The sequence below is a fragment of the Salminus brasiliensis genome, chromosome 9 (genome assembly GCF_030463535.1).
Source record: "Salminus brasiliensis chromosome 9, fSalBra1.hap2, whole genome shotgun sequence".
NCBI classification, from domain to species: Eukaryota; Metazoa; Chordata; class Actinopteri; order Characiformes; family Bryconidae; genus Salminus; species Salminus brasiliensis.
The window spans coordinates 19,492,012-19,780,369 of NC_132886.1; the positions used below are offsets into that span (position 1 = coordinate 19,492,012).

At 40.1% G+C, this 288,358-nt stretch overlaps 15 protein-coding genes across 34 annotated transcripts in view; 10 read left to right on the forward strand and 5 right to left on the reverse strand.

The window, feature by feature from the left end:
- LOC140561602 (uncharacterized) overlaps positions 1–10,536 on the forward strand; it is a 94,960-nt gene extending 84,424 nt beyond the window's left edge. The window contains exons 3-5 of the mRNA XM_072686828.1: positions 7,249–7,371; positions 7,752–7,824; positions 8,004–10,536. Of these exons, the coding sequence (XP_072542929.1) occupies positions 7,249–7,371; positions 7,752–7,824; positions 8,004–9,055 (1,248 nt within the window). The 3' untranslated portion in view covers positions 9,056–10,536. The remainder of the gene's footprint in view (positions 1–7,248; positions 7,372–7,751; positions 7,825–8,003) is intronic.
- A 5,972-nt stretch (positions 10,537–16,508) lies between these two features.
- mtm1 (myotubularin 1) lies at positions 16,509–36,960 on the forward strand. Of its 2 annotated transcripts, none has more exons than XM_072687706.1 (15): positions 16,509–16,581; positions 19,192–19,280; positions 22,263–22,335; positions 24,405–24,499; positions 25,782–25,892; positions 26,338–26,439; positions 27,700–27,783; positions 28,411–28,560; positions 29,383–29,568; positions 30,133–30,318; positions 30,679–30,882; positions 31,117–31,209; positions 31,999–32,112; positions 33,533–33,709; positions 34,717–36,960. In XM_072687706.1, the coding sequence occupies exons 2-15, from the start codon at positions 19,218–19,220 to the stop codon at positions 34,882–34,884; spliced, it is 1,806 nt and encodes a 601-aa protein (XP_072543807.1). In that variant the 5' UTR covers positions 16,509–16,581; positions 19,192–19,217; the 3' UTR covers positions 34,885–36,960. The 2 variants fall into 2 exon arrangements, with proteins under 2 accessions (XP_072543807.1, XP_072543805.1); XM_072687704.1 differs by having other exon boundaries at positions 16,516–16,581; positions 19,195–19,280.
- A 3,040-nt stretch (positions 36,961–40,000) lies between these two features.
- Positions 40,001–62,870, forward strand: mtmr1a (myotubularin related protein 1a). Of its 10 annotated transcripts, none has more exons than XM_072687707.1 (18): positions 40,001–40,339; positions 41,359–41,464; positions 42,219–42,242; positions 43,433–43,456; positions 48,961–49,023; positions 49,820–49,898; positions 49,994–50,088; positions 50,220–50,327; positions 53,035–53,136; positions 53,245–53,328; positions 53,440–53,589; positions 54,402–54,590; positions 55,174–55,359; positions 55,484–55,690; positions 56,352–56,444; positions 56,576–56,689; positions 56,880–57,056; positions 60,379–62,870. In XM_072687707.1, exons 1-18 carry the CDS (start codon positions 40,221–40,223, stop codon positions 60,544–60,546), a joined length of 2,088 nt encoding a protein of 695 aa, XP_072543808.1. In that variant the 5' UTR covers positions 40,001–40,220; the 3' UTR covers positions 60,547–62,870. The 10 variants fall into 10 exon arrangements, with proteins under 10 accessions (XP_072543808.1, XP_072543809.1, XP_072543814.1 ...); XM_072687708.1 differs by having other exon boundaries at positions 49,823–49,898; XM_072687713.1 differs by lacking the exon at positions 48,961–49,023.
- Positions 62,871–63,290: 420 nt separating this feature from the next.
- On the reverse strand, positions 63,291–81,429 carry cd99l2 (CD99 molecule-like 2). Of its 4 annotated transcripts, XM_072687717.1 has the most exons (11): positions 81,106–81,426; positions 76,874–76,927; positions 76,682–76,735; positions 75,477–75,566; positions 73,780–73,887; positions 71,862–71,936; positions 66,924–66,995; positions 66,718–66,771; positions 66,456–66,575; positions 66,247–66,312; positions 63,291–65,870 (listed from the first exon to the last, which is right to left on the reverse strand). In XM_072687717.1, exons 1-11 carry the CDS (start codon positions 81,161–81,163, stop codon positions 65,809–65,811), a joined length of 813 nt encoding a protein of 270 aa, XP_072543818.1. In that variant the 5' UTR covers positions 81,164–81,426; the 3' UTR covers positions 63,291–65,808. The 4 variants fall into 4 exon arrangements, with proteins under 4 accessions (XP_072543818.1, XP_072543820.1, XP_072543822.1 ...); XM_072687719.1 differs by lacking the exon at positions 73,780–73,887 and having other exon boundaries at positions 81,106–81,424; XM_072687721.1 differs by lacking the exons at positions 73,780–73,887; positions 75,477–75,566 and having other exon boundaries at positions 81,106–81,429.
- An 8,961-nt stretch (positions 81,430–90,390) lies between these two features.
- Positions 90,391–95,718, forward strand: hmgb3a (high mobility group box 3a). Its single transcript, XM_072687722.1, has 5 exons — positions 90,391–90,558; positions 92,674–92,880; positions 92,969–93,102; positions 93,389–93,563; positions 94,464–95,718. Exons 1-5 carry the CDS (start codon positions 90,391–90,393, stop codon positions 94,668–94,670), a joined length of 891 nt encoding a protein of 296 aa, XP_072543823.1. The 3' UTR covers positions 94,671–95,718.
- Positions 95,719–101,795: 6,077 nt separating this feature from the next.
- On the forward strand, positions 101,796–152,880 carry arrb2b (arrestin, beta 2b). 2 transcript variants are annotated; one of them, XM_072687728.1, is made up of 15 exons: positions 101,796–102,041; positions 135,938–135,968; positions 136,677–136,737; positions 141,671–141,715; positions 141,946–142,142; positions 142,543–142,602; positions 142,688–142,755; positions 144,266–144,401; positions 144,507–144,591; positions 145,683–145,755; positions 147,413–147,550; positions 147,770–147,853; positions 148,007–148,083; positions 150,627–150,681; positions 150,902–152,880. In XM_072687728.1, the coding sequence occupies exons 1-15, from the start codon at positions 102,019–102,021 to the stop codon at positions 150,999–151,001; spliced, it is 1,233 nt and encodes a 410-aa protein (XP_072543829.1). In that variant the 5' UTR covers positions 101,796–102,018; the 3' UTR covers positions 151,002–152,880. The 2 variants fall into 2 exon arrangements, with proteins under 2 accessions (XP_072543829.1, XP_072543828.1); XM_072687727.1 differs by lacking the exon at positions 101,796–102,041 and adding an exon at positions 104,264–104,372.
- A 3,821-nt stretch (positions 152,881–156,701) lies between these two features.
- pelp1 (proline, glutamate and leucine rich protein 1) lies at positions 156,702–167,982 on the forward strand. 2 transcript variants are annotated; one of them, XM_072687723.1, is made up of 17 exons: positions 156,702–156,879; positions 157,443–157,507; positions 157,691–157,796; positions 159,073–159,222; positions 159,482–159,553; positions 159,658–159,717; positions 159,816–159,972; positions 160,642–160,774; positions 161,310–161,397; positions 161,559–161,647; positions 162,275–162,388; positions 162,559–162,709; positions 163,036–163,198; positions 163,649–163,704; positions 163,818–164,042; positions 165,701–167,536; positions 167,790–167,982. In XM_072687723.1, exons 1-17 carry the CDS (start codon positions 156,733–156,735, stop codon positions 167,880–167,882), a joined length of 3,705 nt encoding a protein of 1,234 aa, XP_072543824.1. In that variant the 5' UTR covers positions 156,702–156,732; the 3' UTR covers positions 167,883–167,982. The 2 variants fall into 2 exon arrangements, with proteins under 2 accessions (XP_072543824.1, XP_072543825.1); XM_072687724.1 differs by having other exon boundaries at positions 160,645–160,774.
- An 8,250-nt stretch (positions 167,983–176,232) lies between these two features.
- Positions 176,233–192,061, forward strand: alox12 (arachidonate 12-lipoxygenase). Its single transcript, XM_072687726.1, has 15 exons — positions 176,233–176,341; positions 178,650–178,793; positions 180,475–180,676; positions 183,032–183,113; positions 184,824–184,946; positions 185,108–185,214; positions 185,515–185,687; positions 185,799–185,942; positions 186,684–186,887; positions 187,574–187,660; positions 188,204–188,373; positions 189,325–189,446; positions 189,589–189,689; positions 189,944–190,114; positions 190,721–192,061. The coding sequence occupies exons 2-15, from the start codon at positions 178,650–178,652 to the stop codon at positions 190,898–190,900; spliced, it is 2,010 nt and encodes a 669-aa protein (XP_072543827.1). The 5' UTR covers positions 176,233–176,341; the 3' UTR covers positions 190,901–192,061.
- An 8-nt stretch (positions 192,062–192,069) lies between these two features.
- rnaseka (ribonuclease, RNase K a) lies at positions 192,070–194,528 on the reverse strand. The gene is made up of 3 exons (XM_072687731.1): positions 194,298–194,528; positions 193,725–193,807; positions 192,070–193,390 (listed from the first exon to the last, which is right to left on the reverse strand). Exons 1-3 carry the CDS (start codon positions 194,373–194,375, stop codon positions 193,246–193,248), a joined length of 306 nt encoding a protein of 101 aa, XP_072543832.1. The 5' UTR covers positions 194,376–194,528; the 3' UTR covers positions 192,070–193,245.
- Positions 194,529–195,471: 943 nt separating this feature from the next.
- LOC140562240 (schwannomin-interacting protein 1) lies at positions 195,472–202,612 on the forward strand. 2 transcript variants are annotated; one of them, XM_072687730.1, is made up of 7 exons: positions 195,472–195,838; positions 196,973–197,184; positions 197,405–197,508; positions 197,601–197,688; positions 199,222–199,371; positions 199,516–199,633; positions 201,915–202,612. In XM_072687730.1, exons 2-7 carry the CDS (start codon positions 196,978–196,980, stop codon positions 202,013–202,015), a joined length of 768 nt encoding a protein of 255 aa, XP_072543831.1. In that variant the 5' UTR covers positions 195,472–195,838; positions 196,973–196,977; the 3' UTR covers positions 202,016–202,612. The 2 variants fall into 2 exon arrangements, with proteins under 2 accessions (XP_072543831.1, XP_072543830.1); XM_072687729.1 differs by lacking the exon at positions 195,472–195,838 and having other exon boundaries at positions 196,082–197,184.
- Positions 202,613–204,796: 2,184 nt separating this feature from the next.
- Positions 204,797–206,059, forward strand: LOC140561603 (P2Y purinoceptor 3). Its single transcript, XM_072686829.1, has one exon. It carries the CDS (start codon positions 204,797–204,799, stop codon positions 206,057–206,059), a length of 1,263 nt encoding a protein of 420 aa, XP_072542930.1.
- Positions 206,060–217,475: 11,416 nt separating this feature from the next.
- LOC140561604 (BPTF-associated chromatin complex component 1) lies at positions 217,476–221,708 on the reverse strand. Of its 2 annotated transcripts, XM_072686830.1 has the most exons (6): positions 221,503–221,708; positions 221,072–221,166; positions 219,738–219,839; positions 219,115–219,335; positions 218,889–218,993; positions 217,476–218,215 (listed from the first exon to the last, which is right to left on the reverse strand). In XM_072686830.1, the coding sequence occupies exons 1-6, from the start codon at positions 221,521–221,523 to the stop codon at positions 218,151–218,153; spliced, it is 609 nt and encodes a 202-aa protein (XP_072542931.1). In that variant the 5' UTR covers positions 221,524–221,708; the 3' UTR covers positions 217,476–218,150. The 2 variants fall into 2 exon arrangements, with proteins under 2 accessions (XP_072542931.1, XP_072542932.1); XM_072686831.1 differs by lacking the exon at positions 219,738–219,839.
- Positions 221,709–227,215: 5,507 nt separating this feature from the next.
- ache (acetylcholinesterase (Yt blood group)) lies at positions 227,216–241,157 on the reverse strand. 3 transcript variants are annotated; one of them, XM_072687732.1, is made up of 5 exons: positions 240,900–241,157; positions 233,487–234,946; positions 233,106–233,298; positions 232,825–233,003; positions 227,216–230,779 (listed from the first exon to the last, which is right to left on the reverse strand). In XM_072687732.1, exons 2-5 carry the CDS (start codon positions 234,886–234,888, stop codon positions 230,658–230,660), a joined length of 1,896 nt encoding a protein of 631 aa, XP_072543833.1. In that variant the 5' UTR covers positions 234,889–234,946; positions 240,900–241,157; the 3' UTR covers positions 227,216–230,657. The 3 variants fall into 3 exon arrangements, with proteins under 3 accessions (XP_072543833.1, XP_072543835.1, XP_072543836.1); XM_072687734.1 differs by having other exon boundaries at positions 240,895–241,157; XM_072687735.1 differs by lacking the exon at positions 240,900–241,157 and adding an exon at positions 238,519–238,719.
- Positions 241,158–255,768: 14,611 nt separating this feature from the next.
- snapc2 (small nuclear RNA activating complex, polypeptide 2) lies at positions 255,769–260,897 on the reverse strand. Its single transcript, XM_072686832.1, has 5 exons — positions 260,810–260,897; positions 259,492–259,700; positions 258,977–259,150; positions 257,518–258,052; positions 255,769–256,614 (listed from the first exon to the last, which is right to left on the reverse strand). The coding sequence occupies exons 2-5, from the start codon at positions 259,693–259,695 to the stop codon at positions 256,211–256,213; spliced, it is 1,317 nt and encodes a 438-aa protein (XP_072542933.1). The 5' UTR covers positions 259,696–259,700; positions 260,810–260,897; the 3' UTR covers positions 255,769–256,210.
- A 5,113-nt stretch (positions 260,898–266,010) lies between these two features.
- nat16 (N-acetyltransferase 16) lies at positions 266,011–275,082 on the forward strand. Its single transcript, XM_072687736.1, has 4 exons — positions 266,011–266,155; positions 271,534–271,757; positions 272,052–272,276; positions 272,685–275,082. Exons 2-4 carry the CDS (start codon positions 271,542–271,544, stop codon positions 273,246–273,248), a joined length of 1,005 nt encoding a protein of 334 aa, XP_072543837.1. The 5' UTR covers positions 266,011–266,155; positions 271,534–271,541; the 3' UTR covers positions 273,249–275,082.
- The last annotated feature ends 13,276 nt before the right edge of the window (positions 275,083–288,358 follow it).

Below are 288,358 nucleotides of genomic sequence, written 5' to 3' on the forward strand. Positions count from 1 at the left end.
GCACATTAGCTTGCAGGCTTTGCCATGCTACCTTCACAAGATCAGACCATTCCATCAGATCCATTACCTACACCTACAGTACGGCAAGATGGTTTAGAGGGTCATAGCCTGCTGTCCTAAAAATATAGAGACCAAATTAGGTTCTTTGGGGCTGATGTCACAGAAGAACCCTCCTGGTTCACTGAAGGCCCTTTCAGTGGCTGGTCCTGGGATAATGATTAAGCTCTTGCATTTCTGTTTTACTAAATGATTGATCTCATCCAGGAGCCATGATGGATGTTTTATTCTGTACCTATTTAATCTGCCCATTACCTTTAGATACACTGTATGGACAAAAGTATTGGGACACATATCTTAGTCATTGAATGACAGGTGTTTCATTCATATTCCATTGCATCAGGTGTATAAAATCAAGCACCTAGCCATGCAGTCAGCCTTTATACACAGTAGTGAATGAATGAGTAATTTTAAAAAGCTAAGTGCATTCTGGAACAATAATAGGATACCACCATTGCAAGTCAGTTTGTGAAATTTCTTTCCTTCTTTTTTTTTTATTTATTTACTTTTTTATCCTTTTTTTTATTAACCAGGTCGGCCCTGTTGAGACACAATGAACTCTTTTCAAAGGGAAGCCTGGCCAAGACAGCAGCCTAAAACATTTCAACAGACAGTTCACAATTACACCATAAAAACACCAAATCAGACAACAATAAAATATCTAGTTGGATGAAAAGGGTTGAATAACAAAACTTTCATACAATTTTCGGTGTTACATATTTCACCATCAACTGTGAAGGGTGAACATGGAAGCGTTTAGAAACCACAGCAACTCAGCCATGAAGTGTCAGACCACATAAGGTTACAGAGCGGGGTCACAGAGTGCTGAGACGCATAGCGCATGAAAGTTGCCAACACTCTGCTGACTCAAAACTGCTGGATTCCAAAAACCTGCTGTTAGAGCTGCAACAGTAGAACCGACTCCATAGTAATGCCTTTTTACCTATTTTAAATGGTAGGTCATAAAAGCTCCTGTAGATGTAAAGCGTCAGTGTCCCAATACTTTTGTCCACATAGTGGATCCGGTCAGTCTGATTGTATTCCTGGTGGGGGTGGGTTTGGTTCTGAAATGGTTCATTGTAGAGAAGCAATGGGGATGAATTAAGTCAGAGGTCAAAGTCTACAACACAAGCATAAACACTTGACCATCTAACACGACCACCAGTGAACCCCACCCATCTCCTCTAAGCTTTTCCACCCCTCGAAAGTTGACCATGGTAAAATACGGGTTATTTTGGAGGGGGGACTATTTTTCCCCTGCTTGTACCTCAGCATCATGAATGGGTTTTAAAAATAAAGTCATTATAAATGATTTAGGGAAAGGGGAAAGTATTCATAACCAGGAAGCTTTCAGAGGCATGAAACTTTTCAGACTGTCTGGTTCCTGTCGCACCCACTGTGAGCAATTCTGACTCTAGAACGCATGATTTCACACCAAACTATTTTGAATGACTTTGACCTTGTTTACACCTGGTCACTTCATGTGACTCGTATCTGGCATGTATCCTGGGAAGAACTTAGCATCATGCATTTACACTTGGTAGTCAGACTGAAATCTGATTGCTGCATGGGATGGAATATGCAAATCTGCATTTATTAGTTATTATTGCAATTATTAGTGGTGTTTCGGGTTGAAGTGGGAGGAGTTTTGCTTGTAGGAGCTGTTTTAAATGAGTATTCAGTGTGTTTACACTTGCGTTTTTATGTGGCTTGGTCTTATCCAGAAATAATTCTGACACTCGAGGTGCATGAAATGACCAGGTGTAAATGGGTCACTGTTTACATCAGAAATTCATGAAAGATTGATATAATTCTTTTTAGTGTTTGACGTAAAACAGAGTAAAAGTAGATCACTTTACTTGCATAGTCTTATGCAAAAGTTTGTGCACCCCGATCACAAGGCACATTTTGTTGATTCTCTATAAATAAAACTTGTAAAAAGTTCCTGTGCGTTTTATATGCAGTTTGTATTTGTATTCTGAATTTAACATATTGGGGAAAAATAAAACTGAATATATATTAATACATTTAATATTAATACATTTAATATAATTTGGCCAAGGGTGCTCAAACCTTTGCATAAGAGAAGCATACTCATGTGACATTACTCCAAAGCGTGAATGCATCCAACTGGGTAACTAGTTCCTGCCCATCTAAGAAGCTAACAAAGAGAAGCGAGGGGTTCGGTGAAGCTGGTGACTGTTTGGATTGGAAGAACTGTACGGAAAGGGCGGTGGCGTTGGCTGTTCTGGTGTGATAGAGACAAGCGACAAATCAGCTCAGATAACATAATGCTGGCACACTGGTTTACCACAAACACCGCACAAACATATACTTTTAAACAATACCACACAAACACACACAGACAATGCTAGGTAGATACACACTTGCCAGACCTCCTGAAGAAAGATTTTTTTTAATGCTTACTTTGATTCTGCCATCCTGCGCAGATTAAAATGTGTCTTGCGTTGTTTATGATAAGCTGTAAAATGCAGCATATAAGTGGCTACATAAGAAAACAAAGAAGAGTGTCTTAACTAATTTTAGGGAAATAATTAGGAAATTCTTAAGAGAATATTTTATATATATATTTATATTATATATATTATATATTATATAATATTTTTTTTTTACATTTCTTAGTGTTTATCCTAAGATTCTTCTTCTTGATACCTCTGATCTGTTTGTTATTTGCCAATTTGACAGGAATTAATGAGCATTACACTGATGTAGCGCCTTTCTAATACCCCAGGACGCTTTACAATCAACACTCTTCACAATCCTTTACACTCAGCACTAGCCTGCTCTCAAACGGAAACAACCATCCACCTGGAGGACTGCATCGGGCACCCAGAGTGACAGTCCATATCTGGGCATACAGACATACACTGAAACCAGGGCAATTTCTGAGTAACTATTTCACCTGAACTCCCTGCTTTTGTACTGTTGGAGGAAACCGGAGTCCCCAGAGGAAACAGGGAGAACATGGAAACTCCACCCAGATGGGAACTTGAATCCCCAACAACATGGCCAAACCTCCTGACAAGACTGTCAATCAAGACTCCATTAATCTGAGGGTCTCAGTGTTTAACATTTGATTTAATACATTATCAGCATGGCCTTGTGTTTCCTTTAAAAACATACAGCAGAATACACTAATTAAAGTCTCTAAAAGCCAGATATTACTGGTAGGCAACCCCCCCGCCTCCCCTCCAAGCTAAAAATTTAGAAAATAAAACCTCTCCGTTTCTCAGCCCTTGAGGGGGCAAGTAGGCCGGCGAAGTGTGCTCTGGATTTGTTAGCGAGGGCGCATGTGCCATCTAGTGTCGGAGGAGGAATAAATCCATTATTTTAGCAGAGCCATCCAAACAATCAGAGCAAGCACATTGCCGGTCTTATTGCCTTTGTGTTTTATGTGGCCGGATTTATTTCAAGCTGCAATGACATCATTTAACAATTTATTCAAAGAAATAATTGGAAGCAGATAATCAAAAAGTGCTCTTTTTTTATATATTTGAAATGGTAGCACATGTCTTTGTAGGCGGCCATACTAATAACAGCAGTATTTATCAGCTCTTTGCTCTTGCCAACAGTGAGGCATAGGATCAATACCCATTACCAACAGTGGTTCTGCAGACAAGCCATTCATTTCCACAGCAAAGCAGCACTACAACCACTCCCCTTATCACAGACACACACACACACACGTACATCTCCCTAAGGAAGGCTATTCAACACCATGAATACCAAAGATCAGACACATACCTGATGCTACTGCTGATAACTCTTCCACATTCTTATGTGTGGTATCAGTATGCGAGATGTGCAGAATGCTTTTTTAAACTTTTATTTCGGTTCCTTTTATAACCACAGGGCATTCGGCTTGTGTTTGCACTAATGGTACATAGATCCACGTTCAGCACTTTTTGATGCACACTGTTGAACCTACTGCATCACTGTCTTTCTTCAATCTGTTTGAAGCAAGCTGGAGGTCATTACTCCCCCTTGAAGTCTTTACTCCACATCAGGATTCCTTAACAAGAATGTGGTGTTTTATCACTTTCCAAATGGACAAGAGTGAGAACGAGAAGGTTCTTTGTGTTGTGAGGATGGACAAGCTTTACAGATGCCTTACATTTTGCTGAAAAAATTGTGGTCGAGGTAAAAATCATCCCCAATTTGATCCCTGTAACAACCCAATGTTGCATTTCCCCTAAAGGCTCATTTATACTCAAATCAAGGTGTCCGTTGCAAACGATGCAACTGTCACTGCCCACATACTTGTATGCGTCCTTTACGTTGCTGTAGACATCAAGCAATACATCCACTGGTGGCCAGTTCAGAGTTAAAGGTTTCTGACAACAACAAACATGGTGGAGGTTGAGGAGGTTGTGATAGTGAAGGTTGAGGAGGTTGTGATAGTAAAGGTTGAGGAGGTTGTGATAGTAAAGGTTGAGGAGGCTGTGATACTGAAGGTTGAGGAGGTTGTGATAGTGAAAGTTGAGGAGGTTGTGATAGTGAAGGTTGAGGAGGTTGTGATAGTGAAGGTTGAGGAGGTTGTGATAGTAAAGGTTGAGGAGGTTGTGATAGTAAAGGTTGAGGAGGCTGTGATACTGAAGGTTGAGGAGGTTGTGATACTGAAGGTTGAGGAGGTTGTGATAGTGAAAGTTGAGGAGGTTGTGATAGTGAAGGTTGAGGAGGTTGTGATAGTGGAGGTTGAGGAGGTTGTGATAGTGAAGGTTGAGGAGGTTGTGATAGTGGAGGTTGAGGAGGTTGTGAAAGTGAAGGTTGAGGAAGTTGTGATAGTGGAGGTTGAGGAGGTTGTGATAGTGGAGGTTGAGGAGGTTGTCAAGTCAAGTCAAGTCAAATTTATTTGTATAGCGCTTTTTACAACTGTTGTCGTCACAAAGCAGCTTTACATAATTAGTACTTAATAAAGGACAGAGACAGAGAAGAAAGAAGAAATAACATGAAGGGTCAAAGACCCCCGTGAGCAAGCCAACGGCGACAGTGGCAAGGAAAATCTCCCTCAGAGCTGGAGGAAGAAACCTTGGGAGGAACCAAGACTCACAAGGGGGACCCATCCTCCTCTGGCCAGACTATTTAAACAGTAATGATAAAAATTACCAAAGCAGATACAACAGAAAGTTAATAGTGGTGATATTAATAGTGTCAGACAGGCACAAGTCCATCTAGGTTTCAGCACGGCCACCAAACAGGCAGCAGTGGCAGGCGGGTGAGCATGGGTGGTGGCGGGTTGGGGGGGACCCACTGGCCGGACTGGTAGGTGGCAGCTGGTTAGACGCAGGTAGAGGGGACCTCAGCGGGCAATCTTTCAGCAGGTCGGGCTGGGTGGCCATTTACTCGAAGAAGGTAAAGAGAGAAAAGTTAGTTCTAAGAGGAATTTTATGGAGTGCAGAGAATGTTGAGAATCAGCATCTGGGTATGTCTGACGACTCCGGCAGGTGTGATTATCACAGCATAATTAAAAGGAGAGAGCCAGAAGGTAACACGGACACAGGCGTACCCTGAGAACACCAGCATCTATCTGCTCCACCGTCAACAAACCTGAGTGATCGCGTGTAAGCAGCGAGACGACAGCTCCAGCATCTCAGTGTACTACAATTCCCTGGGTCCGCGAACCCCTGGACCTGCAGCCCTTATCTAAGAAACATTAATTACCAAAAGCTAAACTAAACATATAAGTTTTCAGCTTAGATTTAAAGATTGAGACTGTGTCTGAGTCCCGAACATTATCTGGAAGGTTATTCCAGAGCTGGGGGGCTTTATAAGAAAAGGCTCTTCCCCCTGCTGAGGTTTTCTGAATTTTGGGAACGAGTAAGAGGCCAGCACCCTGAGATTTAAGTAGTCTTGATGGTTCGTAATATACTATAAGATCCTGCAGGTACTCAGGAGCGAGGCCATATAGGGCCTTATATGTTAATAGAAGAATTTTGTATTCGATACGGAATTTAACTGGGAGCCAATGAAGTGCTGATAGAACTGGACTGATATGGTCAAATTTTCTAGTTTTAGTAAGGGTTGTGATAGTGAAGGTTGAGGAGGTTGTGATAGTGGAGGTTGAGGAGGTTGTGATAGTGAAGGTTGAGGAGGTTGTGATAGTGGAGGTTGAGGAGGTTGTGATAGTGGAAAGCAGCAGCAGCTTTAACAGCTAAAAAAAAAAGTGTAAAAAAAAAAGTACTTCCATAACTTTCTGTTCTGCCAGAGTTTCCGTCCATATCCGTATCCAAATCCGTATTTTAACACGGAGCATAAACGAGCCTTAAGACTGCAAAGTTACTGAGCTGGATTATGCTGCTGGAACTAATGGAAGTCAGGCAGCTTGGACACAGCAGTGATGAATTTGCTACCATGCTAACATTAGCCGGCTTACATACACACAATAAAAATGTGATCTTATCCATGCATGTGGGAAAAAAAAAAATCAAACTTACAAACACACTCTAGATGTTGGTGTTTTGACAAATCCTCATTAGCTTGAATAGGATTTTTTGCCACCCTTCTGTAAAGCTTGTCCAACATAGCAACAGTTGCCACAGAATAATGCATCTCATTTCACGGCATGAATAGGACAGTACACTGTTCAAAAATCAGCTTCACTTTGTTGTTTAATTGGTCAAAGCTGGGAGTACGGTTGGCTGACCACAGATCAGCCTCCACCAGTGGTATTGTAGAGCCAGAGCAGAGGAGTTTAGAGAGAGAGGGAGGGGAGCAGTCCCACTATGGGAATCAGAATACGGGAATGCCTGGTTAGCCTGGGAGATAGGAGGGGTGCATTCAAGCAGCGCCAACACAAACAACTGTCCACTGTGCTGGGAAACAAGGGTCTGCTTCGGATCTTCAGTGGTTATTTACAGATATTTATGACTGTAGCAGCTGGGAGAAGGAGACTACACAATACATCTCACTGGCACGTCTGAGGCGTTGTGAAAGAGCAATAACAGGGCTATGTCTTGAGCAGAAGCAACTCTTAGTAACTGGTGGCTGTTGTAGATGCACGTGCGAGATGAGGAAAGATGTAAAAGAAATAGATAACGGACTCTGCTTTGGGATCCTGCCATCAAAGTTTGCATATTTAGCCTTCAGATCAGATGATTCCCTGTAATGACAACCAAGTTTGGAAATGGAATGTGACTTAAATCTCTCCCTCTCTCTTTCTCTCTCTCTCAGGACCAGAATGTAGTGATGGTGCCACATCTTCCAGACCCCTCCGCAGGGCCTCGTCCTGGGCAAGCAAGCAACTATAATATGCTGCTGAAGACTCAGCTAATGAGGAAACAGCTCCAGCAGCAGGTCAGGATGAAAGTCCCTCTCTACCAGTTAAGATGTTCTGACCTCTTAAGACACTTTTGGGAAACTGGACGTCTATATATATATTTTTTTTTACTTCAAAGAGTGTTTGACAAATCATGTCCACCTGTTTTCGGGTGTGTTTGAGCATTACATCATCTGGGACTCGTAAATAAAGATTATTCTGAAGCCAGTTCTCCTCGCCTTCAAAGATTTGTGCTGGCGATAAGAATAAGCCATAAGAATTCAATGCTGGAACTGAAACCGTACTACTACTTTTTTTTCACTGTCATTTACAGTCCTGACAGTGATCTCTCTGTATTTTGGTCTGATGTTTGGTTTTTATTTTGGGCTGTGTTGGTAATATCTTATGTCTCATGCAGGAAAAGCAAAGGCAGATGGAGCAGATGAATGGGGCACAGATGTCAGATTGCCAGCAGGTGGTGCCATTTCAAGGTATTGATGCATTTCTCTTTTAAATTAACAAGTCAACTGTTGTTTAATTATAATATTGGCACACATGTCATGGTTTGAAATGAAAAGGAGGCTCCAAATGATAATATGTCCCCCAAACTTCATGCTTTGAGATTAAAGTTGTGGCTCTAACAAGCTGATTTTGTCATATTCTTTCCCAGGCCCAGGTCGAACAATACCTGCTGAGTGTAGTGGCTATCCCATGGGCAACCCCCAGCAGACTAACCCTTCCATGGTGACACACAGTGGCCCTTTACCATCCAACCGAATGGGTCTTCCTCCTGGATCCCTCCCCCAGGTGGGCCACCCTGGACCCTATATGGGTGGGACTGGCTCTAAGCAACCATTCTACCATCCCACCACCCAGGACTTAGGGATGCCAATGCGTCCAAGCCAGAGCATGATGGGAGTGGGTGGTCCTCCAAGGCAGTCTACCCACCCTGGACATATTGTAGCACGGCCGGGGATGGCAGGACCAAACTTGGCGGGGGGTCCGGTGCCAACCAACCACCTTCGGCAGGCGTTGCATCAGGCCAGCGCTCTACCTCCACGTCTGATGTTTGCTTCTCAACAGCAACAACAACAACAGTCGCAATCCTCATTGTGGCAGAACCAACAGGGAACACACCCGCACATGGAGCCTCTGAACCACCAGCACTCATTCCCCAGTGGAGCAGCTCCTTCAGGGTGTGGGGCTCCTCAGTTCCCTCAGCGTCCAGGCATGGCAGGGATTTCGGCCAATTTTCCTGGTGCTCGACCTCCACCAAACCAGATCACTCCAGGCTTGGTAAGCAGACAGATCCAGAAGTTGCCTTCTGGGCAACCTCTGCCATCCATGGCTCAGCAGAACCTTCGAATGCGTGGTGCCCTGCCCACCATGGGGGTCATGAAGGGTCCTGGAGCTCCGGCCATGATGCACCCATCTCATGGCATGGCGCCTCCGAGCTACCCTGTCGCCTCAGTGGGCAAACATACCCCGACCCAGGGCTACAACCCTGGACACAATCCAGGGCATAAACTACACTCCTATGACTACCCTCCCCAGCACCAGAGCAACGGAACTATGGTTATAGGACCTCAAGGACCTGTTGGAGGAGGAGGAGGAGGAGGAGGAAGAGGCGAGGTTGACTTCATAGACACTTTAGTCGGCACAAATGATGACTGGCTCAACAACCTCAACATGATTGATGAGTACCTTGAACAGAACTCATAGGGACCCCTAGGAAGTCACTTCTTGTAAGATGTGACAGCCAGGAATCCATGGTTCCAGAAGGTTCCAAACTCAGCCAGTCCTGGATAGACTGTAGTAATGAGATGGGACAGGTCTGAATCATACACTGCCACATGCCACAAGGCTTCTGGTCCTTCCAGTCTGTGCTGGCCCTTTAAGATCTTGCAAAAGTGTGTAGGGTCACCAAACAGTGCCGTCGTAATGCATTCAGATAAACGACAACACCTAGTAAGCTGTGCGAGAAGTCCCTAACCGCTCTCATGTCAAAGACTGCTCGACGGTTGCTCTCCGAGTGTGCTTGTTTTTAAGGACAGTCTTAGTGATGTGATTCCAGTAGGCTTCAACACTGTGTAATGAGCTGAGATCAGTGTTTTCACAGCCAAACAAATGAGGGCATTCATTCATGAAATGTAATAACCTGATGCATTTCACTCTGTAGCACCACATTAAAAAAAGCAAAACAGCAAAGATATCATGGCCTGATTGTCACTGTGGAAATACACACGATGTAGTAATCTCGTTCTTGAGCTGTTCTTGACGGTATTACAAAAGGGGCTTAATAATGTACATGGTAAACTATTTTGTATAATATGTTTTAATAAACTGTAACATATATAAAAGAGAAGTACTCATATTTATACTTCTTTTGTGCAAATACATTCTTTAGATCTCCTTTGTAAATAACTATCAAAAGGACTAGTATATCAAAGAAGACAAAATAATGCTGTAAAATCAAACAAAATTCAATTGAACTTGGAAATTCTATTGTAATTTGTAATATGCAAGACAATACGGTTAATTTTCGCAGTAATACTATGTATTACAATTTGAAGTATTTGTTATGGTTTTGACATAACTGGACTCCTGGTACTTCAATCTGGCTCAAGTTGTTAAATTGTTTTTTTTATGTTTTGGTTTTTTTTGTTGGGTTTTTTCAGTTGTTGGGTTTTTTTTGTGAAGTTAGTTTCCGACCCAACTTGCACTACAAAAATCCAATGGTCCCCTATTCGTTTATATATATATTTCCAATGCTTTTTGCACTAGAAATTGTTTTCCCCATCACCTTTGTCACTGTTGTCTGTTTTATGTGCAGACATTTGCATGGGAAAGGGGGTCACATAAGGTATTTAACATCTTTAGAAGCAAGTACCTACTCATTGCCTATTTCTATGTCTATGTTCATGTACAGACTTTCCACTGAAACTATAGCGTAGTTATTTGGCACTCTGAAACCGTAATGCCATCCAGTATGTAATATGGAGTCAAAATCACCACTGAACTGCATAAAGTACGCCCCCAGTCTTTTTTTTTCGTGCCAGAGTCCTGGGTTCCCCCTTTGTTCATGATCTCTTAGCTAAGGGCATGACATTAAGCCATTCTAATTTGTGCTTTTTCTGTGATTATTCTATTTTGTCTTGTTATTTTTTAGATTGGACAATAAACTGTATAAATGAAAGAAAAAAGGTGGGTTGTGGTGTTTGTGGATGACCGGTCCTAATCATCTTGCATCCTCTTGTGATTTTGGACAGTTTTTTGTCCTCACCAAGTCAATTATCCTCAGCGGGTTTTAAAACTCTGCATTTTTCCATCTTTTCTGTTCTGATGACTTCAGTTTTGTCTGTAGTGGCAGCAAGTAGCAATTGTGTGCTGCTTAATGAGCTTAACAATTGACTAGAGGTTAGTGTTTGCACAGCACATGAAGTACAGGCAAATGCCTTGTCAGCACTATTAAGCCCGTAGTGTAATTTTTCTCCCTAATTCCACTGAATCCATTAATTAAAAGGACCATAACAAATCAAAATGTTCCAGATTTTCCTACGTGCAAGCAACACTATATGTCCAAATGTTTGTGGACCCCCCTTCTAATGAATGCAATCAGCTACTTTAAGTTACACCCATTGCTGACACAGATTGTCTAGTCCCTGTGTATAGAATTCCCCTGTAACAGAGAAACATGAACCTATTGGCATCATGCCTAATGCTAGGTGTGGGGTAGAGCTGTTCCGAGTTGATGCTGACTACAGATCTCTATATAAAGCATTATTTATCATATATTATAAGTGGCTGAAATAGGAAGTATCTTAGAATAGAGATGCTCTTTATTTGCAGTTTGTTTTCTTTTAAAGTTTGTAGACCTCAATATCTAGTGGCTAATCCAGGAACTGACCACCCTGCAGAGGGGTAGTCACTCCTATTCTGGATTTAGACAATTGCCTCAATAAACATCATCAGACATACAGGCAGGTATCCCAATGATATACATATTTCTGTTATGTGCACATAAAAGTAAGAGGCTGTACAACGTTAAAGCAACAGATTTTAGACCATTACAGCTCTGCACAAAGGCTTATGGGTATGTGAATAAACTGGTGACCAACCATAGGTCAAGGTCGCCTAATTTTAACTCATTTATGTGCCAGTGGACATGAGAAAATATCAGAGAAAATGCATTATTATGTATTATTAACTTTAATACGTTTAAAGTTAAAATTAACTTTCAAATTGTTGCAAAACAATTTGGCAAAAAGCACTTTTATTATGACGTGCTTTCAAGAAACGCTAGACAGGGCGTTGCATCTTAATGTGACTTCTAAGTGACCTTCAGCTCTGAGCTCTTTCAGACATTTTGAAAAACATTGTAATTTCTGGGTCATGTTAAGCTTCAGTTTAGCAAGTCAGGTGATGCGACCCCAAGAAACCCGTAAAGCATTGTATATTTATATAATGTAATCATAATTTTGTATAATGTATATATAATTTTGAGTTCAAGGACAAAGGCCCAGAAGCCGATCCAGTACAGAATACTAGCTTATACATGTGTTCAGAAGTTTTTTAAAGTCAATAACATTTTTAATAAGATTTTTTTATTCATGTGAAGTTGCGCCACCTGATGTGTCCTGGGTTGAAAAACAGGATTCATATCATTATAAACGATATGGCAGGAATGGTTGATGTAGCAAAGTTGGGAACAACAAGACTCATAAAGCTACATTTGCTTATACTCTTATAAACAGAGGTGCTACACATGGTGCTTTGAGCAATGCCATAAATTAACCACTTTTTGAAGAAATATGTGACTATGAAGAACCTTTGCATCAAGTGAAGGTTCTTCACACTTCCATTTCCTGGAATAACCTTCCAGATAATGTTCGGGACTCAGACACAGTCTCAATCTTTAAATCTAAGCTGAAAACTCATATGTTTAGTTTAGCTTTTGGTAATTAATGTTCCTTAGATAAAGGTTGCAGGTCCAGGGGTTTACAGACCCAGGGAATTGTAGTACACTGAGATGCTGGAGCTGTCGTCTCGCTGCCTACACGCGATCACTCAGGATTGTTGACGGTGGAGCAGATAGATGCTGGTGTTCTCAGGGTGCTCCCGTGTCCGTGTTACCTTCTGGCTCTCTCCTTTTAATTAGGCTGTTATAATCAGACCTGCCGGAGTCGTCAGACACACTCTGATGCTGATGCTCAACATTCTCGGCAGCTCTCCCTCCTGCCGCTGCTGCCTGTTTGGTGGCCGTGTTGAAACCTAGATGGACTTCGTGGCTGTCTGACACTATTAATATCACCACTATTAACTTTCTGTCGTATCTGGTTTGGTAATTTTTATCATTAATGTTTAAATTGTTCTGACCAGAGGAGGATGGGTCGGGTCCCCCTTGTGAGTCTTGGTTCCTCCCAAGGTTTCTTCCTGCAGCTCTGAGGGAGTTTTTCCTTGCCACTGTCGCCGCTGGCTTGCTCACGGGGGTCTTTGATCCTTCATGTTATTTCTTCTTTCTTCTCTGTCTCTGTCCTTTATTAATTACTAATTATGTAAAGCTGCTTTGTGACGACAACAGTTGTAAAAAGCGCTATACAAATAAATCTGACTTGACTTGACTTGACATTTTAGAAACATTCTTCTTCATGAAACCAACTTTTTTATGACATCAGTCAAAGAACCCTTTGTAGCACCTCTAAGGGTAACAAGATGTAAATGTAAGTAGCTCTGGATAAGAGCATCAGCCAAATGCCAAACATGTAAACACATTGAATAGAGTCTAGCAGATACAAAAATGTGCTATAGACATTTTAAAATGTAAATTTAAAGTTTTGAATTTTTAATTTCTAGAATTATTATTTTAAAATCCCCTATTTGTCAGTGACCCGTTGACATGTTAACTTTTATTTATAATATAAGCATTTATTTTATAATTGGACACAATGAGAATGCAAAACTATTGCTCAGAACTCTAAAAATCGTGATGACCCACCAGCATCATCAAATGAGCTCCACAGAAGCCGTTGCAGAGCTGCTGCATCAAAATTAGATCAACGCTCTGTCTATGGTTTACAATGAGCCATGAGTATACCTGCAGAAAGCTGAAGCAGCCTGGCAGCTGGCAGATACCTCTCTAATAATGAGTGTGCCTCGTTTTCATGTTTGTCACACACACTGCTGGATCTCTATTCATCCTAGAACAAAGTCCCTCTGTATTGTACAGTTCTGAGGGGTAAACACTCCAGATGTAAGCAGTGTCCACGAGGAGCTTTTACTGAAGCTGTGATTAAAACCGGATCAGTTATGATTTATGTTGTTGTTTTTTCATTGTTTCTTTTGAAATGATAGTTAAATGGTAGTCATAGCAGTTAGAGTTGTGGGTTCAATATCAGGGCTCGACAAGCTGCCAGTGTTGGGCCTAGTTACGGGTGAAATACAACCAGAAATAGCCTTATGCTAAACCGAAGAGCACTAACTTAGATAGGAGCAAAACACCATCATCTTCCATTTGCCACCTCATTATTCTCCTCAATCATCCATTGCGAATCAATGCTCCATGGTCCATGCACTGGGTGACGGGGCATCAGAAGCCTACATGATCTCACACCGAGCAGTGAAATGGAGCTGAATATTCATGTTGCCACTGAGCACTGTTTGCAAGGTTACTTGGTCTCGTGTATGTAAATAGAGTTTTATATAGAACAGATAGGAAGTACACAGGAACTGATGGTTAATGTGAGCTTCCCTTATAGCGGCAAGATTTTGACTGCTCCTGTCCGTCTCAGTTCTGTGTTTTATAGCCTTGTCTGTTTCATTTTGAGGTGAAATTTGTGGTGTTACTTCCACATTGCCTGCTGCTGGAGTGCTGCACCTGCACGTGTTCCCATTATTGACAAATTCCTATATCCAAAGTTTGCAAATCTCAAAAACGAGTGAAACTGCTGTGAAAGACTAACGGTATGGTTCTTCACAGACAGGATGCATTTACTCATCTCCAAAGTGGTCAAAACAAGCCAGAGAGTAGGTCAGAAACGAAAATGACCTAGCCCTGTACTACTAACCAAAAATATCATATGACTTGTATAGTGGTGTTCTGTATTTTTTATAGACATATGTAGACATATATAGCTATATATATAGTTCACAATAAGTTGAACTGTTCTTTTGGAAAGTACCAGAGAATGAAACACCCTCAGGGTGTTGCCTTGTTCTTGTGTGTTTTTCAGGAAATACAAAATGGTTCTTCTAACAGCAGCTGCGTGCAACTGGCAATAGCACTGCTTTATGAAATCGCACTGTTGTTGGTTTGAATTATTTTTCTCTTTTGACTCAACACAACAAATCAACGCTGTCTGCAAAATCATATCCACAGAATAACCATTTTACAGGAGAAGGGAAAAAAACCTTAACCTTAACCTTCAATGGACGTCAATGACATTCTGGAGCATTTCTATGGGTCTGTTTATCATAGAGTAGTCGAAGATGTCTTGGTGGCCTCCCTTATGAGTCTCCTTCGCTCAGTTTGTGAGGACGGCCTGCTCTAGGCAGATTTACACATGAGGACATACTCCCCTAATGATGGATTTAACTGAGCATCCATTTTTGCATCCATTCTTTGACTTGTTGAAACATTATTTGTTTCCTGTAGAGGATTTGTTCACTTACAACATTAACAAAACATGCCATTTGACCAAGGGTGTCCAAACTTTTTGCATAAACACTGCTTGGCCAAGATTTTACCAAGCAAATAGGTTAGAGACTCCCATTGGATAATTACTGCATGGGTGATTATGTTTTAGCTGTAAACAAGTTATTCAATGCTAACTGATGCAGTGAGTAGCTTCTCATTTGTTAAACATCCATGTTGATGTCAAACTGTTTCAGAAGGGTCAAGGTAGTGGCATGCATCAAGCAGAGAAAAAATCTTAGGAGATTGCTGAAACGACTACGATCAGGCTAAGAACTGTCCTACGCATCATTAAAAAGTGGAACAACAACATCTTTGAGGAAGGAATGTGGTCGGGAAAAAGACTTAAATGATTGTGATTGGCGATCACTTTAATGTTTGGTAAAATTAAATCATAGAGAAACAAAAGTTGGACTCAGGGATATGTTTAATAGTGAAAATAAGAGCATTTTCACACACACTTGAAAAACACTTGTCAGTGAGGCTAACCAGCAGCTGATGGATATAAATATATATATATATATATATATATATATATATATATATATATATACAGAGAGAGAGAGAGAGAGAGATAGATACTTTATTGATATTGATTAATTTAGCAGCCAGTAGCAATTACACAATACAGCACAGTAATACAATACAAAAATTGTAATAATAACAATAAATAGAATAAATAAATAATAAATGTAAAAAATATTAGTAAAAGAAACATGCATTTGAACCAACCGGAGATGAAATATATATATATATGAAATATATATATATATATATATATATATATATATATATATATATATATATATATGTATATTTAGTTATATATATAGTAAAGTACAGGATGTACAGTAAAGTGAAAGTAGTGCAGATTAAACATAAAAGACTCTTCTGACCCCACTGGGAAGAGTTGACGATCCTGAGGGAGAAATCATCCGTCCCAGTTATTTACAGGTGCAGAACATTTAATACACCTGCCAACATGGTCAGGACAGGCAAGAGGAGCCGCAAGATGCGTAATGACTCCTACACTCCTAAAATCCCATCGCGGGACCTGCAGGTAGCTAAAACCAGTCCAGAATCTACCGTTAGAGACTGCACAAGTGTTATTTTCATACCAAAACCAAAACATACTGTTTAAGTAATCCTACATTTCGTGTAATATGACTGCGTACACTAATATAATACTAAAAAATATACAGCAGTAATGATCCAGCGCTAATTACAGCCAGTGAGTGTCAATTTACAGCAAAAACTGAATAAAGTACAGTACTCAGAGCCGGTGAACATAAACATGATCTGTTTTATGGTGAACTAAATAGTTTTTATTCTGAACTGAATTACTGTAATAATCTACTTCACCAATTTCACCGAAGATTAAAGACTTCAACTGCGCTCTCATCAGAAACACACCGTCCTTTAAACCGCTGGACTGAACGATGTGACAACTGACCAATCAGTGCGGGCCCCTTCTGTCACGTGACCGCGGCAGAGGGCTTCCTGCGGCGGTGCTGAAAACACACTGTGGATTTCAGGAGCGGAGAGTCGCACGAACTGGGTGAGTCCGAGCTTTTACAGCAACAAAATACCCCCCTCGAACCTCAGAGGGCTTTTACACGAGCCAAGGGGTCGTGCTTTAGCCCGCCGAGACGGCAGTCTGGCTTACATTCGTCTATCCAGAGCCGTGTCTGAGACAGGCCCTGTTTCCTGGTCCCACAGTGAGTGAGTGAGTGAGTGAGTGTGTGTTGGGTGTCTTTAGCCTGTTAGCGCGCTGCTAACTCTGCTGACGGAGCACAAACAAGTCCTAAAAGTTAAGTGTTGAGCTTTGTGCAGGGCTGGAGTTCACATTGAAGTCTCTGCCACTCGTTGTTCCACAGTAAGTGGAGCGAAGTGGCTTTAATGTCCTTTTAAACCGGGTTAAACTGAGCCTGACTCCAGTTTTCTCTCCTCACAGAAGTTAGCTGAAGAAAGTGTTTAGCTAGCTGGCTAGCTAACAGCTCGCTTACCTGCTCATTACCTCGCTCCTGAGGAGAGGTCGGAAAGTTTCAGTTCTAGGGATTTTTCTTTTGTTTTGATAACATTACAGGGAACTACGAAGCATCAAGAAACTAAAATTAATATTTAGAGACCTTAATCGTTCCCTCGATTAAACTAAAACTTCATTGTAAAGAGAGAGAGTGGTTTATTAAACCGAATAAACAAGTTATTACATTGAGGGACTGGTTTATTAAATCGTGGGAGCTGATTGTGAAATTGAGGGACTGATTTATTAAATCATGGGAACGTTTTCAGTCTCTAAATTGTTATTTTTCTACCTTGATATAACTAGCTAGCTACTTTTGGGGCTCAGTAGGTGGTGAGTAAAACCACACCGGGTTAAGCTCCCACAGTTTGCAGCCGTGTTATGCTTTTGTTTGTTTATTTGTTTGTTTTGTTTTTTGCATTTACTTTCGAAACGTAACGTTAAATGTTAACACTTGGTTAATCTTAACTTCTGGTGGCTAACAGGTTAGTTAGCGAACACTCCTGTGCTTCTTTAAAAAAGTGATGTTTTAAAAAGTGGCATTTTTGCCTTTTGGTGTAATAAAATAACCCTATGATGTTGGTCTGAAGTGTGACTGCAAAGCTTTGACAATTGCTGTCACACCCTCCCCCCTTCCGTCATCGTTAAAAATAGCCTCCAGTGAGAGACCGCCGCCAGTCTGGGTTTGCTGTCATTTCTGCTCTCTCTAGCTACAATACCAGTCCAGGTCCGGCAGTGGTCCCTCAATCAGAGTTACAGCGAAGGGTGGAAACAGACTAAGCGATGCTCGTTTTTGGTCGCCTCTGCTGTAGTTAATTACAGACATTGGGAGTTAATTTTAGGCGAGTGGTAACTTTAGACTTTGTGTTTTGGATCGGGTCTGAGAGATTTGCGTAGGTGAGTCTGCCGGCCTTGTGGAGAGCTGGGTTGCTTGTTCAGCAAAAGCTTGATGGGGAACTGTCACCAGTGTCTTACAGTTTTACCTCCTTTGGGTATTAAGGTTGTCTCAGGTGTCTCTAGCAGTGTGTCTACTTTCAGTTCATCCCAGAAAGGAGTTTCAAAGCATTTAGCTGCAAAAAGGCGTTTGACCCAACTATATGAATATGGTAATTTGATTTGCCTTTTGTCCTTTTATTTTGCGCTGAGTTTATCTACTAACTTCATAGCATTCAATATATATAACGTTAATGTTGTGTTTCTCTAAAATCCTGATTTCCCCCCCCCCCCCCCCCTGCTTTAGTCTCAATTTCTGTGAATTATAAATGTCTGTGATGGCATAGAGATTGGCAGATATGTACATGAGAAATATTGAATATCTGCACTGGCATAGAGTTGACATTGGTGCATCTGTAATTCTTAATAATTCATGTAAACATATTTGACTATATAGCAAGTTTCTTATCTGTCACAATATCATTGAAGCAGCCATGGCCTAAAGGTTAGAGAAGCAGGCTTGGGACCAGGTGATCTCTGGTTCAATCCCCAGGACCGGCAGGAGGTGGAGGGGGTGGATGGAGTGAAGTGCACCTTCTCCTCCCTCAACATTCATGACTGCTCCACCGTTTTGGGGTGCGGCATATTAACTAGTGTGTTTCACCTGTGTGTGTTAATTGCGGAGGTTGGATTCTGTTGTACTTTTGTGCAGTGGCTGTAAAATGTGTGTCTTCATTATCATGAAATGCTGTACAAGAAATGCTGGTGGCTTGTGTAACTGGGAGTATACCTGCACCCACCGGGGAATTGCTGCATGGAATTGCTGCCTAAAACGTACCAAACCAGTGCCCATCATTCATGCAACCACAGCCTACATGACCCCTTCTCTCAGCTCTCATTCCTCATCAATGACCAACAACTGTGGTACTTTCCCCCTTAATTTGAGATCAGTGTAGAGTGTCAGCGTGGCTCAGGCATGTCAGATATGTCTCTACTAAACCACATGTTATCATCTGTGTCTGTATTTGAAGACTATGTAGATGGTTTGTCTCTTTGCCTGTCATTAGTGCAATCCATATTTGGGTGACAGATAGTGTGTGCATTATTTATATTGTTTTTATGATTTTTTGTTTTTCAGTTTGGCTTAGCAAGAAATTTAATTCATCCATCCATTAAGGGTTACTCATTGGTGGTTCTTCTGTGTTTTTGCAGCAGTGGTGGAAGCAGCAGACCCAGTGATGGCCTCGGCTCCCATACCGGCTTACAACTCCAGTCTTCTGGAGAACAGCTCCAGCCAAAACGTGAGTGTGACCCACAAGACTGCTTTTCTAACTTGGCTGTTGCTGGGAGATAATAAAATTGAACTATTTCTTTATTTTCCAGTTGTAAATATGTTTGTATTAATAAAGCTAATACGTGCACTACAATTTACAAGTGAAATCATGGATCATCATTCTGGAAACACAGTTTCTGAATTCACATTCATCTGTTTAATTTCATTTCATTTAATTGTTTTGTTTTTACACAGATTGTTGTGTCTACTTGTGTCCTACCTGTTATGTTAAAGCTATGAAATTGTACAGGAGTTGCAAACTGAATTATTTGAAACCACTAGCATAGGAAATCATCCTTTATGTTCAGTTACATGATTTATATTAACTGATTTTTTTTTTTATTTTTTTTTACCATTTAGATCAGATTTAAATTGTATTAATTAGAAAGTTTACTCAGTGGAAAACACCTTGTACTGCCTACTTGTACTGCTACCTAATGTGGCCTGTTTGTACAGTATTATAAATGTTAAGCACACAGAAACCAGATTTCCAGAAAATTAACCTATTCAATGGTTTGGATGTATTTTGAACTGTTGCAATGTTTACAATCCTGGATAGCAGGACTGACACTGTTTTATTAATTAAAGGTATCATGTTTTTTTTTTATCAATATCGCTAAAATCAACACATACTGGTATGTTGGCATAGACTATATATTACTCACCACTGAAAGAGTTGAAGATTTCTGAGGTGTTCTTCCACCACTCTTGCATTTTGTGTTAGTTAAAAAAGTGTAGGCTAAATGACTTCTCCAGTAAGTGTACAATGACAAAGCTTTCTTCTCTGTTAGGTCGACTTTCTCTTCCTGCATTAATAAATAACGCTCATCACTGTCATCGATAGAGCTGCCCGTCTCTTTTGCCCTATGCTATATAGCTCCAGCAGCAATGGAACCAAAAGTACATTTACCATGTGTTCATTTAGGCAGTATTACTGTCCAGTTAACTTCCCTGGATCAGTTTAAACATTCAGTGAAGTGTCTTGCATTTGTTTCCTATGTGTTCTCTAGTTGTATGTGTCTGTTTGGGCATTATTTATGTATTATATTTATAGAAAGCAGAAATCGCTGGCAACAGCACGGCCACAAGGCGTGATAAATTTATCCTCATTCTTCACAGTTTGCAAAGTGTTTATTTTTTTGTTTTTTTGTTTTTTAACTCCAAAAGCACCATTGCTGATCGTGGCCAAAACTCGCCAGGAGGGTGGCGCACTGTTCCAATGTGCGAGCAACACTGCACAGTGGAACGGCTCACCACTCTCCTGACCACTCTAAAGACAGCTAAATCTTTGTGCGCATTCTTGGCTGTCATATGAGGAATTCGATTGGCTGTTTTATCAGTGTATAAGCAGTTACCAGTGTATGAGTGTTTTCTTGGTCTTCCAGATCTTCTGTTGACATTCACAGTTCCTCTAATTCCATGCTGTTTCGTAACATTCTTCACTGTACAAACCACAAGCTGAAAAGGCTTGGCTAGAGGCTGTTTTTACTACATAATGCAGCAAATGGAAGTTGATAGTCACCCATAAAATAGCAGTCACTACCAAGTGCCATGGTCAGGTGTTTAAACTCATTTAGTGAGTTTATTAGACATATTTCATGTCTTTCCAGGATTTTTTTCTCAGGTGTACCTCTTTGTAAATTCAGTAGATTCAGTTTGACTTCCACAAATCAGTCAGTCGTCCAGATAAACTAGTTTTGAAATCTGACTGTCAGCAACAAGGACAGTAAGAAGTGCTGTAACGAGACTTGTAGTGCTGAACTGGTAGTACTGCATTTTTAGTGCATTCTGACTGAAATGTAAACAACAAAGCACACAGTATGTAGAAACTATATTAAAGTGACATAGTTTTAATTCTGATTCATAGACTTTAATACTCTGTACAATAACCCCTCTTGGTCTGCTACATTTACATTTTCAGCTTTTTCCCCCCCCCTAATCTTTCAATTCTACATAAAAACACATTCAACGAAATTGGTTTCATTCAAAACTTAGTAAGGGGATGGGAACACACACACGATTGCACAGTGTCAGTGTTGGCAGACGATGGTCCTCTGGGCTGAGCTGAGAGTATGGCAGGCAGACAGAGAGACAGAGAGTTGGCTTGCTGTGGTGTTTTAGCTGCTGTATTGTGCATATGTTACTGCAGCAGAACACCTGGCATGTGAGAGCCAGTAAAGCAGCACTGTCACTTCACCTGTGTGTCTTTGACTCTGTCCACATCAGAACAGTATTTGTCTGTCAGAGCTCTTCTGTCCTCTGCCTTTTCATTTTTTTTTCTTTTATTTGGCTTTTTCTGCATTCTTTCTTTCCCCTCTCACTACCTACCAACACAGTGTGGTGATCTTTCTCGTCCTGTCCTTACCAAGGAGAGGTGTGTGTGTGTGTGTGTGTGTGTGTGTGTGTGTGTGTGTTTTGGTTGCTCCATTAGCCATCTCCAGAGAGCAGAGGTCAGGTCATTACCCAGCAGGCCTTGCTCCATTCTGCCCATCGGCCTGCAGCAAACGTGTGTGTGTGTTAGTGAGCGTTACTCTACCACATACATTCTGCTTCACTAAGCTTCAGCTGCCAGCAGGCAAATGGCCCAGAGAAAGATGATCTGGACACACACACACACGCGCGCGCACACACACAAACACACACACTGTTTACCATAGACAGTGAAAGAGAGCAGCTTCTTTGTGCTCCTTCTTTACTCCTCTCCACTGTCCTCCTTTCACACTCTGCTTCTCTCCTCTTGTAAAAGTGGGTGAAGACACTATCTTGCCATCACTCACACACACACACACACTTCACTCTGACCCCATAATACAAACATGTACTCCACTACTCTACTAGAAAGCAGCAATGTCTGCATGTTATGGTTTTACTGTGAAGTGCATGTGTGATCAGGTATGGTGCCGGACATGCAGCCATGTCATCCTGATGTACCTGTGTGTTTTGGTGACAGGCATCCAGGGAGAATTTGAAGATGGAGCTGCTTGCAGATGTGGCCTTATTGCCGGGCGAGGAGAGAGTAATAGGTGGGTGTGTGTGTGTGTTTGTGTATTTTTCAGACATCTTTAGGACAACTGCTAACAAACACAACTACCCTTCCATCAAAGAACAAAGCCTTTTTTCACACAAAGCTTCATGTTTTTAAAACTGACACCTCTAACTTGGGTTTAGAATTAGGTCATTAAAACCACTTTTAAACACAGGTATTTTTATAGATATGATTTACATATATACTGTATGGACAAAAGTATTGACATCATCTTATTTGTTGTTTTTCCAAAATAAAGAGTTCAATTAAAGCAGAATACACTTTTATTTAGGGGGGAGTGTTAGCTTGAGAATGTGTATGCATTTTCACATCGGTTTGTGCAATGACTGCACTTAAAGTAGCTCAGTACATTCATTGGAAGGAGTGGCCACAAACATTTGGGCATATAGGAATAATGCATATAGTTACTTGTATTAATACACTTGGGATATTCTTATTAGTACTAAGTTTAAAAAGATCAGATGCAGCACTTGACTAAATTGAATAAAGGATTGATTAGACAGACCAAGTATAGGATGGTTTAAATACAATGACATGCATGAAATCACCAGTATTTCTTGCATTTTGTATTTTGGAAGGTGATTGGTGGAAAAGAACAGGAAAAATGTTTAGGATTTAGACTGAGGTTTCTCAGATGAGCTCATTAACTCACACACACATACAAGCACTGCAGCCTCAGGAAGATTAAAAATATGTTTAATCTTAAACATTTTATTGCTTCATAATTGATTATTTAAAGATATTTGAAGGAATATAATAATTGAACTTTGAAACGCTTCAGTCTTTTTAGTTAAGTTTCAGCAGTAATCCAGTGCGTCTTGTAGTTTATCCTTTCACTGGGTCATACCCGCTTTCCCATGTTGTCAGTAAACGTTAGCCAGGCTGCAAGATCTTGGTTAGACGTGCTAAATTTAGAAGAACCTTTCCTGGGATTGCCACTTTGAATCGCTCCAGTGCTGCTCCGCAGCTCAAATCTGACAACTCCTATTACTGCTCCACACAATCCAACCATATTTCATTACAGACACTGAGAGAGGGAGGGCGAGATTGGATTTTATGTGTTGTGTGTTTGTCTGTCTGTCTGTCTGTCTGTCAGTCAAGGTGGGCATCTTTGTTCAGGAACACAGTAGGTTCTTAGTGCTTCTAACCCCATGGATTCATATACACTATAGGTCCAAATGCTTGACACCCTTTGTAATTAATTTATTCAGCTACGTTAAGTTATACGTATTGCTGACACAGATGTGCAAACGTGCACACAGAGCTTGTGTAGTTCCAGTAGCGAAGCATGTCCACTAGAGGAGAACACTCTGAGAAGATAAACATGCACCTATTTATTCTTTTTATTATTATTATTATTATTATTATTATTATTATTTGCGCAAGAAGTATAGTAGGTATAGTAAACATGTGCAGGGAAAGTTAAAAAGCCTAGATAAGACTTGTACAAAGTACTTTGCCTTTAAGGGAAGAAAAAAAAATAATTTAACTACCAACAGACAATCGCTAAAACGCAAACACCATTACATGTTTTCTATTTGAATTTGTTAGATTGAGAGTTGATGAGCTTTAGTCTGTTTTGAAGCTGATGATGCTAGTACAGTTTGTTTTGTTTGTTTGTGTTTTGATGAGGTGCTACACAATTCTAAGTTGAAGGTCCTTAATGACAAAGTATAAACTGTCCAATTCACATTCTAAAGGCACTGTGCTTAATGCCAGGTGTGGGCTAGTGGGCTCTCCCACTAAGCTGTGAAGCAGTGGAACTGTGTTGTTGTGGTGTGGTGATCATCCAGTCCTCACTACCATTCTTGTCACTGAAGCCAATCAAATCCTTGTGGCAATGCTCCAAAATCTAGTAGAAAGCATTCCTTGGACAGTAGAGACAGTACTCTACTCTCAGTAATCTATGACTGTTATACTATGTTTCATATCCATCACAGTGTGGTTGCATGTACATTACATGCTTCATATTATCTGGAGGCATGTGAATAATCTGATCTTTATTATTGTATTCATCTTCTAAATATTACGTTTGTTCTCCCTCAGACAAAGACCTCATCTATATGTGCCCATTCAACGGAGCGCTCAAGGGGAAAGTATTCATCACCAACTTCAGACTGTACTTCAGGAGCACTGACGCGGTAAGGGGCTGTGTGCGAGTGTTTGTGCGTGATGAATGCTGCTTTTGAGTATTAACCAATTTTACTAACAGTTCGAATGGGCTGGCCATATATGCATTTCTTACATCAGTCCGTCATGAGGCTGCAGTGCTTGTATGTGTGTGTGGTGTCAATGAGCTCATCTGAGAAACCTCATTCTGAGTCATACTTCCTCCTTCACCTCTCAGCACTGTTACCTTCAACAACAGCTCACAGTCCCTCTGAGCACTGGCCAGATCCTCCAGAAACACCCGCCGTCTGCTGCTTTCTCTCATGCTTCCCCCCCCCCCCCACCCTCTGTCCTACTTGTTTTTTGTTTTAAAAAAAACCCAACACAACCCTTTCCATCCTTTTTTTTTTTTTTTTTTTTTCTCGCCTTCTCTGGGCATGTTCTTTCTCCTTTTGGACTAAACGTTATCTCTTAGTAATGCTGCACGTCGTGGTTGTCTGTCTGTAGCAGGAGGGTGTACAAACAGAGGGGAAAGGGCAGAGAAGAAGGGGTAGTGTATGAATATCATATCTGGAGTCTTTCATCTTTGTCCTGGCACTGTCTGCAGTTGGCACACAGACTGTGAGGCACCTGCAGTCCTGCTGGAAGTTTCGGTTGTTGCCACGATCTGCTTGGAAAGGGAGGGTAAAGAGGGAAGGAGGGGGGGGAGCTTGGAATTTCCCTGTGGAAAAGTTTATTAATATTTGATGAGAAATGAAACAGGTGTTGCCTTATTTTGGGGGTTTTCCTTTCGTACCAGTATGGGCTGGTAGCTGAGCCCAAATGAAACATTTGCTCCAGCCTGAAATTGTGCAGAATGTCTTTAAACTGACCTGCTGCGTTCTTTTACATGACTGCAGATTAATGGTGGTATATTGTAGTTAGGGATGAGCAATATGGGCCATTTCTCCGCGATACACGTGTTCGCAGATTCTTAAAAACTACTATTTAGATACTCTCCCATACTTAGTACAGTGATTCAAAATGTACTGCTCTTTATTCAATTAAAACCCTCTCTATGCTTGGAAAAGTATATTGTGCATCACAATAACGGAATTTGTTACAATATGGTTAAATAATGAAATCTTGCCCTAATTGGAATAACGCTTGTTTTCTGCCCACAAATTAAACTGAGTCGTGTCAGTCCTCAGGTAAATAGACTTTTATACGTTTAACATGTGCAAAACGCATGTTTATCACAACAGCTAGGACAGGGATTTGAGTGGATGACGAACACCGATATTGATTAGAACTTTTGTTTCTCCTTTCTCTCAGGAATCCACAGTTACCCTAGATGTACCCCTGGGTGCAATCAGCAGAATAGAGAAGATGGGTGGAGCCTCCAGTCGAGGGGAGAACTCCTATGGCCTAGACATCACCTGCAAGGTAACGCTCACAGATAGCAGACTGCACGTTTAATGGCTGTTTGAAGAGCAATAAGAAGTCAGATCCTGACTTCCTAACTTCTAAATTCTTTTGTAAAACGCCTCTGTGAACTTTAAGTACTCTAAATATGCTTTTAAACAGAAAGTTCTGCCCTGACATTTATCTGGTGCTTTGGCCTTCAGTTCTGCTCTTCTAATATAGCGGATGTGAGGATTTTTAATGGTCAGTTTGGTTATACACCTGCTTAACATGTTTCTACACACTGGATCGAAGTCCAGCTGCAGCAGGCACTAGACTTGGGTATACTCCAGTGATGATCTGCCTACCACAGTATGTTTGTGTGCCTTTGCATAGCTGCAAGGTTTTGTCTTAGAGTTCAGACCTTAACAGATAACTTAATAGTGTCTCTGTGTGTGTGTGTGTGTGTGTGTGTGTGCGCTTGCAGGACATGAGGAACTTGCGGTTTGCTCTGAAGCAGGAGGGCCACAGTCGGAGAGATATCTTTGGGGAGATATTCAAATACGCTTTTCCTGTCTCTCATGGACTGGTCAGTTCAAACCTGCACTGATATTCATTTATATTGAGTGTATATTTTCTTATCCCTAGTGACCACCTTCTAACCCTAGTGACCACCTCCCAGATCTGAATACAGTAACTGAATTCCAGGAACTTAAACAATAAAATAATAATTTATGGAGCAAAATGTTTTAAATATTTGTATTTCGATGGGATTGTGTTCGGTCAAGCCTGTATATTATAGTTTACAACAGTTGGTTTTGACCGCACAATCTGATTGGATGATACCTTACGTTTATCGTTTCACTGACCACTGCTTGCCAAGTAACAACAATGACTGCTTTGCTCTAAACATGTGGGGAAACTACTTTTCGCCAAAACAAAATACAAATATAAAAAATAACACACATCAGTGAAATTGGTTGCAGTAGCACGCTCTTTTGGGTGCTCTATTGCTTAACTACATGATGGTTGTAAACGTGTCGGGAAGTCTTAGTGGTTGTAGTTGTACTCATGACGTTGCTTTATCTCCCCTGGTATACTGTACTGCAGAATTCACTATGGCCATCACAGCTTTTTGCTTAAAGTAGTCTCTTGTTGCATGAGGAAGGAGTTTTAGAAGGCAAATAGTGTCCAGGAAATACAATGTCCAAATGTTTGTGGACACCTCTTCTAGTGAATGGATTCCGCTACTTTAAGTTGCACCTGTTGCTGACACGGATGTGCAAGTGCGCACACACAGCTTGTAGAGAAGTATTAAATAAAGTAGAATCAGGTAAGCATGAATCAATAGGCTAGAGGGGCCTAACACTCCTCCACCCCAGCATTGAGCAGTGCAACTGTGTTCTCTGGAATGATTGTGCTCCATCTAATACTTTTGGGGTGAGTTGGGGATGAGGTTGGGTAGTGATCATCCAACATTTTGACATTACTAATGCACTTGTAGTTGAATGCTATCAAAACCTCACCGCAATCCTCCAAAATATAGTAGAAAGTCTTCCCTGGGCAGTAGAAATAGTTACTCCAACAAAAAAAAAAAAGTATTCTTTTTTTGAAATACCTTTGATTTCAGAAAGAAAATATATTGGCAGGTGTCCCAATACTTTATCTCCTATATAGTATTTTATTTTAGACAATTCAGACCTGAAAATTCCAGCCTAATAACATTTCTATTCTCTTGTTGCTGTATGTTAGTAATGTTAACAAAGTTCAAACAGACATGAATGATAGTTGAGTTTATTTGTATGACATTTGATGTGCCGTTAACTGATTGATTCTCGCACCTCTACAGCCACTCTTTGCATTTCTGAGTCAGGAGAAGTTTGAAGAAAACGGCTGGAACGTTTATAAGCCCATGGATGAGTACAGACGTCAGGTAAGGAATAGTCCTGAAACAGCACATCCACCCCTTTCTGTGAACATGCTCCCATGTGAAGGGCTCTGTGTTTTTAATGTAAATATTTGTGTCTGGTCTTCCACACATTTTTATATTATCCTAGATCCCGCAGTTTCATCTCTCAAAGCATGTTCCACCTGGGTTTGTTTACATGTACAGAATGTGCTTTGGGTGTAGTCATGTATAATGTCAACACAGTCTTAAGGCTGCAGATGTGTAAGGATTTGTGCAGTTCAACTCGTCTGGAAAAAAGTATAAATGGCCAGGATTAGGGCAGAGGTCAAGTCCTGCAAAATAGTGCTTATTCGTTTAATTGCATTTTAATGTATTTTAAGCTTGTAATGCTAAAGGAAATTCTTTTGATGAAGCTATCATTTTTGTTTGTAATATTTTATACAAAATAAAAATGTGAATTCTATGGGGGTCAAACTTACCAATACTGAATGGTGCTTTGGGACCAGTTCTTGCTTTCTTGCATTTTGTATGTGTAGGAATTTAGTGACCTGGACTGTGTTGTGTCGACTGGAACCAGCACCTTTAATAAGTGAACTGTGACTCACTTTGTGCAGGTACAGGCTCTTACCTTGCTGTTTCTGCTTTCTCTAGGGTCTACCCAATGAGAGGTGGAGGATTTCCTTTATCAACTCCAGCTATGAGTTGTGTGACACTTACCCCACTATTCTGGTGGTTCCTTTCAAAGCCACAGAGGAGGACCTGCGACGAGTGGCAACCTTCCGCTCCCGCTGTCGTATACCGGTGAGCCTAAAACCTGGGTCCAATAGAAAGTGCCAAAACCACATGGAGTAAATTTTAGAACACTTTTCAGACCTACCTTCTTTGATGCGGCCCAATCAGACCCCCCATAGAATTCAGGTGCACAAGACATTACACAGGGTCTGTCAAAATTCACATGTCTCAAACTGCTTCCAAGCACAACATGGTTTACTTTAATGCTGGTGGGGACATTTTGTACTGGTCGGCAACACATTTGATTCTTTACAGATGTTTGCATTGTTTTTGCCAAACAGGTTGATGCTAATAACAGCAGACAATTTATTTAGTCATACAGAACATTCAAATGTATTTTGATCTAATTGATGAAACTGATGCATAATTAAAACAATAATCAAAAAGCATTAATTTTGTTACTATGATGGTGATGAATACATCATTTACAATTTTTTTTCCCATGAGACATAATAGATGGATTATACTTATTACGTTAAGGATCACTGTGTATTTTATGCTTTAAAATGCTGGTAGAAAGTAACAGGGCCCCTGTATTCCCACCAAATTTCCAAATTTTCTAATTGCTAAAGTGCATAAGCAACACATGTATTCTTTGGTTCACTTAAGCAAATGCAGTGTAAACCAAATTAAGTATGATACTGTCCTAGAAAACAGTTTTATATAGTTGTCAAAGACCAAGTTTGAAGAAAATCTAGCTTTGGTGACCTGGAATAAATTGCTTCTACACATTTGACCAATTAGCTGTTGAGGAAACAACATATTGCCATTTGAATAAATGGAACCCTGTATGTCTGTTTAACATGTGTCTCTAAACCCTGGTGTGTCCAGGTGCTGTCATGGATTCACAGGGACAACCAAGCAGTGATCATGCGTTGTAGCCAGCCCCTGGTGGGCATGAGCGGCAAGCGCAACAAGGATGACGAGCGCTACCTGGACATCATCCGTGAGGCCAATGGCACTCCCAAACTCACCATCTACGATGCCAGGCCTAATGTCAATGCTGTGGCCAATAAGGTGAGACGACAGCAGCATCACTGTGTTGGGGGTTGAATTCGAATTGAGTGCTAGACTGGCAGACAAAATGGATTTAGAGGCTTTTCTGAGATTGCCGTGGGAGTAACTCATGCGACCCATATTGTAATCAACTGAATGCATAGATTTGTTGTAAAACTTAAAAGACATGGACTTTGTTCTGTTCTAATTCTGTTTGTAGGGGTGTGGGTTGTATCTGCTTGATCGGTTACTCGTCACGTCAACAGACGTAACCGAGGTAGAGTTAAGCAAACAGAGGACAGAACGCTAATTGTGTGTTTGAGTATGTATGCGTGTTTGAGTGTGGCAAAAGCACAAACTGCCTGAGGTGAAAGTGGCTGTAAAGTGCAACACTAATGTGGCAGCAATGTAGAACATCACTATATTCTGCTGGCCGAGCTGGCCGAGCATTTTGAAAAGGGCTGTATTGATTCAGTAATGTCCCTCTCACAATGCGTGTGTGTGCGCAACTGCATGCTTTATAGACAAGCACATTCACTATGGAATGTCCACTTTAACCTTAGAACCTTAACTTTTGAATCCTAGGCCACGGGAGGGGGCTATGAGGGTGATGATGCCTATCAGAACGCTGAACTGGTCTTCCTGGACATCCACAACATCCATGTGATGAGGGAGTCGCTGAAGAAGCTGAAGGATATTGTTTACCCCAATGTGGAGGAGTCCCACTGGCTCTCCAGTCTGGAGTCCACTCACTGGTTGGAGCACATTAAGGTAGAGCCTAAATGGGCATTGGTACAGTTGGGACTGTTGTAACGCCCCCACTTAACTAAAATGCCTAAAACACATCTTAAGCATGCTACTGAAATGTTTAGATCAAACAGCTTTATATGGCATAGAAACCGTCTCCCGTGTTCCTCATATTATGAGTAGTTGGTACAGAAATACATTATGTGAAGCAATATTGTCACATAAAGCTACAGTAAGTAACAGATGTCTCTCAACATTAATTGACTGAAGAATTTTGTCTACGCATTTGATGGTGCTAGTTTAAAGAGTATAGCATGTTTACCTGTGTCAGTTAAACCTACTCTCACCCCACCCATTTTCTCCACATTTTCTGTTCTGCTGTAGCTGGTGTTATCAGGGGCAATTCAGGTAGCTGATAAGGTGTCTTCAGGGAACTCTGTGGTGGTGCACTGTAGTGACGGCTGGGACCGCACAGCTCAGCTCACCTCTTTGGCCATGCTGATGCTGGACTCCTACTTCCGCACACTCAGGGGCTTCCAGGTGCTGCTGGAGAAAGAGTGGATCGGCTTCGGACACAAGTTTTCCTCGGTTTGTACTCAAAGTCCGCTTTCCATAATTTATTTACTTAATTCATCCACAATTTTATTTGTGTATTCTCATTTTTGACCTGTTGTTGCAATTATGCCTATAATAAGGGTGGACAATATGACTGTTTATCATTATTGGTATGCATGCATGCATCGTTTAAAGTATTATAATGTAATGTTTTTTTTGTACAAGATCATCCATTTGTTTGTTTCCCCTATATATGTGCATGTGCAGAGAATTGGCCACGGAGACAAAAACCATGCGGATCAGGACAGGTCACCCATATTCTTGCAGTTCATAGACTGTGTGTGGCAGATGACCAAACAGGTAAGTGCTTAGTTCAGCGATGAACGATAATGTCACCACTGTGTACAACATTTAATGGATTACCTTCTAATATACCGTTTAATTTCAAAGTCTTTATTGTCATTTGGATTATTGCTGTTAAAACGCACACTGAACATTCATGATATGATATATTGTGTATTGTGTGATGTATATAGTAAATATAGTATATGTAGTATTGTGTGAAAGTTTAGGCACCCTAGGCCAGATTACACACTGTTCCACAAACATAATCTTCATGGAAGAGTCAGAAGAAGGAAATCTGACCATACCTGCAATTTAATCACAGAAAATAAACTTTGCAAGTATGCTACAGAACATCTAGAGAAGCCAGATGAGTTTGGATTAGATTATAATCCAAAACATACCATACCTCAAAGTCTACCATAAAGAGACACAAACCGGAGCTTTTGGAATAGCTCACAGATCCCTGACCTAAACATCATAGAACTTGTGAATTGAATACAGAGGCTGAAGTTATTTTTTTGAATAAATCTGTACAGTCTTTCAAAAGTACAAAATACAGATGATGGAATAAACAAATAGAATGAAAATATTGTAATATAGTTAAAAATTCCGTAGTCGAGATAATGTCTTCTAGAGTACTGGTAGAATTGGATATATCACACATCATTGGTTCTGAATGTGAATGCAATAAGTGAACACATACTCCTATAAAATGTTTGCATGGTCAGCAGGTTCAGGAATGCTTCTTCTTATTGTAAGGTAGTGTTCCTTTTACAGTGATTGACTTTCCTTTTCTACCTACAGTTCCCAACAGCCTTTGAGTTTAACGAGCATTTCCTGATAACTGTCTTGGATCATCTGTACAGCTGTCGCTTTGGCACGTTCCTCTACAACTGTGAGAACATCCGTGAGCTCAATGTAAGTCACACACACACACACACACACACACACTTGATCATACCTGTGTAATTGTGGCATACAATAATAACATTTGGTTCCCTGCTGTGTTTTTTTGTTTTGTTGTTTTTGTTTGTTTTTCTTTTAATAAAAAACTTGTGCATGATGTTTTATAGAGAATAGTCATTGTGATCACTGATTTAGGCCCATAGCCTTCTAAAAAAAATTGTGGTGAACTGTGATTATCGCTGCCCGCTGGAGGCCTGTGGATGAATTTTTACATTGGCTGGCTGTCACTCTCACTGTTGGTTCTCTCTCTGTCTCTGTATCTCTCTCTCTCTCTCTCGCACTCTCTGTCTGCTCATTGTGTGAAGTAGAGCGTGAGTGAGGGGGACGCTTCAGTGGCTTTGAGCGGGAGCAGAGTGCACTTAGGGGAGATGAAACATTCATTCTGTGGCCCCGTGGAGCCATGCACAACAATAACTGTGTTAGAAGATGCAGGCCCACTTCACACTCAAACACCTCAGCAATGCTTTCCACGTCTTCTCAGCATGGAAAGATGCTCTTCATTTTGCTGCGGTCTCCTCCATCTATGTCTGCAGTGATGCCAATAAGTGGCGTCGCCATGTCATTTGGCCTAACATTCGTTGTACTGGGATGGTCAGAATCTAATATTCATAATGATACAGGAGTATTACTGCAGTGGTCATTTTTAAATGTTATTTTATTTTGTATCAGGGCTGTCATGATTACTTAGTGAAAGTTGTATGTTCACCAGTGCAGTGGACACGCGTGCACACAATGAAGAGTAAGCAACCATGCCAGAGCAGTGGGCAGCCTCCTTTGCGGTGCCTGGAGAGCAGAGAAGATTAAGGGCCGTGCTCAGGGGCCCAACAGTGGCAGCTTGGCAAACCTGGGTATCGAACCCACTACCCGGTCATCCCCTACTGCTTCAGCAGTTAATTGACACCAGTGTATAATGTCTTGTGTTTTGAGGTCTATTCATTTGTTCAGATCTTCCTTTGAATACTTCTAGTGCTGAATTTTGTGATGAGGATGCAGGAGAGGTTTTCTTCTGATGACTCTTTTAAAAAAGATCATATTTGTGCAGGTGTTACTGCACAGTAGAATGGTGCACCACCACTCTTTGTTTGTTTGGTTGAAAGGTTTGCCTTTCTAGTGATCCCCTGGTTAAAACTTTTTCTTGGTCTTCCAGACCTCAGCTTGACCTCCACAGTTCATGTTAAATACCAGTAATCTTGCTTAAAATGTTGTGAAAGAATGTTTAGTCTTTACATTGAGACCTTCTGGAGTTTATTTTATATTTAACTAATTATTTGCAGTAACATGAATTCTGAACAAAATTGCATGCCATTTTAAATATGAACAGTAATGGTTGAGCATTGTTAATGAGTTATCATCTCCCCCACCCCCCCCCCAGAGCGTTCGGATGAAGACGGTGTCTTTGTGGTCTCTAATAAACAGCAGCACATCAACCTACGCAAACCCCTTTTACACACCGGAATCCAGCCACGTGCTTTACCCTGTAGCCAGCATGCGCCACCTAGAGCTGTGGGTGAATTACTACATCCGCTGGAACCCTCGTATACGGCACCAGGTATCAGAATATTGACACGATCATTTAGCTGTATTGTCTGCAGCTGTGAACTGGTTAGGTGCATTTGAATGTAAATGTGCGTTTATTTCTGAGCAAATTAGTTGCTTTTTATGTGAATCCTTTGTTGGTGTGTGTGTGTGTGTGTGTGTGTGTGTGTGTGTGTGTGTGTGCGCACCCGCGTGCTTGTTTATGTCCTCTTTCTGTGTCTTTGTTATATTGCCTTTGGGAGTGTGTGTGTGTGTGTGTGTGCGCGTGTCTGTGTGTCCCACCCTCTCAAATTCAGTGGTGCAGAAAATCCTCTTTCCCCAGTTTAATTACCTCCTGACTGGCACCACTGAGAGCTGCCGCTCACGCTGGCCTTATCTCCACAGCAGACACACACTCGGTTGGCCTCTCGCAGTGGTTTTACTGCAGGCACGCAACGACTGACAAATAAGCCTCACACATGTAACCTAAAAATGATTAAGAAAATAAACTAAACTCACCTAGTGACCAAATGCACCTCACTACTTTGTCAGGTTGATGTAGTTAATGGGGCGTTCATCTATATCCTTAATGCACCGACACTGACTTTTGGCTATTGGGTAAGCAAAATCTAGTTTCATATATGTAGTCATGCACGGTACAACTAGTAGTGAACATCCAGACTTCATTAAAGAAAGTAATTCCAATATCTGTACATGTTAATTATTTATGAGTTTAAAATATTTTTTTTATTTAATACTAATTTAATAATTTAAAGATAATTATCATGATGTTAATTATCATGCGAACACTGGCACGGAGCCTAAATGCTCCTTCATTGCTCCTTCCTTTTCCCCAAAACATCTTGGTATGCACACCCCTACAGCTCTTGTGAACGCTTATACTTCATCATTAATCAATGACCTTCATCCAAAGGAAAAGGGATGCATTTCTATTGTCTGTAGAATTTGTTTACCTTTTCTGCCCCCTGGTGGCTGGTAGTAAATGGCACTTATTGTGTGTGTGTGTGTGTGTCTTGGCAGCAAAGTCCTGTGGAGCAGCGCTACAAGGAGCTCCTGGCACTTCGAGATCAGTATATGAAGAAGCTGGAGGAGCTGCAGCTTTCGGACTCCACCCACCTGACCAACAGCTCCACCCCCAACGCTGCCTCACCCAATCAGCACATCACACACCTGCAGACACCCTTCTGATCGAACAGGCACACTTACACGCAGGACGTTTGTACATAGCAATAGTAATAATGATGATGATAACACAAACCGTAGTAACGTTGACGATAACGAGTAACAAAAAAATACGCAATTATGCAATAATGTCACAATACGGCCTTCATAGCGCAAGTCAGTCATGTTGTGACACGGACGAGAAGCCTTAAAAAGACAGCGATATGTGTATTGATGAATGGATTGTGGGCAAAAGGCTTTAGCTCTTCCCAAACCATGTGCACTTGGCATTGCTAGATGAAGGGCCGTAAGTGAGGTAGGTGGAAATGAGGTATTCTGAAGGGGTGTGTGTGTGTGTGTGTGTGTGTGTGTGTGTGTGTGTGTGTGTGTGTGTGTGTGTGTGTGTGTGTGAGCTGCAGTCACAAGATGATAAATATTTGAAACCCAGTATGTGGATTCCTAGAGCAAAACGGACTAGTTACTAAAAGCAAAGAGAGAAGAGACTGTTTTGGATGGTTCGTTTCTAATGGATGTTACTGTCTTTTGAAACAGTGTCTGGTTTATGAAGAGCTGCTGTCTTTCGCTGGTGTATTATCCATTCTCAATTTAACGTCAACCAGAGGTTGCAAGCTTCTGGTTCTTCAAGCAATCTCTAGTCAGTGTTGTAGACTTGGTCAAGTTTTGTGATGTGATCGCGAGTGTCTGACCACGAAGCATTTGTCTTGAGTGAGTTAAGGCTGTATATGTGTGTGTGAGAGTGTGAGAATGTTGTTTTTAACGTTTCAGGCATACAGGGCATTGGCTGCTCACGATAGACATGTCTGCAGTTTGGGAGGAAGATGTCCTGAAAGATGCTTTGGATGCGCTTATCAAACAGAACCAGGGTTTTGGGGCTAGAGAGACCAGTTCTGTGCCTTTTTTCTGTGTGAGGAATTCTCTAACCTCAAGTAGATGTTTTATAAGCAAAACTTTCTTTTGTTGTTTTTGGGGTTTTGTTTTTTGTTTTTTTTCTGTAGGCGGCATCAGTGGCAATGAAGGATTGATTTCTTTTAGCTTTCTGTTTTTGAATGACAGGATCGCTCTTGAGTCACCATGCACCAACGGCTTTGGGTTACCTCTTAACTTGTAGTCAGTACAATCGCCACGGATGCTTCGGACTCTATGGTTTGGGTCCCTTCCTATGGATGGGAGTACGTGTTCCATGTGAGCTGAAGCTTAAAAAATAAACATGTTGGGAGAAGCTGCCCTTTTGAGCTGTTCCAAAGTCGTCCTTTCTTCCTGTTGCAAATACTGATTAAGATGATTGGACGTACCAGATCTGGGACGAGCTCATTGGGGCACCTTGGTGCCATAACTAATGCTGCCTCAGAAAAGCGTACCTTTTTGAAGTCTTTGGCCTCAATGAGGAGATGAAGTTTAAACCATATTGTGAGAAGAAGTAAAAGAAGAAGAAGAAGAGAAAACAAAAACAGCAACAAACCGGAGCGCTTTGCTGTTGGTTGTGTGTTTTTAGGGGGGAAAAAAATCTATTTTTTATTTTGTACAAGTACCATAACTATGTAATTACCTCAGCAAAGCCTATTTTACTGTTGAAAGTTCTATTGTTGTAAAATATAATTATTTTATTCAGTGTAAAATTTGACAGTTTTATACAAAGGAAAGTAATAAGAAAAAGTGTTTTGATTGGTTGACTTGTTGGTAATTAGTGGACATCATAATATTTCTTTACTTAATGGGCATTTAGGTTTGCTTTAGGACATCATGGGTCTGAGAACTCTCAGAACATTTTTTTTTTTTTTTTGTCTGTAGGGAATTTGTGTTCTCAATCCCTTTACTCTGTGTGAGACTGAGTGAAGGACTCTGCACTCGTAGTTTTTTTTTTTTTTTTTTTCTTCCCTTTTTTTCAAGGGAGGGGGGGCTGATTTTTCTGACATTATCTCTGTTTGTGCCGTTTTGGCTTTTTTTTTTTTGTTTGTTTTTGTTTTGTTTTAGGGATCAGCTTTTGTGTTCTGTTCTCCCTCATGTATGCTCCACTGTTTGATGGCCGCCTATTGTTCTGTAAATAATGCTGATTAAATTAATTTAAAGATTTCACACACATGACACTGACCTGGCTGTCGTTGTTTCTCAGTGCTTGTTGCCACTTGCCAGTTTTCTTCAAGAATTATTTCTGTCCTGCTGCTAATGCTGTAGTCTACAATGTACAGGCCTGTGGGAGGCCTGTAACTGTGGGTGGGTCTCGAGAGGCTGTGTCAATCCAGACTGCTACGCTCGCCCACAGTTGGTTGGCATATTATATATTTATATAGACTTAATTGTTTTAGCTCTGCTTCTGTTTAAGGTCGAGCCTCAAATATGCATTTGCCAAGAATGAAACCTTCCCTCAAATTAGCCAGTAGAGGTTAGACTGAGGCAGCAGAGACGAGGTAATTGTGACTGGAGCATTCACTCCATGTTTGGAAAGCTCTGCCTCAAGCACCAAGCCTTAAAGACATGTTATCCTCAGTCCTTATACTTCAGTCCCATGTGCAGCGGCCAGAAGATGATCAGGGCATCTCTCCCACCAGTCAGGTCTTCTGAGAGCAACGTTGTAAAGATGTCTTTCTATGACGTCAGCCGACAGTTAACTTTGGGCGTCTTTGGGACTTTTTGTGCAAAGTCCTCACTGTGCTGGTTCATCAAATACATGTAGGTTCTTTCAATGCCACCCAGCTTACCTGTCCATGTGGGGCCTGTATGAGGAGCCCAGCTGGGAACCAGAAAGTTTTGTCCTCGGGTTCCACGTTAGCCCCACATATGAATGCCCACCAGGGTAAGTGATGGGACCATGAGGGGTTAAACATGAGCCCATGTGAGCCCTGCGTGTCAACAATAGTTTTTTTTACTTTAATAATAATCATTTTAAGAGTGAATTATGTTGTCGCCTAAATGTTTAATTGTTCCCTATAGCACAGCAGCCGGCACACCAACCGCCACATCTTACAGCAGCCGGCACACCAACCGCCACCGGATGTTCTTTAAATTTAGTTTCAACATTTGAAATGAATAGACCAATAGGGCACTTTATGCTTTGACTCTACATAGTTTTTGTACTTCAGTTTTGAGCATTGTGCCTTAAATCGCATTAGATTTTAGGCACAGAGCGCGCAGCCCAGAGAGCCCTCAGACTAAAATCACAATCCAGGACATTCCAGGATAACGCAGAACCTTTTTTGTCACACATGACAACAGTCCACTAACACTGCTGTTAACGGCTTCTTTAGGATGTGCTGTTTAGTGTGTCACCTGCTGTCAGATGTGCTGGATGGTGTGCTGGATGCTGAGCCGGCTGCTTTGGAATGTGTTGGATGGTGTTCAAAGATGCTTTAAAATGAGCCAGATAGTGTGCTGGCGATTTAGGATGTGCCGGGTGGTGTGCCGGCTGCTCTGGGATGTGCCGGGTGGTGTGCCAGCAGCTTTAAGATGTGCCAGTTTGCATTCAAAGATGTTTTAGAATGAAGTTGATAGTGTGCCTGATAGTGTGCGTATACTTTAAGATGAGCTGATTTTTGTTCCAGCTGCTTTAAAGCTTCTTTAGAATGTGCCGGTTAAAGTTCCGGCTCCTTTAGGGTGTGTCAGGTGGTGTGCCAGCTGCTTTAGGATGTGCTGGTTGTGCTGTCCGACACCCAGCAGCTTGAAGGTGTGTCAGCTGGTGTGCTGGCTGGTACCTTGCAGTCGGAGGTGTGCCTGGTGGTTTGCCGGCTGGTGTGCCTGCCGTTTAAGATGAGCCAGCCGATGTTCCGGACGTTTTAAGAAGTGCCGACAAACACCTGCCACTCAGAAGGACAGCACCTAGCAGCTGAGTGGTGTGCAGGGGCTTGTCAAGGAACTGCTCATTTGTACAGTGAATGAGGCGTTGTTTTCTATATGACTGCAAAAACAGTTGTGTTTAGAGAACCTTATTACTAACAGACGCAAAACAGCTGCACGATTGCAAGCTCAAACAAACCCCAGTGAAGTGAATTCCAGTCCTACCCAGTTCTGTTTGGATAGGCTTGCTTTGGGGCACAGGGTCCCGGTAGAGACATTGCATATGAAAAAGAAGCTTTGCAGCAGGAACGTGGGAGAACCAGTATTTAATTCTTACAATTAGAACTGAACATTTCCCATTTACCCAATCCCATTTACATTTGCTAAAAAAAACTTAAACTCTATGGCAGATTCATGATGTATTTCTAAATCACAGAATGGTTCAAAGCTATGCTCTTATAATGCTGGATTTCATTGTCCTCTTAAACTAAACAAATCCCAAATAAGAAAAAAACACTGGTGAATGTCAGAATCTCAGTGAAAAGTGTGCATAAGTGGGTTGAATTAAGAAATTCATTATTAAGACTGATTGGTGATTTAAGGCCCAATGTCATACTGTAATGTAAACGTCCTAGACATGGCAAGGCTTAATTCAACACTGTGGAACACTTGAATTTTTTGCCCCTGGGCTCCCCCTACAGTTGGGAGTAATTCATGGTTTGAGACAGCGTGCTTTTTTGGACAAGCTGAGGGACACAGATCTGTCACTGAAAGTGTCAAAAGCATGTAAACTGACATACAGCAATATGCCGGACTTTACACAGACATGACTGAGCATTATGCAGTTCTTGCAAGCATTATCCTGTCGCTTCTCCAAAGTTACATGCTGCGGTTAGAAGCATGAGCCCGGAGGAGCAACAACAGCCACTATTCTCCCTATTACAGGTAAAAGCTATACATAACATAAATGGTGACAACAATTTATAATACATTAATAATATAATAACATAATATAATAATAATATAATAAAATAAAAAAAATCTTTAAAAAATGATACATAATAAAATAATACGGCTTATTTATTTATTTTTTATAGAACTTAAATGCTAGAATTATGCAACAGTAGATCTAATATAATAATAAAAGGCATAAAACAAATACATGACAAAAAATACCTAATATAATAATAAATACAATACCTGCCTAATAAAATAATAGAAGAGTAATTCGATTCTACAATTCAGAAGTATAAAATAAAGATTACGTGTCCTACCATAAACACAGACCATGTGGCAGGTAATGGCGTTAAATTGTGAATCAGTGAATTGTTCAGAAGAGTCGGTTCTGTGAACGGATTCGTGTCTCCATCACTGCACTGCTGCCTCAGACTGAGTGAAAACTGCGCTGTTTATCAGCAGCAGAGGAGCAGACGCTACAGGAAGCGGTGACGACGTCCGGCCGAGGGAGGGGAAGGGCACAGGGCTATGGCATCCTCACAATAACGGCCAGCACGTCTCGCTGACCCCAAAACACACGGCTAACCCGGACTGCCGAGGAGAGAGGGCGCGGCGAAATGGAGAAGCAGCCGAGTTCAGGCTCCGAGAGCAGCGGAGCTCCGCCGTTACCAAGAAAACCGCGGAGTCTCGGAGCTGCCCCGGTCTCCAGACAAGAGAGCGGAGACTCGCAGGACAGGTGGGTAGATCAAGGGGGTATCCGCTAACCTCCAGGCTTTTGGGGGGGGGGGCGGTATTAAAGTCTTTAATGCACGGTGCAGAGACTGCTGAGGGTGGGAATAGACCTACACGGGTTAGATTGTAAACGATTCTCCACGATGCTAAAACGTTGGGTGCTAAATCTACTGTTCATCCAGCTGGTATTGCTTGGAGCTGCTCGCCATTGTTTTACTACTGCTGAGAGCATCTCCCTCTCATCGGGTAGCAGTTTGCTCTTCGTTGTATTTAGGCGTGTTGATCACTGTAGCCTACAGTAGTGTTCATTTCCCCCTGAACCGACCCCATCTGCATGAAACCCACCGACACAGTTTAGTGACCTCATATCGCCATCTGTCATCTTAACTCCCTCCAGATCAGGATGTATGAAAACACACACAGGCTGTGCACTGCTGCTTGCTGCTGGACAACAGTGTCTCTTGAACAGAGCTATACATGCATACATACAGAAACATGACAGTTTAACTGTACATGAGCACAAAATAGCTACACAACATAGTCTACACTAAAACTTTGGGCACTCTTGGTCAGAGTGCAGAGAACACACTTATGCATGTTGTTAGAAAAATACAAAAGTAATAATAACAACAGTAATAGTAATTATTGTAATAATAGTAATAATAATAATATAACCGTAAAATAATGCATGTACAAAGACTAGCAACTTAATTGCATGTTTTGTTTACAATATACACTGACCAAGAAACATCTTATAAACATCTTATATTAGTGCACATTTATTGAAACGTATTAGAAACATCTTATATAAGGGCACATTTATGTGTCACTAATGCAATTTTCCAATCATCTTCCAATGGTTCAACATGATAATGTACAATGTCACAGAGTCAACTCACACTGGTTTTAGGAACATGACAATGAGATTAGTGCTCTGAACCTCCGGAAGTGTATAATTAAAATTGACAATCCGTTAACTTTCCCCAGCCCACTGACACTCTTATGTGTGTGGATCTGTTTCAGCCCCACTGGTTCCCATGTGGAATGGTGTAAGCAGCTGATCGCAGCCACCATCTCCAGCCAAATCTCAGGCTGTGCTCCTCCAGAGGCTGTGAACCGAGACTGCAAGGTGAGCTTATTACAGACCTGAAGTTCCACCACTGCAAGTGATTTCATTTGTAATGCTGTTGTTTACATTCAAGAATTATTCTTAGGCCACATGTAAAAGTTCATCATTTGGAAAACTGGGGTGAAGATACAGCCCAATTCTTGTTAGCAGATTTTTTACATCATGTAGGAAACAGTGTTGCCTAGTCTTCTTACTTCTTACCATGATTTTTAAAGAACCTGTTGTCTAGGGGTCGGTCGCAGTAACTGTACGTAATTTATATAATTATGATTATGATATTTATAATGTGTATATATATATATATATATATATATATATATATATATATACTGTTTTAATATATAATAATATATAATTATTTTATTATTATGTAATATTATATAATAATTTTTAAAATAGATTTTGAGAAGGTATAGCCCCACCGCTTTGTACAGAAGTGCTTGTAGTTACTGAGTAATACACCTTCCCTTGTATAATAAGCCTTGTAGTGTGAGGGGGTTAAACTAAAGAAGCATACTGTATGTCAGATATTGAACTTAAGTGATCTTGAGTAATCGACTGCGTTTGAGGTACATAATGTTAATTAGATTTTTTTCACCAAACTATTCCTTTAAAAAAGGATTTACACACAAACGTTTGTCCAAACGTACAAATAACTGCTGCAGATCAGTTCGGATATATAAAACCCGTATTAGACCCAGTCTTTTTCATACAGTGTGTGTCATTGTTATGCATGCGTTGTGTTTTTAAACAGATCGGGTGGAAGAGCGATCTTAGGGTAAGATTTGAGCGCTGATTTGTGTGCCAGTGTGCTTATGCGTGTCTGAGCCCACCCTAAGAGCATCAGGACTATCAGAGGTGTATGAATATGAATAACTGTATACACTTACAAGAATTGGTCAGGTTTGAGTCTGCTTTTGCTTTGCTTCACTTTGTATGTGTGCTAAATGTTGGGAACACAATTTATAATGGATTGCATAACGCTATGATATGATGAGGGTCTTAAACTTCTTTACTATAACATTAAGTGAGTGTCTGTTCTTTACCTGTTAGTTTGAGCTCAATGAATGTGTTTGCTCTGTTGCTCTGTTGCTCTTGGTGTTGGTATACACTCAGTACTATATTTCTTTCACCATACTTTGGCGGCTTTTGTATGTTGACATCTAGATATTGCAGTGAGTCTCAGTCCTGGTCCTCAAGCACTGCTGTCAAGCTTATTTTATACAAATATTTTATACAAAAACATTTTATAGTATTATAGTTATAGTTAAATATAGTCACTATAGTCAGGTGGGTCCAAACGTCTGAGACCAAATTGAAAGTCTGAGCTTTAATAAAGGTAAATTAAAGACAAGATATGAAAAGTAAAGAAGTGTTTTTTTTAGTAGAATCTCTGTCATTGATGCTAATGTTAAGCAATTCTCAGGTGGGTTTCATAGATCTCCAGTTTTCCAGGTTCTTCTCAGACCTATGAATGGCTGTACAGCCCATGAATGGCTGTACCTTAGACTTAGACATATTTTTTGCCAAACTAACAAGCAAACAATCAAACAAGCAAAGAAAATCCCTACATGCGTCTTGGTGGCTTAGGAGCTTATACTGCTTATAGTAGTGGTTCCCAAGGGACCTATGCTCATATACTCATCAAATGGCTTTCCAGTACTGGGATTGGGGCCTGACATTAAGCAATGAGACAGGCCTCACTCTAATACACCCACTTCAGCTAAGGAAGGGCTTGTGAATAACATGATGGGTATTTTACAAAGCAGAATCTCACAGGATTGCACCTCAGAACGTCTCTCATTACACAAGCCGGACTCTGGGCTTCAGTTATCTGGCCAAACTGAGAAATCTGTCTTTGCTAATTACCCTCCAGTTCTGTAACCACCTTCTGGTTCTGTAACCACCTTTAGTGTGTGAATGTGTTTGTAACTTCTTGTTTGTCTTGTTACTGACTGTGATTTACAGGTATCCAGGAGGCCTGTTTTGAGGGTAAGACTATCTCTGAGGGTTGGGCCATATGTCTCCAGACATCTCAGAGTAAAACCACTGATACAGGATCAGTTCCCCTAACAGCTCAAGTCTGTATCATGGTTGTTGTAGACCAGAAGCTGTTCCTGAGTCAGCTGTTCGTACTCTGAGAAGTTTGACACATGCAACCCCTTAGTTAAATCTACCTTTTCCCCTCTTTCACTAACACAGTACTGCCTAATTCTTTTAACCTTATGAACACAATGCTCTTTCATGTAACTGGCCCCATGTGTCCAGTGCGCTGGTCTCAAGCCCTTCTCTACCTGGAGATCTACCTTCCCGCAGGCTTTGAATCCGGCCGTAATCCAAACAACATGATCCAACAAATTACTGCCTTCAGAAGTTTTTGATTGGCTAAATGGGATGTGGTAGATTTGGGTTGGAGGTGGGAGGGATAACGGTAGATCTCCAGGAATAGGGTTGGAGAACCACTGGTCTAATGTGTCTCTGTCGCTGTTTTAACATAAGAACACTGGAAATTTCCACAGTTATCCTTTCACACAGCTAGCTGGAGATTTTCCATGCCAGGCACATTCTCACTACAGGAAATGTTCCGTGTTATTTAGGCAAGGGGCGGGGCCTGTGTAGCGTGTGCATGGGGTACGGCATGACCCACCATAAAATAGCCGGCATATTACCTGCTCAATTCACACATGGGTTCACATGGACATTAACCAGACTTTGTACAAAGGGGCTGACAGCTTCTCTGGGTAATGTCCGGAAAAGTTCTGGGTTATTATCATGCATGTCTGAAAGGGGCTTATTACATTTCACTGTAACATTTAATATAAATATCACAGCAACCTCACAAATGTTCATAGAAAAAGTCTTAACTTTTAATGTACATTAATTAATTGAGATTTGAGAAAATATTCAAGCTTTCAGAAGTGTCATGTAGCTTCACATAGAATGTTTTCCAGAGTGTAATTCTCATCTGATTATATTACACTGTCATTTTGCACTGGTCAATTATCAAATGCTTTCCCTGTCAGATCATGCACTCAGTCTACTTTACAAAAATCCGGATTTACAGAGACAACCATTCCTTTTACAGACCGTCTACAAAGTGTCAGCTGTGGTTCCTAAAAGCAAGGGTCGAGCCCTGGTCATCTCATTAATCCCTGAACAGATTCCCTATCAGCACTTGCCAGTTTATGTAGAGCAAAGAACATCTTACACGGCATGTCCAAATGTTTGTGGACACCCCTTCTAATGAATGCATTCAGCTAATTTGCCTAGTCCCTGCACAATTTAGCACAATTTACCCCAATTTGCCTAGTCCCTGTAGGACTGACGTTTTGCCAATAGAACCTATTGACACCATGCCTAATGTCAGGCATGGGCTTGAAGGGGTATGAAGCCCCTTTTCTGAGTTCTCTGGAATGATGGCGCTCAATCCAACATTTTTGGAGTGAGGTGAGGAGTTAATGATGAGGTGAGATGGGGATCTTCCAACTTCCCAACCTCATTAATGCTCTTGTTGCTGAATGCAATGAAATCTTCACAGCAATGCTCCAAAATCTAGTAGAAATCTAGCCTTCCCATAGAGACAGGTACAAAAGCAGGGTAAACTCTATTTTAATACCTGTAATTTCAGAAGAAAAAACACATGAGCAGGTGTCCCAATACCTTTTTTTACATGTAGTAAAGCCCTTGCCTTCATACTCTCTTGATTTGGTCATTTAAGGCTAAGTACATTCACCGCCTGTAAAGGTAGAGGTTTCTGAAACTTCTCAAGAGAATTTTTTGTATAGATTTTTCGATTTGGAAGTTTATCTACATGGCTTTTGCACCAGTTACACCACACTCTTGAAATGAGTTCCCAAAAAGAGATGTAACAGTACAACGTATCATATTGTGTCGAGTCACACCATCTCCTTGCGTCATGACTAGAATGCAAGCTTGAGGCTAGCGTGTTAGCCTGAGGCTAACCGACTAGCTTGTCGAAATTACTTTTGGCTTGGAAATGTGGTTCTAGAAAAAGACCTTGAATAGGTGTAGAACCTGTGCATTATATGGACATGAAAATGTTCTTCTCATTCACAAGAAGGCTTCTTTATAGAACTATCAGTTGAACGGTTATGTAGAGAACCTAAAGTGGCTCTGCTATGGCATTGCTCTGGGGAACCCTATTTTCTCGCACTTTTTAAAGAATGTATTCAAAATGTTACTGGATTGCAAACCAGTTCAGTAAGATCAGTACACATACATATTGGACACAGGATTGAGTGTGAAAATGACAAAACTAAGGAGCCTAAGTGTGACTTCCATAGAATGGAAGATTGTTTCTCAGTCAAAGGCATTGGGTGATACTGAGTAACCAATATCCTTCAAATCTTCAAGAATGGATAGAAATCTTTATTAGTAGCAGCATGACTGAGTGTCTGTCGGAAAGGCACTGTGTAGGTTATATTCTGTAGAGAAACTGTAGAGGTTGTAGTGTATGGGTTTAGTGGTGGTTGGATCGTGTGACCTTTGGCTTGCTCTGCTGGTGGAGGAACGGAACCAAGAAGGATGTGAACAGACATGTACCACACGACGAGCAGCAGGGCTGTGGGTGCAGTGGGGAACACTTAGACTTAGTTAATTTTAGAGAAGAGAAAGTTAACAGAAGCCATGACCATTGTAGGTAACTTGCTCTGTCCTTTACATGCTGACTTTACCCTGTAAACCAGCAGGAGCTGTTGGTGGGTCTAGACTTCTGCCACGGTCCTTGAACTTAACATGAACTTATTTTACTTAACTAAGATTTAACATGTAACAGTCCAGAGAATATAAAGATTTATAGATTTAACCATTTCAACATTAGGCCTGGTATTCAGTTGTTAACCTTAATTATTCACTATTAATAAGTAGATGGAGGTATTGAAGTATGGGCCTGAATACACTACCTTCACAGATGGTCTTTTTAAAATGGACACGAGACTTTGGCTGCGTTCTAATTGAGTCCTACACACTAATACTATAAGGTATAGACTTTATACTAACCTAAATAGTACGGTTTTGGCAGGTTAGTATGCAAAACATTCACATACTAACCTTTTTTGTACAACTGGAAGTGAAGAAGTGTTGCTTTGTCAGCATACATCACTGCAGTCTCCTCCCTTTCCACTTTGCATTGCATTGTGGGATAGTAGTGTCCATTGTAACTAAAATTGTCTGGAGTGTGCATCATTTGAGTGTACTTAATTTCAACACTTTTATCTATGCTATATCTACATACTCAAAAAATAGTTAGTATAAGTAAGTGATATGCAATTGGGACGCCCCCTTCGTCTTCTGGGTCCCTCACTGAATTGTGGGGTGGATCTTTTTTTCTCTGTGCTGCTCTCTATTTAAAACCTATGAGCTTATATGTTGTCCTGAAGCAGTTTAAGCCCAAACTTGTACCGAGCACACATACACAATGTTGGTTAAAAAATAATTTTATAGTTTTATGTATGTGGCACCTTTCTCTCACCCAAGGCCACTGAACAACCCAGTCTACAAAATAAGCACAGATCTACCCCCCCAAAAAAACACTAGCAGCTACAAGAACAACCAAACCTCGGGAGGGAGGGGTGTCTTTTGTAGGGTAGTTTACACTTAGCTGTGAGTTATTAAGTATTAATGTAATCCTCTTGTCATGTCCTGTGAGTGTCTTTGCGTACGTGCTGCTTCTGTTTCCTCTCATCACACATCCTGTCTCTCTGTGTGTGGGGGTGTGACCTTTAGGCCTTCAAGACTCTCTGTTATTGCTGCCGCATTCCTCTCTCTCACTCTCTTTTTGTCTCCCCTCCCAACCCCCATTGCCCCCCCCATTGAATACTAAACGCCATGTAATTTTTAACAAACCCTCGTCCACTTCGCCTCAGAGGAATTCCAGATGCCATCTTAAGGGCCAGTCCATTACTTTATTAGCTGGAGAAGTTAATCTGATATAATTAGCCCTCAAAGGGGCGACTGATCGAGTGAACACAAGTGTTGATTTCAGCAGATGAACCTGCTTAGAAACCACTGCGATCAGCTGATGCGTTCCCCTTCAAAAGAATCTAATCCCCCTAAAACATCTAATCCATACAGGATTATATCAGGATAAGGCCAAGGCACATAAAAATGCAAGTGTAGACTTCTTATGAGCCATATATTACAGCAGTTTAAATGCATCCGTCTCTCCAAGACGCATTCAACAACTGAAACCCCTCCCAGTATAACCATTTGCCATGCCATGAGCAAATTTGCATATTCCATCCCACTCAGCAATCAGATTTCAGTCTCACTAACCGGAGTGTAAAAGCATGTAGCTAAAATCTTAATCTTAATATTTCAAAACCATAACACCTGATTTGCTGAACTTCAGGTTGCAGATTACCTCATCTGTAATGTGCCTGAAAATGAGCCTACAGCTTTGTTACTTTGTTACAGCTAGTTAGCAAGCTACATGCTACACGCATGAAAAGCAACAAGAAATGAAGGTGATATACCACAGTTTTACATCATTTAACCACACGATTTATGTGTTATGTTTAAACGTAATGTACATAAATGATGTAAAAAACAAGGTTTCTGATTAGCACACTAAGGCTAGTGTAGCCGAGGCTCCTTGATGTCCCCTCCACCTCTTGCACAGTGAGTGGCCAATTGTGTAATGTAGGTATGAAGTTTATAATAAAAACAGTATTGAAACAAGGCCCTAATAATATTAATGCGTCTTTCAGTTCTCCTTTCTGAGCTCATAGTAGAAAATGTCAGCTGGAATGCTCCCACTAGTCAGATTTCCTCCTCTGGGGAAGTTGGGAGAGCCTCACCAACCCTGAGTTCAAAATCCAAGATGACCACACTGAACATCAACAGTAATAAAACCAGTAGTAATATATTGTTTATGAGCACTTCTAACAAATATGCTCAAAATACCGTATGATGCGTTAATATCAACCAGTATCTCTAACAATGCTAAGCTGGGACATATTTTGGCTAGGTTCGCCATATAACCTCCGGTAAAGGATTGTCAAACCAGTTGTGGAAAACTCTGAAGTCTTTAGCTAATGGTTATTTTGCACATGTTTTGGAACATTGATGGTTTACATTTATTGGAATGGTTAACTGGACGTGGTCAATTCGGGTATGACATCATTCCCAGCTCATTCCAACTTCCGAATAAAAAATAGTGTTAATAAAAAATAGGATTGGTAAATATACACTAAATATCAATGACTGTAATGTTGAATGAATGTTGTGTTTCTGTTTTTTTATGTTCCAGTGCTTATGGCATTGCGTTTCAGTGCTTATCACACCTCTTTAAATATCACGACAAAATCGAACTGTTTATTCCCACTACTAACAGAAAGCTTAGTGGTCTTCTTCGTTTCTCTCCTTCCCTCCCTTCACTCCTGTGAGTTCTAACCTCTACGCAGCAATATTAACTCTGTCTTCTTCCACTTCTCTCTTTCTGTGTCCGTCTCTTTCCTCGTTGGCTGTGTGTGCAGGACTCTAGTGAAGAGCATGGTTATCAGTGTGACAGTGACTCTGAGCTGCCTCCTCATGCTGTGGCAAGTCCTTCTCTTTTAACCCCTAACATTCCCCTCTTCCTCTGCTTTCAGCAGCCTTTCTGAACACACGCTGCATATGTAGGCTGTCACTCTCCTGTTTTTCTTTCCTGTGTGCTGACTGTGAGTAGAGTAAAGTGCTTGCATTGCTAACACAGCTGAGTGCTTGTCCTCTTCAGCCTCCAACAGTGCTCTGTTAGCCTCCTCCATTATTATAGTCTAGACTGAAAGCACACTTTAGAAATGATTACGGAGAGGCTTCACCGGGCTCCGACTGGTCCAGTGGACTAGCCACTGTGCCACTATGATCCAAAGATCGCTGGTTCGAATCCTGGGTCATGCTGCTTGCTATCAGCAGTTGGAGTCCTGGAGAGCACAATTGGCCTTGTTCTTTCAGAGGTGGGCGTGGCTCTCTCCTGGTATGATGTTAATTAGCTCTTGTATTGGAGCTGAGGAGCCACATTAATCTTCACCCTCTTGGTGTTGGGAGTGATAGGGGAGTGCACATGAACAGATATTGGGTAATTGGCCTTAAATTGGTCAAATTTGAAATCAGTTATATATAAAAATAATGTATGATTCAGAAATAGAAAATAAGTAGGATTACTTTTAAATATTGTTGAAATTAATTACAACTGTATAGACAGTCTAGATTAATGCATTTTCATATCTCAAAGCTTCACCAGGATTGATGGACAACTGTATTATTGACCACACATGACCTTGGACTTCTGAAGGTCAGTTTGTTATGACTAAGGCAAATTGATAGTAATCATGGCATGTAAATACGGTTGTGTAGCAGGTATTCAGAGACACACACAGCGTGATTCCCCTGGATGAAGTCCCGCTGGTCCCTGGGGAGACCATTAAAAGCACTGGTAAGTCTTTTCCTCTAATTCCTCACCATATATGGTCTCACCACTTCCTTCCGTTATTACACCAAGAATATCTCTGGTTGCACTTTCTTGTGTAGCTAAAGACGTGATGTACATCTGCCCATTCACTGGAGCTGTAACTGGCACACTGACCGTCACAGACTACAAACTCTACTTCATCAGTCTAGAGAGGGTAAGCTGGGCTTCTGAGCCATTTCATGCTTTTGCAGTCATGTGATGTTAGTCACATGTATAGGAAACTGAAGGGCGAATTGGCACCAGGTTCATTTACAATCTTCAAATATGTGGTCCTATTTTTTTTAGGATCCTCCATTTGTGCTAGATGTGAATCTGGGGGCAGTCAGTAGGCTGGAGACCATCAGTGTTCAAAGCCATGGAGAAAACACACGCGGCATGGAGATTGTCTGCAAGGTGAGACTGGTCTGCACTGGGTTGGGTACTTCAGATAAGGCAAATATGACCTAGAACCTAGAATCTAGTTCTCTGAAACTGGAAAACACCAACAGTACAGTATAGTAGTGTTACCACCCCACCATTGGTTTATGTGGGATAAAGATTTTAAGAGATTTAATCAATGAATCCAAGGACAAGGACAAATTAGTAAAACTATAACAAATGTTTCAACAAATGTTAGCTTGCGCCACGCTGTGAGAGTGAGACTGAATGGGACCAAGGAAAACCACATTTCTGCATGGCAACATTGCTACATCCTTAGCAACTTTAAAAGGGATGCAAATAGATAGAAAAATACTATTTTTTACACAATATTTGTATTGAGATGAAGAAGTGTTTAACATACAGGCATCATAAATCTATTATCTCCCAAACGCCCCCTTCTCCCCTCCCCACGGCCCTGCTTAAACTGCCTTTAGGTTAAAACAGTGTATACAATAAACATATGTAAAGTATACATTTACCAAACAAGGAGAGGAAAAGAAAAAACAACCAAACCAAAAAAATCACAAAACACCCAGGCATGGGGGGGGGGGGCATTATTGGTTAGCCATTCCACATGTATTGAGATAATGTTGGAGCTTATCTCACTTATGGTTATGGTTATGGTTTGCATGTTTTCAAGGTGGGTTAACACTGGGCTCAGGTTATATACATTTTTTTTGGTTGATTCTCCAAGTGAAATTTGATCTTTTCTACTTTAAGAAATAGTAAGAGGTCTTTAAGCCAGGATGTAAATTTAGGGGGGGGGGGGGGGGGGGGGTTGGGGGTTGATTTCCAATCTAGCAAAATTCTTCTCCGTGCAAGAAGTGCGGCAAAGGCCCAGGCGTCGCTCTTTTTATTACTCACTGATGCACCGCTTTCCTGAACCCCATAGATATGATGTTACTATTTTCTAAGGAAAAGGTCACACAATTTCTTTATAGTTACTGGCATATTATTTAGCAAATCATGGCATTTGTGAAATGGAAGGATTTCAAAAGACCTAAGTTTGCTGTTTGGGATCATTCTGGGATCATTTGGGGTATTTCATTTCAACAGAGGTTGTTTTGACCACCTATTGACCAGCAGATGTCACTGTGCGATGAATCGAACGTGTTAAAAGACAGAATCTTTTTCTGAATGATTTGTTACGTTTGCTTCAATCTCTCAAATACCCCACTTTTGCCCCACACATAGTTCCAAACTCTACTAAAAGTTAAAGAGCATGCAGGTAACATATATGCTCTCAGAATACAAGATAGCAGTCCTTCAGCTGGCTCAGCTCCTGCTTTTAAAGGGTAGGCCCCTCCCCATTTACTTCAGCTAGGGCTCTCACTGGTCAATGGTTCTAGTGTGAGTTATGTGACTAAGCATGTAGACCTGTAGAGGGAGATCCAGAGAAATAGACAAGCTGTGTCTGAAACTGTGCCTTATTCACTATCCCCTATACGTGAAAATCCAGGTCAGGGAACAGAATTCGACAAGGTAGTGAACGATTTTGGAAATGTCAGTGTGTGTGGGTGTGAGTTCACTGCTGTATAACAGCAGATTGCATTGCTTAAAAGGTCTTCCTCAGAGAAGCTGCATACAAATCTTCAAACCAGACAACGCGTTGGATTATGGGTAATCCATTTCCATTTAGTGTGCATAGTTTGTATATGGTGGGATTGTTCTAGTGCACTGAAAATTCAGCGCTACATTTTTGGACACCGCTACAAAATGGCCCAAAGTAGTGCCCTACATGGTGAAAAGGGCACAGTATCAGACACACACACAAATGCAAAGCCTACATGCTTGCACATAACAAGCAGTACAGTGTCACATTAAAAAGGAACATGGATTAAATGTATTAAAACTATCAGTAGCATGTTTTGTTTCATTTAAAATGGTTGTGATGAAAATTAACTACTTTAAGGTGGTGGCTCAGCGGTTAGAGCGCCGGGATATCGATAACAGGGTTGTGGGGTTTGATTCCCGGGCTTGGCAAGCTGCCACTGTTGGGCCCTTGAGCAAGGCCCTTTACCCTCTCTGCTTCCCGGGCGCTGGAGTTGGCTGCCCGCCGCTCTGGGTGTGTGTGTACTCACTGCCCCTAGTTCTAGTCCTAGTAATGTGGAGGACACATTTCGCTGTACAGTGTACACAAAATAGCAGGAGGAAAGATAAACAAAAACAGTTTAAATAAATTAATAAACGTACAATTACCCCATTGTTTATAGATAATATATACTTCTTAATATTTAGGAGTTCTGTAATTGCAGTAAATCTTTTTTTAATTTACATATACTGGTCCAGTGCGTTCTAAAAGTAGCGGCAATGCATACCCACAGTGCATAACATAAAATAAAGTGATAACACCCCACTGGACCCATGATAGTAAATGAAGCAACAACACAACTTTTGTGAAATTTGGTAAGTTTGTAAGATATCTTTCAAGGATTACTAAGATGTTTAACCCTTTAAGCCCTGTGTGTAAGACCACACTTCAGTTCTTTGCTCCCATACCTACATTACAGCCACAATTTGCATCAATTTCTAAATCCCTACAACAGAGCCCTGTGGGACACCACACAACATGCTAAGCAGTGCTGTTATCTTATAATCCATAATGGTTTCTGCATTAGGGCTGAGAACTAAACAATAAATCTAGGTTCAGTGTGTTAATCTCTCTTGTTCTCTCTCTCAGGACATGAGGAGTCCTAGGTTTGCTTACAAGAAAGAGGAGCAATCTAACCTGGAAATTGTGGAGACACTTACCAAGCACGCCTTCCCTCTGTCTAATGATCTGGTGAGTAAGTCGGTCACTCAGCCTCACTCATATAGTCAATAGCTTATAGAACTCATTAGAGGAGTGCTTCAGGAAACTGTCAGTCATGTATTTTCTTCTCTTTTACAGCCCCTCTTTGCTTTCCAATACAAGGAAGAGTATCCTGTAGATGGATGGAAAGTGTATGACCCAGTGGCGGAGTACAAAAGACAGGTTCTATAATTCTTACCAGTATTTTTAACTTGATTTGTGTAAGCTTGAATATTGAATTGTAAAGGTATTTAGACTGAACTCTTGTTCTGTCTTCCTGTCTTTTATATGCAGGGTCTTCCCAATGAAAGCTGGACTATCAGTAAGATAAACAGTAGTTATGAAGTATGTGACACGTATCCTGCACTGCTGGTGATCCCAACCAGCATCAAAGAAGATGACCTGAGGAGAGTGGCCTCTTTCAGAGCCAAGCACCGCATACCGGTCAGTGTGTGTGTGTGTATGTTAGTTTAGAGTGTGTGTCTTTTTATTACTTATTCAGGTTTGTCTTTTTTGTCTATTTTTTTTATTCTATTAATAATTTAGCTTTATTTGTATTTTATATGCCATGCATTTTAAGTTATGTAGCCCAGGGCTGTGGCCTGCAGGCCAAGCGTTGGCACATGAGGATGGATTTGTCGGACCAGAAACTTCTCACATTACATTTGTAAAATATTACAATATTACATTATTTGTTTGTGTTATACTAAACACAAATGTTAAACAGGAAAAAAAAAACAAGATATCTTGAAAACATCTGAAATCAAGAATATTAAGAGTTAATCCTGCTTTTGTTGAAGGAACTGTCTCTACTGTCCAGGGAGGGTTTTCTTCTGCATTGCGATAAGGAATTGGGTAGGATTTATGGTATTAGGCATGATGCCAGTATTGGCAGTACTTCTCTACAGGGGCACAGAATTGCACATCTGTGTCAGCATGTGTGCAACTTAAAGTAACTGAATGTATTCGTTAGAAGGGCATACAAATGATCTGAGAACTGTGGATGCATGGTCCGCATGGTTGATTGACAGTCCATTGTCCAACACTGCCAGTCAGCTATGCAGCAGTACAAAACACAACAGGACACAAAAAGCAGAGAGAAGTGAATGACCCAGGCCCTTCTACATATGCATTAATTGTTTTTGTCTTTGTGACATTCAGTCTGCCTAATCCATTGAACTGTAGCTTCCCAAGACAAAACATTAGTCACTATATTGTAGCCTGTGTGTGTCTTATATCTAATATCTTTCTGTCAGGTCCTCTCATGGATCCACCCTGAGACTCAGGCTACAATCGTGCGCTGCAGTCAGCCTCTGGTGGGCCCTTCAGACCGCCGCTGTAAAGAAGACGAGCGCTATCTACAGACCATCATGGACGCCAATGCTCAGTCCCACAAGCTCACCATCTTTGACGCCAGGCAGAGCAGTGTGGCAGACACAAATAAGGTAAAAAGAGAGTCTTTCTTAGTACCAGCCAATCATGGCTTGAATCCCACACTCAAGTTGAGTATTGGTACTGATCATGATCACAAGTTACCCTTTGTTTAGTGACTACTGCCAGCATGATGATGCACCATGTCGCAAAGCAAGTCATCTCAAACTGGTTTCATGAACATGAGCTTTCAGTGTTCTTCAGTGCTCTTCCAGTCGCTGGATCTAAATCTGATAGAACACCTTTGGAACCTTTGGTCTCTGTCTGGGAGGTGCTTGGTGTGTTCTCCCTATGTCTGCATGGGTCTCCTCTGGATGCCCCTGTTTCCTTTCACTGGTTAAAAACACACATGGTAGTGGAATTTAAATTGCCCCCTAGGTGGGAGTGAATGGGTACCCTGTGATGGACAGTTGTGGTATTCCTGCTGTGTGCCAACGATAGACAACGATCCACAAAGAAGAAGCGAATAAAAAGATGGATGCATGCTTGTAGACCCAAATATTAGATCAAGGGTCAATGAACGACTAAAAAATGGTTCAGAGATGGTTTTGCTGCAGACTGACCTTTCACATTCTTCTCCTCTCCTCTCTTCTCCAGGCGAAAGATGGTGGTTATGAAAATGAGAGTTTTTATCATCATGTGGAATTGAATTTTCTGGAGATTCCCAACATCCATGTGATGAGAGAGTCTCTGAGGAAGCTGAAGGAGGTGGTCTATCCCACTATTGACGAACTTCGCTGGCACTCTGCCATAGACGCCACACACTGGCTGGAGTATATCAGGGTAAACAACACACACACACCACTTTGTTTGAGTAACTGCTCCACCTTTGATCCAAGCCTTTAAAACTCCATGGAACCAAACTTCAGCTCTGTTTTTCTTTATCTGTACTGTACTGTCTGTGTAGCTGCTGTTAGCGGGTGCAGTGCGTGTAGCGGATAAAGTGGAGTCCAGTAAGAGCTCGGTGGTGGTGCACTGTAGTGACGGCTGGGACCGGACAGCTCAGCTCACCTCTCTGGCCATGCTGATGCTGGACTCCTACTTCCGCACACTCAGGGGATTCCAGGTGCTGCTGGAGAAGGAGTGGATCAGCTTCGGACACAAGTTCACCTCAGTAAGCACAAGCAAGGGTGTGGGTGTGAGAGAGTGCCGACTACAGTTCATTTATCCTTTTAATAACTGCTGTTGTTTTATTTAAGTAAACTGTATATGTTAGTTGTTTATTCAATATTTATTTTAATAATTTAAATGATACAGAGAAATTGTATTATTATTAATGAAGGGTAAAATAAATAAATAAAGCAGTTCATGCTTGATGTAAACCAATGAAATGGTTGAAAAGCAACATATTAGAATGATTAGACTGCATTTTACAGGTTTTATATTATTGAAAAAGGTAATTCCATAAATACATCCAATACATAAAATGTAATATTATTCATTGCATAATAAATCATAATCAGTGGCATAGTGTATTTTCATTCTTATTTACATAAGAATAAAGGGATTTACATAAGGGAGTGGGTGGGGTAAAGGTGTGATATATAGGGATGCCTGGAGTAGGGGTGGGGTATAATAGGGTGAGAGCGGGGTGCAGGTGGGGGTGTTATTTGCTGTCTTTCAGGCAGTGATATGTTCCAACATATTTGATGGCTAGAGATGCTCTTTTGCCTTTACTGAGGAAAATGTGTTCTTTCTAAAATTCAGATTTAGGCAGATGTTCTTCAGTGTTCTTGTGTAATTGTGCTTTTTCTGTCCTCCCTCCTCTTTCACAGCGTGTTGGACATGGAGATGAGAACCACGCCAACTCTGAACGCTCTCCTCTCTTTGTGCAGTTCATAGACTGTGTGTGGCAGATGATGAGACAGGTGAGCTGTTACTACTGGAACATGTGTCACACATAAACAATACGATTTTTCTTTACTGCCATTCCAGATCTTCGAGGTAACTGCATAGAACATGTTTCAGTAGTTAACATATACTGTGTTGTTTCTCACAGTTCCCTTCTGCTTTTGAGTTCAATGAGCTCTTTCTTATCACCATCTTGGACCACCTCTACAGCTGCCTTTTTGGTACATTCCTTTACAACAGTGAGCAGGAGAGAGTGGAAAAGGTATGATTCATTTTATAACACAATCAAGTTCAACAATTGGGTTCTCAAATTGAATTCAGTGTGTAATGACATTGCTTACTCTCCTTCTCTATTGCTTTCTGTCTTATCACTACCTCTCACCTCACCCCCCTTCCCCCAATCTATTTCTGTCTACCTCTCTTTCTTTTTTTCCTTTTTTCCTCCCTCTTAGGAAGTGCAGAGTAAGACAGTGTCTCTGTGGTCGTACATAAACAGTCAGTCGGAGGACTTCACTAACCCTTTCTATGTAGACTATGAAAACCATGTACTGTATCCACTGGCCAGTCTGCGGCACCTGGAGCTGTGGGTGGGCTACTATGTGCGCTGGAACCCTCGCATGAGACCACAGGTGATTACACTGGAAATGTCCTTCAGGAATAACAGAAACATTATTGCATAAGTATATCATGGACATCATCATTACCTATTGAACATTAAAAATGCCACTCTTAAATGTATATTTACCCTTAAAAATACAGGAGTACATTGTATGTTTTCAGGAGATTGAGGTAACAAGTTAAAGCTTGTCTAGAAAGGCAAAATAGGGCAGAGGCAGAGGAAGTTCACCCCAATTTTCAGCTCAGGGAAAATCAATCACACAGAAACAAAATCTTAGGTAAAAGATCTCCTGAAAACATCCAGTTTAATAGACTGAAGTCTATGACATTCCTACATCATCCTCTGTGTGTGTGTGCAAACAGTATTATTGATTGACATACTGTTGCTAGACTTTATTACTCAAACCTAATGTCCAGCATGTACTTTTAGGCTATGTGTGTGTAAGTGAGATCTCTCGGGTCTTCTACTTGTCAAGATTGGCACCTCAAAAGAGACACTTGAAAAATAACACTGCACACACACACATAACCCATTTTGAACGTTTCACCATGCTGACACAGTGCAAAAAACAGTGCACTGTATATGTAGGATATAGAAGGAACAGTAAACCTCAGAAGAAAGCAATAACTAAATAAACTCCATCTCAGACAGTGAACTGCATCCTTGATATAATGGACTTAAATTGAAGACACTCTGGTCCTCTAGACTGCTTGTGTATTAATATAATCATAACCAATTCCATCATAATATAAGCTTGTGTATCATAAATTATACCACAGTTAGTTCCAGTCTTGCAGTGGGCAGTGGGATTGATTGAGAGGCATTCTGTGAGTGCCACAATCCATCTAAATCACTTGTAACCTAGCAACAACCACCAGTCATTAGCAAATTACAATCAAGTTTGAAATGATGAGTAATAATCCTGCAGAAAAAGAACTATGACCAATAGCACAGTGCCTCAGTACTCTAATTGCAAACTACAAAGCTCTCTACAGCAGCTGCCAGGAGCAGAGTGCTGTTTATGATGGACACCCCTGTGGTGAAGGCAGCTGTTGTTGTTTTTTTTTGTTTTTGTTTTTTTTTTGTTTTTTTTAATCAAAACACGGGTAAAAATATCTAAAAACAGGTGAGGAGAAACTAATCCATGTACGTCCCTGCCATGCAGCAACTCAGAGACATGCAGCATTTCTCTGCAGACTTAAGTAAGGTTTCTTATCGCTCAGCTTTTGTGTGTTTAAGGTCTCAACATCTAATAATACATGTCAGGAATAGACCTTACTTGCATCTTACTGTATTGTGCTCACTCTTATATATTATTGCGTGAGGGCATTTTATACCTGAAAGTCCAGACTAAGGTCCAAACCAAGGTTCCTAGGTTTGTTTACATTGTATACATTTGGTCTGGTTGGTTTGGGTAGCGAGCGCACTGAAGAACTTTGCCACGTTCCGTCATCATCACATACACGGGCTACGTCTCCCTATACTTCAAGGGCCTGCATCGGACATGTGGTCAATTCGGCCTTTCGAGTTGCCTTTCAACTTAATTTTTAACATGTGTGATGGCCACACCGAAATCAGCAGCACCACCTCAGTCAGAAGAGCCAGATTCACTAATTTCTTCTTGCTTCTCTCACACTGCTGTGTTTAGTTCTGTATGTAAGCAGGGTTTTCTCTTATTTCAGTCTTTTTTGTTTTTATACAACCTGCTTATCAATATTAAACTCGCAGTGTAGTATTTTCTGCTTATATTTGGAGCATTAAACACAGTGGTCGTATTCCATATCACTGAAACAGATCAGCCTAGAAATCCAAAAAAAACACCTTGCTGATGCTAGTATCCTAACGTCATGTATTTTTACAGTTACAAATGCAGTACAATAAATGAAATATCTTCTTTAGTTCAATAAATACATTCACAAATATCTGGTTGAAATATCAGTCATATCTAAACATATCTAAATGTTGTGCATTTGTACTTTTAGGCACAGCATGTCTGCTGCATTTCAGGAGACATGGCCTAAGAAACGGCCGGTCATTAACGTGGGTCAGGTTTGGGTCAGTATACCCCTGACCAATCACAAGGCTAACACGACTTGGCCCTCTGTTCAAGTCTGAGTAACCTGGAGAACTAAAGATAACGCTAAGGCTCTAGCTGTGACTGGGGGAGTGGCTCCCTTGTGTGCCCCGTCATCCCTCACATTCCGGCTCACGCAGCTTCACCGCAGAATTTAGCGGCGGGGTGCCAGGGCGAAGGTCCCGGGAGGTCCCGCGTGGCACAGCATGAAAGCCGGGGAGATTCGCTGCCAGCCGTGTCTAAATATGGGCTGGTAACTCTATTTAGTTATAGATATTAAAACCTCAGTAACCCCTATAAAGATGTGTGAAATCACATTCACAGTTCAAAGTATAAAGCTAAAAAACACAACTTTTCTGACTCCACCCATCTCGTTCTCAGAGAGGAGTGTGTTATCATATTTCTGCTTTGTGTTTTCCTCATAAACTACACTGGCGGGCGTTATTTTTAAATATTAGATATTAACTGATCACTAATATTCTGTATTATTGGTCTACAGCTATGTCAGGTTATCTGCCTTAAGACTGGATTACCACTTTTGAAACATGAGGCATTCTGGGTGTTCATTTGTTAATTTTGTTATCTTATGATGTTATTCTTATGTTTTGTTTATTGTGTACTTTTTGTTTTTACAGAAATGTATGATTTTTTTTCTGCATTCGAAATTTTTTATGCATTTTTGAAAACTGAATTTGCTTTGGACAAACATTTTAAGCTAATAATGTAAACTGTATTTGTCTAGGTTTTGAGGGCTGATTCCAAACATAGACTAAAGATGGCATTTTTGTGCAGTGCGTTAGTACAGCTGAATTGAGAACCACGAGAAGTCCCACAGCACAGCATTATGACAGTAATTTTAACCATGGGTTTGCCCTTTTTTAACATTGTGTAAATGCCAGGCACTGCAAGGTGACCTACAGTGATATGTGGTGAATATCTATGACTTCAGATTTTGAGTCCATGAGAAAACGTCTTCTTTTGTTTTTATAAGAAAACCTGCACTCTGTTCATTTCCCTTTAATATCTGTATTAAAGCAAATCAGAGTGTGAAGTAACTAAAATAATTTTTTTGCATCACCTGTATATCCATAAGTTTTGTGACCCCAAGCTCTCGTCTGAAGCCATTTACAGAAGGAGGCAAATGTGGTAAATGTAGGATTATTGTTGTAGTGTTTTTCTACCAGCGCTACCTCGACCTGGGCCTGAACGTTTTTCTCCTACACGCTCTAATCTGTGTGTCTGTGTGTGGTTTGTCTAGATGCCGGTACATCAGAATCTGAAGGAGCTGTTGTTTTTGCGCGCTGAGCTGCAGAAGAAAGTGGAGGAGCTACAGAGAGAGGCATCTTCGTCACGCTCCATCTCCTCATCCTCAGAACATGCTTCTTCACCTTCGCATGGTGGTACACCACTTCACACCACTGTTTAAACATGTCCATACACACACACACTCACTCAGGCAAGAGCAGTAAGTGCACGAGCACATGATATGAAATAAGCAAAGACACAAACATTCATATTCTCTTTCTTAAACCTTTAGACAAGTCACTGTAGTTTCAGGTCTTACCTTTTTCTAAACTGATTAAAGCTCATCATGTTTATTTGCATCTCGTGATAATAATGTCAGTGTGGCCGGATCATTGTCTCCTGTTGTTTAATATCTAATCTTATGGACTTATGTAAATATGAACAAATGAATTAATATATTTGTACTTGACTAAAGTGAGTGTTCTAGCTACTGTTCCCCAACACTCTTTAACTGCCGTCTCACAGTTGCCTCTTTGTGCCAACCCTTCTTTTTGTATTTTAATATTTGTATGCCGTTATTAGTTACTTGAAGTTTCATTGAAATTTCTGGGTTTGTTTTAAAGGGAATTTATTTCTTCTGATTTTATATTGCTGATAGTTTTCATTTTGTCATTTTACAGAACTGCTAGTGATTTTTTAAAGTATTGGCCTAGTGTTCTCATGGATAGTGGAGGGAAGTACTGGTGTTAGCAGAGTTTTTGTAATTTAATAGTGTGAAGGAATGGGGAGTTGGCTGAAATGCACAAGCTATTCTTAAACCATCTCTTTACTGCTGTACGCATCTTTTTACAACAGAAACAGGTCTCATCACTTATGTTCCAGAAATGCGTCAAAAAAAGAAATGTATATAATTTTCTCATCTCTAAATAGGTAATTGACTAAGATACAGTGGCACGCAAATTCCTGGGCACACCTGAGAGAGTAGAAGATTGTACAAAGCAAAAATAATTTAATCTGGCTTTAAATGTTTGAAGTACAAAAAAGGAAAAAGGGCAGCATGCAAAAGTCCTGAGTAATTTGAGCTCTCTGATAACATTTACTAATGTTGCAGACCTTACTTTGCTTGGGAGGGCTGTAGTTTTCCACAGTCATTAGAAAAGGCCGAGTGATGCAAATTTCAAAGCCTTAGAAATACTCTGACTCTTCAAATTCAACAATCACTAGTGAGCAAACCTACACAGTGGACAGTGAGCACACATGCCCGGTGGGCAGTTTCTGCCACAGCACCTGGGGAGCAGAGAGGGCTAAAGGCCTTACTCAAAGGCCCAACAATGGCAGCTTGGCGAACATGGGTATCAAACCCACAACCCACCTGTCATCAGTGACTCTGTGCTCTAACCACTGAGAAGGCGATAAGAAGATGCGTGACTTAGTTCCTCAGTTCCTAATGTAAACCAGAAATGTCAGTTAACAGGAACGGTGGAGGTCAAGTTGAGGTCTGGAAGACCAAGAAAACTTGTAGGAAGGCTAGAAAAGCAGACCAGAGCCCCTGTTCAAGTAGACTGGGACATTTAGGATGATTTAGCCCATAGACTCTTGAGTGGTGGTGCACTGTTCTACTGTGCAGCGCCCCCTGCGCAAATATAACCTTTAAAAAAAGAGCCATTAGAAGAAAATCATTCCTGTGTCACAGTAACAGGGGTGCCCAAACATTTGCCTGCCACTTTATATATTTATTTATTTATTACTTAGCCGCTCTATTAAGCGTCAGAAAAGTCACAGCTGTTGTACATGCATGAGCATTGAAAGTGATTTACTGTGAACAGTCAGTGCAGTGTTGATGTTATAAGCTCAACTCGAGGTACCTTCCATTTTCACCAAATAGCTCACTCAGTTGTTGTTTCTTAGCCCCAATACTAGTCATTTGGGGTAAGAACTGGATGGGATTGGGGTTTAGACCCATTACCCTACTCTCACTTTAAAAATGGGGATAGGTTGTTTGTGAAATGAGCATGCCAGTATGAGAATGAGGGATTAGAGGGGGTAAATTAAGGGAGGATTAATAATACTATATTGAAATGAAGCTCTCTGCACTATAGTATTACTGAATGGAGTAAAACATGGGTGTTCTGAAATATCAGTAAAAGCAAAAAAAAAAAGGGGTTAGAGGGTGCGTGACTAAAATCCTGTCCAAAAAACGTTCAAAATTCAAAATCGTGCTGCCGTATTCATCACCTCTGCACTTTGTATCTACACCCTGTGCACTTGTGGTCTGTTTAATTCTTTGTGAACATGTTGTTTTGATGCTTATTCACTGTATTTCTTATTCTTTACCCACAGTTTATTTTTATATTTTTTATAACTCCAACTGCTATAACTGTAATTAGTCACATTTCCATAGTTTACCAGTAGTTGAGAATGTGTCATGCCTTATAGTCAGGTCTGAAGAAACTTCTGACATTCCAGTGGAAAAACAAATAAAAAATAAATAAATAAAACATCAAAGTCTCATTTAATTTTTTTCCTTTTTATTGTTTTTTTTTGTTCGCATTAATCTCTTTCTGTCACTTTGCCAGTGAGAGAAGACGATTTGAGAACAGATCTGTAGTGCTAAAAACCAGTAGAAACTTGACTGTTGTTGCAGTTTAGATTGTCAGTAGATCTTTAGGTTGTTTTTTTGTTTTTTTTTAAGCTGTGCAACAATCCCACAATCCTGCAAAGTCCTACTGTACAGCATTACTATCTGATCTGTGGCATCGGTGGTGTTACAATGCTTACACGTACGCTAACGTCACTGGCAGTGCAAATCCAAAACACTTCCGAAAAAATCCTTCCCTAGAAAACTCGTCCAAACTTCTTAAGTCAACCAAGTATGCAAGAAAAAAGTCAATGTCTATAGCTAGGTAACCAAAGCATGCATCTGTGTGTTTACCCTTTGTTGAAGAGTTGCAGTTCGTATCCAAAATGACAAGACGGCCCAGAATTCCTCACGGACTAAATGCACCTCTGTGGAACTACGGATATCATTTCCTTGATCCAGCCGCAATTACGTGATGAATGGTTGAACCCACCAAGCAGGGGAACTGGTTTTAACAGTCAGATTGTGAAGAACAAACCTTGAAAAAGCACTGCTTTCAAATGTGTGTGTGGTCAAGGCATTAGTGAATTTGATAAAAATTCTAATGTTGCTACGAGCCAACTCCTCCGAACAGTCACCAGAAACATCATAGCACATGCAAAAGGGCCAAGATCGCTCCCTGTCCACCATATCTTTGGTGTTCTGCATTTTTGCCAAACGTAGCTCCGGCAAGGCTACATCTAAGTGGTACATCTAACAAACAAAACGGCAGCACAGGAGGACGTTACATTCAGTAGACATTTTGTTTGTTAGTTGGAAAACCATGGACATGGAACGGAACCCTTGATAGGACGTGATTTTGTCAATGCAGTGCAAAAAAAGATACCCCAAAGTTAGCAGGAGGTTTGAAGTACAAGTAAGTAGTTGATGTTCAGAGCTTTCAGTTCTGGCTGTAAAGTTTGAAGACGGAGGAATATTTCTGGTTGGTTAATCTGCGTTCTTCTGTGAGATGTCCTACCAAGAGTTTAACCGCATGCTTCTGGTTTGAACACATTCAACTGAAGCAGCCAATCGTGCCGTACAGTCAGTACTGCATCCCCCTCTGCTTTAGTGTTGCTGTTTTTCCCCCTGTGCACAGTGTGCAGGGTAAGGCATAGAAAGGGAAAGCACCAGCAGGCAGTGGCTGAGAAGATGGACAAGGTGCATCATAATTGAGCGCGACAAAGAGGAGGTGACAGGTGACGGGCGAGTGTGCTGGGAAATCTCGGGAAGGAAAAACAGGGCAAAGGTCAGGCTGTGTTCCGAATCAATTTTTGCTTCATTTCTCTTCGAACCGCAAAACTGCCTTACAAAACCCTCTGGTCCTCAAGGTTAATTCCTAAATCTGAAGAGCCACTTCCACAGCTGAACCGAACAGGAGGCCTTCTCAATCAAAACGGACCAAACAAGGGCAAACTGGAACACAGCCAAAAAGCTTCTGTAAGGCAACCGCAGAACTGAAGGGTGCAACAGATCGTACAAGGATTAAACGACAAAAACGACCCGCTAGTAACATGACCGCTAAGTTAAGACAACCCCATTCTGTTAAAGCGGGAAGAGTGGGGCACGCAAATACTTCCGTACATATACCGCTACTAGTGTATATAAGGATACACTGATACAACTATTCGAGTACAAACTGGAATACACGCAATACACAATTTACAAGCACGATATCTTCAAAAATCCCAAAAAGGCAAGTTCCCTAAGAAGGAATACAAAACGCAATACGCTGTTTCGAGAACCACGCTAACGTAAGAATGACCTCAGCTTCTACGTATTCCTCCCATTAGGCCTAATTCAGACAAGAACACCTAGGCATCTTCTTCATATTCATCTATCCCTCAGAAACATGAACTGCTACCATTGTCGTTACAATAATCAAAACACGCAAAAAACAAAGCAAGTTAGCAAGGACTCATCAACACGGTTCAAACCTCAGTGAACGTTTCACACATGTACGTCCAATTTTCAGGTGTCACTTACTTTTAAAAGCAAATTAAAACGTGAGCAGCTGTCGGTTAGTGTTTGACATTAGCGTCAGTCTGATTTTCTTTCTTGTTTTTTTTTTTTTGTTTTTTTTTTTTTTATGTATCCGTACTTTCTCTAGAAACTAGTTCGATTCTAGAACACAAAAACCTGCATATATACAACAGTCACCTCACATTGTTCTGTAAAAGCAGGGCAAATATATACAGATCATGTAAAAACATTTTAAAGTGTGAAAAGGGTGTGCATAAAAAGCTCAGAAATCTAGCAATTGAAGGTTATTTTAAGGGTCACCTCCATCAACAATCAGTCTGTAAAGGTCTTCCTGTAGAAGTGGATTTTCAGGCTAAACAGACGTACAGGATATTTCCATTGGTTATTTGCTCCTTTTCTGCAACGTTTGGGTAAATCAATAAACTGTGCTATGGATTAATGAAGCACATTAGTTACACAGTGATACTTTGTTAAGCAAAGATAGAGACGTGGGGCTGCTGTGGTGTGGGAAATTTAGTCCCATCAGCATCTGTGAAATAAAATATACCATATCCCTCTTGCTATTCAAACAGCTGCTATTCTTCATTTTTTGCAGGATTTACCACTTCAAAGGATTATTATTGTAAACAGTCACGTTATTAGAGATGAAGGCAAACAGTTAAATAAATATCATATTTGCACAAAGTCCGATTAGGTGAGAAAACTGGATGGGAAGTTAAAAAAAAAAAAAAAAAAAAAAAAAAGGTTAGAAGGTGCAGGCTGGGAAAGATGGACTTTTCCCGGTCAAGAGGGTCTCTGCATTTAGCACTGCACCCTCATCAGGCTGGAAGAATGTAGGACAGGTTACACTGCATTATCTTCTGTGGGTGGCTCAGCGTTAGGGGGCTGGAGAAGAGTTTGCTGAACTGAAAGGACAAAACAATGAAAAAGGAAGAAGTTTGTCAGATACATGATCAGATGAATTAAGACACTGTGAATTATATTATATAAATATTCCTCATGATATTATCTAAGTAGATAAAGTCAAGCGAGCACTGCAGCTTGTTAAGCCTTCAGAAACTGAAACAGAAACTTTTTCTTTTTTTTTTTTTTTTTTTTAGCAAAAAACATCACTCCAGACTTTCTGGAATGTCACTGGCAGTGAACAGAAGTATTAGCAGCTGTGGCGGTAGCTATATACCAGGCCTCACTTCTGAAAGTGTGTTGAGACAATGATCAAATACACTGCAAAACAATGTGATACAACAAGAAATACTGTATTGTTACATCCATGCCATTTACCTTGAGGCTCCTGGGCCACAACAGCTTCAGGATTGTCTGCTTTCACCATGTCTGCATTCAGACTCTCTGTAGAAAAATGAAAAGACAGTGTAAGATGTTTTATATATATAAATATATATATATATATATATTTTTTTTTAATAAGTATGTGTCTGTGTGTGTGTGTGGGGGGGTGTCCTTGTATTAATACAAATGTTGCTTGCTCTTACGCTGTATGCTGAAGCAGAACTTCTTCTTCTGGTAGGAGATGTAACTGCTGACTGCACCAACCAATGCCATGGCAACAGCGCTTACAATTCCAGCAATGGTTCCAGTCTCTGCCATTGTGTCTAAAAGTGGACAGAAATTTAGGAAGGGTTCTTATACTGGAAAAACAGGTCTGTGGTACATCTAGAACTGTATATCTAACCTCTAATAAATAAACAACAAGGCCCCTAAATGCTAAACTAGGGGAAGAGGTGTAATTCTTACCATAATCACCACCATCATTAGAGTCCAAATCACTGCTGCCAGCGCCTCGCCTACCTGCAGAAACACACATTTAAATATTGATATATTTTTACCAAATCGTCGACCCCTAATTGACAGTACATATTTTATATTCTCCTACTGCTCTTTCTTGCAAAACAAAACCATTTCCAGCAAAAATAACCATTTATAAGCTTTTATTTTTTCACCTTTTCCTTCATCAGGTTTGTAGGAGTCATCATTTCCCACATTCACAAGGTCATTGTCTGAAAAGGTGCCACCTACAAGGTTAGAAAACAACTGGTAAGCTGTGAACACACAACACAAAACTCACAACGTATGCAGTAGGGATGCACCAATATGGGAATTGTGGCCCGATGCTGATCCAGTTCTTTTTTTATCTACCTGGATCAGCATTAAAGAGAAATAACATTTACATCCAAATGCAGTAAAATAATAAAAAGCAGATATTTCAGAGCAGTATCCCACCATCACCTGAAAGTTCTGCTCTTCTAGAGTTCTGAATAAAATCAACTAAACGTTGTCAAATACCAGTGAAGATCTGTCTGATGCCAGTTTTTTTTTTTTAACTGCCAAATCTGATATCATTGTGCATCCCTAGTATGCATCATCAGGCATCTATCCAAAGCCCCAGTGCTAAGATCCTATACACAGAAGAGTCTTTGACAGGGCTACAGAGAAGGAATCAAAGAGACACCCAAAAGCAAAGACAGTTAGCATTTCACAAACCCGAGCAGAGGACATACTAAGAAACACTACAGATCCAAAGGCTATAAATCACAATAACCATGCAGTTATTGGTTTAGAGCTGGATACAAGGTGATGCTTTATTAGTAGCGTGTGCTCCTTTCACTCCTTAAGATTATGTTGTCAGCCAGACTGGAAAAAATGCTAATGGTGAGGGTGAATTTTACTCACAACCTTACAGAAACACATGAAAGAGATGACAGAAGACATGGAAGAGAGATACAGATTTTATTCCTAAGCCAGACAGCATCACCCTTAAGCAGTCTTTTGAGTTCCTTACCACCGTTTCCACCTCTGATATTGGGTCTGCCATCACCTCGCCCCCCTCCTCCAAGGTCTTTATCTGACAGGGACATGAGATGCCATAGTTCCCTACTAACTTGATCACCTTTACATCTCTATGATACAGTATCTTATGATAAAGCTTACAGCTTTACTTAAAAGAAATATATCATCTTTCACCTAATTCTGTTGTACTAGAATGTACTGTAACTTAGATCTAGCAAAATTAACTACAGCTACCTTAACTGTAGAACAAGCTACTTTAGCCATTTAACAAACTGCCTTAACTGGAGACCTAGCAACTTAACCGTATAGCTAGGTACTTTAGCTAACTTAGAACAAACTACCTTAACCGTCGAAATAGATCTGTATCTCAAATCTAGCTTCCTTAACTGTACAGCTACTTCTTAGAACTAGCTATCTTAACTGTACAACATACCAGCTTTACTGCAAAACTGAAGAGCTAGTTTAACTACAAAAAAAAAAAAAAAAAAAATAATAATAATACAGGACACCATAAGCCTTAAAATTAAACAGAAGTTAGACCACTACTAAAGACCAGCAACAGCAATGCTTACGGTATTTTTACATGAATATCAAAAACATGCATAAAAAAGAAGAGGCTTGGGAACGACTGAAAACCACTGAAACCGCACATAAGAAGAGTCTACACGCTACAGAGAGACGGCAAATATGCAAATTCAATGCTGTTCTTAAACATAAGACTTTATTCTTCATTCCAGCTGGGAAAAGCAGAGCAATTGCAATAAAAGAAAACATGCAAGAGGAATAATACAAATGAAAAGTGAGCCTGTAAGAATCAAACTCGGGAGTTAACTTTCTGAAGGATGGGGCCAACTGATTAAACAAGTTAAATCAGGTGTGTGTACACTAGCTCTCTGTGACTGAGATCGGGGACCCCCCTTCTAAAGAAAAGATTTACTGAAAAGAACCACTACTAACCAGCTTGCTAGCAAGTACACCAGCAACCATCTGAAGGTTCTGATGACTGTTGCGTTCGTAGCAACATAAGGTTTACCAGCTGGCTAGTGAGGTTTCTCACGGTCATCCTTCAGCTGCACCATGCATGTCACCCATACAACTTCAGATCTCCCTACACACTGTGCTCAAAGTGGGCCGGTACTCACTGGTACATACTACTGGCAGTGCATTTTACTCTTGGTCATAGCAGGACTTTATTTCAAGCTGCTGATACTCTTTTCCGCCCTCTTCATATGGGATTTTGGCAACTACATATTGAGCATATGTATATACCGTGACTATACGTATAAATGGTGACTATACGTATTCATAAAAAATGTCCAATGTTGAAGTTGCTAATAAAAATTTCACTAAAATACTTTCTATGATGTGCCTAGCTTCATTCTTTTATTTCGAGAAACAGTAATGTTCAGGCTGGAGCTGTGTATGATATAAACCTTTAGACTTTTAATGTAAGGCCTATTGAAATAACTGTGTGCTTGTTTAACAACTCAACAATATCCTTAACTCCTCATGTGCCATCTGTTCACACCTAAGACATGGCTTTTTACCCTGCTCACTAGAGTGGTGGTAAAGCGATGTCCATTCCTGCACTCAGTCTGGAGGAACAGCCTACAGGACAGCTTAAGACTCGCAATCGCTACTTTCACAACTGAGATCATGTGCTTCTTTATAGCCTACAAAAACTGTGACATGACAGATAATCAGGACCTCCATCTGCTGAAAGATGTGAGGTCAGATGATCCTTAAAGATATTAATAAAGTAATAGATTATTATACCTATTGCAGGTATGTACTCTATATGGTTACTGGTGTATCAAGATTTCTGAACCTAATTTTATATGAGAGTATGAACGATATACTCTGATCCTGCAAGTGTGATATATATATTGATATCTAGAACATACAGACAAGTAGCAAGCCTATGCTCGAACAGGAAAATGCTATCTGCTGTGCATATCATGTTGTTGCTGCCACTATCTGGCCTTAGTCCTGACCATGGCCCTGGAATATGTGAAGAAGACTAAACTCTGTTCGCATGCAGCAGGAAGAATGTCAAAATGGTAAGCTTCATTTTTTGACAAGTTCCTTCAGAGACAGGCTAATGTCACACAGATGATCGCCAATTCTTTTCAGCTCATTCTTTACACTTGTGACAGCATCTACAACGCTGCTTGGACTTTCTAGCTCAGCATCAGTGTGGACGCGTTCACACTGCTGGTCCTCCGCAGCGGAAGCACCGGACTCAGGAGACACCTGTCCGGAGGCAATTGGCGTGTATGCACCAGACTCGGCATCATCAGTCAGAGCTACATCATGGTCACTGAAAGAGGAGTCACCTGTGTGAACAAAAAAAATGAACAACGCTGCATTACCCTACAGATGCAGCCCGCTTTCTGCTCACAAAATTGGGAAATATATTTTTTTAAACATGTGCTCTTTACATTGCAAAACACAAGTCAGACTCACCATCTCCTAAAGTCAAATTGAAGTCTTCCTCCTCATACACTGGCAAAATGCCAGACATTACATTTTCTTCAAATCTCAAATCTTGCTTGTGGTGTCCTCAAGACCTTCGCCAATTGTACTGACTCTCAGACAGTGGGCACTGATTGTGATGTTGGAACAATTTCTTTTTTCTTAATCAGAGAATTGATTCTGTGAACCAATTCATCAGTTCAATCCTGTTATTAACGGCAGGCATCAAACCACCTAAATAAATAGTTTGTCCTGGTCATCGCTTCACAGACCTTGAGTTCTGGCTAGGGGTGGGTGATACGGTAAAAATATATCACGCATCACAATATTTAAAGACAATTTCACGATACACGATAATTCTCACAATACTTTGACATGCAGACAAAATGGCTAAAAACAAAAAAAATTAGTACCGCGATTTATTTACAAAAATCTGCTGCACTTCATCAAATTGAACAGCACGAATTACACTCCATAATAATGAAAATGCAGTTGGTCGGTGTTCCTTAGGCACTAACAAGATCCATAATATTACCGCTTGTATCACAATAACAAAACTGATCACGATTTTGATCAAATATTGTGAGATTGCCCACCCCTAGTCTGCCCAGAGAGAGTTCTTTTGGGACATGCACAGCTGCAGTTATAGAAAGTGACCGTTACTTAGCTGTACGTCATCCAAAGAATGTTTTTGTTTTTCATATATTAACCATTTTTGGCACACTTAAAACACATCAAATGGACACTTTAGGACTTGTATTTACTGGAACTGACTGATATACAATCATTCTTTATATCATTTTAAAATATATAAACACCACAAAAAGCAATTTCTGTGCACTTACCTCACAGCATGAAGCTGAAGTTCTACTGTAAAATAGTGCTGCAGTTATTTTCTAGCACCTGTAACTTCTGCAGTATTTAAGGTGGAGCGGAAAACTCCAGTAAGAAGCTGGAGAACAACTCCAGCCTCACAGACGCTGCATGTTTGTTTACAGTGTCATAATTTGGCACATTTTGAATCTGATGTTATTGGAAAGTATCAGAAACACAGCCTTACCATAATGTTTTAGCGAATGTGGGAAAGACATCACAGGAATGCATTTTCAGCATCAGGTGTCTTTGCGTTTTAGAGACAAGCTATTTGGTGGGGGATGCAGATAGATCAGATGAAGTTGACATACAGCTGACTGTTGCATCATGTCTGACGTTGAATGTCCTATGCCAAATATTCCAATAGTCCCTTGGGTGGGACTGTACCAACCAGGGCCCAGCCATGACAAATCCCACTGGTGGAACCATACTTGCAAAAGGGTTCATCAGCATGTCTCTCACAATTTCACAGTAATTGGGAAATATATAGAGGAAAGCTGTGCACGATTGCTTTATCTGACGTGTGTGTGCGTGTGTGTGTGCATATGCCATGTATAGTGTTTGATCGACTAATCTGTTTAATACCCAGCCCCTCTGTTTAAACTCAGATCATCATTGATCTCACATCAGTTCACATCACATCATAAAACACTCCGGTATCTGATCCAAATGACACGGTCATTATCAGTAACACGTATTTAACATCAAGAGTAAAGAAGTAAGAACAAGGGAGCAAAACCTACTTCCTTTGCCAGTGTCTTTGCCTTTTCCTCCAATGTCGTTACTGGGGTTCATAGCATCACTAAGGTCCAAGTCATCTAAACAAGGTAAAATTACCACATTATTAGTATGACCACACTGCATGCATTGTGTTAATTTCTCCCTTACAAAACAACAGTTTGGTCAGTTTGTGGTAGATCATATTAACACATCACTAATAGTAATAATTAATAGTGAACAACAAACATTAAAAAATATAAAAGAACATTCACCCCTTGAATGTTATCCCCTTTTTATTGCTTGTATAAATGGAATCATGGTCATATAAATTAGCTTCTTTGACAAAAACGTCGAAGTGAAAACAAAATTAAATAAAACTGTATAATGCAAACTAAGTGATTACACAAATATTCACCCCCTTTAAAGTGATTTCAACAGATGTCCAGAAGGCAATAGGTGTCTCACTGTCTCACAGTTAGTGAAATGGAGACCTGAGTGCAGGGTATGGGTCTCAAGTGACCAGTGACAGGTCCAGTCACTGGTTAGTCAGTATCCTGCCTACAAATACACCATGAAGACCAAAGAACATGCCACACAACTCTGAGAAAATATGAGTATGAGTCACTGGATGGATACAAGAAAGTCACAGAACCTCCCCCGAGTTCTGTTAAATTCATCATTAAAAAAATGGGAGGAATATGGCATATCTGCGTATAGCAGCTCATCCTCATGGTCAAAAGCTTCAGCAGCTGAGATGGGAGAGACAATACAATGACTGACAGTTATTCACCTGTCAGAGCTTTATGGGAGAGCAGCAAATAGAATTAAACCTTGACTACAGTTCACCCATGGTTCTTTGGTCTAATGAGACCTTTCTGGTCATCAGACTAGACTTTGTTTGACGGACACCAAACACTGCACATCACCACAAACACACCATCCGTAAAGCATGGTGGTGGCAGCATCATGCTGTGGGGATGCTTTTCTGAAGTAGGGCCCAGAAAGGCTTGGAACAAAGGAACAAAATAACTAAGCTAAATTATACTGACCATGAGTCTATTTATAAAAAGGTGAATTAAAAGGTTATATCCAGGTGAATACTATTTATAGAAACTGTATACCCTACTAATTCTACAGTGTAATCAACAACAATTTTATTATGCAGAATATGAACATTTAATAAAATGAACATTAAAATAAATGTAAAGTTCAAACAACATTTAGAGCAGTAAAACCCAAACATATTAAAAAAAACATAGAAAAAAGGAAATGACAAGGCAGCCACAGTCTACTGTGTGCAGCTCATTGTGCAGGTTAAGGGAAACCTGTCAGTCACTGGCAATGCAGGCAATGTCGCCACTGAATGAACATATAGTGAGTTTAAAGGGCCCATATCCTTCAATTCTTTTATTATACCCCCATCCGAGGCTCACTCTTCACATCTGTGTGGTTTTATGCACACAAAATGTATCCCAATAATTTTGTCCATATAATGTGTGTAAATACTTTTTATGGCATCACAAAAACAATAAATTCATACCACATACACAGACCGTATGCACTGAGATGAGAATAGTAATGTTTGTATACTGCAAAACAAAATGTGGAAAATTATTTTTACAACGATAAGGGCCCTTTAGGTGCATATAACAGACAACATGGAGACAAACTACGGGGAGAAGAACACTGGATGAGCAGATGAACTTGCATTGGAACATGTAGACTCCCCTACATGGTAAATTCAAAGCATAAAAGAGATTGGTGCCAGCTACATAACACAGCGTGATAACGCAACTGATAATGCTAGCAAAATAACAGTAGGGGCACCTTTATCTTGCTGTGCTTTGAATCAAGCCCTACATATGAACACACACACACACACACACAAAATAAGGGACTGTGAGTGACTCCACTGAGAGGGTTAAACAACTCCGTACACACCGTCCTGGACTTTGCGAGGGGGGGCAGAAGTTCGGAGGGGTCTGGTGGTCGTGCGGGGCAACAAAGCAGGCCGCACGGTGGGCCCAAAGAAATCTGAGCGCGTCTCCTCTGTCAGTAAAGGCTAGTACGTTAGTAAGGTTAGTTGAGGACACACACACACACACACACACACACACACACACACACACACACACACACACACACACACACACACACACACACACACACAGAGCTCCAGAGGCAACTCAAATGGGGATAAAAACAGATTTTTAGGGCAGGATTATCGTGTTATGAAAAATGTATAACAAAGCAAAGTCAACACAGTTCGTTAAACAATCCTTAAAAACTGGGAAAACAACTGGTTTAACTGGCCAATTACCTTATATTATATTCTGTATTATATTCTATAAGCTATTATATTCTGTGTGCCCTTGAACACAAATACAAGGCAAAATGGCTCTAAAGAACTAGGTGTAAAAGTAAAAGCTTATTAAGAATGAGATGCATATACAGACGGCATACCATTAGTAGAATGGAGTTTAGTTGGCTTATTAATGTGAGGAAAAACAAGGGGCGTTTTTGATAATAAAAATGAGGAATTAAATAGAAAGTAATTTTTTTTATATACTGGTTATATTGTTCCCGTTTACAGTATACATTTTATTTACATAACCAACATCGGCATCAAGTGGTGGCAAGTCATTTGATACATTGCGCTTAATACAACCAGTGATATGACCAGTGTCATACTTAAATTCATCAAATCAATTCCAATACAAAAATCTTGTTTTTCCTGCAGTCTTCTACTTTATGACTTTCCATAATGTGTCTGAAACTTACAATGCTGCCTACTGAGACTGTGAGGCAGGACGGCACCAAGTTATGTCTGCATCTAAGTTTACATATAGCCTTCTATTATTTGGGGGTGAAAACACTTATAGATATACCATGGTAAGGACAAGCATATTGTTGTCTTTGTGTTTTGGTTACAGAGACCTTTGGCTCTACACTGCCTTCTGAGACAGCAAGGCATCAAGTCAACTGGCTACGCCTAGTTTCAGACACAACACACGGCAATGCGCTAGTGTTAAATGAACACTGCGAGAATTGGGATGAAACATGTACAGTGGTTTTAGCATTCCGTTTCATTATTTTATAGATTTCATTTCCACAGCAGGGGTAAGAGAGTTCCAGTTGTTGTGCAAAAAAAAAAAAATCCTACACTACTCTTCTTAAGACTACTTTAAATTTAACCTGTTTGTCCTCTAATCCAGGAAACCATTTGTGCAGATTGCCCCTTGACCTTTTCCATCAAGTACTTTAGGACAATGGGTCATTTATCTGCAGGGTAAGTGCTACAGCACTGCTCGAAATGAAACCACACAAAAAAATCTATATCAGCCAGCAGACAGAGAAAACTATGACCTCAAGGACTAAGAGCTCTCTGTAACACACCACCACACAGACATCTGCAGCACATAGCTGAGGCAAAAAGCTTTTGAATCTAGGAGCAATAGTAACTGTTTACGGTTTAAGCATTGTCTCAGCATGCACTAGTTACAAGCTAGGCTTAAAGAGAAGCAGCTTACAGTAGCATGCACTGAAAACACTGAAGTGGGCCATTAGAAAGACACCCTTGTTTTATGTTCATCTGTATCAAGACCAAAATAAACCAGGTTTAAAATAATGACTCTCACCTGGTTTGGGCTTGGGCTTGACTGGGTCTTTTGGTTGAACTGGCTTAGGGCTGGGTTTATAATCACTTAAAATGTCTAAAAGGTCCAAGTCTGCAGAGCACAGAACACAAAGGCCTATGTTAGGACTGAGGCTGAGTAACAATTCATCTGCCTATTAGAAGACATACTGCTCAGCTGGGTTAGCCTTGATTTGCTCACAAATGTGTCATTTCAAAACCATAACCTGTTAACAAGCTTAACAGTATGCTAGCAAAAATGAGAACTACAGCGCAGAATATCGAACCACTACAGTGTTAGTTTAGAGTTTCCCAAAAAACTTTTAAAAATTGTGTGGCACAATGGTTTTGGATTAGTTTGAATGTTCACTCATGATAGAGCTGGGCAATATGACAATATTTTATCACATTGTGATCAATTTTGTTATTGTGATACACAATATGCTTTTCTAAGCACATCGGGGAGATTGTTAATTGATCAACTACATGGTTGATCAGGGGGCAGTGGCGGCTCAGCGGTTAAAGCGCCGGGATATCGATAACAGGGTTGTGGGTTCGATTCCCGGGCTTGGCAAGCTGCCACTGTTGGGCCCTTGAGCAAGGCCCTTTACCCTCTCTGCTCCCCGGGCGCTGGAGTTGGCTGCCCACCGCTCTGGGTGTGTGTGTGTGTGTACTCACTGCCCCTAACACATGTGTGTGTGTGAGTGTGTGTTCACTACCAGATGGGTTAAATGCGGAGGACACATTTCGCTGTACAGTGCACACCGTACAGTGACAAATACGTGCACCTTTATCCTTTTATGTTTCATTACCAACAGTTTAACTGGATGAAGGGCAGCAGATGTTGACTAGAGATCACTGTATTCAGGAGTATCTGAAAAGTAGTTTTTAAGAATCTGTCGCTGATTATGTATTTAGTCTGTGATTACATGCCTAGTGATAAATTGTGTATTGTGAAAAATGTCTTTAAATATCATGATTATAGTATTTTTACCAGATTACCCAGCCCTAGTATAAGACATGCTTTATTTCAAACTGACTGGAAAATAACCATTGATCAATTCAAAGACTGATCAGACGTTTTAGTTTATTCTGCAACATAGACACTGTAAAGTTCACTACTTCTGTAATAGGGAGTCAGTTTTTACTGCAGCTATAGATTCCATCCAGTTTCTGTTAAAAACATATCAGACTGAAGAATCGCATTACCTCCCCCTGCTCCTGCTCCTCCAGCCGGCTCTTTTGGTTTGGGCTTAGGATCAGCTGTGGGGAAACAACACAGCTGATGTCAGTGCTGGCCAGACTTTAGGCTTTGGACTATTGAGAATTAGCCAGGCCAACAGAAATGTTTTTGAGAAACACTGTGTCTTGTGGTATGAATGTCAGCTTGCTTTCACTTACCAGTTGCTGGCAAATCATCAAAAGCATCCGACAGGTCCAGATCCTCCCCCAGACCTAGAAGACAGAATATGGTAAGTTTAAAACACAGATGTAAATTTTGCTTACACGATTGTTAATTATCTGACAATCTCTTCACAATACTTGAAAGCCTAAACTCCAATAGCAGAATTAGACTTGTTTAATTGGAAGTACTGTACTCAGTATGAGATAATATTGACAGAGCCATATTAAAAAACTGCTGCTGCTGATGTGTTTTGTCTGCATGTCAAAATACCACAATGAAAGACCACTGATTTGAATCTGCCGGTCATCAGCAGCCACAGCCAGAGGGAGCACAATTGGCCTTTCTCTCTGGGTGAGTAAATTGCTCTGTCTCTTTGCCCACATCACCTCAGTGTGATGCTGGCCAGCACAGGCATCTGCTAGCTGATGCATCAGACCTGAGTACCAGGCACCTTTCTCATGTGCATTGGTTGCCTGGTGCAACTGCATCAGCAGCAGCAGTTTAACAAGAAACAGTGGGTGGGTGCGCGGGTGTCGAAGGAAGCATATATCAGTTCCCACCCTCCCTTATATGCAAGATCATATCGGGTATTGCACTGAACAACTGTTCAAATGACTGATTCCAATGCTGCTTTTTTTTTTATTTTTTATTTAATTTTTTACATGCATAATGTGTGGCTGCATTTATTGCATGGCTGTGTGTTAGGACAATTGTGTACATGTTGCATTTGCATTTATGTATAGCAAATTTCAAATATCATGGTACAGCAGCAAGAGTTAATCATGGGGATAATCAGCCCCCTGTTGTCTCCAAGCACTCTTGTTACGATACCAATTCCACGGCACTACAAACACATTCCAGCCACTCTGAATAAGAACAGAGCCAAGAAAATGACAGCTTGTCTCTGCATATGCATAGTACACAAGAACAAAAAACCTTTTGTGGTCCCACAGCTCACAAGACATTTGCCAAGAGGATTTTTTTCTTGTGTGTCATTTTGATGGAATAAAAGGCTTGTGGTGTACAAAAGGACTTCTCCCAAACAACTATACAAGAAAGGACAACGGGCAATTTGATTTTATTTAAATGGGTGTTATTGCCATTCACTCTCTCTGGGTATTTTTAGTTCTGAAGGTTACCAGTCTTCCTTTTTTCCACATATGTGACATCCAGCAACTCATGCAGGTCAAGTGGACAAAGACCCATTTTGAATTCTCTGCCTACTCAGTCTGAGCCTCTCGCTATTCCTCTCTTGCAACCATGCAGTCAAGATAGGACTCTGCACTCCTTGCCAGATTTAGTAACAGCACTAAAACACCAGCCGTCCCCTGCACCACTGCCAGGCCAGATCAGCATAATGCCACTGGGTCATATGACCAAAAAAAAAAAAACACAACGTGACTTTCCTCCGTCCTGTCACTAAAGACAAACATTGCAGAATTTTGAGAATAGTTTATCTATGCACTGAAAATCATTAAGATTAATAATGGGCTCCTGTACTAAAATTACCAAATACTAAACTCTGACGTTGATCCTATTTGGTACTTCGGTCTGTGCACTGCACCTGACCTACATAATAAGCAGGGTTCCTCCTGGCTAAACACTATGGGGAAACAGGCTGGAGTGGCAAATCCAACCATGAACAAACCCCACATCTATAATCACAGAATTATCTCCTTCACTACCTGAAGGAGAGACATGCATGGGAGAGGTTGGAGATAATGCACCTTCCATAGCAGTGCTGAAAATATCTAACAAAGGATTGGAAAATGATGAGAGGAAAATGACAATAACACATTTGGGATGGTTGATGAAACCATAAAGAATTAGAGCAGCCTGATAATGGAAACTCACATCATCCCAAAGGAGAACCAAGCTGATCTGATCTGGGCCATTCTTCTGCTCAGAGTGAGAATGAATGAGAAATTAAGCAGGGTATCCTCATGCACTGTAATGATATAGGCTTGTTGTAGGGACCAAGTCACAGGGCATATTGGACTCCATCAACATTGCAAATCACCTCATAGATGTGGGCACAGCTCTAATAATAAAATGGTGTAAAGAGCTGAAGTAACACCAGAAGGAAACAACTGGTCGTTTCAATACTGTTCCTAGCATGTCCTTTGGGGAACTCCCAAACACCAACTTTAGGGGCCTTCCAGTACTGTATTCAAACAAGTGAAGATTTTTTTTAGATGTAGCCTCAGATCAGCTACGAAGTCTACATCGTTTTTTCAGCAGCCCATAAATCACTGCAGCCTTCCACTTTTAAACCTAAAAAATACTATAATAAAATATTGAATGATTTCACATTTTGAAATGGTACTATTTGATTCGCTATGTTCAAACTCCCCTGGTAACCGGATGCTGTAAAAAATGGAAATCATGAGAAATATAATTAAGGAAATGAGATTACTGTAGACGTGACTTCTGTTACGCCTTGCCCAACTGACTGGTAAACAAGAGCAGAATTTTAAATGCAGTGCTTTCTGAATGAGCCCCAGGGACTTTCTTTTAAACGCTGGGAGACAAAATGTGTCATTTTACACTGAGATTTGCACGTTTTGAGACTTGCTGGTTCAGGATTTAATAATTGTGGGGTTTTTATGCAAAAATCAATGTAATCAATATCTGTGTATACAACACTGACTAAAATCAAAGTAATGATTTTTTAAAATAAAATCCCTGCTCTGTTTCCATGCCGACACCGCAGACCAGCCAGTGACTCATGGGAAATCTTGATCCTGAGAGCAAAACACACCTGAAACCAGGCAACACAGTGGGCTTTGACACGCCCATGCATAAATAATGAATTATTCGGTATGGGGAGCATTAAGCACATGGCTGCAAGCATGGATCTCATTACATACACAACAGAGGGTGTGGCTGAAGGAGAAGAGGAGGGACTGTGCCGGTTCATGCCAGAAAACACAGCTGAGCTTACTCATTTAGATGGAGACTTTTAAGTAGGTAGACTACTGGTTTATGGGGTTTTAGTTTTTTTGCTTAAAAACATAAAAAAAAAAACACACACACACACACACACAGAAAAGGTGGTGCTGCTACTGTATCATGACTGATCATCAAAAGCAGAAGATCACTACTGACACCAAATGCATTCATGAACCAGTATTTTAGAATTTGACCGAACATGATTGCACTGGCGGTGACAACAAATGCCCTTGACGAAATGCTGCCCTTGGTGGGTGCTGGTGTATGATTTCGGATGGACCCAGCACCCCTTGTTAAAAAAGCGATGGTATCTCCCTATATTCCGCAGTCCCCAAAAAACTGCACCCATGCTGTACCTGGGCGCACTCTGCCACAGCAAGCGCATGCGTTCTGAATTCATGCTCCACTGGTTCTGGACACTGGACAGGACTGGGTGGCCCTGCCATTTGCTGCACTGTTGAAGGCATGCTTCAGAAGGATTGATCCGTGGCAGCTTATTTATTCCTGTTTGCCTGAACTGAAATTGAAGTGGGGTGAAACTGAAATCATGAAGCAGCTGATTTACAGTATAATGACTGCAGATGAATGAATGGTCTGGATCTACATCTGACAGATAAATTAAAAAAAAAAAAAAAAAAAAAAAAAACACACACACAACACAAAGCCTACTGCTACTACACTGATGTAGACAACATGGACATCCAGCTGGAAGCAGCCCTGTCAATGACGTGTGCCACACCTTAACTGTGTTTAACTACATCCCAACGCAGATGATGCACTGCAAGCTACGAGAAAGGCAGACAGAGCCCTGGCACAGACTGCAGAAGCTAGATGGAGAAAACAGGAGAGGAGCACAGTCTGCAGCAGCTCTCACTGCAATATGCCACAAGCGACCTCATCAATATGCTGAGCGCTCAACTAGTCTCAAACATTCCCAGATGAAACACAGATCACAATGCTGTGCTGTTATATTCTCCACACAGAATCAGCATTGTACCCTGCTCGGTTTTGTAGCAACCGGTGCAGACACAGACAGACACACACACACACACACACACACACACGGTCTTTCACAAACGGCTGGAACGTTAAACGGGACAAAACAGCCCGGGCCAGGAGATAAGCCTGGCGGGTCCAACGCGAGCGTGTTAATGAGATTAAAAATATATGCCAGTGGGTCGAGAAAAAGAGAAAGAGAAAGAAAGAAAGAAACTGATGGGGTAAGCATGTCACAGGGGGGTTCAACAAAGAGGGGCGAAGGGCTTAGCTAGCTTACCTTTCACTGCTAACAGAGAGAAGAGTGCGAGAAGCGTCCACGCCGAGAGCGTCCTCATGGCTGAAAGCGTGAGCGTTCAAAATAACAGGGCTGAAGCTAACGGTGGGGACGGAAGCCGGGCTGTCGGTCGTGCAATGTCACTCTGGCCTGTAAACGGTACCAGGTGGTGGTGGGCCTGCTGTTGAAGACCTAGACGACGACGACGAAATACCGCTGCAACAAAGTCTGCAGTGCGAAGAGCGAGAGAGCCAGATAGAGGCGGAGTGCGAGAGAGAGAGAGAGAGCGAGCGACGGACAGAGTGTAGCTGGGGGGGTGAGGTGAGGGGGGCGGATGCACAGCTTTGGGCGGTTCCTTCTTCTCAACAACTCCCCTCCACTGAGACATGTTACACCGCAAACCAGCGATATTATTCATTTAATAAAGGCCCGCTGCACTAAACATTAGTTCGTTGGGGGGAATAAATGTCTCCCACCCTCATTTGCCCTCAAACACACCACCCAGGCAGGGTGCCTCGCACGCAGGGCATGCGGTGGTTGTACCGCTTTTATGTGATGGGCAGCTTCGGGAGGAAGGTTAGCTAAAATGGTCGATGCTGAGGGAGGTTTGTGCTTGAACGCCTCTTTTTTGGAGAACGCTGCGGTACAACCCTTCACACACGTGCGCATAGCAGCCCCCCGCTGTCTGACTGCGTGTCTTCTTTCCCCAGAAAGTGACCTTTTTTCCAGACGTTGAGCAGTTCTCACGAAATGTTGGTGTTCCTCTGAATAATTGAGGCTGTTCGTAACTTGACTTCCATTCATTATTGATACCGTTAATTAGCGACACCTTAGTTAAGGTATACCGCAGTGGACGAGCTTCAAAATGTTGAACTGAGGACTGTTTAAAAGCGCAGTGAAATAAAACCATGCATGTTTGAACGATGTTAGTTAACTGTGTTTCTGGTGTTTCTTTCTACTTTTGGTATATATATACATATATATGGAGCCAGTGGAATACAGCTATACCCACAGCTGCTTACACGATGCACATTTCATAAAAAAAAATAAAATAATATATATTTTTTTATTTTATTATTTTTTCTTCTTTTTTTATTATTATTATTTTTATAATTATTATTATTTAATGAAATATGCATTGTGTAAGCAGTTTTGGGTATAGCTGTATTATAACAAGGTTATGGGTTCGATTCCCGAGCTTGGCAAGCTGCCGCTGTGTGGCCCTTGAGCAAGGCCCTTTACCCTCTCTGCTCCCCGGGCACTGGAGTTGGCTGCCCACCGCTCTGGGTGTGTGTGTACTCACTGGCCCTAGTTCACTAGTGTGTGTGTGTGTGTGTTCACTGTGCAGTGTACACTGCACAATGACAAATACATGCACCTTTACTTTACCTTTAAATGTGCATCGTGTAAGCAGTTGTGGGTATACCTGTATTCCACTGGCTCAATTTCCAAACACTGTAGGGTTTAGTCATATTTTACCTGTCAAGGAATGCATTTTAATGTGTTGTATAAATAGTAAGTACACTATATGTCTACAGGGTTATGGACACCCCTTCAGTTACTTTAAATAGCACCCACTGCTTACAAAGATGTGCAAATGCACACACAGTCAGTTTGTCTAGTGCCCTGCCAATTGAACTGGACTCTCTGGAGCAGATAAACATGAACCTATGGGCATCATGCCCAATGCCAGGCACGAGCTAGAAGGGTATAACCCCCCCCCCCCCCCCCTCAACCCTCCACAGCATTGAGTGGAACTGTGTTTTCTTGTATGGATGAGTTGGGGTGCTGATCATCCAACATCATCCTGACCCCACTAACGCTCTTGTCACTGAATGCAATCAAATCCTCACAGCAATGCTCCAAAATCTAGTAGAAAGCCTTCCCAGGACAGTAAGAACAACAATACTTTTGTCCATATAGTGTACAAGCAACAATATAGTACATAGTTGTTGCCGAAAGCTAGTAGCTTTCTCTTCTTGATCAGTAAGGTTAGGTATGTGTCAGTCAGTATATAAATATAATAGTCCTACCTTTTCGTTGCAGGTCATTATATCACGATTCTGAATTAATGCAGCCTTTCGTAAATTGATTTCAATAGAAACAATGAATTACCAGGTGTCCAAACACTTTTGTCCATATAGTGTATGTTGGGGTGAAAAATGCTCAGATGCGATTTTTTATTTACAGCCCTGTTATTTTGCCTTTAAACACTATAGCCATGTTCCAACGCTTAGGCTGCAACGAGGCAGGGCAGGTCCTTGGTAGGGCTGTCTTATAAAAAGTCCTTCTTAGTAGCCTGTTGATCACAGAAATGGAACTGCCATCACGGGAAATTATGTGCCTTTTCATTTCTTTATGGTAATTAATTACAATTAAAAAACAACCAACTTTCCAAAAACTCCCTTGTGTTTGTCTGTGCGCAGAGAACTGTGGGTAACTAAGGGCCGGGAAGGAGACATCAGCTGCATCTTCCAAATCTCTTGGGCTGCATTTCTAGGCTGTATATAAAGAGTCCTTGCCCTTGGAACATCCTTCTATGACTTAGCAGCTGAGAAATGCAGCAGCATGAGACTGTCAAGCTTTTGTGTGTTTTATGTACAATTTGTGTGCAAATAGATCAATATCTGCATTGATTGAAAACAACAGTATTATCGTACCGTTGACAAACTGTTCAGCAATGTTGGAAATAGTGTTTACGCATGTTCACATGAAAAATGGTCCAAGTGTGTGTCCAACATCAACTTTTCGACCCTATGGGGTGTTTATGTGGTGCTTCCTAGGGGGAAACTCATTTCTCCAATGAAAAGCAGCATCTGATTGGCTGGTTTACGTCTAGCTTAGACCAGCATAGCATAGCTTGTAACAAGAATGTTTTGTATTTTGTACTTATTGTACTTATCTCCACCTAGGCTATATATTATAGCAGCCTGTAGCTGCTCTGAACACTGTGTGACTAATTCTAGATTAATGGACCAATAGAAATGATCCAAAGTGACTTGGAATAGAATCTTTTCACATCGATTTGAAAGTTAAGAATTTTTTTTCCTTCTCCTGTAAGGTTTTCATTTTGGAGATACATGTTTTTCATTGGACAGTGATGATATTACTGCAAACAAAATGAACAAAAAGAGCAAAGTATGTGTGATACATTTCTTTCATCCAGTTCTTACATGTGGATGAGAAATGGACCAATTACTACATAACTAATGCATAATCAGTTTATATAATAATCAGCATTTTTTATTGACACGCCCCCAATTTGGAAAGTCAGGGCTCATTGAACAAATCTGAGTTTCCCAATCATCCAATTATGTGCACTCATCTTGTAAATATGATATTTCTGACATGACTTGAAGGCAGCAATAGGCCCTTTTAGCCTTGATTCCTTATTCGTCTGAAGTAGCCACAGGGTTTAGGCTCTTAGGGCTTTCGGCAGTGGGCTGGGTGTATGTAAGTTTTGGAGGCTTAAGCATAATGAGTCCAGATTCCTTTTACTGCTCTGTTTTACTTTTGCGTTTTGCCTTTGAAGAAGGACATGGTATGTCATGTGTATGGAACTACTGGAATGATTAAACTATGCCAAGATAAATACAGTTTTCCGTTTTAGGACGCCTTTAATTCTCACTTGTATTCTCTGATTGGCTTCTACCATTCATCAGCCATTGATTAATATGTTAATTCACTTAATTTCTCTATTCATTACTTTAATCAGACAGTTCTATATTTAATATTCTCATACTGCTTGTATTATTAATTTTCTATCTGGTGTCGACCAGAAGAAGAGGGGGTCCTCTTTTGAGTCCCGGTACCTCAGAAGCGTTCCTCCTCTTTGTGAGTTTCCTCTGGCACTCTCACACGTATGTGACACACTTGTGTTACAGAAATGTTCGAAGTGATATTGAGATGTGCCGGAAATGATTTGTGAATTGAGTAGTTGAGTAGTGCAGCAGGAGAATCTTCTAACTGCATTCCAGGCTCTTGATTAGCCTCAGTTCTTCATTATCAGAGTATATTAAGTATCTCCATGGTCAAGTGGCGGTGTGAAGTGTCCTCCTGATTGCGTCAAGACCTTGAAGAGTGTTGTCTTCTTTCAGTGAGAAATTGCAGGCTTCATAAACACACACGGAGACTGGAGGAAAATGATCTGCTCATGTGTACTTGAAAGCCAAGGTCTCATGCAGCAGTGTTACGTATTATGAGACTACTGTCAACACTTGGAATCCTGCGACCTGATTTACACTAGGTTTTCTGGGATAAAACTCCAGATACATACTGAGAAGTTCATAAGCATGTTCTTAAATGCAATTCTCCATAAAATCTCAGATATTTCACTCATCGTTTTCTTATTTTGTAAGTACAAAATATATTATAGAAATATAATTCTATTGTAAAATAGATTTTCTATTATAAGAAATATAATTCTATTGTAAAATAGTTCTATTTGTCTGTATCATTAACAATGTGAAATAAGAATGTGAGGCAACATTTTTACAATATTCAGTTGAAAATTCAGTTTTTCAATATTCCGTTAAATCCGTGCAGTGGATAGAGAGCAAAATGGAGGAAAAGCATGAATTACACTACGAGTTCAAACTATTTCAGTAAAGAAGAGCTAGAAATTCATTTTACTTAGTACTTTGAAAACAGTCTCCACTTTAACACTTTAACATTATTATTTAACTTAGACATTAATTCTAGCAATCCAACTATTTCAACTGATCATTTTAGAGGCTGCCCAATTGAATTTCAACACAGGTGAGAGAAAGGTGAGAGGCTATCGTAAAGTTAAGAAAAATATTTAAGAACATTTTTGAGAATCCTGATTATTCTTAAACTCTTTCTTTAAATAAATCTTGGGCAAACTTAAAATGAGCTTTAATGTTTTGTGGACAGCAGCAGCTTCTATTACAGTGTCCTTCCATGAACTCCATTTTTGCTCAGAGTTTTTGTAATAGCGGACACGTTTTTTTGCAGTTTGCAGAGTCTTCTTTAGGTCTGTTGATATTACCCTTGGTTTCTCTGTCACCTCTTTTAGGATTCGCCAGTGTTCCCTTGGAGTGATCTTAACAGGACACCCACTCCTAGGGCGATTAGCGACAGTCCTGAATGTTCTCCATTTGTAGACAATTTGTCTAACTGTGGATTGATGTACACCACTTCCATGTTTATGTTCCATGTTTATTTTGTCCATGTTTAGACAGCCTTTTGAGATGTTTAGACAGTTAGTTGCATTAAGGCATGTTTCACACAAAAAAATAATTCCAGAGAAGAACAGATTTGTCATCGACCAGCCTTTGTGCTCCTTTATAAACCCACACTTTGGTTCTATTGATCAAACAAAAACACCTTACAACCAAAATTCACTTACTTACAACTGGTTTTGTATTAGGCTTTTAGCTTAGTTAGCTCGTGTTTGCCTATAATAATAGGCTTAAAATAATAATGCTTACATTGCAGTCTGACAGATGTTTATCATTTTTTGCCGAAATCTAGTTACCTCAAAAGGGGTAATTTATGTTTTTGTAATAATAATAATAATAATAATAACAATAAATTGCATAGATATTATTTGTACTGCACCTTTAATTTCAGTATAAGTGCCACAAAAATGAATTAATTTTATTTAATAGAAAGAAATGGATGTAATTAATCGGATCATATGACATGCAGGGATGTGTATATATGTGTGTATATTGGACTGGTTCACTCTATTTATGTTTCATCATCATTACACAATCATTACAAATAGTATATATCAAGATCAGTGAAAATCGCATTTCAGTTTGAGCTCTTTTGTTTTGCCAACTCCAGGTACTCCAGGTCTATAGCCATGCACTAGGTCATGGTCCAGTAGTGCTGAGGGCACAAGAGAACATCTGTCTTCTGTTATTGTGCCTCTCTGTGCCCATTTTAACGGTAGACTTTAAAGGTGAAATAAAACATTTTACCACCTTTATATGAGTAGTAAACTAGCCAACCCACCCCTGCAGTGGCGCTTCAGTGGTCTCTAGAGTGAGATTTCCCAGTTCTAGCTGTTCCAGCTACTCCCTTATAACTCCTTCATAACTGGAGGAATCTTTTTGATTGCATATGTTCCAATAAATATATATTATAAACGGCACGCCTCACTAGTTTTACAGCCCTTCCATGTTTCCCAGGCCTGGAAAGTAACCAGTCACTCATATTTGGCAGGTAATAACCCCAGATGGTCTCTTCACAAATCACCAACTAAACACTAAATTACCAGCTTTTACACTCATGTGAAATGATAAGTACAAGAGACAACATACTGCGTCTGTGAGCAGGAGGAAAAATGAGCCTTGGTTGGCACCTAGTGGCAGCTTTATTCTTCTGGTTATTCAAATTGAAAAAAAAAATCATGGTGCTAGATATATGGAAAATAAATCATCATCAACCATCAGACATCTGGGGAATCTAAATATGCATGATTCAGATATGTACCTAATATCCACATTTCTAGATGTACATCGTTGCTGTTGCAACAAAACCTCCAAATCTCCAAAAAAAAAGTTTACAGGAGGAGAAAACTGTCATAACTTTGAATGGACGTCACTGTAAAAGGTTTTAATTAAACATATTTCAATTTTATTGAAGTCATTTTGGAGCATTTCTTTTGGCCCATTCATTATATAATTATGATACAAAAATATAATCATATTTACATTATGTCAAGTCAAGTCAAATCAGATTTATTTGTATAGAGCTTTTTACAACTTTACAACAAAGCAGCTTTACATAATTAGTAATTAATAAAAGACAGAGACAAAGAAAAAAAAAGAAATAATGTAAGACATGATGGATCAAAGACCCCCAGTGAGAAAGCCAACGGCGACAGTGGCAAGGAAAAACTCCCTCAGAGCTGGAGGAAGAAACCTTGGGAGTAACCAAGACTCACAAAGGGGACCCATCCTCCTCTGGTCAGAACTATTTAAACATTAATGATAAAAATGACCAAACCAGATACAGCAGATAGTTCATAATGGTGATATTAATAGTGGCAGATAGTTACGAGTCCATTTTTTAAAGGTTTTAACATGGTCATTAAACAGGTAGCAGTGGTAGGCGGTTGAGCCGCTGGTCTGCTATGGGTGGTGGTGGGTAGGGGGCCTGCTGGTTGGACCGGTAGGTGGCAGCTGGTTTGACGCAGGTAGAGGGGACCTCAGCAGGCAATCTTCCAGCAGGTCGGGCCAGGTGGCCATTTACTCGGAAAAGGTAAAAAGAGAGAGTTAGTTCTGGGAGGAATTCTATGGAGGGCAGAGAATGTTGGGTAGTATCAGGATGTGTCTATTCTGTAAAAAAAACCCCAAAAAAACAGCACAAATGGAGATACAATGAAATTGAAACTGTGCAGATGTGATAAATATGTAATAAAAATAATAATATCACAATTTGTATCATGGGTTATAAAAAGTATATTAGTTATATACTGCATTATACTGCATTAAGAAGAAAATGCTAAATCTGTAACACATGCATATATGCAGATTCCTGAATGTCATTGTTTAAAAATGGTTTGATATTTATGGGATATTTATTGGCATCTCTGTATAATGGCACAGAGGTCCTTATTCATTTCTGAAAGCCTTTTTTGACAGTCATCATGTCCTTGGTTTGCTCTAGATTTTTCGGATCAGGTGGTTAGGACCCTTGCACTGAGAGCTGTGAAGGTGCTTAACCGATTACACACTAAAACAGCTGTACAAACATCAAATGTATGTGACAGTGTAGTGGATGCGTGTCTAACACAGCTCCAGTGAACCTAAAATGCAGTGACAGTAACAAAAACATAGAGTTCCTTACTGGTGTACATTGCCTCATTTACATTATTTTTTTTAATTACAAAGGGCTCTTTGCCAATTCCATAGTTCTTTTATAAAAATATATCCTCTATGACGTTACTTTGCAGCACCTTTATTTATTTAAGCATAAAATCAAGTGAATTCAACATACACAAACACTGATTCAACGGTGGTGTTATTCTGTCAACAAGGGCTGTGCTTTGTTGGGTGGTCAGGACGATTCCAAGGGCCTGAGACTGACAGGGACCTTAAAAGTGTATTCACTGAGTATTTAGGTAGAATTGTTAGAGTTGTGGGGCCCAGTGTAACATCTTTTCATGAGGCCCAAAATTCATAGCTGTGCCCCTGATGAAAGCATGTACAATTAGAGCAATACTCACCATTTTTAGGTTCATTTACCCCTTAACACGGCAAGGCTTATTACACACTACGGTGTATTATTTAGTAACTACAGGGACTTCTCTGATAATAACACTCTTGACCCAGATACATCCTTAAGCCCCTATATGAGTTAAAAGACGCATCAAAGACAAACAGGCATTGAACTGCAGATGTGCAGCAGCGAAGTCTCACAGAACACACAGCCACAACCAGGTGCATCCCTGAACACACCTTTGCACTGAATCTACCAGCTGCTTGATGTTCAATAGGCACCCAAGCACTTTGCATTTGCAAAATCCTTTAGGCCAAAATGTAGCTTCACCTTTAGACTCCAGAAAGAAAAAGAAGAAAAAAAAAACATTACTGTAATATCAGCTACGTGTATGTTATTACCACCCGTACACGTCATGCACAAGCTGCAACTCATCATCTGACCTGCATATAAAAAAAAACACTGGTGTGAACCTGCCCACCCTGCTTCATCTGCACACCATGCAGAAATAGAAAGCGTGCAGAGAAAATCATCACAGCCATCGCACCTTGACCATCATCTGTTTCCAGCCTCTGGCTAAGCTTCTTCTTTCACAACACTACACTCACAACTAACAACTGTAGCACAAAAGCACTGCCACGTTACTGGACACACAGTGTGTTTGTGAGTGTGTGTGTGTGTGTATGTGTGTGTGTGAGAGAGAGAGAGAGTCCAGGGCTAGGCCTATTGATGTTTCCATGTATGCATATAGGGTAGAACTCCTGTGTTTGTCAGTGTTCCTGTACACGTGTGAATTGCTGTATTGGCAGGCACTGTGTATTGCGAGCTACTGTGTAACCGAACCCAACCTCCCTTGCATGAGTAAATGCTTGGCCAGTGAAGCCTGCTCCTAATTTACCATTATCACCGCGATAACCCGTGATAATCAGCAGAGATAAGGGAAGAGCAGAGTGTAAAAGGAGTGCCTGTGTAGGAAACACGTACTGGCAGACTCTCCAACTTTGTTTATTTCAGTAAGACTTCTCCAGCCAGACTGCGAAAGAGGCGGGGCCGAGTCGCGCGCCAGGACCAATCCGAGCGCAGAATCGCTAGATGTGTGTAACCCGAAGGCCAATCAGCAGCATTGGAGGTTGTTTTGAACGGACGAGGCCACTAACCAATCAGGCCGGTCTCGGATGGAGCTGGCGAGGCTGCGCCTGGTTTATAAGAGCAGAGAGAAGGGAGGACAGAGCAGAGACTTCAGGCAACTCAACAACACAGGTACGAGGCAATGCCCACGCTTTATGAACGTAAACTGACACACCGATTGTGGGTTTACGCATTTTCAAACATTATGTATGGTTTATTTTTTAAGGCGGAGTCTATAGCATTGTTATTTACGCGCTATATCGTTTATATTTTGATGCAAAAATGACGCAAATTAAAAATAAATCCATTTGCAGCTTTTGTTAAGGATACAGATGCAATGTCTACAGACATCGTCAATGCAGTGTTTATTCCCAGATTTGTGCGGAGATCTGTATAAACTATAGAAAATGTATTTTTAACTGTGCAATCGTGTAAAAAAGGCAAATCAGATTCTGCTGTGTAATCTGAACGTGTGTTATCCCCGCTGTCCTACGTTAGAGTAATGGAAAGTTATCAGAAATGTGTTTTTGTCCCGATTCCCCACACTGAATATGGCTGGCTGGGTCCTGGCTGCGAATCACTCTGCCCTTCTTCCAGCGCGAACCGATTTTGATAGCATCTCCGCATCGCTACATGTTTTCTTGCCGAAATCGTTCGTTTTCAGTGTCTTTCTTTGCTCTCTATCCAAACGTCTAAAACAAAAGACCATGCAGCCGGTAGAAGTTCTGTTTTGCCGTTTTCCATCTTCGTGCTCAGATGATCACGCTTGCTCTGTATTAAAATGGCTGGCGATTTAAAGCACTGACAAGAAGCTATTCCTACGCGCAGAACCGACTCGCGAATTTGAGAGGCAAATCGTTTTCCAGTGAGCGGAAAATGTGTTTCTTTTTCGTTTTCGGCTCAAAATGACTATCTCTATCACCCCGTGTTAAAAATAAAGCGCTATATGCGGCATTATTAGCTTTTTGAACTTGACAGGTTTGATAGAGAGACTCGCATTGGAAATGGCTGGCGCACAGTCTTTGTTAGAGGCGGCAATGCACCAAGCGACAGCTAGGGCTCCAACTTTACAAAACAGCTAAATGCGCCTAAAATCCGAAATGACAGCGTATAAACGTCCCGGAAAGGCAAAATCCAGCAGTTGTTTTAGTGAATAAGCTTGTTTTTCTCACACTAGACTGGCGTCGTTTGCTGAAATCGTCCTTGAAATGCAAAGGGGGGTGTGCGTTGCTTTGTTAGTCAGCCCCAGCCTTCCTGCTCCCCCTACAGAAGCCATTTTAATGAATGGGGAGCAAAAACAGCGAGCTGCTCTGCTCCGTCCGAGGCAGCAGCTACGAATACGGCTATATATCAGCACTGCGAGCCAAAGATTTCTGACGGAGTTTTAAACTGGCGAACTAAGGACCGCAGAGAGAAAGTACAAGAAAGGGGTTGAAGATGGACGAAAATAAAGATCATTCTTTCTCATGAAGACGCATTTCACAAAATGGAAGATGAATAATTCGTGTTGATGACCTTTCTGTTGCTCCGTTGGCTGAAGCTTCCTAAAAGCATCGCCTCGTTCAGCCACACGCCTGTTTAGAGCAGTGAGGGAGAAGAGGCGGTTTAGGCAAGTTAAAGTTGGACTAATGGAGGAAAATAAACAGCACGCAGAAATTTAGTTTTGGGGCGGTGGTGACCAAAGAACATGGCGGGGGTGCCAAATAAATCCAAATTTTAATAAATGATCTCTTCCAGGCCCAAATAGCCCGGAGTCCATTTGCTTAATGCAATATTACTCAAAACTTTTAAATAAAAAAACATAGATCCTTTACTGTAATTAGCAAATAATACATTTATTACAATTTAAAATAAAATTATATATTTTTATTTTAGTATATATTTATTTTACTAGTGTATACATACTAAATCACTTTATGAAATTACTATGTTTCACCCCACCCCCCTAAAAAAACTATAAATATTAATGAAGATTTTATTATATAGGACACTGAGCCACAATCAGTCTCATTAATAATCAGTTCACATCCCCCACACAGTAAGGGAGGGTCTGCGAGTCCAGCCTTCTGCGAAATGACAAGCATCACCTCAACACAGAATTTTAATGGGCTCTCCTTTCTTATGACTCTTCAGTACCTCAGCTTCAACAAACGCAGGCAGACCTTATTTTTGACTCAGGCTTTTTTCCTACTTGTAAATAAATGCAGTCACTAATTCTACTGTGTTTCTTCCATTTTCTATCTCCAGATACACGCTCATAATCACAGAAGACTAACAGAGACCAGCGCCCCTTTTCTGACCAGAATGGCTAAAGGGGACCCCAGGAAGCCTAAGGGCAAGATGTCCGCTTACGCGTACTTCGTTCAGACGTGCCGTGAGGAACACAAGCTGAAGAGTCCAGAGATTCCAGTCAACTTTGCTGAATTCTCCAAAAAGTGCTCTGTGCGATGGAAGGTCAGTTAGTGCAGCTAGCACAGTTCTGTGATTCCTCATTTTCCGTTACTGTCCTGTGGATGACTACACTTTGCTTTTCTGTTTGTAGGCAATGACAGGAAAAGAGAAATGCCGGTTTGAGGACATGGCCAAGCAGGACAAAGTGAGGTATGATCAGGAGATGATGCACTACACTGGAAAGAGAGGCAAAAAGAAGGACCCCAATGCTCCCAAGAGACCACCGTGAGTATGACTTGAGTACAAACCCAATAACCTGTACTTTGTGGGTTCCTCTGATAGCAGCAGAGTTTCTGACATTTTGTAGCTTGTTGTGGTTTATGAAAAAAAATGCTTCATTTTTTACCTTTGTAGTTCATAACGATGTAAACTCTCATGGGCTTATATTTGAGCTCAATGTTTTAGTGCACCATTCTCATAGTTTACATCTCACTGAATAAGATGAATAAATAAACAATAACCCTGTAACAAATAGTGTTAAGCCTTTGTACTGTCATTTCAAATTCCATAGCTCTGGCTTCTTCATCTTCTGCTCGGAGCATCGTCCCAAAATCAAGGCCCAGTATCCTCACCTGGGTATTGGAGAGGTCGCTAAGAAACTTGGGGAGATGTGGAACAACCTTACAGACGCCCACAAACAGCCTTATGTGATTAAATCCAACAAATTAAAGGACAAGTACCAGCAGGTATTGTCTCTTTCACTCATAAACCCATGGTATAGCATTGAAATGAGCTAGTTCAGACCATCAATGGTTGATGATTTGCGAATTTGTCATGGACACATATATATAAGAGAGAGAGAATGTTAGTTTGGGAGAAGGAGCTTCAGGCATGTTCCTCTTCACAAAATGTTTATTATTTCATAACACCACCTAAAATGTTATTAAATGACAGTATACTGTGAATAGGTGGTTCCATACTCTGGCCCCTGAGTATACCTGTCCTGAACACCTTAGTACTTTCTCCACTCTTAACAAGCCCAACTTCTTGTCTTAGGACATTGTAACTAGGGTGTTAATAGGATCAGGTGTACTGGAGCAGGGAAAACACCAAAATATGCAGGGCAGGACTTGAAAAACAGAGATATACACTCATAATGGAGCTGATAAGTGAAAGTACAGTTCATTAGAACACACTATGTACAATGTAAACATATATACTCATCATGCAATAAACCAGCAGTGAACGGTCCTTAACTACAATCACCAGGTTTTTCTTAATGGACTGGTAGGGTTGTGTATACCCTTGTTCATCCCAGCGTCAACTACACTACTTAAAGAAATTTTTCAGAGGAATACTCCATATGATCAATTTACTATGTGCAGTAATTCACAGTATTTACAAAAAAGCAGAAAACACATTGAGGTAGAAGCTTGTGGGCAGATACCGAAGCAAGTGTCCATTGACCTCTGAATCAGTGGATTTTTCTGTTCTTATTTGAAGCACTGGGGAGCGCATTCAAATTATTGTCTGTATTAATCCACCGTATGTTGTAGATTTAGCAGGTTGAGATTAGGTTAAGAAAAGTGGTGGAGTTTTGCTTCAACCAAACACATCTATTAAACAGTGTTTCTTTCCTTTCGCAGGACATTGCTGATTACAAGTCAAAGGGCAAGGTTGGCGGCATGGCCATGAATATGGGGGTGAATATGGGCGCAGGTATGGGCATGGGCATGATGGGAATGGCCCCGAAACCCATGATGAAGAGCAGCGTGGACGAAGAAGATGATGACGAGGATGATGATGAGGAAGATGATGACGAGGATGACGACGACGAAGAGGATGATGAATAGACATCATTTTCTGTAGTGGCTAAGCTAGAATTATTATTATTATTATTATTATTATTGCTATTATTATTATTATTATTATTATTATTGAATTTTCTGTATGGATGAAGTGCAGTAGGAATACACTGTTGGTCTTTGGTGCATCACTTATTATTTTTGATGATCATGAAACGGTTTGTGATGTTTGTGAGGAAAGGACAGTTACTGTGAGTGAAAACCGAAGCAGCTTCCTACCTCCAGGTTAGCGCGTGCGTGTGTATGTGTGTATGTGTGTGTATCATCAAGACAGCCCAGTGTCTTCCTGACTACCATTTGCTTCCATTCATTGCTTATATCAGATCATTTACACAAGTGGTAGCACTGCCATATATAAACACGTTCTGTTTTTTCCCTTCCTTTTGTTTATTTGTTTGTTTGTTTGTTTGTTTCTTTTTTAATGGGTTGTCTAAAATTGTATGTAACTCAGTATATTATGGACTAGAGTTTGATTTTTGCTACTCTGCTCAGTGTTGTGTGTATCAAGGTGTCATTGGAGCCTCCACGCTGCACCTGTATTAGGGCAAGTGATGCTGATTTCACTCCCCACACGGAGTTGCTCTTGTGTACTGATCTAGGACCTACTCGTCCTTTCTCCAGAACCCGAACTTAATCATTGAGTAGAGGAACTGTGAAACGCTTCTCGGATCAGTGCAAAAGATGCGGCTTCTGCCAGCACACTGCTGCTGTGGTGCAAGCTGGGAAAACAAACAAACAAAAAAAACATTTGGTACATAGTTTATGTGGTTTGAACACACTACGTAAAACAGTAACTCATTCCCAAAACCCTCTTGGGCCTTGAGCACAGGAGATGGCGACAGCTATGTGGAAGATTTTCTTTAGCATGTTTTAAGCTAAGTGCATTTTTAATATTAACTGTTGTGTGCGCCTCATGTTCCACGTGAGGGGAGAGTGCAACTGTTGACCATGAATCTGTACTTATCTGTATCTAAGATTTTCTTTTTTATATGTTTAGGATGCTACGTTTGAAATTAAACGGATTAAATTTTTATAATGGTGTGTTTTGTCTTTCATGCCTTTTACTCCACTAACCACGGATCCATAAACAGCAGCTGGCTTGGTGTGATAATGGAACTTGCATCAGTAAAATGCATCATTTTACTGTTGAAACACCAGTGTTTACTGATGGAAAGGTTTTAAACAACCCATCAACAGCGAAATACAACAATCGGTGCCAAATTGCTCATGTTATTTAAAAAAAAAAAAAAGCAGGTTCATGTTCACTTAGACCAGCAGGGATGCTTTAACCACTGCTATTACACTCAGTAGGGGGGGTGGCCAAGCTTTTGTAAGCATCATTGGCATAGTTGGCTAATGGTATGTCTACTCCAGTGATGTCAGAGGTTCACATACAGGGTGATGCAGAAGCATTTAATCTAATTACACCGCTAAAGCCCATTGTATGGACTGATTAGATTATCTCTATCCTCTTTAGGTCTTTACTTGCGTCTTCCTGTTGCCCGGCTCCTGTCTGTGTTTGAGTGTTTTCCGAAGATTTAAATGAGGTTTAAATAGCACGGCTTAGCCATTTACACAGGGAGTCTAAGGAGAGCACGACGTCAGTGGTGTTATTGCTGCAGAATCCTGCCTTAAGTGAGTTAGTGTGCCTTTATAAATCACGGGCCTAATTGCTCTTAATGTGGGGAAGAGATCTGGCAAGATCAGGAAGGAGAGATAACAGCTGACTTTTCGGGAGTTCATCTTTCCAACGCGCTGTCAGAGATGACTGATGTTTGTCTGTGTGATAATGGTTTGATTAAATACGTCTCGCCACAGACTGATATACAGAATGATAGTGTGGTATTAGGATTTCTATTAACATGCCTTCGTTGTGATTTATACTTGTACTGCACAATGGAGTTCTTCTCTTTGCATTGTCCAGCTTAGAAGGTCAGGGTCGGCCGTGCTATTGTGCCCCTTTAGCAGGGCCAGTGGCCCTTGCTGAAGGACCCAAAAGTGGAAGCCTCGTGGAGTATCGGACTTGCAATGCTGTGATCAATAACCCAGCTTAATACCTGCATAATACCTGGTCAAAACTTTGGGTGTTTGATGCCTTTTTGAGCCTAATTTGCACAACGTAACTGAAATACAGTCAATCCACCAGAGGTCTGGTGCACTGAAGCAACCAGCTAAGATAAAATGAAATGTGGACAAAAATATTGGGACATACCTCTCAATCATTGAATTCAGATGCTTCATCCAGGTATACAAAATCAAGCACCTAGCCATGCAGTCTGCCTTTACACACATTAGTGAAATAAAGGGTCATTCTGAAGAGCTCACTGAATTGTGGTACTGTGTGTGGTACTGTAATATGATTACTCTGTAACTGAGTTCCAAACCTGCTGCAAAAGCTGTAAAGGTGGGACAAACTCCATATTAATACCTATGCATTTAGAATGGGATATCATAAAGGCTTCTGTATGTGTCCCAATACTTTTGCCCTTGTAGTGTATATGTCCATCAGTCAAGATGGGTGGGATAGAGTCTTCCATTACATGTTAACTACATTAGTACCACTGCAATACTAATGATGCAAACACCAGGAGCCTGGCTGATGCTGATGTTTGAGGTAAATTGTAAATGTTTGGCATTACTGCTACTAAATCAACAAGAAATATTCAACAAAATCTTCAAGCATTATGCTTTTCAAGGATCATAAATAACAGTCAGCATTGCACACTGCACAGCACTCAATGCAGTTAACCAGGACTCACTTTTCTCCTTGTTAAGGGCTCGAAGGAGCTGCTCAGTGTTCAAAAACATCAAAGTCCTGATGATATTCATGATACACATAAAAAGCACATATTTTAACCTACCGTAATGCAACTCATCACAATATCAACAAACACTGCCGTATTTCCCCCAGCCTTGTTCTGAGTTAAGAAGCTCTCCAAGCAATACCCTTCAAGAAGATCCCCAAGCAATACCTAGCCTCAGGCTTTGCTTGTAGGTGTGGATATCTTACATCCAGACCAGGACTCTTTGTATGAAATATAAAATCTCTCTCTCTCTCTCAGGGACCATGAGCATCGATGTCTTCTGGCTGCTTCTGTTCTCATAGTTCTAATCCAGAAACAACAAGACAAAGACACAATTCTTAAAGGGTTCTAGTTACTGGATGCTGCATGAGGAAATATGTATTTTCTGAGACACAATGTTATTGTTGTTTATTCCTCTTACAGAGTTACAGAAGCCACCATTTCAATCGGCCTAATGCTTCTTTCAAGCTGGTTCCAAGTTGCATGTTGTTGGATTTTAGCCTTGGCTGAATTCTGAGTCTTATTCTAATAACAATACAACTTCTCTACAGGGAGTAGACTAGTCTGTGTCAGCAATTGGTGCAATTTATAATGGCTGAATGCATTCATTTAAGGGGGTGTCCACAAACCTTTGGACATCTTCATTTATTCCCGATTAGTTTCAAGTCTTTGTAAGTGTAATATTTCAGTATGATCAAGTGATTGTAGACTGGACACCTACAGTATTGGGACACCTGCTCATTCATTGTTTTTTCTGATTGCTTTCAGTGACACACTTTTTAGGTAGGTCACAATTTTGGGTGATCATCCCCCCACCTCATCCCCAACTTCCCAACACATCCTAAAAGTATTGGGTGGAGCACCATCATTCCAGAAAAACAGTTCCACTGCTCCACAACTCAATGCTGAGGGGCTTTATACCCCTCTAGCCCACACCTAGCATTAGGCATAATGTCAATAGGCTCATGTGCTCTCTCTCTGCTCCAGAGAGTCCTGTTCTATTAACAATACTACTTCTCTACAGGGACTAGACTAGTCTGTGTCAGCAATGGGTGTCCACAAACATTTGGACATGTATGTTTCATACTGAGCAAAAGTCCACCCTTCATTTATTTGATTTGCACTTAAATTGGTCATTAAGTACGAGGGAATCACTTTTCAAGAGATACTTCAGAGGAGATTAGATATCTGAGGATCCACCAGCATAAGAAAAAAACATGAGTTTTCTGAAGAGTTTTCTAAAAAGGCATTAAAAGATACAGAGAACAAGGGTCTCTACAAGACCCGATAAACCATCAATTCATCCACATCCAATTAAAAGCAGTATTCATCTTGGAGAGACCTCAGATCTGATCAATTCCACTGATGTCAACATTCAAGCTGATCGGACACAAACTCCAGACCTCAACATCTTTGAATGTGTTGTGAATTACTTGGATCACGAGAGTCTTCTAAGACCAAACCAAATTATACTCCATTGTTGAGACTTCTGTGTAATTTTATTACTTAGAAATATGTTTTCTGCATTTTTCTGATGCCAAGAAATGAATAACTCCATGGAATTGAAATAAATCAAATACAAACATATGTATTATAAGCTAAATGCTTAGACAGCGTTGTGGGTTTGATACCCATACCAAGCTGCCAGTGTTGGGCCCTTAAGCAAGGCCCTTCACCCTCTCTGCTCCCCGGGCGCCACAGCAATGGCTGCCCACAGCTCTGGGCACATGTGCTTACTGTTACTGTGCGTGTTTGATCACTAGTGTGTCACTGCACGGATGGGTTAAAGGCAGAGGCCAAATGTGTGTGTCCAAGTGTCCAACACAAATGGTGAATAAGCTCGTCTTGTCTTGTCAGTTGTTTTCATTTTAAACAAAAAGAGAATCCAAGTTTTGGAACAGCTGGGTTGTGTAAATTGTGAAGTTTGTTTATTTTAGCAAATATTTGGCCTCTTGTACAGCACAGTAGTATATTAGTTAGTAGTATATATAGTAGTTATTAGACAAAGAGAAACATATTAATCCTACTGACTGGAAAAGCCATTCCTAATGTACCACATGTTTTTACAAGCACACAAGATCAGGATCAAAAGAAAATCCAGAAGAGCTGGGTAAAAAGGACTAAAGAAATATCTAAATCTACAAAACCACTTCTAGAGCATCAGCGAACCACAGTGGGAGCCATTATCTACAAGCTGAGAATCCTCTGACCACTCATGAATCTTCCCACAAGTGCCCAGCCTGCCTAAATGTCTGCAAGGTCACAGCAGCAAACCATCGAGGAAGTGTCCAAAGGTTGTAGGGTAACATCTAAGAAACTGCAAGAAACTAGAGCCGCTGGTCTCTCTAGCCTTGACTAAAGTCAGTGTCCACTACTCAACAGTTAGAAAGGGTCTGGGCAAAAGCATTTACTGGAGAGTAGCAAGAGAACACTGCTAACCTAAAGAAACATCAATGCTTAACAATACATACTAAAAAAAAACCCAAAAACATCTGGACCATCCATATACTTTTTGGGATAATGTTTAATGGGAAGTCCACTATATAGCTTTTGGACAATTCTGGTACCTTCATATCTGACCCTTTAAAGCTAACCTTGCATTTCACAGTAGAAACACCATCCCCACTTTCAAACAGGGTGGTAGTGGTGGGACAATAGTGGCCTTGGGACCCAGACAACTTACTGTTGTTGAAGGAGCCATGAAGCCTGTTCTGTATCAGAGAATTCTTAAGTCTGTTAGTAAATTAAAGAGGAAACAAAATCAACTTATGCGGCAGGACAATTATCTGAAATAGAGAAGCCAATCCACACCTGAAAGGCTGAAAAGAACCTAAATGGATGTTTTGTAGTGCTTAAATTGCTATAGTTGACATCACCACAAACAAGCTGTTCATGCTTGAAAAACTACCAATGCATCTGAATTGAAGCAGTTCTGCAATATAGAGGGGGCTTAAATTTACCCATAATGATGAAAAAGACTGATATCAAATTATAGGAACTGTACATTGCTATTATACATTCATTACTGAAACAAGTTCGTCTCATATCGGTTAACTTTGCTACACCAACAAATGCAGAAAACAAAGAGGAGCATGTGTCGATCAAACAAAGATGCTGCTGATGTTCTCAGAACAATAATTGACGAACCCAGAGTCCAGACCTTGACATTGTTGAATGTGTTTAAAGACTTTAAAGAAGACTTTAAAGAAGTGGAAAACAGTAAAGGTGGACTCAATAAATACTTAAATATCTGATATATTTATTTGTTATTTTTCTGATGCTGAAATTATTAGTTGAACTAATTAAGAGTGGAGTGCGGCTTTTGCAGTGTACTGTACATTAGAATGAATGAAGATCCAAAAGCTGTATTAGCCTTCTACCCCAGGATGCACTCAAACAAGCTGCCCATCCAAATATCTAGCTTGTATGAAGTAAGAGGCAAAATCTAGTCTAGAAAGCCTAGTGTGATACAATGTATTCTCCTACAGCTGAATAGGAACCATCCACCACTATGTGTTACATTTCTTCAAACCAGACTGACCCTCCTTATGGGCAGAAGTGGAGCAGATCTAGCCATATAAACGTGTTGTCTTCACCTTGTCGCTAGATGGCACAAGACAGTGTTTTCATCTGGCTGCAGTCACAAGACAGGTTTATGGGCCCATTACATAATTACATCCACGGAATAGAAAGGAACCTATATAATAAGGAAGGAGGACCGTGGACAGAGTTTCCTACACACGGACGAATATGATCATCTACAGTCCTGATTTGATAACACTAGCCTATTTGTAGAGCACATCTGTTTCTCATAAACAGCCCTTTACTAGTGTCGATTGTGCGATTGGAAAAAAACAGCATTCCCTAAAGTAAAAACATTCCCATGCTTCAGGCAACCAGTTGGTCTTCATTTACGGTGGTGGGAACAGCTCCAGTGAACAGTGGACTTAACTCTGTGACATTATCGAAACCTCCACCCAAACACGAGAATTAAGACCTTGTCTCGGCTCACACTGAACGTTAAGAGGGGCTAAAGTGCCGCGACTGAGAGTTATTTGGCTCGTTGGGTTAAACTACAGCTGAACCGCCCGCTACACCCTCGTCCTTATAGGCATCTCTAATTGGTAATCCCAACGGCAGGGAGGGTCAACGGCGTGACGACAGCATGATGCAAATGCATCCCGCTTCGCTGATTGGCCAACGTCGCTGTCGGTCAGCTGCAAGGGGCGGGGCCTGCGCGCTGTCAGCAGAGACGGACTGACAGAGGTTTCCGTCTCAGGGCTGCGGGAAACTACCCTGCGAAAGAGAGAGAGAGAGAGAGAGAGAGAGAGCGCGAGAGAGAGAGAGAGAGAGAGAGAGGGAGGGAGCGCGCGCGCGCGAGAGAGAGAGAGGGTGGAAATCATTCTGGACGGCAAAGCCTCGAAAGATTCAGAAGAGGGGGTCGGGACGCTCTATTCGAAGTGGCAGCCGGGTTGTTTGGTTACAGAGAGCCTTTTTTTGCAGTCTAGCTTCGAGTAAAAAGGCCTCCGGAGATGGGCGACAAGGCGGGGACCAGGTAAGACCTCGTTTACCTCAAGTTCCGACTCGGTCTAAAGTCACGAAGCGGTGCCGTGTTGTGTGTCTCTCTCACCGGGGAGAGCCAGTACATCCACAACAACAACAACTACGGCGGAGCTCCGGGCTGGGTTAGGGTGAGCAAAGGCGTCGTTGGGTTATGACGACCACCAGCACCAGCACCACCAGCAGCAGCAGCATACTGTCAGTGTAGTGTGTGTAGTGTAGTGTAGTGTGTGTGTTTGTACAGTTGTGTCACGACATATCAGCACATGAACAGTTTATCTGGAGTAGCTGTGTATGTCCGTTTGTCTGGGTGGGGTTACTGACCAGCAGCGCTGCGCCGCGCGCCTCTCTTAAAACATGTATAGCTAGCTTCCTCACAGTCTGCAGCCCAAACCGCTCCGTGCCTCCTAAACAGCACGCAGAATAGTGGTGTAGCACGTATGGTGAAGTAGTGCATGGTTTTGGACGCGGCCAAAACTAAGTGTGTCCTCACAGCCCGTCAACAACAACAGCAGCAGCAGAAACAGCAGCAGCAGTAGCAGCAGCTCGCCCGTGTGAAGAGTGGGAGTGCGCCATTTACTCTTATTCCTGCCTCTGTTTCACACCGCCTCCAGCAAGTGGCCTCTGACTGTTTACGACCAGCGGCTCTTCTATATGTCGAGCTTTAGTGAACATCGCCCCTCCACAAACGCACACGCTCTCTCTCTCTCTCTCTCTCACACACACACACATACAGCCTGTCTGCAGTGGACCAGCAGGCACGTCTTCTCCACTGGCTCCAGTGTAACACTAGCGACCCCACGACCGCTCTTGTAGGTCTATAAGAACGGAAAACTACCAGAAGACACACAGATCACAGCCCTGTAGGAGATTCCAGTTCAGCACCACCGCCCCCAGCCCTGAGCACTTCCTCAAGTTTGAGTAAAGAGCCTCGGCGTTTCCTGTGTTACACAGCTCGGCACTGGCCGCGTAGCTTCGCCTTTAAAGCACCCCCCTCTCTAAAGTGTGCTGCAGTCGCCCCGTAGTGTCGCTGGAGTCGTGGGCGAACGTGTACGTGTGCAGTTTGATGAGTAACTTGGAGTTGCCTCTGCCTACATCTCCAGTCTTCTTCGCCCCGGGGCCAGCAGCTCGTCTGAGTGCTTGTTAGGCCCTGTTTTTCGATCGGTGTCTCTCCTTGTGAATATTGCAGTGTGTGCCGCAGTAGGTAACAAGGTAAACCCTCCTTTTTCATGCGGTGACGTTGCTTTGACGTATGACACGCAGCACACGCACGGAGCACACGTGGGCCCGCGGTGTGCGTTCTGAAAAGCGTGAAGCTGCGCTTTTAACACATGAGCCTTTTAAAGGGCGCTGCTTCAGTGCCAATCCTGTGATTCCCAGCCCTGAGAGAGGGTGTAAACATTGCTCAGTGGGCTATGGTGGCACTGTTATTGTATAGTAATCTGATTAAAAAGGGCTGTGGCCTTTTGTATATGTGTGTGTGTGTGTGTGTGTGTGTGTGTGTGTGTGTGTGTGTGTGGAGAAAGAGAGAGCAGCTGTTCCATGCCCCTGACGAAACAACCAATGCAGAACAAACTTGCTTGGTCTGTATTGATTGACACACATTCAGAGCACCGCAAGGCTGTGAAAGAGGCGAGATTGTGGAGGTGTCTGTGGTTGGTCTGTGCATTCAAATTAGCTTTGGGTGGAGGGGATTTTTCTCCCCCCCCATCCTACAAATTTTGATCTTTAAAAAACATTTCTGAACCACTTACACACTTGCGTTCTTCAGATGTGCGCTCTTCAGATGTGCGTTCTTCAGATGTGCGCCCACAGCGCACTCAATTGGCTTTTTTCGGGGTTTTATTGTAGTGCTGCTCTCTCTCTTTCTCAATCTCGAGAGAGACAGTGAGTGAGAGTGAGAGGGAGAAGTGTGGGTGCGCTGGAGTGTGGGTGTAGTGTTCTGTGCATCTGGCTCGCTTGCCAGTGTCGAATCACTGTAGGCTACAGGGGATTTAGTCGGCTCGTTGCTCAAACATTCTAATCTGCTCACTTAACTCCCTTTCACCACAGCAAAATCCTCATCTCGACTCCCCAATTCAGCTGCCTTTCTCCATCTCGCCTTTGTCCTCGTACCATTACATTTTCAGTCCTCCTCCAGTGGGCTTTTCCGGATAAAATAGGCCGACTCTGTATGAATACACATTGGAATTTGAATAGAAGAATCCACTGTCGTTGACCTTGGATCAAATTCGGGATAGCTTTGGAATTCCGGACACGTTCAGTGCAGTCTTGATGGTGACATGTTGGGAGGAGGAAGTGTTGTTATTGTTGGGGGCTGTATGAGGTAGGAGGTGAAATGCTGTGTGTTTTTTATTTATTATTTTATGTTTTAGAGGGAACTGATCATCATTTATCACCTGTAAGAAGTAAAGGTGCCTTAAAATGCATTTATTGAGTATATTGAGTTTTATGATGTAAATAGTAATGGTGTAAGATGCTTTTTTTATACAAGCCCCTCTTATTTTACCTGAAACATGCTGATTTTCCTTTTATGGTGGGCTTGGGGGGGGGGGGGTGATGAGCTCTGTTGTGATTGGCTGGTTTGGTTCATAGGAGCCACATAGCATAGCATAGTTTTTTTAACACTGTAACAAGAACCTTATAATTATTTTTTTGTAGTTATTCCAGAGTCTTACCGGATAGTGTTGCTGTCTTCTCTGTGTCCATGTGGCGTGGTGTGTAGTTGTCTGGGTGAAGAGATTGTTGGCAGGATAGCTTTCGGTCAAGCACAGATAGCCGCTTACTTGTCTGGTTTTAGCTTCCTCACTCGCGTAATCCCCTGTATTCTCATGCACCTTTAAGAGTGTCATGATTTGTGGGGGAAAAGCCAGCATCCCTATTTGGATACTTTTTTTTTAATAATGTTTGCTGTATAATAGACTGTTCACAGCAGGTCCTATTTCTCAATTTAGACCTATTGTAAGCGAACGATTGGTAATGCCTTGTTTAGCTTTAGAGAATGTTTGAGATTGGATTTGGTCCCCCAGCTGACGTTTATTTCTCACACTGATCGCAGATAGTGTTTCCCCGCATCCTGTTACCTCATTGGTTTGGGCAGATTTTACTTCCAGATGCTGTGTATCAAATATAAGACTGTATTGCCGAGACACACTTTGAGGGTCTGTCATTTATCACCTTTTCAAAACCACTGTCAGTGATCTGAACCAGGCATGTGGTTCTGAGGGCAACCTCTCAGAAAAGTGGGAAGGGAGGAGGAAGGGATTATGTTACACACCCACACACCCACACACACACCAACTCTTAAATAACTGGGCTTTTTATCACTCAAGTATAAATTTGGCAGGTTTTAATTTTAGGATGTTATTTTGTTCTTAATTTGACTCCAAACTTCTCTACTGTGTATTCTCTACTGTATGTTTTCACTGCAGCTCTGCCTCCAAATTTAGGGAATTATTACTTCAAAAGTAACTGCGGCAGTAAAACTGTGCCCACACTGGTATGGTTAAACTTTGGTGATTAATCCGCAGTTCACGTGCACCCCAAATCTCCAAGTTAATCCAAGAAACACCCCTTGAGACATCACCAGCTAATCGACTATTAAATTAGTTGCCAACTATTTTGGGTCATCGATGTTCATCGGCTTAAGTTGATAAGTCGTTGCGCCAATAGTGTCAGAAACAGCGAGCATCAGACCAAACACTCTTCAATCTACTATTTAAGATGACCTTAAGACTATAAAGCTTTTGAGAAAATGAGCTGGGGTCAGAAGACTGCTCTGTGTCTGATCACCCTTACTGTCAGCGTTCATTTCAATGGTGTGTGAAATTACCAGGTACCGCAGACATGAGTGTAGCAGCAGTAAGGTTACTGTGTGTACAGGTTTCGCACCCTTACATTTAGTCATTTTGTCACTTCTTGACATTGGAACAGATGGGAAGAAAACAGAAATGCAGACTCGAACCACTATAGAAAATTGAATGTAAATATAATGAATGACTTGACATACTATGTAAATAATAATGGAGTGGCGTATTTACATTTAAGAAAGTATAGCAAAGCGAAAGCAGTGACTCTCGGCATGTAAGGGTTAAACAGCTTTCTGCAGTCAGAGAGATAGCAAGAAAGAGGACAAGAGAGATAGAGAAAGAGAGAGAGAGAGACAGAAGCTTGTTTGCTCATTTGGTCATATAATTAGGACCATTATTACTGATCTGGAAGACCGTTTCTAGTTAATCAGTTTCTTGCTTGGGAGTCTTGGCTCTTCAGTGTGGCAGGAAGGACGCACAGGGAATGCCAAGTGCAGTGGACTACTGGGTTATGCACAATGGATTTTGGGTAGCCATGTGGACATGTTTTATGCAAATGATTAGTCAAAAGTTGCCTTTAGCATGACTGTTGTGGGGGTAAATGGCATTCCATAAAGACTGCGAAAGAAAGGAAATTTCCTTTTTTGTCAAAATGATTTATTGAAGGCTGTATTACCATTTTAGCAGCATAATTGCGTGATAGTGACAGTGTTTCTGAGAATTAGGCCTAATAGTTACTTGGGGCGAATCGTTAGCCTAAATAACGTCCTTATTTTCCCCTAACTTGTCCTAAAAACACTTCCTTTGTGATCTTGCACCACAACAGCTTATTTATGGGACTAATAAGAGGTTAAGTGGTTGAGCTATAGCTTGTCTCAGTATTTTATTTGAATGCTGTAGTCATGCTAAACGGATCGTGTGTTAAATTGGGTAGAGTGGGCACGTGTAGCTCAAAACGACGCATGACTCGTTTGTCCTCTTTGTAAAGATATGTTCTGCTTTTGTCTGTGTTCTCTCTCTCTCTCTCTCTCTCTTTCTCTCTTTCTCTCTCCAGCTTAATCAACCCTCTCTGCATCTCTCTGTAAGTAGATGACCCTCGTGACCTCTGATTGAGGCTTCACTGTTCGTAACCATAGTAACTGGCTTGTCCACCACAACCAGTTTCACGTTTTCAAAGCGGCGCTCCTCTCTCTCCCTGTCCGCCAATAAAAGGCTACACTAGTATACCACATGCTGTGCCGGGACAAAGTATTTGCGCCCGTCAGCTGTTCTGCAATTTTCATACGTTGAAGTGGTCATTTGGAACGCCTGAAAGAGAGACTTCAAATGGAGTCGAGGCCCTATTATTTCTTCGATAAAGTAAACAAGCTTGGGAGAATACCTCTGATGTACCCGGGTCCCCTTATTTGGCGAAAGCCTGACAAAGTACACTTTCATTTAACCCCTCAGTCCTTCACAGCAGTCAAAACACCTGCTGGTCGGCCTATAATTTTATGGTCTCTTGCTCCTTGCAAACAGCATTTCCCGGGATATTTCACTTTCTTTTTACGTACCATGTAATCTAAACACCACAATCAATATCATCCCAGGACGCACAATTCTGTGCGTAGAGCGAGTTTAAAGTTTGTTGTAATGAACTGTAGCAAACTGTTCATTACAACGTTGTCATACAGTAGATCCTGGCTAATCCTGGTTAATGTTGTTAGGTTGTGGTTTTGAGAGTGGTAGAAAGATGCAGCTTGTCCACTGTGCAGTTTTGCATGGACATTTACATTAGGCTGGGACTTCCTGAATGCAAATATATGTATAGTTTAGTTTCCTCAAAACCCCTTTGTTTAGTTTTTGCGGTCATATTTGTATCATGGTAGGCTAACATGAGTAGAACACATTTAATGAAGTGCCACAGAGGCAGCTAGGCTGGTCTTTGATGTATCAATAGTGAGTATGTGACTGAAATTGCTCCGATGCCGTCAACAATCCTTTTTACAACCCTGTTATTTTGCATTCTATCGACTGATTTACGTCACTGTGACCACTCCCAGGAGCAGCCTAGCATTAGCCATAGCTTTGTTTTTAACTAGGGATGTCTCTATCAGGTTAATTTGCCCCGTGATCCAACCCAACGCTGAGTTTCAGCCGATACCGATCCGAACCTTGTGGTTGTATAGATAATACAGCCACACAGTTTAGATAAAATGTGATTAATACTGATGTAAAATCCTTTTATTTTTAGTAGCAGGTTGTAAAATGAGATTTTTTAGACTGATTTATTTAGGTTAGTGGCCACTTTGCCTAATATTACTTATTAATATTATTATTATTATTTTTAGTGCCTTTAATATCTTATCCAGTCTGACTCACCTACCTGACCATTAAGCTCCCAGTGCCGCTGGCTGGGAAGTCATGTCCATTAATGGTGCGTTGAGGACACCAGATGACACTCTGAACAACGTGGCTAAAACAAAAGACTCTAAACTAGATTGTGATTAAAATATTCGATACCTGTTCCATTAAAACATGACCGGATTGGCCCTGATCCCGAGTCACTGGATCAGATCAGGACATCCCTATTTTTAACTCTTACAACATTGGTGAATGTCAGAATCCTTGTGAAAAGAGCAGTTGGTGAATGATGTCCAATGTAATTAATTTTCAGCAATTATTATCATGCTGTCCTCTCTGTGTCCTCTTGCAATGTGCAATGTGTAGATAGTAATCAAATTGACTAGCATTTGGCTTCTTTGCACGTTTTTTTGAGTTCCCTTTTTTATGTGTGGTTATCTCTAGTCTAAGGAAGTCCAGTTTATTTTTGAGGGAGTGGATGTTGGAGAGAAGACCTAGTACAGATACCTGCTTACTTTTTTGACTTGGGCATCTTCGCTTGCCAAGTTTGAGCTCCTATTCTGTGGACAGTAGTGCAGGGAAAAGCTGCGGTCACAAGACCTGGTTAGCGTAGCAACCCGTATTCCTTTAAGTAACCCTTGTCTGGAGGTGGTGTGCTGCTTGTCTCCGAAAAACAGACTAAAGGTATCAAAAACACCTTTTTCTCCTGGAGTGGGCGTTGTGTTTTACCGCATCGCAGCTTTAGCCGTCAAAAGGCTTTCGTCAGTGGGCTGGGTGTGTGTGAATTTTTGGAGGCGTAAATAAAATGAGCCAAGACTCTCTTGGGGTTTTGGAATTGGCCCGTTTTCCAGCTCTGTTTGTGTTCTGCTGTAATTTCTTTAGAAATGAAGAAACATCAATGGTTGAAGTTGGGATGTTTTCCATTCTAGGGCACCTTTACGTAAATTAATTTGCAACAGTGTTTTTACAATCATTCTTACAGTCCACTACATCATACACTGTGTTATTGTGTAAATATCCCAGCCAGCTCAGCCACTATTTCTACAGCTGTAGAGTTGGTGTCTGTTGCTGGAGCTGAAGTGCAATTCCCAACGATGCCACTGCCATCCATGATTGAAGTATAGTTGGCTGTGCTCTCGTTGGGTGGGGAGGATGGCACAGTTCCTCTGTCAATGTGGAGTAATTCTAGCTAATTAAGGGCGTCTGTTAGGTCATGGAGACAGATCTGAGCAGCTAACTTTCTCCTCCAAGTGTGCCAGGCATTTTAATGACCTTTTGTGAGCAGTGTTTGCAATAAAAAATGCAATGCAACTGTGCTATGGATTATGCATGTTCTGGCTCTCTTTTTCCCAGAGATTTTGGTAATGAACTTCCCAAGATTATCCTTCTAAAATCTCATTAGCAGGAAGTTGTACATAATATATGGGTGTTGCAAATAGCATAATTTTCATGGCTTCACCACAGGGAAGGGCAGTGTGTGTGGTCACCTGCAGTTTGTCCCGACCTTTGGTACAGTACCAGCCTCTACTCATCTGGGAAGGCCTTTGAGGATGTGATTGCACTCAGCCACAAGATCAGGTACAGATGTTGGATGAATAGTTCTGAGTCACAAATGCCACTGTGGCTCATTCCAAAGAACACCTCCAGAGAACACCTATAGCCAGGGCTTGTTGTTGACCATGAAGATCTTATGTTTATGTGAAGCTCCTACAAAGTGCCCCATTCCATTGCCATTGCTTTTTCTATGGAAATCATGTGAGGTTGGTGTGCATTGCCAGCAAAGAGGGCAGTGGGCTGAGTAGGTGGAGATAGGTAAATGAGTTAGATCAGAAAAAGTATTTAAGGGGGAAAAAGACTTCTTAGTTTCCATGTCTGAATTGTACGTTTTAAGACTACTAAAGATTACTAGGGCTGCCCCGATCCGATCTCATTATCTTAATGCTGAGTTTCAACTGATACCAGTCTGATCCGATCTCTGTTCCCTGTTGCTAATTAATACTGAAGTTAAATTACATTGTTTTTGTAAGTTTACATAACATGTAGAGTTGCAGCAGCCTGGTGTATTGGTATACCATGGTATGAAAATTTATAGTTATCATACCATGTACTCTGACATGGTTTTCATACTGTGAAAAATGGCATACTGTTGCCATGATAACTGTGGTATTGTGACATTCTGGGCAGATTTATTTTCTTTAAAGCAACTTTATGTAGCATTTTTACCTTCTACCAGACACATCCACCTATCTCGTACTGCCTGTGTCTACCAGTGTTTATCGCTGCATTTGCCTCTGAGCAGTGTCTGCGCTGCGCATCCCTTTGAAAATAATGTGATTGAAAGCAGTGAATTTTCAATGGTTAGTGTAAAAGCAGCTTAACAATGCATAACCTGAGCATTTTTGCATAAAATCCTGTAATATCCCTCTACCACCCCAGTTCACATGCTTCTGTTACTTTCAGTGCTGATCCTGTATGTCTCAGCTCATTCAGAAATGCATGTGTAAAGTGGTGGCTCAAAGTGTGAATTATAGTTCCCAACTGTAGGGGAACATCAGTTCTCACGTAATGCTCCTTTAAAATCACTCCTTAACTAATTTGTATGAATGCATTATATGTAGAAATACAAATATATGATTTTCTATACTCTTCTTTTGACATGATTGTTGTCTTTGGTTGATAATGTAAGCAGGAAAGTGTGCTGGCTGATCGATATCTACAGGAAGCTTTGGTTGCGCTTATTGTTTCTTAAGGTGACTTGGCCAGTCATTGAGCAATTGCTTTTTCTCACAAGATACTGAAGTGTTGAATAACTTCCTTTGATTAAACCAAGTGGAAGTAGTTTTGTGTGTTTCTGTGTTTTGCTCACATGGATCTGCATTGATCTAATATGATTACAATGACATTGTGTGCTGAATGTGCTGAATTTTTTTTGTGTGCAGATTATTTGTGTTGATTTGTTCATTATGAATGATGTAAAAAAACAACAACAGCTTATTGCTTTGAATGATATAAAAAACAAAGGTTCTGACATGACCACAATATTGAGTCTCAAAAACCTTGACTTACAGACCGTCTCTGCTTTAAGGCATACAGACCTAGTGTGTCTTGTAGCGCTGGTGAAAATGTGTGCGTATGTGTACAGTAGGGTGTGCTCTCATATACACACACTCCCTGGACCTGCACCCTAGTTTCATCAGCTTAATGGTCCAGTTATCTCGGAATGGCCCACTCTATAAATTCACCTGAGGCTCCGCAGGACCTATTTGGACACGCCTGTCTGCCTGGATTAGCACACTTCGTTTAATGAAGCATTTTGTGCTGCATTACCTACATATTGCACTCCGCTCATTGGGCTCTTTGGCTTCTTCTCAAATTACTTAATATTTACTCTTCAGTGTCAAGAGTTCTGTTGGCAGCGTAGTCCGCTGAAAGTAGACAGAAGTGTCTGACGTCCGAAGGTTAATTCTCGTATTTTGGAAAGCAGAAGCAGAGAAGAATTATGCTAGTAGAAATATTTGCCCACAGTGGGAAGCAGCCCTGGAAAAAGCCATTTATCACCATAGCACATCACTGACGTGGAAGATTTGTTGCTAAGGAGAGAAGGTTTCTAATCTGCAACAAGTTCAACTTGTAGCATGACTGACAGTTGGGTTGAAGGTATGGCTTCTGTTAGAGGTGAACGTTGTCTCCCACGGTTTTCAGGCAGTCACTTATCTGTCTGATGGACTAGCTTAACCGGATTTCTTTACGGTCTTCCAAAGTTTGCACTTTTTTTGGTATCCAGCCAGGAGAAAGATCACTTTCAAACTTTGTTTGAAAACCTTCAGTGAACGATGACCGATATGTGGATCGGATTTGGGAAGACTGGTATGGGTTGACGTGTGGAGGGGAATGCAAGATCTGATCTGACCGTAAACCTTACACTAGAGATGACTGTATATAACAGTTCTGTAGTCAGGGGTTACATAGGTTTATGTGTGCACGTAATGTTGACAAGTGATCATATCCAGAGATCCTCAGCATTTCCCTTGGCACTGTCCTAACAGCAGCAGATCTGATGTATCTCTCTCTCTCTCTCTCTCTCTCTCTGTCTGTCTGTCTGTCTGTCTCCTGCTCTCTTCTCTGGTCTCTGGTCTCTGATCTTCATCCATCAGTATCCCTAGTTTCTCTCTTTTGTCCTTGATAACATTTGGCTTTGAGTTTCCTCCTTGTTTCCTAAGTTGAGGTCTGTCGGCGGCTGTTCCCGTATGTATCTGCATGCTCTCTGATGTCATTCCCCTTCATAGCATTAGTTTATGGTCTGATTTAACTGCAGTGCACACAAATACAAATTTGTCAGGCACTTGTCTTTTTCTTGGAATAGGTTCGTCTGTGTTAAAGTTTAGCCATGCGCCAAAGGTTCATTGCTTTAGTAAACAATGCTTCAACTGAACTTAGTTATTTGAACATCTATTATTGGTTACAAACGTTCACCTTTTGCACGTTCACGCTGTGCGTGCTGTTCGCTGGAAAGGTGCTGTGCCGCTCGTTGTTTCACACAGGACGCAGCAAATGTGTCGCGAGGCACAGAGGTTTCTGTTTTTCTCATGATGAGAATACAGGCTATGCATTGCTTTGTTGTCCATTTACTGCTAAAATAAACTTTATGTAGACTAACTTTGAGCATATCTGCATGTTTTTATTTTGTTAGCTAGCTGTTGTGTTAATTGTTGAGGAATATAAATAAATACTTACTGTCTACTCCAAAGGAGCTGCTTGCTGAGATGTTTATTGGTCTGCATTGTACATTTAGCAAGAAGACTGCATGTATTACACTGCCAGTACTGCATTTTGTGCTGTTTCTGCACATAACTGCTTGTGTTTGACTAATATAGGAGCATCCTGCTCATGACGGCGTGTCAGACAGTGCGTTTGCCACGGCTGATGTGAAATGGGTTTAAAGGGGCCTAAGAAAAATGGTTTGTCTAATGCTAGGCCAATTACAGGAAGGAACAATTACTTGGAGGAAGGAGAAAGACAAAGCCAAATGTTGCAGGATGAAGAAAGTAAACACAGCTTCAATGCAGTCCAATGAATGACTGCTAGGCTGTGTTCACACAGCATGTAAAAGTGGCCAAAGCCAAATCCAGTCTTTTTCAGTGTGAACAGCAACAAATCCAACATTCAGTTCCAGTTTGTTTAATAAATTTGGAAAATAAAAAACGTAAAAACAAAGTTTAAAGAAATCAAGGACGCAAACCAAAGAAGTGTCTGAGGCTGAATAACGTGGCCTTCTTGCAACAAGCTTGACATCATTCTCGATGATGAGCCCAGCTTTTAGTCACTGGAATTCCTTAATAGATGGGCTAACTTCACGTGAAGCACTACTCTGCGTTGGTTTAGGAGCGTGAAGTGTGAAACATGAAAACGCCAATGTTTTAATGTGACCTATATAAATGAATCATCAGATTTGGTGAGAAAATGAATATAGGCCACTTTACCTGCTGTGTGAACGTAGCCTTAGTACCTGAGGCACAAGACATGGCTTTACTGTAGTCCAGGGGTGTAGTTGAATGCAACCCAATATGGAAAACACACTAGTGTTCTACACATTGTTAAAACTGATCCCAACAAACAGTTCTTCAACCAAGCAAAGTAGCTAGTTAACAGTTGGCTTAGGTTGCTTAATAACATAACAGTCAATGGGTACTGTATGAACACAGTACAGTAAAGCAGTGTTTAGACTGGGCTTGAAAACCCCTGCGTCATTCCCAGTATGCCCTGTGTGTGTGTGTCTGTGGAAAGCTGTTGGTGTTTGTCAGCGCTGTACATTCATAGTCTGCACACTCTTCCAAGGTCTGTGTCTCGGTTGAATGACTGGAAAATACCTGTGTACTAGGCTGGGTGGGAAACTGTGTATCTGTGTCTTAGTCTCTGTGTGTGTGTATGTGTGTGTATGTGTGTGTGTATGTGTGTTCGGTCTATCCAACATATTTTAGGAAACAGCAGATAACACCCTTTCCCTCTTTTCATCTCATCACACAAACGCACACATACATGCACACTCTCTCATCAGGCAAGAGGAACACACACAGCTTTGCTGACGCAGGCCACATAGTCGGAAAGGCAGCAGATACATGACCTCCCCCTCCACGAGGTCACACTGTCAGCACTCTCACATTTCTGTCTCTGTGTCTGTATGTCTGAGCTTATGGCTGCTATCAACGTAAAAACGTAATTTGATGTTAGTTCTTGATGTGGTCATTTTTGTTTATTTTTATTATTATTATTAGCAAGACAGAAACTACTCGGCTATTTTATAAATGATGTTCTCCCTGAATGTACTGCTGCAATTGAATACAGGTTGATTGATTGATTCCAATTTATCTGTTCATCAAAAATTCCCACATAATGTAAAAGGCCGCTGTTTTCAAATGGAGGTTTTTGAATTTTTTTATATGAGATATATGTGTGTCGGTGTGTGTGTGCCTGTGTGTGTGTGTGTTGTCTTTATGATACAACACACTTTCTCTTGTCTTTGTGAGCAAAGTTTCTATCAACAGTCAAATGTTTATCATACCTTTTGTCTTCCTGCCAGGGCTTTCAGGCCAACTTCCATATTTGTAAGGATTATGAGTTATGTGTGTATATGGAGAGATATGACAGTCTCTTCCTTCTGAGGCAGTTGTGGTGCCCAGAGGTGTTGCTGGGATTACAGTGCATGTGTGCCTGTGTAGTTCGATGATAATGAAATGGGTTTATAAAGTGCTAGGCTTAACTGTGGCCCCACAACATTCCCAGTGTAATTAATGCTCTCCCGTGATTAATCCTGGCTGCCATTAATCTAGTGACGCAAGTGCTGGAGGTGACAAGCTATGCGTGCATGTTGCATATACGCAGTGGCATGCAAGCGTTTGGGCACCCTGGTCAAAATATCTGTTACTGTGAGTACCCAAACGAGATGACCTGAAAGATGTCCTTATTTCCAAAAGGTATAATGTTAAGGATGTAATAATTCTTTAATATTTTAAGCAAAATTATCCTTTTATTTTCATCTTCAGTTTCAAAATAACAAAAAGAAAGGGGTCCGAAGCCAAAGTTTGGGGACCCTGTATGGACAGTAATGGCCAGTTTGGCAAGTATCTTAGCTTGTATATGTTTTTGTACCCAGAGCTGTTCAGTTATTGTTTGGGGGATTTTCACCCATACTACTTTGCAAAAGGCTTTTAGATCAGTGAGATTATGGTGCCGTCTCTTTTGAAGTCTAGCCACAGTTATGTTAGGGCTATGGGCCAATAGCAGAACATTCTGCTTGTGCCTCTTAAGGTCATCCACTGTGGATTTTAAGGGTGTGTTTAGATTCATTATTCTGCTGTGGATGTCGTCATCCTCTTTTCATCTTCAGCTGTTTTTGCAGACTGTATGATATTTGCTTCCAGAAATTTGTGCTGTTTTTTTCATTGAATCCATTCTTCTCTCTATCAGTGAAACCTCCCCGTGCCACTGGCTGCATCACAAGCCCAAAGCACAACTGACCTACCTTCGTACTTAACAGCTGGAGAGCTGTTCTTTTCATGAAATTCAGCATGCCTTTTTCTCCAAACATCCCTTTGCTCATTGCAGGTCATATTTGTGCAGGTGTCTCTACACAGTAGAACAGTGCACCACCCCTTCAGAGTCTGCTAAATCTTCCTGGAGGTCTTTTGCAGTCAGACAGGGTTTCTGATTTGTCTTTCTAGCTATCCTATTTTATTTTATTTTTTTATGCTAGTCTGTGTTATGGCTCCTCTAAGCAACTGCATATGTGGTGTGTTTTAATGATTTCACCATCATTAAGTATCATTAACCTGATACATTTAAATATACCTGCATTAGACTCAATCCCAGTTGTTCGTAAACATGGTATCTGACTTGACTTGACTTGACTTTGTACAGTGCCACCGTCTCCTTATTTCTAGGAATTCTAAGAGCACATTCCATTCTGAACACTAGAGTGCTAGAATGTACAGTATACTTCAGGACTGGGTTACCACAGACTAACATCAGGTCTGGGATTTAGTCACCGTAGAGCTTCACAGCTGATATATTAGCCATGAAAACACTCAACCTCCAGTGTTTGGTTTCATGTTTATAACAGTATTTCAAAGTAAAGGGAAACACAAGAAGCAATTTTGCAAGTTTATTACTTTTCTTGAAGAATGATGGCTTTTCTTGTGCTTTAACCTTGCTAATTCTTAGAAACTGGTGGTCAGTGGAAAAATGTCGGAAAGCTAAGTTTTCCCCCTTATCAAAATCTTTTTTTTTTTTTTGGTGACGCACAGTTAAGTTCTAAAGATGAGCCAGATCTCTTCTCAGGGTAGACATTACACTGCCCCACCATTATTCCACACTCCATATTACATGCAAAGGGATTTGCCTAGGATTTTGTTGAACTTTGTGTATAATATTTATTATTATATAGCTTCCTGTCGTGTATTTGAGCATGCAGCAATTGCAGAAATAAGGAACTGGTGCTCTTTGTACATGTATTTTTAGATGTCTGAAGCAATGGGGGACTTGCTATTGAACTAAAAGAAGCTGCAGTTGGTTCCTGAAGTTTGGAAACATAGGTTGTGGTCATAAACCACAATAAAGATTGTGTGGTGTATTTAAATGTTATTTTTAAGACAGAATGACAAGTGCATTAATATAACGGGACCTCTCACACTCATACTGCCAAGCCTGCAACACCTTTCAGGTGTCTCTCACACATTAGGTGCTCATGTGTGGACATCTCCAGCTACACTATGATTAGATACAATTACAGACCAACAGAAATGAAAATAATTACACAGAGAATTTTATTTTGACCACAACATTAGCTCATACTTTATTGAAAATGTATTAAATCTGTTACGGAATTTCATGAGGATGGATATTAATTAATCTAACTGCGTCCAGTTCTGACATCTCAAAGTTGATCGCAGTTGAATCGCTTCCTGGGATGTGTTAGGCATGATAGGCAGCAAGTGAACAGCCAGTTCTTGAAATTGATGTGTTTAAAAGCAGGATAAATGGGCAAACGTGAGAATCTGAGCCACTTTGACAAGGACCAAACTAGGGCTGCACGCTATGTCACCTCTGGATCGTTATCACAATGTGCACATGTGCAATAGTCTCATCACAGGACGTGAAAGGTCTTGTGCAATGTCAAATTAAAGGTTTTGAAAGTCCACACTGTTCTCATTTCCCATGACATAGAGGGAGGTTATATGTTGCAGAACAACTAAATATTGCAATGTCAGTTTTTTTTTCCAATATTGTGCAGCCCTAGCCCAAAACTGAGACATCTTGATGACCAGTCAGTGCATCTCCAAAACAGCAGGCCTTGTGGGGGTGTTCCCAGTATGCAGTGGTCAGTACCTACCAACAGCGCTCCAAGGAAAAACAAATTGTGAACCAGCGACAGGGTCAATGATGTTCCTGGAGAGCGAAGGCCAGCCTGCCTGGTCTGAAAAAGTTAAAGCAGTGTTAGGTAGAACTGGTATGTTGTGCTGCTGGGCTCCCCCTACAGGTCACTTACATTTTTGCTGTAAATGCAAATCATGCTTTGAGCTACCTCTTATGGACAGCTGTCCTCATGCATTTGTTGACTAGCTAAGAGATGTAGAACTGGCACAGAAAGTGAAAAAGGGATAACAGGATTTTAAACAAATAAGACTTGAGCTGTGCATCGAGTTCTCGTAGAGCTCCACCAAAGTTTCACAGAGCAGTAGCAGCATTCTGGGCCTGGTGTGGCAATAATAAAGATGCCATTCTCCCTATTATGGTACATAATGTTGCTCTAGTGCTGGCTTTGTCCATGTCTCGATTGGTCAGAGCTACAGAATAGTAGGCTTGTGGTTTTAAAGGTCTGTGCTGCTCAGTCTATGTGTGCATGAGTGTTTTCAGTGTCTTACAGAGGCATTTCCTGACTGTTGCAATGATGGGTTTAATGTGCTGTGGTGTGAGCTGTCTTTGCTGAGCTGGGCCAAATGGTCATTTTGGGTGCATGTGTGTGGGCGATCACGTTTGCAGTGAATACTCTTCTCTTAGCTTGCTGCTTCCTCACACCTATACAATACGGGCAGGAAACGAGTGGGCACAAAAGAGGAAGTGTGACCAGCGCGTGATTAGGCAACTCCTCCTTCCTCCCTGCCTCTCTCTCTCTTTCTGTCATTCTGCCTTTTTCTCATTCTCTCTTTTCCATCCCATCTTTCTTTTCTACGACCTTAGCTTCTGCTTCGTCTTTTCCTATTTTTCTTTTCCTTCCTTGTTGCGTTCATCTGCAGTTTTGTGCTCACATGTCTCTGTGTCTCTGTCTCATAAACACAGGCGCCATGGCTCATAATGTTTTTTATACTCCATTTCCCTTCCTTATATTTCACTTCATTAAGATAACTCAATTAAGTGAACTTTTTTAATTTACTCTGTTACAGAACACCGTTATTGAAGCCCCAGAGTGAATCCGTGTGGGTTATTTATTTTTCATCTGTTTGATGGCGCAAGGACATCAGGCTGGCCGCCTTCATTTCGTTTAGCTACAATTACATTTTCAGCCTCCCTCGGCTCCACTTCCTACCCTGTGACATTATGACTCTGAATTTCTCTTAGTGGTATGATTGGAATGAGGAGTAACTTAACACTAATTAGTCTATGATTGTCTTCAAGGGGGCACGATGGGCTTCACAAAGTCACTGTACAGAGTGTGAGAGAAGGGAAAAGAGACATATGGGGAGAGAGGGCAGGGTTTCCTTGGGAGAGTGAGAGAGGAAGCAGGGGATGCATATATTTTTGATTATTCTGCAAAAGCGCAGGAAATCTCCCCTCTGAGAGAGAAAGAGAGAGAAAAGTAGCAAAGTGCTGTGCTATTGTTGTCACCTTTTGTGCCTTTGCTCAGGAGTTTACAGCTCCCTTGAATAAAATCTGTACCTAGAATTAGATCGGCCAGGTAATTGAGTTCTCCCAACACATGCTGTTGGGCTTTCCTGGCCTTCTCTGACAGGCAAGCATTCATTTAGCTTAGTTTTGACAGTATATTATTACTAACTCTAGTTGGCATCCCATAGAGGTGTGACAGATCATTGTGACACAACACATTGTGATGCAAAAAGAACCATGCACATCATAGAGACCAGCTGCATTCCATTAATTATGATGTAATGCAGTTGTTTATATCAGTCATTTAGCTGCAAACAGAACAGCGAGGGATAAAGAATAAAGAAAAAAAGAATATTTTAAGGCAGGCAAGACAACAAAACTACTGTTACCATAGTGATACTCTTAAACCACTACAAAATACACAACACCTAAATCTAACCTGAACCTAACCTACTACGCCTAAACGTAATTCTAACTTGAACCTAACCCTAAACTTCTCAATTCTTCTTCGAGTACATGGCAGACAGTTTGCATGTATTTGACAAGTCAGTGCCACCAGTGAACGGTAGTCGTAATGTGTAAAAAATATGTATGAAATATCTTAATGCAAATATTAGGAATTTTCTTTGTCATATATGTATGACCAGCATTTTCATGAATTTTATAAGATCTTGTTGGTACGCTCTGTACGACTGTGTATACCACACTGTAACAAATGTACCATCGTGGTTCGGTACGAATACATGTACCGTTACTACCCTAATAATAGTGGGGTTTATATAGAGTAGTGGGATGATAATTTTATGCAAGTCCACTCCAGCACCTGATGAACACCAGACTTCAGCACTTTAAGTGCACTGCTAGGCATCACACCTACTTTTTAAATAAACAGCACATCAACTTGATTGAGTGTCAAACACAGGACAAGTAGGTTGACAGTGACGCCTGAGGTCCCAGTGTGCATGCGCGCTTACACACTCTATGTAGCACTGATGCAGTCACTTTACTTGATTTTTGTCTATATAGCTTGCTTAATGTCAGCTGAATACCCTGAATGCAGTAAAATGTGTGCCATTTCCTTTTTCTATTTTTATGACCTTAACATAAGACCTAGTTTCAATTTGCGATTTAAATAAATGGTTTGCTCTTTTCACTCAGACTAAAATTACTTTTTACTGAATTACCAAAGCCATTAGTGACCTGGACCTCAGACCTTAATAACCTTACTAACTGGCACCCCCCCACCCCCCCCCCCAAAAAAAAAAATAAGTGTCATGCTCCATAATTAAAAAAAAAAAAATAAATTCCCTCTGCTTTGTGCTCATTTTTTGGCTGATATTCCTTAACTTGTGTTCCAGCCAAAAAATGTAACCACATTAAGAGACATGCAAAGAAATGTATCAAAACAAAACATAAATCTTAGGCAAGGCCAGGTCATTTCATCTATGCAGTGCTGTTAGCAAATGTGGACCAAGCTGTTTTTGAAGAATGCAGCACTGTTATCTGTCACTTTCGGTGTCCGTATAGGTCAGTGAAAGAGACACAGGCCTAGTGCTATTTCTAGCACTGTATCATGCACAGCTCAATAAAGTGAAGTGTCACCATCTTGTAAAGATCAAGTCACCAGGTCCCTTCCTTTCTGTCTGTCTTTGTCTCTCTCTTTCTCACACCCTTTTTTGGCAGTTTGATTGCTTACTGATGGGACCCATTGCCTCTGTGCAGCATGCCATTACAATTGCCATTTAGCCTTCTGTCCTAAACATGATCCCTTTATCTGGATCATAATGATATTTTTATCAAAGCATAATCAATTCATCTCAAGTGATCATATGGATCCTGACTGGCACATCTAATCGTACTGATGGGAAGCTTTAGCACATTTGTTTGAATTAATAATTAATTATGGAATAATCACTTAAATAGTGTAAGCACTATGTTGATGCTTGAAGTTTCTGTACTTTGTTAAAGTATTTCCATGAGATTTTCACACTTTTACTTTCACGCCACCATGTTTCAAAGTAAAGTCCTATTCATTTTGGTGCATGACGCTGCTATTGTTGGTACTCCAGAATCGACACACTGCTAAATGCACCATGTAACTTTGGTGAAAAGGGCAGGGGAACGCTTACAAGGCATACAGCCAATAAAAAAGGAAGACGAAGCAATACATGAAACATCATTGTCCTTGGAATAGTGTAAATACAGTTGGGATGGATTTATTTTGCATTATTGTAGGTTTAATTTACATTGTTTATGTAACTGTAAATGCATGCATAAAGGACAGGGAAAACCACGAATGTCTGAGGGGTGCAGTTAAATTCCCCTGATCATATGACATAATGACATAAGACATAATGGATATTTTCTTTATTTTTTTATTATTGTTTATTTTAAATCATACTTAATTAGTTTTTATAATGTTAGTTCAATCCCCGTCTCCTGTAAGGGGCTTTGTCAACGGTGCACTCTTAAAAAAAGAAGAGTAACTTCTTAATTTTCTTATTGCCATAAGGCAAATAGTCAACATTATTGTAGGCTAAATTCAGCTATCTGCAGGTTCTGAGGGTTTGCAGTGGGTGGGAATGTTCTCTTCATGTTATTCTCCCGAGAGATCTTTTCCTGGCCTTATCGTATTAGCTCTGAGTTTTACTACAATTACACCCACAGATATAACCGATGAGGCGACAATACAGCGCCCAAAATATGAGAATTTGAGAATCACCAGTAGTAGCCAGTTTAGACCCAAGCTCTGAAGATGTGATGGCCTGTAGGTCTTTGGGATAACTCTAAGTGTTTTGAGAATCTGGCCCTGAAGTGGCAGAAAACTGCAAGAATCTAAGGAAACACCAGTAAAGCACCAGTGAGCATTTACTGTTGGAGGAGCATTGAAATCGAACATAAGGACTGCATAGGACTGCACATTAACTCTATCCCTGAATACAGATTTTCTCATTATAGCTTTAACAGGGCTGGTGTGGCTGCAGGTTTTCAGTTTAACCAAGCAGGAGCACACCTAATCAGCTATTTAACCAGTGAGACCTTGTCCACATTTTTGAAGAGTAGGCTTTTTTTTTGTCTTTAGCAGCGTTTCTGAAACCTTCTATCCACACAAGATCATCGTAGCACCTCACAAAGTTTGATGTGAGATTCATCAAGTACATATGCCATAGAAGGCCTCTCCGAAGTACCTTCAAATACCGTCCAGAAATACAGCCTACTGATGTATCCTTCCTAAGCCTTAATCACCCACAATTCTCTGTGCACATTCAATTATGGTTCCACTTGTGTGACTAAGTGGGAGTTTTCATAGGACAGTCCTACCAAGGACCCGCCTACCTGAGCTGCAGCCTAGGCTTTGGAACGCAGCTATCAATGCAAGGTGAAGCTGCTGCACATTTTCTAACAACAGAGGTTTTCCCACTGTATTCAGACAGCAGGTCCTCATGACTCAGTCTCACACACTGACACTCAAATTTAGATTTTTGCTTTTTTATTGAGAAGATATACACTTTTTAAACATTGCTGTGGTGATGCCTCTATCTTTTAATCACAGAGAAGTTGAATTTTATAGCTCCAGGAGTTCTGTTGCAGTGTAATGAAAAAGTAAACCCAGACGTCACCAGAAAATAACCATGCACAAGTTAACACAAAAATACTGAAAAAAGGACTTCTCAAATCTCTTCCCTGGAGAATGTTCTCAAAAACCTATGTTTGTGTGGACAGGAGGCCAAAGCGCAATAAAAAAGCTACATTTAAAAAAAACATCTGTATTCGTGTGGACCTGGCATTAGACCAAATTTAACAAATGGGGTCAGTTTGTGATAAAAACCTGCAGCTACACCAGATTGGAAACCCCAGTTCTAGTAAGTCTGTATTTAGTGGTAGGTAATAATACCATCTGCCCATGTCCAAACTGAAGACTTTTCAGATTTTTTCAATTTTATTGTCTGCACAAATTTGATCAAGGTCCTCATGCATACCTGTTTATCTTCATTAAGAGTCATGCTAGAAATGATCTAATTGGTTATTTTACATGATATTTACAAAACCAGTGCTTGTAATGTTAATGTAAAAAGGCAGAAGAATGAGGGTTATCATGTGTCTCTCAAGTTGTTCTGCTAAAGCTGCGTACCACATGCATGCACACAAGTTTATCAGAAACTCTAAATTGAAGAACTTGTGGGTTGTAGGCAGTTTTGCTTGTGCAATTCCCAAGAATCATGTTTTTACATTGTGTTCAATGCATCTACTCATTAGTCATAGTGATAATTATACTGTCAGAAGGGGGAATAGGATTAGAGACTCTGACATTAGTGGCTCTTGCATTGTGAGCATACCTCTTAACATTTCTAATTTGATAAATGTGAGTCATTACTATGGAAAGGAAGAGATGCGGTGTGGAAGGGAAAGGCTGTGGTGATAACCATATTACAGCAATACCGCGATTATGTGATGCCTACTGCTGTGTTGAGCTCATTACCATCATCACCATAGTAATTATTTATTTTATGACTATTTAATTTGTAACTATTATTATAAAATGAATATTTCTGTCTCAAATGGTGCGTCCAGGCTTTTTTCTGTCCTGGCACTAAAGTGGTGGAACGAGCTTCCCCTGGGTGTCCGAACGGCAGAGTTGCTCGCTGTCTTCAAACGCAGACTGAAGACCCACCTCTTCAGAGAATACTTGGGCGAATAGTAGAGTGGTTACCTTATTGTCTTGTGTTTAGTAGTGTCTAAGCTTATCTTTTGAATTTTAGTCTATTCAAACTAGCTGAGGTTTTTCTTGGCTAAATAGCAAAGCACTTTTGTAAGTCGCTCTGGATAAGAGTGTCTGCTAAAAGTAAATGTAAATGTAAATGTATATCCAAATGTCTTTCAAATCTACAACATGTCTGACCCCACATTTCTGTTCGCAGACAAAATAGCTCATTCATTTCTAGGCATTTAAGATAGCCACGGGATGAGGGCACTGTGGGAGCTGACTGATTGGTGATGTCACACTCTGAAAACAGGTGCGGATAAAAACAAGCCCACCATAGTTGCAAGTTTATCAACGTGCTGAGATCAAATGAAAGGAAAAGCAAGCAAATCTGGAGCAAACCTTTTCTACAGTCAAAAACACTCCTAAGGCCATTAACTTGACTTTGTGTTCTCAGATTTGAGGCTTTATCTTCTACACGTGTGTTTGAGTCTATATTATGTGGTATTTAGTTTGTTAGCTAACGTAAATAAATCTAGCTAATCGGTTACAGAGTCTCATTTCGCCTGTCAATCACTCCAACATCAGTCGCTTGAAGCTAGAAGTGGGGTTTCAGTGAGTCAGACTTGAATTAGTTTTTTGGTGAACAGACTGTTCTCGTGCTAACTAAGCTAATGCTAACCAGCTGCCCTCTGTAATAGTTTGAGACAGTATGACTGTTCTTGCTTCTAAAGGCATGTGGTGCTAAACATTCTGTTTCCATTGCCTCTGTTGATCCAGATGTTCTATAATACAGTAAATTATATGTGCAAATGTGCAGCTCTAAATTCCTCTATACAGTTTTAAACATATTTATGAACACTGTTTTGAAATTGTTGCACATTAATTCAGTCCTAGGCTGTTTTACAGCAACAGAGGCCTTAGCAGAGCTCAATGATATGATTGATTTGATCGCAAACTACTAGCTTTGCTGTGCTCTTTCAGTTACGAATTGTATTTCGTCCACAGGCTTCCTCCGATGCTTGAGATTATTTCCCTTCATCAAAATTCATTGTAAGCTTTAGGCCTTCATGGCTACATAGCTCTAGCTATTAATAAAGCAGAATATGCAATGGCTTGTAGCCAGACTTTGGCCTGCAAGCTTTAGCGCTGCATGTGTATGACTGGGATGAAGGTAGGAGCCATTATCTAATGTATTTATAGCATATTATTGGCAGTTTGCATTTAAATAATGTATGAACGGCCTTGTGCTTATCTAGCAAGGCACTTGCTAGATTTAACTCCATAGCTAACTTCTAAATGAGACTCTCTCTTTGCGTCGGCGCTCTGCTTGTTCTTAGTCCTTATCATTTTGGAGTGGCAGTTAAATTCAAATTATTATTGCTTTATTTTTCATATTAGAAAACATCGGGACTTGCTCTCTGTTGCCAGATGTACTGAACATTTAAAATAGGTAAAGGCAAATAATAGCATTCCTGTGTTCATTGTGTTGGGTTGTGAAAGTGAAAGAAAGTTACTCTGACTCAGGAAATGTGCTTGACGTGTCTTGAACATGACCGGCACTGAACGAAGCTCACTGATCTTCATCAGCTCTGTAATTCAGATATGAATTCAGATATGAATTTAGTTTATCTTTAGTTTATCTTAGATCAGATAAGTTGGAACAAACAAAAAAAGGACCAGTAGTGCAGCATTTCGAGCAGCACTATGTAAGCACTTATACCTTAAAATAGCAGCTTCAAAATCATGTTGATGCTTTGACCCATCCGTGCAGTGAACACACACATACACACCAGTGAAACACACAAAGTGGACAGTGAGCACGTGCCCAGAGCTGTGGGCAGCCATTGCTGCAGCACCCGGGTAGCCAAAAGGGTGAAGGGCCTTGCTCAAGGGCCCAACAGTGGCTTGCCGAGCCGAGGTATCAAACCCACAACCTTGTCATCAATAAGCCTGGCTATTCTAACCGCTGAGCCACCACTGCCTACATTATAGGTATCTCTACTGACCTGTAATAGGTAGAATAGCTTCTCTATCGTTGCTACTCCAGGCTCACCGCTCTGCAGACTGCAGTTTGTGAGTCTGATTAGGGGACAGGATATTGCTCATATTTGTGTAAAAGCCTGTCATATTTGTCAACCAAGTCAGCCCACATGTGTCCAAAATGCATGTAAGAATGTCCTTTTTGAGGGAAGCCCAGAAGCAAGACAAAATAGTTCTCCCATAATGCACTGCTCTAAATCCAGTTAACCATGATAATTACTGTACTGTACTGAAATATGCAATTGGCCTGTATGCACTAATGATAATCTATGCTTTATAATGTGAATAGTAAATAACATAAATAATATAATAAAATATTGTGATATACTTTTATATATAATTCATCACAATAATGAGAATTATATTGTCATATCACCCAGAATCACATGTACTCAATGCATGCGTTAGGTGTCATTACATTCAGATTTAGCTTTTACACTTTTAAAAATAATGGTGCTATGAAAGTGTTCTTTAAGTGCTGCCATAGAAGAACTGCTTCTGCTTCTATAAAGACACATTTAGAAGATGAGTTCAATAATAGTTTGTCATTATGGGGTATTGAGTGCAGAAAGATGGAGGAAAACTCCATGTTTTAGTGTATTTGAGCGCAAGGCCTCAACATAACAACATGTGAAAAAAGTGAAAGGGGCTGAAAACATTCTGAATGTGTGTGTGTATAAATTGATATAGATACAGGGTGGAAAATTGGCTCATTATTACATCTTGTTCTCTGTTTTTCCATCCCTCACGCATGCACATGTACATACACACGCAGTTTGTGACGCACAGGCTGTTTTTCAGCCCTGAAAGCTGAAGTAGATTCTCCTCAGTCATCACTTACTAACAGGCTGTGCAGTCAACTTCCCTTATACACTCACTTCACATGTATGTGCGTGTCTCTGTGGAGTGTGTGTGTGTGTGTGTGTGGGGGGGGGGGGGGGGGGTGTCACCGAAACCTAAACACCTTCAACTAATACTTTCAGCATTTTGTCCGAGACTTCAGCATAGAGGCAGAATTAGGTTGTTTGCACATGTTGTATAATAAAATCCTAGTCAGCAGCAGTCCAAATCTCCTTAATGCTGACTACTGACGCAGTTCCTAATCTGCTGAAATAATGGTCAGAATTCAGTGGGTGATTTGCAATATTAAGTCTTGGCTATGGCCTTGAGATATAAACAGAGCAGAAATGAAACGCACACACTCACACAGAGTTCATGTGTCAGTCCAAGAATTTTCAGTCTTGTGCTAAGTGCCTTTTTGAAACATAGACAAGATTAACGTGATGTGTATTTTAGGCTTTAGATGTAGGGATGTCCTGATCAAGGTTTTTTTTTTTTACCCACCAATCCGATCTGAGTCTTTTAATGCTTACTATGGTCTGATTCCGAGCCACTAGGAAATCCATTTTTGCCATTTTTCCACTTTTTATCTAAATGGATTCTGGCAGTTGTTGTTTACACTGTCACAGGTGTTGCAATCCATGGCAGTTTAAGCTAAAGCTGCAAAGTTGCCATTTTGGAAATATAAGGTTTGTGCTGAGCAGCAACAGTATGTAACAGTAAAGTATGATTAGGGATGCATGATTATATCTGAGTCAGCATTGGACAGATATTTAAATTTGACAGATATTCTGAATATGTATTCATTGAACTGAAGAAGAGGAGTATGTAAATGCTGTATTTAGCTGCTGTTACTTGTTATGATAATCCAGGTAGATGCACTCCCAGTTTCTAAATTGGACACAAATTTCTATACCAGCATCACGGCTGGCAGATATGCTTACATGAAAATGTCAGATAATGGAACCTGACCTGTAATAAACAATATTAGTACATTTCCCTATATATAATCACCTAGCCTATTGTGTTTATATCGTTCAGCCTTAACAGATACAGATCTGTCTGGTTTCTCTATTCTCTTATTCTGACAATTGTATTAAACATATACACCAGTCAGCCATAACCTTAGCACCACCTGCCTAATTAATTAAGAAGGTCCCCCTTGTGCCGCCACAACAGACCTGAGCTTTTGAGGCATGGACTCCACAAGACTTCTGAAGGTATATGTAGATGTAGATATAGGTAGATGTCTGTTTGAGTGTCAGCAAAGCAGGTGTATCCTCAATTTGTGTGGTGTGAGCCGAGCAAATCTGGGTGTATCTCTGAGGTTGTTGGCCTTTGTTGTTTTATAGGAACATCCCTGATGAGTGCTGACGTTCTTTATTCTTGGTCTTTGATTGGTCAGGAGCAGAATGCAGAGGAAAAGGAAAGGCAGGGATAGGAAAACACAGTAAAGTAGCTGGTAGCAGGTGAAGCTTTACAATGGTTTACTTAGCTGTAGTCTTTTTATTTTTTTGGTCTCCAATCTGGCATCTGGCATTATCAAATTAGATTAATATGGAAAACAATTCCATAAATTCCCTCCACAGGGCCAGCAGCAGACTGCACTTTAGTGCTTTTTGCTTTCACACTCATCATTTATATAAGGCTTGGCATGTGTGCAGGTTTGAGTCAGTGGTGGTGAATGAAGCCGCTCTGGCAGCATTCTGCAGATTATCTCACGTCTTCTGATTAAGTTGCCATTTACCACAGCCGAGACGCTCCGAGTTCCGTTGGCTTTGTGTGAGAGAGTGTGTGTGTGTGTGTGTGATCAAGTGTTGTATGTGTGTATGTGTGTTTTGCTCTCACTAATATTTGCATTCCTGCTTGGCAGAGATGCACAGTTCTGTATATGTGTGTGTATTTTACTGATGTGTGTTTGTAAATCGGTACCAGGCTCTGTACAGATCACACAACTAAACATCTGACCCAGTTACACTAATCAGAAACACTCGGCCTCCAGACGTCTGAGAACGAGCAAATTAAACTGAAAAAGGAGAAAGTGCGTAGCCCAGCTTAAGCGGGATCTGACAGACGAACACTTTGAGGAGCGGTTCAGATAACAGGCCTGCTGTTTCTCATTCAAACCCATGCATGGATGCACTGTGCAGATGGAACAGCGCTATTGAAGGGTTTTGGTACAAGGCCAATATCAGCAGAAAAGGCTGGATCTGATATCGGAGGGAAAAATAAAATGAATCGGATCCAGCCCTGTAACAAATCTCAATCTCAGTGTGTGGTGTGATGTAGGGATGAGCAGTATTTTATCGCATTGTGATTAATTTAGTTATTGTGGAACACAATATGCTTTTATGAGTATATGCTTAAAGAACACTGATTAACTGCACATGTCATTATCCAGAGTGTAGTGTATTTTGGGTAAATCAAGGGATTTTGTATGAAAGAGTACTACATGACAAAATATTGTGATAAATATCTTTACATTTTTTTTATAATTTCACCCAGCTCTAGTGTAATGTTTTCTGTGCATTTTGTCTTGTGAGGTATTCGATTATTTGAGTAGTTTAAGGACTTAAAGTCCTACAATTAAAAATCCGTAGAGACGCCCAGTCCGATTCATTTTTAATGGATCAGATATCAGCTTTTCAGAAGCCCAATCGCACTTCGATCTGTAGTTTTGTTGTTGCAGAGAGACTTCTGGCATTCCCTAGGCACCATTAGTAGACAGGACTCCCAGCTGCCACTGTGGGGAACCTCACAGATGAAAACAAACCAGTGTGGAATAATTTTACAGTGGACATGAAAACTTAACACAGTGTCTGTGATTGTGTCTTGTGCTTTGACCGTGTTTAGATCACTCTTCCTTAAAATGTTAAAGTTTTCTGCCATTTTTATCTGCACTGCCAAAACCACCAAATTTGTTGCTTGTAGTTGTAGGTGTGCAACAACAAAAATATTTTCTATTCCATTATGTTCATTTTGGGAGAATCTACTCCCCTCGCGTCTTTTGCTCATGAATTATGGTTAGAAACAAAACTATCGTAGATACACTCCGTTCTACCAGCGGGAGAACTGCACTTCTTTCTATAGTTCCATAAACCAGCACTGAACAGTGCGTTCAGGTCCGAAGAAGAGGCTAATGCACACATGATCTAGAAAAGCAAATCATAGCTCATTTTGTCTTGGCCAGGGCTCACTTAAAACTATAAATACAATCTAATTTAAACACGCTCTAAAGTTTTTAAACAGTCATTTAAAAAAAAGCTGCTATCAAACAAAATGTAGAGTTTAGAAGTCTAGAGTCTTCTATAAACAGTTCACTGTGATTTTACTAGACTGGTATTTATTAACAGCATGTCTTATCTAAGTTGTGGGGCTGTATTATTATGATCAGATCCATATCGTCCGATAGACTTGGATCACATTTGGGGGCAGAAAAACTAAATTGGGACGTCCCCAAAAAAAAAAAAAAAATAAATTTTGTGAACTTTAAAGAAAAAGCTGTTGCCATCAGAATTGGCTGACCCTCAAGATTTCAGTACTACTATTGAAAAAGAAAAAGTAGTATCATGCAATCTTTAAAACTCCCAATTATATTTGAAACCCATGAGCTTATAGCATTAATTTGACCTTCATTTAGGCATGACTTTGCACACATTCCTATGTGCCATGAAAGTTCTGGAGCACTTTCTGTCTCAAAATTGTTGTGCCCCGTTTTGCTGCGGTTCCTGGGATGGATTTTCCATTGAAATGGTGTGAAGTGGTGTGCGTTCTGTTAAAGTCCTCTACAGATCAGCTTGGCTTACACACCAGATTGTTCAAAGCACCACATTTCTGTTCAATTGCATGTTTAGCTGTGTTTTGTTTGGGGCTGAACGAAGCCCTGGTGAGCAGGATAGATGCCCATAACTTTAATGGCAAAATACACAATGTTTTCTCCTGTAAAAATGTAAAAGTCAACTGTCAAAAAAAGTCCCACGCATTTGTTTTGCTTTGCGGGCTGCACACACACACTGTAGATGTTTGGTGCTTATCTCTGTGATCAGTCATGAAAGTGTTGAAGTGTCGTTCATTAATTTACATTGACTTCTTAACTTTAAGATCTTGTATGTATGTATGTGTGTGTGCTTGTTACACAGTGTGAGGGGTTGTGGTGAGAAGCTACCCATCACTTCATTGCAGTTTGAGGAGTATAAGAGCACCCAGGAGTTCTTTAAAACCCAGTCAGTCTTATTTCACTGCCCACAATATAACCTATAACATCTTTATTCCTCCTTCCCTTCCTTGTTTTTCTCCAGTTCATAGAGGGAGACACACATGCATACATTTCTTTAAAAAGATGAAGTATATGGTGTGTGTGGTTGCTAACATCTATGCTATAAACCTCCATACAGGATATCAGCTTATTTCCTACATAACCACAAACACACACGCCTAGTTCTAGTCCTCTCTGTGTGTGTGTGTGTGTGTGCGCTATACTTTTTAGTCATGCGTGTCTGAAAGCTTTAATTTGTGCTCTGTGCTCAAAAAAGTACTTTTTTAGGTCATGGGTGCTGACAAAATGGACACTGACTCTCTCTCTCTCGCTCTCTTTCTCTCACACACACACACATACAGTTGAAATCAGAGAAGCAGTTTTGATGTTCTCAATCTTTATGATGGTCAAAGTAACAGCATGAAACATTGTTAATTTCCTGTTTCTGATCAGTTCATTGCCAATGTCACAAACAGGCAACAGGCAAAACTACCAAGCCTGAATTGTACTGGAACACAGTTTACACTCCAGACTGGCTTTTTTGACCTTGTTAGTTCACGTCTCTGGTCATATCAAGCATGATTGTTCACACTGCAGCACTATCGAAAAAGTAGAAGGAGTTTTTCACCTTTCTAATTGTCTAACCGTCCTTGTATAGAAATTGTTGCTAGATTGGATATACAGTACAAAGCGCTGAGCTCGGTGCTTGGACACGGTAATTACATTACTACGTAATTGACACATCATGCAATATATAGATATGATCTATATATATGTATTGCTAAATTGGATAAACAGTACAGAGCGTTCAGCTCGATACTAGGCCTATTATGATAATTACATTAGCAACTTATAGTAAAATATATGGACATGACCTTATTTTTGCTGACTTCAATATTGTGATATAGCGGATTGTCTTCACTTACATGTTAGTTGCATGCTTTTGTTTGCTCTCTGTCGGAGGTGGAGGCACAAGTGAGTAAGTAAGCAGCGACATCTGTCGATCAGGGAAGGAGTGCTATATATAACTCACTATATACTATATTTTATAGATGCTGCCATTAAACACAGTTGAAAAAGCAGCTTTTAAAATATGCTGGGGACTTCTGTCATGGAGGGGGTATTGCAAAAAAAAAACCTCGAAAAGGGTTTTTATTATATTATTATTATTATAAAAAACGATTCTTATATCAGTGGCCTAAAATGGTCTTGAAATTATAATAACATCACAATTATTTACCGTCCAAACAAATCATTATCATCACAGGCCTAGTCAGTAGAGCACCCAACTTGCATCGCCGATTACCCAACCCATATACATTCTCCCCCTATCACATCCAATGAATGGGTGAAGACCGACACACACCTCTTTTTCCGAACTGTGACCGATGCAATGGCACCGGGCAACCAACCGGGCACTCTTGAGTGAAGGCGTTGCGTTTTCAGCTCTGATGCATTGGCCAGCAGCACTGGAGTGATGTGGGGAGAAAGTGCCGTTTATCCACCCCAGAGAGAGCAAGGCCACTTATGCTCTCTCTGTGGCCCCCCTGCCAAAGGCAAGCAGCATGACCAGGATTAGAACTAGCGATTCTCTGATCATAGTGACAGGGCCTTATTCCGCTGGACCACTCTGGGCCCCCCAGAGCAGCCCTTTAAACTGTAAGCACAAAACAAATGTTGTAAAGGACACATTAGAGCAACTGAGCAAGAGGGTTTCAACCTAGAGTTAACTAGATGTTCTACTTTTTTTTTTAATATATATATATATACAAAGCTTGTGCGACATAGCAACAGTTGCTATGAAAAAAGCAAATGCGTTTGTGTGCAGAGCATTAATGCCGCTGAATACAGCAATGTTTTTGAGAAAAATATATAATTTTTTTTTATTGGACTTTTTTTTTTCTTCACTGTCTCTATCATTTGCACCCGCACAAAGCACTGTGAGCTTTCAGACAGCTCAACCCATTCTTGCCTCTCCTCACTCAACTCTTTCTCTGTCTCCACTCATCATCCTCTCCCACTCTTGTCCATTATCTCGTTCTCTACTTGTTGACTCTTCAGGCCTTTTTGTTTTTATCTTTGGGCTGTTTTTATCTTCCACCGTTCACTCCTGTTCTTCATTTCATCAGATCTCTCTCTTATTGCCCTTTCCACAGTAATTCATTCTGGCTCTCTCACTCACTCTTTCTCCCTGTGCGTCTCTCATTCCCTCTGTCTCCCTTTTGGCTGATGAAACTTTAAAGCACCATTAAAGTCTGTGGCTCTGCCAGAGCCCTCTAATGAATACATCTTATTAATATTGCATTAGCTACAACTGACATGGGGTAGCGGCCAGTGCTGGCCAGACACACACATGCACACACACTCATACATGCACTCTCTCTCACACACACATACACACACACACACACACACACACACACACACACACACATTTAGACAAAAAGCACAAATCTGGGCCAGAGTAGATGAAGGTTGCAAATTCTAATGTCTGTCGAAGCTGTAGCGTAGAGTCCATTACTACAGCAGTCATTTCCACATGCTTCTCTGTTCCTAGTTAGCAGTTGCTTCAGCTCCTGCTCACTGGCGTGTGTTGAAGTGTGTTTTGTGTCAATGGTTTTTCTGTTCTTTGGCTAAGCGCAGGTCAACATGTTGTAATGACTGTCTGTGGTAATCGACTTTTCGTTGCTGTCACACATAGTCTTGTATCTCTAAAATAACAGCTTAACCACGTTGAAGGTCAAGATGAGGTCTGGAAGACCATGAAACTTTCACTTAAATGCAAATGACCATAAAAAGGCAACTTTACAGGAGAAGGAAAAAATAAAAGAGAACCATCACTCGTGTTTATCCACTTTTCTGTGATGGGCTGCATACTTACCTAAACATACTTTTCATTTGGTTACCATGGCAGCCAGATGAGCTTTCTTGCGTTCCTATGACAACAGCACAAGGCAAGAAACTACCAAGATATAATAAACAGCGCTCCAACATGAAGCTGTGTGTGTCCAGCAGCTGGGCCGCTGACCTCTACAAGGAGTGCAGCCACTCCTTCAACTCAGCGACACACTCCATATGGCACAATTCTCTTACTTGACCGTGTGTGTGTGTGTGTGTGTGTGTGCACTGAGCGAAGGCTCAGATCTGAGCACAAGCAGATAGAAGTGAATTGCAGTAGATGAGAGTGCAGTTAGGGCTTTCTGTCAGGGAGGTTATAAGGGAGATGGAAAAGTGTAATGGTGGATCAAAGTGCCAGCAGCTGCTCTTGCTGATCCACTCACCTGTACAGCTGATGAAGTGCTTAAGTACTGCCTCTTTAGCGCAGGCCAATTAAAATGCATACTGTAATTGATTCCATGTTGCAATATTTGAATGATATTGGCCTTAACAGGCTCAAGCTGCTTGCCTGTGTACTGGTGAATTAAAAACACACATCTGATCTCGCACAGTACTCTACTGGTTAGATTGCTGAGAGGATTTGATTACATTTAGCAACAAGAGTGTGAGTCAGGTCACTACCCCACCTCATCCCCAACTCTTAAACATGGGCCCCTTCTGGATTACACACTGCACGTGGGGCCTAGATGGGACCCTTGTGAGATTAAGATGGGCTGTAACGATTGGGCCCATTTGGGAAGCCCAACTGGCTCCCAGAAACAACACATCCACCCACCCACCCACACAAACTTGGAGCCCATGCCAACCTGGAACCCACCTAGCCCATGTTCAACCCATGTGTGTTGACTGGGATCATTCCAGAGAACACATTTCCACCGTACGCAATGCTGGAGGGGATTTATAGCCCTCTAGCTCATGTCTGGCATCAAGCGTGGTGCCAATAGGTACAGGTTTATCTGCTCCAGAGAGTCCTATTCTTTGGCAATATGTCTGGACAGAGACTAGATGAGCTGTGTATGCATTGTCAGCTGAAGTAATTCATTAGAAGGGGCGTTCTTAATCAAAATTGCAACTTTCCAATCGCAGGAGCTGCAGTTTGAATCAGACAACAGTCTGTGAGGTTCACAAGAAAAAGAACTCAGTACAACTATTAATTAAAAAACAGCTTGACGCTAGATGTCAGGGAAAAGATGAGGGCTCTATCTGAGCAAGCGAGTGAGGCACAAGGTCTAGTGGACGAGTTGCTACCAAAAGAAAACGGCACATCATGTGTGTAGGAGTGTTTTGGTTTCAGGAAAACTGATGTGCATAAAAACTGGGTACTGTGCAAGACATGTCGAGCATTGGTGCTAACCTCACGAGGCAACACCACAAACCTCTATCAACATTTTAAGAAGCACCACAGACGTCCATTTGATGAGTGCATGTCTAAAAGGTTAAGCCACGAACCCCCGACCTCAGTCGCAATTTGCAAAGATGACGGCCCAGCAAACATTAATGACACAGGCGTTCCAAAGCATCACGCCATATGAGAAAAGCTTGCGAATATTTGTTATTTATGTTGTTATTTATTGTTAAAACTGCATGTCCTCTGTGAACTATGATGATCTTTTTCATGTAGGCATATGTTTAAGATTGTATTTGATAGAAATGTGAATTACTAATACAGGTTCGGATTGAAATCATTTAAAAATATTCACCGTGTGAATCGCTGTGGCGATGTTGTGCAGGAAAATCGCAATTAGGTCACTTCCTCAAATCGTTCAGCACTAGTATCCACAAACATTTGGACATGTAGTGTATATACTCTAGAAGCCAGCAGAATGTCAGTCTGTGTAGTGTGCCTTGTCCCACTTTCCTGTGATCTCTTTGTGGGAGCTGTGATGATGACTGTGATGATGGCTGTGTATTGTGAGAAGAAGCTGCGAAGCTCAGAAGCTCCTTATTTCTTTGTGCGGTCGATCTATGGCACTGACACTCTCCCCAATCTCTCCTTCACCGTTTATAGAGCACAGTAATAAATGCATATTAATATCAAGCTCAATATTAAATATGCCAGATTTTACTTTGCACATTAATTCCAGTGAGGAAGTCTAATACTGTGCGTCTTCTCCTCCCACCAGAGTCTTCAAGAAGTCCAGCCCCAACTGCAAGGTAATACTCCTGAGTCTAACCGTGTGTCTGTGTGTGTGTGTGTCTGTCTGTGTGTCTGTGTGTGTTGTACTCTGTCCCTCTCTCTCTTTTAAGCTCTCTCCCTCTCTCCTCCTCCGTCATTTCCTCAGGGTCACTCTTTCTCTTGCCTCCTTCTCCTCGCAGCTGCTTCTCCTTCTTCTTTCTTTCATCTACATATTTATATAGGCGCTGTCACCTGTGCTAAATCACCCCGTTTTTCATTGCTTCTTTCATTTTGCCTCCTTTCTTCCTCTATCACTGCCTTATTTATTCTGAATTATTCAGCCCCCCCCACCACACACACACACACACACACACACACTGCCTTTTCGTATTCTGCCTGTGCATTCTGTCCATTTGCGTATTTGTCTGCTTTTCTGTCTGTCTGCGCTCTTTCTCCCCACCCTGTCTGATGGAGAGTTGCGTGTGTGTGGAGGATGTCTTTTGTGATATCACTCGGTCTGGCAGGGTCGTCTACAGGAAGGGAGTGGAGCGACTTGGGGTCAGTTTGGCATGATTCAGACAGTGTTTGGTGAAGTATGTGTTTTATGTGTGTGTGTGTGTGTGTGTGTGTGTGAGTGTTTCTTCAAGTGAAGCATTGTGTGTTTCCTCTCTAAAGCCGAATCGTTAGCCAGTCCAGACTTGGACTTTGTTTTCATCAAACTTTGTTTTCTGTTTGCCCCCTCCTAGCTCACAGTATATCTGGGGAAGAGGGATTTTGTGGATCATCTAGATCATGTGGACCCAGTTGGTGAGTCTAAAGATTTTCCATTGAAAAGGATCTCCTGATTATCAGTGGCAATGTTGTCTTCCGTAACAGCAGTCAGCTTGTAGAGGAAATGAACTGTGATCTCCTGAGGTTTTATCATGGCAATCGCCTCTAACTGAAGTCCTCACCACAACAGCATCCGTTAGCTTGATGGTTGTCGCTGATCTACCAACCAATTGAACTAGCTTGGACCGTAAAAACCTTTCCATAGAAGAGCATCAAACTCTGATAACAAAAGGCTAGACCGAACTTGACGCCTTCTGTTATTCAAACTTTGTTGTTGGTTGAAGTTGAGGTTGAGGTTGGAGTGGAGTGTTTCTCATGATTCGTAGCTTCGTGTAGGTTTGCAGATTTATGTTGCTTGAAGTGTTTTTGTTATGGTGAAAATAATTGGAGGTATGGGAAGTGCTGGGAGTGCTATGTTGATGTTCTTTCATTTTCTCCAGAACCTCTCCCTGTCCCTGGCGTTCTCTGTTTCCATGACATCAAGTCTCTGAAGGGACTGATTTACTTCAGCTAGGTGGGACACAGGAGACACTCAGGAGTTCCGCTAATGAAGGAGAATAGTGTGTGTGGGGGTGTAGTTTGCACCGTGTTTGTACACTGAGTGTGTAATGAGGATTTAGTGTCTAAGTCTCAAGTATTCTAATTGTAACCTTTATCAGGGTGCTTACTGTAATTGTTGTCTGCTTCACTCAAAGACATTTTGTGTGTGTGTGTGTGTGTCGCACCTAAGAGCTGGGACTTGGTGTGACAATGTTTGAAAACAGTTGTATCCAGTTGTACAGCAAAAGTCCACTTTTAACAAAAGGGTCCTTCAGCGGTTCTTTAGAAAAGACAATGGTGAGGCTAATATAGCGAACACTGCTATAGCTATCCCTTAACATAGTGCTAACTGCATGCCGGAGTTGTCACACTCTTGGCATTGAAACCTCCACCATTGAGTTAGTTTTTAAACAGATTTGTTTGGATTCCAACATTATTTGGCAAACTACATCTAGAAAATGACCTCCTTGGGCTGGCTTGAGACGTGTGATTTATGCATGCAGAATACACAGTGCTAACAGTGTGGGCAGTGGTGGCTCAGCCGGGCTATTGAAAACAGGTTTGTGGGTTCGATTCCCGGGCTTGGCAAGCTGCCACTGTTGGGACCCTTGAGCAAGGCCCTTTACCCTCTCTGCTCCCCGGGCGCTGGAGTTGGCTGCCCACCGCTCTGGGTGTGTGTGTGTGTACTCACTGCCCCTAGTTCACTGGTGTGTATGTGTTCACTACCACAGATGGGTTAAATGCGGAGGACACATTTCACTGTACATAGTACAGTGACAAATATGTGCACCTTTACCTTTAGATGAATTATGGCTTCAGTAAGTTAGATAGCATTAGCTTACTACATTAGCCTTGTAGCTGTAGGGCTAAGGAACAGAACTCGCATAATTATTTTGGACGCTGTTCACTTCCTGGTCCTGATTTAGCAACACAGCAAATAAAAAAAGAACCCGGTCTAACTGGTTCGCACTGGCGCGAGATGGTATAGCGCAGCCCTAGGAACCATTTGGCCGGGCAGTAGGGGAAAAAAAGATGCCGGTGGTTCCATACAGATCCACGACAACCCAAAAAAAAGTATCTGGATGCTTAAATGGTTCTTTGCCTGGTTAACGGGCTCTTTGGATTGGTGGAAAACTTTTAGGTAGATGGCTCAGATGGTGTAGATGGTTATATATATATATATATATATATATATATATATATATATATATATATATATATATATATATATGTGTATATATAGGACCTTTTTAAATGGTTCTATGTAGCAGTAAAAAGAACCCTACTAAAGAACCCTTTTCAAAGAACCCTTTTCCAGTATTATACGAGATATGTGAGTAAATAGTGCAATTACACTGTATCTCTAAAAGTTTGTAGACACCCCCTCATCTAACATATTTCTTCTAAAAATGAAGGTTAATAATTAATGATGATGCAGTACCATGTTTTCTTTTCTGATATCAATATTGAAATATTAAATATTGGCCAATACCAGTACCCATCTGATATTTACACAAAAATACACAAGAAAGGCTTTGACTGCAGTGCCCGTATCTAGACATGCAGCACAGTCTTGGGTGTGTTATTGTGTTCTAGTCCCTATATATTTTTTTACTTTCAGGCAGTTAATACATAAGCATTGATTAACACTACAGTTAAATGCGCAAATTTGCCTGTCCTTGGCCAAATTACACATTTTGTGTAATTCATGAATTTTGATCCATGACTTGTTTCTTTGCAGAAGGCGTCTAATTCAGGTCAGGGGACTGTAAGGGCCATTCCAAAAGATTCAGTGTGTGTTTCTTCAGTTAGTACATGGTAGCTTTGAAGTATATTTCGGATCACTATTCTATCGTAGAAGCCACCCTCTTTTCAGCTTTACCTTTTTAACAGATGGTTTGACATTTCCATTGTGGATTTGCTGGTATTTTGTGGAATCCGTTCTTTCTGTGCAACATTGCCAAATGCCTCTGGCGGCAACACAGCCGAAACCCATGATAGATCCATCTCATGCTTCACAGTTGGCAAGGTGTCCTTTTTCTGAACTGCAGTTTCTCTTTTTTTCCAAATATACTATATATATATATATAAATCATTTCATTTATTTATTTATTTATTTATTTTTGAAAAATTAGGTCGTAGGTAAGATTTTCTTCTTTGATTGCCTGCTCAAGCAACGCTGCACAGTGGAACAGTGCACCACCCTCATTACTTAGCTAAATGTGTCTGCAGGTTTTGGCAGTCATATAAAGGTTTTGATTTGCTTTATAAACCAGCATTTGAGCAAGAGGGTTTTCTTTGTGTTCCAGATCTTATATTGACCTCCAAAGATCCCCTAAATATCTATTTCCTAATTACATTCCACACTGTGGAAGCCACAAGCTAAAAACTCATAGCCTTCCCATCTTGTGAGCATTCATTACTTTAGTTTAAATCTTTAGACAGTCACTTATAGGGTTCATTGTTGCTGATTGTTAGTATTAGATCTGAAGTGACAGGGATTTTGTTAAACTTGAAAATTTGATCCAGCAGAAAGTTCCTAATAATTTAAGCCCATGCAATGCGTAGGGTGTCCAAACCTGTTATGTTATGAAAGAAATATTAACAGTGTGCTACAATTTGCAGATAAAAACATGTGTATGTTTGAGGCTGTTCTGTTGTGTTTACTACTTCCCAGTAAAAACAAAATGTGTAATTTCAAGGGTGCACAAACCCTGTAAAACTGTATATCCACAATAAAAAAGAACTCCTTATTCTGTAAACAAGCACTGCTGCATCTAAATGCTGAAGGGGGTCATGCAGTTCTCTGTTCTCAATTATATAGATTAGAGTCTACTCATCTGCTTTTTGCCAGTTTAACTGTTTTGATGAAAGACAGCTGCAGAGTTTTTGTTGAAGTGGAACAGGAGTAATTTTAGGTCTTTTAAAATGCTGAGCACCCTGCCACTGGGAAGGTTTAGAGAGGTTCATTCTTTGTAATGGGAGTTTTGTTTGTTTTTGTTAATGACGCTTGCTGGTGTCACTTGCTGTTATCACATACAGTCATGTAAAAATGTTAGAACACCCCATTAAAACCTTTGGGACATTTAATACATCTTCATTTAAACAATATTAAGTAATGGAGGTGATATAACTAAACCAGTAAAACTGAAAAAATGTCTTTTAAAATCATTTGTAAAATGATTTTTTAGACGTTTCCTTTAATGCTCTACCAGTCTCTGTCATCAACTGGGAAGGTTTTTCCCAGTCCTCCATGCAGAATTCTTTCAGCGATGTGACGTTTCAGCTTCAGTTTTTAGATAAATTATCTCACTTTTTCTTCAAGCACCTTCTGATACAATAAAGAATTCTTAGTGGATTCTAGGTAGGAGAGCTCTCCAGGCCCTACTGCACAAAAGCTGTCCCAAACCATGACATTTCCACCTCCCTGCTTCACAGTTGACCTGGGTTCTTGTGCTCAAATGCTGTGTCTGGTTTACGCCAAACATGTCCTCTGTTACCGTCTCCAAATCATTCAGCTTTGGTTTCTTTTGTCCAAAGTGCATTGTTCCAGATGTCCTGGTCTTGGTCTAAGTGTTGTCTGAAAAACTTTAGTCTTGCTCTGATGGTTTACTGACAGCAAGGGTTCCTCCTTGCACAACTCTTTTCTGATGTTATATGCTGCACTTAGACTTCAGGGGCTACCTGTAAAGACCACAAGGACATTTTAAGATTGTTGACTTCCTTGCACGTTTTGTGGCCTGCTGTTGAACTAAGCTTACTAGAATGACCCGTTTCTGAGTGTTTCTGAGTTTGTTTGTTTTTGTAATCCCTACCCAGACTCATGTGCTGTTCTTTATAATAAGACAGGCTGTAAGTTACTTCTGTTCAGAATGCCATTATTAGGAAATTAGAAAATGTTCATATTAAAGGCTGGGTGCATCCTATTACAGGAAAGTTGGAAAGGAAAAGTTGGAGATTATTTTTTAATAGTTGTGATATATAACATCAGGTTTAAGTAGTTCATCATTACTTGGGCCCTTATGACTAAACATGTTGCAGTGTTGCTTATGTTTTGCCTGTCAATATAGTTCTGTTTATGCTTTCCCATACTGATACTTTGCCCCCAACTGGGACTGTACACTGTTTTACAGTGTTCCTCAAACTCTCTAAGGTTACAGGATAGTCTCAGTATTGTACAATCTTGTACGAGTCTTTTAAAATGCTGAGCTTTTACTTTCACAGTCTAACTTTTTCATCCACATCCACTCTGCATCATCAGTTTTGAGGGCTTCTAAAACATGAACATGAGCAGAATTAAGAGTATGCTTTTGCCACTGTGTTTCAGATTGTGTGTACTGCCATGCTAACGTGTGTTCTTTGGTTTTAGATGGAGTTCTTTTGATTGACCCAGAATACCTTAAAGACAGAAAAGGTGGGTGGATACATTGAACAACTGTCTGTTAATCTAAAGACTTAGTTTTGATGTGTAGTTTTTAAAAGGGGGAAGTAGGTTGTAACCTTTGTGTCGTTTTTCATGATCATGTTTGAACTTGAATGCACTTTGTCATTTGTATCTACTTCTCCTATGGCTGTATTTAAACTTGCACCTCTCTTTTTTATTTTTTTATTTATTTTTTTTAATTTTCTCTATTTGCTGCACAGTTTTTGTGACCCTGACGTGTGCCTTCCGTTATGGTCGGGAGGACCTGGACGTGCTGGGCCTGTCCTTCAGAAAGGATCTATACATCTCCACCTTCCAGGCTTTCCCTCCACTGCCCGAGGAGCACAAACCACTCAGCCGCCTCCAGGAGCGACTGCTCAAAAAGCTCGGGCAGCACGCACACCCTTTCAACTTCACTGTAATTACAGCTCCATTATATGGCTAATCACTCATTCAGCTTGTTCGTTATGGCATGCTGTTTATGATGTATAGCTCTGGTTTTAAAATGTGATTGGCTGAGGCATGTTTGGAAGCTGTTACACTCTGAAATATGTTATAATGCACCTTTAGTTACCACAAGTTATTATAAACTATTGTTCTGAATAGCCTTTGATCGTTATATTGCTTAGCAACCTATGCCAACCATAAATGCCCACACTGACAGAAAGTGAAATAGTTTATTATGAAATATATAATTAACAATTCCTTTGTTGCCAAGTGCATGTAGCAGAATTAACATAACACATTACTGCTAACCTGTCTTTGTCTTCTCACTTATAATTGAGATTATGTTTAATTCAGTGTTTGTTTTATTGCAGATTCCTCAGAATCTCCCCTGCTCAGTCACTTTACAGCCAGGACCAGAGGACACGGGCAAGGTAAAAACAAACACAAGCACACATGCACTTACTGACCTTACATTTTTGTTTTGCTCCTAATATGTCCCCACATTTGGTCCCTCAGGCATGTGGTGTAGACTTTGAGATCAGAGCTTTCTGTGCAAAATCTGTGGAGGAGAAGATTCACAAAAGGTGCAGACGCTTACCTTCCTTTATGTTCAACCACTCTGGACACAATACAGAAAACAACAGCAAATTTAAGAACAAGCCAGCAAAACAAGAGAACATTTTCAAACCCAACATTAACTCAAAATGGAGAGGTAGTTAATGATTGGTTATAGCATGCATCCGTCTGAGAGACTGTGAAGACAAATGTGTCTGAAACTGTTGATGAAAATCATTATTTTGAGCTTAGTCTAGTACATTATAAATGTGCTGGATTCACTCTGTAAATTATTTTTAAATGCTGTTTCTGGCACACGTCACCTTATTGCTAAGCAACAACAGCGTCACACCAGAGCCATGTGTTAACTATTCCATCCGTCATCAAAAAACAGAAGTTATATTGAAGTCATTTATATTTGTCAATGTCTTTTCTTTTTTTATTAGATAAGCAATCATACACAGTTTGAACTAATTTATGGTCATTCTACCGCTGAGGAGAAAACCTTTGGTGCATATACTCTGTATATATGCAGACAGAATAGACTACATTCAAGTCATGACTGTCATGACTGGAGATTAGTCTCAAGATTAAGATTTGAGGCTGACCAGCCTTAGATAGCAGTGTTGAGCTATTTATATTCAAACTGATGTCATGAGAAGTTGACAGTAGGTCTAAGGTAAATACAATATGTCTAATTCCATTTTTGTTAGAAATGTTCAGGAGCGTGTAACTAGGCCCATTAGACTCGTTTATTCATTCCACAAAGCTACACAAGCTGCAACCAATCAGTAACAAGCAGTAATGACCAACCCTTTCCATTTTGAGGTGTATGTTGTATTTTTGAATGTGCTGTCGAGTTGTTGAATGTGCTGGTGTACCTTTTGAATTTAGTTGCTGTTTTTGAATTTCCTTGCTGTGTTTTTGTTAAAGCTAATGGGCCTCACTAAGGCACTGCCACCATGACCCAAGGATCGGGTCTGATTTAAATCCCATGTCATACTGTCTGCCATCTGCAGCCGGAGCCTCTCTCTCTCTCTCTCTCTCTCTCTCTCTCTCTCTCTCTCAGCGGCAGATTGAAAAGTCCAGGCACTGTCCAGTTGTGCATGTGTCAGTCCTCACCCTCCCAGTGTCGGGAGCATTACACATAATAGGGGGAGAGTACTTACTCTTTCTTGGTCCTCATTCACCAATAGAAATTTATTCTTAAAACCTACGTTGACAGTTTTTGCAAAGATTCTGACATTTACCAATGTTTTCTTACGAGGACAGTGTGATCCATCATTATAAGAGCAGAGCTGTGAACGATTCTGCAGTTAAAAAAACGCATCGTGAACTGACTTTCATCGCGAATCTGACTGAAAGAATAGACTTCTTATTTAAGAACAAATATGGGAAGATTCTTAGGAAAATTTTGGTGAATGAGGCCCAACATGTTGTGCACTTACAGGCCACTATACAGTGTGCGTGACTGTGTTTGTATGTGTCTGTAGTGCTGAGGAAGCTGTCAAGCTCTGTATGTGTGGTTTATTTGTGTAGGAACTCTGTGAGGCTGGTAATCCGTAAGGTTCAGTATGCTCCAGAGAAACCAGGGCCACAGCCCATGGTGGAGACCACTCGCAGTTTTCTCATGTCGGACCGCTCCCTACACTTGGAGGCCTCACTCGACAAAGAGGTGTTAAAACACTCACACACAAAGTAACAACAGTTACCTGCTGCTATGTTCCCATATTGGTCCTTTTTTGTTTTTCTTAAAGCCTCGTTGTTCTTTGTCTTTTAGCTCTATTACCACGGAGAACCCATCAGTGTCAATGTCCATGTCACCAACAACTCCACCAAGACTGTCAAGCGAGTCAAAATCTCAGGTAAGAGGCCACCTGAACAGCAGCTGAGGGGTTGATGATTTGTGTGACGCTGTCTTGTATGCAGTCCTGTTATATAGCCCACATCCTTGCTCTCAACATTTGTGGCAAATTTTTTTTATATATACCTCATTTATGATGGTTTGAGTGTTTCTTTAACTCAATAGTTTTGATGTGTATCTGTTAAGCGGAGGTTTTAAGTTAATATTTCACTGTCTAATGAGTAGGTTACCACAGAAACACCTCTACATCAGTAGATAACTGTGGCTGCTTAAATAGGTGTTTGTTTCAGTTATCAGGTCAGTTTGTTTGTCCACTTCACTGTTACCAGACATCTACATGCATTTAGTCGGGATTGATTGAGACATTTACACTATATCAGATTGATAAGCTTCACACCGATCATCCATAACGTTAAAACCATTAAAAGCCTAATATTATCTAGGTTCCGCTAGTCCAAACAAAACAGCTCTAAACCTTCAAAGCATAGACTCCACAAGACCTCTGAAAGCTTCCTGTGATATCTGGCACAGAGACATTAGCAGCAGATCCTTTAAGTCCTGTAAGTTGAGAGGTAGAGCCTCCAAGGATCGCATCAATAAGTCTTGGGTGCCCATGACCCTGTTGCTGTTTCACAGGTTGTCCTTTCTTGGACCGCTTTTGGTAGGTACTAACCATTGCATACTGGCAACACCCCTCAAGACCTGCCTGCTGTTTTGGAGATGTTCTGACCCGGTCATCTTGCTATAAGAGTGTGGGCCTTATCAAAGTTCGTCACATCCTTATGCTTGCCCATTTTACTTGCTGCCTAATATACGCCACCCTATTGACAGGTGCTATTAAAAACAGATAAACAGTGTGATTCACTGTGGTGTTAATGTTATGGCTGATTGTTATTTGTTGTTTTCCTGACTTTTTTCCCCTTTGCTTTTTGTGTGTTGGTGTGAGTGTGTCTCCGCATTTGTGCGTATCTGTGTATATTCGTATAGGTTTTTGAGTGTGTGCGTGAGTGCGTGCATGCGCAAGCATGTGTGTAACTGTGCTTCGTTCCAGCCCTGGTAACCCTGCTGTGTGTCCCTGCTCTCTCCCCACAGTGCGGCAGTATGCTGATATCTGTCTGTTCAGTACCGCACAGTACAAATGCCCCGTGGCTCAGGTAGAGGCAGAGTGAGTACCCCCCTCCACCTCTCTCCATCCCTCTTTCCCTCTCTCATGCCTCTCTTCTTCTCTCTTCTCTCTTCTCTCCATCTGGCTCTTTTTTTCCAGACCTCTTAGTTGCCTCTCATTATGATCGAAAGAGCTCTCTGCCTCCTACTCTTTATTCTGCCTTTTGTTTTTCCTCTTGTCTCGTCGTTTTGATTTCCTCAACCTTTGCCTCTCTGTTGCTTTGTGGTGTGATGACAAAATCTTGGGTGGATCTGGCATCCATATATACCACAGAATATCCTTTATCTGCGGTGCTAGAGATTAGCATGTAGTGGTTTAGATTAATGCAGGGTGGAGCTGATATTGGTTGTTCTGCCCCTCAGTGCTTCCCAGAACATCCTCAGCTTTTGCTGTGATTCCATTCATGTGCTGTTGCTGTTTGTCCCAGAAAAGCTGTCACAGCCAACCAGTACTGTGCAGCAGACAAGTTGCTTTACTGCGTGACACTCTAAAGGGGAGTTTACTACTGAAGCTCCATCTTCCACAACAACCCTCCCTTACTGCACAGTCAGCCTAATGTCAATTTCCCCTCATTGTGACATCACAATAGATACTTTGCTTACCAGCCTGTTGCCCTTGGTGAGCCTCTCTCTCCTCCCAGTTGTTGGCTGTGTCTGTAGTGATGTCATATAGGGCTGTTCTTTCCAGTGCTGCAGGTGACATATGTGGTTCTGCACTCCAGCGATACCTACAGCAAATCTGTGGGTCGGCTGGCCTCCCGGTGAGTACGCTCAAGAGGATGATCAGGATCCTCTGTTGTATTGACCCCGAGAAACCCTACTCCTTTGACCATCCCCCCTGTGCTATCAAGCTTCTTGGACTTTTCTCCTCGCCTCCTGTGTTTGGAGCTGACAAAATGTTCTAGATTTCAGCAAAAGGGAATAACTGATGAAGTGAAACTCTTCTTTGCTGCTCTATTACATTTCCTTTTGAAGTTTTTTTTGTACTGTATAATCATTTTAAGTCAGCCTGTTTTTACTAGAGAGGCACTCGAGCTGCTTGGCTAACAGCTAAGTCTCCTGCTTTCCTATTGATCGGGATGTGCAGAAATGAATTGTTTGTTGCAGTGCCATCGGTATTTGTCACCAGCTGCAATTGATATGGGGCCCTCACAAGCAGTTGCTGTCTTTTCACTTTTGTGTGTTCCCTGTAGAAATAAATACTTGATTAGTTTTTTTCTCAGCTCGCCTACAGTGTTGTGTTTGCACTACTTCCCCTGCAATACATGCTCCGTTAAATGCTAGCCTCTTAGGAAGATCCTCTTTCTCATTTCTCCTTCCCCCTCCCTTCTTTTTCTGTTCGTCTTTCACCCTCATATGCTGCCCGGTCTGGATCTTTTAAACCAGGCCAGAAAAAAAAAACATATTTTGTGTCCTCATACAGCACTACTATTTGTAATTTAGCATTCTCACGCACACTCTGGCATTCATTAACGCACATGGCATTAGTTTGAATGTACTTGGTATTCAAGCAAATCAGACTTTGTATACAGATAGGATTATGATACTACACCCTGAGTATAATGTGATCTGTTATAAATGTGACTAAAAAAGTCTGATATACCTGTAGTGTGGAAGTATGATCTTTGTGTAACCTTGCTCTTGCTTGTCTTCTTCAGTGATCAGGTGTCACCCAGCTCAACGTTCTGTAAGGTGTACACACTTACCCCAACACTGAACAATAACAGAGAGAAAAGGGGTCTGGCCCTGGATGGCAAGCTCAAGCATGAGGATACTAACTTGGCCTCCAGCACCATGTGAGCATTGTGTGCACCACCCACTACGTTGTCAAACACAGCACCCACATGACACTGCCTACTATTCTCAGATTGTCAGTTTTGGCTTATTATTGGTTATCAATCCTTAGACTTCTTATTTAACAACCATTAAGAATTATGTAAACTGATATTTCTCAATGAATACAGCAGTGGTTTATGAAAGTATTGCTATTTATGCTTTGCTTTGCTTTCTTGTAGTGTCAAGGATGTGTCTAATAAAGAGGTGCTGGGCATCTTGGTGTCTTATAGAGTGAAGGTTAAACTGGTAGTGTCTCGTGGAGGGTGAGCACAAGAACCACACACACAAGTAGCATGTTACCACATATAACCTCTTCTATTTATTTGTCTGTTTATCTTTTTTATGTGTTGGAATGTCTGTGATTTATCATTGATGTGTGGATTAAAAACAATTTCCCCCTCTTTCTCCCCTACCAGTGATGTGTCAGTCGAGCTTCCTTTTGTCCTGATGCACCCCAAGCCCTCCGAGCAGCCCAGCTCAAGACCACAGTCAGGTATGTATGCTACATAAGCTGAGGCAGTCAATGTTATTAATATTACTGCATAAAGCAGGTAGTAATCTTGCCTGGCTAAGACTGCCTTATTACTTCAATTTACAGTATAGAGTATATTATAGGTACTTTTACATTGGACTCTAAGTTGATTGGCTGAGACAAGTAAAATCCTTTGTAAAATATTGAATACACACACATGATCACACACACCAGTTGAAGTTAATTTTGTGATACATCGTTATTAGAAATGAATAATAAAATGCATTAGCAAAGTTTTGAGGATGGGTCTTTACCTTATTTGCTCTGTTGGTCGACTTATTTTGAGTGACAAGTCCTCTTAGACTTGACCACACCCACTCCACAAACCTTTCCAAAGTGATAAAATGCTGCTAGTGATAAAACTTTAGGTAATATTTCCCATTTATATCTCATTTAAACTGTTACTGTAATACATTTGTGATAAATTTGATACTATTCCTAATATGTTTTAGCTTTATGTCTTTAAACAATAAGGGGTTATTATAAAAACACCTTTTGGCTTTGCAGCTGCTAACAATACCTAGGTTAGCAGTGTCCCCTAACAGGCTAACTAGACTAGGAATATAATAAATGATAGAGAAACATGGATTGCAGCCAAACATTGATCTGTAACTGGCATGCATTTGTCCAGATAAAGAGTGAAAGAGGTTACTGATCACAACCAGCTACAAGGTGCCATCTCTGCCATGTAATGATTGATTCTTGGCAGAAAATGATAAATGTGGAAATGTAAAATCATTGGATGATTTATAGATTCAGGTTTAAAGACTGATTGACATGTGGAGTGTGGATCCGAACAAAAGGAAATGAAGTAGGCTCATCACAGTTGGCTAGACTGTTCTGAAGGGTTCTGTCACAAAGCATGCTGCCTACATAATCAAGTTCTTTCCCGTGCCAGTGACTGAAAGTGTATTTATGTTTCCCGTGACTCACTTTATATCAATTTGCTCACATTAATACAGTTAGCAAGCTGTTTAAGACGATACATAGACTTGCATGAGACATTGCTGGCCCTTACTGAACAACAGTCTAGTAGGAGCTACATAAAAGAGTGTTATAGCTATAGTCTAACTAGAATAACCTGAGGTGTCTCACTGGTTAGACCACTAGATATTTTTAGATTTAATGCCTGGGTCTGCTAAGCTGCCACTGTTGAATTCTACACAAATGTGACTGAAGTTGACACAGTTTTCATGAGAGATCCTGTTCACACTCTAGGTTACATGGTGCAGTAGAATAGCACTTATGACAGCTTGGCTAAGCTTATTATTATAACCTAATATACTTTAAATTTGCAAAAGAATAGTCTAGAGTATAGTAAATAGAGTATATAATATGATATTACTGGTTTTAGGATATAGGGTGTTTTTTTCTATATGACTCCTATATGCATTACATTAAGAATTTGAAAATGAATATGAGAAATGGCAGTGTAATGCTGAACTTGGTACATTGCATTTCTTTATGTTGGGACATTGTTTAGTGGGCGTGGCTGATCAGAGGACCTTCGCTGTCGCTGAAAGATGAATGACAAGCCATAACCCCTAAAAGAGCTTAAATTGTTCCAGAAGTAAAATAACATATTGTAGAATTAGATATGATATTATATGATATTAGATATTAGCAAATGCTGATAAAATGAGTAATGATGATTTAATTCCATTTATATTTTACAGATATTTACTGTTCTACTATACTATATATACTGTACTATATTTACATTTTTTTGTTACACAGAATTAACTCTGTAGAAGCCTGTGTTAAAGGTGAGGGTATTGTTGAGGTATTTTTTGGCTTCTGGCCTCCCCTACAGGTGGGAAGTGTAATTCACTTTGACACCACTGCTGTCAATGCAAATTGTACCACAAGCTCTCCCATGTGGACGGCTACAAATGTAACTTTATTGGCAAGCAGAGAGATACAGAATTTTCACTGAAAGTGAAAGAAGCATGTGGACAGAGGTATCATCCACGGGCCATCACAGTTACGTAGTGCAGTAGCAGATGTCCCAGGCCCAGAGTGGCAATGACCGAGACAACATTTTCTTAATGACAAACCATTGGAAAATCAAAATGATTTTGAAGCTGTAATTTTAAGGTACAATTGCTACATAATGCTGCGCTAATATGCCACATTATGCATTGTGATGTTCATGGAATAATCTTTAACTGTTATGTTGTTTGAAAAGCATAGCCTTAATCTTAATCTTAATGAATGACATAGCTTGGCAGAGGGTTTGTTTACTGTGATTACTATAAATAATGCATGGAATGATTTATTTATCATGTTGTACTATGTATGAAAACTCACTCAAGGCCTTGCATTACTCCACTAACAGTAACACACAGCCTCGCATAGCTTCTTCCTTTAGTCTGGGACAGAGTCCAGACAGTTATTTAGGGAAAATCAATTTTAAATAGTATTTTGGGATGTATTTCTTCCCTCTTCGCTTTAATGCTTTCCTTATGAGAGAGACACTACAGTTTGTTGCCTCTCCTCCACAGTTGTGCCAGAGACGGACGCCCCTGTCGACACCAACCTGATAGAGTTTGAGACAAAGTGAGTTAGCTGTTTTTGTGTATTTGAGTTTGTTGCAGTGTGGGGCAATGGCTAAAACTGTCCACAGTGTTATTGACCTCGATCTCTCTCTCTCTCTCTCTCTCTCTCTCTCTCTCTCTCTCTCTCTCTCTCTCTCTTTCTCTCTCTCTCTCTCTCTCGCTGTCTCTCATTCTTGCTCTGGCGCGCTCGCTCTCATGCACACTTTCTCTCTCGCTCTCAGTAATTTTTCTCAGGACGACGACTTTGTGTTTGAGGACTTTGCGAGGCTGAGGCTGAAAGGGATGAAGGACGATAAGGACGAGGATGACCACTTCTGCTAGCCCTCCCCCCACCCCCCCTTCCCCACAGCCGGTCACAGGAGTGTGGGGCTAGAATTGGACTGGAGGGGCTCCACGCGTCAGTACTGCTACACCATCGTCCCACTGGGCCAATCTGACAGAGTGGGATACTCACTGAGTTTTCACACCCTCACTTCTTTTCTCTCTCTCCTCTTTTTTTTCCTTCTTTCTCTTGCCCTTTATCTGCTCTCCCGTCCTTTGCATCTGTGATGCTGTTGTCTTTCTTTTTTTTTTTTTTTTTTTCTTCTTTTTTGTGAGCTATGTTGTTCTTGTGCATGTGTTTTAGACAAGAGACAAAATGAAATGGGGTGAGAAAGGAGCAGTTAAATGTGTTGTCTGACCCTCATGGTCTAAGAAAAGGGACAGAGGGTCCATTAATTCAGGGGTGATTCTTTTTTTTTTCTTCTTTTTTTCATATTCTTCTTTCCTCCTTGTTTCCCACTGTAAACTGTAAGGGGGCATTAATAGCTTTGTAATCATTCATCATATCGTCGCTGTTGCGCAAAAAGCACATTGTTTTTACATTTTGTCATTATTTGAAACCGGCAGCTGTTGACTTTGCATTCATGATTAATGGACCAATAAAAATACTCCAAAATGAGAAAAAGAAAAAATACATTGACTTCCATAGAGAGCTAAGAAGGATTTTTCCTTCTTCTGTAAAATTGCCATTTTCATTTGATGACTCCGTGAAGGTTGTGGGGGTGTTGCTGCAAAGTAGAACAGTGCACCACCACTGCGTAGTCCATAAAAGCTTACTGAAGGTCATTTGCAGTAAAAGAAGGGTTGTGATTTGACCTCAACTTGGCCTTCATCATTCCTGTTAAAAAACATTTTTTTCACTTTTTTTGGAATCACATGGTAATGGACCAAATGGACCAGAAATAATGACTTTGGAATAATTGAATTTAATGAAAAGGTTATACGTTTTTTCCATCTCGTGTAAAGCTGCCATTTATGCAAGGTTTTTGCACAGCAGCGACAATATGTAACATTACTTCAGTGTAGAGTAATGACATGTACCACAGATACATATAGGGAAGTTGAATTTAAGATGAATTTTTATTTTTTTGTCAAATCCAGTATAAGATTTGTAGACTACCGAAGGACTTCTTCACCATCTTTTAAAAAAATATTATTATGATTTTATAGTTATGTACACATGTATACATATCGCAAGACTTTGGACGGGTATGACTATTTAGTGCCCTTTAACAGAGCACTCAGCAGTCACGTTAAGTTAGGTGTGGCATTGGTGAACTATGTAGTAGTTGGAGTTGGACCACAAAACACCTGATGTATTATTGTCATGTAGATACACCATTCATTTAACATATGTATAGAATGAGTGTTGTTGGTGTAGACTGAGTGTAGGTTTGACTGACCAGAGATGGACACTGAGAGGTCTGTCTGCAGATACCTGCCACTAATGTACATGCTGCACATATTACTCAAAGTTTGGAACCGCTATGGTGAAAGCGTTCATCATTTAAATTCCTTTGCCAAAAAAACTAACCTTCACATGCTTGGTTCAGTTCCCTTGTTAATTTGGATCAGCAGGAAAAGAAGTTCTTTAACTGAAAGTCATTTCATGGGTTTGTCATAATTTCCAAGAAATTAGCATACTTTACCCGGATTGAGCTTTTCAATTTAAGCTGCTTTCCCTTTTTCCATATTTATTACTGCCAACCTCTCTAGTTAATCTCTGAGTGGACCAGGTTTAGCCTATACAGTTCAACTAACCTATCTGAGGAATCTTTAACCTACTGAATCGGCACTTTTATTTTTGTTGGAAGTCTGTATCCGTCATCCCATGTCAGTATACATTTTTACTGACGTGAACTGTTGTTGACTCTACTCCGCCCCCTTGTGTCAGTAAAGAGTGCTGTACTTGAGCTTGCCATGTTTTTAGAATTTTTAATGCGAGACTCTGTCTCCATTCGAACATTGACTATTAGCTGATATTGATTGATGCCTTTTGCAATCGTTTAAGTAACAACTTTTAAGTAGAATTTTCCAAATTCTTGTCCATGTTACACAAATTTCTGTTACAAATACCTAGATTTTCAGACGACCACATAAAATAACCCACAACATATTCATTATAACCCTACATAGCCATAGACCAGAATCTTCAGTCTGGCTGTGCTGTCATATAAACAATGTATATATCGCCCATCGTCTTCCCTTCATTAATCCTCCATAATGATTGTCTGGGGTGGCATGGGTTCAAGGCACTCCTGGGGAGCTACTTCTGAATTTACCACTTGTAATCATTTTTTTTCTTCTTCTAGCCATGTTAAGTGTCAAATATTGCCATTATCTTTTCTTTTAGTTTTATTTTTTTTATCAGAGTTTATGAATGAAAGTTTATGAATGAACTAACCAGAAATTCCATGCTGTATTCTGATACACTGTATATTATATTACCTTTATTTTTGATTATTATACAACAGCTGTTGTCAAAAGTCTGATGGTGTATATGCATTAAGGCCAGCAATGAAACCCTCGTCCTTACGGACCACTCAAGGTAGTGGTTTATACCTTCAGACTAGTTCTGCTGTCTGATGTATTTCTTTTCTAATTAGCACAGTCATCAACATGTGACGTAAATAGCAGTTTGTAGTAATGTTTTTCAGATGTTCATGTACATAGGCACACACAGATCTAACCTGCTATTGGAGTCTTTTCACAGATGTCTGACACCCTTTGGTTTATGTAAGCAACCAACACAATATCTAGTTCTTATCTGTCTTAACAGTCTGGGCTGGGTAAACATAAACATCTCAGCACAAAGATGACTTTTGAAAGATAGACTCTCTCTACCAGCTTTCAGAGACTTGAAGCTGGTGGACTGTAGAGTGAATAGTATGAAGGGTTGGAGGAAGGATGAACTCTTGGAAAGTTTGTGGGATTTTGGGGCTGTGAAGTTTCTTTTCTAGACCTCAAGAACTCGAGATTTATGGTATAACTGATAGACGGCGCATTATGTCCCGCTATGCCATTTACAGTCGAATAAATGATCAGTTCAGTTAATGTAAGGGTGTCTGCATATGTGTAAATTTGTTGACTGTCTGCTTTCAAATTCAGAATGCTTTTTTGGGGGGGTTGATTTATTCATTTGTTGTGAAATTATGAAATGGCAGGGAGCCTATTTTTTATCTGATGGCCTAAAATCACCTTATCTTTGTCCTGTTGTGAGTGCTTTGCTAGAAAGCCAAGCATGCAGAGGCAACTGTAGGCAACTTTGAGAATGTCGTATTATCGTGATAAAGCACTCGCTCAGACCATCTTAATGTAAAGCTTTGCTTTTTCAGTCCGAATGGAGCCTCATATGTCTGTGAACCAGTCAAGTGTATAAAAGAAATATTATATTGTATATCTTCCCTCCGATTCAGTAGGGTATATCTAAGGAAAACGCACGCTAATGTTGGTTTATAGATTATATTGTACCATGTCAGACCTTTTTGTATTTTAAGGATGATTTTAAGCTACTTTTACTTCTCACTACTACTAAAATTGATATTAAAGAAAATAAACATACATGCTACCTGGTAATTTAATTCACAAATAAAGTAAGATGAAATATATTGATATTATGAATTCCAAGATACTGTATAAGCAATATGTTATTTTAGTCAATAAAATGGAATGAAAATTCACCAAAAAAAAATCAAGTTTTTTTTAATACATGAATACATTGGAAAATATATGTTGCTTCTTTATTTTGTACTGCGTTTTAGAAAATGTAAAAAAAAAAACAAACAAACAAAACAAAAACAACAATCAGTTTGGTGTCAGTCTTTATTTTGTGTCTGTGTGTGAAAGAGAGCGAGAGATAGATAAATAAATAAATGAAGAGAAAGAAAGAAGAGACAAAGGATTAATAAACTTAAAAAAAAGTGATTAAAAAAAAAGCAAGAAAAAAACCCTGAAAAAGTAGGCCACATCAAATGATCTCCATTCCCTTCTCTGCTTCCTCGTCCCAATTCTCTGTAGGTGTAACTCCGGCAGAAGTAGGTTAATTTCATCATTCACTTCCGACTAGAGATATGAGGACGGATTTCCTGACAACAAGAATAACAATGATGGCTTACATGGATTCAACTCATTTCCTGCAATTTTTAAAGCCACTACTTTGTTCAGGTGTGTGTGCATTAGCCAATGTAAAAAATTAATAGGATTACCTTCCCAGTGTAATCTGAGTGGGCATTAATAGCTGTTAACTAATGTACACTCCTCAAATGCAATAGAAACACATGTACACCTACTCATTCATGCAGGTATCTGATGGGTAAATATATAATGCAATGCATGAATTCCTGCAGATACAGACTAGCAGCTTCAGGTAGTGTTCCCTGTAATTTTGGACGTGTGCTGCAAGTGAAGCTTTGTTTGGACCAATTTGTCTTATTTTTAATAAAGTAAAACACAAAAAAGGGATTTAAAGTAGACGTACGATTAACTGGGTAAGTGTGCTCGCACAAAACAAACCAGCAACACCTCAGTCTTCAAAATGACTTTTATGAGACGTGAGATGAGCTAATGTGACTGGAAGAAATATCAGCAACTTCACAATGTTGGAGGTCAAGCTGAATTCTGGAAGACCAAGAAACTTGACTAGAAAGACCAAGCAAAAGACCTTTAGGACGATTTAGCAGACTCTGGATTGGCGGAGCACTGTTCTATTGTGCAGTGACACCTGCACAAATATGGCCTTCATGAATATGACCTTCCCTGAGTCCTCACCACAAAATTCAGCCTCAGACCTTTTCAAAGGAACACCTAAACAAGCCTAATGAACCTTGGAAACAACTCACCAACTGTTATGTACAGGGAGGATGGATCATGTGTTGGGCTTGTGTTGCAGCCAGTGGCACAGGGAACATTTCACTGATTAAAGCATGAATAGATTCAATTACTTAGAAAATTCTGGAAGAAAACCAGAACCTCCACACAACCTGTAGAAAAGAGAATGGCTTCTACAGCAGGATAATGCTACTACCTTCATCCCAAAAAGCATGATGGATTCCCTCAAGAGACACAAGGTGAAGGACTTACCATAGCCTTCTCAGACTCCAACCTAAGCATCATCAGTCTGTGGATAAACTTCAAAAGAACAGTGGATGCAACACGGTCCAGGAATCGCACCCAACTAGAAGCCTTTAGTAAGTAAGAATGGGCAAATAAATCCCCAAAGAAGAACTGAACGACTCTTCGCTGGCTACAAACACATTTACAAGCTGACCATGCAGGTGCCATATTTGCTTCAAGCCCTAGTAATAGTACTAGGTTAGTATTTACCCAACTGTACCAATGTTAATCATACATTTTAACAACATTATGAGTTATTCAAAAATGACTATTATAAACTTATAGACTCTTAGAATTCAGCTCATGATGATTTGTAGCTGTTTTAAGCTATTAATTATCTTTATTAGGTTTATCATTTTTTTACAATTAGCAAATCAGCAACAATGAAGAGTTCGAGCGCTGAAATGACTCGTGCTTATTATTCAATTCAAATATTTTATTTATTAAAAAAAACCTTTTAAATAAAACCTAACACGGTTTTGCCCTAGGAGTACAGATGTGTCCAGCTCCTTACAGATGTGCTGACCGGAGCCGCGATAGGCGGCGCGAAATAACAGCGTCAACCCCACGCGGGAGTCCTTCGCGTCGAGTGACACTGACGTAGCTTACAGGCGGCAAGATGGCTACGGCTGCTTGGCTGCATGGCCAGAGCCCCAACAATGCGCGCCTCACCGAGGGTCTGGTGTCCGCCCTGAAGGAGGAGAGGCCCGAATTCCTGCCCGCACTTCTCAGCAACTACCGGGAGCATGGCGCGGTCGGAGCGCAGGTGGGCTTTTGGACAGCAGAGCTGTAACTCAGCTAGCTAGCAGGCTAACGTTAGCAGCAGCAGTGCGTCTTTGTGTGTTTACGCTCCGGAGAGCTGCCGCTCATCAGCGGAATACCAGACGATGACCCACTTGATTTAAATTCCTGTAGCTCCTGTAATATTGACTCCTGTAGCAAGTGGTCCAGTCTTTGTTCACTGCGGATTTCCTCATAGCTAGATTTAGCCTAAGACTACCCCTATAGTGCCATCTTTAGCACTGCAGTTCAGTCCCAGACTAGTCTGGGGGGCTTTAGACCCCTCCTGCCTGTGCTTGGCATTGGGTTCGGTGACCAGAGCATCCCAATCTATTGTCAGTGCTTTTCTGGGGAGGTTGTACAAGCTGTGTGAACTCAGTTAAACTCCACAGTTAAAACAGTTTTGTATAGCTAAATGCATTGATTAGAGGGGACATCTGGATACTTTTGGACATATGACCAAAACTGTCCTGCAGTTGTGTTGTTATTTGTAAAGATCCTGTTGACAGTAGTAATGATTTCCACATGCTTTTCTTTCTTGTGCACTAGAACTCAGGAACAGTGGGTGGCCTGGTGGGCATTAGCAATGCACGGCTCGCATCCAGCAAAACCAGGTGAGCATCACATAGTAATTATGAGGGAACTTCCTTTACCCCTTCTGTTAATGTAATTCTAATGCATTTATGATTTTTAGGAAGTTAAAAAAAAGAAAGAAAGAAAGAAAGAAATACATTAAAAAAAGGTTTTAGTTGAATAAGGTTGAATGGTTCTAGACAGGTTTCCTTGTGTGTTTTTAGGTTTGAAGGGCTGTGCCTGCTGTCTATGCTGGTCAAGGACAGTTCAAGTGAGGTGTTCCAGCAGCACTGCCTATCATGGTTGCGCTCTTTACAGCAGATCATACAGGTGAGACACCTAGCCGAGTTTTGGCTCGAATTATATTTTCACCAGTAAGCGCCCCTGAAGTGTAGGATCGTGTGCATATATTTTAGTATTAATATTTTATGATGTTATGAATTAACTGAAAATGCTGTTGAATTGCTTCTGTAATAATTATACAATTGGTCTTGATGATAATGGTAGTAGTACTAAGTTAGAATTTACCTTACCAAGGTTTGTATTACTTTTAATGTTAATCATACATTTTAACATTTACATTGAAGGAATTTAGCAGACGCTCTTATCCAGAGTGACTTACAAACGTACTTCGCTGTTTACTCAGGAAATACCCGTAGCTAGTTTGTATCAGCAAGGATCCAAAAATACCTTAGATTAGATACTACTAAATAGGGCTGGGTGATATGGTACAACAACAAACAAACAAACAAACAAAAACTATCACGATATTTAAAGACTTTTTTTCGTGATGCACAATATTTATCTCAATACATGTAATCACAGGCTAAGAAACACCAGTTGCGACACATTCTTATAAACTGCTATTCGGATACTCTCCCGCACTAAATATGGTCATTTTTTTTTCCAACATCTGCTGCTCATCTAATTAAACCAGTCTAATTACATTGTTTGTAATAAAACTTGGAGCTGATCAGTGTTTATTAAGCACTAACAGTACCCTTGATATGCTTAGCAGAAAAGCATATTATTATCATCACCATAACAAAATTTATCACAATACTATAAAATATTGTCAAATTGCCCAGCTCTACTACTAAATACAAAAGTCAGTGTGGAGACCTCAGTACTTTAGTCGGCATTTGAAGACCGCAAGCGACTCTGCCGTTCGGACACCCAGGGGTATTTTTAACAAAAGTCTTCATGCCGTGACTTTAGAATAATCTGCACCTCATTATTCCCTTTATTTTTATTTATTTATTTAGCAATTTCTTACCAAGTATACATAATTATATATACTTCTGAAGATGCACAAGAGTAGTATATACTAATTTTGTACATTTTTTTGTGACAGCTTTGTGATTTTGTTTGTTTGGGTTTTTTTTTTTTTTTTTTTTTTTTTTTTTTTTTTTTTCAAGCATTGATTGATTAGTACTGTTTGTTCGGAATAAAACATTGTATTTAAAAAAAAAATCCTACTTAACTTTCAGTGGAAGTCAATGGAAAAAGATTTGATTGCAAAGTTTTGTAATAATTACTGTCAAATATCTCTTTCTCCCTGTCTCTACCATTGTCCCTGTGGCCTGTAACTCTCCAACACGCACAGTCCCAGGCCCCTCTGCCTTCTGTACAGCTAGCAGTCGGTGTGTTGCAGGACCTGCTACAGTACTCTTCTCAACTGCCCGAACTGGCAAGAGAGGTGGGCCTTAACTCCATCCTGGGCATCCTCACCTCTCTGCTGGGTCTCAAGTCAGAGGTGAGACTCCTACACAGCTTTGTGCTGGAATTATGCTGATCTCGCCTGTGGACAGTAGGTAGTGGTAGAAGATAATGGCACAGAATCTGGGTTGTGTTTTATGTTTAGAGTTTCTTTAGGCTTTTCTGGCTGATACACACAGCAGAAATGTTTGACCATTTCAGAATGAAAATATCTGGACTCATGATTGCCGGTTGTGTGATCTGTGCAGCTTTATAAATTCTGTTCCGCTTCTGTCAAAAATTTATCTTCATCATAGTGCCATCTAGCTGCCATGGAGGGGATGATGGCGTGTATGATCTATTACCCACGGGCATGCGGATCACTGAAGGTGAGTTCTGTGGTGTTTCCATTTTTAGAGCTCTTCGTCTTAGTACATTACCCGTGTGCTCTTTTTTTTTTTTTTTTATTCACTGTGACTGTTTGCTCCTGCAGGAAAAGCTAGGGGTTTATTTCCTTTCTAAGTTGGACTCGGACCACCCTAAAGTTCAAGAAGTAAGTGGGATTTTTGTTTTGTAATGAAAATGTTTGAAGACCGTTTTTTCCTATTACATCACAGAATAAAACAAATCGCTAAATGTGTTGTTTTGTAGGTGGCTTCTGAATGTTATGGGCGGCTGGCTTGCCTGGGAGGTGTGCTTGAGCGTGGAGGAGGTGGGCGCAGAGCTGAAGGCTGGACCAATCAACTGCACTGTCTTCTGGCATCAGCCAATAGTATTCTGGGTCAATTGTACCAGGGTGTAGAAACAGGTGAGTTACAGCTAGGCAAAACTAGCACTGATGATCTATTTAATTTGATAATGCTGTGTTCATGACCAAATGGCTAGTCGGAAGTTTCTGACCCAAAGTATCTTCACATTCTCAAATATTTCAGGTGCGGTTCCATGATGTCACTTTAACATGGCAGCACTCACTCAACAAAGCAATGGTTTACTTTTTAAATAAATGAACCATTCTTGTATCACCAGCATAAACGTGTAAGAGCCTTTTACGCTGGTGATACAAGAATCTAGTCAAACGAGCTAGATTCCTGTGAGGATTTTACTGATCCCTAATAGCTGGAGTTGGGTGACAAATGGTTTCCCATTTGTCATGAATGCAGCATAAGTAAAATTAACATCCCAATCCCAAAAAATTAGTATCCCAATCCCTGTACCAATGTCCTTGCTAATGCAAAATTCTACTATTTCTGTTAGTCTGTTTTTAGGAATAATTTAATGCTAAAAGCAAACACTCAGTTTAAATATTTCATACTTGAGGATCTGTTCCTCAAGAAATACCAGGATTAGATGGGATAATATTAGTAATGCTACTACTATGTGTTTTCTTGCCTTAATTTCTCTGGGTGGGTTTTTTTTTTGTTTGTTTGTTTGTTTTTTGTTTTTTTTGGTCTCTTTTTGGTCTCTTTTGCTTGTTCAGAAGAGACTATACAGTATGATGGCCCAGGATTAGAACTTCCCTTTCCTCCTCTGGATGACATAGACCCCTTGTTGGTTCTCCAGCTTCGCCAGCGCTACAGAGCAGTGTGTCTGGCTCTTAAACATACTCTCAGGTAACTATGTCTGCATGTGTTGCCTGATCTCCTGGTATAAATAAAGGAACTGTCTGAACAATCTCTTGAGTAGCTCATACCTAAAGATACCTAAAGCACTTCTATTACAGTCCAGAGTTGAATCATTTTGCTTAGGACTTAAAGCAATGTCCCCAAAGTGCAATCTTGACACATCAGTATGATTTTTACATATTACTGTCACGCAAAAACCTTGTATCTGTACTTTGCATGCGACAGAAATTAATTTGGACTCAGTTAGTGTAAAAGACTTTTTGAGGTGATTTGTATGGGTTTCAAATGTAATCTATTCATTATGGTAATTTAATCCAGTTGCTAGATTTTACAGTCAAAACCATCTATAATGAGGATACAAAGGTTTGATTGATGGCAACGTCTGTGCTTACAGGGTGTGCATATGAATTGAATCAATAGTCTTCTATCAATGTACACATTCATCAGCCTAGATCATAAAATATAGTAATTGCAATAGTTTGATCTTTGTGTCTAAAAGTTTCTCTTTATGTTTCTCATGTAGTTTTGATCCAGCCACCTCGGTACGTCTTCCTATTCAGCATGTCCTCAACCTGGTGTGTCGTGCCCTGGCCGTTAGCACTAAGAGCATCGTAAGTGCGCTGCTTCTTTTCTCGCATATTGAGGTTTGTGTGTGTGCGCGCGTGTGTGTTTGTGTGCGTGTGTGTGCATGTACGTACTGATTAATCCTAAGACTAATTGTTACTTTGATGATAAGAAATGCTCAACCTTCCACATATGTGTATTTCTTCAGAATGTCACAGGTGAAGGTTGCCTGAAGCTGTTGGTGTTGCCCTCTATACACAGTGACTCTCTGGAACTGCTCTCCTCTCTTATCAAAGTGTGGGTAACTATTTACTGTTTGGTTGTAATAGAAGACAGGCCACTGTCTCTTTTTTTCTTTTTTTTTTTTTTTTTTTTACACGTATTTGAATAAATGGACACCATCTTTATTTTAACTTAATAAAACCGAAATGTCTTCAGCATTTGTAAAATATAAATAATAGAAATTCAAATTTCTTGTGAGAATGTTGTAGATGCATATGAGTCTGGGAAGGAAATTAAAAAAGTTACAAATCAGACAATCCAATAATTTAAAGTGCAGTCCAAAAGCAATACACTGAAGTCTCCAACAAGCCAAATAAACTATTTACAGGACCTACAGGTTCATTTTATGTCTAAATGTTTATAAAAACCCTTTCTAATGAATGCATTTAGCTACCTTAAATTGTACATGCAGCTTGTCTATTCACTGTAGAGGGCCAAGTATTGCCAGTAGACACTCTGGGGCAGATGAACATAAACATATTGGCACCAATGTCAATAAGCTTGAGGGGTGTAAAACCCCCAGCAATCCAATCCAATACTACGTTCGCAGGGCTCTTAATTAAAATGTTGCAAGTAGACATGCATCATAAGACTCTCTTGTATGCCGTTCGGCTGTTGATTAAATGATTCTGTCTGTTTCAGTGTGGGTGGTGGACTGGTGCAGTATTGTAGTGTGATCACCAGGCTCTTCTCGCAGTCGCTGTCTGCCTGGACGCCCCTGCCAGAGGCCAGCCTGGGTCAACAAAGAGCATACAGGTAATGCACGCAGTCATGGATTTAATTTCATTTTTCAGGTGTGGCACTAACAAGGTGGTCATTTCAGTACGATACTTGCTTGAAACCCACTGCTTTTTCGTTTTTTTTTTTACTGCAAGTTGTGTAAGTAATGTACTCTTTTTCCTAATTCTCCTCTCCTTTACCTACAGTGCTGTACGAGTGGCTATATATCACACTCTAGAACTGTGGGTGCGAGTGGGTGGAGCCTCTGCTTCAGTCCTACAAGGAAGCACCTCCCATTCAGAGGTGCTCTTTGCTCATCTGATGGGTGACATTACACCAGGAACCGAGGCTGTCAAAGTATGTTCATTTGTAATGTGCTGTAATAAACTTATTAATGGCATTTTTTTCAAACCATCCATAGTCTGAAGCTCACCTACTCGGGTGCTATATGTTTTGTGATGTGATGTAATATATACAGTTATTGGCCGTTATTAAACACAATGCTCAGGTTCATGTAAGCTCAGTGTTCATACAACGAAAATAATGTTTTTGATTTATTGTAATGTTCAGTCTATAGGGCAGTGAGACTTGGATATTACGATATTGTCACGTGATTTACTTGTCTATTAAATTTGACCATCTTAAACTCTTAATTGTTGTTCTGTCTCACTTGTCTCATCTAGCTTCGTGCAGGACCGACTTCCATATCAGATCTTGTAGGTGCAGCTGGGAAGGCAGGGCCACGGCGGACAAAGGGCTTGGGTATTGGAGACTCAGGAGTAGTCTCGCTGCAAAGGAAAGGCGATGCGTTAGCCAATCAGGACACATGCTTAGCTGCCCTTCGAGGTGAGGGGTCTTGATCTTTTGGAATTAATTAATGTATTTTATAGAATCTTGTGTTTGAGCAAGAGGTAAAAATCCATTTGTGCTTCAGCGGTACTCCAGGACCACTGTTGTCCAAGAAAAAAGCCCCTACATCAACACTTCTAAGCTTTCGACATTTAATCAAAAAATGGTGTTTTGTATGAATATTTTTGACCCAGTATGTACAATTTCTATTGTCTACTTCAGAAGACCATTGTGAAAAGTTTGGACTAAATGTTTTTTTTATTTTATTTTATTAAAGATGAACAGTAAGTTGTACGCTCATTTTGCTCTAGAAAAAGAACAGATCAGATTCAGTCATTCATTTCCATAATGAGCTAACGTCCGACCACAGCTGTAGATCTTTTGGAAATCGGTTATTTGATTATATTAACTTGAGAACATTTAGTGAATGTTCTTGTTTCATTACAGCCCTCAGGCAGATTATTTTGACTAGTGGCACTCTCCTGAAAGAGGACCTCCATAAAGTGAGTTACTTTTTCTACAGTGTTTTACATGTAAAGTCCACTGTATTATCGTTTGTCATGGCAGGTGTGGAGTAAATATTTTAAAAATATATTTTTTATTCTCCCTCTCTCAGAGGCTGCAGGATCTGGTGGTACCGCTGTGTGTTCGACTGCAGCAGCAGGCTCAGTGCGGCTCAGAGGTTGGCGTTGCTAGTGGTCAGTATGGTAGTGCTGCTCCTCGCCGGGAGCTTTACAGGCTCCTGTTGGCACTGGTGCTGGTGCCCTCACCGTGCTGGCCTCCTCCACTCTCTTGCGCTGTGTCTGCGTTCAGCCAGGGCAGACGAGACCGCCATGTGACAGTGAGTGACCAGATACAATTGCAGTCCCCACAGCTGTATTAGATCAGAGCTTTTTAATCCTGGAGGAGAAGAGCTTTAATCAAAGTGTTGATTAAAATGTTGGTCAGAATGCCAATATAACCAGAAAACATCTACACCTGAATAAAGCTTAGCTTATGTAATGTTTGTCTTAACTTGCTGCTAGTGACACGTGTCTTCAGCATGGCAAGATGAGCTGAAACAGTATTTGGGTATTGTACATTGTATTTGGGTGCTGCCTTGGAAAATAGATTATTACAAGAGGCTAAAAGACACTGTTTCCACTCCTTTTTTAAATTATAATCAGAGGGGAAAAAAACCCTGTATGCCAAGATCTATTAAGGATGATGGATGGGCTCTGAGAAGCCCAAATTTGAGTCTGGCAAATATTCAAGAAATTGTGTTCAAACTTAAGGTGAAGCCTGTGTACATTTTATTATACACAAATATTCCTGAGCTCTAATCCTCCGCACTGTACATTTTTCAGTGTTTGTATCTGTACCGTAACACCATCATCTCAAGATGGACTGATTAATTAATGTATTTTATAGAATCTTGTGTTTGAGCAAGAGGTAAAAATCCATTTGTGCTTCAGCGGTACTCCAGGACCAGGTTTAGAAGCCCAAAATCTCCTAAACCTCTGGGTCTACAGCATTAACAACTTTTAAAATGAAAGTGTTAGTAATGTTAATGAGTCATAAAATGTGCCTCGTTATTTGCTGCAGACGTGTATAGTTGTTGGGAACTTACTAATCACACTACAGTGCCTCCAGTAAATTAATGAGAGGTTTACAGTTGTTGACGGACGTTGACATATGCTCATTTTCGACAATTAAGGTCATTGCAATATTGGGCTTTCATCTACACATCTTTAATAGAAAAAAACAAGAATATTTTAAAAGAAATCTTAATAGTTTGTGAAATCAACACTGAGTCACACTTTTCTACATACAGGTGTATATCAATTTAGAGTATTAATTCAGAGGTGTAGCTGCTTCGCTAAGATCTGGAAGACCTAAGACCTTGGTTCGGATGGTCTGAAACAGCCCATGAATTGCCAAAGCGCAGACCTCCCATGATATTGAAGCTGCTGGAACAGTAAATCAAATTTTACATTGCCAGGGGCTGAGAGGCTGTTGTCCAAGAAAAAAGCCCCTACATCAACACTTCTAAGCTTTCTTTGACATTTAATCAAAAAATGGTGTTTTGTATGAATATTTTTGACCCAGTATGTACAATTTCTATTGTCTACTTCAGAAGACCGTTGTGAAAAGTTTGGACTAAATGTTTTTTTTTATTTTATTTTATTAAAGATGAACAGTAAGTTGTACGCTCATTTTGCTCTAGAAAAAGAACAGATCATTCAGTCATTCATTTCCATAATGAGCCAACGTCCGACCACAGCTGTAGATGTTGCTGTCTTATGCAAATGAGAGAAAATGAACTATTACCCCTACAACCTTCCTGGGGGCTGCTTATTGGTGGTTAGGAAAACTTTTCAAAATGAATCCTAAATATATTAGCATAACTAATCTTAAACTCCCATTTGCAGATGGATGAATAATGAATGATGTAACTGTGCTTGTCTGACAGTACACTTTACCTTTCCGGTCAACTTTGTTCTTGCTTGCTCTCTTTAGGTTTCCTCATTCTGCACTGAGGCCTTGACCATATGCAACACTCTTCTTCATCCACGTACCCCCTCCATCTCCCTCTCTTTACCCCCTCTTTCTCTCAAGCCCTCCCCAGCTGCACCTGTCCTCAGCGCTACACAGAACCCCTCACTCTCCCTACCTACCCTGCTGGGGGGGCCTGCACCAGGGCCTTCTTTTCCTTCCAGACATCCTCTGGGCTTAGGCCCTGCTGCCCTTCTTGGTTCCCTGGACAATCATCTCCCCCTGGCTCCTCCTGCTCTTCCCACTCCAACGGGTGCCACCGGAGTGCAAGCCGACCTGCTTCTCTCTCCAGCCCAACCGGCCGAACTCGCAGGACTAGCAGCCCCTGAGGGCCAACGGCAGGTATTTGTCCGCTACGACAAAGAGGAGGCCGAAGATGTGGAGATCTCACTAGAAAGCGATTCTGATGATAGTGTGGTCATCATGCCTCAAGGAATGATGCTGGAAATGCAAGAAGGAGTTGCTAATGCACAGACCCTTCCTCCACCCCCGGGGGGTGCCATGACCACACCCACTGAAGCAGGCACAGTTGACACTGCCCTACCTAACGAGCTTCCCACGTCCATTTCCCATCAGATTCTGCCAACGGATGCCAACAACATCAACTCCTTCCCTGGGCCCAGCCAGACAGACCAGCTTGTCTCCTTGGTGCCTCCTCTGAACTCCACCAGTGTGTCACTTGCCGCATCCCCCGGTGGCCTTGGCAACTCACTGCCTGCTGGTCCCCAGCTCCAGCAGATGCTGATGCAGCCATCCCCAGGTGGTCAGCCGGCTCAGCTGGGCCTCTCTTTGCACATGCAGCTCCAGAGCCAGCTGGCCCAGACTAGCCGCCAGCTCCAGCAGCCTGCGGCTGCTGAGAAGGACCAGAACGTCATTAACATCAACAGCTCTGACGATGAAGAGGAGGAGGACGAAGAGATGGAGGACGAAGATGAGCTGGGAGAAGAGGAGGAAGAAGAAGAAGGGCTGGAAGAAGATGAGGAGGAAGAAGAAGGAAGCGATTTCCCTGAAGACGAGGAGTATGCAGGGGAAGAGTATGATGACTTTGAAGAGGAAGAGGGAGAGGAGATAGATGAAGAAGAGGAGGATGAGGAAGAAGAGGAGATCCAGCCATTGGAGGGGGAAAACAGAAGAGCCGTGATGGGAGGAGAGGAGGGCGAGGTGATGATTGAAGAGCAAGAGGAAAGAAGGATGGATGCATTCCATATGGAGCAGGAAGGGCAGGTTGAAGCAGGCATAGAAGAGATGGAGGGTGTCCGAAGTGTCTATGGAGAGGAGGGCATGAAGGACAAAGTGGCTGTGGAAGAGATCGAGAACATTGGTGCCGTAGAACGGAATGAAAGTGAGCCTGTTGAGACGCAACTAGAGACTCATGTGATTGTTGAAGAGGCAGAAGAAGAGCAGGCAGCAAATGCCTCTGCAGCAGAACCTGAACAGGAAGCAAGGCCTTGGTCACAGGAAGGGACAAGACAAGAGCCAGAACCAGCAGTCCCAGAGGCATCTGGGGCACCTCAGGAGAGTCAGGAGGCAACTGCAGAGGTTGAAGTTACTGAGCAAAGTACAGAAGCTGAAAAAGAAGATGCCCCCAATCAGAGTACAGCATCTACATCAGAAGATATTGCACCACAGCAAGTAGAGGAGGCTGCAGAGAAGGATGAAGGACAACAGGGAGAGGGGAAGCCGCCGCAGCAGCAACAGCAGCAGGAGGAGGAGGTGGAGGACAAGGAAGCACGAGGGACGAAAAGGAAAATAGAAGACAGAGAAGGAGAGGGGTCTGAGCAAGGCAGTGAGAAGAAAAAGGTAAGCTTCTTTACCCCACCAGTTAGCACTGTGTGAACTGCATGCTTGTGGAAGACCAGTGGTTCTGGGTGCAGGGAAAGTCTAGGAAGTTTCTGTCTTTTGAATTTAATGACCTCTAATGTTTACACTCTGTATACACACAGTATGTAAACACTGGCTGCAGCTACGCCACTCAAGGATGCACTGCTAGTCTAATGCTGATCATCTTGCAAATAACTTGCTCTCTCCTTATTTTCTCTCTTCTTTCTCCCAGATTGATGATGAGGCAATGGCCTCAATGCTGGCTGACTTTGTAGATTGCCCTCCAGACGATGAGGATCATGGTGCCTCACAGTCACGTTCCTAGACCACCTCCAGGACCTATAACCCGTCGTTCACTTGGACTCATAAGGATCTTTCATCAATGTTTCCATTCAGCTGTTATTGATTAAAAAGTATACTTGAAAGCCTTTCGTTTATTTAAAAAAAGTCTCATAAACGGTTTGTATCTGTGATGCAGTCACGGTTTCTCTTGTGATGTCATTTAAGAATTACTCTTCTGTGATGTCATAAGCGGTCTTCTAGCGTATCAGTCCGAACTTGTTATGATCCAGCGAATGGCCATTCTTGTGGCCTGTTGCAACATTCACTTCTCACAGATGCTTCCTTACATTACCTGGAATTTTGACCTGTGAGAGCGAAGGCCGTTGGTCATTTGCTGCGTTCAGAACATTCCTGCTCACGGGTTGCATGCCTTCAGCTTGCTTGCATAGCCTTCTGCTTGGATTTCTTTCCTGCCCTCTGACCATACACTAAAGAACTTGGTAACCTACATGAAGAGGATGAGATGGTTAATGTAATGTTCTTGGGCTTTTTTTTTCATATTTCATTTTTTTGTACTGCCATTTGTTTGTTACATATGTGCTTATTTTTTGTGAATTGGTTGCAAAAGACAATTAAAAATAGGAACTAAAATATAGTAGGTTCTTAATTTTTACAGGATCTGAATGAGTACAGTTACACTAGTTTGATTTATTGCATGTTTCAATAGGCCAAAGATATCTGTGCTAAAACGCTGCCAGAGACTATGGTAATCGTGGTCAGTGGTAATGCATTTAAACAAGAATACAAAAAACACCAGGCTTGCAGGACTTTTTTGAACAGCGCAAATGTATTGTTCATTTAAACGCTTTTCTAAGAGAGGTCTTCAGTCCGCTTTTAAACACAGCTGGACTCCGCTGTTTGGACAGCTGCAGGAAGTTCATTTCACCACCTAAGTGCCAGGAGAGAGAACAGTCTTGAAGTGTTTATGCTGTGTGTCTTGTGGGTCAACCAGAGTTGAGGTTAAAAGGCCTCTCACCAATTATCAATTTTTTGTGGATTCATGTAGAATAGTGTCATGGTTTTAAATTGGTGATCTCTTTAAGGGAGAAATGTTATGGGAGATCAGCATTCTTCATTGCGTGATACCACAACACACCTGAAGGATGCTGTAAGCATGTGACAGGTGAGAATTCCAGTGGAGCGCAGACACATGCATGTCTATTAAGCGTAACTACGCAAAGGTTTGATAAACATTGCGTCTGGCTGGGAATCCTAAATTGTGCAATATGTTCAGTAGGTCACTGTTTGCCTCTAAAATCATGTTCTCATGTTCAGTGCATATCAGTGCATCTTCACAGCCTAAAACACTTCTCCCCTTCTCTCCACCATAACTGCTCTATATATACACCTGCATCTACACAACCATTGGTCAAACTGCTTGAGAGAGACAGCAGAAGATGAATATTGTCTATAGCCTAAAAATGGTCTCAACACCGATGTAAATCATCACTGTCCAAATTTACAACTTTACTGTAGGAGGGGGAAAAAATTAAATGGAAATAAATCAAAACAATGTTTATTAGAGGATGATTTGTCCATATGGATTATTATGATTATTTATGGGTCTTGGTAAATGTGTATATTGCTGCTGTACAATGAAAACCATGTATCTCCATTTTTGTCTGTCTAGTTTTCTCCATGGTTTGAACTCTGTATCTGCTTCTGTAGACTGTGTAAATAATAGAAATAGAAATGCTCTAAATTACTTGAAACAAACTCTTATTTTACAATGGCTTCCATTCAAAGTTTTTGCTTTCTTCTGTAAGGTCACCATTTTGGAGATACAAGGTTTTTATTGGACAGCAATGATATGTTAATATATTAATGTAATTAATGCCCCCCCCTCCCCTCTACCTTCACAGATACACAATGCTATGATCCTGCTATGATCCCCAGCCCACAACATCCTAACCCTGGTGGAAGCTAGTGTGTCCTCAGTGCCCTTTTTAAAGAACAAAACATAAGCCTGTAAGACTAACCCAGGTTTCTTTTCAACAGACAGTTGTGCATGTTACCATTTGTTAATGTAGTTAATGTAGTCTTTACTGTGTTAATAAGGCAGTGAAGTGTAAACATAGCATGTTTGATGTGTTTCCACACATGAACATCGTCCATGTCCGATCCACCTTGAGTTAAATTAAGATATTAAGAGCCAGAAGTTCAGTGAAATACTTGTTTATTTTCTGTTGTTTCACATTCAAATGTAGGAACAGTGAGAAATAAAGAATAAACAAAGATAAAGAGCACATGTGTAAGGCTCTTTACACCCAACAACGAGAGAAATGAGAGAAGTGGAGGAAGAGGTGGGGACAAACAAGACAACAGTTACTTTAGCAATCCTCCTTAACCATGGCTTGTCTGTACTTGTGTTCATGTGGACTTCTGAAACATCATCAGTCCCAGTCAAAAGCTCACATCTAGCCAAGTACAGCATGTGTTCTTGCTCTGCCCATGTTACCCAAGGATGCATCAGGACATGACTTATGTGGACTTGGCACATTCAAATACCTTCTAATGTAGCTAATGTCAAATGTAGCTGCTTAGTAGATAAATTAGATATGACCCAACGTGCACTCTTCAAGATAAAGGGGCTAAAGGTTTTTCTAAAGAACCTTTTGATGAATGATTCTTCAGCCATTTTTGTATGAGACGTGGAAACTTTGAACCTTTTTAAACTTAAAGGATGTAACCAGTTGATGAGATACACTTATACTGTGCTCTCACAAGAATTACCGCTGACCCGAAACAACATTGATTAAAAAGGTGCCGTCACCCTGTACACTGGCAAGACAGCTATCACTGTGACCTTGGCAGTGGAAGATGGAAAATGATCAATGCAGGCCTCTGCCTTTTCCCTCAGTTAGCCTTGTGTTAGAACTCTCTGTACTCCAAGGTCCGGTTCAGATATAACATCATAAATATGTACTGTAAGAATCCTATTCTGACGTTTTGCTGAAAAGAGCTGCAGTATTTAGAGTAGACGTGCATTCAGTGAAAACTGCAGACGTGTCCTCTAGTCCTCATTTTAGACATTTTTTAAGCTGTGCTGAAGACTGTTATCTGTACACAGCAGGTGAAATAAGTTTGAACACATCATTAATTTAAGTAAATATATTTCTAAAAGTGCTATTGACATGAATTTCATACCAGATGCTGATAGCAACTCATCCAATCCACACATGCAAAGACATCAAACCATAGTTACCAAGTTATGTGTAATGAGAAATGACACATGGTGCAAAAAGCCATGGAAAGTCACAACACCAGCTGAAATCTATCAGCAATTATAAAGCAATCCTGTCACTTAGTGCAAATTAATATCAGCTGCTTCAACTGAACACCTATAAAAAGGTGTCTCATTACCAAGGTGCCACATGAGAAACATCTCATGAGGGGTAAACCCAGTGAGTGTTCACAAGACCTTGGTCACAGAAGAATTTCTAAACTACTAAAGTTTCCAGTGAGCATTGTTGGGGCCATAATCCAGAAGTGCAAAGATCATCTTTTCACCCAAAAAATAGCCATGACCAGGGGCTCCCCGCAAGACTCCATTGCTGAAGGAAAAGCATGTTGAAACATTTAGACAAAGAAGGAAGGAAGAATAGACAGCTAGATCAAGACATTCTTGATAATCTGCTGCCACCTGCCAGGATGATGAAGATGAAATGAGGGTGGACATTTCAGCAAGATGATGATTCCAAACACAGCCAAGAAAATAATAGATCAGCTGCCAATCATCTGACCTGAATCTAATTGAAAATCTATCGAGGGACTAAAGCTCAGAATTCATAGAAGGAGCCTTCAGGATTTAAAGAGTGTTTGTTTGTGTGGAAGAATGGGTCAAAATTACACCTGCGATCACAAGCGGCTAGATTCTTCATACAGGAGTCTTGACGCTGCCATCACTAACAAAGGCTTTCGTATGAAGTATTAAATACATTTCAGTAAGTGTGTTCAATATTTGTTTTTCATCTGGTGAGAATTTCAGGTAAAAGCATCTTTAGAAATGTATTTACTAAAAAAAATGGTGACGTGTTCAATACAATTCCACCCACTGTAGAATCATGACGATTTCAGAACCATCTGAACACTGAAACCATGAAACTGTAGGATGGCTGAGATCAGCTCTTGGTCCACTTCTAGTCAAGATACGCATGCTTTTAGGCCATATTCTACTAGATAAAACTGCTTATCATAGTAATGCACATATGTCTTTTGCCAGATGATTATGGCCCTTATTTGCTGTGTCAAGGTAGGGAACACAAATACCTGGATGAATACATAGCCAGAATAATAAGGGCCCAGGATCTATAGAACACCATGCTTTTTAGCTCCTGCAGGGTTGATTACAACACCATTTTAAACTGGACTTCCCCAAGTAAGAGCACCAAACCATTCCAGCTGATTCAACACATTACAGCAAGAGCACATTGGCCTAGTTCTAAAAGCATTGCACAGCCTTTCAATGAGCTACAGAATATATTTTAAAGTGCTGCTCTAAGACTATAAATGACTGACTAGTTTCCATGACACACACACACACACCTCCCAGAAGATGGTGGAGGTGCCCCACATATAGTAGTTACCAAATCCACAAGCCTACAACAGGGCTCTACAAGCTAAACATAAATGTGCTATGCAGAACATCCACTTTCAGTTCCTTCAAGAAACAATTGTAGAGCAGTGAGAAACAAGTGAAAGTCCTTCAAACCTTTGAAAAACTGACATGCTTAGCTGCCGCTTATTTTCTGCATTTTACCCTCTGCTTTTTTATTTGTATTATTTAGCTTTAATGAAAATCACTTTGAATCTCATGTCTTCTACTGCAAATGCAGCACTTTTTTGATCAACAGTAAATCCCTCAGACCCACTTGAGAATGACTTTTCCTATGGTGAAAGGCAATTTGCCACCCACAGTGTCAGAATACGGAGTCACATGGACACAGGCAAGAGAACAGGTGAAATGTACCAGTTTGTATTCAGAGTAACATTAAACTCAAACAAGTAGTCCATGATCAGAGCATTAATACACCCTCACAGAAAAGGAAAGACACTGGGGACACAGGATTTTTTTTTTGGGTGATGTTTACATTTGTGCATATTTTCAGACTGCAGTGGAAAGTCATTTTACCAGTGTTTGTAATAGAGGCAGTTGTGTGTAGACCAATAGTGACTGAGAAGGCAGGACTTGTTTAAAGCTAAAAACATGTGTAAAAAATTGTGTAGAGACTGTGGAACCACTAACATGGAGTCAATTTAAAATCCCAAGCACAGGGTCTTCAAAGTGTGAACAGAAGTATCACATTTACAATAGCCTTTTAAACCCCCACCCACTTTTCCTAAAGAAATGAAAGATTCTCCTTGAGCAACAATGAATTCTCCGGCCCTTCCAATTATGAGATCCCATCCATGGACCTGGAGGCATGCACCTTTTAGTACTAATCCCAAAACACCAGATTCAGTAAAACCAAACATAAGTTCAAAAGGAACCAGTCAGACATGCAGGGCAGGGGGACCTCTAGGATCAGGGTTGGGAACCACTGGTCTAGCATACTGTGGGACTAATAACATAGTATTTTATGTTGTTTGGACCAATGAAGGCAGGAGAAAGAAGTGAAGAACAGCTGTACATCTTTATTAGGACTACACATCAAACACCATAACACTGCTGCATAAGCCAGTACCACACTGGGACCATGAACTGAACATTACCTCAAACCCAAATGTCAAGGTATACCTCTCTTACCAGTTTGAAAAACCCCAGGAGGCTCAAATCAAGCCATTCCTAGAAGGCAAATTTAGAGTGTGGTGGCAGAGTTTTTACAAACCCCAACATAAGCCACCAAAACCACCCCACACTAACCCCACAGCAGACTCCTCCCTTTGGTGAGCAGTTTGGCTCCTGTCTTTAATGGCTATTGGCTCCTACCCCAATTAATCCAAGCAAGCCTCTCATTAATCAGAGGTGAAGGGAGATAAGAAAAATACACACAAAGAAAGTGCAAGAAAGTCCTTAGTTAATGATTTATTTGATGTAAAATCTTACAGAACATATTTTTATTTATTATAAATATTTTCACAGGTCCATAGCGGCCTAAATGACCAGTGGAAGTTTCTCAAAAGGCTTGTCTGAAGGGATGATGATGTCTACATAACAGAAGGACAGGTTGGGCCTCTCTCACATTACAGCCATTGTGAGATTTTAGGAGGAGCTATCTGTCTATTGTATTGCCTATGGTGGTTCAATGCTCCCTCAGTCAGTGAAGCGAGCTGAGTACATTGACAGTTTTGAGTGGTTCTGAGGTGAAAAGGACACTGCACAGGCAAAGGACACTGCACAGGCAAAAGACACTCCACAGGCAAATGACACTGCACAGGCAAAGGACTCTGCATGGTTTGCATCATATCAGAAAGCCTCTATTGTGGCTCAGTGAAAGTATAGTTTGCACTGTGACCTGATTAAATAGTTGAACAGTAGGAAACTTTTCCTGTGGTGAAAGGCGACTTGCCACCCATAGTGTCAATATCCACAGAGTCACTTGTACACAGGCAAGAGAACAGGTGAAATGTAACAGAGTAACATTTCTGAAAAGGCTGCACCAATTGTAGCCCAAGTGTGATGCAGTGTTCACCCACTCAAAAACCAAGTAATCCATGATCAGAGCATGAATACACCCTCACAGAAAAGGAAAGAGGGCAAACATAAAAAAGGGACACTGGGGACGCAGGACAGGTATTGAGTAGGATGGGTGGTTCTGAATCTCAATCACCACTACTATTCATCGTGAAGGTTCTCATTTTCTGAAGTGAGGAGCTCCATCACAACAGGGAATGCAGTTCCTCTGCTTCACAGCCCAGTGCTGGGGGGCGTTACACATTTGGTATTGAGTACAGTGATCTAAGGCTTATGTGTGGCTGCTTCAGAGAGTTCTGTTCTATGCACAAAGTTTTGGGTTTTTTTTTGGACAAGGTTGCTTCTGAAGTGTCGCTTGGTCTGAGAACTGAACTCTAATTTGCCACAAGGAATGCAGTGTTACTCACTATGTTCCACCAACCACCGTTTATCACAATATACTGCTGATATGTTACTCTATTGAGATCGATGTAAAGCTTGGGAGGTCTTGGTGACCTTAAACAACTGCTTTTACTGCTTCCGGCCCTGTCTCTGGAGTAACACCTCTAAGAAGGGCAGTCTGGATCCTTTTGAACAGATACACAGCAAATGTGCAAGTGTTACATCAACACTTTTAGTGTTAATTCAGCACTGTGAGAGTTCAAATGTGACACAATGTTATTTTAACACAAACTGTGTTGACTGTACATTGACTGTATGTTTGCTGTTGCTGTGTGTTGTAGCACTGGAGAGCTGAAGGACTTCCCGGTAGACAGGCAACTCAACTATTCGTCTGTTTCTGGTGTTTTCTAATCTTTAGGGGTTTACATTCAGTTCATGCACATGCAAGTGCATGCTCTTCCTGTGCTAGGGCGTTTTTCACCACAGAAACACACGATAGAGGAACAGTGCATAGTCGTAACATAATCAGATGTCCTGAAATAAGACAGAGAACTTCAGAAATTTATTTTTTTTTCTTCAAGGATTTAAAGCCAGACATAAAGGGTTCTTTGGAGTTCTTTGGAGCCATCAAAGAACTACTCTGTAAAACACACTGTTGTAAAATACACTTCAAATTTGGTCCTCAAACAACTCCTGAGGAAGCACCAGACAGTCTACATTTTCTCTCTGTTTCTCAAAGGTTCCAGAAAGGTTTTGTTTTTAAAAATCTTTTACATTAAATAATATAATTGGACCCTAATAGTTCAAAATGAAAGACTCAGTGTGTGAAGTAATGTGAAGTTACTGAAATGTCGGACTTTTTCTAATGAGAGATGAAGAAAGATTACATGCATTGCCTTCCGACAGTGGCGGCGTATATCTCGTTATTTATCACCACAACATTACATATAAAGTTGCACCAAGAGCTCTGCTGAAATGTAGAAACGGTGTATGTGTGTGTGTGTCTGTCTGTTGTTGTGTAAGCTAAAGGAAGTTGTGTGGCTGTGCAAAATATACAGATTTGCATAGTTCTGAGAAAGATCTCGCTGTAAATGTTGCCTGTGTGGTCATTTAGTAATCTATGACTGTACACTTCCTCAAACAGGAGATCAAAGCTTTAAAAAGGACTCAGAGTCAGTGTCATTTACATGGAGGGGTGTGTGTGGGTGTGAGATAGAGAGTGAGAGAGAGAGAGAGAGAGAGAGAGAGAAAAGGGGGAGGGGGCAAAGTAATAAAGGAGTCAGAAAAAAAATATTGGAATGCAGAACTCCACAGCTGGATGACAGGGCAGTGCAGTGACCAGAAGACCGGGCTGAGAAAGACCTGCGGAAGGACACAGTCTGCCCAAGAAAAGCCTGATTTGCTTCAAGGTGCTTTAATCCAGCTAGGTAAATAACTGTCATTCTTTATTGGGACACTTTTAATTTCTGGGACAGGCTGAGCCTGGACTAAAGCTTGCAAAATAAGCCTTTGTTGATTTTTGAAAGCAACAATGTTGTAATTCTGTGTCATATTACAACACTGCTTACTGATTTGATTAAAACCACTGCAGGTAGAAGACTACATTTGGATATTCCAAATGCATCTTGCTATAAATAGATATTTGCATTGGAATTGATTCCATAGAACTAATCTAAAGGTGACTTTGCTGATCAGGTATACATGACCATGTGATCAAGTATGTGGTGAATTATATAAATATAATACTTGAATTAGTACATATATGTATATTTTTAGTAAAAATGATGTGTTGTAACAGTAAATGATAAGGTATTGCAGCAACAACTGCCTTAGATTAGATTTTTGATTTTATGGTGTATATATTACATATTGTAGTAGTGAATAGTGAGTTATCACAATAACAGCACATAACAGTATGTAATAATACTATATATATGAGATTATATTGGATTCATTAGGCTCTTATTCCTTAGTTTTATGTCAGATACATAACATGTTTTAGTATTTTTCTGTGAAACACTTTGAGCTGCTACATTTATGAAAGGTGCTCTGTAAATGAAATTAATTATTATTCTTAATCATTAATTTGTAAGTAGTAAAGTAGTACATTTTTGGGGGGTTACATAGAAGTAGCATTTTTTTTCTTTCATTGTATGGTAATGTGCAACATGATGCAGTAGTAATTATGTGTTCTTACTGTAACAGTATGTTAAAGTAGCACCTTCATCTCCAGTCATTTTTTTCATGTTTTGACAATATGAATATGCCATTCTTGGTCCTTTACATTGTGTCTATTTCATGATAAAGGGGCCAATAAAAATGCTCCAAAAATGATTTGTAAACAAATCTTTTTACATTGACTTTCATTGAAAGTCCAGAAGTGCTATTTTGGAGCAACGAGATTTTAACATGATGCAGACAAAGTATGAGATTAGACTGGGTCGGCTATTTAGACGTATTGGCTTATAGTCGATGATACGTTCGTACAGTAACAGTGAAACAAATCACTCCTTAGCTCTCGGCTGCCGTTGCTGTTCTTTTATTCAGCTCAGTTTAACCGTGAACTGGTTTCTTTTCAGACAAAGACAAGGGGCCAAGAGGGAGAAATACAATCCACCCTAAATTGCAGTATTCATGTCCTCCATTCCTTTTAAGGATTCACTTTAGAGAGCAGTCTTATTGACCTTAACATTAATGAGTGAGCAGTGACCCATCAGGGTCTTTAATAATTACATATTAGCTCTTTTTCTCAGTTGACTGGTAGATATTTCCTCCAAATATCCAGTGAGTGTAGGCACACAGCTGTCATGGAATTATGCATGACCCTTCTTATCTGACCACACTAAACAAACAGTGGATAGTGAAAGGAGAACTTAGGCGTGACTCTGTAGTTTTGCAGTCCTTTATTTGAGAATTAGATTGATCGTTGTTTGATACGCTGATACACAATCAAAACTCAGGTGTAGGCCTTCAGGTGTCACATTCTTTACTGGTGCATTGTCACAAAAATGGCTTGATATGCCAACAGGTTAAGCTGACGAGTGATTTGAGGAGTGAAGGAATTCAGGTGACATCATTGCTGATACAATCAGCAAACATAAAAAGAATTGAGAACCTGTGGAGCGGGGTTGAGAAGCGCGTGGAGAAGAAAAATCCAATTGTTGTCTGAGATTTGTGGAGTACAGAGAAGCATGAATTCATTTAAATCGATATGAAGAAAACATCATTATGAAAACATCCCAAAACAGTGTGAGGCAGTCATCAAATCCAGAGGAGTGCACACAAAATGCTAATAGACACTTGTGTGTGTGTGTAAGTTTGTTTATTTTATGTTTGAGTGATGCCATAGAAAAAAACATTTTCTATAAAGAAACGTGTGTAACAGTGTGAGTGTAAAGGACTTTTAATTTGTTAAAGAACCTTTACATCAAATGAGTATTTCTGCTCAGTGTCCCAAATCACTGGCAGAGCCCCTGCATGTAGGCTCCAGACCCGCTGTGACATTGTAACCAAGAAGAAGGAGATATAAAGATAGATGAACATTTCCCTGAACACACAACCCATTGACTCAAAACACTCTTGAAGCATCTACCCACTGACTTCTATTATGTGTGTTTTTCAGTCCAACACTGTGCGATAAACAGCTGTAGGCTGCAGATGTAGCAGATAAAGGTCAGACTGAGAGTTAAGGGAGTATTAACATGATTTGTGTGTCTGTGGTTTGTGTGTATGTAGATGGAGTACACAGTCACAGTGGCTACAGGCACCACAGAGTACTCGGGCACTAACAACTATGTGTACGTGACTCTGGTGGGCGAGAAAGGAGAGAGTGAGCGAACGCTTCTGGATAACCCAGGCCTGGACCTCTGCAGAGGCGCAGTGAGTAAGAGTGTGTGGCAGGGTGGACAGAGGGTGTAGAAATTCTCATAATCATGTTTATAAGGTCATAATTATCTTAATCTTCATCTTAATCTTCATCTTGATCTTCATCATGTCACACAGTCAGCTTTTGTCTATGGCTTTTGAAACTGCGTACAGCCTTGATAACTCAGGCTTTTTTATTAAGTAATTGCTCTTAAAGGGCCAGTCTTACACTTTTCTTTTCTACGTTGAGACATTTGTGGTACCTGTGTAATTTTTGGACCTCTAAGGTCCCATTATTCTCAGTGTAATCTGAACTCCTCACCTGCCATTGGGTGGAATATTACAAACACTTTCTTCTGTTTTCTTAATGTTGACATTTGTATATGTTTTTCTGTACCTGCCCCATCCAAGAACAGTCTGTGCTGGTATATTCCTTATAACTTTAGTGTGAGTGGATGGCCCCAAACTGGGCAGAGTATATACAGATATAAGTAAATACATTACATTTTTGAGGCTTAATGTCCATATATGGACTGTATGACCTAAGTAAAGAACTATTCTGAAACAGAAAAAAAATAAACAATGTAGAGAAAAATAAGCTTTGGTGCCTCTTTTAGGGCAAAAAGAGTTTTTCAAAGCACAATTTTGCAAAGATCAAGATGAGTTATTTTGTGTCATATCACAACACGGATAACTGATTTGATTAAAGCCACTGCATGTAGAAAACTAGATTTGGATATTCCTAGAGCATTTTACTATAGATATTTGCATCGAAACTGATCCCATAGAGTACCCTCAGGGAAATTAGTCACGTATGAAGTAAATGGTGAACATGGTAATGATGTATATTTACAGTAATAATACTTAAAGTAGTGCATATTTGGATTGTTTTTTAGGGTGGGGAAATGATGTGTTATAGTAGGAAATTATGTTATTTCAGTACCAGCACATTACATTGTAATAATTTGGTTTTTATGGTTTACTGTTTTGTTTTTTGTTTTTTGCAAAAAAACAACAAAAAAAGTTCCTACAAGCTCCTATATGTCTGAAAGTTCATTATTATTTTTTTACATTTATTGTTTAGTAGTGAAGTAATATGAATGTGGACTGGGTAGAGAGCTGTTCTGAAACCCTTTTTTATGTTTATTTTAAGAAATAAATGAACATTCCATTTTGTTACTGAAACGGTCATGCCGAAATACCAAATGTCTTGGACGTGGCTGTTTCAGTAGTTATCTCAATTAATACCATCACAAAAACAATACATTTACAATGGGCTGGCTTCGCAGATTAGCTTCATACATACTGCATGGATATTGTGCTACAATGTATACAAACAGTAGCAAACTTTATTTTCAATAAGTGAAAAAGAAATAAACACATGGTTTTCTATGATATGAGAGGCTTTAAGGCTTATTGTTCAGTTAATATTCAGTAACTACCACAAATTCACAGCTTCTAAGTGATTTAAATTCTTGAGTTCAGTCTGTTATTTACTGTGATAGTTTATTTATTCTGGTGATCATAATTACTTCATTTACAACAAAACTGAAGAGGGCAGAAGGACTGCTGTTAATTAACTTGGCAAATGGTTATAATAATAATAATAATAAAAATAATAATAACAATAATAATAATAATCCATTTTGTTTTTATTTGAACCTTGAGTGGCACATGTCTTCTTTTTGTCCCCTAGGTTGATGACTACACGGTCCGGAGCTCGGCCCCTCTGGGCCGCTTGCTGCTGGTGCGCTTGGAGAAGCAGAAGTACTGGGTGGAGGATAACTGGTTTTGCCGCTATGTGTTGGTCACTCCTAAAGAAGGAGGCAGCACCCAGACCTTCCCGTGTTACTGCTGGCTGGTGGGGGAAGTGAAAGTGGAGGTGCGGGAAGGCACAGGTCAGTCTAAACAACACCCCCTTTTTTGTTTTGGCAGTAGGCAGGTGTAGCACTCTGTAAACCCTACCTTAGAGCTTTTTCTTCTCCCCCAGCCATTCAAGGTATAGATCCACTGCTCAGTTTCTTCTGCTGCAAGATTCCACTTCTGACACCAATGTAGTGTTGCCATAAACATGAAGAAGCAGCACAAAATAGTTAGTTTGGAAAACAAGGAGCTCTGTTATTCACTCAACAGTGACTCAATTAAGATTGATTCAACACACAGGGATTTAGGGCGTGTCAATGTGTCGTTGCTATCATAACGATGGGAAAAGTATGCCTTGCGTGGCTCAAAACACCCAAAAGGCATGTACTTAGTCTCTTAATTATTCATTCACTGTCAAGATAGCAATGAATGTCTGACTGTTGATGTCTGCCTAGGTTGTTTTCAGTCAGTGGCGCATCAGTGTTTTCCGCTGCCAAGATAGCAATAGATTGTTGGTGAGGTGTAAGATGAGTCTCGTGATGCGCCTCGTGCAGGGTGTAAGGCCCACACTTGCATGGCATGCTCACTAACCACAACAGGCGTTTTGTAAATGGTACCTAGGTAATGTTCTTCATTTACAACCCCCCCACCCCCTCCCCCCAACAGAACAACAGGCATACCACACACATTTACAGAACAAAAGTGCAGATAGAATACAACAGAATGAATCATGAAAACTCAGGCTAGACTAGTCCTTCCTGTCTGTTGGTACACCAATTCCACAACCTTGCCTGTCGTGCATTTTCTTCTTAGCAGTGATTTGTATTTTCCTGTCTTTGTTATGGGTATTTAACACTTTCTCTTTAGTCAACATTCAGAATCAGATAAGCAGATTGGCTCAGACGACCTGAGAAAATGTCTCTGGTGTCACTTATGTCAGCACTGACCATGACTTCTAAATCTCCAAATAACTAAACTATATGCTTATGAGTGGGTCAAGCACTTGGCCAAACGCATATTTTCTCTAACTTTACATTTAAGGTTTCGGAAGTAAGTCAACAGCCTAAACTGGCAATTCAGAGCTTGCATCTTTACTGCTTTTCTAGTTTTATATGGAAAAGATGTATAGATATATTTACCTCACTTGCTGATGTGCAACAAGTATTTAAAGAGGCAGTGATGGCGATGATCAGCGGTTAGAGCTCCGGGCTATTGATAACAACGTTGTGAGTTCAATATCCAGGCTCGGCAAGCTGCCACTGTTGGGCCCTTGAGCAAAGCCCTTCACCCTCTCTGCTCCCCGGACGCTGGAGTTGGCCGCTCACGGTGTGTGTGTGTGCTCACTGCCCCTAATTCACTAGTGTGTGTGTGTGTACAACCAAAGAAACAAATACATGCACCTTTACCTTTAAAGAGGGTTTGTTTTTCAGGTTCTGAAACCAAACCAGGATGAAAATGTTTGCAACAAAAGCTGTAAATTTGTCATGTAAAATGATGTATGACTGTCTTTAAGATTTCTGTGAGCTTTAGAGCAATATATAATAAAATAAAAATGATCAAATAAGTAGAACAGGTTATGAGATCATTTTAAATCACTAGAGCAGATTTTAATAGTGCTGCAACAAAGGATGTCAAATAATGCACATTTTACTCTGCTATCTATTAGTAAGCCTCATTAGCAGCTTTAATATCCCTGCTGAACAGGCCTTTAAATGTCAGTAGAGCATTTTCCCCAATCTGTCCTGTGGTATAGTTACAATCCAGGCCAACCTTGCAGCAGTGAGCAAGTAAAGTGAATGTGAAAAACCATCCAGCACAATTAACAAGAAATGAGATGGAAGAATGTTACTTACTGTACATTTAACACCTTTAAGTGGAAAATGAAGTAAAATGTAGGATATGGACTGTAGTATTTGCAGAGACATGCCTTACACAGAACAGCATACAATGTTATTCCGTTTATCATATTTTTATTGTTTTCATATTCAGTTATAGTAACCGTCCCTTATATAGTAAACATTTATTTATTCATCAGTGAGTTAGCCCACCAGCCAATCAGCACTGGCAGCTAGAAATACTGTTAGCATACAACCGAGCAACTATTTGCTGTAGAACAATTGGAAAACTATTAATCATTGTTTTTCAAAATGAAAGTGAATTCCCTTTACATTCACTGTATGCACCTGCTAGTCATATATAAATATAAAGCATATTTCTCTCTCTCTCTCTCTCTCTTTCTCTCTTTCTCTCTCTGAACTATAACCCATATATGAAATTAATATTAAGTTTTGCCCAAACCGAATTTAACACACCGATTTAAAATGGGTATACATATGCGAGGAATGTAACACTAAAGAGCAGACAACTACCTCTCTGTCTTCCTCTCACAGCGAAGAAGTTGAGTGATGAAGTATTGCCAGAGGAATTGGCTCACAGGAATGCGGAGCTACAGCAGAGACAGAAAACATACAGGTGAGTTCTGTGCACAGTCATCACGTGTGACTAAACTGTGTTTGCTGAGTATTTTCCATAAAGGCAGCCATTAACTATATATATATATATATATATATATATATATATATATATATATATATATATATATATATATTTACCTTCTATAAAACATACCATCTATATAAATGAGCCCTGTGCTAATTGGCATATTAGCTAGTTAATATTTCATCACATCCTGTGGAAAAGGAGGTTTTTGCAACTCTCCTCAAGTATGGAAGAGCTTGAACAGGTGTTATGTAATGTTGGCTATGTGTGGGGAAAGTGAAAGCCAGTGTAATAAGTAACACTGAGCCCAAATTAAACACGTACAAGTCTTTAGTAAGTGATGTACATGTATGATGCAACATTTTCAGAGGGACATCTGAGAGGAGAAACCAAACTTTCACAAGGATTCATCTGGTGTGAATGTGATGCGTAAATCGAGGAGTCACTCCCATCTCTGTCATTTATAGCGAACATTTCATGACTGTGTGAATCAATCATTAAACTGACGTGGTAAATTTTTTTTTACCGCACCTCTGCAGGTAAAACAGATCCTGAATAGGTCATTAGTCTCAACAGAGTTTCCCATGCTAATATACGTTCTCTGTTTTGTTCCAAAGAAGAATTTTCTTTCTTGCAGTGTTCATTTTTTATAAGAAGGATTTTTTTTCTGATAAAAACGCTAGCTAATTTCTGCTAGCACTCCTGGGAGGGTTCAGCTTAATGTCAGCATCAGGCTAATAGCAGTGAATGTTACCACATGATGGAAGCTCCAGACTAAACACAAACATTTAGCTTGTTACAGAGATTCAAGTATTAAAGAAATGCTCTTTTCTTGACAAGATTTTTGTAAATTCTCGGCCTCTTTTGAACTCAGTCCTCAGTCCAGTCCAGAGACAGCAAAAGCGGTCTTGACTACAGCCCAACATTTTTCTAATAAAAACTAGGTAGAAGACTTTTAAAATACTTTATTGTGTGTAGGGATTCTTTTGAAGCAATCCTCCTGGTCCGCATACAGCCACCCAAGCCCTGCCTTGCTCCTTTCTGATGAGTTGGAGATGTGTTAAACTGAAGAGTTTATTGTGGCAGGCCAGGGATATAACAAGCATTGCATGAGAAATAAGGGTGTGAGGTAGGGAGGGAGGGAGGGAGATTGTCAGAGATGCATCATATTCAATTCAAAGAGTATTACTCCAGAGCAAAAATTACAAAATGCATCTCTTACAAGATAGAAAAAATAAGAGGTAATACAGGTGTTCTGGATGTTCTTTGGCTAAATGTGTTTCTGGTTGACCATGCTATAATAGATGGCGTCCCCTCAAATGTGATCAGAAAGATGAAGCAGTACATAGCAGCTCCTCTGTGCTTACTCTACGAGCATCCTGAGAAAGGCCTCATTCCTATCGCCAAAAATTACAAAATGCATCTCTTACAAGATAGAAAAAATAAGAGGTAATACAAGTGTTCTGGATGTTCTGTGGCTATGGTGTACAGTGCCAAGACTACAGCAAGGCTACAGTGGAGTACAGGCCTATTTAGGAACAGGGCAGATCACACATGTATACAAATTTCTTTACACAGTGTGAGAGTGCTGATGTCTAGTTTGGACTGGAGTATGAAATTATATTTGCCATCCGCATCATCAAAGTTGTTTATCCATGGTCTGTATGGTTTATTGTTTGTTAGATGGTTGGCATGGGCTCCAGGTATTCCCAAATGCATTGATGCCAAATCAGAGGCAGACCTGCCCCAGGATGACCGCTTTGCCAATGAGAAGCGCAGTGACTTTGAGGGATCACTTCATTACGCGTGTGTACTGCATTTTCTAACACTTCACTCCCCAGTCTTAGTTAAACTAAGCTTCAGCACAGCTGGTTTGTGTTTTTTGTGAACCAACACGTTTATCTATCTGCCTATTCAATCTTAATTCAGCAACAAAAGTGATACACATGCTTGTCTCTCCTCCTCAGGCTTTTAGAGCTTTCTCTGAAGAAGCTGGCCATCCGGTTTGGGAAATCCTGGAATGATCTGGAAGATTTTAAACGCATATTTTGGAAACTGAAGAGTCCTATTGCTGGTGTAGTAGCTATGACTTCACCTATTTTGTGCCAAAAATGTATTTATTGATTTTGTCAATAAAAAAGTATAATTAAAAAGTAATCCTAATAATCATCAAAACATAACTAATATCATAACAAATATCAGCACAACCCTTAATACCATGGCCCACTACTTTTTGTATGTCACTTGGTGCTTGATTTTCAACATTTCTATTGATATTAATAATCCCCAGTGTTGCATACAAGAAAGCAGGCTTCTGTAAGTCACTTAGAACATCTTCTAAACGTTGATAATGTAAAGAACTCTTTGTAATTAGAGTACACTATGGATCACTGGAAGGAGGACTGGTTTTTTGGCTATCAGTTCCTGAATGGCTGCAACCCAAGGATGATTCAGAGGGTCAAGAAGATACCGTCTAACTTTCATGTCTCTGGAGACATGGTGCAGGAATTTCTAAGCCCCAACACCACCCTGGACAAAGAGCTCAAGGTTGAGTTCACTTAACCCTCCGCAGTGGCTTGTTGGATGATATTGTGCTAATAATACTAATGTGCTTCTTTGCTGGTATACTTAGTATCTTTCTCTCTCTTTCTCTCTAAGGCTGGAAATGTGTTTCTGGTTGACCACGCTATAATAGATGGCGTCCCCTCAAATGTGATTAGAAAGATGAAGCAGTACATAGCAGCTCCTCTGTGCTTACTCTACGAGCATCCTGAGAAAGGCCTCATTCCTATCGCCATACAGGTAATACATTCACTAAGAATATTAGGACACATCCAAGGCATGTGATGTTGAGCTAACAACAGATAGACTGTGGTTGAAAGCATGTGTTAAATAAGTGTGAAGCAGTTGAGTGTTGAACTCCATCACAGATCTTTTGAGACATGGAATTATTCTACAAGAGGACAAAAACATATGTGGCATAACAAAGATGACAATGCACCCCAACCACAAGGCACAAGTGCTTTGTTGCTCATGGAATGGTTTGATGAGAATGAAAAAGATGTAAATCATATGATCTTCATAGTCACTAGATCTTAACCAAACTCCAGTTCACTTCCATAGACTTGCGGAAGTCGTGTCTAGACACACTGAGGCTGGTGGTTTGTCGTGGTTAAACACCTTACATGGGTCTAAGGTCATCATGCTCAACGTCCATCACTAGTTAGAGAGATGTAAAGCCCCCCTGTGTTGGGCTGTAGAGCAATAAAACTGTGTCCTCTGGAGTAATTGACCTTCATCAAGTATGTGTGGGGTGAGTTGGAGTGGTGTTTGTGATCCAGAACTAATCATTCAACATCAGTACCTGACATCGCTAATGCTCTTTTGGCTTAATGCAAAAACTGTCCTTATCTTACATCTACTGTAAGGCCTTCTCAGAAAGGTAAAGTACAAATTGTAGTTTGCAGATCCACGCATACACACATTGCACAGACATGATGAGATCATTTGATTGCTAAATTAGTTCTCACCTTCTATCCTCAGCTGGAGCAGAATCCAAACAAGGACACACCCATCTTCCTCCCTAACGACCCACCCCTTGCCTGGCTGTTGGCTAAAATGTGGATCCGTCACGCTGAATTCCAGGTGTTCCAGGTTCTGTCCCACCTGCTTCGCACTCACCTGTTAGTGGAGGTGATTTGTGTGTCCACACTTCGGCAGCTGCCTGCAGTCCACCCTATATATAAGGTAAGCATGAAGGGCATCAGTTACAAATATGATGAAAACAGTCCATTTAAGTCTTTCAGAGCATTAACACTACTCCAGGGCCCACATCATAGAAAAGACATTTTCAAAGTTTCAGAAAATAGTGTTCACTTTCAAGTCTATATATATTTTTTAAATTTCTGCAAAAAAACTGATTATTTAGTTTTAGTGATGTCACACAAACCAGCATATTTACACATATCCCCCTATTCAGTGCTAATTCACACTGAGGTAAGAAATAGTGTTTCAGTCTGTACTGCTTTTTGAATGAGGCACATTAAAGGCCAGCCAGTAGGAACAAAGCTCATTTACATGTTTTAGTCTTAAAAGCACAGTAACATAAAGGAGAAATTGGAAAAGGTGTAAAATCAAATGACCAATGTTTTTGCCTCATAAGCTCAAATGTCACGAGTGGACCCTTAAGGGAAAAATATGACCCTTAAAATCTCATGTCACATGAAGTCAAGCATACTTTGTGTACACCTAAAAAAGAAAGATTATTTCTTATTAAAGAACATTATTTGCACAAAAATAAAACATATTACATTAGATTACATGCTTAGTTCTGTTTTATGGTTGTGTTTTATATATGGGCAAATAATGAACTTCCACAGTGAAGCAATAAGCAAATACATTCTTTCTCTTGATCTCTCTCTCTTCTGCTGCAGCTGCTCACACCTCACCTGAAGTACACTCTGGAAATAAACTGTCGTGGGCGAACACAGCTCATCTCTTCTGATGGCATCTTCAAAAGGGTAAGCCAGCTTTTTTTCTGAACATCAGCTTAAAAACACAGTACCACAGTGGCCTGAATAAAATGATATATTAGCAGTGTAATGCCTGGCAGCATTTGTGATCCGGTTAGAAAGTACATTTGTCTTAGAAAAGGTGTGAGAGAGGTTTATCTCCTAGTGTGTGAAATGCTCTGATTGTGAAGGTGCAGCACCATCTAGTGCATCATTTCTTAATGGCAGGTCTGTGCTGTAAAGCTGGGCCTGTAGTTTCCTGTAGTGCTTGCTCAAACCACATTCTGTGCTAAATTAGGCCTTAGAGGCCATTCAAACAGAAAAATGATGCACCAGATTTACCTTATTTTAATTGTTAACATGATGTTCTGCATGTTCTAAATAACATGGATTACATCAACACAATAATTGACAAAAGTAAGTTGGCTGAAAGAGAAAGAGCAGTGTTGATGTAATAAAATTGTTTAATGTTGATTGTAGATGATATTTGACATTTGTGTATGTGTTTTATCAGGAAGTAATGTTTTGTATGAACTGACGTCTTCTCTGCAGGTGGTGTCCACAGGTGGGGATGGGTTGCTGGTGCTGGCTCAGCGAGAGTATAAAATCTTGACCTATCGCTCTCTCCAGCCCCCCTTAGACTTCTTGGACCGTGGTGTTACAGAACTCAAAAACTACTTCTACAGAGACTACGCTCTTATGCTCTGGAATGCCATTCGCAAGTGAGAGTCCTTTGTGTATTACTGCTCCCTGTCATTGTAAATGTTATTTACTATCCAAAAGCAGCAGTGAACCAAAATGTGTCTCCTGAAAGTGTATGCGCAGTGTTGATATGCTTAAACGGAGGTAAATAATACTAAAAATAAACATTGCAGCAAGTGGCAAGCATCACTGATAAAATTGGGTAAAAAAACAGGTTAATTGTCCTTATGCTCTGTGGTCATCTAAAAAATATGCACCATATTGCATATATGAGTTACTTTAGCAGAGACACTCAATGTAGGATTTAAAAACAGAACATTTCAGTGGGGATGCAGTGGGATGAAAAAAAAAAAAAAGCCAAAATTATTTAATTATTATTATTATTATTATTATTATTATTATTATAGTATATTATGACCACCTACCTAATGTGGGTCCAACCACCCTTTGCTCGGATGATGCTAGTGAGAAGTCGTGGCATGGACTGTGTTGGGTGACGGAAGCTGTTCATTATAGAGGTTCATTAGTCCACAGTGGCGCACCGATTGCTCTGTACCACTCACTGGAGTTGTTGTTCCTCTCTGGCATCAATGGCTATGCCGCTGAGAGGCACTCAATGTGCGAGGCGTCCATTCTCAGTACACTCTAGAACATCCTAAGTCTTTTTGGGCATCAGTTAAATTAAAGTTTCCTTTGCCCCTGACAATGATTTTGCACTCTGCTACAACTGACTTGTGTGCTCGCTTAATTAGATGTGCGGCAACCCCTGTCACATGGCATCCGTGACATCCCAGGCCGAGTTAATTGCAAACCAGGGGTAGTCATAATATTCTGATGTGACTGTGACAGTGGGTGAAGCATCTCAGAAACAGATAACTTTGCAGGATGTTGTAGAGGGGTGTTTTTTTTTTGTTGCCATACCTATAAACTGATCTCCCTTTCTCCCCACTGTTTCTCTCTTATTTCCACAGGTATGTCTCCAGCATGGTGTCTCTGTATTACAGCAGCGACAGTGAAGTAGAGCAAGACTCTGAACTGCAGGCGTGGATTAAAGACATAGTTGATGAAGGCTTTGTAGAAGTGCCAGAGTTTGGTCAGTTCCTAAAACAAATAAGCTGCACACTGTCCAGCATTGGTGTCAGACTAGTATATCTGGAGCCCAGTTCTTACCTGGCATCACTTTGTTTATCCCTGTGCAGAGTAATGAATATATTCCTGCATTTCACGTTTGACAGGGCTGCCTAATGAACTGAAGAGAAAAGAAGAGCTGGTCACTCTACTGAGTGTTACCATCTTCACAACCACGGCTCAACATGCAGCAACCAACAATGGACAGGTAGGTGACCTCTGTTTTGTAACACAGGACCAACACCACTTCCCCATACTGGATCTTTACAGCATCATGTGCATTAATGAGTATTTGATAAGAAACGCTTGTGTCTATAAAATCATAACAAATTGTAAAGAGATTTTATGACGGGTCCTTTCAGGTCCATTCATAATGAAACGTTCACATAACGTTGTAAAGGACAGCTTATCAGTTTTTCAGTGTATTTAATTCACATTGTTCATATTGTCTTTTTCAACCAGTTTGATTGGTGTGCGTGGGTACCCAACACCCCTTGCACCATGCGCCAGCCTCCACCCAAGGACAAGGATGCGGTCACTATGGGGCTGATCATGGATACACTGCCGGACATCAGCCAGTCATGTGTGCAGATGGCAATCACATGGCATCTAGGAAGGGCTCAGCCAGATGCAGTGAGTCAATATGTCTACTTAATAGTTAAGGACACCTGTTACATCTCCTTACCTTCAATACCTTTACAGAATAACTGTACAGTTACTATGCTGTACTGTAACTGTATAGCTATAAAACAATAGGTTTTATGATTGGTGAATTAAATGTTAAATGTAATAAACAGGGTTTGTCTGGATTATTATAATAAACGGCACACCATATTCATTCAATGAACTTGCAGTCTGAATATGTAACAGCATACATTAAAACCAATGTAACAATGTTACACCAATACAGTATTGTATTGGTGTGGCGCAACAGATAACACCACTATCTGCCAGTGAGCTCCCACATCACCTGGGTTCGATTCCCGGTCTAGGTGACTGGGTGCTGCACTACACCAGTAAGGGTCCTTGGGCAAGACTCAACATTTACGTTGCCCACCTCTGTAATACAAGTAACCTTGTAAGTTGCTCTGGATAAGAGCGTCCACTAAATGCTGTAAATGTAAATGTGCATTAACATATTCAATTCAATTATTGATCTATTCACTTTCTTAATACACTGTTTGCCATATTTTATTTCCATCCTCCATCTCTCTCTCACTCTCTCATGCACCTGCTCAGATCCCCATGGCGCAGTACGCAGAGCAGTTCTTCATTGAGCCGGAGGCTTTACAGGTGATTGAAAGCTTCAGGCAGGATTTGAAGGACATTGATGAGCAGATTGTTGAGCAGAATGAAGGCCTGGACCTCCAGTATCTCTATCTGTGTCCCAGTCAAATAGAGAACAGCATTACTATATAAAGAAACCTGTGTACCTCTGTTGGAACATTTACCCTATTTGAGTACAGCATATCATCGCTGTCGGAACAAAACTTCCGAATTTGTCAGGAGGAGAAAAAGACATTCTTAATTTGTAAGGTAATGTAGCATTTAACTACATTTCGACTTATGAAATTCACAGAATCCAAAGGCTGGATGTTTTCAAAGAAGTGTTGATTTAACAGTGCGAGTTTTGATTTGACAGTGACTACATGACTGTTCCTTCAGTATGGAAAAAGTAACATACCTTCAGAGCCTCCATAAATGGAGTAATGAATTAACTAAAGTTTGGGAGAAGGGCGACACCCCGACTACTTCTCTGCATTATAACATACCCTATAAAACACTCTTCTTCCCCTTCTACTTTCTCATGAGGAAGATTTGTGGGTTGGGGGTCTTTTTGGGGGGGGCGGGTGGCTGCCCAGAACTACAGCCCAGGTTTCTCGAGTTCCCCTTCCTTGCCTCAGCACACAGCGAGTGTAGTCAGCATTTCACAAACATACCACTAACAGTGCTGAGAAAGTATTTACCCCTGCACGCTTTTTTCTTCTAAAATACAAAACAGGATGATGGTCCTTAAGGCTTGTGTGAAGTTGTATGGACAGATCAGCATAAATCCAGTCTTACACTATGGTGCAAGACAACTACTGCATTTCACAGTAGGAACATCACACCAACTTTCAAACATGGTGGTGGTACCAGGGGGTTTGCTGCCTTACTTGATAAGGCATCTATTTGTTTCTAAGGATCTATTTGTTTCATTGCGTGTTTTGTTTAAAGATCTGAAAGTATTCAGTGTGACAGTTGTGCAGTAATAGAGAAATCAGGAAATGGCAATTACTCTGAGGGGTTCAGTTGTTTTTTTTTTTTTTATATGCATAAATGTCTTCTTGCCATCACTGCAATATTAACATTTCATAAAATGGGTGTGGGAAGTATTTTGTGGTAAAGAATTGCTTTAGTTTTTAGATTTGAGGATCTTACACATCATCGATACATAACTATCTTGGAAATACTTTATGCTAAGATTAAACACCATACAGTACACCATAAACAAGAGAAAAATGTTTAGAACTCTCTATAATATGAACACTGAGAACAACAAATGCTGTGAACTTTTCTTATGTATGAAATAAAAACCACATGGTATATCATTTCTACATATTTTTATTTAATTGCTAATGAAATTATAATAATGACAAACACATGATGTATTTTTCATCCAGTTTACAGGTAAGTCAATACTGTAATCAGCTAGACTTTCAGTGGCACATGTCATTTTTGCACATTAAGATTGTTTTAAGGCAATTGGTCCAAAATCAATAATAATAATAATAATAATGAAATAAAAGAACAAACAGCAGCCAGGCACACTGCTATATACTCCAAATGCAGCGATCAACTTTCCATTAAGATCAATATCACAAATAAGGCTCTTCTATTTTGTGAAAGACCTAGTCCTGAGAAGGCTTCTTAAAAGAGAGAGAGACAGGCACAGAGGAATAATATGGGTGTGATTACACCTTAAATACCTACAGCAATGTCCTTCAGAAAGATTATAGTTTCAGAAAGTATTTCTGCGAACAAATTAAGCAAAGTGGGAAATACAGTAAGATCAGGATTTCCACTGATTTTTACCATTTTGTTTAGCATAATTAAGCTGTCAAGCTGTAAACAGTCATTCGGAGGGGTTTGATGTGAAATGTGCATTTCTAGAGGAACTAAAGGAGTCAGAATTGTCCATAATGGTGGTGATATTAGAACCAGACACCTGAAGAGTTTGATGCCTTTAAAAGCTACTTTGCAGAAAGTTATCAGTCAAAATGAATATGCACATGCTGCTAAATGCATGAGACATTATTTTAAAATATATCTGAGATAAGAGGCATAAAATCTAATTTTTAAAAATATACTCCTGGTGGAGAGACACATGTAGGAAGGTGTGTGCAAAGCTTAATGTGATCAACAAACAAAACAATTTTTCAGATTTACCACAGTTTCACTCTCATCTACGTTACAACATGCAACTCAGAAGATGCGTAGCTTCCCTAGCGGTTTTTGACAGTGAATACAATGGCTAGATTTGCAGCATAATCATCACTATTCCTGGTTCCTATTACCACCACTGTAAAGAACTTCGAGTTGACATGTTTTCTTTCTACAGTGCAGCATTTCACATCAAACAAATGACTCTGTTCGACATCCCAACAACAATATTACACAGTAATTTTGAAAAGACTAGAATTCTCCTTCCAGGTCCTAGGTTGTAGACAATCCAATAGTTTTCTCCTTCAAGTCCTAGGTTGTAGTCAATTCAATAGTTGGTGCTAACGCACAAGATATTCATTGCGTTTGTTCATTTGGACATTATAGAAAGACACGATTCCAACCACCACATAGATTCCTGCAGCAATGAAGCAGTTGTATCCAACTTTGTTATAAAGATCGTAAGCATCCTGTAGTGGGTTTTGCCTGCAAAGACAAGAGAGAAGGGTTGTAATTAAATTACCCAAAGACCATTTCTACTTCAGGACTAGTTCAGGACTAGTTCAAGTTAAAATAATAAATGACATATGGGCTTAAATAAGAAGGCATGATACTCAGGTAATGCATAAATGCACATTTCACCTTTTAACCCTTTCGGCCTACATTTTAACTCTAAACGTGTCTTGTAACTACTATTATCTGTTGACCATGAGTAACAAAAGATGCACTGAATGTTGCTTTCAGAACATTTTTTCAAGTCTGCTTATTATTGCAACTTCTTTCCATGGTGAAAGAGGAAGAGCATGATAGAGGAACTTACAGGTTGTGCATTCTCTCCTCTGGGATAGGCACATCCTCAAACAGCACAGCTGAATGAGTGGTGAAAAAAATCCCCAGCATTGCCTAAAGGAAAAGAAGAGGAGATGATGACTCCATTCCTCCTAAATACTGAGAGATACAGTCAACTGTGGATTTTGAAACCTTTACACACTTATTATTTGTGTTTACCCCCTTTGTGTTACAGGTTATGCTACAGATAAAAGAGATAAAACTGACTGAAACATTTACACACACGTGTTCACAAATAATTAACACGTTCTGTGGTTTGCATCTGGATTTCTACCACGAAAATATCTAAAACTGATGTCGCCTCCAAAACTACACGTTGTGTCAAAAGCTGATCGCCACCATTAGAAGTGCATTCCTCGGGACAGTGTCGTTCAGTTTTGTATTATTTGATTTTGAACACACCCTTTAGACAATGCAGTCTATTCTTGGAGATTTGTTTGTAGCTAACAGATGCTCATAGTTTACCCTTCTGTTTAGTATTATCCAGTGTTATCCAGAACTCAGTGCATTAGCTAAATGAATAAAAGATGGATCACAATCTTACCAGCATAATAACTGCCCAGACGCTCAAAACCAGCCCACACGCTGCCAGTTTGGGTCCACAACACGAAGCAGCGGCCATTTCTTAGTCTGTGTTCGGCTGTAACTGATGAGACTCTTTGTCTGTGTGGTCAAAATAAACTTTAAATCGTCGTCATTTATAACTATGAAGCGTCTTTTACCAGTTGCTCACTAAACCCAGTCAGTCAACAGTCACCCGCTCAGATCAGCTGACTTAGAGGAAGCGGAAACACACTGCAGGGCTGCCTTCACTGAAACCAAGAGCTGCAAAGTGTTCACGAAACGCTGTGAGATTTTCACTGTTTACATTCAAGCAAACGTCTAATTTATATATTTATTTATTTTACCAGAATATTATCTTTTTTTCTTTTTTTTTTTTTTTTTACTGTGATTAAGATCAGGCTTTCTTGAATTTTAAAAATAAACTAAACTAGCAGGCTAGCTAACTAACTGTACCAACTATAACTTAATAAATATTTTTATTATAACGAGTTATTATTTTTTTATTGTTATTATAATTATTATTATTGTTAATAATAATAGTGTTATCAGTAGTAGTAGCATTAAACCTTTTTAAAATAAAAAGGCAAGAAACTAAAATTGGCTATACAAAATAAACCTGTGAGGGGAAAACGCAGAAATGCTGTAAAGAGTAATATAAGTTTCCCTAGTTTTAAACCTTTCTGGCTAATCAGTTTATGCATAAGATAATACATAAAGACATAGATTATGTGCACCTATATAGTGTGTGGATTTAAGACTTAATTAAAATAATGATGTGGATCGTTTAATTAAAAGTGCTGAAAGTGTGTGAAATGTCTATCAGTGCAGTCAGCTGCAGGATACAGTGTTGTTTTCTGTCTTGTGTGGGTGAGTTGAGGTTCAGACTGAACCTGAGGAATTCTTCATTAATCAGACGTGTTCAGACTCGCCTCCTCTCCGGCTTCACCTCTCAGTGTTTCCCCGAGATCAGATCTGGAAAAGTGTGAATTCAGTGAGGCCTGATGTGTGGATTTCTGCAGTTACAGGCAGTGAATCTGAATCTGGAGATTAGTTTTGGGATTTTCAGAGATGTGGGGGATGTGGGAGAAAGAACAGATTCAAACCGCAGTGAAAGGCTGAAATTGGACACCTGATGGTTCTCCTTTCAGACTCCTCGCTCTTTCTCCTCCCCTCACGCTCCCCTCTAACAAAACGTTGCGAAATTCCTTAAGTTTTGAGCCCGTCCTCAAGTTTTCGTGGTATAGAAGTTAGCGCGACAGTTCATTGCCTTCTTTTACATGAACATCCAGTCGTTGGACTACTGAAACATCTGTTTAACATTAAAGGAGGAAAGGGGGGAAAACCAAACGTGGGTGAAGAAAAGCGTGAAAACAACGAAGGAAGACCAGGAGGGCGCCTAACGGGACGAAAAGCAGGAGGAAAACTTTCTGGAAAACTATGGGAACATAGGCTGCATTTGTCATCCAGTTTGACAGCGCGAAGATCACAGGTTGTGCGGTAACCTTCCAACTACATTTATAGGTAGGAGACCTGGCTTTAAGATTGATTAAGCTTCTTACAGGACGCTAAAACACCACTTGACAGTTCTTCAGGACTACGTGGCTGAACTAGGCAGGGCCAGTATAGCTTTAACTGTTAGAGGAAAAAGAAAATAGTGAAGACGTTATATATATATATATATATATATATATATATATATATATATATATATATATATACACCTGTGTATTATATGTAAATATTGTACTTTAAAATCTTTTCTTTCTCTTTTTTTCTTCTGAAAGATTCAGTTGCTTAGTATTTATCCTATCCTATTCCTTTGGTGTTGAGAGTATTATCATTTTATTTTAGACCACAATCAACCAAAAACATCATAATAACATCATACCAGTAGATAAAAAAAAAGGTAAAGGTGCAAGTATCTTTCACTGTACAATATTCAGTGAAATGTGTCCTCCACATTTGACCCATCTGTGGTAGTGAATACACACAAAACACACACTAGTGAACTAGGGGCAGTGAGCACACACACCCAGAGCAGTCAGCAGCCAACTCCAGCGCCCGGGGAGCAGAGAGGGTGAAGGGCCTTGCTTAAGGGCCCAACAGTGGCAGCTTGCAGAGCCCGGGTATCAAACCCACAACCCTGTCATCAATAGCCCGACGCTCTAACCGCTGAGCCACCACTGCCATGCCTTTACATGTTCCACTGCTGTTCTACAAGTTACTCAGTACTTAAGTAGTCTTCATGTAGTTCCACTCAAGCTCTATTCAGAAAGCTGCTGTAACTTTTGGGATTATTTCATAGAAGTATCATAACTACACTTGTACTTGAGTATAGCTTTAGGTTATTTCCCTCCTCACCCTTGTGTAACCGTGTTAGAGCAAAAACATCACCGATGTTGGACTCCCTCCTGGATTAAAGGTATGTATCCCAACTTTAGAAGATAGACCTGCCTTTTTTACCTACTGTTCAAGTTCTGACTTCGTTTTACCTTATATTAGCTTTCACATCATTTACATCTTGAGTGAAACTTTAAGCTAAATGTACCGGTGGTTACTTATGCCTCAGAGAAGTGTGTTTCCTCACGTTTGTCAGTGTTCTCTAAAGCACATTCGTAATGAGATGTCTTGAACCCTTGTCTCAAAATGTTCCAGGGCCAATGGATGGAGAGAAGGAGAGAGAAAGGGAGAGAGGAGAAGAGAAAGAGAGTGATGAGACTGAGGAGGATGCTGAGGGGGCAGCCTTGGTGTGGCAGGAAGGCTACCCAGAAGATGACCTAGACTTACCCATCATGCACTGGGAAGCCCTGAGCTTGCGAATAGCAGAACTGGAAAGGCAAGAGGAGGAGCAAAGAGAGAGAAAAAAGGTGAAATTAGTTGAGTCACTTAACTTATATATGGGAAATATGTATGGGACATATGGGAAAGTGCGTAAAATGGCTCTTATAAACAGGAGTAAGATTCATAAATTTACCCAGATTAGCACATAGACAGTCCTGTATTTTATGTTGGTCATATTTATAAAATATTGTATATTATATAATGTAAGACATGTCTGTATCTCTGTGTTTTATATGTAATCTTAAGGATGTAGCTCGCTGGACAGAGACTTGGCCAGAGTTACATGATCTTAGACACAGGGACGCCTGTGAGGATGTCGAGGACAGCCGTCTGACAGCATTGACGTCACGGTACACAATAGATCAATTTTCATCTTTTTCATTTCTGTTTTTTTCCTCTACTGCAGTACTTATGTATGATGTGTTTTACCTGATTATTGCAGACTCCAGAGTCATATGAACCTACAGCTCTGCTTCATTAACAACAGTGAGAGCGAGGGCGAGGAGGAGGAAGACGGCGCGAAAAAAGAGGTTAATCAAATAATGTTTCTCTGGTCTGCTGTGCTGTAAAAGAGAGTTCGTTAACTGCTAGTTAAAAGTGTACATTGTGCACATTCCTTTTAATAAATGTATGACCATATTATTCTTAAGTTCAATGTAAGACATCACTATTCTCTAAACAAACCCCTTGTATCTTCAGAAACCTTCATAGAAAAAGAAAAACAATTCTAGCTTTAAATGGAAACAAATGTAATAAGATTTTATTTCAATTCATTTTGGATTATTTCTACTGGTCCATTTACCTAAATTTGTAATAATGTAAAGCAGATTGCTTTAACAATTACCAAATAATTGTAACTTGATAGCTAACTGATTGCAAGGATGTGAAACAATCCTATGTATATTGTACACTGACTGAGCACTTTATTAGCCACACCCACTCATTAATGCAATTATGTCATTGGGCAATCATGTGGCAGAAGGGCAATGCATAAAATCATGCAGATTTGGTCCGGCAACCTAAGGTAATGCTCTCATCGACCATTTGAATCATATTTTGAGTGTGGCATGATTATTGGTGCCAGACAGACTGATTTGAGTATTTCTAGAACAGCTAATTCTGGGATTGTCAGCACAACAGTCTCTAGAGTTTGCTCAGAATGGTGCAATAAAGAAGAAACATCCGGTGAGCAGCAGTTCTGCAGACGGAAACACCTTGCTGATGAGAGAGGTTAATGGAAAATGGCCACATTGGTTTGGTCCAACAGAAAGGTTACAGTTACTCAGATAACCATTCAGTACAATTGTGGTGAGCAGAAAAAACATCTCTGAATACACAACACATCAAACGTTAAGGAGGAGGATGGGTTACAACAGCAGAAGAAAACACTGGATTCCATTTCTGTCAGCCAAGGACATAAAGCTGAGTCTGCAGTGGCACAGACCCACCTAAACTGAACAGTTGAAGGCTGAAAAAACATAGCCTGGTGGGATGAATCTGGATTTCTGCTGAAGTACATAGATGGTAGAGTCAGAGTTTGGCATGAACAGCATGAATCAAACCTGTGAGATGTTTTTTTTTTGGCACATTTTGGGCCTGTTACTACCAATTAATCCTCACCTGAATACCACAGCCTATTTGAGTATTATTGCTGACCATATCCATTCCTTCATGACCACAATTTACCCATCTTCTAACGGCTACTTCCAGCATGATAATTCACCATATTATAAAAAGCAAACGGACGAATGGGATAAAATGGGAGATTCACAGCATGAAAAAACATAATCAATCAAACAATCATGTCAACATGGACCAAAATCTGAATCCATGGCAAGAATTGAAGGTGTTATGTGAGTAAAGGTTAAACCATATGTATAAATAGTTTTCTAATAAAGTGCTTAATGAGTGTACATTGTTATTGATAAAAAAAAAATGTATAACTTGAATATTTAAAAATATGAATTATTTGATTCCTATTTTTGCTGGTCCATATAAAAAAAAACTTGGTTTTGCTATGACAGAGACAATAAGAATATGTTCTTTTGCACTTGGTGTAACAGTGTGGGAAGACTAGCAGTGGGCAGGTGCAGCAGCCCCAGCAGGGTTCCAGCTCTGCGACCCACAGCAAAACCAAATCAGGCAGGTTCAAGAAAGAGGTCAGGGCTGCTCTCAGCATGCTTAGAGACAAGCTGAGGTTGGAACAAAAACAGGTATGTCAAATGCATGCAGTGACTGCAAACCCTCTCTGTTAATTCTGATTCTCCACCTGCAAGACTTTGTTGTTGTTGTTACTATTATGCCTGTTATCTGCGTGTTTTGAATAAGCTTTAATATTCATGACTGTTTGGTTTTAGACCATAGCCCCCAGTGATGCAGTCAAACAGAGACCACACTACAAATGCAGTGACTTACAGAATTTCAGCTTGAAGGAGCTGAACGCTTTGAAGACCACACTCAGTAAAGACATTCACAGTAAGAGTTTGTTTTTATCTGAAATGATATAAAGCACCCTGGTATGTCTGTGTTGTACTGACATTTATTCACATTTTATGATTAACATTTCAGGCCATCACATGATTTGTCACAACACTCCAGCTTTAAATATCTAGAAGGGGATGTAATGTCCATTTCAAAGCAAAGGTCAAAATAGCATTCATCTGATCACACAAATGTAAAGCCAGTATAATGCAGTCAGATGTATTTGAATAATGTTACATTAAGTGTTCTACATATTTCAGCACCTCCTAGCTGATACAGTGATGCTATGCAGTTGTTCTTTTATGATCCAAGATGAGCTTCACCAGACTTATAATCTTCAAAAGAGAAGAACAAAACAACCCAGAGAAAAAGTATTAATATGTATGGAAACGTGTGGAAGCCAATATCAAATTTCTTATAGAAAACCCTTGTGATCTCCCAACATCACTGTTAGTGACGGTGGTCAGCACAGGTGTCCGTTAGCTGTTGTATAGAAGGTGGAAAAGAGGTGGTGGCTTCGCATGTATATTTCACATGTATTGGAGGAGACGGTGTGAATCTTTGCTCTTCTTGTAATAGGGGGAGTTCACATGAGCAGGGATTGGGTTAGACAATTCATCTACTTCATTTACATCCAGATATTAGTCATGTTTTTTATATATAAGTTTTAATTGTTCTTGCTATTAACTAATTTAGATTTATAACCTGTTTACAAAACTACAATGTATGTTAATGCTTACCTTCTCTATTCTGATATCCAAAACAACTATAATTGAGTGTTTTTATAAGAGACAAGTACTGTGCTAAAAAAATTAATCTTTACATGGATGGCCATTGTAGATGCCTCATAGATGCTCTCCTGACATTCGAGTAACAAACTACTGAATATGCATTAAGTGCAACTGAACTGTAAAGGACTGTATTGAATATAACCCTGCACCCAACCTTACCCTTGAAACAACCTTAAAACCCAATCATAACACTAACCTTAACCTTAAATCTAACCCTAAACCTAAAAGATTAAGGTTAGGTATTGGGTTACATTCAATAGACCTTCAATTACATTCAACTTAGAGTTCAGTTGCATTTAATAGACGTTTAGCTAAACATCAGTGTAATGATTGGGGGTTGAGGCAGGATGCAAGTGTGAGGTACCTTTTAGTAAACCTTTAATATCATCCCAGACTGAGGTCACACAATCCAGAACAACATAAATATCCGTAGTAGAAACCCAAAGAAACAAAACTCAAAAAGGAAGCCAGTAAAACACCAGGACCAGAAACCCAAAATGCATCAACCAGTGCAAACACAGTGGTATAAGAGCACAAGACACAAACAGGAACACCTGGGAAGGATAACGAGAGGGCAGGGTTATGAAGGAGACACAGGTGGGAACACTAATAATTAGGTGGGGCTCGAGAGGAGACAAGAACACAACACAGAGCCATGTGCTGAAGAACACAAGGGGGAACCCAGACAAAACAAAGACACAGAGAAAATAAAAGCTAGACAGAGACACCTGTTTCAGTCAGATGAACATCTATGAGACATATACAATAGACCATCCAAGTAAAGTGTTAATGTATGCTATAAGATAATGTAATGTAAAATGGTAATGTGAAAATGTGTTTGAGTATTTCTATTGGTCTGTTCATCATGGAATGTTCACAAAGCGTAAAGGGCTGTATTTTATTTAAACAAATTGGAAGGTTTGGATGTGATTATAGCGCTATGTTCTGGTGGAAAGCATCTGGAGAGTTTGTGCCATAGCATTTTGTGGGAAGGGGAAACCTCCAAACACATACAGAAACCATGCAAAGTACATGTCCGCTAGCAAATCAACAAAAGATATGACCAAGCAGGGTTTAAGGGCAGTTAACTCTACGCCCATACTTCCCTAAAGAGAATGAGTAAAAAGTTCCGTTTAGCGCTTCCCAGACTGAGCAAATCTCAGCGACTCCTCTTATTTTAGCTTCAACGCAGTAAAAGTACCAGCGTTAAAAAACACCTACATTCTTAATGAAAACCTACAGGGTTTATTTAAGTCCAGCTGGACAGAAAACAAAATTAGGGTGCTCTGTATTTGACCCAGGAAAATAGCCAGGGTGTGTAGGTGGATATTAAACAAGCAAATCTGTGCAGATTCAGTATACTCAGTAGTGCATCAGAACAATGTACAGACACATTTACAGAACAGCTTAGAAATGTAGAGATACACAAAGATTTTGGTTGCCATCTTGTACCGTTAACATGTTTTTCATCTTTGCTTTAATAGACCTCAGCTCAGAGTTGGTGGGTCGTCTTCTGACAAGGGACCAGCTGAGAACTGAGCAGGATGCCATGTTACTGGAGATACAGGACATGAGGTCGCTGTGATTTCACAGAGAGAAGAGGTCACTTTGTTCAAGGAACAGAAGTGAGGCTGACATCATGAAATGAACATACAGATCTGAGAGATCTGCCTGGAGGAATGAAATTGTACTGTGAAAAGCTTCACCACTCCAAAAAGACTGTTTCAGAGTGCACAGATTTGTATTCCAGTTTTCCAGTCATTTGAGTTGTTTTCGTATTTTGCTTTTGGTGTTTTTTAGGGTGTTTTAAGGCATTGATGAGCTGCTATTGCTGCCTAAGAAGCAAATCTCTTTTCACAATCCAGTTGTCTTTGACAAATCATTATTTTGATCCTTTTTATTCCAGTTAAGTTACATTCGCATCACATTTACTGCATTTCATTGATTTACTGTGTGTATGATTTGATTTGATAGTCAATAGTTTACAGTCACACCCAGACACTTAAGGAGCAAACAGATAAAGCAATAAACTCCAGAAGGGTTGACATATGCCGCAGTAATGTTCTGCACCTGCGTTCGGTTCAAATGAAAATTGTAACCGTGGGAGAGTCAAGTCTTACGTCCTAAGATGTGGATTGCTACCTAGAAGAATAAACGTCATTGGTGTACACATCTCAGACAACTTTTAAGTGAATTCTTTTTGTCTTTCGTGGGTTTTTTTGTTTCATTATTATTACGTAGTATAAGGATATGATGTATTCGGTGTATAAACAAAAGTATTGGGAGTCCTGCTCATTCTTTTTTTTTGTTGGAGTAACTGTCTCCACTGTCCAGAGGAAGCTTTCTACTAGATTGTGGAGCAATGCTGTGAGGATTTGATTTCATTCATCAATAAGAGTGCTAGTGAGGCCAGGATGCTGGATGGTCACCAGCCCATCTCATCCCCAACTCATCCCAAAAGTACTGGATGGAGCACCATCACTCCAGAAAGCACAGTTCCACTGCTCCACAGCTCAACACTGGGGGGCTTTATACCCCTCTAGCCAACATCTGGCATTTGACATGGTGTCAATAGGTCCATGTTTATCTGCTCCAGAGAGTTCTATTCTATTGGCAGTACTTCTCTACAGGGACTAGACAAATTATGTGTGTCAGCAATGGGTGCCACTTAAAGTAGCTGAATACATTAATTAGAAGGGTTGTCCACAAACATTTTGACATATAGTGTATGCTGTGTAAGGCTCACTTTGTTCACGTTAGGTGAGTTAGAACTTTTAGTGCTCCTGGACTTTAAATGTTTTGAACCAAAAAGTCCAAGTGTGCGTATTTCTCATGACTGGCCAGAGTTTGTATCTTCAAAAGGCCAGCTCAGCACAAATAGAGGAAAGAAGATAGACAGGGGGAGGGACCGATTATGAGGTGAGGGGAGACTGTGAAGAAGGGAGGGATGGATAGAATGATCCACAATGGGTAGGACAAACAGCAGAGGTGAAGTGGAGCAACAGTGGAAAGTCCTGGAGTGAGCTTAAGAAAAGCAGTGGTCTTCTTTTTTTTTCCTACGCATCAGCTTTATTGTCATCTAATCTGATGATCAGACAGTTGAATAGAGACGTTTTGATATCTGCAATTTTCCCTGTGAGATTCTTCAATGGATTGAAAAGGCATTCTTATCTTCATTAAAGCTGGTAAGTTTTCCAGTTTATCTATAACAGCTCACAACCAAGCACAGTGATCCAGGTTTTTACGTGCACTCAGATGCACTGCAGGTATATTGCCCTATTAGACACACACCCTGCCTTGTTTTTGAATCTATTTTTGTCTTGATGGTCTACAGTTTCTGAGAAAAGGTTTTCAGGCAACAGGTTGCAGTATGTAATTTGTATTTAGTTCTGTAATTGTTTTACTACCCATTAAGGAGCAAATGGACTTATCTAAACATGGCTGACTGACTTGCTCTATAGACACAGTGTCTTATATGTTCCTCAAGTGCTGTGCCATACAGCCGTTTGCATACAGCTACTCAGCTAAATGTTCAGTCTACTAGAAGGTCATAATAGCCATGGCATGGCATATAGATACATTTAAAGATGTGAATGTACAATGAATGTATTAATACATCCAGTGGATCATACAGAGAGAAGTAGAGCTTAAAGTTCTCGGAGTGTTTAAAAGAAAAATCCCCCCCAATTTCTGGCATCTAAAAGAAGGGACGAGAACTGACATGAGGTAACAAGTGATGGTAAGAAAGACAGGGAGATGGATGGACGATGGAACACAGAGGGGAAGTGTGGTTACTGATTGATGAGTTACTGAAGTGAAAAGGGTCTGAATCAGCAGCATATACTCATGCGACAACGCAAACAGCACCACAAATTGTGAAAGAAGGGGAGGGGTGAGGAGAAAGTAAGAGGGAATCAGGTAAGCATATGAGCATTTTTTTAATAAAGGACAAAAATGACTTTGAAGGCAACTCTGGTCAACTTCTGGATACTTATTTCAGGGTCATGCAATTTGAATGTCACCGAAAATTTGTCATTTTTATTTCCTTTTTCCATTTCATGATAAATTAACTTATTGAAATGCTCCAGAATAACTGTTTAGGTCAAATGCATGTTAGAGATGTTTGTTTTTTTGGGGGGAATTGCAATGTTATTGGACTAGACATATTCATACACGCTGTGTTATTATGTTTACAGAAAGTCAAGGCTGACCTCCAGATTGGCAAAGAGAGACTGGGAGACTGGGATCAATGGATATTTAGAGACATCCCAAAGTTTTCTATTGAAATCTGGAGGTTTTTGGGGATGCTCAATGTGAGGATGAGACAGCCACACTTCCTCGACAAGAGATTCAGAAGCAGCCAGAAATGGTGACAGGTGTTCCCACAGTCCTGTCCGAAGAAGGGCAAGGAGGTGATGGCCACCTCCTTTCCTCCTCAAACTCTTCCATTGCGTCCTCTTGCAATATTGATGAGTCATACAAGTACATCTTCCTCCCCATTTGTTACTCCTTCACATTTGTCTTCAGCATCACCCTTAATTCTGTGGTGCTCTATCGCTCCTTTCGACATACCAAGCACTGGAACGCATCCCTAATCTATATGGTCAACTTGGCCACCACTGACTTCATGTACGGCTTGTCCCTGCCATTCCTTGTGGCCAGCTACGTCATGCGGGACAACTGGGTGTTTGGAGACTTCATGTGTCGTTTGGTGCGCTTCCTCTTCTACTTTAATCTGTACTGCAGTATCTTTTTCCTCACCTGCATCTCTGTGCATCGCTATCTGGGCATCTGTCACCCCATGAGGACCATCACCCTGGAGACCAAAAGGGCTGTCAAGGGCACGTGTGTTCTAGTGTGGGTTGCTGTTTTTGCTCTAACTTGCCCGATTTTCAGATTTGCGCAGACAGAATATCTACCCCGTCAGAGGAATGGTGGTGCTTCAGAGGCAGTTGCAGACAACACCACCACACATCCAAGTGTGGAGGGGTTCCAAAACTGCTGGGACGATGCCATTGACAAGGAGTTTTCGGACTACGTTCCTTATGGGATAACTCTTCACCTCTTGGGTTTCTTTGTGCCATTTAGCATCATTGCATGGTGTTACTCCCGTGTGGTCATCACAATATTCCGAACACTGCACTCCCAACCTCCTGCCAATGGGCCTGGAACGACGCGTGAAAGCAGTTCAGGGGCAGAAGGCATGTCAATCGTTCTAGGGGCTCACTCCCCTTATGTAAACAGGCGCCGCAAGTCCATCAAGACCATAATAACTATCACACTCCTCTTTGCTCTTTGCTTCTTCCCCTTTCATGTGACCCGAACCATATTCTTGGTGCTTAAAGTGACCAGCAGGGTGCACTGCCACACAATGCAAATGGTCTCCATTTGTTACAAAATCACTCGGCCACTTGCCTCCTTCAATGCCTGGCTCAATGCTTTGCTCTATTTCCTCACCAAGGAAAAGAGTGGACCATGCTGCCACAAGCCACAACCCAGCCAACATGGCCTCCTCTGGCCTCTGAGGATTTTGGATAAAGGACGGAATGAGGAGGACGAAGCTGAAGAGGCAGAAAACCATAAAGGCAAAAAATTCAAGGAAGAAAACATGTTTAGAGACGTACCTTGAGATAAAACTGAATTTTAAGAAAAGACTGCAAAGATGCCAGATGTTTTCAATGTTTTAGCACTATGAGTCGATCCGGTGTCCAGTCATGCATATGTCATGGATGTGTAAATGTGAAACTAGCAGATCTCATGCACTAATATGAAATGTGGGGGAGTGATGGTGGATTAAGCCCTTGAAACCTAGACTTACTATACCTAGTAATCTTAAATGTGATAATACAAATAAAATGTGAATAAAAATAAATAATAATGATTTATTTAGTCAGTAATTATAGAAACTACTATAAAACGTGAACTGACAGATTTATGACAGTAGGAAACTAAACATACGGCCCATATACTGTCCCTTAGGGGTCAATGGTAGACCGATGGGTAACCTAAGTAATTAAACTAATAGTGATTTTCAGCACAGCGCTTTCATACAGTCCATTTAATTGATTCATTGAGTCATGTATTGTATTTGACCTGTTTTTGTCATCTTTGCCTGTTTTACCTCAGTATAATGATAACACGAAAAAGCTGCTATGACATGAAGTGTATCAGACTTGAGGACATGTTTTTTGACATACCTCACAATGAACTTGAGCATTTTGTTCCATATAAGTCAATGTTGTTGATGGTGAATGATTAAACTGTACATAAACGATACTGGCATTGTACATCTGATTTCACTGAAGAAAAACTCCTATTCAGAATCCCATTCAAACCACTGTTGCTCTGTCTTCAATGTGAAAGTTGAAAATCAATGTATAGATGTATCTTATTCCCACTTGTTGCAGTTGGGGGTTTGGTAAGATGTTGTAGGAGAAAAGGATTACTATTAGGGTTAGTGATATTTCTGTCAAAGTCCAGTGAGTGTGCCTCATGTGAGAGTGAGTTAAGGAATGAGGATTCACAATTGGTTATGTATTAGATAACGTTAATTATTACTTCTTTTTTTTTTCAAAGGTTAACTTAGCTTTTACGACACACATTATGTATATTATAGCATTTATAATGTTCAGGACAAGTGAAATGTGCACTCTTTCACATAAAAAAATAATCTGCCAAATTTTAGCTTAGTGTCTAGATAGCATGGTAGCAATATGAAACTGAATGCGGCTCATTTCACTCCTGCAGATCACTTAACACACGCATATAGAGATTGCTAGACATCTGGACTACTGCTCATGACTTACAATAAACTTTGTTTATTAATAATCCCTCTATGTACCTCCTTTTTCATCGAAATCAACTAAAAGCTCCTGATCCATGATGGAACCTCAGAAGCGGTTATTAGACCTTGGTCAATTATTAAGCTTCACTCCAACAGAAATGCTGTATAAATGGAAAGTCTCCTCAGTGTAAACATCCTATACTATGCCTGTGTTTTACATTAGTGCAAGAATGTGTGAGGCACTGGTGTTATAAGCACAAAAATGCCTCTTCTCTGCATCTCTCTGAAAACGGTATAGCATTTTACCTACACCTGTCATGTCAGTGATAGGTCCATTCCCTTTTCAGCCAACCAACCATCCAAACTGTGTCTGTGAAGCTTTTTCAGCCATCCATGTCACTGAATCATCTTATAGGAAGTCAAGGCCAGTGGACTTGTGGTAGCCTATAGGCTATTATGATTTATAGCCTATATATCAATTATATATATATATATATATATATATATATATATATATATATATATATATATATATCAGAACTCAACACACCATGACTTCGGCTACTACTTCTACTAGACAACTCTAAGCTGTATTCAAATCTGAAAGGTGAAAACAGAATTCAGAGGAAGTGAAAGTAAATCCATACTTCAGTAAATGTACTGTAATCCTACTTTTGTTGAAATAATGTCTCAGTATTAAGTAGAAGAATAAAACTATCAGGACACACAATGATTATTCATTTCTTTGTACATCTAGCATTTATTGCACAGAGGTTGAAGTTAAAAGAATCTTCTCTTATAGGTGAAAATTAAAATGCTAAAGTTAAAAAGTTGGAGATTTTTCCACAAAAGTAACACCAAACTTAATTAGTAGTTAAATATTAATGACTAAAATGTGAAGTTTTGATAACGACTTCCGAGCGACTCTTAGCGTTTTAGGGCTGTAAATGAAAGTCTATTTAGTACTTTACTAACCGACCCACTAATCTGACCGCAGGACAGAGCAAACACAGCACCTACAGACTGACTTCAGGGAGAGGCTGCAACACGATCAGCGAGCAGCAGGGGGCGCCACGTGGATCATCCGGGAATTTCAGTTTGGAAATTCAAAACAAAACCAGGCACGGAGACTCCCGACCTGCACCGCGACAAAAACAGTCTCTGACCGTTAAAATAATTTCACAAAAAAATTATTTAAAAATTCCTGGGGCACAATTAAGCTAAACCAATACCTGGTTCCGTTAAGATTAGCTAAAATGCAGGATACGAGGTGGTTTAAAAATTATAATTTGCTGAAGGAAATTTATATTTATTTTTTTCTTGTCCTCGTGTCATCACCGTGTAGAGCTGCTGCGGCGCAGCGTTGGCGCCATTTTCAAACTTCAGAGCCCAAGTGAATGGAAGTGTTGTAGCATCAAATTTGAGATTTTTGTTCTTTAAAAAAAAAAAAAAAAATCCTTCGTTATTTTCACAGTTTGGCTTGATTATACTGACGTGGATGCAAGGATTTTTTACAAAGGTAAAATCCGTATTTTATATTTTACATTCTTCTGACTTCTTTTAAAATTGTATCCAGCATTTTTCTCCTAAAGTTAAATTGTCAGCTAGTTACGTCCTTCATATTTTTTTAGCTGACTATTGGATGCATGTATTTGTGTTAGATTTTCACTGTAACTCAGCTAGGTATCTCTAGCTAGTTGTACTTCTAACAGTGGGCTACTGTTTGAGCCATGGAGGACAGACTGTGTCAGCAGTCAGTTAAGATAACGGTAGCTGCTTAACGTTGGTGCATTATTAATATTGTGGAGGTGGTGGTGATGAACGTCAGTTAGCTGACCAAATGTTAACGACTACTAGGGTAAAATGTGCTTCACGACATTACGACTTATCGCCTGTTTGTGTTTATGAGCAGCACCTCGATATTAAAGTGTAGATATCTAGCTACCTTGCTTTAGCTACATTCGTTGAGGACACTTGTTTCCCAGCTGGCACCAGATCAGTAAATCTGAGCTAGCTAGTATTTGGTAAACTGATTGTGTGGGGACGTTGTGTTGTCCATAACTCTCTGTTAGCTAGATCTCCTCACATCTTCACAGTTGTAGGAGTTTCCTTTGCTCAGACAGTCCTTTATCTAACATTACTAACGTCGCTTGCTGCTGGTCCTGCTGGAAAAATAAGCTAGCTAGCTTTATCTGTTTTATTTAGCTGGCGATTTATTTATTTTCGTCTTAAAATCTGTCACGTTGTAAAAGTAGATATCTGCTGTTATAAGCAGGCAGTGTCTCGTAGCTTAAGTGTTTATCCATTTCTCGTTTAGGTAGCTAATTAGATGCTGTATTGATGATTAGGTTTCTCTGCCGTATGAACCAGCCCCTATTCGTCTATTTCTTTTCTCTGACCAGCTGTTCCTCGACCCAAAAGCCAGGATCTAACCTTTTTGACGGCTGTATGTGTTGCTTTTTGTTAAATTTAGCCATGTTTCATATTTCAGGGTCTCTCCAGGCTTTTGACTGTTTGCAGAATATAGCTATAGCACTAACCCGCTCTTAGAGCTCATTGACTTTGAATGGTTTAATTAATCGAGTAATCCCACACACAGACAAAACTGAGATCCTGACACTTTATTGGAAAATTAGATTACATAAGACCCCTCTCTGCAATGTAAGGGGTTGTTTATTTATTTATTTGCACAATCGATATTAACAGTCTTCATTTAAATCCGACCAGTGTGTATAAAATATGGACTGATCACAGGATCAAGCAGGTTTCACAGGCCAGGCTGTGTGGCTACCGTTTATTTTGGTATCTTTCAACACTTTGAGATGACAGGCCTGTCATACTCACCATCATGCACTATATTCCCATATTTAAGACCCGTGTCTGACTGTTTTTATGCTCTTTTTCACTTTATTGGCTCCTACTTTCATTCATCAGTGCATGGCTTGTACAGGTAGTGTTAACAGATTACTTCTGTGAGCTGTAGGTGTTTGTGCCTTACTGTTGTGCAACCTACAACGATAGGATGTAGAGAAAGATATGCACAGTAGAGAAACACCATATACAGTTACTGAGCGATCACACTAGGCTGTGTACTCTCAGATTGTAATACTGAGACCTGGAGGTGTAAATGTGCAGAATATTTTGCAGCATGTAATGCGCTCTTGGCTTTTAAGGGATGACTAGGCTTGGTTGCTGGTTTACCTTAGGTACAGAACTTACTGGTTCAGGTGCAGGTGTTTTTGGTACTGTTTTTAGCGCTGCTGTGCTGCTGAGCACTGCTGTTTTCGGATGTATCGTTTCAGATGAGCCATTTACCCACTTAGAAAATTAGTTACAGCATTTTCATATGATGATCGTTTATTGTAATCTGGGCTTTTGCTTATGTATTTATTTTAATAAGGACATTTTATATTCTTAAATTCAGTAGAAAATTATTTATTACATTTTTAACTGATTTGATCTGAGATCAGTGCGTCCGCTCTCTGGTAACTTACCTTTGTGTAAATATTTAAACGTGCTAATATAAAGCTATGTTTAATAGGACCAGTGAAACCTGTGCACCTGCTCTTTCACAAATGGTGCTTATTGCAGTAATTTAATTCACATGCACGCGGAAATATTAGTATGTGCAATGCAAAAATGAATTAAACTTGACTTTTAAAATGTCCTGCTAGTGTTTGGACATTTTACAGACCATGGGAACAACTGGAAACTGGTGGTGATAAAGGCATTAATTGCATGTTTATAATGTAAATCATTTGGGTCAAATGTGGTGTTTTTATTTGACAGTGTGTAGCTTAATGCAAAGTAATGTTAAAGAAATTTTATGTCCTTGGTTTTGATGTTTCCTCACTGGACTGTTCTAGGTCTTCCTGTTTTTGTGTGTGGTTACTGAGGCTTGGTGAAGTTATGTTTTTGGTTGTGCAGAGTGAGATTATGCTTGAAGTGAAAGAAGGTAGAGAATAAAGCAGCTTTCAGGAGTTTGCTTTTATTAAAACACCCTGGATAGTGATGCTGTGTACTTTTTGTAGCTTTTTGTTTTAGTATACCTACAGTTTTTATATATAAATGTATTGAGTGATATGTGTATGCTCAAAATATGATTATTGGTGGAGAAAGTTGAACAGATTGTAATTTCAGCCGACATGGAGGGAGTGTCATTATTTCCAGAAAATGTTCATTTGTTGTCTGTTTGACCTCATAAATATTGAATTCAATCTTAGGGTCCTGTTTTGGGCAGCCTTTCATACTGGTGGCATTGTGACTTGATTTAGCTTGACTTTTGCTTTTTGGTTGTGAATTATTCGCAGAGGCCTTTGTCTTGTCTGACTGTGTGCGTGTGTGTGCGCATGCAACTGTTCAAGCCCAGTTGTCCTCCTCGGTAAAACTATCTGTGGAACCAGATCAACATATTCTCCACTTTTTGTACCTCGTCTCATTCTGCGCAGAGACCACAGTGCATAAAACCACACTCCGTAATCAAACACAGCTATGAAAGCCTTTAAAGTCAGAAAAGTTTGATGAGGGTTATTTGGTTAGTTTTTGGTCCATTCTTTTATTTCTTTCCCTGCTCGCACTTGTATTTCTCTTTTCCGTTCAGTGAATGAACCGAGGCCAGGAATGGGCATATTTTTCGAACAATGTGTTTGAACCTAAAACACATCCCTGCGCCGATGTGAGGCTTTAGTCTGTGGTGAAAGCTTTCCTGTTTCATAGCACAAAAAATGTCACAGACACAACACTTTTCCTCGTGTCGTTTCCCTCTTTCCCTGCGTTTCAGCAGTCGAGCCTGCTCTCTCTTTTGTTCCCCCCCTTCTCCCTCCCTTTCTCTCCGTTGGCTGTGTGAATGCTTTGGCAAGGGTACAAGAAATCAAGCAAGCGAGAGCTGCTAGCACTGGCGCGCCCCAGACACCAAGTCCCACAAATTAATTTTTTGCCCAGCGATGGTTGAAGCAAGAGCCCCCAAATTTCACACCCTTCTAAGGGGACCCCAGGGCGACGTACAGATTTTTTTTTGGATTTTTTTGCCCCCCCGAAAATGTTCATTTTAATTGTAGAAAGTGATGCCCCGGGAAAAAGGCTACAACCCCTGCTTTTTATGCCTACCAAGTTCCTCAGGCAGCCTCACTAGCTACAGCTAAGCAGAGGCTGCACACTGCATGGACTGCTGGTCTGGAAGTGAATAGGGAGAGAAAAGGGGTTTAAGGGCTGAAAATAGGTGGTGGGGGACAAAAGGTTTAGGCACCTATTTTACTCCTGGAAGCCCCCAACCTGGAATGGAAACCCCAAGCTTAGACGAGTGGGTGTATTTTTGACCTCAAATTAAGACTTGGAATGCCCATTGATGAGTGTATGTTTGGATTTGTTTTCTTTTTAATTATGTTGCTACAAATTTGTTTAAAGTGATTTAGCCATTTTAATTGTTGACCTTTCTTTGTATTTTCAAGGAAATTGCACATTTCCATTTGGCATACTTACTTGGTGTGTTTAACCTAGTTTGAAGAAAGATGGCAAAAAAGTTCTTTTGGAGACAGTTTTGCTTTTCTGAAAACTGTAACATGTTGCACTTAATTGAATTGAGTTAGTTGAAAATGTTTTTTTCCCCCCCCTACCCAGGTGCAGAGCTGGCTAAATTGGGAGAGGTGTTCAGTGAGGTTGCTTTTGGGAGTATCTTCATGTCTCCCCTGTTGCTCACCAGACTGAAGAAGAGTTCGAGGGTAAGTGAATTTCTTTTTCTGTGTCTGCTTCAAAGCTTAACCAAAATGGCCCCTCGTTTGAATGGGTAAGCAAACTTAGGCCAGGGTGTGTGTGCGTGTATGTGTGAGAGAGAGAGAGAGAGAGAGAGAGAGAGAGAGAAGACAGGCGAGTGAGCTTGTACTCTCTCTCTTTCTTTCTCTCTCTCTCTCTCGCTTGCGCTGACTGTCTCTCTCTCTCTCTCTCTCTCTGTCTCTCTCACTTTCACTCCCCACCCATTTGCAGTCTATCCTTTTCTCATATTCTCTTGCGCTCTCTCTCTCTCTCTCTCTCTCTCTTCCCCGTTCTCTATTTGTCTCTCCTTCTCTTTCAGTACCTCTGATATTTTTTTTTTTTCTTTTCTTTTCTTTCTTCTTTCCCCCTCAAAAAAATCCCTGATCTCACCTTCCTCTCTCTCTGTGAACAGCTGGCAGAATTGGACAAAAATAAAAACCTTCTTCAACTCTGATGTGAGCATTTGGTTGAGTGCTCTTTTACCAGATATAGCAGTTAAGCTTTAAAAATAAAATCTCTTAATGCTCTAATACTTTTTTTGAAGGCACTCTATTTGCTTAACCATATACTTGCTTAAAATGAGTTCAAAAAAGTTCAAATTAAAAATGTACTAGTAAGTATCTTCATTCTATTCTTAAATGTCTTGTTTTTGATAATTTACAGTAACATTTTAAATAAAAGTGCTAAATTTAATATATAGTGCTAATTTAAAATTTATGGTTATGAATATATTTTTAATCTCATTAAGACTTGAGAACCACTCACAGTGTGGTGTATTGAGGTGTACAGAGAAATTGTTCAGATACACTTACTGCAGACATTATGGTATGAGGGTTATTATAGTTATGGTCTGTCTTATATTCCGTCATTAATTCAGAATAAAAAAAAAAAAAAATAATATTTTTTTTTTCATTAAGAATGATGTTTTTCCTGCCTTTTTAGGTTACTGTAATGTTTGTGTGTCAGTAATGGTGTATGAGTGTATTTTAGAGCTTGGTGTTAGGCCTGCAATTTTTTTCACCCCTCACCAGTTTGTTGTTGGCTCTTAAAAGTGTTACAAAGTACTTTCAGTCTAATCGTTCTGTCGTTTAGTATCTCTATATTTAACAATTAATGTCCACTGGGTCCAACTCTGAATGTCATTGTCAAGGTCACAAATTGGGGATTCCCTTTTTTCCATTTTTTTTTTTAGTCTCATCAATTCTCACTGTTTGCCACACTTGCAAACTATGCAAAACTGTGATACAGATTAAAAAAAAAAAAAAAAAAAGACAATGCATTTGTACTAATTGTACTTTTAAATTAATGTAGATCTAAAATGGATGAATTGCATCTTTTTTTTATCTACACCCCCCCCATGTAGATTCCTATCTTAGACTTCTATTTGCTTTTGTGTTGTGTTTTTGTGTTGTGTGTTGTCTTTTTTTATTTTATTTTTATTTATAATTTTTTTTTTAATTGTTTTTTGATTGACAGCACATGCCATTGTACTGCATCACTGTTGTAGGGTCAGGTGACTTTTTATTAAACAGTGGTAGTGAATGATTGTAGAGATCTGCATGCATTAAGAAAATAAAGCAAATTCTCAAATTAGAAAGTAAATGGTTAAAATGTATAGAATCATTTTAGAATCAAACTGGTCAATTTGCTCTTATTTAACCTTATCTTTTTAAGTAGTTGGGTGTTTTTATAGACTGATCATTTAAAATACATTATTTCCTGTTTTTTCCTGCTGAATCCACCATTTTGTTTTTCTTTTAAACATCTGTTCTGGCTGTCACTTATTAGCTTTAAAGGACCTAGTGATGTAGAGATGATCAAGTCTCTTTATAATGATCTGCCAGCAGAAGTAACCTAATTTTAGATTTTTACTTACTTTATTTTACTTTATTTTATTTATCTGTTTTCCTCCAGTGTATTTTAAACATTGTGCTTCATAAAGACATAAAAATAAGGTTTTTAGACATGGACTGCTCTTTCCTAGAGAACAGACATTTCCTCTACCCTTGATCATTACTTTCTATTAAGGAGAACCAGCATCTTACCAGCATCTCACCTCACCCTCGATTTTTTTTTTTTTTGCCAGAGTACCCTCTAGCAGCACATCATGATTTGCAGGTTCCTAAGCGATTTCCAAATCATTCTGTGCTGTTACTGGGTGCCCTGTTAATTCTACAGTAATGAATAGCCTTCTGTGTGCTCCTCCACCTGTGCAGATGCAATAACAGCTAACTAATCTGTTCTTCTACATGGAATATGATTGAGTAATGGTAACTACTGTTCATTTAGGCCATGTGATTGACGTGTGCGTGTGTAGTCCTGCTGAAAGCAGGCTGGTGCATTAAAGATAAAACATGTTTTTAATAAATATCACTTAAGAGAGTTTGTCACAGCTGTCCTGTATTTGGAGGTTGCATCAGACAGTTCTCAAAGCATTGCTGAATGACATTGATCTATTGTCCAGTGCAAATTTTGTTTTCACAAATGACCGAGCACCGCATGGATAATGAATTTGTGTAAGTGACGTGGCCACCGGCGTATGCTTTTATCTTTCTTTTAAGAGAATGTGTTCCCTTTTCAACCGTATTAAAATAAAACCATGTCTGAGCAGTTTTATTTCAGTGTGCTTTGCCTTGTATATTTAGTAGTAGAGCTGTACGAAGGGAAATATTTCATAATATTCTTCCTCTCTGTTCTGTTTCTCCAGACAACACTCATTACTGCAGCTTTGTCTCAGTGTGCCTGACACTAGCAGCACATCAATATTGGCAGCTGCCCTCTCCCTGGGTTGCCAGTATGGTTTGTGCTGCTCCCGTCAGACAGACACACTCATCACTCTCTTGAATACTGATCAACATGACAAATGCATATCCTTGAAAGCTGCTGAGGCGTGTGTATTGCTGTTTCATACAGTCTCAGCCTAAATTGTGTAGCAATATTTGAGCAATATCTGATTGCATTTGCAGATTGTTGTAGTAAACAAAAAAGACCAGTTTTCTTTCATGAGAGGAAAATGTGTTTAATCATTGTTCAAGCAGAAATGAATAAAGATGCATGTAAACCTTATTGAAGTATGAATTTTATTTTCCACCATCAGTGTGAAGTCTCATTGTAGAACAAGCACTGATAGTAAAAGACTGCTCTATGTAAGATGTTTAAAAATAGATTTCCTTAATGAATAGAGAAGAGAGAACGTTCGTTGTGAGTGCTTTGTTCACGTTTTGAGTCTCCTGCAGAAACTACACTGGTGTCTGTGCATAATGCTTGGCCATTACAAGGGGTGTAATTTACAGGAGCTAAACAATCCCTCAGCTGGTCACATTTTAAGCACATGATGTTGCATTGTCTTTAAATTTGCCAGCTTGCCCATTTGTTAGAGGTTTTTAATCAAGGGATTCAGCTTTCAGCTACACTCTGCTGTGGCTGCTGGTTAATTTTATTAGGTTATCAGTGGCACTCATGGCTGGAATAATTGGAGCTCACTGGGCTGGGATAAATGATTTTCTTTTGAATTTATGTGTACGTGATACTAATGATCTGTCTGAAGCTGCAGTTTTTTACTGCCCATTATTTGCCAAGTGTTGCAGAAGTGGATCTGGGCCTGTATTCATAAACTGTCTCAGTGGAAAATTATTCTTTACTCCCCCAATTTTTATAGATGGAAATTTACTCATTTTTAAACCTAGGATAAATTGTTCACTTTTAATAGTTTATTCTTGAACATTATTTTTGAACATAATTCTTAACAAGTAAAATGTAATTAAGGTCATTCTGTACTCCAAGCCATAAAAGGTAACACAAGCTCTAAGAACCTGGTCCTGTTTCTTAAGTATTAAGATGTTTATTAAGGATTGCTGTAGTGGTTGCTGTGAAGGAGGGATAATGTGACTGTCCATCTATTTCTTTGAATGCTTTTTTCGGCAATGTTTAAGTTGTAAACAATATTCTGATGTCTTCTACATTCTGATGTAAAGATTTAAGATATTTAATGTCTTGTTCAGGAATGAATGGGGTAGAAGTTTTGTTCAGTCATGTACAATTTTAATATGAGATTACAAATATAGCTCTTGACTGACCCATCACCTTAGGTTAGAATGCTTCTAAACTCCAGTCCTAGAGGCTCAGCGTCACTGCACTTTCATGTCTGGCCTGCTCCACAACCCTGACTCAGCTCACTTAAAATTTGATCTGACCCAGGTGCAGGCAAATCACAAAACTGCATTACAGCAGGGGCGTCGCACTCAGGCCCTTGGAGGCCGCAGCTCTGATGAGATTTATGTCCTCCCTTCTACAAACACTGAATTCAACTATCTACACTCTTTGTATTTAGCTAATGGATTGAAACAGGCCCGTTTAATGAGGTAGAATGCGAAACTCTGCACTGGTGTGGCCCTTCAAGCCTGGAATCGGACATTCGCGCATTACAGGTAGGCCTCCAAAATTGGAGTTGGGGGGGGGAATATAGGATTGGATCATCAACACATTAAATAAAAAGGCAAATTTTGCCACCATATGTTATTGCAGCTTGCAATAAAGTTTAAGAACTTTGTCTTTAATATGTTCTGGTAACATTGTAAACTCTGCAGCTTTTAGAAAACTACAGCAAACAGGCCATGTTGCAGTGTACTCAATTATCTCTTAAAACAAACCTGTATGTACTCATCCTATTAATCAGACAAAATTGATTTAGAAATACAGATTAAAATTATATGTATGCATTATTTGACATCAAGGAAATACAAAATAGCATCTTCATGTACAATATTTTGATAAGAACATTCTTAGTTATTTAAAAATACATTAATGAGGGGAATTAAAACTATTGACAACTTATAATGCACCAAAAAATATCATTGGCATTTGACAGGAGTGGTTTGCTAAAGCATGCCTAGCCATAACATTTATTACTAAAACTGTACATTAGACATTTTTACTTTTTACTGATTTAGACTATTTATATTACAACAAACTTGAAACCAAGAAGTTGAGACCAGACAGGAGAATGAACAGAATACTCTCACACATCTAGTTTACAATGTACACCTTATTGGCATCATTAGAACTCCATATATAAAAGGTGCAAGGCCCAAGATACCATTTCCTGGGTTAGGATGCACTTTTTGAAGATAAGTCCAATCTGACATAATGTAAAATGTTTTTTCCATCTTAATTAATGATAATTTGTGGTTCAGCGGGACAGGAGAGGCAGGTCACTGGAGTTCATGATGAGACTGGAGTCCAGATTTAGACTTTCTGTAGGGAGGGGGGGAAAAAGGTTTACTTGTGAATAGGTCACTTAAAATAAAGGAATAATTAAAATAAAAAAATTACAATACAAGAATACCAATTTCATATAGTAAGAATATCAAAAGCTGTTACACATGTCCTTGAGCGACACATTTTCTGCTTATGTGTTCTATAATTACTTATCTAGCATACCAGGGTTCCATCACCCAGCCCAAAACATGATCCCTCGTAAGACTGTCAAAAACCAAAATTCCAAAAATAAATGAAGACTGCTGTGCCATTATACAACAAGCCATCATTACTACAATAATTAAAGCCAATTAATGACATTCAAAACACTGCATCTATGTTCATGCATTATTATACAGGCAGTGTTTTATACAAATGTGTGATATTGTAATCTGTGATAAAATGGTGATGTAATTATAGTGATTTAATATCAGAAATGCTTAGTTTTTAAGGATGATTTAGCTATTTTGTGATTGTGCTATTGTTAAGGACAGTTCATTTCTTGAATTGGTTCAGAGCCCAAGTTATTCATTTTTTTTTTTTTTATATGATGTGTGTGTGTGTGTGTGTGTGTGTGTGTGTGTATATATATATATATATATATATATATATATATATATATATATATATATATATATATATATATATATAAATAATAAAAATGTCATACCCTGATCAAAATTAAGCTTTTTCGATGCAGAGCCATCACCAAGTCCCTCAATGTCCACCAGATCGCTATTTACGTCAGAGTCATTCAGGGCACTGAGAGTCACGTCTGTGAACAAGAACCATATACATCACTTTAATGTGGTTATCATAATTACATTTAAATGAAATAAGAGATTGTTTCCACATTCCATATCTGAAATGTAATTAAAAGGTCTGGGAAAGCTCACCTGCTGTCTTTGGCTTCTTAATGCTGGTTGGACCTGAGGGTGTTCCCTGTAAGCCTGTCGTCACTACTACCTGAGATGTTGGCACAGCCATGACTGTGGGTGGTGGAGGGGGAGCAACAGCAACTTGTACCTTTTTGGTACTTTTCTTTGGCGATTCAGAAGATAAAGGAATGCCACTGTCTTCGTAAAGCTTCCTCTTTACTGTCGTTTTGATCTGTGCCCTAGTTGCAAGAGATTCAGTTAAAAGTGTAGTCAGTCATAGGGCTTCCAACCACACTTTAATTCTTTATTTTTCACATTTCCACCCAAAAGCATCTTAAATTATACACGTGTATACTACACATATGGTTACATGCCATATGAAATAACTGTTTCTCTTGAATTTCCACAAAGAATAATGAAAATCATATCGCAAAGGAATATACAATCCAAAAAATGGTGTACTCCACACAAAGGTGCACAAATTTAAATTCCAAGAATGAGCTGCTCTCTCATGCATACGCGAAAGTACAGAAGCTGTTACACCTGACACATGAACCCAAATCCTACACGCTGTAACTGAGCTGAATGCAATCAGGCCCAACCCAGGAAATAAGCCAAAGTAGGGAGACCTGATTCCTTACACTGTGCGCTTCTTGATGACCGAGCTGAGTGCGTTCAAGTCGTCACCAAAGCGCCTAACCGCCGACCGGAGCATCTCAATCTCAGTGTCCGTCCATTTAGCTCTGCAAGGAGAGACAGCAACCAGGACACGTCCTTTGGTGTGACTATACTTAACTCTGACTACACAAAATATATTTAAGGCTTGATGGGAGATGGCACAGCAGAGGAAGTCTTTCGTAAGGGCATAAACATCTGACAGGCATTTTAATAATTTTCAGAAATCTTTGAGAAATTCAAGAGAACACAAAACCTATTTAAGGCCATTTAAATAATATTAAACAACACTGTCAAATATGGAGAATGCATAGCAGCTTTGGATTTATCATGGTGTTATAAATGTAGATTTATACACAAGTGTATATAATCAACATTATAATGATCTGTCACTTCACACTGCAGTGTCCCTGTTGCTACGGTGGGAGAAATAAACCATGTAAGATTCAATGCAAACTCTCAGGTTTGTCAGTGTACCAGTAATAAGAAGGCAAAGTGTTCAGCAAAATGTTGCTGCTGTTAGGCTAAAACCTTGTATCTAGAGCTGGGCAATATAGTAAAAATGTTAGCATGATATCTAGAGATTGTTTATGATATACAATATCACAATATTTCCTCATGTACTCTTCCTTTTTAATCAAAATATGCTGCACTCCATTCAATGAAATAGGACTGACTACACCCTTTGTAATGAAATGTGCAGTTAATCAGTATTCTTTAAGCAGCGACGATATTTACAATATACTCATAAAAGCATACTGTATTCTACGATAAACTTATCACAATACGATAAAATAGTCATTTTGCCCACCCCTACTTGTATCTTTAAAACAGCAACCTTCCAGAAGAAGAGCAAAATCTTCATAATGTCCTAACAGTGGAAGTCATTGTAAAAAGATGTTATTCCAAGTCATTTTGGAGCATTTTTATTGGTCCATTCACAATGACATTTTAACACTGTGTAACAACTGCCAGTTTCACATTATATAAAAATGGCAAAGAACGATTAAAGTGGAGATATGAGATTTGTGAAGTGACAACAACAATATGTCAAATTATCATTGCATACTGTGCACTTGAAATATCATGGTGCCTTATTTTCTCAGTAATTAAATTCAGACTTCTGCTGAAGTACATCAACGTGAAAAGGCTGCTATCCGTATTTATGTGTCAGTAAGTGGATAAAACATACATAGGTGTGAGCAGGCCAGTATTATATGGCTAGGTACCACCCCAGGTCCAGCCCCAAAAACGTGGAACAGTGTGAAACAGTTCTGCCTCCAGCTTCAGTGGGACTTACCCTGCTGGACTAGAGTCAGCCACTGGATGCAGCTGCATGGTGAGCTCCCCTAGTTTAGTAAAAGCAGCTCCTGCTGCAGAGAAGATCTCACCAACCTAAGAACAAACAGGTTGTACACACAGAGACAGAAAGGGGTCTTAAATCTGTTTAGATTCTCGTCAATGTTTGCGATAACACAATCCAGCCTACTTTACAAGATAGCTGCTGGAAATAACCCAGGTGAAACAGTAGCCTTCCGGCTAGCACATCGGCTAAACAACAACATGCAAACGAATTAGTGTTAGATAGTGTCTACGTAGGGGTTCCTGCTATGAAGATCTGCCTACAGGAGATCTGTTAAAAGTCAAATAGTAAGTCTAGTTGGTGTAACTGCTGTTTATCTGACGTTGAATCAAGCTTGCGTTAGCCTGGCAAGCTAACAATAACTATACCTTTGTTGATGCTGAGGTCATTGTTCGTCAGATCTGTCTGCCGTTAACGTGGAAAAACTGCAAGAAATAGCCGCTGTCCGGCCAGCTGACATGTACACTACAGATATAGCTGATCTAGATCTCGATTATGAATCTTTAACATTAGAGAAAAGGGATGTTTTGAACTAAATGAGCGGCATTAGTGCGCCATGAAGGGTCCAGTCCGATCCGCGCATTTTCATTGGTCCAGAATCCGCCGCTGTCTTTGATTGGCTATCTAAGTCTCTTCGGCAATGCAAAACATCCAAAGGCGCGTTAAAATGCGCAGAGCGTTAAAAATGCGCAGAACGTTAAAATGCGCAGAACGTTAAAATGCGCAGCACTAGCGATTTCAAAATCGGAATCAGATGAATAGGTCAAACATAAGGAATTTGGTTCCTTCCTAGTAATACAGCAAATAAACAGACAATGTTCATATAATTTACAAACAATTCACAACCTTACTGAAAAAATAGCCTGACCAGCTAAAACTAAGCTGGTTGTTTTTGACATGTTTTTGTCAGAGTTTGATGGTTTAGCTGGTCTACCAGCATAAACAACCTGACCAAGCTACTCCTCCACCAAGGTGGTTTACCAGTGGTTTACCAGCTTGACCAGACTGGTCGACCAGCATGACTAGTATGATAATCTTGGCCGAATTAGTCGACTGGTCATGCAATTAGACCCGTTAAACCATTAAACTCAAATGAGAACATTGGCTGTGCTGATCAAGAGCTAAGATAGTTAACTAGCTTAACCCGCTTGCTTATCAGTGTAGGGTAATATACAGGACAATAATATACAATAATATACAGAGAAAGTGCAATACTACTTACTGGTTTGTGTGCAAACAACAGCGCACTTCATGTATGGGAATACAGTCGTAGTGAGCAATGTTAAAAGGAAATCCATCCTCCTATGCTAGATAAAACCACAGTAGTGGTTATTATTATTATTATTATTATTATTATTATTATTATTATTAATAATAATAATAATGATTAATTATTATACACATACTCACTATCACTTTACTCACTACATGTTTCACTTTATTGACTGTCTAATGTTTACAAACCAATATACAGTAAGTTAATTCTAAGTATTTGGACAGTGACTATTTTCTTTGTACATCACCACAATGGATTTGAAAAGCAAAGTAATAATTAAATGATATTTAATTATTATTATTATTTATTTATATATATTTTTTATTTTTATTTATTTATTTATTTCCCCCCCTCAAAATTCACTGAAGTGGTGTACTGAGGCCACAACTACAAAAACTGTGACGGTCCACATACTTATAGATCCAGTTTATGTAGCTATGTAATGTATGTCTGTTGGATAGACATGCAAGTAAGAATTTCATTGTATTTCGTCAATATCACAACAAAGAGCTCTGGCTCGGACTGAGTAATGATATAATTTATGCTTAATTTATATCTTACAGACTTTCTTCTGCAAAAAAATAACCTTGTTGTAAAGGTTTTCCACACGGAAAGCACATTTCCAGATGGGAACTTTCCTATTTAGTTTGTTTTTATAAATATCAAAAGTGTAAAATGCACACAGCAGTGTGGAACCGCTACCGGAATAACTTTCCTTTAAGCCTGTTCTGGATTTCAGTGAAATTTCACTGGCTGCAGAATGGCAAAGCGCGGTGAGAGTTCCTACAGGAAGTTAGTTTTCAGTTCCGTGGGCGCGAGGTGACCTCTGGAGGATGACAAACTACACTACAGTGCCCTGACCCACGGTTGCAGAGGCAACTGCTAGAAAGTGCATGGAGCAACAGCATATGAAGAAAGCTTTTTATTTGAATGATAATAGTTTTTTTCCTTAATGTTAAAAAACAACCATTTACCTATAAGCTCTATAATAGATTAGCTAAAACCAGAATCTGCATTCAGTAGGGCCTCTGCAGTCATTCAAATCGGCCTACTTTAGCCTCTGTCTCCAGAAGACAGTATTGCTTGGACACAGACTGAGACAGAATCACTCACCGTTCCCTTCTCCTTTTCTTTTAATGGAATGATTACAGACTCTTTGATGAACCTCTGGAGGATGACAAACTACACTACAGTGCCCTGACCCACGGTTACAGAGGCAACTGCTAGAAAGTGCATGGAGCAACAGCATATGAAGAAAGCTTTTTATTTGAATGATAATAGTTTTTTTTCTTAATGTTAAAAAACAACCATTTATATAAACAAATTGTGTTCTCTTGAAAATTAATAATGGTAACACTATAAGAGCTTATAGGTAATTCTGACCATTACTGTAGTAATTCTATGCGATTATACAGGACTATAGAAATAGTACTGCCTACCATCGTATTACTACAGCTCGTTTGAACTTTCAGGATTCATTTGACAGAGAATGACTCTAAAACCATTGAGAAAACAAGCATTGAGTTTAGCATTGAGTTGGAAACTGTTGTAAAGATGTCCTGGTTTATTCAGTAAATTGAGTTTGCCCAAAACTCAAAATATGACAACAGCCTCATCTTAAACAAGTCCAATAATAATAATGTTCAGGAGGAGGTGGGAAGAAGCGGATAAGGAGGTGGGTGGACGGAAGTGGCTCTTCCATAATGGCTTTTAATCACTCTAAAGGACCCCTGCTTTAGATCGCTTGATTTTAAGGTGTGTGCAGGTAAAGAAGACACAAGGGCTCATAAATCAGTTTATTTCAGTCTGTTTAATGAGGTTTTGTTGGAGGACTGTAGATACGGCGCCCTGAGAGGGCAGAAATATACCATGCAGAGGAGTCGCACAGTGCTGTCACCACACAAGTTTAGCACAGTGGGCAATAACTGGACTGAAAAGAATAGCGGGAGAAGTGATGGCACAAACAAAGGGACATCCCGTCATAATACCTTCAAACTGCCAAATATTGAAGGGGGACAGAATCTTAGAAATCCAATAATAATATTCATGTATGTGACTTTGTGTTATTATAATTCTGACTATTTCTTTTGGTCCATGCATAATGAATCTGTAATGCAATATTAAGACCAGATGCCTTTCAAATTATGTCAAAAAAGGAATAAAACAACAAAATGGAGATACAGGGTTTTGCTCTGATATCAACGACCATGGTGTTTTGTGTGGAATCCCCTTTTCAGTTGATTTTTTTATGCAGGTGAGGAGGTGGCGGCACAGAGCTTTGGCACCATCTTCTGGAAGGTCTGTTGGGTGTTTTAATATTATTTTGGGATGGAAATCAGTGAGGCTAGGTGTCAGGATGTTTGTTTACTTCTTTGTTGGACCACAGTGTACCTCAAAGTCAACGTCAGCTTAAAATTCTTTACTTTGTTAGTTTATGTCCTTGCTCGTATTAAGCACTTTATTTATCATACTGGCATTTCTCTTAGGAGGTGACCTCGTAGTGCAACTAACATACCTTATTATAGTACAGAAAAAACAGAAAGTAAGAAACTGGAGGTGTAAGGAACTTTAAGATATAAATAAGGTACAACGTTGTTATGGGCATCTATTGTTTAGATAATGCCTATTAGCAATAAACAGAAGCTAAAACCAGAATCTGCATTCAGTAGGGCCTCTGCAGTCATTCAAATCGGCCTACTTTAGCCTCTGTCTCCAGAAGACAGTATTGCTTGGACACAGACTGAGACAGAATCACTCACCGTTCCCTTCTCCTTTTTCTTTCTTTTCTTTTTAATGATTACAGACTCTTTGATGAATCTACTGGATTTTACTGCTTCCTTCTTTCTTCTGGTGCGCAACCAGTCAGATGCGGCTCATTCTGCGCCTCAGTGAAACAGCCCATGCATCATTGATATGCTAATGAACTCATCAAAACTACCTTGTTGTTAAACTGTGTATGGCAGTTGCTCTCCCTAAATCGTTGCAGTGCAATCTAAAAAGCAACACCAGCTGGCTTTGCAGTCCCGTCCCACTTACAGTTAAGTACTGTAGTCTTCCAGATTGTCTAGTTTAGTGGTCCCTAGTGTGCACTGGGCAAGCTTATGTTTTAAAGGGCCCACATAAAGACAAACTACATGTTTCTCTGTCTTTTGAAATAGGCTGTGTGAGGGGTGTGAAGACTGTGACATACTTTCAAGATATCATGCACACTCCAGTCCAAGCCATAGCTATTTAGACAGTGACTTATTTCTTTGTAATTCTGCTTTTGTACATGAGATGAATGTTCCCGACAGCTACCAGATGCAAATTCAGCACTTGGAATTAACCCAAGACCTTTTTTCTCCTTAATCTATCATGAAGTAGTGATGGAACAAACCCAAATTGGCCATGAAGCTGCTTATCAGCTAATTGTCCAAATAACTTTGTAAAATGACTGTCATTTCTAAACGTTTGATGAAATATTTACGCAAAACCCCTTGAATTAAAGCTTCTGCACTTCAACCACATCTTGGTTGCTTTATTTTAAATCCAGTGAGGTGGGTTACAGAAGCAAAATGACAAAAGTCTTATAGGCCTGACTGTATATGGAAATGAAGCTGCATAGTTTGTGTGATGCCAAATCTGCATGTACGGTTTCTGCATGGTCAGCCTACAGCAGTTTAGCCCTGCCAAGTTTCACTGACGTTATAAGGAGTGTTTCAACCTGGACTGCTTTTTGAATGAGGCACAGTCAATCAGAACACAGATCATTTCCATATCATCGCTCTTGTGCAAAAAAGCAAACAAAAACCCTGTTCTTTCTACTTTTCGCTGTTCTTCACTGTTTAACACAATGCAATCCTTACAGAAAGATCACTAAAGGATAAATGGACTAATAGAAGTGCTTCAAAATGACTTACTAATAATTTATGCCATTTTGAAGGTATGAGGTTTTTACAGTGCAATTCAGCAGTGATATATAAGCCTTAAATCCACAGTAACAAAAACAGACAGTTGAATTAACACCAGTTCTCTTTAGTTCATAAAAAATTGATTGACTTAATCATCATAAGTGATCCTCTTGGGACAAAACTATGCATATTTGTGTTTGTCCTTCTTAAGAACATGCAGAGGACTTATACAGGCTCATCAGTGCACTGTGCCGAGACTGGGGAAACATTAGCCCTTTCCTCATCTGCTGAAGCAAACCAGACACATCACGATATAGGCCCGTCAAATTTCATCAACATGCTGTGTAATGTAGATCTGGACCTGCCTCCCACTGCAGGCTAGTCCTGCTGACGAGGCAAATTTTTGAAAGTAGGCCCCAGTAAACAATTAGAAAAGCTTTACTGTGCTCTGATTTCATTTCAGATTGAAATTTCTTTTGTTTTGTCAGATTTCCACATCTGCAAACTTAAAACTAAAAGTCCAGAAAAGAGTATTGGCCTGGATGTGTGGCTCTAAGTCCTTGGAATAAGAACTTATCATGTGGAGATTCTGTAAATCTAAAAATGCTCTCACATATCTTGTCCCAAAATTGTTAAAGAACCATTCAGCAAAAGGTTGTTAATGGGTTCAAATGTGTTTTTTGTTTTCACAATGGGTGGGTGTGGCACTCTGTCCAAGAATATTCCTTCCTTGCACCCACTGATTCCAGCTAGGCTCTGGACCCACCGCAACCCTGAACGAGAAGAAGCGGATAAGGAGGTGGGTGGACGGAAATGGCTCTTCCATAATGGCTTTTAATCACTCTAAAGAACCCTTGCCTTAGATCGCTTGATTTCAAGGTATGTGCAGGTAAAGAAGACACAAGGGCTCATAAATCAGTTTATTTCAGTCTGTTTAATGAGGTTTTGTTGGAGGACTTCAGATACAGCGCCCTGAGAGGGCAGAAATATACCATGCAGAGGAGTCGCACAGTGCTGTCACCACACAAGTTTGGCACAGTGGGCAATAACTGGACTGGAAAGAATAGTGGGAGTGAGAGGTGCTGACAAACAAACGGACAACCCGTCATAATACCTGCCAATTTTGAAAGGGGACAGAATCTTAAATATTTATCTGAGGATAGATGTTCCCTTTAGTCCCTATGATCGTACATCATTAGGCAGGATACTATATATACACACACAAACACACGCCACTGTAAGAAATAATACCAATAAAAATGCCCTCTATTGCTTTGTCCAGATATGCGTAATCAGTGACAATTCCCAATGCCATCATCCTGAATGTAATCTTCACCATCATCATTATGACCAATCTCTCTATTGTCATGAAATAAACATTGACACATTCGATTATCACATATATTCCATCCATCGCAAGTAATGTCCTCTTATTGCTAACATCAATCTCAGGGCTATTAATACTGTTAATAATTTAATATAAATTTCTTACTTTAATAGACATCAGCACTGGCATATGAATACAAGGGATAACAGTCATTTTATTGAGTACAGAATACAGAAGAGGGGGGGGGGGGCTTTAGGGCATGCACAGGAGTTTTCATTGGACGGAGGAGATAAGAACGCCCTCTCGTTGAGCGAGGGGCACTAGAGCAGCTGTTATTCAAACCCACAGAGAAACGCGCACACAGCCACACTGTAGACACATGCAGTTATTTCACTTATCTCTTCTACTCAAATATTTCTACCTAAATAATTTAAGACAGTACCTTTACTGTTAGTTTTCTTTTCATGTGTAATTACATCGTTTAAAGCTAAAGTACACTACTCCAAGCATATTGAGGTTATATGTCTGAGGACAGCCAACCGCAATGCTCCTGGGAGGGAGGACCCGCTGTCCTCATCACTGCACGGCCTGACCTTCCACACATCTCTTCCACAGTGTTAACCAAGGTATAGTATAAATAAATAATTTGTGGGTAAATCAGTGGTGTGACTCACGGAGATAAATGCAAACAACCACACTGTATAATGGATAAACAGAGGGAAATGTAGACATGGACAGGAAAGAAAGCTTATATAATGCAGACAAAAAAATAAAGTACATTCGAATGATCACAAAATAACATCTGTCCCAAAAGCAGTCCTGAAATACAGTAATAAATACAGTACACAATCATTAAAACACGTAACCTGATTCCAGCAAACTAAAACAATGTACACAGAGCTCTAGGCTGCGTCTCAATCCGCATACTACTGTACTATGTCCAATCGAGTACTGCCACTGTTGGTGGTGTACTAATTTGACAGTACACTCAAAAATCAAGGCCCTAGAAAGGGTTCTTTGAGCAATGCCATAGTAGAACTATTTTTGGGTGCATAAAGAAGCATTTCTGGTACCATTAAGAACCATTTTCGTAACAGGGATGGGAGTGTGAAGAACCTCTACACCCACACAAAAAGTTCTTCACTCAGATCTCTGACACAAATGGTTCCTCTATGGCACTGCTCAAAGAACCCTTTGCGGTACCTTTATTTCTAAGAGTGTAAGTGGTTTGAAATGCAGACCTCAGTTCAATAATTGATGCAAGCATGCAACAAAAGTACTCGAAAAAACAAAGACATGCTGAAATGTAATAAATACAGAACAAACGCTTTTAAATGAAGGTGCCAAAAGGATTATCTGCAGCAGTCGCCATGGAAACGCCACATTTGGTTCTCTAAAGAACCTTTCAATGAACCTTTTTTTATTTGCTGTTAACTGAACTAAAAGGTTCTTTTGGTACAAAATAGTGGTTCTTATAGGACATCATTCTGTGACATTGCTTCGGTGGCAACACAATTTGGCACCGTTCATTTTTATTTCTTACTTTCTTTTTAAAAGAGTGCAGCAGTGGTGGCTCTTGCAAATTCATCTTTCTTTCTCTGAACACTCCCTCCAGAACACTCTCTCCGTTTTCCTTCATCATCCACCCACCCACTGCATCAAGTGACTGATGGTGGGGCTGGAGTTAAGATGGCTGACACAGCAGGCTGTCATTTCAAACAAGCACTAACTAAATTACACTCCTTCCATTACCGTAATGAAAATTCTTTCCCACTGGAGTGGGGTGGGGGGTTTAGGGGTATTGACTCTTTGGCACACAGACATCACACAGTACTCACGCAGCTCTTTTCTCTTTAGGACACACACACACACACACACACACACACACACACACACACGCACACAAAATGCCCGGGCGAATATAATGAACGTAGAGGTGACATTCACGAGTGGTGTGCTACATATAGACAATACATGTAGGTGAATACTGACCCTTTAAGGTACCAAATAGGGGTGTATGTAAGCTCCTGCAAACATACACTCACTATAGTCACTCGTGGAACCTAGCACATGCTCAAACACACAGAACTAGTGGAGGATCATGCTGGAGCACCAATGTTCATGCAATGTTTACAGCAATCAAGATGATTCTACATGTTTACATACCGGCGAAAGTACACCGAAATCACTGGCCACGCGCACTCGCGCGCCAGCACACCACGACAAACACTCACTGGTGCAGTATATAGCTAACGCACAGACCACGGACTGAAATGGCTCATGATTCCTATATGTGATATCAAAGTGTTGAGTTGGACCCACAGAGACACAGCAGACGACTGCACGTGACGATAAGAGTACCGAAGCGTATAGCAGGACTGAAGGACAGTGGGGAAGGCAGACACAGGAGAAACACACTGATAAATACGTCAATGGTCAAGCAGCCATCATAAATTAAGCCAACTAGAACAGATCAAAGGAAATCCTTAAGTAAAAAAGGGAAATGTGGGATCCTGAGGACCAGAGTGAATGAGGGTTTCCAAGAATCAGTTGTACTGATACACAACACACACATACACACATACACACACACACACACACACACTCTGTCTCTCTCTCTGACACACGCACATTCACACTTACACTAGTTATCAGAGGTAATATCGCACCTTCCACATTTTCTCTCCTACTTCCTTTTTGATGACCATAACGCTCTATAATCTCTTACCGCAATAATCTCTTTTTCAACCATTAACTCTTTACAACAAATAAAACAATATAATAATAATATTAAAATGACACGTATAGCCTAGGTTTTACAGGTGAAGGACAAGACAACTCCACAGTGTATTTAGCTGTAATAAATCACAAATCCAATCTTAGGCACCGATCAAGAATCTACTGTAACCCAGAGAACCTTTAACCTTCGGTCATGGAGCTCCAGAGACTAGGGAGTAATATGGTCATCGCTCTTCCTCTCATTTTCCTTCCTTGCAATCTTTCTCTCCCTCACACTCTCTGTAGGGCTGCTTAGAGGTCTGTACAACGCTCCTGCTTGCTGTAGTGATCGAACTGGCTCTTCCAGTGCATCATGTAGGAGCTCCAGCGATGAAACTCAGCCTTCCACTGTCGCTCGGCGTCGTCGATGTTGTCTGGGTGGACAGAAAGAGAAATACACAGAATGTTTTTTTCCCCATTTGATTTTATTTAGCTAGCTATATGAGGTGCAGCGACTAAACTCCACGACCAAAATAGTTGGCAACTAATTCAATAGTCGAGGAGCTGGTGACGTCATAACGCGTTTCTCGCGGAGCGGTTCAGGGCGCACGTGAAGTTAAGCCAAAGTTTAGCTTACTACTGATCTGTGGAATACAGGTTTGCTGCTGCGGTTACTTTTTACAGTATTAATCCCCTTAACCGGGGCGCAGAGCTGCAGCGACTGAGCAGCAGTGTGGATAAAACCAGTAGCACTGCTGTGTGAGTGGAGAGCAGATTTCTATTAATGTCAGGCCTGGGAGCCTCAAATGGACACGGACTGAATGTTAAAAAAATAAATAAATAAACAAAATAAAAATAATGGACCAACCCAGACACGTTATAAATGAAGAGACCGGTCACTGGTTGAATAGGACTGGGGCTTCTTGTAACGCTCAACTTGGTGTCTGTATACGGATAAAGACCCGCCCGTCAACAAAACAGCCAATCAGCTTTCTGGTAATGAGCGGAGGTGGGTCAATGATACTGTGGCTCCGGCCAGACCGTGTCAAAATTAAAGTCACTGAGTCAAACGAATAAGAAACAGAAAACACTTTTAAACTGAAAGGTAAAATTACTGTCTTCTTGTCTTTTTTTGCTGATCTGAAAAATCATGGTCAAGCATGGGACAACTGATTTATCTTCGCTATATTTTATTGCTGCTTCTTTGCTTTAAATTAGAAGTTAATTAAAACAGAATTTTAAATTTTGTTATTCATCTTTATTGTCTTCATTCTTAGTTGGCAAATACATAAAACAACCTCAAGCTAAATTTAAAAGATGAGCAATTCGAATAATCAATTACTTGTTTCAATAATTGATACATTAATAGACTATCAAAATAGTTGTTTGTTGCAGCCCAACACACAATTGGAAAAAAGGGGGGGGGTTAAAGAAAGTTGTCAATAAAATATTTAATAAATATAAAGTTGTCTATTTGTCATCACTTATTTTATGATTCCAAATAAAATTCTATTTAATCTTGCTAAATATGAGAGTCATGAAAGGAACCACCAAGTTATTCTAAAAGAACTGTGAACAAGAAGATCTGTGCAGAGGGATTTCAGATGTAAACACAAGTCCAAGTAATCCATTAAACAAATTACTCAGCAGCAACAGCATTTTCAAGCTCCACCCATTCATCAGAGCAAAGACCTTCTCTGGGGATTCACAGTTTACGAGTTTGGGTCACTGTGGCCAGACAGCTTCAACCCTTTGGAAAGCAGGGCATTAGCTGCTTTATGTTCTGGTTCATGTCCAGTATAATTATGCAAGTTGGCAATGGGAGTTTGTTTAGTTTTAGGATACACATCCAGTGACAAGGCATTTCCTCATGGAGTCAAATGGCTTATTTACTTTACAGTTAGTACTGTATGTTCCCCAAGGATCCCAAGCAGTTTACTACACTGCCCATACCAACCTCACGCAGCCAAAACACATTCACATGCATAAGAACAACTGTAAACGAATGGTAAATTAAGGTACATGTAAATGTTGAGCTTAGTTCAACATAAAAATGTTACTTGTGGATCTGAGCAAAGCCTCAAACCTCAAAGGGTTTTGCATGATGTAATCCTCTAAATTTTACTCTGTCTAATTTGCATAAACAGGTGTAAATATTAGTAACATATCTGAAACACCTAACCCACTGCCCTATGTTCTTGGGCTATTCATGGACAACATTTAGCAATTCCTCAATTATCTGTTTTGCTCTCAAATTACCATCAAACTTACAAAATTACCACCAAATTAGATGCCCAGGGTTCATCTGCATGCTTTGACATGAGTATCAATATGGTAAGATGCAATGATTTTGCCTAGTCACAGTTTCATAATGTAGGACACTGGAAAAGAGTGCAAATTGCAGATTCTCAAATAGTAAAAGCTTAATGGGAAAAAATTAACCATACAATATACAAGGACATTGTAAAGTTGTTGTTACCAGTAATGTTGAGTAATCTAGGCAGAAATCGGTTCCATAGGGCACAGAGCTGTGTTTTCAGGCCTTTGAGAACCTTCTGTGGATCTGTGTTTAGGGTCACATGCTTCTGTTCGTTAGCTGTGAAGACAGGCCACCGCTTCCTGCTGTCTATTGATCCGTCAGCATTAATATTGGGGTTCCTGCAAATACAAAAATAAATAAATAAATAAAATAAAATAGTGGTGTGATTTTTTTTTTTTTAACTCAACCCCACTTACTAGTCCAATCTCTGCCTCTCTTACCCAGTTCGAGCAAAGTTAGCCCAGTATTTCATCATACGTCGGCTAAGTCTTTCCTCTTCAGCGGTGTAGCTGAGCCTCTTCTCTAAAGGCAGGCCAAATATAAACTCAATCTCATAGCCATGGATCACACCCATCCATTCAGGCCAGGCCAGATTGGAAGCTCGATGGTCAAACAAGTAGAGATAAACCGAACCTGAGAAAAGAAATCGTTGTGTTGGGTTAGAATCAGGTACATGTCAAATGAAGGGACCAAATCTCTAGTTATATTTTGACTCATACTTTACTTTTCCAAAGTAGGTGGAAGAAGAATCTAGAACAGGACAAACTCAAACGTCTATGTTGCAAATCACATTTCACTGCTGCTCTTGCTAATCCTCTCACCTTGTGAATTGCCACTGTTGCTTGCTGAATTGCCAAAGCCTAGATTCCCTTGGTTCACTGCTCCTGCATGGGCATGGTGTGCACTGTGCTGGGCATAGACTTTTGCAAAGTGCTGCAGAGGGCATATTACATTGTGGTCTCCCACAATGTCATCCATGGCCTCACGGTTTTTCAGAGGGTTTTCCTCATCCATCCAGTCTGTGTACTGAAGGACAACCGCCTCCAATCCAATCTCGTTTGCGTGAGGAACGCTCATCTTCACGCCTTCCAGAAACTGCTCCCTTGAGATCAGGCTTTCATTGTCCTTACTGAAACCTGGTGCACCATAAATCAAGAAATATGACCCTTCATTCTGGTTCACACCCAAAAGGATTTGAGTATCCTTGAAGTTGCCTGCACTAAGCATTGCATCAGGACTGTCAGGGAGCACCACACCATCCACGACGGGCACAAAGGAAAAGCGGAAAAGGCTGCTGAAAGGAAGTACCTGGAATTCTTTGTCAATGAGGTCCAAAGGTTCCTTGTTCCTCAGGCAGGCAATCAGCTCGGTGTCATTTCCATCAGGGCAGCCCAGCAGCTTGGCCAGTTTGGTGGCTCTCCTACGAGCCTCATCAAAGTTAACTGTGGCCCATGGGCAATTTGGCACACCACTCTGCAAGATGGCACGGGTAAATTTTGGGCGACTTTCTGGGGACAGAAGATGCATGCCAACCGAGGCCCCGCCTGCACTTTCTCCAAAAATAGTCACCTGCCTGGGGTTGCCTCCAAAGAACTGAATGTTGTCCTGAACCCACTGGAGTGCCAATCTTTGGTCCAGCAGACCCACATTTCCTGGAGCCTCAGAAGAGCCATTAAAGGCGAGGAACCCAAAAGCACCCACCCTATAGTTCATAGAGACCACCACCACCTTCTCTGAATGAGCTAGATAGCGTCCGTCGTAAACGTCCAAGGAGGAGGAGCCACTGTAGAAGCCGCCGCCGTATATCCAGACCATAACAGTGAGGTTGTGTGGTCGAGGGGAAGAAGGAACCCAGACATTTAGGTAAAGGCAGTCCTCGCTCATATTTCTGTTGGGGTTCCACATTTCAGTGCCATGAAAGCCAGGATACAAAGTGTCCACGGACTGGAAGCAAGCATTGGGATACTCTTTGGCCTCAAACACATCATTCCAGGGCCTTTTGGGCTCAGCTGGCTTAAAACGCTTTCTTCCCACTGGAGGTTCTGCAAATGGAATACCCAGGAAGGCGATCACATGGCTTCGGTCTGGAACAGTAATGCGCTTACCCTGGACACGGCCTAAGGTGGTTGTTACTGTAAGCTCAGAATCACTCTGGGCAGCGTAACGGTGGACATAGAACAAAATGAGAATAATGGGGAGAAGGAAGACACTTGAAATCTTCATGTTGTCTTCGGTTTGAGGAGTGTGACGCTTGAAGGTGTTTGCAGGCTCAGCTCAGAATCTGTACAAAAAAAAACCATTTGAATAAAAAGACTGGCATGGAAGACTGGGTGGTATAATAGTAATGTTTTTTCTGTTTTTCTAAATTAGGTTGTACTTCTCTTCTGTATATATCTAAACTGGAAAATAAACACTTTGTCTATTTACATTTTATAAGAATGGGTCTCACTAACTGGTGGTGCTCACTGATAATCTAATAATCTAATAGAAAGAGGGGGGAAACAAAATGAGCAGCAGCAGCCACAGGGTTACCAAAGATAATGTTACTGCTACAATTTATTTTACAGCATTCTGGATCTGTTCCAAATAAAAAAAGAGAGTCAGCAAACCTGGAGGAACCAGTCTGCAACATTTGCCTGAAAACTTGAAGTGTTTTTGCAATTGAAGAGGGACAGAAAATTAAAAAATTAAGATTTTGATGGTAAATGGTGAAATACCCAAAGCCTCTAAATAAGGCGTCTAATAGCTGACACTGGGTGGAAAGTCCTGAACGATATAATGGCAACAACCCACATTAAATGTTGGGCAAGTCTTAACACCCACACACACCTGTGAGGTTGTTGTTTTTGTTTTACATGTTGTGTGGTTGCCATGCTGACCAGATTAGTTCTGGAGGCATGCTTGGGAAGATGGTGCATGACTTCTACTGCAGCTGTGTGTGAGGCAAAAGGGGGCTATTTCTGTTCCTTAACCCCCTTTGCCTGTGTGAGGTTCTGTGATAGTATAGTTAGCTGTGACAGAACTATGCATACTACTTTATTGGCTCCTCCCTTAGACATGAAAGGCTTAGTTTCCACCAGGAACATACCAAAAGATGGGCCTCGGGCAATGTCACATTTCAGTAACATGAAAAAATGTCTGTTATATGCAATGTACATAAAAAACACTAAAATGCCCATTTGGATATGTGGATCCCTTCAAAACACTTTTTGCACAGAATTAGTAAAAGATCTAAGAGGAAGTTCAAAAGCCTGCACAGATGTAAACTGTAAGGGGTGAACTACAGTGTCACAGCAATATCCTTTTTACTACCTATTCTATTTTTCACTCCCCACTCCTCTTCAAAAGCAGCATGGTGTAGCACAAAATTCACCCAGGCTGAATTACTAAGCAGAGAAAAGACTGAATAATGGATATGCCAGCAACATCCTTGACTGTATAATAAATAAATAAATAAATAAATACATAAATAAGAATATAATATAATTATTATCTGCTACAATCTATTACAACATAATATAATACATAATATAATATAAACAACATTGGTCAATACTGTATGGGCAGAATAGTAGAGTATTGCATGATATTAGGAAGAAGAAAAAATAAAGGAAAACATTTTGGACCAAAAGTCAATGATCCAATGTCATGATAATAATAATGTACTCTACGCATTTATTTTGGAGTTTGTATGAAACAGCAAAATAAATTTTTTTTTAAAAAACATATATACACTTTTAAATCTGACATTGCCCAAGTGTCATGTGCACATTGCGGTAACAATGCTGAAACGATATACCGTGCAGCCCTAATGAAGTAGCAAATGGAGTAGCAGTGTTGTGAGTAACACCACCAACTTTTCTTTGGCAGACTAAGGTTCAGTTCTCTGGATGGGCAAGTACACCATGCTACACTATTAAAGCAACATTTTGTAACATTTTCCTTAAAATAACAGCTTCAAAATCATTGCAATGCTCCACTGACCTGTAGAAGAGTGAATAGTGTCTTGGTCATTGCTACTCCGGGCTCGGCATGCTGCTAACTTAAGTATGCAACTCTGGTGAAGCGGGCAGGACAACTCTCACAAGGACTACATAATGTCCCATTTGTGTAAAGTCCTTAAATATAACTCTACTATCACTTTCAAATGCTGCTTTTATAACACCTCATCTTGTCCTTTAGTGGAGGCTCAAAATACAAATTCCATTTCCTGACTGTAGGGGGAGCCCAGGGCGCAAGAAATGGCAATTCTTCCATAATGCTGCTTTAAGATTCTTTGGGCAAGAATCCTAACTCTACATTCTCCTACCGGTGTAACATGACTGTAACATGAAATGTAGGCTGGTAAGAATGTTAGTCAACTACCATAAAGGTAAGACAGCAGACTTCAGGAGACAGCAATATAAATGTGGGATGCAGCAACTGCATGAACTCTCTGGAAATGTAACACCAGCAACAATACACAAAACTCTTCACCACACAGCAACACACACACACATCCCTACCACATTACTCACATGTATTCCCCAGATTTACCCCAGGTTTTGATATTTACATTTACAGCATTTAGCAGACGCTCTTATCCAGAGCGACTTACAAAGTGCTTTGCTATTTACCCAAGAAAAGCCTTAGCTAGTTAGAATAGACTAATAATTCAAAGGATACCTCTGATATGCAGACTGTGTGAAGGGCAAACCAGCCCTTAACACGCAAGATAACCTTACACACTTTTTGGAGAGCCACTTCCTGGCCTGGTTTGAAACTGACTCTACAGTAAACCGGAGGGATTGTGGCGGTGCCCCAGGGACTGGGATGCAGGGTGTCCGTCAGTGTGTCTCAATGGAGTTATTAATATCCGAAAGAACAGCTGCGTGCCGGAAACAGGGCTAAGGGAGGGTACGAGCGTGGGGGATAGACATGGGGGTGAGGCTGCCTGGCCTCAAATTAGATCCTGGAATCCGCATATGAAGTTCACAGGGGGATTCACTTTCAGCTTGGGATTACATGTCGTCATGCGCACTGTCATTTCCTTACCCACACCTTTCTCTCTCAACCCCCCGCCCCCCTCGCCCAACCGGCCTCTGACTGTATATCATGAAAATCCTGCACTGGAATACTTATGTCCCTTACATTGTTACCGTGTCAACAACAATACAAAAAAGGAAAACTTTCATTCATTCATTATTCATTATTTATGCAGTATTTCTCTGCACTACTCACACAATTTTCCACTCATACCTTACGGGCGGCAACGATGATAATGTACTTCACACAATAGCCTGCCATAGAGCACTACTGTGGCAGATATGTAGCAACACTAAGTAAACAAGCAAATTACAATGACTTCCTTATTAAGTGTGAAGGTCATTTTCTAATGGGTCACCCATTATTCTTTGTTGGACTGGACTAGGACCCATCATATATTAGCTACCCCACTGTAACCCAGTCAAGTACTTTGACTTGAAACATCAGCACTACTCAGAACTACATTTTCATGGAACTGAAATTTTCCACCACTGTTGGTTACGATGTTCAGCAGAGTGATTTACAGTGTGCCGTAGAGTGCAGTTGCCATGGTAATTAAGAGCCCATACTGACCACTGCATCCTCTCTTCTATCTGCACACACGCTCAGTATTATCTGTGCCTACACTCTCTCCTCCTCCTGCTACTCTTACCTCGCTGCTTTGTGCCTCTTTTAGAATGTTTTGCCCCCCCTCTCAAACATCTGAGAGTTTATGGGTAACTGTTTATGATGGACTTTGGAAAATGTTGGAAACATGGATGACCATGTTGATGGAAATGTTAAGAGAAAATGAATCCCAATAAGTCCCAGTCGGCTGGTGTGTCATACCTGGGTTTGATTGTTGGGAAACTGGTTCATTTGGGTTGTCTGCTCTCAGCATTAGAAAGCTGAAGATTGATGGAAGATGTTTGGTCGACGTGTTCTGGCCTATAAAAACATGCAATCCTGAACCTGATTTTACTCAAATGTAAAACACACAAGCATCCATTTTCGTTTACAGCATGTACTGGGTTATCATGTGATCGTAAAACAACCCCCCCCCCATTACCACCACCACTACAAGCCCCCAACAATGGACTATGACTGACAAGTACAGCCAGCCACAAAAATCGCTCCAGTTTTCCATCTCAGCAACGCTAAACAAGCCTGCGCTCAAACGGCCAGACTGTCACGAAGCTAACTGTACAGTGGAGAGCTATTATTATCATAATCACAACAACTGCGATATTTTAAGTGTTGGGCCTTAGCTCTGACTGACTGAATAGAATATAGAACAGAATGTTTAGCAGTAATTGTTGTTGTCTGGAGCAGCTGGATGCCTATAATTAACTTCTGTAAGTGGAATAAAGCTTTTAAAGGAAAATGTCTACCAACCTTCTGAAACATTTCTGCACACTTAAATTGTTTATTAGTAAACAAAGTCATTCAGAGTGAAGATGTGCCATTCTAAGAAACCTTGCCCGGTCAAATCGTTTGCCGCGGTCATGAGAGGAAACAGACATCCGAAGCACTTAATGACTCTTGCAGCAACCTCACAGGAAGCTATTTCATAAAATGGTTGAAACTGTGGTTCTTGATGCCCACCATATTGTTCCAGGATTTGGACTAAAATGTATTTGCTTTGATGGCCTACATTTATGGCAAGAAAATAAATAAAGAAGCAATAATAGTTTTCAGATTTACCACTATTTTGCCGTGCTCAACATTGCATATAAACACTAAGACGCATGTAGGTTGACTTATGGTTTCGGATATATTTCGCTATATTTTTTTTGTGTGGTAGATTTTGCAACCCCTGGTTCCCAACGCTTGGTGCTCTCTACCTCGTTCCAACACTGAAATGTGACAGTGACAGTGTAAAAAAGTAAGGAGCTCCTGAGAAAGAGCGAGAATTACCCCAGGACTTTCTACATGTAATCATGTCTGAATAGGACATTCGCTGTGTGTGGAACTCACATTAAATGCTGCTTAGTTGCTAATAAGTACTCATAATACCATCTGGCAATGTAACTATTAAATGTGGTAAACAGCATCACATTTTGAAAACATTGTAGCAACGTTGAAAAAATTTCACCATTGTGAATAAACCCGAGGTGGAAGGTTTCTCTTCAATGAGCCATTTTACAATTACAGTACAGTACTAGTTGAGTGTGTACAATATAATAATAATAATAATAATAATAATAATAACATGGGATTCCCCATTACAGGTAACGGAACAGCTTATGCTAACTGTATTGAATAACGGGTCAGTCAGATGTTTCGAAAGGCGGTGGGGGGGTGGAAGGTGGTGGGGGTCAGGAGATGGGAAAGAGATTTTTGCCGTTTGGCCTCGGTGGTCACTTTTCTAGACAGAGGAAAGTAACGGACGCTCTCCTCTGCACGTCGCGTTAATGTCTGGATCTGAACGCGGAGTGGGGGACTGCCTACGGGACTGCCTAATTAGCTCACGGTCAGGCAGCTTGTGCGGTTTCTAATTAAGCGGTTGAGGACCAAATGAGTCGGAAAGGATGCGAGACAGGTGCTGGAGGTAAACAAGACTTAATTTTAGGGTTCCGCGGGGCCGTGAGTGCGCGTGCGTCGCCCCCTCACTCCCCACTCCTCCTGCACATCCACTTCCAGCCGTCCATCCCAACGCGCCACATAATGAAATCAGCGAGAGCGCGCACATCCATCACCCGGCAGGGGCTTTTATTTTTAGAGGGGCTGCTTTTCTTTAAGAGCCGAACAGCAGCGCACAGGTTGTTCAGACGGCTAAACGGCGGCGCGCGCAGGTCTGCTCATCACGCCACGACTTGCACTGAGATTTAATTATGCAACATAGCATAGAGGACTATTTGGCCTGCATCTGTCCCGTATGCACATCTACATGTAGTGTAGCAAATAATAATAACAATAATAATAATAATAATAATAATATATACTCTATCCATTTAACGTGTCATCAATAAAAACACCAGCATGTGTAATCTTTTCAAAATGGAGCTCCATTACACTGAACAAACACAAGGCTGGAAAATTCAGGCAGATGTGCTCCAACAAACACCAACAAACCTGCGACTGCGCGTGAAGACGTGCCACGCTCGCGCGGACACATACACACACGCTCTGGGTGCTCTTTCCACGCTGTTTACTTTTCATTACGAGGGCTGCAAAACACGTAAACTGGAGCTGAGGGGCTTTCAACTGAGTGAAATCACTGACCGTACCTGGCGACTCCCGCGGGCGAGCCAACTCGGACTGGGGGCTCCTCTCCCCTGGGTTCTGCCCGCCTCTCCCCGTCCTTGAGCGAAGGAAGCTGGAGTTATGGCCGTGCGGAGCAGGGCGGCCTGTAGCGCGAAGGAGGGGGAGTGAACTGCTGTCTGCGCTGCTGTCAGATTGTAAGGCTTGATCTCGCCTCTCCCGCACAGTGAGCGATCACGGATATGGGCTAGGAGTCGTACTGCACCGCTGTGTCGATAGGGGGAGACTGCTGCTAATAAATAGCGCACAGCGTGAAAAAAAAAAAAAAAAGAGGAAATCTCGCGAGATGAACCGCTTCTGTCGACCGCGTCCATATCTACTGAAAACCACGAATGAGTGCAAATAACCCACTACTACTATTATCATATCAGCACTACAGTAATGCATGCAGTATTAATGCATGCAGTATTAATGGTAGGGTGGTATTTGTGTTATTTTGTTCAGTATGAAGAGAATGAGAAAAATGCTGTCTAGGCAGGTTTTGCATGAAAATAGGTCCCAGCATTAGACACATGTAAGGGTTATATTTTGCTAAATTGTCTTCAAGACCCATGCTGAAAAAAATCAGCTGATGGGTTTCATATGTTTTTTGGGTTTGGGTTCCCAGATGGTCTTTGATTGTCAAGGTGAATGAAAAGAAAACATAGTCATTGATTGACTGGCTGATTTGATCATGTTTTGTTTTTTCAAGCTAGTCATACTGGTTGATTAGTTTGGTAAAGCTGGTAGCCCAGTTTGGACAAGCTGGTTATATTGGTGGACCAGCACAGTCAGCACATATTGGTGGTTGGTGTGGCACAACAGATAAAACCACTAGCTGCCACTGAGCTACCACACCATGTGGGAGACTGGGGTTCGATTTCCTGTCTGGGTGACTATGCTGCGCTACACCAATAAGAGTCCTTGGGCAAGACTCCTAACACTACACTGACCCACCTCTGTAATACGAGTAACCTTGTAAGTCGCTCTGGATAAGAGCATCAGCTTAATGCCATGAATGAATGAACGAATGTAAGTTGGTCATGATGGTGAACATCTTGTTCATACAGGTTTACTAACTTGGTCAGGTCGGTCATTCTGGTAGACCAGATAAACCATAATACTAAAATGAAACGTTTATACTAGTCAAGAGCTACAGCTTGTCAGCCGACTTATATGCAATGGCTGTTACATCATTTTAGGTTTTATGAAGAGAAGCTGTGTGCAGAATAAGCATGATCATTAAACACAGACTAGAGTCAGAAAATAAAAATGTGCTAGGAGAGGGAAGAATATTGAGGGAGGCCAAGAAAATGTTCATCCTCAAATAAAGAATAAAAAAAGCTGACATCATAGCTGTGCCGCACTGCTGATAAATGTGTCTAATGGCACCAAGGCACTTGAACTCCTTTACTTCAGCTTAATAAAGCATGTGGCAGCAGCAGTGTGAGCCATGAGAATGCATTAGGAGCTCATGCTCATGGTCCCAAGCACACTTACATCACAGGACGGTTTATTAGGTGAAATGAGATGAGTAACAGTTATAATGTGAGATATACAAGACCATGCCTTTATTGCTGTGCATACTGTTTGGGTTATACTGCTTGAATTGTTCTGTTAGGGATTATTATGATATCATTTTTGCAAAAAAGAGAAGGGCAATCTGGATGCTCGTCAGTAGCCCTGTAATTGATTTTGTGCCTCTGTATATTCTGAATTATGGTGCCACTCTCCTTAAGCAGAATTAATTGCTTAATTCAGTCATGACAATTATCAATTACACTAGCCGTAAGAGAGAGAGAGAGAGACATAAAGAAAACTAATGTAATTGATCCATTCATTTATGTGAGTAAACAGACATTGTAACCATAAGATGTTCCATTCCCTGCTAGATTCAAGAAGGACCAGATGGGCTGGCAGTGCCCTAAAACAGGTCGCAGTGTTCTTTAAATAACAAACCCACTAAGAACTTCTCTCTTCTGCAACAAAAAAAGCTACAGTAGTGCCTGGTCAGACTCCAAATGGGTTACAGACAGTGTATGTAATTATACGTATAGGCTAGCTCAAGAACAGTCACTCTACAAACAGTGCAATCATAGCTTGTAAGTGCACATAAGGAACTGTTATCCCTGCTCATTTGATGGTTGATAAAATACACTATACGTCCTAATGTTTGTGGACATCCCTTCTAATGAATGCATTCAGCATCCTGTGGTGAAGCATTGCCAATAGAATAGGACTCTCTGCAGCAGAAAAAACATGAACCCAAGGCATCATGCCTAATGCCTGGCGTGGGTTGGAAGGGCATTGAGCTGTGGATCAGTGGAACTGTGGTCTCTGGAATAATGATGCTAATGATCCAGTATGTTTGGGATGAGTTAGGGAGTTGGGGATGAGGTGGTGTGGTGATTATCCAACATCTTGACCTCACTACCACCCTTGTCACTGAATGCAATCAGATCCCCACAGCAATGCTTTAAAAACTAGTAGAAAGCCTTCCCTGGACAGTAGAGGTAGTCACTCCAACAAAAGGAGGATAAATCCTTTTTTTTAATACCATACAAAAGATTTTCCACCACTCTGACAAACTATTTAACAAGGCTGAGATGCCAACTGGGACTCTAAGAATAAGTTTTAGAAGTTAGGAAAAGATTACTAATCAAGTTTAGTATTATTAGCAACTGCCCATGGGCCTTGGCCTATAGGGGGCCCTTCATCAGCCCAGATTTATAATAGATTTTCCTAGATTTCAAGTCACACAACCCACAACCCATCTGAAAGTTGATATGACCAGTAAATGAAAGTACAGCTGAATCATTTAAAATAATGACAGTTTGAATGTTTATATTTGGTTTGGACACCTTGAATAAATAAGGAGAAAAATGAAAATAAAAGCAAGCAAGAGCTAATATTACCCATTAATAAAACAGAATGCATGTAGGCTACATGAGCGCAAGGCTAGTCTTAGGGGTGGATGGTGGGTGTTTGTGTGGGTGTGTTAGAGGGGCTGTAAAGTTTCATTCCCTGGGGGCCGGATTTACTCATTAGTCACTGACTGAAGTCATGGAGTTGATTAGAGACAGCATTCATTTTCCTCATATATCTTTCATCATTTTGCAAGGTTGCCATACAGATCACCAAAAATGCATTTTTCTTTTTCATAAGCTGTGTCCAACACTCCGACCTGTTCACTATATAGTGCACTTATTTAGGGTTCTGTTATTTTGTAGTGTCTGAAAGTGCAGAATTTACTGTGCCCAAGTTGTAAATCTATAATAGCGCTCTGCATAGTCACACACAGTCACACAGCTACAGTTCACTCTTCTGTAATGTTAAATATTAAAGCAGCATTGAATTAGAATTGGTATTTTTTTGCTCACAGCTGTGGAGTATAATTCACTTATACACCACTGCTGTAAGTTCTCCCTTATGGACAGCTGAATACATGCATTTGTTGACAAGCTGAGAGATCCTGAAGGCATCTGAAGGGAAAGAAGCATGTGGACTGATGAGGTAGAGCAGAGCGAGCATTGTCCTGCCCACTTCACCAAACTTACATTGTGAATTAGCAGCGTTCTAGCGAGTCTGGAGTGGCAATAATAGAGACACTGCTGTCTCTTTTACAAGTCAGTGAAGCATCAAAATCATTCTGAGGCTGTTATTTTAATAACATAAAAGCCGCGTAAGCCAGATTAATCTTAAACTGCACTGCCAATAGCTCCTTAAATAACTGGCAACCCAATATCTGCTCCTAAAAATATAGTACAAACATTAAATACTGAGCAAATTCACACATTAACCTTTCATATGTGTGTTCTTCAGTATGAGAACATGTAAAACAGCACCAGACAAAAGGCCTCAAAATCAGGGGAAAACTTGGAAAAGCCTGTGAGCTGGCAAGTGTGACCCTCCTGCACGGAAGATGCTCCTCCTGCCCAGTGAATGCTGTTCCAGTGTCTTATGCTGTGCAAAACCTCCATTTCCCTTATTGCATTTCGTAGTTCCTGCTAAATCAGCACCAACAGCAGAGTCAGTATATTTACAAGCCAAGCAAAGAGAGAGGAGAAAACTGCATTCCTGGAGACAGACAGATGCAGAAAGTAAAAGAGTGGAGAGAAAAAGCCTCCTCAGGATAATCTATAAGAGGGTCGTTAAAAGCACCGGTTTGCTGATCCAAAGCTATTATCTAATTGCAGGGCTACTGGTAATTTGGAGGGTGCATCAATCTCTCTGGCCCTCCCTCTCTATCCCTATCCAGTCTGCATCCACGTCCAAGGGAACAGTAGGACAGCACTTCAGTTTGGCTATACAGAAATATTAAGCTTTTTTCACCTAATGTATGATTAGCATGTTAAGCTATAAAGAAAAGAATTGCCACCGAATCTGCTCACATTTTCCCTCTGAACTGTTTTAGACATGCATTTGTCTCACCCTCCATTCAGACACTACAAACACAATAGTGCCACCATGTGGTGATGAAAATACATACACTTTGGGCAGGGAAAACCTGGAAATCTGTGTCCTATAATTTAGGGAAAATACAATGCTTTGAGTATAATGAAATGTTAAAAATTTCAAATAGCTAGTACTTTTCGCCTTTAGTCGAGTCTACATTGCTAGAAACCAATACTACATTTACCACTGTTACTCAGCTCTACATTTTAATGCTTAATTCCTTTGGGTGGTGACTGCATTAGCTAGATTTTCCTAGCTTTAGCCACTACATTTCCAGCCATGGGCATGTTCTTCTGATGAACCAGAAACCAAAACAGCTAGTGGGTCATTTAAAATCTACTGACTGAAAAGTACTACATAAAAAAAGGTTCATAGGTGTGTGTGTGTCTCATTGGTTGGAGATCACAAAGCATAAAGCAGACAGGCCTATTTGCTAGGCACCGACATTTACTACTGGGTTATTATAACCAAACATAACAAGCTCTGGCTGGGCCTCTTGAGGCCATTTACAGACTTCCAACTGAATCAGGACTAGTCTCCCTGGTCCCACTGCTTTCCTCCAGACATGGCAAATGCCAAAACATTTATTTGGATTTATCAGAACAGAAAATCTTGTTTCATGGGTCCCCTAGATGGCAGCCCCCCCTCCCTGGCAAACTCACCCCTGGTTCTTTGTAAAGATATTACAAATACACAAATGTCATACCATAGATTACAGAAATCAAAGAGCAAGACATTTTTCATGCACACCAAGCTTTGTTTTATTCAGTTGCAATGAAAATTAACCCTTTAGACATGAATTTCTGCATTTTTTAATATGATCTGATTGTAATTGACCACAAACAGTCTAAACCAATCAGCTGTTTAGGTCTTATTTAGCACACAAGCTATGAAAAAAATCTTAGAATCAAGGCCCCCCCAGAGCAGAAATCCCCTCCACTAAATGTTTGACCATTCCTTCCTGAAGTTAATCAACATTTCTGGAAGGCTGCGCACACACAGCCCTCTTCAGGTCATGCCACTGTTTTTTTTAGTAGAGTTAAGTTCAGGATCAATCTTTCAACCATTAGTTAGTGTAATTAGTTTGTGGATTTTGGGTTATTGCTGGGAGAAGGATTTGGAGTTTAGTGTTTACCCACTTAGCTTATTACCACATGAATATTATTACCACATGAAGCCACTTTAAAATGTAGAGTTGCAACTTTGACATAAGCAGTGCCAGCGGTGCATAGATGTCCTGGAGGCACCCTGCCCTGCACATTTTAGTGCTTTTCCAGCTTATTAACAAGCCCTTTCAGAGTTGCAGGGGGGGCTAAAGCAGGGAGTCCACTAAAACATGCAGGGCCCCTCTAGGACCCAGGTTGACAAAACACTGGTTTAAACCAATGGCATGAAGACCAGATGAAAGCTTTAACAGGCATTTGTTAAAAATACACTTGCATACCAAAACTACAATGTTTAGCTAGTACTATACTGGCAGAATTAAACTGGACAACGCCAAAGAAAAGAACCTGTGACAGGACAAGACCACCTCTCTTACCCGTTTGAAACCCCAGGTGGCACAATCATGTTTCTCCTGTGTATTTAAAAAAAAAAAAACAAACAAGTAAAAAGGGTACTTATTGGTCATCTGGTTTACATGCTTAAGCAGGTACACCTGTGGAGGGAGAACCAGAGAAAGTGGGAGACAGAAAAACAAATGCAAAATGTACATTCTTGCATGTAACTGTAAAGAGTCCAGCAGATTTTATGAATTTAGTTTACGGTTGCTGTAAAGTAATATTACCATTAAAAAAAATGTGCTGTTGTTTAAAGTTAAACCTCACATACTGTATGTATTACTTTTAAATATGTGTTGATATTTGAGTACATATAATGTATTATTTACAAGGAGGGAGCACAAATATTGCAAATTGAATATCTCTGTTACATTTATGCTTAATAACATTTTGACATTACAGAAGCTTGTGGTGTGAAATGTCCTCTATTTCTTCTGCTGGAAAACTCCATATCAAAATTCTAGACTTGATATCTCCAATATCCAATTTCAATTGACAATCGTTGAGACAGTCACTTCCCATCAGTTCAATGGCTCTCTAAACACAAACCATCTTGCTGAAACAATTCCAGCCTGGTTACTGAAACAGCAAATCAAGGAATCAGGAATCTGGGCAGATTGCCTGTCTTGTTGTTTCTGTATCTCAGCACTGTCTGAGTGTCATCCCTAAAAGTGTTCAACTGGGAGGAGCATAAGTAACAAGGTGAGCTGGTGTAGAAACTGGTCTTTCTCTGAAAATGCTCATAGCAGACCAATTATTTAGAAAGTAACTGAACTCTCATTTAAAGGTGGCATATCTGATTCTGGAGAACGACTTTTGATATTCAAAGTCAACAGCAAAACATATACACACATCAGTGCTTTCAGTGCTGATAAGCAAACCAGTTGTGATTATCTATTACAATCACAAACAGGACGAACAATACTGAGCTATTTCTGTGAAACAGCAAAAAAATCCAGCAGGAATAAAGCAACATCCCCATTTCTTTTCACACCTCACCAATGTTTACACATATCTTCGCCCTTTCCCCTCTTCTTCCACCATCCTGTGCTTGAGTGCCCCCTGTTGCTGATTGGCTGGAATAGTGTCGTGTTTCTTAGTCCGAGCCATTTGGTTTGTTTCCCATTTACAGAACCAGGGCTCTGCCAGGGTATGAACAACAGATGTGTTCCCAGCATGCAAAGTGTATTGGATTGAAATTATATACCATGCCTTTAATTTGGATTGCTTTCAAGAAAAAAAAAGAGTGCTCTGGAGAAAATAGATACTTCTAAAGAGTCCTGGATGAAAAGTACAGTTGAAGTCATTGTTTTACACACAGTTCAGTCGCATGTATTTGAACTTCCTGACATTTAATCTACATTTCCCTCTTCAGTCAGTTAGGATCACTATTATATTTATAAGAATGTGAAATTTTAGACAGGCTTACACCGTTTTATTATTTTGTCATATAGATTGTTTCTAAAGTGAAGTCACACCACGGATCACCAGCAGATGACAGCAAAATGCATACCACCTTTAAACCCACCATTACATTCAAGAAAAAGAAAAAAAAAGCCTTCCCAGAAGAGTGGAACCCGTTAAAAATGCAAAAGGGGAACCAAAATATAGTCTAGAACCATATAGTGTACTTCCAATAACCTCACTTTTAATGCAGAATTGTTCATTGCAGTTATGTATTGCATGCACTGCACAAACCTGTGATATTTTTGGGCCAATGAGAACTAAGAGAACACCACTGAAGTTGGTTTCACGTTTGCATATTCAGATTTCTTCAATAGCTTCCAAAGTTATGTGTAAAAGGTTAACATGAAAAAATGATCAGGAAGCACAACATTCAGCAGCTTCCATTTAGACGGTGTCCAAAGTGACCGTAAATCATGATGCTTTCTGTGGACCATCATAAATGCCATAAATGTTTAAACTACATTTACAAATTACACCTCAAACAGCAATCATTCGTTGTTAGACTGCTGTAGTTTAGTCTAAGAGTGTATGAAAATGCACCACAATATGGTCATTTTAGCAGGGTTGTTTTTCTTATGTGCAAATCCAAATGTTTATGCTTATACACATTTACTTTCTATCAGAAATAAAGTGTTGTGCATGTTTTGCCCCCCGGGTCAAAACTGTGTGCACTACTTCCTACTACCTCCAAAAGGCAAAAATTTACAATTACATTTTCTACTACAACTTTACAAAAGGGGGTGGGGGGGAAGAGAGTAGGAATATAATGTTTATACAATACAACTGCTCTGTCGGATTCGCTGGGGAGCAAAAAAAAAAGCCGGTTAAAAAAATAAATTAAATAAATTACTCATCTATTTTTGTCCCCTGTATAGTCAAACACATTTGCCTAGCTAGCTAACAGTGTTTAACACTGGTTAATTTTGCTAATCAGTTCTACTAGTTTAGTAGAGTTAATGGTGATGATAGCTGGGGCTTCCGGTAGTCAGAGAAGTAGATATCCCAATGTGATCGGATTTAAAAGTGACTGAATTGATATGCAAGTATTATAATGAACCTCAGATTTACTAATTGTGTATGGTAATACTGCGATCACCTTTGTTAACACGGTAAGGTCCGGATCAGAGGCTGGAACAACCCCACACACACGTTATTCAGTTCATCTTTATTAACATTTCTCACATCTACACGTTCAGGCGAGCAGAACAAGCTGACCCCAAAGGCTAGCCAAGAGAACCCACCCATACGAATCACCTCAACACACCACCGCACTCACCTAATAAATATTCATTCTCACTCCCCGCCATCACTACAAATCTCACTTCAAGGGAATCATACCCCCCCCCAAAAAAAAAGGGTGTCCTAAACCACCCCCAGGCCTACTCACTAACCTACTTCCCTAAATTGAAAATACTCATAACGAAGACAACAAAAGACCACATAAACATCTAGCTACTTAACTCACTGCCAGCAAACTCTCCCCCGGGGTCTGAGCTGAACGACGTCGTCCACTTTTCCTGGGAACTCGTTCGGACCGAACCGACGTTTCACCTCTTCTCTCGTTTCAACTGATCGCGCGGCTGTTTTCCTACCCCCTCCGGCCTATGAGGCAACTATTCCTCCCTTCCTGGCCCAAGTACAACTAAACCCCCTAACTACCCATCTTCATCGCCGGCGAAGACACCCGTCTGCTCCGTTCACAGCCGCCCAAGCTTTAGCTCCCTCACACAGCGCACCAGCCCCCTTCTCTACTGACCTTCCCTTATATTATATTATATTATATTATATTATATTGAATTAATAATAATAATCAAATGTTGAGGATATCAAAGTTGGAAATGCTATATATTACCACATTTACCCTTCAGGAGAAACTTAGCCAAATTTAGTAATTGTTAGTTTGTGACAGATGAAAATGTCATTTGTATGATACCAATGAATTTGCAGTTCTAGCATTTAGCATTACTAACCATCCATAGATCCATTATATAATCATACTTGTTTTTACTTTAAGTAGATTTATGAGTGTGTGCTTTTATACATTTACTTGAGTAAAATATGTAAACCACATTCTGGAGTATGGGACTTGTGAAGCAACTCCTCAAACTACGTCCCAATTATCAGCAGACATGGGCTCCTCTAAGTAGCTTCCTAGCGTTTCCAAAGTGAAGCCATTTCCTCAGTTGGTAAAGAAATTAAGAAATAGCCATTAACAGGAAAGGTGGAGGTCAAGTTGAGGTCTGGAAGTCCAACAGAACTGATTGAAGGATAGCAAGAAAGACTAGAAAGCAAATTAAAATGGTTTGTCTGCAAAATACCTTCAGGAAGATTTGGCAGATTCTGGATACCTGTATAAATGTGACCTTTATGAAAGAGTGACTAGCAAACCATTCCTGCATCCTACCACAAAACTCAGCATCAGATGTTTTCAAAGCAATGTCTAAACAAGCCAGAGGCATCTTGTGGATTTCTGAAGTTACAGTAGAACTTTATGATCACAATGAGAACAGGTATATTTATAAAAAGGGAGAAGGTTAGGCAAATAACACCTTCCCAGCTGTTGAGCACAGCCAGTGGGATGGGGAACATTTTGAATAAGGGAAGTATGGATTCAATGAAATACCAGCAAATTGTAGAAGAAAACATCACACAGCTGCAGGTGAAAAGAAAATAGCTTCTACAACAGGCTAATGATCTAAAAGGTGAAATCTGAAGGCTCTGACATGGCCTTCTCAATGTCTGATCTAAACAAAAGCAGTTCATGCAAGACGGCCCAAGAATCTTACAGAGCTCGAAGCCTTTTGTAAGGAACAATGGATGATTATTGAAAGGCTCTAAGAATTGAAAGGCTCTTAGCTAAAGCTCTTGCTTCAGGCTTTTTTTTGTGCCATTATAAAACCGCTATAAAATATTTGTTTGGGGTGCTGAAAGTTCTGCATGCCACTGTATGAATAGTGAAGTTGATGTGTGACTTTCCAAACTTAAAATGTTAAAATACTCCCCCAAACAAGTAGTTTACAGCCGCAGTAAGTGTTTTGCTCAGCACAGTTCAGACTGCAGTAAAAACAACCCATTTGGCTCTTCATGAAGCTGCTTAAGAGAATGCCAAGGAAGTGTCTTATTATCTTAAATCAGAAATTTAAGATCATATTGATTTGTCAAGTCACTGCTTGATAATATATAATCCTTTTGTTCTATAGTGTAGAAAAGAGTAAAACACAAATAGATCAAGAGTTACTCTTATAAAACCGCAGATGTCCGTAGATATTTAAAGGAAACATACTTTTAGTAATTTAACTTCAAGTGGGATTCCAGTTTTTATGTTTTTGACAATAAACACGAAAAACAACAGTAAATCTAATGTGGTATGGCGCTGGTGTGACAGTAGCTGGTGTTCAAGTTCTTGATTCTTGTGTTCTAGTTCTTGATTTTCATCCATCCTCATCCTCAATTTGTTACTTTAACACAAGTCAGAGTTATCTCAGCTTTGGTTTACTCTCAGTCAGCAAAGATAAAACACAGGGTTAAATTTCCAGGGTTAAATTAACACTAAATGCATCCTGATTAACTCTCAGTTAATTGTTAAGTGATTAGTTCCACCCTAAGCCCTGGAGGGGCATGTTTAAGAGGTTTACAGCAGCGAAGGACTCTTGGAAGAAGGCTCTACTTGCTGTAAATCCTGTGTTATGCTAGTTTTTGTACTAAAGTATTGAAGTACTAAACTAATAACCAACATTTTACACATATATGACTCGCAGCATTGTACATGCTTCTTACTACAGATCTTGTACCCGCTCCATCAAGTTACACTGCACAGTGGTCGGCATTCTGGACCTGGAGTGGCTCTGACAGAGAGACTATTCTCCCTGTCGGTGGAGCATTAACATGATCGTAAACTGTTTAAGGTTCAATTGCAAATGCAGCAATTATATATAGCAATATATATATATATATATATATATATATATATATATATATATATATATATATGTCTGTCTAAAATCTCGTTTGATCGTTCAATGTTATACTGTAATATCACTCTATAATATTTACACTATATGTCCAAATGTGTGTGGACACCTGTTTTTATGAATGTTTTTAACTACTTGCAAAAAATGCACTCATTACTGACACAGGTGTGCGAAAGTCTTATAATTAAGTGTCTTAACTTACTGCAACATCTTGATGTTTTCCCTCTTGAACCAGCCCTTGGTTTTCTTGGCTGTGTGCTTGGGGTCGTTGTCTTGTTGGAAGATGAAATGACGACCCATCTTAAGATTCTTGATGGAAGGGCGGAGGTTCTTGGCTAAAATCTCCAGGTAGGCTGTGCTATCCATCTTCCCGTGGATGCGGACCAGATGGCCAGGCCCCTTGGCTGAGAAGCAGCCCCACAGCATGATGCTGCCACCACCATGCTTGACTGTAGGGATGGTATTCTTGGGGTCGTATGTAGTGCCATCCTGTCGCCAAATGCCACGGGTGTGGTTGGCACCAAAGACCTCGATCTTGGTCTCATCAGACCATGGTAGGTTAATAGTAGTTCGATAAGCCTTCTACTTCTGGAAGATGCTCCCAATGGTGGAGACAGGTAGGCCCCACTCCTTGGAAAGGGTTTTGTACCCCTTGCCAGCCTTGTGACCCTCCACGATTTTGTCTCTGATGGCCTTGGAATGCTCCTTAGTCTTTACCATGTTGACCATGTATAAGTGCTGTTCACAAGTTTGGGGAGGGGCTTAAATAGTCAGAAAAGGCGGGAAAAAACAGATAATTAATCATATATATATATATATATATATATATATATAATTTAAGACACTTAATGTCTTAATGACACTTAATGTCTCACTTAAGACTTTCGCCTCATATGTTTTTAGGTTAGAATGTGATTTTACTTTTCAATACATGTTACATTTCACTTGATTGTGTTTTTGTGTTTTACGGATTGTCAGCATTTTTCAATATTTTGTTTTTTAAAGTGCTACCATATGTTACAGCAGCACACGATCACAAAGTTCCACCTAACATTAGCTAAGTGGCAAAGGAAAATCAGGATAAGTAGAAACATAATGAATGCAAATGCTTCCAGACAGATTTACTGTATATAATACAATTAAGCAATTAACATCCTCCCATGTTCTTCTGCCCAGAGGCCAAGTTGACCTCAATTTTACATTAAGATGGAAAGGGGAAAAGATCTAAGCGACTTAAATCTTGAAAGAGGGGTCATTACTGGGGCACAGATAGAACAAAAGACACATAGACTGCTCAGCTGGCTACTGTTTTAAGGTCAGTGACTAAAGTGACCTCTGCATTTAGATCTGAAGCAAAGGCATCAGTATATAGGGTTGGAATTGAAAGAACACGTTCAATGAGAGTGAAAACTGTCCGTCCACGGTTACACTATATGGACAAAAGTATTGGGACACCTGCTCATTCGCTGTTTCTTTCAGAATCAATGGTATTAAACAGAGTTTATCCTGCTTTTGTTGGAGTAACTTTCTCACCCCACCTCATCCCCAACTTCTCAACTCATCAAGTACTGGGTGGATCACCATCATTCCCGAAAACACAGTTCCACTGCGCCACAGCTCAATGCTCGGGAGATTCATACCCCTCTAGCCCACGCCTGGCGTTGGGTATAGTGCCAGTAGATTTATGATTATCTGCTCCTGTTCAATTAAAAAATACGGCTCTACAGGGATTAGACAAGCTGTCTGGGTGCATTTGCACACCTGTGTCAGTAATGAGTGCATTTTTTGCAAGTAGTTAAACACATTCATAAAAACGGGTGTCCACAAACATTTGGACATATAGTGTAAATATTATAGAGGGATATTACAGTATTACATTAAGCGATCATACAAGATTTTAGACAGACACGTTAGATGCCACTTTTGCAAGAATGGTGTTCATTTCTCCAGTACAGTTCCAGAGACTGAAATATATGCCTAGGTACACGGAAGCTGTTCTGGCAGCTTAGTAACCCCTCACAAAGACACTCTGTTGTTTCTTCCTGTAATCTGTCACTCTTGTGGAGGGGCACTGCCGGGGATTTTGGATCCTGTGAAAAGATATCCCATTGGGCCCCACCACCCCAAAACTAGAGGTCATGCCAACCCTGAGGATACAGCAGTTTGCAGACATGCATGCAACATCCTGCATGTCATTCAACACAATGCTGCTTATCTCCTTTTTCAGCTGATAGTAGGGCTGGTTGGTAGGGGACCAGGGATGGGAGGCTGCTGTGCCCGAAGCTGTATCTGTTGGGCCAGGCAGATTATTAAACATTTACCTACGTTGAATAAATCTTGGTTAGTTGAGAGTTAATTGTAAACACTATCTGTGAAAATATTTAGGAAGTAGCCTGTTTCACTATAGACTAAGCTAACGGGTTCATTTCCACCAGAGTCTAAGCCCACCAAGTCCGAACTCGGATGTCAACATCAACACAGTAATTGGTCAAGAAATGGTTTTAACTCACAGCCCCAGTCTTTGCCGAAGGGGATAGTAAGGGTGGACAGAGGGTGTTTGTGAGCACCCTTTAGAGCAGCAAAATGAGAAATGGGACATCCTACAGCCTCGTGGTCCTCGCAGGTATGAGCACACAAGGGCTGCAGTGAGCCATTTGGGACTGGTGTAAACCACGGCATCCCATGGTAATGCAGCTCAGAAAGCAGAATGGAGGAAGCCCTTTACAAATGTGGGTTTTGAGATCATTAAGTAAAATATTAAATGTGATTATTCTCATAAGACACTGTGGCCTTGAACAAAGCCATGGAATGTCTGACTGGCGAACTTAAACCCAGATCATACAAGTTATTGTACACACATTTTATATAATCATTGTGCTGATATATTCATACTTTTGCAAGGACAGTTGGGAAAACCAAAAGGCTGATTAGCGCAGAAAATAACTCACTCTAGCCACCATGGAGCATGACTCCATAGTGGGCCGATAGCGAGGAGGGAAACGTTTGGGAAAGGCCCATATTGTCAGTTTACAACAACCAAATACTGTCCACAGCCGGTTTGGGGGAAGGACTGGAACGTCAGCAGCCATCGCCAATTTCATTCTGAGCGGATTTATTTATTTATTTTTTTTTTTTTTTAACAAAACTGCTACAGGAGAAAGAAAAAGGTAGGTATTGTCCCCCCCCCGCCCCATTTACTCTGCAGAGTTGGTTCATATAGTGACTAGATTTGTGTCTTTGGTATACTTATTAAAAAAAACAAAACAAAATCACAATGAAATTTGAGATCTAGTAATGCACGGAATTACTTTGCACAAATCTAATTGTTGTGATGAAAGGGATTTACACCCCAGTGTCGCACAAACACAGTAACTACTTTGATTCAAGGAACAGATAAACCAAAATCTAAATAAACTGTTTATTAAATACATAACTTTGATAAAAAAAGGTAAATGTTATTAACATATTAAACCAAACAAAAACAACAACTGTACAACAGTCAAATAATTCTGACAACCACATACACATGACAACAGATACACCACATTGCCAATTTGGCCAGTTCACAATTCCTGCCATTAGCAAAAACAGCGAGTCAAATCATCAAGAGTTCTGAACAAGATGACGAATAGTTGTAGAAATGCTGATAAATCAAAGGACCAGATTAAGACCCTCTGTACTAGTGCACCGAAGTATTGCATTAGATATAATGTTTTTGATGCACACATGCAATTACCTGAAACTGGCATGAATACTACCAACAGGGCAAGTATCTTATGACCACTGAAACTGTCCTCAGCATCGTCCTGTTTCTGAAGTAAGCCAGAGAGCTAGGCTTGCACTATCTTAGGGCTGCTGTCGTTTAAGGAGGCCTACTGGCAACATGAATGGATTGAGTGGAAACAGCCCAGCTGTTGCCCAGTTCTCTCTATCTTTCGGTGGGTTTATTGCAGATGATTGGCCAGGGATATCATCAGCCACCTCAGTAGCATTCCTTTGCTTTGATACTGCACTTGAATCACCTCCCTTCTGGACATTCTTTTCTGATGGAGTCTGTGAACTTTGCATCTCTGCAGAGATATTAGTGCCTTGATCAACTTCAACTGGTTTAGCAGCTGCGGGTCTCTGGACTGCAGTCTCCGAGGTCAGGCGTGTGTAGACCTGAAGCAGATGATGCTGTAGTTCTTTACAGTCAAGCAGGGGCAGCTCCTCAGGCAAAGACATCAACAGGTCCAGAAGCACTGCACTCTCTGAGGTTATTAAAAATGGCATTTCATTAGATTGCAATATACAAGCTGTCAATTAATTAGCAACACCTACTATGTACCTTTATACTTGCTGGCCATTATATCAGAAACACCTACAGTCATGTTAAGTGTTCTGCATTGATACAAGTTATCAGGCAAATTTTATGTGATAAAACAGCCAGTGGTGTAGGTTCAAAGTAGGCGTATGCAATGAACTAGTAACTCATAATTGGTTAAAGTGCAACAAATGGTTCATCAATCATAATCTCTATACAGCCTGTTTTCGTTCATTAGTTATTTATTTTTTAAATATTCTATTAGTCAATGCCACAGTATGAAAAATAAAATAAAACGTAATGGCCCAAACTGGCATTATTAAATTCCTAAATTGAAAGAAATTAGTCATCCATTAAAATGAAATTAAATAAATAGCTTCACTGAATGAAACTGCAACACAGAGCATCCAAAATCAATACAATAAACTGGGCGAACGCTGGTTTGGTTTCTGCTTCCAATTGAAAACCACTAAATTTATATATTAAATCACTATTTAATGTGTCAAGTAAATAAGCTTATTAATTAAATTAAATGTTGTTCTTATATTTTTCCTTTTTCCTCCAGCTATTGTTCTGTTTAAATATTTTCACAGAATATTTTAGCCCATATGTTTAACCTTTCTAAAACAAAAACTAAATATATTTTCTTTTATATAAAATTTAACATGTATTTTTTTTATTGACTGTGTGTGAGGGATGTACTGTGATTAGGTGGTGGGATAGGACAAGGCGCTGGATAATTTTCAAATTTTCAAATCATGTTTCAAATCATGTTGACAGGACTTAAGTTAAACAAAGAAAATATACATGCATACAAAAACCCATGAATAAATCAGCGAAGAATACATACCCATTGCAGTGAGAGATGATCTGCCTTTGTTTGTGTTCATGTTGCTCATAAAATTGTATATCTTGTCAAAATCCACTGTTAATGCCTTTTCCACCAATCCGTGCTGGTGATCCTGCTTAGATTGTCCACATGCATGCTGCTTACTAGGCTGATTAGTTGAGTTGGATGGGCATGGCATTGTAGCAGCACTTGGATTTGATACTGGTGGTATCACTTTTGAGATTGTCTTACTGGGGCTAACAGAGGTTTGACAGAGGTTTGATTTGGGGTTGGTGGGTATGGATAGCTTTGCTGATGCTTGACCTGACACACTGCTAGGCTGTGTGCCATTTGAATTCTCTTCAGTGCTGGAAATGGATGAGGGCTGAACAAGGGAAGATGTTTCCAGTTCCAGAGTTTTGGCAGCGGGGCTCGAAGTTCCATTCACTCTGAGCGTAGTGGGCAAACTGTGCGCTACAGGGTTTGGAAGATCAATGAGACGTGGAGGAACAGAGTGCAATTGGCTAAGAGGCTCTGTGGCAGCAATCACAAGCATCTGATGATAGACATAGAAAATTTAATGCAATTTAGTCATTAGGATTAAATACAAGTGCACAACATTAAGTCTTCAGGTGCATAACAAAAACTTTTGTAAAGTGTAAAGTTTTGAATCATGACTTGTTTTTGATAAAAATCAGAAAGCATCAGCTTAAAGGTTGAGTAATATCCAGTCTCTAAAAAAACTACACTATATGCACAAAAGTAATGGGACACCTGCTCATTCACTGTTTCATCTGAAATCAAAGATAGTGAAATAATGTTTTTGTTGGAGTGACTGTCTCTACTGTCCAGGGAAGACTTTCTACTAGACTTTGGAGCACTACTAATTTTTTTGCATTCAGTGACAAAAGCGTTGGTAGTGAGGTAGGAATGTTAAATGATCAGCACACCATCATCCCCTACTCCAAAACTCATTCCAAAAGTATTCCATAGAGCACCATCATTCCAGAGAACATGGTTCCACTGCTCCACAGCTCAATGCTGGGGGCTTTTTATCCCTCTAGCCCACCCCTGCATTAGGCATAGTGGCAATAAGTTCATGTATCTCTGCTCCAGAGTCACCTATTCTATTGGCTGTGTGTGTGTGCACATGCATATTTTCACATCTGCGTCAGCAATGGGTGCAACTTAAAGTAGCTAAATTCATTAGAAGAGGTGTTCACAAACATTTGGACATATAGTGTATAATCATCCAGTACTAAATCAGCAGTTTTGGTGTCCATTTTAGGATTAGACCAAAGGACCGGTGACTCCACTATGCTGAATGTTCTGATGGGAAAACCTAGCCCAGTGAACACTGACCACCCAAATTATGAATGACCATAAACTGAAATACACAAAACAAAGCATTTTAAGTGGCAGTGAATTAGAGATGGTATTCTATTTGTTTTTGGTCAATGTGGGAATGTTGTTAGCATACTTGCGAGAAAGCGGAGGATATGGTTTCCTCATGGACGCCAGCCATTTTCTGTGCCAGTTCAGCCCATATTTCAATGGGTGTTTTGGTCCTTTGTTCTTCACGTTTCTGTTTTTGGACCTGCAGGTACACTCGCCGCACCACAGAGCCCTTCAAAAACTTTATTATGTTTTGAATCTGAAAGGAAACATGAATGAGCTGTTTTACTAACTTTATTAAATCACTAAAGCTGTCTAGAACATTCACATGTACAAAATCTAGCTTATCTAATACAATATCTGCAAAAACAAATGTTAATTTGAATTAAACAAGTGAGACCCATAATGATCTTAATGAGCCAAAAGTTACTCTATAGAGTCCACATAAAAAGAAAGATTTACAAAGCACTGTATCTGATTTACGCTTCTTATCTTTTGCTTCTTATCTTATTTAACTTGTACCCAAATAGGCAGCCGTAAGATCTGCACCAGGCTTAAATTGAATTAAATTGTGGACATTAATTTAGCATACTCACACACCTCAGGCACAGTGCGTTTGGGCACTTTCTTTTGAAGCTCCAACAGATCCAGTTCTGGCTTTAACCTCAGCTGCTCTGACAGACCACGCAGAAGGTTTTGCTGCTCTTTCTTACTCCATCCAGTACACAATCCACGTGTAGGCTCAGTTCTCTTTATGCCTAAAAATCGCGATGGTCGGATCCGTTGACGAGAGGGAGGCTTCATAGTGACTGTAAAGGACATTCTCCATTCATAAATGTATATTCTACTGTCATACGCATTTACATTACTATTCATTAGTTATGTACAGACTCCGGGCCTGCACAGACTCCGGGCCTGCACAGACACTTTTCTTCATGTTTCCACACCCCCATCCTTCTTAAACTGAGCATTGAACTGTACATTTTTATACACTTGTCATTCCTATACATTTTCTTTTCTACATATTTCTATATCTTTGAACCTTACATTATTATCTTGTCTTCCATCTTGTTTTATATGATGGGACCGTTGAATTGTATTACTAGTTGAACCATGTACAACAGTAGATGACTAATAGAATTTGAATACAACCGATGAGTTGTATCTATGCTATCCAGTAGTAATATTTCCCTCGACAAATTGAATCACTCGCTGGACGTGTAATGCCCCTGCTTCAGTAGAACATCTGAAGGCAATTTCAGGGTAGCTATAGATAGCTACATCTAGAAATCGCCAGTCTACTAAACAGTGTTCAATAAAACGGTTTCACTTAGACAGACTAGACGCTTGTTTTTTTGGTACTGATGTAAACGTGCTGCCATTAGTGTGTATAACGTTTAGCTCACGTGTTTAAAGTAGCTTGATAGCTACTAGCTAGCATAATCTTGTAATATCGATTAAAGCAGCTACAACATCCTCTAACTCTCCTAACTGAATAGAAATGGCCAGTAACCCGAGATCCATCCTCACTTCAAATAATAGTCCATAGTCATCCAGCCTAGTCAGCGCTAACTAGAAACATGGCTTAGTGAAGATCTGCTTAAATCTCGCGGTCTGTCCCTCGATCAATTCAATATTTAGTTATTATGGTATTATTTCACTAAACACTCCTTAATGTATCTACGTTAGAATAAGATTTAATCCCAATTCAGCAAGAATATCTTCTCACTCACATGCACCGAAAAGTCGCTAGCTAGCTAGCTAGCGCTAACCATGCTAAAACTCGACTAGTCAGACATAACTAGCTAGATAACTACCCAATTTAGGTTACCCTGTCATTCTATTTAGGGAACTGCCCTCATATCTCAGCATAAACAGTGATATAACAGCTCCAAATGCTTTCTGGAGCAAATCTTACCTCGACGGTGGCGAAATACTTCAGTTTGACAAGTTCAAAACAAACGCTGCTGCTGCTGCTGCTATTGCTGCAACGGATCGCTGGAGAGGCCAAACCGTACGTCGCTTAAAACGCGTTTGGCGGCGATGTTGCTAGCAAACTGCTCATAGCTGAAATCTGCACCCCACTGTGCTACACACAGAGCGTAAAACTACCTTTAAATAAAACTACAACAGAAGTCAAATACGACTACGAGTATTAAAAATTAAAAAACATTGAGTAGAAGCACAACAATATCAGGCCAATTTAATTTATTAATTATTGCTCTGTAAGATTCTTGCCCTGCTCTGGGAAGCTGCTGTGCTCCACCTGATATGGACTCTGGAAATTACTGTTCTCTAGGATGTACAATTCTATGCAAAAGGGATTTTTTAGAAGTAGTAAACATCGCCTATGTTGCTATCCACAGTCCTCCTGTCTTTCATAAAAATTAAAAAATGCAAAATTAAAACAATCAGTGTGGCTTGTGCAAAGGATTAGCCATCTTACACCCTCTTTGGGAGAAACCACAGCCTGTCTCACAGCCAACTCTTTCTGTAGCAGCTAATGTTTCATATGTTGTAGTTGGCCTGTAGTTTCCCCATTCTTCTAATGCTGCTTGTTCTGATATATTCTTGGGCTGTCTTACATGCACAACTTGTTTAATGTTTTATTAACACATTTGCTGTGATATGTAGGTCAGTGAACTGTGAGGACCACTCTAACATCTTCAGTGATCTCTTTTCACTTGTATGTTTTGGATCAGCCTCCTGTATTCGAAGTCATCATCTATTCATCCCAGTGCTTTGAACATACCCATGCTGGCTTCTTTTTGACTTCAACTTGGCTCAAGAAGTTTTGTAGCAAACCTTAAACATGATTTCTGTTTTTACTTTTGACAAGGTCACAAGGTCAGGTTTCCTTCTTTTGACTCTTCTACTGAGATTATGTTTGTGCAAGCGATGCACAGTGAAACAGGACACCACCCTCTTGACAGTTCTTATATACAATTGGTGACATGCCTCAGACCGAATTTTCCAAACATGGTTTTGAGACCTTGTCAGAATGGTTTATTAAACTTTTGCAAAGGTCACAGTGATGAATTTATTTATTTTTGTTATAAAAAGGATATGCTGAAAGTAATGTTTTCGTTTTCTGTTTGATAAGCTACAGAGGCAGTGTTTAAAACTGCTTCATAAAAAAAATCAATTAATGTGTAATCTGGGTGCCCATAACTAGAGTTGCACTAAGAGAGTAAATGGGGCAGAGAGAGAGGATGATATGTATATATATATATATATATATATATATATATATATATATATAGACACTTCTAACGCAAATTAGTATTTGTATCAGAGTAGGACAAAAACACTTAAAATGTAGTTAAAAGACATTTTACTCAGACCGTATACAACTGTAACTCCTTACAGCTTACACCTCACTACTCCAGCCAGTCTATATTTAACGCCTCATTCTGAGTTTGTGTCTAAAATAGCATTTGGGGTCACTGTAGCCCACTTCAAAAACAACTGATACCTTCAGGAATTCATCTGTGTTTGTGAGAATGTCTACACTGGACTTAGTTGAACTTGCATTCTGACGTGTACTAGAAGTGTTTGCAGTTGTTTACAGACATGCAGAGTGCCATGCAAGCAAAACAAGAAACTAGCAGTACTCTGAGGAAGTAGTACAAAGTGACAGGTTACATGTAAATGTTCATTTGAGGGATAATCCCATTAGAATTCAGATAATAATAAGGGAAGCAGAATTTTGGGACAGTTGTACTCTTCTCTCTCTAAGGTTCTTTAGATAAATTATAACAAGGGTTTATTGAGTTAGTTTTGTCCAGTTCTGTTTACTAATATACTTACATTATATACTGTTGACACACATCACTTAGTGATGAAAGCCTTTTTAAAACATGGTTCATCAAACATCAAAGTGGTCTGCATTTTTTCATACAGGTCAAGGCCTAGGCAATGGCATGGGCAGAAAATCTGGAGATTTATAGAAAAGAATACATAACTGACTAAAAGGCTGTAAAAAGCCTTCATATAAATATTCAGCTACTCTTTCTTTAATTTAGCTTTGTGGAATTTAAAATGTAATATTTTTTCTATATAAATTAACATTACATAAACACAATTCTATCTTTAAGTTTTGTAAATAACTGTCTTGATGCATTGCATGTTGTTCTTAGTAAATTAAGTAAAACCAGTTGATGCAATTGGAATTAATCAGCTCCCTTTAAGCCACTCCCAAAAAATGAATTGGGGTAAAGTATCACTTTTAGTATTACTAGATGTTCATTTTGTTTTTAATATAATTACAAATACAATCATGTTCTAAAGTCTCCTGGTAGACGGCTGTGTAAGTTGGACTTGATAAAACACAGGGGATAAACACCAGCAGATGTCATGGCACCCCAAACCATCACAGCCTGCAGAAACCAGATACTGGACTTCAGACACCTTGGATTATGTGCCATATGCACTCTTCCACCAGACTCTAGGACTGGAGCTCTGAGCAACAGTCCAGTTCTTTTTCACTTTTTCAACCCAGGTAAGACGCTTCTAACACTGTTTCTGGGGAATTGCAGCAGTTGTACTCCCTTTCCAGGAGACGCCTGTGCATGGTGGCTCTTAGAGTCCTGATACTGGCCTCAGTCCAAGTTCTTAAATCGACTTTTTCTCACAATCCTCTCAAGGCGGAGGTCATCACTGTTGCTTGTGCACCTACCACATTCCCCCCTTCCAGACAACTTTCCATTAATATGCTTTAATAAAGCACTCTGCCAACAGCCAGCAATGACCTTCTGTGGCTTGCCCTTCTTGAGGAGGGTGTCAATGATTGTCTTCTTGACAACTGTCAAGTCAGCAGTCATCCCCATGATTGTGGTTGTGTGTACTAGAACTGTGAACTAGAGAGAGATACGTGATATCTATACTGTTTGAACAGTACCTTCTTCAACAGTCTGATTTCTGAGATGCACTAGTAGTAACAAGAACCTATAGGTATACATTATACAGTCCAAACTAAACATGTAGCATTACATACACCTGGAACTGACTGCTTGAAGATCTCAAATACACTCAGACATTCAGCAGTAAAAACCTTCTTTTGCACTTTACTGTCTGCACTTTATTTATAGCATTGAACTAATGTCTTAAGGTATCTGTGTTAGCTTTTTGTCTTTTACTGTTGCTTTCCTCAATTTCCATTTAATCCTATTTTTCTTGTACTGTTTTTGTATTTATTTGTCTGTACTATATGCTGTTTTGTGTATGAAATCCACTATATAAATAAACTTGCCTTGACAAACATATCGATGAACATTTCTTTGCATCACAGAAACAGACAAGGTGTCAAAAGTATTTATTCACATTCATTACTCTGAAGTGTAGATACTAGGGTTTAAAAAGACTTCTATAGAAGTTGAAATATCAGCTTAAGCTTTTTACTCAAATTAAAGTGTAAAAGTACTGGTTTTAAAGCTACTTAAAGTATATAAAAACCATCTTTCTAAATAAATGGCCATAATGTTCTATTAAAATGATAACGTTTACAGAATTCAAATATTTAACATCACATATATTAAAGGAGCATCTATGTGTACTATAGAGCCTTAACATGTGTTTCATGGAGCGGAAAATAAGATGAGCAGTTGCCTATAAGTATTGTAAGGGTGCACAAAGTCAAACTTTAGAGGCATGTTATTAATAACTTTTATTGGAAGGTAAATGTGGGGCTTAGTTGGGACTCAAGTTCTCTTAAGTCACTTGAGAATCTTAATACTAGGCTACATACATCTGCTATGTCGCACTTCCCGGATGGCGCGATTTATCTGGATAGGTTCTTTTTTGTTAAAATATGAGTAAAGAGGCTATTTAAAAAAATTAAATAGTAGAAAGTAGAAATAATTGTGTGAAAATGTAAGGAGTAGAATAATTACTCTAAAGTCTAAAGTATAGATTTATTTCTACTTAATTTCTACTTAAGTAAGGTGACAAAGTATTTGTACTACGTTACTTGACACCTTTGATAAGTAGTAAGTATGTGACAATAGCATAAACATAATATTTTCTTTATTGTATAAATAGTGAGTATGTGGTTGGGGCAAAAATGCTTTTTTACATTCCTGTTATTTTGTCCTACTTTTTTTTTCCACAATTTCATTCTGCTCGTTTATTGACAGGTTTATGACCTAGACAAAGCTACATATACACTAGAATATTTTTTTTTACATTCTAACAAATTCAATGTAATGTAAATGTCAATGTAAAGTGAGGATAGGATTGTCTCCTCTAAATGAGTTGTCAGCAAGCTGAAGAGATTGTAGCTGGTTAGCTTTTAGCCTCGCCCTCACTCGCTTTCCTGGGTTTGGTTTTCTGGAGTCTTACTAGTAATAAAAAAATAAGCTGGTACTTTCCTTACTGATGTGTGTTTAGCTCCAGTTTGGTAGTCAGCAGAGGTCAAATTAGTTTGAGGTAAAAAGGTTTGTTTTGAAGGGAGTACAAATTCAGGAATTGTAGGAAGGGCTGGTAAAAGGCTGGTGGTAGCTTTTAGCCTAGCGTGAGTCCCTGTTTACCTCTGCGGCTTTCGCTTTGTCGCATGCTGAGTTTAAAGCTCTCTTTTCCTATTTTTATAACAAATATATAACAATATATGATGATTCAGGGCTGTTATGTAACACTTCTGGAGGTTTGAAATTGACCTATTTTCTAGCCGTTACGAAAGAGGACACAACAGTGAGGTTCTCGCTATGTTGGTTCCTTTTACCGAACTCTCACAGATCCACTATGTCCTGTTCTAGTACTAACATTATACCTTATTACAAAAACACATGACTATCGCTTTTATATGCTTTTTTTTAGAGTTTTTAAGTAAATTCTTAATTTTGGGGAAAGATGGTATTTGTGTAGGTTGGTTTTGCTGCTAACCCATTTCTCAGCATTAAATGAGTTTGTACACAGTGTGGTAAAGTGGACCGCATTTAGTGGACTGCAGCAGCATCCTCAGGGTCACGAGAGAGAGAGAGAGAGAGAGAGAGAGAGAGAGGTGGGGGGCGACAGAAGCTGCTTGAATGACGTTTGAGGGGTACGTCGTGCCCACTGCTTCTACGGGGGCGGGGCTTAGGGGCGGGGCCTAGACGTGATCGTCTATATTGAGAGCCTGAACCGGTCAGGGTTAAAATCTCTCTCATCAGCCGAGGGTCCGCACGTTGGCTATATCTCTCTCTCTCTCTGCACCTGTCTGTCTGACTGCCTGCCTGCCTGACCTGTCTTCTTCCCCGCTCCTGCAAACGTCCTCCAGGCGCCTTTCAAGGTGGGTAAAATTCCATCAAACATTTGGCATCGTCCTCATTCACTGTAACCTCCATGTCATCTTCCATCTCCGACACACACAGGGGGGTTCTTTGCGTTGTAGCCTGCGGGCATGGTGCATGATACGACACGATGACATTAGCATGTTTTGGGCATTTTAAAAGACAGGGGCGTCAAGTGTAATCCCGTTTTTTTCCTGCAGGTCTTCTCATTTTCTGTCCATCTCTGGCACTGAATACGTTCATTCATTGAGTGCATTCGATTCTCTCTATACCCCCAACCCCCAACGGCCATTTTGTATCGCCCAATTATGGGATTTCGCAGAGAGATTGAAAGGAAAATGGCTAAAATGATCGAAAAACTGCCGATATAGCGCGTTTTACAGTGCCCGGCTGGCTGTTTGCTTTGGAGACATCCAGGTCACGCTGAATGTGCGCGTAAACGGCTAGATAGGAGCGCAGTTCCTCAGTGATGTTCTCCCACGAATCCCCCTCAAAATCCCCCTCCTCTCGCTCGTGGAGCTTTTTATCCATTGATTATTATGGCATGGGGCTTTTGTGCAATGCTGGAACTGCGCACGTACGTTTTTTGTTGTCCCCAGCATACGTCACAAAATTAAGGGAAAAATATACATTTTTAATAGGCGTTACGCTTTTAATATCCCAGCTTTAATTACTGAAATATGGTCATCTCCAAAAAACGCCGTAAGCCTGGACGACCAGCTGATTTATGACTTAGTGGTGGGGGGCAGGCCGGATGCAGGTCATGCACGAGGAGAAGGAGGAGGATGCTCAGAGCAATACTTCATGCATGAAGCTTGTGACCTTGTGTGTCCATGTACAGTTGAATTATGTAAGGATTATAATGATTGCCCCATTAGAGTAACTGTGCGGTTCTAAGGCTGTACAGGGGTCATTCACTAATACCCTTTTAAAAATGAGATTATGTGCAGTGGTGGGATGGACTGCCTTCTAATTACGTGTGCGTGTGTACTGAGGTCCAAGCTTCAGTGCACACTGCTCACATAAATATGCATATATGTCAGGTGCATGCTCATGTTGGCGACACTCTCAAACTAATCACTATTTCGCACCAAAGCTTGTAAAGGTATGTGTCTTCTGAATACAGAATATGTGCTGAAATGTGTTTTGTCCTCCACACATTTACGCAGCCACTGTTCGTGCAATCAGAAGATGCTTAACATCTGCTTGAATACGTAACCTTTTATATAACATCCCATAACCGTAAGCATTACAAGTATATAACACAGTGCTTACACATTTACCACATAGCATTCCTACACAGCCCTACAGAGCTTGTTATGGTATGTGTTTATTTTACAGGTGCTCTGTCTCACTGAGAAGAAGATTGGTCATATTTTCTAATCTAGGTTTAAGAAAAAGGTTGGGGGAAAAAAAAACAACAACAAAAAACGTTTGTCCCCAGATGAGCCTGTTCTCATTTTCGCAAAGCAGCAGTGTACCTTCCCAGGATGTTCCTGCATTAGCCCTCATTGAGGGGACACTCCAAGATTAATGGGCTCCTGGTGGAGGCTGTGCACTGCAGTGATGGAGGGCAGGCACCAGGGTCATGCTTGGCCAGTTTTTATGACTCTTGCTTGGTTTCGGTGCAGCTCAAAATACCGCAAAGTCATTTAGACCATCAACTCATAATGACAAGCAAGTGTGATATCCTGCAGCTCATTTCCTTTAAAAAAAAAACGTGAAGAAAAGTTTATGGATTTTATCATACTGGATAATTATTATTCAGTGACGGGGTGTTAATAATGTCAGCTGATGTCGAACTAGCTGACATTATTAAAAGGGACATATCATAATTCTCACCCCTTTCTAAATAAATGAATTGGTGCAAAATGTTTGGAATTCACTTTAATATTTTTGTGATGGCACATACAGCAATTTAGCCCTGCCGACTCACGTCAAGGTTCTACAAAATGTTTTTTTTTTTATCCCGGAAGCAAAATACAGGGTTGCTTTAGAACAGAGGTCTTTTATAGACTTCTTTTTAAGGACAGCATGACAAAACATTCTGTTTAATTCCAAAGGATAAAGAGAGTTTGTAAACCCTTCAGATGAATTATGACTATTTTGGGACATAAATCCACACAAATATTATAAGTGGATCTCAGGGCTAAAAATAAAATGCAAGAAAAAAAATTATAGGAGTGTGAAATTAACATCTGAAACACCTGTCAGTTCTGTGGAGTTGTGGAGATATAAAATATTTAAATAAAAAGAGTGTGAAGACTTTTTTTTTAGTTTAAAACATCCATTTTATGTATAAGTTCTATCCCGTTATATTAAAGGTCTTTCCTGTAACTGCAGCATTGCAGTAACTCAATTTCCATTTAGAAATGTGGTTTCTCAGTGTGGTTAACTCAAAAGACTTTTAATTCTACATGCTTTTCTTTGCTATACCATGGTAAAAATCTTGATCACGACTGGGGTGCAATTTGTTCTATCAAATACGGTGTCCCTCGCACTCATATGACTTTCTTTACTCATTCATCATTTGTCCATGATCTACAATGAAGAAGCCCAGAAAGAGTGTAGAAAACACTGAAATAAAAGACTATTCAAACACAAGCTCTGAAAAGCTGCTTGGAGAGAACAAACATTTTCAGCGGATACTTGAATCCTATCCTATTGGGCAGTTCCTAAATCCCTAAACAGGTCTTGCATACGCAGGCATTGCAGGCATTACAAATCTGAAAATATGAGGGAGCCGACTTTATTTTGGTCAGAGGGTTGTGTTGGAGGTTTTCATACGTAATCTGCTTTAATGATGCTTATATAAACACGGGATGAGACCACATTTATGATGCTGTGGTATTAGCTGAGATCTATTTTTAAGCACAAGTGCAGCAAAAATCAGGAATGCTGAGTGATTGAGGGATTAATTGAAAGATAGAAAGAAAAGAAGGAAGAAAGCGGGTCAGAGCGACTACCAGTACAGATACACACTGACCAGACACATTACTATGGCTTGATCTGTGGGATTGATTCGATTTCAAATTAGTCGTCTCCTTAATCTCAAGTCATATTAAGTAACATTAAGTAATATTTTCCAAACTGTATCCTATTACGAGTCTTAATCATCTCTGAATTATAGAAGGATTTAATACCCAGATGGTTGTGAACTGTGAACTCTCAGAGGGATCACAGGCATCAGTGCCAGTATCCAGCTTCATCGGATTTGAACCACGATTGACCAATGCTCAAGTTATGTAAACATACAACAATAAACAAGAGGGGGGGGGAGGTTAGACGGGCAGACAAAGAGACAGACAGAGAGAGAGTGAGAGATCGGTTTTCCACTGATTGCAGCTTTCTTTTGTGTTATATATTGCAATTAATGTATTTGCATTCATTTCTATAAAAATGTTTACATGTTACAAATGTAACATTTTGCTGTTATGTAATACATGTGATATACTGTATTTGTTATATAGTTTGCTGAAAATGAGAAAATTATGACAATCCGATACTACATCATAAAACTGAAAGAGCATCTTAAATGACCCTTAAATTGTCTTATAAATAAAGCGGTTGTGTGTCTTGCCTTATATCAAATGTACATACTTACTGTGGTTTAGCAATTTAGGTAGATCACCCAGAAGGTTGCCTTGTGCCTTGCACAGAACAGAAGGCTTTGGTGTAGACAATCACACTCACACAACTGCATAAAGACCCTAATAAAATCCACTTCTTGCAATGTGAACAGGCATCATGCTGTCAGATCTCCCACAATAATCCATTACAGTGTGCAACCACAGCTCTGTAATCACCATAGCCCTTGGTGGAAATGAGGTAGTATCTGTAATGGCTTTCTACTATTCCATAATCACATGTCCATAAACATAGAAAACACCCTTTGCTGCTCCTCTTTAATCATATACCTGACGCACACGTCAAGGAATGAAGACAGGTGTTGTGTTGCACAAGTCACTTAAGAGTCTCTGTTGGCCGTCTAAATATTTCATGATAAGTAATAATTTATCATAAGAAAGTAATTATTTATGTGTCAATTACGAGTGGCTGTTCAAAACCTCTGAGGCTCCTTTAAGAAGTATATTCCATAACAGCAGCTGCATTTCATCCTATTAAGGTAGTAAAGCCTTTATTCTCTTACTAATCTGATTATCTGAATTTGATAACTGGTGGCTTGAGATCTCTCCGTAATGTTTTCTGAGCGAAATGAATTTGAGGTTAATGACGGCCGCAGACAGTGGAATAGGGGACAGCACATTAATTAGGCCAAAACAGGGGGGAAGAGACAGACGCCCAGTGATTGATTCAGGTCAGAAGAATGATTTGACATCTAATCAGTCAAATTGCGCCATCCAGTGCAAAGTCAAGGTCAGCCGAAGGACCTCAACCACGTGCCAGCCGCATGTGCATCAGGAAATCAAACTGCGCCAAGCATCAGTAAATGAACTGTGAATGAAAACTTTTGTTACACGTTCGCAAACAAGCACCATAATCCCTTTGTCTCTCAGCTACACCCAAATAAGCTGTCAGAGAACACGCCGATAGGCGATACTCCCATCACATGCTCACAAATAAGTAGGCTACCATAATCCCATTGTTTCTGTGCCGTGCTCCGTTAAGCTGTCAGAGAACACATAGATGGACATTACTGGACATTTCGACACTGTACTGATGGAAAAAAACAACCAGTCTACCCTGGGGGGCCAGACATTGTTTTCACTGGGACCTGTCCATCGTTTTTCTCCCACTGCGCAGATATTTAGATCCAAAGTCTTTCAGTCAGTTCAATCCCTTGCACTCTTCTCTGCCCATGCATGCATGCCTGCACACATCTGCCTGCCCATCCGCTCTACCTTTCTCCTGATACCATTCTTGTATATCTCGGCCCATTATCTTCCTAGGCCTGAAAAAATGTGTTTGTTTTCTGAAGGGAGCCAGGCCTGAGAGGCTGAGTGGGAATTAGAATGGGGATTAAGGGTTCTGGCAACCAGAGATGGCGATGTGGAGAGAAGGGCAGGGAGAATTTGGTAATGGTTGCCAGTTGCCAGTGGTCATGCAAGCCTGCTGCCAGGCTGCACAGGGAGGTAAACATGCTGCCGTCTTCACACTAGGTGCTATCCACTTGTGTGTGAAAGACCCAGTACCCAGGGGATGTTCTCAAACACCTGGCTCTCATTAATTAGGCTTGATATGACGTATATATTTGACAAGAGAGCCGATTGGCATGAGTAAACTAGTTGGTAAACGAAGACCACAGGAAAGGTCTTTTGAGAGGCACCCGTTTTTTGCTCATCAGGTAGATCTGAAGCCACAAGGCTTAAATCTTGTGGAACACCGGTCTCCATTATTCATCTTTCTGCTCCTTCAGCAATAACAATGAAGATCGAGAACAGCCTGCCTTGCCAGCAGCTCCCTGAGGTGCATTCCCAGACTGGACTGCAGTTCACTGTGGCCACTGAGGAGGACTTTGATGACATCATGGCCATGAGCCAGGATATCTATGGGGGCCTAGACTACCTTCCCACCCGCTATCAGTCTTGGTTGCAGGAGACCAACCGTACCGTCATTCTGGCTCGCAAGCAGGGGAAAGTGGTAAGACCATCTACCATTACTACTATCACTCAAAATAATACAATAGATTTATTTTAAAAATGAAACAATCTGATATGTATGAAAATTAAAGGTTAATTTGCTGCCTTGCTATCTCCTAAATTGCTTATCTGTTTGGACAAGTCTTTCCAAAGCGTGCTGTTTCTAGAACAGCCAAATCTCAATCAAATAGTAGAATGCTAAAATAAAAGGACGCAGACACATTCCAACCTTAAGGCTGATTCATTTTAGAACCAGGAGAATCACTTTGGTTATCACTTTAATTATATTTCCCAGATTGCACTTGAGTCAGTGTGCGTTATTGATGATGGGGAGACTATGCTGGTGGAGGGGCTTCGTGTGGCCCCTCAGGAGAGGGGAAAGGGTGTTGCGGGGGTGCTGCTCCGCTTCTGCTCTCAGCTTGTGAAGTCTAAGTTCCCTGACGTTAAAGTGACTAGACTGACCAGAGACGACCAACTGGGCCCTAAGGACTTCCAGAAGTACAGGCTCATCACAAAACAGGTAAACACTAGTATATTACACTACTTTTAAAATGCCTTAATACCATACTGTGCAAAAGAGACCACCCTGCCCTTTATTTCATGTCTAGTGGGCATGCTAAATACTGAAAATGTATATATCAAATTTAGCTTTTGAGGCTTCTGTCTAATGTCCTGACACTGAAAAATGAACATCTTACTTAATACTTACTGGCTGTTTTGACTATAAATGAACAAAATCGGGTATGGTCACTCACGTATGCACAGTACTGTATATGTTCAGCACAAATGCTTTATTTTTTGTTTAATACCAAATATATACAGGTAGGTACCACTGAGCCCATCATCCTTGCACAGTAGACATTGTTGATACCTAAGTATACGGACCAGGAAACGTTCTCTCATTCCACCATTAAACTCCTGTTTCAAGGCAATCCTCCTGGTTCGCTTCCGTGCAGAAGACCTAAAACTACGTCTTGCTGATGTTGGGCTAAATGTGGATAGTGCTGGGGATGGCCTGCCCCCTTCTAACATTCCAGTGCGTTTGGAGCCCTTAGAGGTTCAGCAGCTCTTTTTGAGCAGTGGTTTGATGCAGCATGTCCTACCCAATGCCACCATTGTCCAGGACTGGCAGCCCTTCAAGCCTCTACCCAGCAACATGGCAATCCTGCTGAAGAAAGACATTGATTGGATGGTGGATGACATCAGCTGCCCATCTATGGCCAGCCTCTGCACCTTCCCCTTCCGTGTGCCCATCGGTGACGACTGGTACTACCTCAACATCGACATGTTTGGCAAAGACCTGGCCCTGGCTACCCAGCAGCTCCTGTACCACTTGAGGCGCCACACCAATGTCCTGAAAGGTCACGTGATGTGCCAGGTGTTCCTGGACCCACCACTGTGGAAGCCCATGAGCGAGTTCTTCAAGGAGACCCTGAAAGTGGAGCTGGTGAAAGAATACACCGAGCAGTGTGTGGTGGAGTCCGATGTTTAGCAACAGGAGGGATGGATGCGTCGAAGAACGAGGATCTAAAGACACCCCTCTCCTCACACCCAGACGCCAAACTGCAGTAGAAACTGGAAGAGCTTTGACATCTGTCAGATGGTTTCCTTTCATATCTTGCCCCGAACAAAATGTTAACCTTGTAGAGATAACAACGAGCTGAGGACTAAAATGTCTTTCTAGATTAATTGAAAATACTTGAAGTCTCACAGTTAGTTTAATAACACCTCTCATAAGGATTCAATTGCAAAAAATGAAACAACAAACAGTTTTTAAACAGGTTAAAACCTCATATGCAACAGTTTGTGTTAAGATACATAACTTATTTCAGTATGCAGTACAGTGTTTGTGGATTTCCACATGCTGAGTTGCGAATAAGACTGCACAATCTTTAAGGCACTTTATGATAATCGAAATGGAATATCTCACTATAGATGGTGAGACGGTTGCTTTAGAGACTATATTGTCTGAATGTTGCACTGTAGCTGCCAATGTTGAAGGTAAAACAAAATGTATTTCAGCTCATTTTTACTCGCAGTATACCCAGAAGGAAATCTAGAAAACGTGGACGACGTTATGATTAAACTGTAGTGATCAGTATTTCCTGAAGTTAAAAAATGACACCGCTATCATTTCCATTAGGTAACAAAAACTCCCCCAAACCTATTTACTCGCTTATCCTGCAGATATGCTTCGTAGTTCTGAAAATCTATACGCACAGTAGTTGATGTCAGACAGAGACATTTGCTCATAATTTTAGATTACAGTCTTAAATGTTTGCTTTATTTTATGCACTTGACCTTATTTGCTAGTATTATTGTGGCATCGCTATATATATATTTAATATATTTGACAGGAACTGCAATATGAAGAATATAATTTTATTAAAACAGATGCACTGTAGGTGATATATGTGCTATTTAGAATGTACACTACAACATTGCTAATATAATTTGCTTGGTTATTTGTGATATGATTAAGGGCAAAATAATGAGACATAGCCACTAACATCAGATTTAGGGTTTTTAGTTAATAAGTGTTTTGTTTCTGTAATGATCATGCAACTAACTGAAAGACTTTGAATGCTATGAAAAGAGAAAATTCAGGAATAGAAAAGGTAACTAAAAATGACAACTTTTAGACACACTGTCAATGGGCTCTACATTGTTAGCAATCCATTTGAGAGGATCTAAACAGCACCTAAACAGGTTTTTCTGAAGACCTATGAAGATCCACATGTGAGATATTGGACCTACAGGACCTCCAGTTTTGTAATGCACAAATGATTTTGGTACCCTATAGTGGTTAAAACACCAACTAGTGACTGCAACAGTTCATTCCGAAATAACTGACCTCTTTGTCTTCAGACGACTCAGGGGATATAACCATCTTATCAGGAATCAAAAATCCTACAGACTTCTTTTGGAAACAAAACGGAGAAGACAGCCACATTTGGGTCCGACTCTGCAAAGGAAGATTTGACTCAGCAAAGACCGCCTATGTCTGCATCATCAAACTAAAACCTGAAGAACACTGATTGACATTTCCAATATTTGGAACCTCAGCATATATGTAGAGCAGAGCTGGAGAAAAACGAGGACAGTCACTCTTTCGTTAGCCCAAATTCAAAACAGTCTCCCTATGGAAGATCTTGACGGAAGCAACTGCGAATGAACACCGTGTCGAGGCTTTATTAATAGCACGGGATGCACGACAGAACTGAGCCCTTCGCTGGCCCTGCCTTAGAGAGATGAAGTGATGCAGAGGAAGAAAGAAAAACAGCACAAATGAAAAAAGAAGATTGGCCGTCACCATGAGAAGAAAGTCCTCTACTCCAAGAAGATGTAGCTCCTATTTATTCTGCAGAGCTGAAGATGCACAACCCGTGCATCTATCGTCCCTTCTCCTTGCATACCCATTCTACCATGTCAAAAATGATTTGATTACCAAATATTGAGGCCTAAAGGAATTAAAGGGTTGTGAGTTAAGGACAACCCATTATAGTATCCATACTGGCCATTCTGTCAGTTTTGTGTCTTTTTGTGTTTCCAGTAGATCTTCCTTTGTGTGTGTGTGTGTGTGTGGTGTGTGTGTGTATATATATATATATATATGTATATATATATATATATATATATATATATATATATATATATATATACACACACACACATTATATGTATATATAAGATGTGAAATTGAGCATTTCTGCTAAGTATTGGTCCTGCTTTTGCTGGTCAATGGTAATGTTGTTATGATGCAATTTGGAGTATTTTCTCTGAAAGAGCAATTTTTTTTTTTTTTTTTTGGTTTTCTGTCTTTTTTATTTTATTTTTAATGACATATATAGCAAAAGACAAAATGGCCAGAATGGGTTATTATACATGGCATCTTAGTCCTTTGAGAGATATTGTGCTTACATGTGCTTACAATATTCTAATCATGTGAATTTCCCTTTTCCATTAATGGGAAATACACTTTTTAGTAACTCCTCCCAAACCTAGTAGATGATTTTGTCACAATGTTCGGACCTTTTTTTGGGTAACTCTCCAAACCACTAAGGAACAGGAAATCCTCTTCTCCACCTTCACTTGGACTGCACTATGTGGTTCTTGTAATGATGTCAAATATACATTTTCCTTAATGTCCTTAATGAATTGAGGGCACCTGGCCCATCCGATCTGTTTCTTGTAACTGAAACCTTGTCAGGTTTTGAGCTCCTATTGTTTTATTCTATGCTAATCCAGCAGGGTCACCCAGGAAGAGTCTGTTTGTCGACAGGACATTAAATATTGAAGATCAAAATTAAAAGGTAATGAACAAAGCTACTGTCAAGCCCATTGGAGAAATATAGCTTGTTATTATGCAGCAACTCAAAAAGATACTTGAAAATATCAATACCCAATAAATTGGATGAATTAATTGGGGCTCAAAATCTTAAGTTAACAACACACCATATCTGGGAACCTGTAATATTGTTAGTTGAAGGAAATTTTTAAAGGTTTAAGTTATGTATTGGTAAAATGACAGTATTGAAAATTTGAGAGCCTGGTACTGTCTGTACTGTGTTACAGTATACTCATAAAATGTACGGCTGTATAAAGACTGTAAAGCAAATTACTGTATGCAAGTTGGGTGCTTTAAGAGAGGAAAACACTTATAGTCTCATTCATAGTTAATAGTAAAGTAACACTTATTATGCTAAATTGGAAAAATGTGAAATTTCTCAAAACAGAAATTGACTTATCGACTTTACACCATAAGCCCACTTCCTTTCTCAAAAGCACACAACATTCTGATAAATAGGAGTACATATTTTCCTACTGTCTTGTATGTCTGATCATGACATACAATCATGACATACTAGACAGGTTAGGCAATCATGACATACTAGACAGGTTAGGCTATGTGTAATGAAGGCAGGTCCACTTAATTGTAAAAAACGCTTTAAAAAGAAGGCTCCATGAAGGCCTTACAGCTGCAACATTAGTAATCACACTAAGAGCTGAATATGGAGTGTGGTTTTCTTTTTATATATGGTATACTGGCATGGTGACCATGGTGACCATATCAGTATTCCATACATTGTACATTTATAACTATGAGCTTGGTCACCATGTTAGCCGATAAAAGCCCTACTGCTTTCCTGAGGTTGTGATGTTTACTTTATCTCTGATTTAACATCGAACACTAAGATGGTTTCTTGAAGTGTGAATATGTCTGTGAAATGTAGTTGCCATTTTTTTTAAGTTGTTAATTTTTTTTCTCTTTCTTTTCTTGTTTTTTTTTAATTAGTCCCAGACCTCCCTTGTGACCTCAGACCTCATCCCTTCAGAGCATTCTTAAAATAGAAATAGAGATTGACCTCTCCATGCTCCGCCCACAAATGCCTTCTTTAATAGCAACTGTGGTGAGGTTGGGAGAGCCTTACAGAAAGTTGGAAAGAGTCTTGTTCAACCCTAATGAGAAATTATACCAAATGACCATATGTTACTATGCAAATGTGAAAGGTCACAGTGTCACCATTGATCAGGTTTGGCTCATGTAATCAGTAGCGAACTGTGATCTATTAGGTCTTTAATTTGGTCCATAAATATTAAAATTCAAAAACATATAGAGATATGTAAAGCTTGAAAAATGTGTTTTGTTTTGAGCTTGTAACCAACATATTGGCATGTGTTTTAGCTTGTATGGTGCAGTTTTACATGGACTCTTTCAGTAAAGCTGTTTTTCAGGAAAGCCTCCTGCTTAGGTGATCAGTCGCAATCATTGATGTGTATAGAACTTCCAGAATCATAGTTTTTTAATCATAGTGGTGGTAAATCTGTGTACAGTCCTAATCAATATAGACATCATATTAACTTTACTTTTTCCTACCAAACCTTCACAAAGATATAGAAAACTATCATTAGTACAGTAATACTTGCAGAGTTTAAAAGCCATGTGCATGATTCTGTTGAAAACTGAAAATGACAGACAAATAAATCATCAACAATCATGAACCTGAAGGCCAGAAAGGACCTGAAAGTTGCCCTCTGATTTTCATCAAGCTAACATTCATATAAATCCGTAGGTTGAATGTGATTTTTGCCAAAATGCTGTAAAGCTGGCTATGACAGTTGCTATGGAAGAACACCTTTTGGGGCGGAGCATAATTGGGTCAGTCGAGTGTAGCCTTAAATAGTGGTGCACAGTTGTTGCACAGCAGTTGCTAAGCATTTCTGCCTGAAGGTTTGAAGCATTTCTCTGCCAGATATTAGGCATATATTACAGATATGTTGTCGAGCACATGAGATAGGTCCCCATTGCTGACAAAAAAGGCTTTAGTTTGCAGACAAGGCCAGGGTAATGCGATGGCCAGGTGGTAAGGGTAGGATGGGAGAGCTCATGTTACGAAAGGACAAGCCGTGTACCATTGACATAGCAGAGACAAGTCACAGAACGTAATCCAAATTGGAAGAGCATAAGATCTTTTAAGAATGCCTGACCTTGGTTTGTGGCTAATTTTGAGCCGTGCTGTTTTGTTAGTAAATGGGCAGGCTTATAAATTTGACTCATACATAATATATTCTAACCTGTTTCTCGTGATGCTTCCGTATTGAACTGGCTAGCTGTGCTTTTGTGACAGAGCAGTGGAATTGTACCAGACGTAGACCTTCATAGAGCACAGACAGAAAGCCTTTTATCTGAAGGGCTTAGAATGTCCTGCCTTGCCTCCCAGACCCAATGAAACAGGATCTAGTGAGTGCTCTGTGGTGTCGCCTTGCAGAAACAGAGCTCATTCAGATTGGAGTTCCCTCACCTTCCACCCAGACCTAAGTCTAGCGAGTCCCTCTGAACGTTTGGATGGAAAGAGTGCGCAAGGGAGGTCATAAGAGCGAAGAGTGGAGAGTCAGCCCTGTTCTGCTAATGCGGCCCACATTGGCTCTGTACTACAGTTGACCTACTTATTATTGGATCCATCCCCTTGATTGATTTTTGGGCTCTGTTTTTATAATCTGTTGATTCCTTTGCTTGAAATGTGTTTAGAAGGTCACTTGATGCTGGTGTGTGAAGGACTTGAGCAGGAAACTTTGGTCCCTTTAACTTTTAGAGTTCTTCACATACAGCAAGGCTGGGCTGCTGTCTCTCCTTTTTGTTTCCTTTAAAGAAATGGTATAAGAAAGCCATGTGATGTGCACATGTTATTTTACTAACTACAAGACGTACTGACTAATGTCATTTCATCTACTGATTTTTCCTGTGCTGTACTTGGAAAAAAACAAACAAACCTGCGGTTGGATGCCAGTGCATGTGTTTTAGGTCACGCCATGTGAATGACGAGTGGACTAGCATGTACCCTTCATATATATCTGTTATGTTTCTACTGTAAATACACAGCAAAACAGCTTCTTTGCGATAGTTGGGATACATGCACTGTTGCATCCTAAGCACAAGAAACTATCTGAGTAGTACTTCAATGTCACTTCTTGTACCAGTCATGGTCATTTAGTGGTCTAGGGAACTGCTCCTCAGGTAGTTCCTCTAGAGACATTGTTATTTTTAGTTCTTAGGTGTACATCTCAAATCTAAGGACAGTTTATATCAGGTACATTTCCACCACTGCAGTGGCTTGTCCAAACTTTTATTAGATCATACCAAAGACTTCAGTTTCAGACTTAAGTCGAAGGTTTAACTTGGACCCCATGTGGCCCTGTCACTAATCTGCTCTGTTTAAGAGCAATCAGGATACGTGCCCTCGTAGAATTCAATCTTAGCTGTAAGGAAACAACGGCAATAACTGATGTGCCTGATAAAGATTTTTGTGATCTACCTGAACCATAGAGCGTTTTCACAGACATGGTCATTAACATTACAATGTCAGCATTTCTTTGACATCTTTGCTATTCATTAGGGTCCAACTAAATGACCATGGTCTGAATGAACCTGAATCTGTTTATGTCCTTGACGATTGGATTTGGGGGTGAAGAACACACCAACTCCTATCAGTACAGTAGGAACTCCAGTTCCGTCTGTGAGATAGGAGTTTGAGTGTCTGTGTAGCGCATTCCCTTGATGCATCGGTAACTGTCGAGTTTTCAGTATTTTGTACATTGGCATGTGAAGAAATTGTACAGAATAAATTAGGTAATGAAAACCTAACCTCTACTACATTTAAAATAGATTATAATATATTAATAGATGACTTGACTCAAAGCGTTACTGTTCATCAAGGGGGTGAATATACAGTTCTAATGCCATTTAGAGGCATTACGATATATATATATTTTTAAAGTATACTTTTCTGTAACCCAACAAGACTGCTTATTCTTAAGCAGTGATTTCGAATGAAATGAAGAGTATTTTGTTATTTTTATTTTGTTTTTATTTTATTTTTATTTTTTTTTTGTCAAAATCTGTGAGAGCTGCAAAGGTATTTTAAATACAGTATGTTTTTTAAAAAACCTTTCAATCCCTGAGAGATCTTTGGGATGTGTATGTTGTGTGAGTGAGGAGGGGGGTAAGGGGTTGACATTAAGCATGTGGCTAGGTTTACACAAACGTACAACTTCCATTTAATTTAATACTAGGTGCGCTGTTTTTTTGTCATAGAGATTTGTTCTTATCTAAGAATTGACCAAACAAGTAAAGCCACCATTAGTGTAGTAGCACTGGACTGGAGCTAAAGCATTCATTTCAAGGAATTACATGCTCATATAAAATAGTGTAAGTGCATAAATACACATATTAACAGAGACAATAATTTCGGTGTGAACCTAGCCATATAAATTTTTTTTGGAAGCTGTGCAATTCTATACTGATAATTGTTTAAAATGGTAGAAATAACAGTAACCTTTTATTCTTTTTTTCCTGCTTGTGTTATATATTAATATTGTGTAGTGCTGTAATTGTTTGCATCTGAACATACCTCTCTTTCTTTATATACTTGATTCATAGCTAAGAGCATCACTAAGAGCATTTGACATTTTAATGAACAATATTAACCAATCATAGATGTACAGGCAAGTGGAACTCGGTTAAGGAATGAAGAACAGCAGCAGAGATAAGCTTTGTAAATTGTAGATTTCTGTGTGTTGGGGTAGGTTAAGCACTACGATCTCTGGCTGAGCCCTGTGCTACTAATTTTTAGGGATCATGTTGTTTCTAGGGTGAACACAAATGAGGTACAGGACAAACAACTTAGTGCAGTGACTCAGAATGATGGACTCTTAATTACCTTGTTTTCTTTTTTGATATTTAATTTTAATTCCCTCTGTTCTTAAGTTTGTTTCTACAAGGTGTTAAAAAGAAGGGGAGGGGGGGTTGCATGCTGGATTGTTAAGCTCCTCTTGATACAAAATGTTTGCCATTTGTTTACACATCTTTTTCTATTACGAGAGCCACAATAATTTGTGAATTTGTAAAATGTGTTTTATAAATTGACCACAGCTAAACAAATGGCCACTGAAAACCCCTACTATATTGTGCATGTTAGGACAAATTGTGAACTTTTGATATAGTGCAGGAGTTTGTTTACAGCCTGCACTGTATACAAAAGTGTGGCGTTTTTGGTTTCCCTCTTTGTTTTAATCACACATTTTATGAGTGAAAGCTCTACAGGAAGGAATCAATCAATCATTTCCATACTCTAGATATTCTGCTCGTTTACTGAAAGCAACGGAGGCGCATTTCACAGTAAAAACAGATGATTTTTTAAACAGTGGTTGATTATTGTTACTACTTCAATTGTAAGTGCTACTTTTTTTTAATCATCACAAAATTTATTTTTTGTTGATTTGTTTTGCTTTTTCCTATTATTTTCTCATTCAATCTGACTTTCATTGTTCGTGCCATTTAAAAGGCACATATATGCTAAAGCAAAAGGCTGTTATGTAATCAAGCTATACAAGTGATCAAAGCACAAGCATGCTAAAGTTCAAGGGTGTCAAATTATGAGATTTCCCCTTTCAAAACTATAAAATCAGAAGTCAGAATCGTCTTAGAAAGTTTGGCGTAATATAAAAAGAAAGTATGCAACTTGTATTCGACTGAGGAAAGCTTCCACATGTGCTCTGTATTAGATGGCATGTGGCATTGACAATGCACTCCTGATAATTATCTTGAAAACCGTTTGCTTTTTTCTGGACTGGTGTTTTTTTTGTTTTGTTTTTTTACAGTGGCAGGAGTCATGTTTAAAGCCTACCATCCCGAAAAGGTTTTTTATTACAGTATTGAACAAGGAGTAAAGGGGATACATTTCCCCAGTGAGTAGGCAAAGTCTGGCTGTATCGAGCACAGTGGGTGACTGATGTCATATGGTGCCATTCCAGGCTACTAAAATACAGTTGCTGTTACTATTTTTTGTTGTACTTTTTTGTTAGTAACACGTAGTGTTTGTAAATGCTGCTTGTGCTGTGTCACAAGGTTGTCAAGAGCGTTTTAGGCAAGAACCCTCATTCTAAATATTTAGTGAACTGCGTAATGAAACACTGAGAGAACAACATGCTATGTTCAGGCTTTTTAATTCCTACAGCCACAACCAGGGATTTCAGAATAACAACGTGGTCACTGAATTCTCTACAACACTGGCAACTAGATTTTTAAAGCATACTGCTTATATGAAATTCACAGATAGGAGATGTAAATATCAGAAAATGTGATGGTTGTATACTGTAGTACTTTGGCTCATATCTAAGAAGATTTATAACGGCAAAATAAAGCACCTTTATCATTTGAGGATCAATTTAAACATAGCAAAGGTGTAAAAAAAAAAAAAAAAAATTATACAAAAATGATTTACTCCACCAATCCCTGATTGTGGCATTAAGACTGGGGTTTTGCTTGTTTTCCATCATGTCTGTAGCACTCATCTTTGTAAATGTAGCATCTACAGAGGCTAATGAATGACTATGTATGACAACCAGTGGCAGATAGCTGCCACTTTCTTGAACAAACGGCTTTGTAAAGAGCTGGAGCATTTAATGCTGCTTGCTGGGGTTGCAGTGTGGCATAGTGACGAATAACACGAAATGTTTCCATATAGCATATAGCATGGCAATGTTAACCGTAGTCTGTGCTGATAGTAAACCGTTTTAAGTAGGTTTTCTTTTAAATGGCCATGAAACTAATCTTAGTGGTAGAGAATTTTTGTGTGTACTTAATTTGTGAATTGTACTGCGCCACCTAACAATAAACAAAGAAAATAAGAAAAAATGAACAAAAAAAAGAGAAAAAAAATCAAGAAAAATACCCTCCCCAAGAAAAACATTACTCAGACATGAAAAGGCATACTCCTCATTGAGCACACATTCATGTATTTGAACAGTGAGAGAGTAAGTCAATATACTGTAATGGTCATGTTTATGACTGCTTCAGTGCTGTTTTTCATCTACACTCTTAAAAATGAAGGTGCCTCAAATGGTTCTGCAAGGGATGCCATAAAATAACCACTTTTAGTTAAGTAAATAACCATGTTTTTAATGTAAAAAGCATTTTTTAAGGTCTAAAGGACCTTGACTTGAGTTTTAGTGAAACTTCTTTGGATCTTTGAAAGGTTTTTCAAACGAACACATCTCCATTACAAACATGCTTTTTTTTACGGAACAAAAAGTGGTTCTTCAAAGGCATCGCTCTAAGAGCTACATGAAGCTACATGAAGAGTGCAGCTATAGCTTGGTCACAAATTTAGAAAGACTACACATCCCCTGAGGTTTTTCTTGAATGGTGTGTAAGAAGATTGTATATCATATCCACATTAGGCAGGGCACTGATTATGGTCTTGTAAGGGATGGAAATAGAGGATACATGTGATATTGAGTGTTTCCGGATTAGTATTAGCCTACCAGTTGAGATGTGCTCATTGATCACTACTTACATGATTATTGGCATTTCACAAACACAGTGGAGTAAAATCATCACAGTGCCCTTTGCCAGTGGGCAACGCTGATTCCTAGAACCAGATATTTCCAAAACACCAATACTCAGAAATACAATACTGACTTGACACTAGAGGCTAAATAAAAACACGGTGCCATGTACTGTACATAGGACATTGACAGAAGAGCCCTATGCATCATACTTTAGAATTTAGCACACACACACATACACACACACACACACACACACACTTGATGAGTTGGCTCAGATGTTGAGTCGTAGTGTGAGAACTTCAGAACCATGGTCATAGAAGAGCCACATTTGGTTTCCTGAAGAGCCTTTCAGGTTTGAATAACCTCCACATAGCAGAAAAGGTTCTGTACATATAATGAAAGGGTTTCCTAGAAGTGTACGTTCAAGTCAAGAACCATTTAGGAGTTAAGATAAGAAAGAAAGAGGTGAATTTCCACAGTAAGGTAAAACCTAGTTAGGGTCTTCAGGACAGCAAACGTAGGGTACTTTATATTTCGGGCTACAACAAATGGAGAATGTAAGCAGTGGGTCAGCTGAACGTGTCTGGAACGAAAAGCAGGTGGTAGGGCTAACACTGCCCCTTTACTGCTGACCTCGGACACTCTCGCCCTTCTAGCTAAAGGTACTTGTGGGAGTTCTTTACACTAGTCATTTGAAAGAACAAAAGTGCTGATCTAGGACCAGTTTCTGCCATGATTTTGCCAGGTTTTGTAAGTGGTATTAAAAATTGATATATATTTATTGTACAATTTGGCCAATCCTGAAGATAACCATTCTGATAGCCATCCTGATGGTACCAGGAAGAGTTCTTTGGAGAAGAACCACTTTTGGCTCCATAAAGACCATTTTAGTTGAGCCTGAAGACTTTTTTTTTTTTATATGGAACCAACTGGTTCTTCTGTTGCATTACTCCAAAGAACACTTTCTGACACCTTAACTTTTTTTTAGTTTTCAGGGTAAGACCCTTGGTAACATCCTGAAATTGTAACATTCTCATCACCTTTAAAAAAGATCTATGGTTCTCTGATGAGTGCCATTACAATTTTAGGATTAAAAAAATGTATTTGGGAGTTACAGGTTTTTGTTTACAAAAAAAAAGACTGCTTTGGATGGAAGGCTGATGAAGTGCCCACAAATGAGCAGTTTCCCATTGAGATTGAACCATTAATTGGTTGAGTGAAGACACACAGTGACACACAGACTGGAGATTGTGTTCAGAGGTCAGACACATGGCCGTTTTGGACCCTAGGAGGACCTCAATGGGGAATTATTCAAATTCCTCAGTGTTAAACTCACTGGAGTGGAGTGCTTTTGTGATCAGAGGCTAGAGGCACTTTAATCAAGGGTTGCTTTGCTGAACTGACTTCATTTTCTACCATTTTTTTTTTTACTAAAACATTTAGAGTTTTAACAGTAGAATATGCAAAAGGGCAGTCTGGTATGCCATAGCCAGGTTTAAAATAGACTACAGATTAAAAATAGATTAAAATTAACTGGAGCTACGGAGCTTATCTATTCATTTTGTTGGCTGCTGGCTCACACTGCAGAGCTTAGAGCTAATATGTTAATTTGAAACGACCAGTGATGTGAGCAGTATATGTGGCATGTCTAAATGCAGCTTAACTTCTAACTCTTTTGGCCCTGTCAGTTAGATTCAGTCCTAGAGGTTTGCAGCACAGTACAGTTTCATTGTTCTTCTCTTCCACACATCATTTTTATGTGTTTGATCACATATATAAGTCATATTGGACTTTATCGTCCAAACGTTTTTTAAAAGGAAATTTCTGAAATTCATCAATGCTTTCTTATTTCCGATTTGTTCAATTTATGAGGCCAAAATATTTTGGCCTTGAATCTGACATAGCGTTTATGTTAAGGCTTTTCTCATGAACAAATTAGATAAATTCTTAGGAAGGTAATGATGAATGAGGCACATCATATACAGTGTCTATAAAAAGTTTCATTTTTTCCTTTTATTGCTTTTAAAAATGGAATCATGGTCAATATATATTTTTTCTTTTTACACAAATTTCCAAATAAAAACGATTTAATATAGTAAAATGTAATTTCTACAAAGCACTGTCAATTAAATAAAACTTTATAATGTAAAATATAAGTGATTGCATAAATTCAACAGGTCAAGAGGGCAATTGGTGCTAATAATCTCACAATAAGTGACATTTCTTTAGTTCACCTGAGTGCAGTAAATGTGTCTCCAGTGAGTGTAGTATAAAGACACCTGCCTGGAAGGTTGTCTTAAAAGCTTCAGCAGCTGAGATGGGAGAGACTCTGTGTACAATGGCTGTTGCTAGAGTTCTTCACCAGTCAGAGCTTTATGAGAACGCAACAAAGATAATTAAACTTTGACTACAGTGCACCCAAAGACGTGGGAAACTCCATGGTCAACTGGTAGAAGGTTCTTTGCTCTGATTACACCAAAACTGAGCTTTTTGGCCATGAGCCTAAACTATATGTTTGACAGACACCAAACACTGTACATCACTGCAAACACACCATCCCCACCGTGAAGCATGGTGGCGGCAGTGTCCATTGAACTACTTGGTGGCCTCCCTCACTAGTCTCCTTCTTTGACGGTGACTCAGTATTTTGAGGATGGCCTGCTCTAGGCAGATCTACACATTAGCCTTTATTCCATTTCTTAATTATGGATTTAACTGAGCTCCAAGGGATGATCAGTAACTTGGGAGTTTTATGTATTAATTCCCTGATTTATACTCTTAGCTTTTCTCTGAATTCCATGGAGTGTTGTTTTGTCTTCATGATGTATCTGTTGGCTGGAATACTGAGTAACCAGTGACTGGACCTTTCAGACAGGTGTCTTTATACTACAGTCACTTGAGACACATACACTGCACTCAGGTGATCTCCATTTCAGACTACGGTGAGACTACTAGCATCAACTGTCTTCTGGGCCTCTGTTGAATTAAGTCAGTTTAAAGGAAGGAAATCTTTATACCTATATCACTTATTTTACATTATCTATTACTTTGTAGAAACTGTTGAAGACATTAAAGGTCTTTGTTGTACATGTTTTGCCAAATATCCTAAATATATTAACCATGACTCAGTGTTTAAAAGCAACATTCAAGGAGGTGAATACGTTTTTGTGGGCACTGTTAATGTGTCTTTAAACCTTGAACAAACATGCCCCTACACCAGTATGTGTAACACAACAATGTTTCATTTGAGTGATATTGGTAAATAATACCTGTTTAATATTACTTAAATTAATTGAAGTGTATCTCATTTGCTGGATCAGTTAGGAATTCAAAACAGGGTTGTTTTCTTTAAGTGAAAGGACATTTCTGTATTGGTAATGTTTGCAATACAGTGCAAGGTTGCCTTTGGTGTTGTGTGTCATATATAAGAGAAGAAAACAACAAAACCACTTCCAACTTACAGTTGCATTTCCATAATCCAGACTTAAACATCATTTAATAAGAGATTTAGAAAATACAGCGCTCTGAATATGAGACAACCTCTACAATTCTAATAAAAACTAAAATCCAGTCTTACTAATAATGACAGTAGTTTAACACCCAGACACAACACTTTCACTTCATTCAGAAAGAGCAACATAAGCTGGGGAGTTCTCATCATTGGCAATGAACTACACAGTTACCCAGAGTGGAATTTACCCAAAGCCCTCCTCTTGCACTTCAATACTAGAGGAGGGAGAGAGGTGGGGGTGGTAAGTGGGAGTCCTGTATTGTGTGTGTGTGTGTGTGTGTGTAAGGTTTTAGAATGAGCTGGGGTGAGGGGAGGAAAGTTGGAGGGTAAAAGGAGGGTGAAGGGGGGAGGGCCGGAGGGAGGGGGGTGATGGGGGAGTTGGTTGAGCTGGCTCAGACACCAGCTGGCTTTGTCTTTTCCTAGGCAACCATGCCAAGCCCATAACAATATAAACACAGAGAGAGAGAATGAAGAGCAGAGGATAGGAGATGTCACAGGATAAAAGTGAGTTATGCAATGCGTTTCCCTTCCCCGATCCCCTTAACCATGCTCCTCTTTTAGTATTGGCCACTCTGACAAAATGAAAAGACAACCCCCCCATCCATCCACACACACACACACACACACACACACACAAACACATAGGACATGTGGTCATACCCATATGTGCTATGTGTTACAATTAGTGCCATATCGAAGCTCTGTATCTCCATGATATTACATCAGTTAAAAATACCTACTATTTCTTCTACTGTGAAGTTGTTTTGATGAATGGATGACCCTGACTAATCCAGTTTTGGTTATATGTATATATGTAAATAATTTTAAGCCATAACTTTACCTTGATAAGAATAACCACACAATATCACATTTACATATGTAAATGACTGTAAAAAAAAATGGAATTACCTATATGTAAAAGACATACCTTCTAAACATGAACACCATTATATTATTATATTATTTTTGATATATATATATATAATTTCAAAAATGATTATTATTAGATTAATAAAAGTAGCTTTTGGTTGTATGTACTTCACAGTCAGCACATTTTTGTCCTATAAATGTATAAAAACAAACACTCCACATTCCAAACAAGATGCTTCAAACACATAATCCTACAGACGGTAGCAGAAAACAAAAATAGTGTGTGTGGGCCTCGAAATGTGCACAGAGGTCCCCTCAGGGTACTCCGAGAACACACACACACACACACACACATACCAGACAAAGCTGCA

Bases quoted from the DNA above. Each gene is read 5' to 3' on its own strand.
- mtm1 (XM_072687706.1), top strand. From the start codon at position 19,218: ATGGCCTCGGCTCCCATACCGGCTTACAACTCCAGTCTTCTGGAGAAC. The intron at 22,336-24,404 runs GTGGGTGTGTGT...GTTCTCCCTCAG, and splicing joins GGGCGAGGAGAGAGTAATAG to ACAAAGACCTCATCTATATG. The intron at 33,710-34,716 runs GTATCAGAATAT...GTGTCTTGGCAG, and splicing joins ACCCTCGTATACGGCACCAG to CAAAGTCCTGTGGAGCAGCG.
- mtmr1a (XM_072687707.1), top strand. From the start codon at position 40,221: ATGGAGAAGCAGCCGAGTTCAGGCTCCGAGAGCAGCGGAGCTCCGCCG. The intron at 43,457-48,960 runs GTAAGACTATCT...CTGTGTGTGCAG, and splicing joins CCAGGAGGCCTGTTTTGAGG to GACTCTAGTGAAGAGCATGG. The intron at 54,591-55,173 runs GTAAAAAGAGAG...TCTCTTCTCCAG, and splicing joins GTGTGGCAGACACAAATAAG to GCGAAAGATGGTGGTTATGA.
- cd99l2 (XM_072687717.1), bottom strand. From the start codon at position 81,163: ATGAGGACGCTCTCGGCGTGGACGCTTCTCGCACTCTTCTCTCTGTTA. The intron at 71,937-73,779 runs GTGTGTACGGAG...TACCTTGTTTAG, and splicing joins CCCTCGCAAAGTCCAGGACG to ATGACTTGGACCTTAGTGAT. The intron at 66,996-71,861 runs GTAGGTTTTGCT...CTAACCTTGTAG, and splicing joins CAAAGACACTGGCAAAGGAA to GTGGCACCTTTTCAGACAAT.
- hmgb3a (XM_072687722.1), top strand. From the start codon at position 90,391: ATGTGTGTAACCCGAAGGCCAATCAGCAGCATTGGAGGTTGTTTTGAA. The intron at 92,881-92,968 runs GTCAGTTAGTGC...TTCTGTTTGTAG, and splicing joins AGTGCTCTGTGCGATGGAAG to GCAATGACAGGAAAAGAGAA. The intron at 93,564-94,463 runs GTATTGTCTCTT...TTCCTTTCGCAG, and splicing joins TAAAGGACAAGTACCAGCAG to GACATTGCTGATTACAAGTC.
- arrb2b (XM_072687727.1), top strand. From the start codon at position 104,329: ATGTTGGGAGGAGGAAGTGTTGTTATTGTTGGGGGCTGTATGAG. The intron at 135,969-136,676 runs GTAATACTCCTG...GCCCCCTCCTAG, and splicing joins AGTCCAGCCCCAACTGCAAG to CTCACAGTATATCTGGGGAA. The intron at 142,603-142,687 runs GTAAAAACAAAC...TTGGTCCCTCAG, and splicing joins GACCAGAGGACACGGGCAAG to GCATGTGGTGTAGACTTTGA.
- pelp1 (XM_072687723.1), top strand. From the start codon at position 156,733: ATGGCTACGGCTGCTTGGCTGCATGGCCAGAGCCCCAACAATGCGCGC. The intron at 157,508-157,690 runs GTGAGCATCACA...GTGTGTTTTTAG, and splicing joins CTCGCATCCAGCAAAACCAG to GTTTGAAGGGCTGTGCCTGC. The intron at 163,705-163,817 runs GTGAGTTACTTT...TCCCTCTCTCAG, and splicing joins TGAAAGAGGACCTCCATAAA to AGGCTGCAGGATCTGGTGGT.
- alox12 (XM_072687726.1), top strand. From the start codon at position 178,650: ATGGAGTACACAGTCACAGTGGCTACAGGCACCACAGAGTACTCGGGC. The intron at 185,215-185,514 runs GTGTAGTAGCTA...CTTTGTAATTAG, and splicing joins ACTGAAGAGTCCTATTGCTG to AGTACACTATGGATCACTGG. The intron at 190,115-190,720 runs GTGAGTCAATAT...GCACCTGCTCAG, and splicing joins GAAGGGCTCAGCCAGATGCA to ATCCCCATGGCGCAGTACGC.
- rnaseka (XM_072687731.1), bottom strand. From the start codon at position 194,375: ATGGCCGCTGCTTCGTGTTGTGGACCCAAACTGGCAGCGTGTGGGCTG. The intron at 193,808-194,297 runs GTAAGATTGTGA...CTTTTCCTTTAG, and splicing joins TCTGGGCAGTTATTATGCTG to GCAATGCTGGGGATTTTTTT. The intron at 193,391-193,724 runs GTAAGTTCCTCT...TTGTCTTTGCAG, and splicing joins GAGGAGAGAATGCACAACCT to GCAAAACCCACTACAGGATG.
- LOC140562240 (XM_072687729.1), top strand. From the start codon at position 196,936: ATGAGATGTCTTGAACCCTTGTCTCAAAATGTTCCAGGGCCAATGGAT. The intron at 197,509-197,600 runs GTACACAATAGA...TGATTATTGCAG, and splicing joins CTGACAGCATTGACGTCACG to ACTCCAGAGTCATATGAACC. The intron at 197,689-199,221 runs GTTAATCAAATA...TTGGTGTAACAG, and splicing joins AAGACGGCGCGAAAAAAGAG to TGTGGGAAGACTAGCAGTGG.
- LOC140561603 (XM_072686829.1), top strand. From the start codon at position 204,797: ATGGTGACAGGTGTTCCCACAGTCCTGTCCGAAGAAGGGCAAGGAGGT.
- LOC140561604 (XM_072686830.1), bottom strand. From the start codon at position 221,523: ATGACCTCAGCATCAACAAAG. The intron at 219,840-221,071 runs GTAAGTCCCACT...CTCTCCTTGCAG, and splicing joins GCTGACTCTAGTCCAGCAGG to AGCTAAATGGACGGACACTG. The intron at 219,336-219,737 runs GTAAGGAATCAG...TCTTGCAACTAG, and splicing joins GTCATCAAGAAGCGCACAGT to GGCACAGATCAAAACGACAG.
- ache (XM_072687732.1), bottom strand. From the start codon at position 234,888: ATGAAGATTTCAAGTGTCTTCCTTCTCCCCATTATTCTCATTTTGTTC. The intron at 233,299-233,486 runs GTGAGAGGATTA...TTCTTTTCTCAG, and splicing joins CAACAGTGGCAATTCACAAG to GTTCGGTTTATCTCTACTTG. The intron at 230,780-232,824 runs GTAACAACAACT...CTGTCCACCCAG, and splicing joins TAGATTACTCAACATTACTG to ACAACATCGACGACGCCGAG.
- snapc2 (XM_072686832.1), bottom strand. From the start codon at position 259,695: ATGAAGCCTCCCTCTCGTCAACGGATCCGACCATCGCGATTTTTAGGC. The intron at 258,053-258,976 runs GTATGCTAACAA...GTCTATCATCAG, and splicing joins TATCCTCCGCTTTCTCGCAA to ATGCTTGTGATTGCTGCCAC. The intron at 256,615-257,517 runs GTATGTATTCTT...TAATAACCTCAG, and splicing joins ATCATCTCTCACTGCAATGG to AGAGTGCAGTGCTTCTGGAC.
- nat16 (XM_072687736.1), top strand. From the start codon at position 271,542: ATGAAGATCGAGAACAGCCTGCCTTGCCAGCAGCTCCCTGAGGTGCAT. The intron at 271,758-272,051 runs GTAAGACCATCT...TATATTTCCCAG, and splicing joins CTCGCAAGCAGGGGAAAGTG to ATTGCACTTGAGTCAGTGTG. The intron at 272,277-272,684 runs GTAAACACTAGT...TCCTGTTTCAAG, and splicing joins ACAGGCTCATCACAAAACAG to GCAATCCTCCTGGTTCGCTT.